This window comes from Ylistrum balloti, unplaced genomic scaffold, assembly GCF_031769215.1.
Source record: "Ylistrum balloti isolate Yb309-2 unplaced genomic scaffold, AGI_CSIRO_Ybal_v1 Utg371574, whole genome shotgun sequence".
Lineage (NCBI taxonomy): Eukaryota > Metazoa > Mollusca > Bivalvia > Pectinida > Pectinidae > Ylistrum > Ylistrum balloti.
Window position 1 is genome coordinate 178699 of NW_026782809.1, and position 266546 is coordinate 445244.

General features: G+C 35.8%; 8 protein-coding genes and 1 non-coding gene across 10 annotated transcripts; 5 read left to right on the top strand and 4 right to left on the bottom strand.

Moving 5' to 3' along the window:
* Window positions 1-72125: 72125 nt before the first annotated feature.
* Window positions 72126-86778, top strand: LOC132563057 (A disintegrin and metalloproteinase with thrombospondin motifs 18-like). The gene is made up of 19 exons (XM_060227817.1): window positions 72126-72179; window positions 74635-74698; window positions 74978-75112; window positions 75472-75611; window positions 76580-76721; window positions 78029-78177; window positions 78514-78597; window positions 78937-79043; window positions 80897-81052; window positions 81301-81435; window positions 81890-82028; window positions 82387-82488; window positions 82868-83016; window positions 83335-83398; window positions 83697-83753; window positions 84290-84419; window positions 85291-85412; window positions 86050-86188; window positions 86645-86778. The coding sequence occupies exons 1-19, from the start codon at window positions 72126-72128 to the stop codon at window positions 86776-86778; spliced, it is 2202 nt and encodes a 733-aa protein (XP_060083800.1).
* Window positions 86779-94324: 7546 nt separating this feature from the next.
* Window positions 94325-117533, bottom strand: LOC132563056 (transmembrane protein 87A-like). Its single transcript, XM_060227816.1, has 21 exons — window positions 117432-117533; window positions 116108-116168; window positions 115719-115813; window positions 115169-115300; window positions 113286-113336; window positions 111816-112067; window positions 109735-109776; window positions 108913-109051; window positions 108667-108728; window positions 107865-107985; window positions 107485-107547; window positions 106675-106774; window positions 106195-106288; window positions 105346-105423; window positions 104864-104972; window positions 104654-104712; window positions 104186-104289; window positions 102758-102828; window positions 101479-101552; window positions 100950-101002; window positions 94325-100160 (listed from the first exon to the last, which is right to left on the bottom strand). Exons 1-21 carry the CDS (start codon window positions 117531-117533, stop codon window positions 100085-100087), a joined length of 1938 nt encoding a protein of 645 aa, XP_060083799.1. The 3' UTR covers window positions 94325-100084.
* A 261-nt stretch (window positions 117534-117794) lies between these two features.
* On the top strand, window positions 117795-133900 carry LOC132563059 (endoplasmic reticulum lectin 1-like). The gene is given in 14 exon segments (XM_060227819.1): window positions 117795-118034; window positions 119487-119579; window positions 119974-120054; window positions 121728-121799; window positions 121801-121805; window positions 121991-122048; window positions 123687-123907; window positions 126734-126848; window positions 127281-127463; window positions 127883-127942; window positions 128426-128535; window positions 130279-130356; window positions 130771-130849; window positions 131353-133900. Coding segments are annotated over 14 exon segments (1377 nt in total). The 5' UTR covers window positions 117795-117890; the 3' UTR covers window positions 131431-133900.
* A 755-nt stretch (window positions 133901-134655) lies between these two features.
* LOC132563060 (prostaglandin reductase 2-like) lies at window positions 134656-142353 on the bottom strand. Its single transcript, XM_060227820.1, has 8 exons — window positions 142301-142353; window positions 140615-140733; window positions 140100-140306; window positions 139587-139760; window positions 137247-137456; window positions 136065-136186; window positions 135846-135933; window positions 134656-135058 (listed from the first exon to the last, which is right to left on the bottom strand). The coding sequence occupies exons 1-8, from the start codon at window positions 142338-142340 to the stop codon at window positions 134951-134953; spliced, it is 1068 nt and encodes a 355-aa protein (XP_060083803.1). The 5' UTR covers window positions 142341-142353; the 3' UTR covers window positions 134656-134950.
* Window positions 142354-142460: 107 nt separating this feature from the next.
* Window positions 142461-151969, top strand: LOC132563062 (ribosome biogenesis protein NOP53-like). Of its 2 annotated transcripts, none has more exons than XR_009554787.1 (14): window positions 142461-142585; window positions 143621-143694; window positions 144725-144812; window positions 145562-145746; window positions 146463-146530; window positions 146852-146947; window positions 147498-147608; window positions 147790-147954; window positions 148463-148518; window positions 148924-149043; window positions 150712-150778; window positions 150989-151065; window positions 151542-151657; window positions 151902-151963. XR_009554787.1 is itself a non-coding variant. In XM_060227822.1 (14 exons), exons 1-14 carry the CDS (start codon window positions 142461-142463, stop codon window positions 151915-151917), a joined length of 1308 nt encoding a protein of 435 aa, XP_060083805.1. In that variant the 3' UTR covers window positions 151918-151969. The 2 variants fall into 2 exon arrangements, 1 of the variants encoding a protein (XP_060083805.1); XM_060227822.1 differs by having other exon boundaries at window positions 151542-151601; window positions 151902-151969.
* Window positions 151970-156421: 4452 nt separating this feature from the next.
* On the top strand, window positions 156422-235552 carry LOC132563058 (uncharacterized). The gene is made up of 8 exons (XM_060227818.1): window positions 156422-156515; window positions 158066-158225; window positions 158436-158536; window positions 159041-159141; window positions 160249-160347; window positions 167216-167311; window positions 168235-168239; window positions 235132-235552. The coding sequence occupies exons 1-8, from the start codon at window positions 156422-156424 to the stop codon at window positions 235550-235552; spliced, it is 1077 nt and encodes a 358-aa protein (XP_060083801.1).
* On the top strand, window positions 169438-169554 carry LOC132563066 (U5 spliceosomal RNA). The gene has a single exon (XR_009554788.1). It is a non-coding gene; the product is annotated as a U5 spliceosomal RNA (small nuclear RNA).
* A 5211-nt stretch (window positions 235553-240763) lies between the features above and the next one.
* On the bottom strand, window positions 240764-242974 carry LOC132563063 (melatonin receptor type 1A-like). The gene has a single exon (XM_060227823.1). It carries the CDS (start codon window positions 242515-242517, stop codon window positions 241363-241365), a length of 1155 nt encoding a protein of 384 aa, XP_060083806.1. The 5' UTR covers window positions 242518-242974; the 3' UTR covers window positions 240764-241362.
* Window positions 242975-262359: 19385 nt separating this feature from the next.
* On the bottom strand, window positions 262360-266544 carry LOC132563064 (uncharacterized). The gene is made up of 3 exons (XM_060227824.1): window positions 266507-266544; window positions 265341-265406; window positions 262360-264259 (listed from the first exon to the last, which is right to left on the bottom strand). The coding sequence occupies exon 3, from the start codon at window positions 264239-264241 to the stop codon at window positions 262664-262666; it is 1578 nt and encodes a 525-aa protein (XP_060083807.1). The 5' UTR covers window positions 264242-264259; window positions 265341-265406; window positions 266507-266544; the 3' UTR covers window positions 262360-262663.
* Between the last annotated feature and the right edge of the window lie 2 nt (window positions 266545-266546).

The window sequence follows — 266546 nt, forward strand, 5'->3', positions numbered from 1 at the left end:
AAACAAAATATTCCCAACTCAACTTCAATCACCTTGGTTGATTATTTCATAGTTTAATTCAGTGTTAGTGATGCACCATCAGAGTAAACCTCTTTAGAAACAAACCCTGCTGAAATCACATACTAAGGCATAAAATTGGGATCATTGGATGTTAACAACTAATAGTTTCAGATATTTGCCACCATGCTGATAATTTACCCAGTCATCAAATCATATGTGTAAAATCACCTCCATTTCAAAAGAGCTCCCAATCTGAATAGCTACTATTGGGCTTATTTCTTGACCATTTACTAAAAATACAAAATTTCTCTTTTTTTTTCTCTCTTTATTTACAGCTGCAAATGAGCTATTTTTCCTTTTAAAGTTCGCCTCAATCTGCAATCATGCTCTTTTTTCCCCCCATCAATTTTCAGCTCATTTCAAAGTTTATCCAAAGCTGTAATTAACCTTATGGTACGTCTCTGTTAAGTCTACCTAAACCTGAAACTGATCATGCATCTTTACAGTGTACTACACACCAAATGACAGTTTGTACATAGACCCATACATATGAAGTTGATGCTCTGCCAGTCATTATCTAGCTGGTGCTTTAAGCCTGATGTAACAACAGATCAATTTTGAATGCCTGACAGGTATAACACCTACCTGTAATTAAACTGACATACAAGAAATCTTTAGGAGGGATAAAGTGTTGCTTTTTTGTTGATCATCTGTCAAAATATGACAAAGTAAAAAAGTTTCATTATACACCAACAAACAGAGTGGTACTGTAACGGAATTCCTATAAACACAGGGCCTCAACAATGTCCATTAGCTGGCTGTACTGATACTGCCATCCTGTAATGCATGCAGTTAGAACATGATGAAGCTAATATTTTGAAAGACTAAAGCACACAAAAATTTATGAGCATGAAAACATGACATGACCAGCTAAAATACTCACATAAGGTTAATTAGCCGTAATAGTAAGGTTCTCATTTGAGAATTTGATATTATTTTCTCAGATTGACTAAGATTTATATGGCGAGTTCCGTCAGTGAAACAGAAGCTGTTTTACCCTTGAAACATGAGGTCTTAAGATCCTTTTTAAAGAGACTTTGTGTAAATCTTTCTATTGCATGTTTCAACCTCGATTCATCAATTTGGAATTTTAACTAAACTGAATTTACATAATGGTATTTTCTTGTTGCTGTTGAAATTCCAGTGAATGAGCATGAGGCACTTACAGTCCAGTGCAAAAGCTGTGGCAGACAAATTCGCACCAATACAGTTGTATCATTTCTGTAGGCTGACAAATCTTTGTTCTTGTCTCCATGACAAAAAGGTCACCTGAGTAACCAGATACTGTACCTGACTAAGACTGAAGATGCATGCTGGGTAAGTCCCGAATCACTGGCTTTCAGCATTTATACTTGTCAATTTTAGGATAGGGCATTTTTGTCTCATCTCTTGAAGGAAAAAGTTTCATTGAACTCTAAATTTTGGAAATATGTTGAAATATTAATTAAAACCATAAAACCTGCTTAATATCATGTTCCATTTGTCGGGGAGGAAATGTGATAATAAGTGGTACATGACATTAACAGTTGACACATTCATATGTCATATTCAGTTTACAAATGGCCAGATTTGTACGTGACACTGTCATCAGCTGATATTTTGTTGTATTTAATAATATTCTCAAAAGGTTCCCAAGAGAAGCCAAGGATTTAGTCAGAACCTTCATACCAAGGGCTTGTGTCGATCAATTTCAATTAAGCATTTCAGAAATAATAGCAAAAAGATGAAAATCAAATATGTCTATGATAATGACCAGCATGTTCCCATTTAGGAAGTTTTCTATATTTGTCTATAATAATTATAAAATTTGAAGCTGACGATATCTCTGACACTGTAACATTGGGAATTATAGTCTCATGGGATTGGTCTAGACCTTAGAATAAATCTGATATTACAATAGTACTGATAGATAAATCTGTACCATTCTCTTGTCACTCACAAACTGTATGTCCCAGGGATGGATACACAGGGTCTACACTTTTCATCTTTCAGACATCTTGTGCTATTTATTACTGTTTAGTTGGTAATACTCATGGGTGATTTGATTACACTATATTCCTTAAAAATATTGATTGTGTGAAATTAAATACTAGAGAGATATTTCAACATTGCATTACAACATTGTGTGAAATCTAATACCTGTAACTAGGTAGCCATAGCTACTGTAGAGCTAATTTTAAATTTTGACTAAAGAACAGCACATGAAATTGGCACATTACTTGAACATATCTTTAAAAAAAAGCATTACACTGCTTGACACATTGATTTCATTTTCAGTCCTGATTTCAATAAAGTTCAAAGTGGTATGTAAGTCCTAGGAAATCTTAGTATGCCAATTCTTAAAACCACATAAGCTTACCATTTTCCCAAGCAGGAAAATTATTCCGATTTCTAAAATGGTGTATCGTTTCCAAACGTAAATTGTAACATTCCCAATAGTTGAGTTTATTCATCGTGTTGGGAGCAGCCTAGCTTTTTCTCCCCTGTGGGACTGATGCGAGTTATCAGCAAGTTGCCCTTGGATAACTTTGGAATAAGGTAACTATGTGCATGCCTGTTCATGATTTAACAGTGAGAAAAGGGTTTGCTGTGTTAACACATTCTTATACTAAATGACAGAAGTCAGGCTGTTACTAATGCTCACTACAAATACCCAGAACAAATGTATAACCACAACAAACAGGTATGTATAACCACCAACAACCAGGTATGTATAACCACCAACAACCAGGTATGTATAACCACAACAACCAGGTATGTATAACCACCAACAACCAGGTGTGTATAACCACAACAACCAGGTGTGTATAACCACAACAACCAGGTGTGTATAACCACAACAACCAGGTATGTATAACCACCAACAACCAGGTATGTATAACCACAACAACCAGGTATGTATAACCACCAACAACCAGGTATGTATAACCACCAACAACCAGGTGTGTATAACCACAACAAACATGTGTGTATAACCCCAACAACCAGGTGTGTATAACCACAACAACCAGGTATGTATAACCACCAACAACCAGGTATGTATAACCACAACAAACAGGTATGTATAACCACAACAACCAGGTATGTATAACCACAACAACCAGGTATGTATAACCACCAACAACCAGGTATGTATAACCACAACAACCAGGTATGTATAACCACCAACAACCAGGTATGTATAACCACCAACAACCAGGTATGTATAACCACAACAACCAGGTATGTATAACCACCAACAACCAGGTGTGTATAACCACAACAAACATGTGTGTATAACCACAACAACCAGGTGTGTATAACCACAACAACCAGGTATGTATAACCACAACAACCAGGTATGTATAACCACAACAAACAGGTGTGTATAACCACAACAACCAGGTATGTATAACCACAACAAACAGGTGTGTATAACCACAACAAACATGTGTGTATAACCACAACAACCAGGTATGTATAACCACAACAAACAGGTATGTATAACCACCAACAACCAGGTATGTATAACCACAACAACCAGGTGTGTATAACCACAACAACCAGGTATGTATAACCACCAACAACCAGGTATGTATAATCACAACAACCAGGTATGTATAACCACCAACAACCAGGTATGTATAACCACAACAACCAGGTATGTATAACCACAACAACCAGGTATGTATAACCACAACAAACAGGTATGTATAACCACAACAAACAGGTATGTATAACCACAACAACCAGGTATGTATAACCACAACAACCAGGTATGTATAACCACAACAACCAGGTATGTATAACCACAACAACCAGGTGTGTATAACCACAACAACCAGGTGTGTATAACCACAACAACCAGGTATGTATAACCACCAACAACCAGGTGTGTATAACCACAACAACCAGGTATGTATAACCACAACAACCAGGTGTGTATAACCACAACAACCAGGTATGTATAACCACAACAACCAGGTGTGTATAACCACAACAACCAGGTATGTATAACCACAACAACCAGGTGTGTATAACCACAACAACCAGGTGTGTATAACCACAACAACCAGGTGTGTATAACCACAACAACCAGGTATGTATAACCACCAACAACCAGGTATGTATAATCACAACAACCAGGTATGTATAACCACAACAACCAGGTGTGTATAACCACCAACAACCAGGTGTGTATAACCACAACAACCAGGTATGTATAACCACCAACAACCAGGTATGTATAATCACAACAACCAGGTATGTATAACCACCAACAACCAGGTGTGTATAACCACAACAACCAGGTATGTATAACCACCAACAACCAGGTATGTATAACCACAACAACCAGGTATGTATAACCACAACAACCAGGTATGTATAACCACAACAAACAGGTATGTATAACCACAACAACCAGGTATGTATAACCACAACAACCAGGTATGTATAACCACCAACAACCAGGTGTGTATAACCACAACAAACATGTGTGTATAACCACAACAACCAGGTGTGTATAACCACAACAACCAGGTATGTATAACCACCAACAACCAGGTGTGTATAACCACAACAACCAGGTATGTATAACCACAACAACCAGGTGTGTATAACCACAACAACCAGGTGTGTATAACCACCAACAACCAGGTGTGTATAACCACAACAACCAGGTGTGTATAACCACCAACAACCAGGTGTGTATAACCACAACAACCAGGTGTGTATAACCACCAACAACCAGGTGTGTATAACCACCAACAACCAGGTGTGTATAACCATCAACAACCAGGTATGTATAACCACCAACAACCAGGTGTGTATAACCACCAACAACCAGGTGTGTATAACCACCAACAACCAGGTATGTATAACCACAACAACCAGGTATGTATAACCACAACAACCAGGTATGTATAACCACAACAACCAGGTATGTATAACCACCAACAACCAGGTATGTATAACCACCAACAACCAGGTATGTATAACCACCAACAACCAGGTATGTATAACCACCAACAACCAGGTGTGTATAACCACCAACAACCAGGTGTGTATAACCACCAACAACCAGGTATGTATAACCACAACAACCAGGTATGTATAACCAACAACAACCAGGTATGTATAACCACAACAACCAGGTATGTATAACCACCAACAACCAGGTATGTATAACCACCAACAACCAGGTGTGTATAACCACAACAACCAGGTATGTATAACCACAACAACCATGTGTATAATCACAACAAACAGGTGTGTATAACCACAACAACCAGGTATGTATAACCACAACAACCAGGTATGTATAACCACCAACAACCAGGTGTGTATAACCACAACAAACATGTGTGTATAACCACAACAACCAGGTGTGTATAACCACAACAACCAGGTATGTATAACCACCAACAACCAGGTGTGTATAACCACAACAACCAGGTGTGTATAACCACCAACAACCAGGTGTGTATAACCACCAACAACCAGGTATGTATAACCACCAACAACCAGGTATGTATAACCACAACAACCAGGTATGTATAACCACCAACAACCAGGTATGTATAACCACAACAACCAGGTATGTATAACCACCAACAACCAGGTATGTATAACCACCAACAACCAGGTATGTATAACCACAACAAACAGGTATGTATAACCACCAACAACCAGGTATGTATAACCACCAACAACCAGGTATGTATAACCACCAACAACCAGGTATGTATAACCACAACAACCAGGTATGTATAACCACAACAACCAGGTATGTATAACCACAACAACCAGGTATGTATAACCACAACAACCAGGTATGTATAACCACCAACAACCAGGTATGTATAACCACCAACAACCAGGTATGTATAACCACCAACAACCAGGTATGTATAACCACCAACAACCAGGTAGCCAAACACACAATATTAACAATCTATAGTATAAATCTATGTGCCAATCATCACACACCTCAAAGTAAAAGATATATTTTTGAAAAAAAAATATTATGTTTGTTATTAAATTTTGAAATTTGTTTAACTTTAACCTCAATTTTAATTTTTTTGTGACCTTGAGTTCATGCAACTACAGTATGTGTCCTTGACCTTGAACTTTCAAACTATATATAGGTCATCATTTCAATGAATTATTTATAAATCTTGGAGGATATTTACTACTAATGTAATAAGTCTGACTGTATTTCATGCATCCTTTGATTGCTTGTAAGTTCATGGAGCAAGTAACCTTGACATTTCACCTTTGAAATTTAAATCAGGACTTCTCCTAAAATTTCAAAAATCTTCAGAGACTGCAAATTAAGCAAACTAAGTTAGTACCAAATTTTCTCACTAGCATTTGCAGATGTTACTTCACACTGAGGTTCTCATTTGAGCTTGAACTTTTGACAAAGGTAATACAGCTAGAATTCGTAAGCCAGTGCTTTTTATAATGATACAGTGCAATGTGTGGACAACAACAGAACCAAATATTTCGCCAAGTGTTTCCCTAATTTATTTCACTTTTCATGTAAGTCAATATTGATACTTGTCTTAAGGGGGTGATCACCTTCTAATATAAACAATTCTGGAACTCTCCTGGCATGGAGATAGAAAGTAGTCATTGGTGTAGTAATTTGGGTATGCAGGTGTATAAACATGCTTCACACTCCCTTGTCAAGATCAATAAACGGTTTGGGATCACTCTGAGGTCAAGAATGACTTGAAGATACCAATCACCTCTTTTTACTGCGATGAATTATGTGAAATTGATAAAGATTTCTAGTCAAACAACATTTTATAAAAATCTGAGATGATTCCTGCCAGAATTATCAGTCAGCATTTGATAATCTGCCTTGCAAAACGTGCCAGTCAGTATCATATGGTCTACATATCTTTTCTAAAACCCATATGTAAATATTGTCAAACTGATTCTGGCAAGTTGTTAAGTGGTTCTGTGCAAACAGAAGAAATGGCTACCAAGAATATTTAATTATTTTACTATAGATTCTGTAACACAAACTTGTATGAGATCGTTTGAATTTCTTCCAAAGTGTTCTAGCACTGCTTACACAAGGAATGCTTTTTGTAATTCAAGGCTTTAAGTGTCTCTTGTACAAAGATGAAGGTTACTTTTGAAAGATAAAACTGTAAAAAGGCTGGTATACAACAGCAATGTAGTACTTAAAAATAATAATAATTTTTTTGTTCTCTTCAAGACAATACCAAAAACAAGGCAGCCGCTATATGTTCCACCAACAGTGCACATCAACTAAATTTATTTAGTAATAAGCACATGTCTGGTGGTAAACCCATCTATAAGTATTGCTGCTGATTAAAAGTTCCAATGAAATTAATTCAAATTAATTGATTCATGCTAATCCCTGGATTTTGAATCAAGCGTAATATATTGGCCCCATGCGGGCTTATCAGAGGATAAATATTTCATTAATGATGTATATCTACTTAAATCTCCTTAAAGATAACTGTTCTCTTACAATACCATTTAATATCCACTCAGGAATCTAGATAAGAAACATCATCAACAATGCAGATTATCACTGTAGCCATCTTGGATTAAATTTCTTAGTTACCACGACAACCTGATCATTTTTTTTTTTATCGTAGACACTGATTGAAGCTTTCATTTACATTTGTCTTCCTAAATGTCACAATATCATTTAAAGCCTGTTAAAGTCCCCTCTAAAGAAAGTCTCCGCCATCGATCTAGTCTAACATTTGAAAGAAATTCATCTACAATATATAAATATATGTGGTAATTTCCCCCCCACTAAAATTCAGATAATTTTGTTTGTTTGTATGAAACATTAGATTGAATCTGAGTGAATATTTGAATACTACAGCACCTGTTTACATCTATTAAGTTTATATTTCATCAATCACATTTGATCAAACATCAGACAAACTTTAAATTTGATCTGTGAAGTTTTATATCAACGTATCGGATTTTAAAACCTTTTTGAAAGAATAAGTAACATTGTAAATTTCTATCATCAATGTTGCCACTCAGAGACAGTGTCTGTCTATAGACACTTTATCAGGGTTTACAGAATGTCACCAATCAGTCTGTTAAAATATGGTTTACTTTTAAAAAAGATTAAAATCCTAGTCTGTATGGAAATTCAAATTAAATGTCTGGAATTCTGCAGGCATGATATCACTTTATAAAACAGCCAATCAGGTTTGATAGCCAAAATACCATTTTTGAGCTAATAAGAGCATCCCCCTCCCTCCCCACCCCTTTTTTTCAGAAATGAAGATGTGTGCGGCCACAATCTTCAGTCTTTAATGTGGCAACATAAAGTATTTTAATGGGGAAAAAAGTTTTTATCATTTTCCACCCAGATTTCATACAGAAAAATTTCCCTGAATTTGGTTTCATTGTAAAGCAATAGAGCGCTTATTCGGGTGAATACAATATTTCAAACTGGAGACAATTTTGAGTTCCTAAAATTTTCCTTTATTAAAAATCTAAAATCCACTTTTTCATTGACGAACTCACCACAGTGACTTTCATGAGGTTTAGAAATCCTTAAAAGTTGTATTACTTTTAAAAATAGTGTCAAATTTTAGCTAGTTCTCAGAGTATTTGGCATCTTTCAAGATATCTTTGTTGATAATCAATCAGGTTTGATATTTCTGAGTTAGGCTTAACCTCTGGGGATTATTCCTTTTTACTATCATCTCTTTATCATAATTGTAACAATATACTGAGTGGAATATGCAAGCTTTCTGACATGAAATGTGATTTATTGTGAAGAATCATCTTCAGAAGATGATAAAAAATCCCCCATCCCTCTTCTTCAAAAATAAACAAGTTGAAGTGATAGCGTGATACACTGATGATGATATGTAAACATACTGACACTATGTACAACATTTGATACACTGATGATGATATGTAAACATACTGACACTATGTACAACATTTGATACAATGATATGTAAACATACTGACACTATGTACAACATTTGATACACTGATGATGATATGTAAACATACTGACACTATGTACAACATTTGATACACTGATGATGATATGTAAACATACTGACACTATGTACAACATTTGATACACTGATGATGATATGTAAACATACTGACACTATGTACAACATTTGATACAATGATATGTAAACATACTGACACTATGTACAACATTTGATACACTGATGATGATATGTAAACATACTGACACTATGTACAACATTTGATACAATGATATGTAAACATACTGACACTATGTACAACATTTGATACACTGATGATGATATGTAAACATACATTTGACACTATGACACTATGTACAACATTTGATACAATGATATGTAAACATACTGACACTATGTACAACATTTGATACACTGATGATGATATGTAAACATACTGACACTATGTACAACATTTGATACACTGATGATGATATGTAAACATACTGACACTATGTACAACATTTGATACAATGATATGTAAACATACTGACACTATGTACAACATTTGATACACTGATGATGATATGTAAACATACTGACACTATGTACAACATTTGATACAATGATATGTAAACATACTGACACTATGTACAACATTTGATACACTGATGATGATATGTAAACATACTGACACTATGTACAACATTTGATACAATTATATGTAAACATACTGACACTATGTACAACATTTGATACACTGATGATGATATGTAAACATACTGACACTATGTACAACATTTGATACACTGATGATGATATGTAAACATACTGACACTATGTACAACATTTGATACAATTATATGTAAACATACTGACACTATGTACAACATTTGATACAATTATATGTAAACATACTGACACTATGTGCAACATTTGATACAATGATATGTAAACATACTGACACTATGTACAACATTTGATACACTGATGATGATATGTAAACATACTGACACTCTGTACAACATTTGTGGCCACAGTTGATTTCTTGATTGGAAAAGTGAAAGCAGCATTTAATGTGATCCTGTAAAATGTTGTCAAAAAAACTGCTAAAGGAAGGTTGACATTCTCATATCCTACAGGTGCTGTATGTACCAAATACATTGTGAATTCTGTACATACCATGGAAATAGTTGGTTTTAAAAAATATGGACAGACAACCAGGCAGACGGAATTTGGTACATGTTACTAACCCATCCCCCTCCTTTATGCAATTTGCTATTTTAGTGTAAGAAGTCACGCTATTGCGAGGATGGCGATCTAGATTTGGTGTGGGGTCAAAGTGTAGAGCATTAACCTTAAATGTCCAACCAGACAGTTCAGACTTCCTTATTCATTGTACCTGAATGCCAAGAAAACTAGCTGGTTTTTTCTTGTTATTGTGGCGAGAATTGTTCTTAGATCAGAAAGTAGACAAAGACTTGATTAAACTCTCCTTAGAATAATGACAAGTAATTACCAAAAACTTGTAAGGACAGAAAATGCTGCCAAATGATTCACAACATGTACAAAGCATCCATAGTTTTCAATTTTACAATATCTATAGAATCAATACAAATGAGTGTCCCACCCACTGGATATTTTTGTTTAACATTCTCCACAGCAATATCATTCATCATATTTTAACCACACAAGACAGATTGTTTCCTAAATTCCATCCACTATTTATCCAGATGAATAAACAATTTGACAAGTAATTTACAGGCACATCTGGGATTTATAAAGCTAAAACTAAAAAAAAACATTTCAAATCTGATATGAATCAAGACATATTTATAGTGCTTTTACAATGTGCTCGGTATTAAATCTTTGATCGATGAAAATGTTTCCGGTGTTGAAATAAGCTTCCTCTGTTGATAGCTGACAAAATTTTGTGCTACCTTGATTGATAAAGCAGATATGAAGCTTTCAGTAACTGCCAGCTGATCATGCATTTTTGTTTTTAACTGTTTTCTGACTACATGAAGAATTAGATGATTATATCTGATGACAGACATCTGAATTTCATATTTGAAAAAAATAACTCTAGCAGAAATATTATTTTCAGTATTCTAAGGAATACCGATTGAAAGAAAAAATGATTGAAAATGGAAAAGACATCTGCTCTCAAATAACATTTTAACAGACAGCAAAAATAGCAAGATCTGAGGGTCCACGCATGGGTTTAGCCATCAACTGACCATGAAGAAATTTAAATGTTTGTATCTAGAACTGGAGATTCAAACATGTTTATTCTTGAAACCACTTTTAGCTGGCAAAGATGTTGTAGCTGTAGTATTTCTTGCAGAACGGCAGAAGATTTAAAAAAAATTAAAAATCACATAAAGAGCAAATGAAAACTTGTAAGTAACTTTAGGAAAAAAGTTCTGCCCATCCTCTTCAGGCCAAGTGAGGGTCCTGAAGGACATTGCTTAACTATTTTTACTTTGTGTCATTATTTACAATCAATGCCAACTATAGCCATGACTTTTTTTTAGAATTATTATTTATATAACAGGTTTTATGTCTGCTATTTAAGTCATTCAGAAAATGAGATTTTTAGAATGAGAAAAAAACTGTAATATTTTTTCTCTATTCATTCAATTTAAGCACAACAGACAACTGTTCCATCAGGGCAGAATATCTATATCCATTCATGCTTGTATTTGAAGTAGGTCAAGGCCCCATATCTTTCCAAAGAAATTTCAAAACCTTTTTCATTTGACAATTTAATAAACCAATATCTTATGTGAAGATTTCAAGTTTCTACTAAAAATTTCATTGAATTGATTATAAGTATAAGGAAGTATTGAGATAGCTATAAAATCACAGACATCAACACTAGTTCCAAGTCTGCCTTCAGGTACAAGATTTTGGCGGAGTTCGGGGAGAATCTTGGGTTTGGAAGACTTTTAGATTCTAGACAATTACTGAGATTCACAAAGACTTATGTGAACCTAGACCACATTTCTCAACTTCCACACAAATTATACCCATCCCATAAGACAGAATTCGTCTGGATCATATGCCTTCCATTATATCTCGGGTTACAAACCCCTGTAGGAGATAAGAATTATGTATTTAAAACACTCGAGAAAACACCACAAATTATCAAAAAAGTGTTTGTCATGGAATATACATGTCCTTGGCTGAAATTTTACTTTTGAGGAACACCATAGTTTAATATCAAGCATGCATGTTATGTTTTACTCATTTAAGGGAATTGATGCTCTTAATTTGATCTTTCAATACATTAAATGTAGAGGATTTTTTGTCTCTGCTATATATTAGTTTTTGACCTGAATCTTGTTCAAATGCTTAAGTTAATCCATAGAACATGGGACAGAACTTTTGAAAAATCTAGATATTATGTACAACATTATAGCTCCACTCAACACCACTATAGTTCCCAAAACAGAAATGAACATTCTTTTCAGAAAACATGTTTGCTGTTCAAAAGAAGTCTCCATTGAAATATAAAAACTGAATATATTGTACTGAAATTACTTGACATGTCAATTTCTCAATGCCAGGTGAAGTAGATAAGGTGCTGAAATCAATGCAAGATGTTAATTTCATGAAATAAATATGTTTTGCAGACTGACTTTAGATAGATTGAAATGGACACCCTAATTGACAGGTGGACATTTTACATCAATCTTATCCTGGTTCCATCAGTGAGCAGAGGTCAAAAATCAAACAAGCATTTCACCAGCAAATACAATTATAAATATTTCATGGAATAATATATATATAATTTGAATTTAGTTTTGAAATTGTATCCATGCAATGATAGGGTTTAATTAATCATACTAACACACACACATTACAGGAATATAAAAGCAATCAATCTGCCTAATCATCTCTAATGCAAATAATCCTTCTTAAATATAGAAATATATATCTGTTGTTTATTCTCAAGTAATTCCATTAAAGGAAAGTAATTAAATGTAGTATGAAGCTTATACAAGCTGCTACAGGACCATTACACTATAACACAGGACAAACTGGTATGTCCTAATGTGATGAAATCCGTGTCATAATGGATCTATAATGAAAATAGGAAATTAAATTGTGCTTAAAAATCTTATTTTCAGTTTGACGGGCAGAGCAAATTAAGAGCTTCTGTAGCACTCAGGTCTTGGGTGAGATGTTGTGAAAGTTCATCATGATATTTGTAAAGACACAAGATACCAGGCTGGAACGCACACACACATTATATACACTGGTACAGACACAAACTGTAGTCGATTCATAATTAATTCATCCTGTAACAACCCCAGAGTGCCAAAACATTATCTCTTACTGACTCAAAGTTAGGGAGGTGGGCTTATTGGAGAACAATGAAACATAACACTTTTTGTTGCTACAATTCAAACTAAAATAACGTTTAGTACAAACTTCTTTTCAACAAACAGATTCTTTGGCTAACAATTCAAAATTCTTCTTTTACCTCCAAAGGAGGAGTGCCAGTTTGGGCCACCTGGTGGCCATGACGAATACTTTTTATTTCTTGTCTATTAAAAACTTGAGGTCAGACGGAAATGACGTGACATTAATCTAAGGTCACCTCAAGGCTGTTAAGTTGTTATAGGGGGGATGAGTGGGGGATCAAATTCATAATTATTGCAATAATTATCAAACTAAAATATATCTTTTTAGTTTTTTTCTCTTAAATGTCATTCGATGATATATTTCAAAACCTTCATTAGAAAAAATGACCAAAATATATGCCATTGTTGAAAAGTAGGTCACGGTAATTAAGTGCCCTAATTACTAATTAAGTTACACTTGAGCACCATTTTTTGTCTTAATGCATCTATAAACAACACATTTATCAAGTGCAGTATATTTATTTGAAATATTTTTGCAAATATGGGTGATATCAAAATGGAAAAAATCAATTTAGCACCGGGTTTCACAGGATCATAAATGACCTTTTTCTATTACAGAAGGCCCAAACTGGCACTCCTCCTTTCCACTCAAAAGAAGAATTTTGATTTGTATGGTTCAAATGATAGAATATGATTTGATAAATCAGCATTTTCATTTCAGTAATAATTACCATAACTTTAGTATGCAAATACAGTACCTACACCCATCTTTGTATCCCAACAACAAAAGATTCAAAAGAAAAACAATCCCGCCCTCCCTACGATCCATGAGCCATCACGGCAGGAACGCAGAGTGATCTCCCTTCCTCTTACCTTTGTCATTTGTCGTTTGAGTATATTGTTACTCTATTAGTAGTCTATAAACCCATCTCCCAACTTATATTGTGAAATTAAGTATTGTCATTTGTTTATTTTGACCGTATTTCCGGCCGTTTTTTTCCTCCACGTATTCGAGTGCGTGACTACTTGTCTCGTTGCTCGGATTTGCGTGAAGTTGGAATTTGTTTTCTTGCTGCTTTGTCGGCCGTGTTGTACGGCCGTTTTATTTATGCAGTGCAATCTTGCTGCGTACGGTAGGCTTTGTGCTCTCGTTCGTAGTTTTTTGATTGTTCGAGAACTTCGTTTCCGGCCGTGTTTTTACTCCGCGTGTTCGAGTGAGTGACTACTTGTCTCGTCACTCGGATTTTCGTGAAGTTGAAATTGTTTTCTTGCTGCTTTGTCGGCCGTTTTGTACGACCGTTTTCTTTTTTTGCAGTACAATCTTGCTGCGTACGGTAGGTTTTATGATCTCGTTCGTAGTTTTTTGATTGTTAGAAAACTTTTTATCCTTGTTTTCATTGTTACAATTTTTTATTGTTTCGATGCTGGATAAAGGTGCCGGGTTTACGTCGGGGGTCAGCGCATGGATGTTCCTATTTCTATAGATAATGGGAACCCCATGATACCTGTCCCATTTGCCGACATTACAGCCAGACCTCACTATGTGAACTTTGTTTGCACATGGAGTCTGCTGCTTAGGCTCCCATGCCTTTCCAGCTTACTTTCCGCCGGAAGAGGGATTCGTCCTCTTCTTCCGGTAAGGGAAGTAAGCTTTTTAAGACCTCCCTCCTGAAGTTCTGAACCAGAGCGTTCCTGCTGGGGGTGCTCTCGTTCCACCGAGCTCCGCCCTTCAGCAGGGGGTGGCTCCCCCTGTCCAGGTGCGTCCTGGAGTAGGGGGGGGGGCAGCCCGACCCTGACTCGGCGCAGTCAAGGGTCGAATTGGCCGGTAGCTCTCGATAGGCGGCGGTGTTACCGTCGGAAAGGGACTTCCGGTCGAGGTCTCTGATTCCTTCAGGGACCTCGGCACGCCAGGTGGCGTCGTTGGTGGGGGCCGCTTTGACTCCGGAACTGTGCCTTCGGGTATAGGTTCAGGGGCCACAGACTTTTTGTCAGGATTGTCTGTGGCTACGGGGATTAGTGACACTTGAGTTCACTAATCCTGGTGTCAGCGCGGGGTCTGTTTTCCCACCCTCACAGGCTTCTGGCTCTGGGACTTCCGTCCCAATCCAGATTTCCCAGTGCAGGGTTTCCCAGGGGGTTTTCCTCCAAGGGTTTGGGGCTTCAGGCCAGGAGTCCGGTTTCCGGTCTCCCTTTCCCCCGGGCTCAGGGAGTAGGGGTGCCTGCGGGCACTTATTCCTGGGTCGCCCAGGCCAACCTGCGGATGGTTTTGGGTACCAACAGTTACTCAGCAGTTACGGGCTTAGCCTGTACATGTCTGGGTTTCCACCTGGTGGGAGTGGCGGTTCATCCTGGTCCTTTGGACAGGATGTCCAGCCCCAGACTCAGGCAGGCCATCTTGGCCAGTTCTGGGGTCACTCCCGGCCCGCTGGACCGTTCCCATTCCCTCAGGGGTTTGGGTTTTTACCCCATGGGTCTTCACTCGTGGAACCCATAGGGGTTGGTCTCTCCTCTAGGAGATGTTATAGCAGTGCGGAATCCCCCCAATGTTCTGCTACTTCGGGGGCCTTGTTGGCCGGTCCTATAAAGGTTTGCCAGACCTTAAGGACTTCCGCCTCCAGCGCGGACCCGTCGGTCTCCTGTTCCCAGGGGTCGGCTTCGGGTCTCCGACCCAAGCCTACAGCTACAGCTGTTGGTCGCGCTGCGTCCAAATGCCATAAAGAGGAGTTCCCCTCTGCGGAGATGGCTCCTCTGGCGGCCCCTGTTCCTCCCAAGGGGACTTCGGTCTCTATTGAGGAGGAGATGGACATCGAGGGTGCGGGCTCGGCAGAGGAAGACGATGTCATTCATCTTTCTCCTGGGCCAAGAGGGTTCACAAGGGGAAGATGGCCCTGAGACTGCTGAAGCTGAGGCTCAGCATGTGCTTTCTGGGATGCGGGTCCTCCGGGCCAACATCTCCCGGATTCTCAGGGCGGAGGTTTGCCCACCGCCTCAGCATCGTCGGCGCCTGAATCCACCATCCTTCTGGGTTCCCTGGTGGCTCCTCGGGCTTCCGTTCGCTCAGATCGGTCTCTGCCAGAAGGCAATATCATGTCTTCGGTTCTGGCCACGGCCCGGGCTCCGGTTTTAGAGAAGGACTCCTTCTCTACCCGTGCTCTCGGGTTTGTCGGTCTGCAGCTCGGTGTTGGTGAATTGTCGGAGGCTTCAGCTTCCGACTATGCCACACATGATGGGCAGCTGGCCTCTCAACCAGCACAGCTGGAGTTGAGACAGCTGGCTGCCTGGCCCGGCAAATCAGTGGACCAGGTGGTGCTCGATCCCAAAGAGCACCACAGGATGGAGAGAATGTTGCACCTCTCCATCCAAGTTCTGTCATACATAGACTTCCTGACAGTTTGTCTATACAGGGTATCCGATTTGCCTGAGTGTCGGTTATCCGAGACAGAACGGCCGACATACAGGACACGGCAGCCTTGCAGGTTCTCTGCTCGTCAATGCCGTGTTGGCTAGGCAGTTTTCAGTTCTGAAATTCCGCCCAGTCCAGTAACCCTACCGTTTCCGCTTGTTGAATGCCCCCTTCTAGGGCTCTACCCTGTTCAGGGGAGCTCTTCCTTGGGTTCAGAAGGATATGAAGGAGGACTCGGTCGCCTCAGCACTTCTGGTGAAGAGGTTTCAGGCTGAGAAGGCCAGTGCCTCGCAGGGGTCAGTGCCTCCTAAGAAGAAGGCGAAGTCTTCGGCTGCTCAGTTTTCTGCACAGCCCAAGTCCCAACCTCACTTCAACGGCAACAAGGGGAAGGGTAGGAAGGGTAAGAAACCTCCTGGGGGCAAGAAGAAGGGTTCCTGACTATTTCTGCTTCTTGGCCGCTAAAGGCGAAGGGTATGGCCGGGTGGACGGTGGTTCTCCTTTCCCGGGCTCATGTCCTTCTCCTGCAGGCTCAGGCTCCGGGTGGGCAGACGATTCTCTGGTCTGGCAGGGGCTCGATCTGCCCCATCCGGAACTCCCTGTGGGCGGACGTCTCTCTGCTTTCCTTTCCTAGTGGCAGGATATTACAGAGGACGCTTGGGCTTTTGTCGGTGGTCAGGGAGGGTCTAGGTATTCCCCTTCTTCAGGATTCGTCCCTCGCCTCCTGGCCGTTTTTGTTTCTTTCCTCCTCCCGGGGATTCAGAAAGGGCACGGGTGCTCCAGGAGGAAGTAGGGACCATGCTGCCAAGGCAGAGATGCCCTTGGGGCTCACGACAGCTCCTTTGGTGTTCACCAAGTTGCTGCTGGTGTTTCCTTCACTCCTGCAGAATAGACGTCCACATCTATTTCGACGACTCCCTCATGCCTCTTTTGGTGTGGGAATCGTTAGTGAAGGACACTCGTCTGGTCCTGAAACTCTTGCTCAGAGTCGGCTTCATTCCTTCCAGAGAGAAGTCAGAGGTTCCTTCATATTAGGACTTCTTCTTCCTGGGGAACCATTTTGACATGGTTCGGGGCTTAGCCCTTCCACCTCTGGAGAAGTTTGAGAAGGTCAGGGCTCTGGCTCTGACTTTCATCACTTGGTCGCTTGTCCAGGTACATTGGTTCCTCAGTTTTCTGGGGTATCTCAACTCCTTGGCATATGTGGTCCCCCTAGGGAGGATTCACATCGGACCTCTCCAGATGTTCCTCCTGTCTGACTGGGTTCCGTCATCCAGGAGGCCTGGATCCCGCTTACCCAGTCGGTCAGGGAGTTCTCTTGCTGGTGGACCATTCAGGAGAACGTTTTCCACGGGGTACCTCTGACCAAGCCTATCCCCTCTATGATCCTGTTCATGGACGCGTTCATGACAGGAATGTGAGCTTACCTCGATGGGGGAGTGGTCTGGCGAATAACTCTCAGAGCACATCAGTGTACTCGAGATGAGACTGTTCATTTGGCTCTGCAGTCCTTTAGGGGTATCCTGCAGTCCAAAGTGTGGCTACCGACAACAGTTGTCGCGTATCTGGAGAGACAGGGGCCACCAGGTCTCATGTCCTGTGTGCCCTTTCCATCCACATCCATCTTCTCTGCCAGGACATGCAGTTGACCATAGCGGTCAAGCATCTTTCTGGCAGGCTGAGTGTGTTGGTGGCCACTCTCCAGGCGCCACCAGCCGGTGTTGACGGAATGGCAGCTGTGTCCCTTGATTTTCAAGGGGAATTGTCAGGCGTGGGACAGACCTATTATAGACCTGTTTGCCACTTCCCTGAACAACCAGCTGCTAACCTTCGTCTCCCCGGTCCCAGACCGTAAGGCGTGGGCTGTGGACGCCCTTTCTCTGGAATAGGAAGGGACGTATGCATATGCATTCCCTCCCTTCAACCTGGTGGGCAGGGTTCTACAGAAGTTCTGGGAGCATCACTGCTCCTTACTTCTGAGAGCCCCTCTGTGGCCGAGGCAAGCTTGGTTTCAGGAGCTCTTGTCGTTTCTGGTGGAGGAGCCCTTGGCTCTCCCCACCAGACCGAATCTCCTTCGCCAGCCTTGGCCCAGAACGACACACTCTTGACCAGAGATCCTCCACCTTCACGCGCTGAGGCTATCTCTGGAAGCCACGCCAAGGCAGGCTTTTCTCAAGAGGTGTCAGATTGCATTGAGCAATCAATCAGGGCTTCCTCTTCTGCCGTCTACCAGTCACGTTGGATGATCTTCTGTGATTGGTGTGTCGGCAAGGAAGCTTATTCATTCGAAGCCTCTGCATTTGATTGCGGAATTCCTAATCTCTCTGTTTAGGTACCGCTATCTGCCACCTGGCACTATTGCTGGCTATCGTACAGCTATTGCCAGAGTTCTTGCTTGTTATGGCAGGAAGGAGATCGGTTAGTCCTCCTCTCTTTCTGCCCTAATCAGAGGCTTTGCTATGAATAGAGTTGTTTTTAGCGAAGAATCAGGTTCCGGGGTTCTCGCACGATCCCATCAGGATCCTGGCTGTGACTAGCTCGGAGGAGCGAGATAGGTTGCTTTGTCCTTGTCGGGCTCTTAGGTTTTATCTTGATAAAACCAGGGGGGGGCGGGGCTCTCGATCCCGTCTGTTTTGCCCATTAAACAGGGGCAACGAGATATCTCCTCCCAGTCGGTTTCCAGGTGGGTTTGCCAGGTGATTTAGTATGCTTACGAGCATTTTGATGATCTGGCTCGGGCGAGAGTGAAAGCGCGGTCTCACGAGGTCAGGGCCCTTGCTTCATCGTGGGCCCTTCTCTCAATGAGTCCTCCTTTCAGGAGGTCATGTCTGCAGTATTCTGGCAGGGCAGGGATACCTTAACAGATTTTTATCTGTGATCCCTAGCTTCCCACTCAGAAGGCCTGTATTCATTGGGACCTTTGGTGGTGGCATAGTCAGTGGCTGGGCCTCCTCGTTAGCCCCGGGCCATGTCTTTCCGTACGGCGGCATGTGGGTACACCTGCTCTTTCACAGAGAGGTCCCTTCCTTCACTTTAGCACTCTGTTCTCCCTCCCTACTACTTTGGTTGTGCTGAAGGGGCTGCCTGGCTTCTAGTCACCACTACGGTAAGACGAATTCGCATACTAAAGTTATGGTAATTATTACTGAAATGAAATTGAGGTTTTTTAATGTAAAACCAATTTTCATGATGTAATACTTACCATAACTTTATGGAGTCCCACCCTATCCTCCCCTCTTCCTTATCTGCCTGGCTGCCCCTCTGTGGGGTTTACGCCATAAAGGTTATTAGAGGAAGGGAGATCACTCTGCGTTCCTGCCGTGATGGCTCATGGATCGTAGGGAGGGCGGGATTGTTTTTCTTTTGAATCTTTTGTTGTTGGGATACAAAGATGGGTGTAGGTACTGTATTTGCATACTAAAGTTATGGTAAGTATTACATCATGAAAATTGGTTTTACATTAAAAAACCTCAAATTTTTCCGTAAACCTGTGGCAACAGGTACAACACATATGTTGTTTTTTATTTCTTCTCTTTCCTCTAGCTATCTTATTCAAGGCCCTGATTCATTTCAAAGTTTCTTCACAAATCTCTCACTGTAATACTGTGTTCCGTTATTGTTACTGTATCATTGTAGGTTATTTCAAGTTTTATGAAAATATTATTGGTGTTGATCTGTCAGACTGGGCTTATATGATTATCACAAATGCCACAAATAAAATGTGATTTATTACTATGTGTATTTAAGAAGTAGACAATAACATGGTTTTTGTTGTTGGAGAAATGGTGTGAAAAACAAACTTCGCGGAATCTGTTACTTTTATCAGGTAGTTTTTGTTGTACTTTCCAGCGGATTCATTTTAACTGGAGGTAGGAATGTAGTTAATGGATGCAGGCTGCTTTGTTTTACCATTACCTAGTACAAACATTGAAATATGTCAAAGATCAGTGATACATTTATTATGTCAAGTTGTATTCTTCAGGAACACGTGGTCTTATTCTCCTTGTACTTTTTTTCTGGAGTCTCTGTGTAAATCTTTGTTTTGTTCATATTTTGCGTTAGTTTTATGGAATTTTTAGTTTGAATTATGATTATGTTGCCATGTTGGTATTTTTGGTGATGTTTTTTGTTGAGGGGGTCATCTTGTAGTAGCCGGTGACTAACACACTGAACAACATACTGGAGGCCCGTCACATGTCATCAAGAGCAATCAGGGTAAAGTGTCTTGCCAAAGGTCAGAACCACCATAGCACAGACTGGTCCATTTCCTAGCTTCCTCAGAAACACAAACCACCAGGGGTACAGAATGATGAGCCACGTACCTCAGATTTTCATCTGAAATTACCTAAGCCAACACTTTAAGCAACTGAGCTATTGATTTCTCTATTAAGGTGTAGAGCAAGATATCAAATTGATACTATAGTCTTTATACCAAGTTACATTATTGCTCCGAAACATCTGCTATTGTCCTATTAAGAAAATTCAAGAATGATTCCTTAATGTGAATGCTAGTTAAAATAAACAAAATTTTTTCCCAGGTTCTGGTTACAATATTTAATATTGTAGTTACTACAGGTGAAGACAGAGAGAACATTTTATATAGATGTCAACCATTCTTATTGACCACAAGAAAGTGATTTATTTATATTAAATTTAAGGTATGAAGTTGTGAAGAAGAGGTATATTTAAATGCAATTATCGAGGCTTGAAGGCTTTGTATACAGTGTAAACACCTGCATAATCTCTTCCGTGGTAATTCCAAAAATGACAGCTCCATCCCAGCATCATGGTTGAGCAATATACTGTTCTCAGAGCTTTGTCAGGATTTTTTCTTTTTGTGTGTGTAACTTTATCTAATTTTAAGTATTTTACATGACACACTCTGTTGTACATGGCGGCTTCTATAGGGACAGCCAAGTTCTCTTTTGGAAATTTAACTGCAAATTGATTGAAACTCTTCTTAGATGGAGATTCAACAATAGCAGGTGTACTGTACTGGACTGCCTTAAGCTGAAAGTTTTGTTATTATGTTGATTCCTGGCAGAGACCAGTGCTATCTTCAATGATTATCGCTTCAAGTATTTGTGTACAACTACATATATACTGTATACACATCACACAAACATTTCAATCAACGCCTTCACATAACACAAACAATACCGGCTGTAAATAGACCAAATAATGCATAAATAGCTGTACCTGTGAAGACAGGTCTACATGTGTATAAAAAACAGATTCACATTGATAAAACAAGACTTCAGCTCAAGTGTGTAAACATTTAAATATCTTTCTTCTGTGAATTTTGGAGATCTAATCTTATGTTGGAGACCATCAGAGCCATTCAAGTTTAATGTGTGACCAACACCCTCACACTCTGAGGAGGTTATAACATAACTATTGTGCTCCCATTGTTACCATAAAACAATACACGTTTTATGGTAAATATCTAAGATTTCTGATAATTTAAAATCAAAATAATCTTAATGTTTTGTTTTTCATTATAGAAATTAGATAAAAAATGACATTTATTAAAGAAATTTGATAAAGTCAAGGAGGATTTTGTTGTTACTTGGATATAATTATGAATTAATTAAAGATAAAAAAAAAATGTTTCATTACATTTTATCAACATTTGAGGTATACTACCATGTCGTGAATAAACATTACTACAGTGGTTTACTTTTGTGACTCCCAATCACTTAGAAATTACTCGACTACATCCAGAGGCAGGATATTCACTACCGCTGTGTTTGTCTGATAAAACCAGGGAAATGCTAGAGTGAAGGAAAATATACAGAAAATGTGGTCATGTCTACTCTGTGGGTCAAGTGACTATTGGGAAGTAAGTGTATATATAGATATAACAAATATGTAAAACTATCTGAAAAATGATCTATGGTGATCTGGTAATATTATTACTCCATGAACTTTGCAATATGGATTGTTATAACCGGTCTATTTGGAGATGTATGTTTTATGCTGGTACAAAGGCTCTTGACTACATTAAAACATATTAATTAGAAAGACTTGAAATTGTCCACGAAGGGGTGTGTCATGCAGTTTCTGTGCATAGTGTGTCGGTGACATGTCTCCCAGCGAGAATTCTACACTTAATTAAAGATAAACATTGTGTATAATAATTGCCAAGGTATCACCTATCAGGATTACAGTGTATTAGGAAAAAAATATCAGTGTGTCTTCAGAAATGATATCTTGTGAAATAATCCTGGCCTACAAAATTTCAATATCAAAGCAGTTGTTTAAATAATAATATAATTATCAATGACAAATTTAATCAGCGCTATCTTGTGAGAATATTTAACAGAATCAAGAACTAATGAAACTACTATTGTGAAATTTAAATATAGATTTTAAGAAGTTGAGGAAGTTTGGAACGAAACATAGTGAGGAACCTCTTGACATATTTGTGTGTATCAGATTGTCTGTCTGTACCAGTCAGTTTTCGGTATTATCAACAAGATAAGACGAGTTCCTTTGTGATTATAAAAGGAAAAAGCAGATTAAGAGGTGAAAACAATGTCTGTCGTTACTATATACAGTAGTTCAACTACCGGTGAAGGTACAACAGAAGGATTAACTGGTGGACTTTGTGCGGATCAGGAGATTTGCTCTTGTCAAGGATGTATTTTAGGACAGGACAGAAATACAAGTACCACTAAACATTCAGTTAAAAAACAACCTTCATGTACTGATCCTGAAACTTGCCCATGTGAAAGCTGTATTCTGGGGCAGAGAAAAAAGGCTGTTTGTGATGAACAAACTGTTCAATGTAAAGATAAAGAGACATGTCCGTGTGAAAAATGTATTATTGGCCAGGCTACAAGTGCAAAGAAAATTCCTACAGTAGAAAGGGTGGTTTCTAATGCCGCTGGGAAGGAAAGTTCTCTGGTACATAAAGTTCTGGAAGACATTGATGATTTGAAACGGTCAATCTGGGCCCTGACACCAGAGATTGTGATGGAGAGTGCCATGGATATCCAGGATAGTAGCCAGCAGCTGGAACATCAACGAAATGAATCAACTGAAGCGGAAAAAGTACAGAAACCAAGTTTTGAACATAGGACAACTGGAGAAAAATGTGTCTCGACAATTCCTCTTGTACGAAAGGTTTTCAATGCCGATACAGTCAGAGAGCATTTCAAACAGCAGCAGCAGATGTTTATTGAAATGAAGAAAGATATTTCAGATTTAAAACCTATGAACAAAATAAGTGATTTAGCAAACTTGAAAACCAGACCATGTCTAGTTGGTGATAGTGATAGTATTGAAGACATTCTCAACAAACAACATAAGTATATTGATTTGGATAGTATTTTATCCTGTCAGGGACCGGTTCAGAATGAGATGGAATCTACCAAGAAGGCAGAGTCACAGACTGTATGCAACAGTGAACAATCCCATAAAACATTTATACCTCAGCAGCATGTGGTTAATCATCCGCGACCTCACAGCATTTTAAACAAATCAGGCATGCATAAAGAAATACACCGTTGTAAAAAGAGTGTACAGTTTTCATTGGATGAAGACAAGGGGGAGGATTTGACAAGTTCTGATGGATTAGATTCTTGTACGCGTGGGTGTGGAGGGTTGTCACCTGCGATGAACGCCACGGGAGCTGCTATGTGTGACAGGCGGCTGTCAAGTGAAGGCTACAAATCTGTGTCAGGTGATGAGTACAGCAATCATCACCCACCCTCAGCTGGGTCAGACCCAACCATGAAAAGTAGGCCTAATAGCCTGAAGGATACAACAAATTCCTGCAGGTCTGATGTCCAAGAAATTACTGAGCTACACCAGGCCTGTACCAGCACAGATAAACAACACACTGCACCCTTACATAGTCAGAAACCTACATGTCAACTTGTAGTTCAGAGGTCACAGGAGGTTTCCACAGACAAACTCGACAATTCCGAGGCTAAACATTTGAAAGCTGAAGAAAACACGTATTTGGTATGTGATAGGAAAGAGCCTGGCAAACAAAAAGCTATCAAGGGTATTCTTAAATATAGCAAGTCTCCTTTGCAAAGTGGAGAGAGCTGCGACATAAACACAAGTTTAAGATCCAATGACACACTGTGGCATGGCAACAGTAATGATGGCACTGATGTTTTAACACAACGGAAATCAAACCCAGTCTTATGGTGTACAAATATCATCTGCCAATCAGATAGGGGACAATTGAAATCTCAGCAAGTTGCTTGTACAAATGGAAGGAGAAGTGGTTTATTAGCCAGAACTTCAAGCAGGCCTTGGCTACAGAGTCGAGTTAAGCAAGCTGCGGAAAGAAAGAGCAACAATATAGATGATGCTAGTGTTACACACCATTCTATTATTCCATCAAAATGGACTGCCAATTTAATATCAAACAAAAGAAAGCTGACACCTCCAGTTTGTAACAACAAGGATGAGACTGTCAGGGAAAGTGACATACCGATCACGCAATTAAGCCCATCACCTGAAAATTACCTGGACGTGTGTGGTAGGCATAACAATGTAGACATTACAGGTAAAGCTTATACAGGTGTCAAGCATTTACACCTGGCCAAAAACCTGTCATCAGGACCTGACAAACTGGTCAGCTCCTTGCCTCCAACTTTTAATGTGATAAACCATTCTAAAGAAGACACGCCAAAGGAAGTAGACTCCACCAGCCCTGTTGCAGTTAACGAGGAAAAGGACGTCGGTGAAAATAAAACAGAGTGGTATTCAGAAGTTAATGGTGCAAAGATCACACAGGAACCCGGAACCCAGGAAAAGTGCTTGGATTACACCACTCAACGAGATGAAGAAAAATCACTTTCAGGACATGATCCTGTTTCATCGGTCAGTTTATCAACATCCGAACCTAAAGGTCCAATACTTCAAGGGCAGGATTCCCATGGTAAGGGATTAGCTCTGGTCAATGTCTTTGGGACAAAATCTGAAGCTATCTTACCAAAGGAATCAAGTTCAGGATTGAGGCCTGGACATTGTAAAGTTACAGATAAAAAGGATTTACCTGTGGTCATATTGTCCAAGGAAGGATCCTGTGTGGACAGGTCAGCAGATAATAAGACGCTAGGCCTCTCGAGACAAGTGGAAGTTAATGTAGGGAAACCGGATTTAGTACAGGTAGAAAATACGAAGAGCAGATTAAATGTGGATAAGTTAGCTAATCACAAAATACCTGATGTTTCCAGTAAACAAGTAGAAACTGTTACAAGTAAGAAAGTTCTACATCAGGATGAATCTTCAAGTGATAACTTTAAATCTTCACCTGTCTCACCTAAACATTCTCAGAATAATTATTCTGAAGAGGTGAAGAGATTAGGTATTGCAGCAAAGGTTTCACCTGCGGTCAGTAGAGTCCAAGCTGGACATGTGGCTTCACCATCTAATGCTGATATAATATTTCCCGCTACATTAGATACACATAATGAGGTAAACAGACTGGACAATAGGCAGGTAAAGGCCAACGGCCATAAGTGTATTGATACACAGGTCAAAGGGTCAGGCTACACACAATTCACCACTAATATACACTATAGGTCATCCTCACCTCAACACTGTACTGCCTTATCCAAGTATAATAATGTCTCTATGCTTGCAGAGAATGACACGGATTCTACAACCAATCATCAAACCAAACCAATCAAGGTGAGCTCAGGCAAGCAAACGGACACACTGCTCAGGAAAAGTTTAAAACAAAATAGGAAGTCTTATTCAGATAATTTTGAGACATCCGTAGTTGGGAATCAGTTTAAATACACAGCTATTCAAGGGTGTAAAAAGCTGACGCAGACTTGTGGCCTTGACCCTAAAAGAAGGAAAGCTAGAAGTCGTGGGAGTAATATAAGTACAACCACGGCCCTTTGTACCAGTGTAGGTAAACACCCGGGGTGGAAGGTAGTGTATGCTTCGTCTCACAACTCGGTTGTAAACATGGAGGATAGCGGAGGTAATAATACAACAGACACTTCAGAACACAGAAGTAAAACAGATGACAGAGGTGGATTAAATGTGGTGCACCAAATTCACCAAACCAATACACACACTCGCAGTTCAGAGGAGGACATAGAAGCTTTAAATGGAAATGCACACAGCGAGACAGAAGATATTGTTCCTCCCCTTGTGGGTAGCGATGAATTTGGACAGTTTGATGAAGGGGACCCCCCTCCATGTGAATGTGATGAATGTCTTCTTGATCATGATGAAGATGCATCAACTACAGTCAAACACAAGTCTTACAAAAGGGTAAATATAATATCTGTGTATTCATACGTGTGTGTATATAGTTTGTGTGTATGTTATAGCTGGTGCATTTCTCAAATAGATATATGGCTTTTTCTTAAGCTGTTTTTTCAGATCATCACTGAAATTTACACACGAACCTACAGTGTAATGTAAATAATGTGAGGGTGGGGGCTTCACTGAAAAGTCATTTATAGACAACATGTAATGAAAGGTTGCTATATATATTTAGAACAGGTAAGTCTTCCTCGGATCAAGGCTGGTGATAATCCTGGTGTGTAATGTGTTGGTTATGTGTGTATATCTACAGGTAACCACAGCTTTATTGACATGCAAATAAATCAGTGATCTGTGTAATGAAATTCACTCGTATGAGGGGATAGAGGGAGGAGGGGATATCTCTATATAACTCTGGATATGTACTGATATAGAGGGGGAAGGGGACATCCTTATATATGTAGAGGGAGGGGGGATATCTCTATATAACTCTGGATATGTACTGAAATAGAGGGGTAAGAGGACATCCTTATATATGTAGAGGGAGGGGGGATATCTCTATATAACTCTGGATATGTACTGATATAGAGGGGAAGGGGACATCCTTATATATGTAGAGGGAGGGGGGATATCTCTATATAACTCTGGATATGTACTGATATAGAGGGGAAGGGGACATCCTTATATATGTAGAGGGAGGGGGGATAACTCAATAAAACACGGCATATGTACTGCAATAGAGGGGAAGAGGACATCCTTATATATGTAGAGGGAGGGGGGATATCTCTATATAACTCTGGATATGTACTGATATAGAGGGGAAGAGGACATCCTTATATATGTAGAGGGAGGGGGGATATCTCTATATAACTCTGGATATGTACTGATATAGAGGGGAAGAAGACACCTTATATATGTAGAGGGAGGGGGGATATCTCTATATAACTCTGGATATGTACTGATATAGAGGGGGAAGGGGACATCCTTATATATGTAGAGGGAGGGGGGATATCTCTATATAACTCTGGATATGTACTGATATAGAGGGGGAAGGGGACATCCTTATATATGTAGAGGGAGGAGGGGACATCTATACATCTCTGAATATATACTGATATAGAATGGGAAGGGGACATCTCTATATATGTAAGTTTATAGAAATAAAGGGCAATCTCTATTGATAGGGAAAGGGGACATCTCTATATATGTAAATTTAGGGAAATGAAGGGAAATCTCTACTGATAGGGGAGAGGGGATATCTCTATATATGCAAGTTTAGAGAAATAAGGGAAATCTCTACTGATAGGGAAAGGGGACATCTCTATATATGTAAATTTAGGGAAATGAAGGGAAATCTCTACTGATAGGGAAGAGGGGACATCTCTATATATGCAAGTTTAGAGAAATGAAGGGCATATCTATTTCTAATTTTGCAGACAATATTCTGATTTTGGATTGCTTGACTATTTGCGATACCAAAGATACATTTATTTATTGCTTCAGGACTATTGTCATAATTGAACTTAAAATTATCAAACTTCTATAAAAACCAGTCTGGTGGCGCAAAAGTAATGCACTCGCCTTTCACCTAGCCGTCTGTGGTTTGATTCCCAGAATGGGTGTGAAAAGGTATGGGGTCACCTGCCCGACCATGTGGATTTTCCTCAGGTACTTGAGTTTCCTCCTACAGTAAAACACCTCCGCGCTTCCATCTGGGCCAATATTACTGATTAATATCAATTGGAAAAACTTGTTTTGCAGTTGCTGTGAAATAAATAACGTTTACTATTATTATTAAAATAGCCTAAATTATATGCATGGATAAATTCAGATATACATAATGAAAAAAAAAATTGGTGGGCTTATTTAATGCAGGTTATTTAAAATGTTACTCAATGTTACTTCCTTAATGTAGCTAGACACACAAGAATCACAGAACAATTGCTTATCCTATAATAGATTTAATAGTAACCTGTTTAAACTTGACCAGGTGTAACCATAAAAGGATAGCAAAAACTATAACCTTCAGGCATTTAAACTGATCTTTATTACAGCATACTAATTATTGTGATGGTAAATAGATTTAAAGTAAGCCTGATAATGTGTATTTATTCAAATAGCCTTTTATTTATGATATTGCTTACTTGGATATCATTTATTCCATAGCATGAGGTCATCCACTTTGTTAAGTAACATTAGTGTCCTTTTAAATTAAGCAATCTTAAAACCAGAATAATAGTTGTTTAATAATAGTTTGGAAGTATGGCACTCTTTTGAAAGTGAAAACCAGTATAACAGTACTGTTATGTATATCCTTCAGTTAAAAATCAGAAAAGTTTTTCTCTGGTCTACTACAAACCTGGTGAAAAAGTACTAGTCTGCCAAGCCTTTGAGCTAAACTTCGTGTTTTGTTAGCAGTAGTAACTTAATATGAAGAACTCTTTCTCTACAAGATTGTAGAAGACATGGCTAGTCAGACCATAATATGCATTTAATGTTTAACAGATAGGAGATCAACTTTAGGAAATTCCTTTTCCACTTTCCAAGAAAAACAACATTCAATCAGTATTCAGTCTTCCCTTCCCATCTCATTATACCTGTCTGTTACATAATAGTTATCAATGATTGTTCATATTCTAATACAGTTAAACACAACAGAACAAGAACTGGTCCATGCATGTATATGACATAACGTGACACCAGCAATAAGACACAATGTCAATAAGACATTTGAAGCTTCAGTGTGACCTTGTGTTAAACTATTGGGTACAGTTTTATCTTGAACTGGTTGTATAAACCAGCCACACACTGCTACATACATGCTTATCTGCTGGCTGTTGAGTTGTAGGGATGCAATATGTTATTTTGACAAAGCCAGACTGCTGTTGAAATTTTTGGACGAAATCAGGAAGATGTACTGAATCTTAATCAGATGAAATCAGTCTACAAACACACAGTTTGTCTGTGAATACTTGTTATTGATAAATTTACAGCTTTATAGGGAGGTAGTGTAAGGCGGGGATCATTTATATAACCTAGAGGCTTGTGAAGGGTTGATTAGGATGTTTACACTTAAACAAAGGCAGTGGGCTGTTATCACCTGGAATGTTTTATTCACCTGTAGGGTCATGTCTATATGGCCCTTGTACTTACTAATCACAACTGCTTAAAAAGCTGCTCAGTGAGATATCTCACACAAAAACCTCATGTAGCCATCTAACAAAGAAATAGAATTCATACACTCAGGTGATACACCAGTCTCACACAGAATGTGATTCACACACTCAGGTCATACACCAGTCTCACACAGAATGTGATTCACACACTCAGGTCATACAGCATTCTCACACAGAATGTGATTCACACACTCAGGTCATACAGTATTCTCATACAGAATGTGATTCACACACTCATACAGCATTCTCACACAGAATGTGATTCACACACTCAGGTCATACAGCATTCTCACACAGAATGTGATTCACACACTCAGGTGATACACCATTCTCACACAGAATGTGATTCACACACTCAGGTCATACAGCATTCTCACACAGAATGTGATTCACACACTCAGGTCATACAGCATTCTCACACAGAATGTGATTCACACACTCAGGTCATACACCAGTCTCACACAGAATGTGATTCACACACTCAGGTCTGACACCTGTCTCACACAGAATGTGATTCACACTCTCAGGTCTGACACCAGACTTACACAGAATATGATTCACATACTCAGGTCATACACCAGTCTCACTCATTATGTGATTCACACACTCAGGTCTGACACCAGACTTACACAGAATGTGATTCACATACTCAGGTCATACACCAGTCTCACTCATTATGTGATTCACACACTCAGGTCTGACACCTGTCTCACACAGAATGTGATTCACACACTCAGGTCTGACACCTGTCTCACACAGAATGTGATTCACACACTCAGGTCTGACACCAGACTTACACAGAATGTGATTCATACACTCAGCTCATATAGCCACCTCACAGAATCACCCAACTCTCATAGCCATCTCATATATCCTGTCTAAAATTGGTCTGACATATTCTTGAGCAAGTTGAAATAAGTTTTATATAAACAGTGGCTCCTAGGCCCCTTGGAATGGGAAGGGCAGGATCCATTCGTGTTGAATAAAGCAAATTCTTTAAAGTTCTTCAGTTAGATTTGCAAGATTCTGTCCAATTGGTACGAAGCATGCATTGTTTGGCTGACCTTTCTTAAGACAGAGGGGTGGGGCCCAATGCAGAAATAGATAGATTTTTTAGTATTTGTTGTATACTAGGAAATTTAGATTTTTCTCCTTTAGCTTGGAAAAATCAATTTCAGCCAAACAAGGCCATGTGGGCTATACAGGACATATAGAGATAAAAGAGCATTATAAAGAGGATTGATGTTAAACTGCTTATATATCTTTGTTGTACAATAAGGTCTTGCAGCATTTGGGAACTATTTTTCATTATGATTGTGGCTTTTCATACTTCATTCTTTAACCGTTAGTGCTTGAATCATGCTTTAAATTATCATTCACACCTGCTTCCCCCCAAAAAATGGTGACAGTTTTGAATCCTTGATAATGTTTTGGGTAATGACATTTATTACAGTGGCGTTTGCAGAATGGTGCTGACATCATGGTTAGTAACTGCACATAGATAGTATATATACTGTAACAAGATGTAAGGGGAAATGGGAGGTATGGGTTAGTTAATTCCCTCCTGTATACATCTTTACACTGTACTGTAAGTCTTACTAATGGGAGGTATGGGTTAGTTAATTCCCTCCTGTATACATCTTTTTCACTGTACTGTAAGTCTTACTAATGGGAGGTATGGGTTAGTTAATTCCCTCCTGTATACATCTTTTTCACTGTACTGTAAGTCTTACTAATGGGAGGTATGGGTTAGTTAATTCCCTCCTGTATACATCTTTTTCACTGTACTGTAAGTCTTACTAATGGGAGGTATGGGTTAGTTAATTCCCTCCTGTATACATCTTTACACTGTACTGTAAGTCTTACTAATGGGAGGTATGGGTTAGTTAATTCCCTCCTGTATACATCTTTTTCACTGTACTGTAAGTCTTACTAATGGGAGGTATGGGTTAGTTAATTCCCTCCTGTATACATCTTTTTCACTGTACTGTAAGTCTTACTAATGGGAGGTATGGGTTAGTTAATTCCCTCCTGTATACATCTTTTTCACTGTACTGTAAGTCTTACTAATGGGAGGTATGGGTTAGTTAATTCCCTCCTGTATACATCTTTTTCACTGTACTGTAAGTCTTACTAATGGGAGGTATGGGTTAGTTAATTCCCTCCTGTATACATCTTTTTCACTTTACTGTAAGTCTTACTAATGGGAGGTATGGGTTAGTTAATTCCCTCCTGTATACATCTTTACACTGTACTGTAAGTCTTACTAATGGGAGGTATGGGTTAGTTAATTCCCTCCTGTATACATCTTTTTCACTGTACTGTAAGTCTTACTAATGGGAGGTATGGGTTAGTTAATTCCCTCCTGTATACATCTTTTTCACTGTACTGTAAGTCTTACTAACACTTCTCATCTAAAGTGTATTAGCACTTACTCATGAACACTCAAATTCTTTCCTTACATTCAGAATACATCAGAAAACATACACTTCATATATACATGAGCATAAAACTTTCTAAGAGCACTATGTAATGGATTTAGAGATAAAACTTTCTCAGAGCACCATGTAATGGATTTAGAGATAAAACTTTCTCAGAGCACCATGTAATGGATTTAGAGATAAAACTTCCACAGAGCACTATGTAATTGATCTAGAGATAAACTTCCTCAGGGCACTATGTAATTGATCTAGAGATAAACTTCCACAGAGCACTATGTAATTGATCTAGAGATAAACTTCCTCAGGGCACTATGCAATTGATTTAGAGATTAAACTTTCTCAGAGCACCATGTAATTGATCTAGAGATAAACTTCCTCAGGGCACCATATAATGGATTTAGAGATGAAATATTCTTAGGGCACCATGTAAATGATTTAGAGAAAAACTTTCTCAGGGCACTATGCAATTGATTTAGAGATAAAACATTTTCAGGGCACCATGTAAACGATTTAGAGATAAAACTTTCTAAGAGCACCATGTAATGGATGTGGAGATAAAACTTTCTCAGAGCACCATGTAATGGATTTAGAGATAAAACATTTTCAGGGCACCATGTAAACGATTTAGAGATAAAACTTTCTAAGAGCACCATGTAATGGATGTGGAGATAAAACTTCCTCAGAGCACCATGTAATGGATTTAGAGATCAATGACGAGATATACTGGTATTTCCAAATAAGATTTCATATTTATAAGGTTAATTTGAGGTTAGAAAACATGTATGTACTGAATAATTCTTCGTTTACTTTGGGATTTTATTTTTCTCAATTTTTGTTAGTGTCTTCCCATGAATTTGTATGTCCTAAAAATGATAATAGAGTTATCTAAAAAGTCTGCTATTAACTTTAAGTAATAGTGGATTTTATGAGTTCTTAAAAAAAAATCAAGTGACTTAAAAAAAAAAAAAAATTATATTTGAGCTCCATGAAAATATTTTACTATACTGTAACTGAACATGTGACTTGAATTATCTGTGTATATAATGAAAACACAGGTTTTGGTTGTACATAGGTATGTGCATGTATTTACAGTTTTGTTGAAGGAATGTAGTCTATTGAAGTGCCTACAAGGTATTAGCTTTTATGTAGGACTACAATAACACTATAGACACTTTGCCATATAAATCAACAATCGTAAGCTAACAAATCTTAAAGCCCACTTCTGAGCTAGATACCTGCACAGGTAAGGGGAGGTAGTTGTAGGAGTAAGTGTGAATAGCACTGGGAGACAGATTTGAGGCTGACAGGTGAAGAGGTCACAAGTTTGTGGTTTCATGTGTAAATATTAGATCTTCAAAGTCTGCCAGAGTCTTCAGTTGATATATGACTCAATTTGCTTTTTATGTGTATGTAATTCCTCCGGCCTGCCGGAATTCAAAATGTGTTCAAATACAACGTCTGTGATTCACTTTCTTTTATTTTTATTCTGATGTTGAAAAACATCAGGTTCTATTTACCTTGTACATGACGTCAAACAGCCTTTCAACAGAAAGGTGTTTAGCTGTAATTGGGCCATGCTTTTAGTATACCAGTGGTGACAAACTTGAGGAATCCCTCAGGTACACTGAGAGACCCACAGGTGCATCAGATCATTTCTTTATCTCTGCTCGTTCAATAAATCATATAATCTTCTGCTGTTTGGCCCCGACATGTACATTAAAGGATCTGAAAGCCCATCGGGTTTGAACCTATCATATATTACATGAGATCTGTAGTTTTTTTAATGTCCCTATGGAATCCTTTAGCACATTTCAGGTACAACTGAGAGTATATGCAATACTTTGGGTTGTGATTCCCTTAGGTAATGCAACAAAGGACCAAAAGACCCATCAGATATTGTTAAGTAACCTTCATTACATTACAGAGAACAGAAGGACCTCTGGATATGTAGGGTAACCAGAGAGGCTACCTCATGCCCAATTATTTCAAGTAACTTTGGGTTCCTTCAGACACAACAGAAGATATAAGAGCCCATTTGATATGTAGCTGTATGCCTCAGGTGTTTCAGTTAATGTTGGGTTCCTTATGTAAAACTGTTTGGTAATACCGTAAAAACCCATGTAATGTCCGCACTTTTTTTCACCGAAAATCAATCCAAAAAAGGGGGTGCGGACATTACAGAGATATAGAGGAAATGACACTTTTTTCCTTCCGACAATTCATATCATATCTCCTTGAATTGTGTTCTTAAAAGCCAAGCATACCTTATATTATCGTTCTATGGTTTTTTCTATGATGTTTCCTCAACCAAACATGATTATTTATGATTATTTATTATAGTTTCCATGGTTAATTCCTTCCAATTTCTCGTTACAGGTTCGTATTGTGTCGTCCTTCGTAATAGGAAGCCATTTTGTTTGACTTTGTCACATGAATAAAGTTAGAGTTATTCCCCTTTCCCCATTTTGATTATGGATCGTTTATCAGAAAGTCTTAATACATAGCAGGCCGGTTTAATAGCGTTTCTCGAAACCCCAGAAGTCATCGTCGTCACTGTGGAAGAACTCCTCGGCGTTGAAGTTGTCTTCCTCTGTCTGGTCGTTGTAATAAATGGCGTTCTCGTCGTCTGATGGTGTGTTAGTAGGGTCAGTGGCGCCGTGGGTCATGGGCGGGTCATGTTACTGTATAGTTATCGTTAATTGGCTAATCACACGCTGTCACTCACTCACACTCGAGGTGAGGAGACGACCCAAGCTGTTTATAACACTGCTGGGCTAACCCTTATCAAAACACCAATTATCGAAATGAGGACTTGTCATACTGGTAAGCTTACTGTACCATCATGGAGAATAACTGTTGTTATAAACAATTAAGTGAATTCTTGAATGGTACCTGTAAGTTATACACAATGCGACATGCTCTCGGCCATTACGACATTAGCGTACATGAAATGAAATCGGCAGCTTCAATTTGCATTTTTTACCCGCGGACATTACATGGAAGGTGGGTTTTTTCCCCAGATTTTTGTGTTAAAAAAGGGGTGCGGACATTACACAGATGCGGACATTACGTGGGTTTTTACGGTATATGTTTGGCTCATGCCTCAATTTTATCTAGAAACCTCTGGTTCCTTCTAACATTAGGGAAGCCTCTTCGGTTACCCTATGGCTGAAGTTCAGATTTCCAGTACCTGGTTCCCTTAATTACATCAGGTAGTTGGATGACACAATGGTAAAGCACTCGCCTTTCACAATAAGTATCCAGGTTTGATTCCTGGGATAGACGTAAAAAGGTAAGGGGTCACCTGCTTGACCATGTGGCTTTTTTAGAGGTACTTCAGTTTCCTCCAACAATAAAACCCATTACACATTTACTTCTGGGACAACAAGAATGATCACTAAAAATAAGTAACTTGTTTCACAATTGTTGTAAAATAAATAGTTTATATTACATATCCATATCAGAAGACATGACACGAGATATATATAAAGAGCAGCTTCTTTTCACGTCACGTCACGTTTCCTCAGGTGTCCTACCGGATCCCTCAGCTATGTTGGGTTTACTCATGGTTATGTCATATACAACAGAGGCCAAGTTACTATATGTATATTGGCTAAACCTGGTGACTGTCAGGGTATATTTGATTACCTTACTGGTCCCATGTATACACCAAAACGACCGTTTGAACCTCCTATATTTATAACTTATCCCAGTAGTCATCGTTATGATATATTTCCCCTCAAAAGAAAAACCATTTGTATTATTATCATTTGCAGCAAATCATGGAATTGATGATATAATAACAGTACAACATAACTTTACAATTCTTGAACAAAATGGATGGAAGGAAATTTTTTTATTTTGATGAATGCAAGTATTGCTCGGATCAGAAAAGTACATCAGGGGCTCTCTCAGGGAAGGGGTGCTTGTTTGGTCAAATTTACAATGAGAAAGAGAATATATAAAACGTTATATATTGTTGTTTACTGACCTTCAAGGTGATGTGTCATACTTACAGACATTCTTGATTTAATGACCCATTTCTACATGCTATTCTTTAAAAGATGCTAATGGACAATGATTTAGTGAACAAGGATAGATATTTATGTGATTATCAGTTATAATACAAATTTATATTGATCAATTCTACCACCAGTCAAACTGGAAGCTCTCACATTGATGAAGACAATCAATGATGCAGGTGTGATTTAATATTAACATTTATTATAAAAAAATGTAATAAAATAAAACATGTATAAAAATAAACAACATGTCACATTACACTGACCTCAGTTATATACATGCATTGTGCAACACAACTCTTTATATCACTATTGAAAGAGGGGGCAAATCTATCACCTGGTAAACTGAGCAAGGATAAGAAACTCAATACTGCCTAAATAAAGGCAGCTTTGATACAAAGTTTGCAGGTAGTAGGTCAGTCCATTGAGTGGTATCCATGTTTACCTGTCTGTGATACCACAATAATCTGTTATATACAGATACATGTCTCTTGTTCTGACAAACTTCTGCGTAATATTTTGACGTCAATAAGCAGTATGTGGTAGGTAATGTGTATCTATATCAAGTTACACTTGTGTGCAACTTCAGGTAAAGGCTTGGGTTAAAGGGTGTGCCCAGTTTGTCGTCTTCAGATGTCCATGTGTAGGTAGTTCACTGTGTCATTCATAAAGATAGTTGATTTCTTCAACATAGGTTAGTGTCAGGTTCATAGGTTTACAGCCAGTATGTAGTATTGTCACTTAATACCAAATAGCGACATATGTGTTAAACTCCAATTTGTTCCATTAAATGCAAATGCTATCATCACAAAACCTGCTTAAAGGTTCTACACATATATATATGTAAGCACATTTTAGCACATGTTTACAATGGAATTTTATATATAGGCAACTACTTATCTCAGTCTTTTCCTACAATAAAACCAACATGGACAGCTTTCCATCAAAGTGTATGATTAGCATAATGATTTCAACTACGGTATTGTGAATTTTCCATTTATTGATAGCAGCACACCTGCATCCCTAACCCATGGTGTTTAAATATCACAGTTGATTCAATATTCAAGGGCCTGTTCCCATTATAACGATTTTTGTGTAAGAATTTGTCAATGGATGAACAAACTCTTAATGCAGGATTTAATAAATGTAGATTAATGTAAAAGGTAAGATATTTTTTATAGCTGTGATCTCATTAAAGAATATTCTGTTTCTTCGTGTGATATGAAGCTGAACATGTTTGCTTAGGATGTGTGAGGTCTAGCTAGCGCGTTTCATGCAGTCTGTAAGTAACACAAATGTAACAGTTTAATTTTTCATGCTTGAATGTTTAACAACAATAACAGCGTTGGTCATATATCAGCAGCACAATTTCTGCTTTAAACTGAAGCACCTCTGCACAATAAATAAAACTTGACTAGGAAGTGATACATTGATTAAAAGCAACACGATCCATTCTTGGCAATGTCTTCTTTGTGTATCATTAAGTCTAAGATTACATTGTTTATAAACAATGTGCTTATCAGTGTTCTTAATGTTGGGATTTGAACGACAATATTCGTCAAAATAGCTTTTGATAGTGGTATAATGATATTTTCACATTCTTGAAGAAAACATGACTCATGATGTGTGTAAAGGCTTTATTATAGAAGATTTAGTCTCTCACTCACTTTCATCAAGAAAGGGAAAAAATAGAGGTAGTTGTCATTTCTTTCCCAATTATCCTTTTTTTCAGTTTAGCAGTAAGTACCGGGGGTTGGAGGGACGGGGTGGTGGGATAAGTGGTGGTATATGGCATTTAAATTATAAACATTTGAAACATTTTATTTGATTTTACTTTCACTACATAGGACAAGAAAAAGACAAGACATCTTTGATACGTTATTTATTAATGACAAAAGATTTATTGCTATGAAAATCCCGTCAATTTGATTACTAAACAGAAATGTTTCAGGTCAAGGTGAGGCTCTGATCTAGTGTACATAGAACAGTGAATCTATTGTACCATGGACACGATGTATAGGTGATTGGTCTTTGTTGTGGTGAAGCGTTTAAGATGACCTAATATCTGGATCCAATTAAAGTGACATTTACATGGAAATAAATGCCAAGAGAACTTCATCAACATTCATATAGCATAAAAGGCAGATTCATTATGTTATTGAAAATTTACATCCAATTTTTTTGCAGTGTTATGTCAATCAGATTAAACATGAGATTGATGTTTTTAACAAATATGACATCTGACCTGCATGAGATATTCATCATAAATTTGATGACCTACTTATGTAATAATATATGTCACCTATGTCTTGTTAACCTTTGTGTTATTGTTTTAGATCATGTGTCACAGTGTATTGTCTTTTGTTCATGTTAACCCTTGTGTTGTGGTTTATTACGTTTTCAGTTCATCATATGATGTAGAAATGTTATTGATTCTTTGATGACTGAAAATGAAAAGTGTAGCTATTGTCACACCAATATAAGGTGTAGCTGTTGTCACACCAATATAAGGTGTAGCTGTTGTCACACCAATATAAGGTGTAGCTGTTGTCACACCAATATAAGGTGTAGCTGTTGTCACACCAATATGAGGTGTAGCTGTTATACACCAATATAAGGTGTAGCTGTTATACACCAATATAAGGTGTAGCTGTTGTCACACCAATATAAGGTGTAGCTGTTGTCACACCAATATAAGGTGTAGCTGTTGTCACACCAATATAAGGTGTAGCTGTTATACACCAATATAAGGTGTAGCTGTTGTCACACCAGTGTAGCTGTTGTCACACCAATATAAGGTGTAGCTGTTGTCACACCAATATAAGGTGTAGCTGTTGTCACACCAATATAAGGTGTAGCTGTTATACACCAATATAAGGTGTAGCTGTTGTCACACCAATATAAGGTGTAGCTGTTGTCACACCAATATAAGGTGTAGCTGTTGTCACACCAATATAAGGTGTAGCTGTTGTCACACCAATATAAGGTGTAGCTGTTGTCACACCAATATAAGGTGTAGCTGTTGTCACACCAATATAAGGTGTAGCTGTTATACACCAATATAAGGTGTAGCTGTTATACACCAATATAAGGTGTAGCTGTTGTCACACCAATATAAGGTGTAGCTGTTATACACCAATATATAGCTTTTGTTTTGTTATTTCTGCTGTGTATTGGCAGTCATAAGTCAATAAAACCTTGACTAGAACAGAAGAACACTCAAGTTTTTTTTCTGTTTACCTTAGCAGACATGACACTGTTGACAATATACCTGTCATTCTTCAGTCAACAATATGTTACAAGCTCCCCTTTCCCAAGCTTGATCAAACATTACAAAGTCAGTGTACAGTTATAGAATGTTGAGTGAGCAAAAAAACCTTGTTTATTATGGTGAAATCTTTCTGTACCGTGTGTGTTTTGCCATGTCTAGATCTTCTGTTTCTTCTTTGTTCCACAGTACCATCAGTACAATAATATATTTATTCCAACTGTTGAAAATTGTATGCTTAAAAGATAATTGTCTAAATTTGGTCTGTGTTATCAAGTGATTTGCTATATGTATAACACCTGATTAGAAGGACTATTTTTACTAGATGACCCTTTGAATCATTTTTTTCAAAGGATCCTGACCTTATTTAATGATGGTGGCAGATCTACTATGTATACACTGACTTCATAACGTAGATGTCTGTGTAGAACTGCATCATTATTTTAATCAGTAACATTATATTTTAGCAAGGAACATCCTTTATTTCTTTTATCTGTATGAAAAAATAAATGACCTAATTAATATACTTAAAAAAAATTGTTTATTGGCAAGAAAGTATGTCTTATATGCTGTGGTTATAGTCAAAGTTAGGAAGGTTGAGTTTAGAACATAAACTTTTTGATTAGAAGTGAACGTAAATTTTTTTAATAATGAATCTTATACAATCACTTTCAATTAAAAAAAACCACAAGTTTCTATATGGTATCCAAATCTCTTGGATGAATCTTGTTGGGACAACCCCTCCAAAACTATTGTTGATCGGGGTGCGGGGGTATTAGTTGGCCATCCTGGCAACAGTTTTAGTTTTGTAACAAGGATATTGATCATTTTACCCTTAATGGTAATGTTCTATTGAATGGTGAATGTTTGCAAAATAAATCTTGTTTTTGACATAGGTTTTAGTTTAAGAATCAATTCCCAGCACCAGTAGGGAACAAGATGTGTTATATAAGAGATAATCCCCTTCATGTGTTATAAAGCATGTCCCACTATACCGACCACAGCAGGTAGCTAGATGAGGTAGATTTTACTGCCTGTCATTTTGTCTAGTTTAATTGCCATATCAATTTAAGGGACATGTATGGACATATAAATGTAGGACATGTTTGTAAATAGCTGCTTCTCATCAAATTATGTTTATATTGGTATTCATGACACAATAGTGCAAAACCAGGGTCAGGCAATATGCCCATGCCTTGTAATACAACCCTACATATATCTTACTGTTCAGTAGAATCACAAACAAAAGCTGCAGCAGTGCCCTGTGATAAGCCCATCCTAGACAATAACTGAGAGGTTATTTTCGTTTCATGTATTCCGTGATAAATACTCTATATTAAAACATATTTTCATCTGATGACGAGGATGTAATGTAATTCACTGGCTTTTGTATATAATTCTTATCATTACATATTAATGTAACTGCTAATGAATTGTTGCCATGGCTATTCATTGTTGTAACTGTGCTGTCAGTATATATAATAGTTGTCATACTTACAGTAGGGCATGGTGTCTGTTGGATTAGTTGTTGTGCCACCAATTTAAACAACATTTGATACACCAGCAGTGTCGTAATAAAGCTCTACAGAGCTAATGTTATTTGTTCAACTTGTAAAACCAACGACATGAAATAAAGTGCATAATATATGATGATGATTATAGAAAGCTTGATTGATCTCTGGACATAATATTTCACTGTCATTTGAACACATGTACAATGTTTCACTGTCATTTGAACATGCGTACAATGTTTCACTGTCATTTGAACATGTGTACAATGTTTCACTGTCATTTGAACATGTGTACAATGTTTCACTGTCATTTGAACATGTGTACAATGTTTCACTGTCATTTTAACACATGTACAATGTTTCACTGTCATTTGAACATGTGTACAATGTTTCACTGTCATTTGAACATGTGTACAATGTTTCACTGTCATTTTAACACATGTACAATGTTTCAGTCATTTTAACACATGTACAATGTTTCACTGTCATTTGAACACATGAACAATGCTTCAGTCATTTGAACATGTGTACAATGTTTCACTGTCATTTGAACACATGTACAGTGTTTCACTGTCATTTGAACACATGTACAATGTTTCACTGTCATTTGAACACATGTACAATGGTTCACTGTCATTTGAACACATGTACAATGTTTCACTGTCATTTGAACACATGTACAATGTTTCGCTGTCATTTGAACATGTGTACAGTGTTTCACTGGTCATTTAAACATGTCTACAAGTTTTTACTGTCAGTTGTACTGTTTCTTTAGTATCTGTCAACTAAACAACTGTGGTACATGGAAAAATGAGAATTGCTTTGCATATCATATATTTAGAAATACAAAACATTTCAAAACATTATTAACTTCGTAAATGATCACTGCCTGTGGTAATGTATCAGTATTTGTGTTAAGATGTTCCCTCCTGTGTCTTTACAAACATATTAATATTTCAGAATATGTAATGCAGGTGGATGTATGGCATGTATGTTTAACAAAATTAAGCCACAAGGATATGTATATAATTGATGTAATTGATGTTTAATCACAAAATTTTTTGCTAATGTTTTTTATGTTTACTTCACAATATTATAGTAGAAATTATATTTTGTTTTCAAATCATTGATATTACTTATGTATTTTTGTCCATTAAAATTCAATAGTAATTCAGTTCAATATGTTAAACAATTAATAGGGAAATGTTGTTTTTTTTGGGCTGCACATTTAGTGTGACAGATCAATTCTGTCATCCTAAAATTAAATTGTAAATCTATCACGTGAGTGCGAAATAGAACATTTAGTATTTCTATATGTATATTGTTTCCAAACAGGGCACGATTCTTGCATATTAATCGTACAAATGATTTGCAAAATTGCTCTTCAAACTGCTAGCAATTAAAGTCTAAATAGAAGGATTAATGGCTGTTTTTTCATCAATTGCAATTTGTGTGTGAAGTTTTTGGAGGATGCATATGTAGTTAATTTCACTCTTGAATAATTTATTTATTTAAGTGTGCGCTGTCAATTTATCATGTGAAGTGTTGGCCTATATTGCCTGTCAGTTCTGTAACGTGATTAATTTTTCCAATCACATGAAATGAATAGTGACCGATGGTTATGGTATAACAAAAAGACACCTGTGAACTCTAAACCTGCTCGTTTTTGGATGGAAAGTTTCATTTTAATTCAAATCTTTTGGAAAATTATACAATAGCTCTGGATAAATAAGTAATCTTTATTTATTTTACAACAATTGCAAAGCAAGTTTTTCAAACTTATATTAATCACTCTTGTTGGCTTGGATGGAAGCTCGCGAGGGGTCTTAGTGTGGGAGGAAACCAGAGTATCTGGGGAAAACCCATATGCTCAGGCAGGTGACCCCATACCGTTTCACGTCCATTTCGGGAATCGAACCCTGGACGGCTAGATGAAAGGCAAGTGCATTACAACTGCGCTACCCGACGACCCTACATCTCTCAACTCACCTATCCATCGTTGTATTTCTCACTCTTCTAAATAGGATAGAGATGAAATATATAAAGGAAATCATACTATGTTTCATATTTTCCCCAAAAGATAACACCTTTTTTGCTTCAAGCTTTTGGTGTAATTGTTGAAAAAGACAAACAAGTTTTACAGTATAATCAAAGCTTACAACATCCCTGTCATACCCCTCTCGTCAATTTAGTTAGGTAATTGAATAGTAACGATGATGATAATGATGCAGTAATTATGTATATAAATGTGTACAAGGCATCTAAATTGCCTGCAGTTCATCTTTGAAGTTCTCATATAGATTCCTGACATGTCACAATTTAATTGGCGTCTTGGATTGCAAACATGTGGATGGAATTCAAATATTACTGGCGTAAAGTCTCTTTGTCCAAAAAACGAAAATGATGCAACTAAATACGGGTCACAGGATATTTGTGAAAGGAATAAATCTTATTTCAGAGAGGTTTGTTTTTTGGCTATATTGTGAAGATTACTACTACAGTCAAGATTAACGCTTATCTCAGGTTATTTTTGGAACAAAATTGCTACCTCTATTCCAACAGACTGTCTAGCTTTTTGAAAAGGTGTGGTGCAATATAGCCTCATCATTGATGATGCAACATAGAATTATGCAGAAACAAAGTGTAAAACCACCAAATAGATAGGGTTGACAGTAAGGTAGAGAAAATCAGGGAGACTGAAGTGATATAGATAGGGTTGACAGTAAGGTAGGGAGACTGTAGTGATATAGATAGGGTTGACAGTAAGGTAGAGAAAATCAGGGAGGCTGTAGTGATATAGATAGGATTGACAGTAAGGTAGAGAAAATCAGGGAGACTGTAGTGATATAGATAGGGTTGACAGTAAGGTAGAGAAAATCAGGGAGACTGTAGTGATATAGATAGAGTTGACATTAAGGTAGGGAGACTGTAGTGATATAGATAGGGTTGACGGTAAGGTAGAGAAAATCAGGGAGGCTGTAGTGATATAGATAGGGTTGACAGTAAGGTAGAGAAAATCAGGGAGGCTGTAGTGATATAGATAGGGTTGACAGTAAGGTAGAAAATCAGGGAGACTGTAGTGATATAGATAGGGTTGACAGTAAGGTAGGGAGACTGTAGTGATATAGATAGGGTTGACAGTACGGTAGAGAAAATCAGGGAGACTGTAGAGATATAGATAGGGTTGACAGTAAGGTAGAGAAAATCAGGGAGACTGTAGTGATATAGATATGGTTGACAGTAAGGTAGAGAAAATCAGGGAGACTGTAGTGATATAGATAGGGTTGACAGTAATGTAGGGAGACTGTAGTGATATAGATAGGGTTGACAGTAAGGTAGAGAAAATCAGGGAGACTGTAGTGATATAGATAGGGTTGACAGTAAGGTAGAAAAAATCAGGGAGGCTGTAGTGATATAGATAGGGTTGACAGTAAGGTAGAGAAAATCAGGGAGGCTGTAGTGATATAGATAGGGTTGACAGTAAGGTAGAGAAAATCAGGGAGACTGTAGTGATATAGATAGGGTTGACAGTAAGGTAGAGAAAATCAGGGAGACTGTAGTGATATAGATAGGGTTGACAGTAAGGTAGAGAAAATCAGGGAGACTGTAGTGATATAGATAGGGTTGACAGTAATGTAGGGAGACTGTAGTGATATAGATAGGGTTGACAGTAATGTAGAGAAAATCAGGGAGACTGTAGTGATATAGATAGGGTTGACAGTAAGGTAGGGAGACAGTAGTGATATAGATAGGGTTGACAGTAAGGTAGAGAAAATCAGGGAGACTGTAGTGATATAGATAGGGTTGACAGTAATGTAGGGAGACTGTAGTGATATAGATAGGGTTGACAGTAAGGTAGAGAAAATCAGGGAGACTGTAGTGATATAGATAGGGTTGACAGTAAGGTAGGGAGACTGTAGTGATATAGATAGGGTTGACAGTAATGTAGGGAGACTGTAGTGATATAGATATGGTTGACAGTTTGGTAGAGAAAATCAGGGAGACTGTAGTGATATAGATAGGGTTGACAGTAAGGTAGAGAAAATCAGGGAGACTGTAGTGATATAGATAGGGTTGACAGTAAGGTAGGGAGACTGTAGTGATATAGATAGGGTTGACAGTAAGGTAGAGAAAATCAGGGAGACTGTAGTGATATAGATAGGGTTGACAGTAAGGTAGGGAGACTGTAGTGATATAGATAGGGTTGACAGTAAGGTAGAGAAAATCAGGGAGACTGTAGTGATATAGATAGGGTTGACAGTAAGGTAGAGAAAATCAGGGAGACTGTAGTGATATAGATAGGGTTGACAGTAAGGTAGGGAGACTGTAGTGATATAGATAGGGTTGACAGTAAGGTAGAGAAAATCAGAGAGACTGTAGTGATATAGATAGGGTTGACGGTAAGGTAGAGAAAATCAGGGAGGCTGTAGTGATATAGATAGGGTTGACAGTAAGGTAGAGAAAATCAGGGAGACTGTAGTGATATAGATAGGGTTGACAGTAAAGTAGAGAAAATCAGGGAGACTGTAGTGATATAGATAGGGTTGACAGTAAGGTAGAGAAAATCAGGGAGACTGTAGTGATATAGATAGGGTTGACAGTAATGTAGGGAGACTGTAGTGATATAGATAGGGTTGACGGTAAGGTAGAGAAAATCAGGGAGACTGTAGTGATATAGATAGGGTTGACAGTAAGGTAGAGAAAATCAGGGAGACTGTAGTGATATAGATAGGGTTGACGGTAAGGTAGAGAAAATCAGGGAGACTGTAGTGATATAGATAGGGTTGACAGTAAGGTAGAGAAAATCAGGGAGACTGTAGTGATATAGATAGGGTTGACGGTAAGGTAGAGAAAATCAGGGAGACTGTAGTGATATAGATAGGGTTGACAGTAATGTAGGGAGACTGTAGTGATATAGATAGGGTTGACGGTAAGGTAGAGAAAATCAGGGAGACTGTAGTGATATAGATAGGGTTGACAGTAAGGTAGAGAAAATCAGGGAGACTGTAGTGATATAGATAGGGTTGACAGTAAGGTAGAGAAAATCAGGGAGACTGTAGTGATATAGATAGGGTTGACAGTAAGGTAGGGAGACTGTAGTGATATAGATAGAGTTGACAGTAAGGTAGAGAAAATCAGGGAGACTGTAGTGATATAGATAGGGTTGACAGTAAGGTAGAGAAAATCAGGGAGACTGTAGTGATATAGATATGGTTGACAGTAAGGTAGAGAAAATCAGGGAGACAGTAGTGATATAGATAGGGTTGACAGTAAAGTAGAGAAAATCAGGGAGACTGTAGTGATATAGATAGGGTTGACAGTAAGGTAGGGAGACTGTAGTGATATAGATAGGGTTGACAGTAATGTAGGGAGACTGTAGTGATATAGATATGGTTGACAGTTTGGTAGAGAAAATCAGGGAGACTGTATTTATATAGATAGGGTTGACAGTAAGGTAGAGAAAATCAGGGAGACTGTAGTGATATAGATAGGGTTGACAGTAATGTAGGGAGACTGTAGTGATATAGATAGGGTTGACGGTAAGGTAGAGAAAATCAGGGAGACTGTAGTGATATAGATAGGGTTGACAGTAAGGTAGAGAAAATCAGGGAGACTGTAGTGATATAGATAGGGTTGACAGTAAGGTAGAGAAAATCAGGGAGACTGTAGTGATATAGATAGGGTTGACAGTAAGGTAGAGAAAATCAGGGAGACTGTAGTGATATAGATAGGGTTGACAGTAAGGTAGAGAAAATCAGGGAGACTGTAGTGATATAGATAGGGTTGACAGTAAGGTAGAGAAAATCAGGGAGACTGTAGTGATATAGATAGGGTTGACAGTAAGGTAGAGAAAATGTAGGGAGACTGTAGTGATATAGATAGGGTTGACAGTAAGGTAGAGAAATCAAATCATCTCCAATCTTATAATATTATGATAATAATAACTTGGTCATTAGTTAATTATCTCTTGTTTTCTTATTGTTTAACACTGTTGTTTTCATTTTTTCACTGCAGTCCCTGGCCCTTATAAAGGGACAAGGCTCATGTACATACATTTACAGAGTATAAGATACATGGTTTATCAATATTTTCTCTACCATTTGTGTTGAAATGGTACTCAAATTCTTGCAGGTGACCTCTGTGGCCCTTAGTCAATGCATACTTATTGAATTTATTTAGGTCACATGGTTCATAAAGGCCTTTATAACAAGTAATTTTGCCTTGCTTTTGATATATGCCTGTAAGGTATATCAAGGTGAGATGTAGGTAAAATACTGGTGTAAGGTAAGGATAGAGATAGGAAGTGACCTAGTTTGAACCCGCAACACTGAAAACTTGCGTAATGCTGTCAATATCAGATATACCAGAGCAAATTAGGAGCTTGTCAGAATAAAGACTTTATGACAGGTCAGATTTAATCAGTTACAGGCGGAACTTATTAAAGACTGTAAAGTATGATTTATATGTTTGTGTCTGAAACGCTTTTTCCTCTACTTTCTGAAAATTAATTGATTTTATTGTTATGAGAATTGTCTTAATTATTATATTAATGAAGAGTTCCATGTGTCTTTCAAGTAGGTTAAATAATTAAACCTGATCTGAATCATCATTCTTTCTAAATGTTACATAGGTTTGTGTGGTAGTGAATCAGAAAGGAGGTTCAGTATTCAAATTATATGAAAATGTTAGGGTATATTCCTATATAATTAAGCTCCATATCAGAGATACAGTTGCCCTATTGTAATTGCTTTCAGTCCATCAGTTGGTCAGTCTGTGTTTACAAATTCATTTCCTGATAACTGAAGTATATGTTGACTGATTAATATCTAATCAGGTTAAGACGTTTGTTTGGAATTTGGAATAATTTGATCAAAGTCAAGGTCACCTGGTCAAAGACGTCAAGGTCACTGGAACAAAGGCCTAAGTTAAATTTTGTAGCTTTGTGCTGATTATTATTTGGTCATGACATTATGAAGCAAAGTTGGTTGAAATTCAATAACAGTTAAACAGACCAAAAGTTAAAGTCACAATGTTAAATGCCAGGTCAGTCAATCCAAAGGTCAAAGGTCAAGATCATTTCACAGCAAAGTTGGTAAGAATTTTAATGGAGAGTCCACCTACCAAAGATCAAATTCTCTGGGTTTGAGCTTTAGGTCCAAAGGTTAAGGATAAATTAGATCATAATTAAACAAGAGAAGTCAATGGTTTAGAGACTGATTATGATATATGTATGATATATGTTTTGTTTCCCTGTTTTTGATGTCCAAATGTTTAATATCATCCTCAGCAATATCGGCAGATGACTTCTTGATGATTATAGGGGACAAATCGCCACATGATAGAATCATTCCTTTCATAATAATGTGTGTAAGAAATATGACACAACAATGACGTAAGCAATCCTGGTCATTTCACATGTTAACAGCTATTATTTCCTGATCCACTTAAAAATAGCATTTCATCTGATAGCTGGCTGTAGTTATATAACAAATTTTATCTTTGTAATATGACAGTTGTTTGACATCTGTCATCACTTACAAAGAAGTAATTCATTTTAAAAGATATAATATTTGAATTAAGGATATGTCCTTTTGTGTATGAGAAGTGTATGTTCATGATCACTAGTGTCCTGCAGGCATTGATGTAAAGCACAATTACCATTAAGGTATAATACTACAGATGTTTCTAGACATGTGCTTGTAACGTACCGTAAGTAGTTTTATTGATTAGTTGTATGTTACTTGTCTAAAAGATTTATCTTAGCTGTGTTTAAGTTCATTCTGAATATGTTACATAAGAATTAATTAAATCACATTATTTTTTAAAAAGTGTACACCACCGTGCATGTGTTTGTACAGTACTGTCTTTTGCTTACATGTGACTCTGTCCTCAGGCATTATTTGTATCTAAGATGTTATTAAGAAAGAAAATGAGATAAATCACTGTATATGATATGATCTACTGTTTAAGTACAAGCACTCGCCTATAAATGACAGGTATTGACCGTATGAAACCTGTCAGTGTGATAGCCCGGCTACACTGTGGAGAGTTGACCAAACAGGTAGCCATCATTAGTGATTGATGACCCTGTTGGTTATGATAATATCAACATAGCCATAACAATATACACAGGTATCGGTAGGGATGTAAGAGCTGTGTGTGTAGGTGGTAGGCAGACACCAAACTGACTGACAGCTAGGGGGAGGTGATGTGAAGGATGTGAGGATAATTCCAGAATAATCGGATCTTGGTGCCTATTATCGCAGATAGAGTATCATTGAAAATATTGCCATCACCCCATGCATTTGACAGTTCTCAAATTTCTGATATTATTGTAGGCATTCACACTTAAATAATGTACTGTAGGTGAACCAGTTGATAACGGAATGAATGAATGTGTTTACCTTCATTTGTTCACAACTGTACGGCAGTTTTGTCATGACTTTGTGCGTAGTGAAGGATCCACATCAGATTCTTTATACATGAATTTATATCATATTTTGTGATTGCCAATTGGTTTGGAGATTTCATATGTGACCTAGAAAAAGGTCTCATTTGGAGATCAGAAGAACTTTAAACATTGTCAGCATCTGTGGGGATGCCATCAGAAGATAAAATTTTATCAAATACAATGACCTCAAAAATGGTTTGTGGAGCTTCTGAAGTGTGTCAGGTACATGGAAGTTTCCTGTTGGTGCCTATGGATAGCAACAATAATCTGACTGAAACCAGCTCAGAATTTACCAAGGTAACCATTCTTACTATACGATGTCAGTGGTGTGTGTGGTGATTGGTGCTATAGGATTTGGTATCAAATAGAATGATGAATATTCTATTTTTTTTTTGTTTTTTTTTTATTTTACCTAAACTAATAATAAATCAATGTTCAATTGTTAATTTTCTTACTTTTTAAAATATGTCAAATTATTGATTTAAATTTCAAGAGATGTTAACTTATCAATTAATTTTCGTTTTAATTTATAATTAGACCAATTACTATTTATATTATCATTAAGAGGTATCAGGATATCTAGGTCATTCAAATTGTTAATGACATCATTTATTTTGTTATTGTGTATATATGTGGAACAATAATTATAAATGTTTACATGCCAGTGAAAACAAAATTATTCTCATCTTTTTTATGCTGCATAATTAAAATGTGATATTTTAGATTACAATTGGTATTTTTTCGGTAGGAGTTTGATGAAAAACTTTTTTTATACGTCATTGAAATAAATGTCGATGAATATACTGGTTGACTATGTAACACAGCCATGAGAGACGACACATGACCTGCTGAAAATTTCTTTATGTGGGACTTAGTGATAAGCTTTCCTTATTTCTACTAATTACCTGCAGAAGTTGAACATCAAATTTATTCTTTAACTTATCAACATGGTAAGAAATAAAGGTAATTGTGGGGGGTTCATGTTATGACAAGGAAATATTTTACTTAGTTCCTTGTCCATTTATTTTGGATGTGGTCTTCCTGTTGTAATAACTTCCTGTTAGAATATTGTTGTTGACTTAATTAGTTTACAAACCTGTTCTACCTGTATGGCATCAGCAAAATGGCCTCCAGTGTCATTCCTCTAAATCATGGTGCAACATGTGGTTATCAGGGTTTTAATTATGATGTATGAATACTGTTGTAATGTGTTCATCTAAAACAACAAAGATTGAAAACTGGATTAGAAATCAAACATTTATATCACCCAGTTAAAAGAAATGGACAAAGCCCTGTCTATTCTATGACATACAGTTAATGTTTGCCTTCAATTCTTATTATCTGTTGAAAAAGTCATTTTGAATACGACATCATCTTTTGAAGATAGCTTTAACAATTCTGTCATGTTATTTTGTGTTTTGTCTTTGTGACAAGTTGCAATTTGTTATCACACTGGCAATTAAAAAGAAGATTCCATTGTTATTACCAAATGTTTGCAGCCCTCACAACCACTGTGATGTGATTAATATGTGCTGTCATTATGACAACCATGATGTTGTGAATGTGTTGTCCTTATGACAACCATGTTGTTTTAAATGCGTGCTGCCCTCACAACCACCATGATGTTTTGAATGTGTGCTGCCCTTATGACAACCATGGTGTTTTGAATATGTGCTGCCCTTATGACAACCATGTTGTTTTGAATGTGTGCTGCCCTTATGACAACCATGATGTTTTGAATGTATGCTGCCCTTATGAAAACCATGGTGTTTTGAATGTGTGCTGCCCTTATGACAACCATGGTGTTGTGAATGTATGCTGTCCTTAAGACAACCATGATGTAGTGAATGTGTGCTGCCCTTATGACAACCATGTTGTTGTGAATGTGTGCTGCTCTTATGACAACCATGATGTAGTGAATGTGTGCTGCCTTTATGACTACCATGTTTTGAATGTGTGCTGCCCTTAAGACAACCATGTTTTGAATGTGTGCTGCCCTTATGACAACCATGTTGTTTTGAATGTGTGCTGCCCTTATGACAACCATGGTGTTGTGAATGTGTGCTGCTCTTATGACAACCATGATGTAGTGAATGTGTGCTGCCTTTATGACTACCATGTTTTGAATGTGTGCTGCCCTTATGACAACCATGTTTTGAATGTGTGCTGCCCTTATGACAACCATGTTGTTTTGAATGTGTGCTGCCCTTACGACAACCATGTTGTTTTGAATGTGTGCTGCCCTTATGACAACCATGGTGTTGTGAATGCATGCTGCCTTTATGACTACCATGATGTTTTGAATGTGTGCTGCCCTCACAAACAACATGATGTTGTGAATGCGTGCTGCCCTCACTACCAACGTGATGTTGTGAATGTGTGCTGCCCTCACAACCACCATGATGTTGTGAATGTGTGCTGCCCTCACAACCACCACGATGTTGTGAATGTGTGCTGCCCTCACAACCACCATGATGTTATGAATGTGTTTCCAACAAAGCAATCATAGTGATGTGAATATACAGTAAAACCCCACTTACTCGAACCATCATTCCTCGAATACCCCGTATTCGTCAAACTGCCCGCTCGGTACCTACCATTTCCTTATATATTCTATGTTATAAAACCCCGGATTCCTCAAACGCTATTCGTCGAATACCCCCTTTTCGTCAAACTCATATTTATCCCCGTTCCCTAATATTACCATAGTATATTCCTATGTTTTCGTTGAACATGTAATCCACCTGTGTCACGCTTGACTGCGCTGATCACTGCCATGTGTTTACACAGGTGTACGTCATGACAGCAGCCAATTAAGGGATTAACGACAGGTTTACCTACCTGTGCTGATACTTCACACCTTATGCAGTAATTTTATCATTACCTTTCTAGTACACACATGGTGAATGATATTGTAACATTATACAGGGAGTTTTATTTCAGTAAAACCAAATTACGCAATGACACACTAATAACGGAACGATTTTCAACTGATGTATCGTTGTAACGACTTTTTCCCCAAGGGGCATTTATACACTTTTAAACAATGAGTTTGTGTTCGCATTTTTCTATGATTAGATTCACATATCTTTGTGTGCTTCTATTAGACTTCAATCAAGTGTAATTGTTCGTTAACGGATCGATGACTACTTACTATGACCAGAGACGTACCATCGCAGTGCAGACTATATCTCACACACGATCTACATTTTGACCAACATCTGAATACTCAAATACCCTGTATTCCTCGAACAATTGACACAGGCCCGAGGAGTTCGACTTAGCGGGGTTTTACTGTATTCTGCTCTCAGAGCCACCATGATGTTGTGTTAAATATCTGGTGTTGTGAATGTGTGCTGCCCTTAAGGTCTCTGTGGTGTTGTGACTGTGTGCTGCCCTTAAAGTCTCTGTGTTGTTGTGACTGTGTGCTGGCCTTAAAGTCTCTGTGGTGTTGTGACTGTGTGCTGTCCTTAAAGTCTCTGTGGTGTTGTGACTGTGTGCTGCCCTTAAAGTCTCTGTGGTGTTGTGACTGTGTGCTGCCCTTAAAGTCTCTGTGGTGTTGTGACTGTGTGCTGCCCTTAAAGTCTCTGTGGTGTTGTGACTATGTGCTGCCCTCAAAGTCTCTGTGGTGTTGTGAATGTGTGCTGCCCTTAAAGTCTCTGTGGTGTTGTGAATGTGTGCTGCCCTTAAAGTCTCTGTGGTGTTGTGAATGTGTGCTGCCCTTAAAGTCTCTGTGGTGGTGTGACTATGTGCTGCCCTCAAAGTCTCTGTGGTGTTGTGACTATGTGCTGCCCTCAAAGTCTCTGTGGTGTTGTGAATGTGTGCTGCCCTTAAAGTCTCTGTGGTGTTGTGACTATGTGCTGTCCTCAAAGTCTCTATAGTGTTAGTCATTGTTCTAAACAGCCTTGGTGTTTGCTAGCTGACCTCACAGATATTGCAATGTATTGAATTTGTGTTGCACCTGTCAATTATGAAGACTTTTGTAAAAGATCTGTTTCTACTCAAGTAATGAGGCTTTATAACGTAAAAACCCACATAGCTAGAGTACAAATAAGTCAACCATCAACATATCTTGTCATGGACATACATCAATATGATACATGACAACAATATGGCCATTACTATGGTCATATCTCCAGATAGTCTTGAATTAAGCTGTTCCTATGTATAAACTTACATATCAGTCACAACTTTTGGTACCTATTTGACTATAAGATATACATCCCATCTAGGTTGCTATGAGATGTGAGGAAAGTTGTTTGTGCTTTCTGTTATGTAATTCATATTCTTTTATAATACCGATAATATGTAAAATGTTTGATTAGAAGTTTTCTGTATTGTGAGCAATTAAATCATCTGACAAGGCAATTGTTTTACTGTCACCTATAAAATATAACAGATGGATCAGGGACAATCATTATTTATCTCCACTCTGTGTGGATTTGATAACTCAATTTGAATATTTGCGTGCATAATAAGACAAATGAGGGACATCTGAAGGTCGTGAGGGTAAGCGGAGATGCGGGGGAGTGACAAGTCGTGTACGAGATAGATTAACAATGATAGCTTTAATAGCACACTAACCTACGAAAACAATGGCTTTTCCATTGTATTGACCAGGAAATATAGTACAGGATGTCTGAAAAAACATATACTGGCTTCATATATCGAGGGTTAAACAGAAAGACATTGATGTCTGTTTGGTACGGACAATATCAATCACTGAACTGTCGGCTATTTGTTGATAACTTCATATCAAAGTATGAAAGATTATGATTGAGATAAACTAGCTAGCTGTCTAATTTTCATATTTAATTCAAACAATACAATCAATCAATTTCCTAGATATTCTGCACGAGTTGATTACATCACAAAATTATATCAATTTATTTTTTAAGCTCCTAATAAAACTACAATTTTACGCCCTATCATTTGTAATGATGCTTAAATATTTTTTTGTGTATGAATAATTACTCATTCTTATTTTAAACTTTTTTTCCCATTAGATGGCAGTTTTGAAATATCATGTTGCTGTTGTATTGTGAATTTTATTTCAGGTGTTAAAAACTTTAATTGATAAGTTGTGCCAAATTTTCTGTCAGATTTTTATGAAAATTTGAGGTTTCCTCATGATGTGACTCATTAAAGATGCCACTTGATAAAGCCACTATTGTGTTATTTTCACACTCTCATGTTTCGCGGTTTGTGTGGTTTTTATACCTGACACATCTTGTCACATTTTCTAATAAGTTATCATGGTTTCATCGTTTGAGATTGCTCCACCTTTAATTAAATCTTTTCTGTGAAGGTAATTAGTGATGTTATTTATTTTATATTAGATGTAATAAATTAAACATATTTTCACCTCAAAGTATACTAGCCATTTCAATGTAGCATTGATGGTTTATTTAATGGTGACAGTTTTGATGGTTTATTTGAGGATGACAGTTTTGATGGTTTATTTAAAGGGGGACAGTTTTGATGGTTTATTTAAGGGGGACAGTTTTGATGGTTTATTTAAGGGGGAGAGTTTTGATGGTTTATTTAAGGGGGACAGTTTTGATGGTTTATTTAAGGGGGACAGTTTTGATGGTTTATTTAAGGGGGACAGTTTTGATGGTTTATTTAAGGGGGACGGTTTTGATGGTTTATTTAAGGGGGACAGTTTTGATGGTTTATTTAAGGGGGACAGTTTTGATGGTTTATTTAAGGGGGACAGTTTTGATGGTTTATTTAAGGGGGACAGTTTTGATGGTTTATTTAAGGGGGACAGTTTTGATGGTTTATTTAAGGGGGGACAGTTTTGATGGTTTATTTAAGGGGGACAGTTTTGTTTATTTAAGGGGGACAGTTTTGATGGTTTATTTAAAGGGGACAGTTTTGATGGTTTATTTAAGGGGGACAGTTTTGATGGTTTATTTAAAGGGGGACAGTTTTGATGGTTTATTTAAAGGGGACTGTTTTGATGGTTTATTTAAAGGGGAGAGTTTTGATGGTTTATTTAAGGGGACAGTTTTGATGGTTTATTTAAGGGGGAGAGTTTTGATGGTTTATTTAAGGGGGAGAGTTTTGATGGTTTATTTAAGGGGGACATTTTTGATGGTTTATTTAAGGGGGAGAGTTTTGATGGTTTATTTAAGGGGGACATTTTTGATGGTTTATTTAAAGGGGACAGTTTTGATGGTTTATTTAAGGGGGACAGTTTTGATGGTTTATTTAAGGGGGACAGTTTTGATGGTTTATTTAAGGGGGACAGTTTTGATGGTTTATTTAAGGGGGACAGTTTTGATGGTTTATTTAAGGGGGACAGTTTTGATGGTTTATTTAAGGGGGAGAGTTTTGATGGTTTATTTAAGGGGGACAGTTTTGATGGTTTATTTAAAGGGGACAGTTTTGATGGTTTATTTAAGGGGGACGGTTTTGATGGTTTATTTAAAGGGGACGGTTTTGATGGTTTATTTAAGGGGGACAGTTTTGATGGTTTATTTGAGGATGACAGTTTTGATGGTTTATTTAAAGGGGACAGTTTTGATGGTTTATTTAAGGGGGACAGTTTTGATGGTTTATTTAAAGGGGACGGTTTTGATGGTTTATTTAAGGGGGACAGTTTTGATGGTTTATTTGAGGATGACAGTTTTGATGGTTTATTTAAAGGGGACAGTTTTGATGGTTTATTTAAGGGGGACGGTTTTGATGGTTTATTTAAAGGGGGACGGTTTTGATGGTTTATTTAAAGGGGACAGTTTTGATGGTTTATTTGAGGATGACAGTTTTGATGGTTTATTTAAAGGGGACAGTTTTGATGGTTTATTTAAGGGGGACGGTTTTGATGGTTTATTTAAAGGGGACAGTTTTGATGGTTTATTTAAGGGGGACAGTTTTGATGGTTTATTTAAGGGGGACAGTTTTGATGGTTTATTTAAAGGGGACAGTTTTGATGGTTTATTTAAGGGGGAGAGTTTTGATGGTTTATTTAAAGGGGAGAGATTTGATGGTTTATTTAAGGGGGACATTTTTGATGGTTTATTTAAAGGGAACAGTTTTGATGGTTTATTTAAAGGGGACAGTTTTGATGGTTTATTTAAGGGGGAGAGTTTTGATGGTTTATTTAAGGGGGAGAGTTTTGATGGTTTATTTAAAGGGGACAGTTTTGATGGTTTATTTAAGGGGGACAGTTTTGATGGTTTATTTAAGGGGGACAGTTTTGATGGTTTATTTAAGGGGGAGAGTTTTGATGGTTTATTTTGATGGTTTATTTAAGGGGGACAGTTTTGATGGTTTATTTAAGGGGGACATTTTTGATGGTTTATTTAAGGGGGACAGTTTTGATGGTTTATTTAAGGGGGACAGTTTTGATGGTTTATTTAATGGTGACAGTTTTGATGGTTTATTTAAGGGGGAGAGTTTTGATGGTTTATTTAAGGGGGACAGTTTTGATGGTTTATTTAAGGGGGACAGTTTTGATAGTTTATTTAAGGGGGACAGTTTTGATGGTTTATTTAAGGGGGACAGTTTTGATGGTTTATTTAAGGGGGACAGTTTTGATGGTTTATTTAAGGGGGACAGTATTTGATGGTTTATTTAATGGGGACAGTTTTGATGGTTTATTTTGTTTTGATGGTTTATTTAAGGGGGAAGTTTTGATGGTTTACAGGGGGACAGTTTTGATGGTTTATTTAAGGGGGACAGTTTTGATGGTTTATTTAAGGGGGACAGTTTTGATGGTTTATTTAAGGGGGACAGTTTTGATGGTTTATTTAAAGGGGGACAGTTTTGATGGTTTATTTAAGGGGGACAGTTTTGATGGTTTATTTAAGGGGGACAGTTTTGATGGTTTATTTAAGGGGGACGGTTTTGATGGTTTATTTAAGGGGGAGAGTTTTGATGGTTTATCTAAAGGTGTTGGTTTTGAAGGTTTATTAAAGGTGTTGGTTTTGATGGTTTATTAAAGGGTGTTGGTTTTGATGGTTTATATAAAGTTGTCAGTTCTGATGGTTTATTTGTGGGTGATATTTTGGATGTTTATTTTAAGGGTGACAGTTTGGTGGTTTACTTGAGGGTGTCAGTTTTGATGGTTTAGTCGAGGGTGATGATTTTGATGGTTTATTTAAGGGTAACTGTTTGGCAGTTTATTTGAGAGTGTTGATTTTGGTGGTGTATTTGAGAGTGTTGATTTTGGTGGTTTTTGGTTTTTGGTGGTTTATTTGAGAGCGTTGATTTTGGTGGTTTATTTGAGAGTGTTGATTTTGGTGGTTTATTTGAGAGTGTTGGTTTTGGTGGTTTAGTTGAGAGTGTTAATTTTGGTGGTTTATTTGAGAGTGTTGGTTTTGGTGGTTTATTTGAGAGTGTTGATTTTGATGGTTTATTTGAGAGTGTTGGATTTGGTGGTTTATTTGAGAGTGTTGATTTTGGTGGTTTAGTTGAGGTTGACAGATTATGGCAACAAGTTGGGTGGACCTGACTTCATTCTCAAGTTTCCCATTATACAGTAACTATAGCCCTTGTTCTTGGTTTACTGGAATATTTATCTACCTGAGAGCTGTTATGTCTCATAGGGCTCTGCAACTTCAGTTATCTCAATGATACTTGTATTTTATAATGTGACAATTATTGTTTGGAGTGTAGTTGAAAACATTTAAATTTAACTTCCTTTATTTACTTATAATCTTTACTTCAAAGCTACACCAGAAATCAATGTAGTACCCGGTATGTTCCTTCTATCACACTGATCACATATCAAGGGTCATTTCTACTCTTAATCATTGAAGACACCAGGTAGTCATTTCACCTGTGAATTTTGTACCTGTCATAGGTGAGCTAACGATTTCATGTCTCATAAAAAGAATTCTGAGGTGTTGGACACCATATGTTCTGACCATGTGACGTGTAATGCCTTCAGTGGTTGGCATTGATAGCTCATTGCCTGACTTTGACACTCAATAAACCTTTCGGTACACGGCAGTTAGATGCTCTAATGATGATATACCCCCCAGGGCTATTAGCAGTAATAACTTTGTCAGGTTGTGATGATGGTTTGTTATAACATCTAACACCGGCTAATTATCCGTTACGTCCCACACAGTGTCACACGCTGACACTACAACCTCACAACCCCTTATAAAAAATTGTTTACGTCGTTTCATTAAACCACATCGATAAGGTATTATCACTGTCATAATCTCTAATATACACTTATTGCTTTAAAATATGAGTCAAGATTTGTAGGAGAACCTGGCTGCTTTGATAATACCTATTAAAGCCAATTAAAACAAAATAATTAAGTAACATTACACTGGGTTCATAGCTGCTCTCCATGATTAAATATTTGAATAAAAAATATGCTACAAGGCATTCTATTGGTGTCACAAGTAAGAACAGAAACCCAAAAGTAGCTCTCCAAAGAATTGAGAGTGAAAATCCTGTGTCTCTCTCTCCTAGATATTGAGTGTTAAAAATCCTGTGTCTCTCTCTCCTAGATATTGAATGTTAAAAATCCCGTGTCTCTCTCTCCTAGATATTGAATGTTAAAAATTCTGTGTCTCTCTCTCCTAGATATTGAGTGTTAAAAATCCTGTGTCTCTCTCTCCTAGATATTGAGTGTTAAAAATCCTGTGTCTCTCTCTCCTAGATATTCAGTGTTAAAAATCCTGTGTCTCTCTCTCCTAGATATTCAGTGTTAAAAATCCTGTGTCTCTCCCTCCTAGATATTTAGGTTGAAAATAATATATGTTCTTTCTAAATGTTGAGATAAAATTCAGGCCTTGACCTCCCTACAATATTGAAAGATGTATCAGGAATTTTCCTAAATATTGACAGTGCCCCAAGTATATAGGCAACTCGTCATTGCTGAGGAACAGTTTTTAATTCAAAGTACATATTTGTGTAGGATATTGAAATGGAACTAAGGCCAACATGAATAAGTAGTGATTTAAGCATTTCATTCCACTCCCTTAAAATCTTCAACAACTTTAAAACATCACTATTGTGCGCTAAAAATAAGAATGGAAAAATAAAAATAAACTTAAATAAATTTAGTAACATTTTTGTTTTCTGTTGCAGCAAAGTTCCTGGAGAAAGATTCGGAACATTGTCCATTGGTCACCATTTATACAACAGTTTAAAAAGCACCGGTATCCATGGATACAACTAGCAGGTCACCAAGGTAAGAGTCTGTTTGTATTGAAAAACATTTAAATTCTAAAATTGATATGTTTTGGTTCCATACTGTCATAAATTATAACCTGGTTTTATGTTGTTTTAGATAAGATTGAAATGGATTGTCTCTAAAAGTTTCTTTATTGTCAGGTTTGAGTGAAGAAAGGTTTTAATGTAACAGATTCTGCAGAAGTTATACGTATTTACAATTTGATACAGGTTCTTCATGACAGGGGCAGATAAGAAAGGTTTCATTGTAACAAGTTCTGTAGAAGTTGAACTAACAAAGGCTCACTTTGATACAGGTTCCTTGTGGTCAGGTTTCAGATAAGAAATGTTTCTATGTAACAAGTTCTGTAGAAGTTGAACTAACAAAGGCTCACTTTGATACAGGTTCCTTGTTGTCAGGTTTCAGATAAGAAATGTTTCTATGTAACAAGTTCTGTAGAAGTTATACAATTTTCCAATTTGATACAGGTTCTTCATGACAGGGGCAGTTAAGAAAGGTTTCAATGTAACAGGGTCTGTAGAGGTTAAACTAATAACGGTCCACTTTGATACAAGATTTTTATGACTGGGGTCAGGTATTAAGAAGGTTCCATTATTCAGAGGTTAAGCTTGCAAAGTTCCACTGTGGTAAAGGATCCTAATAACATGGATTAGATAAGAAAGGTTTCATCATCAAGATGTTAAGCTGGGTTGTTTGTGCCAGTGATAAGCTAACATGGCTCCACTTTGACACAGGGTTCATGTTAGAGATCATTCTAACATTAGGTTTTGAAGTAAGCAATGTAAGGGATTGAGTGGGTGATGGTGTGTGGGAGAAGAAACATATATATGTTAACATTTGCCACCAGGGTCTGAAACATAATAAATCTAAACTAATTTGTGATAACAAGTTTCAGAAATAAATTTGAGAGTGGTAATTAGTTAGGTTTTGTATATGGGTGTGTGTGGTGAATAACTGGTGGGGGGTGGAGGGCAGATGGTAGAAAAACAACAAAAATTAACACTGTTTGATTTTATTGTGAGAGAAGTGTGAGTTGAATCTCTTGTTTTTTATAGGGAATTTCCAAGCTGGTGAACCTGGGGGTGTTTTAAAGAAGTTTGATCCACACGAAGAAAAGGCGCTGGTGAGGCTAATGAAAGACGTGCTTCGACCGTATGTTCCAGAGTATCGGGGCCATGTGGTGAAAAATAATGACAGTATCCTTTGTGGTGACATCACTAATGTTTATAGATAACAGGGACATTTTTAATTAGTTATCTCTAGGATACACTGTAGGGATAATCACTATGTGATTTTGTCAGTGAAACAGTTAAAAGACAAATGGAAGACAACACTATATCCTTGTTAAAATCATCTTCCATCCATGATACATTAGGCTAAACAAGGAAGCATTCTATTTGAAAGGTTACTCAATATTTATTCCTTTTTATTCTTTGATGTAGGTACTTTTCAATTTGGATCCAGATAATTTGAAGATGGTTGCTTGCCTCCTTATGTTACCATTAAATGCAGCTATGGTATCCCTGAGGCAGTATTGGAAGTTCTCTTTCTGAAATTGCTCCAATAGGGTTACTTTGTTTCACAGCCATACACACCAGTATATTCATTACAAATTTTGACTGTATGCAACAAGATCAATGCCATGTCATTTTGAGGTTATTAGATATTTTAGTGTATGATGTGATTTTGATGTCATAATATGCCTTAACACGTGTTCAGAATACAACCAAATGCAGGACTTGCTGTGTGAGTTTGATGCGCCGTGTGTAATGGACATCAAAATGGGCACACGGACATACCTTGAGGAGGAGCTGGAGAAAGCCAGGGAAAAGCCAAAATTACGCAAGGTTAGAACGATATAATTTCTATATTGATCATCTCATCATCCCCATGTAATCTTCCTATTTACTTATCCTGCCACTTCATACATCTTCTTTTCCTTTTCTCTACTTCTCCCTTCCTCATTACTTATCTCTTCTGACCTTCACACATTTATTCCTTCCTCTCTGAAACTCCATTCCTATCCATCAGATAAATTCATAAACTGAAACTATGATATTAGTTTTTGAAAATTATTTTGTTTTGAGTTTTCATGTGATATATATATGTGGATTTTAAAGTATGGTTTTTGTGTCATTACAATAGGATATGTACCAGAAGATGGTGGAGGTTGACCCATCTGCACCCACAGAGGAAGAGCATGCCCAGCAGGCTATCATAAAACCACGTTATATGCAGTGGAGGGACCATATGAGCTCCTCTGTCAACCTCGGATTTCGTATAGAGGGAATTATGGTGAGCTGATAGCCATCAGAACATTTACGCTGTTGTATTTATCTCCCTTGGAAATATAGCTGATAGTTGTTAGAATGTAGTACTGTTGTAGCTCCCTAGAATACCAAGCCGAGAGCCATCAGAGCAATGACACTGTTGTTGTTATCTCCCTTGGAAATATAGCTGATAGTTGTTAGAATGTAGCACTGTTGTAGCTCCCTAGAATACCAAGCCGAGAGCCATCAGAGCAATGACACTGTTGTTGTTATCTCCCAGGAAAATAAATATACAAAGAAGAATTTAACAGAACAAATGAAGGGAGACCTATTGTAATAACATAATGGAAATATGGCTAGAATGGTTCCAAATAAGACTCCAAAATTTTCTTTAAAAGGATTAGTGTTAGATGTGTTGTTACTTTGATGAAGTGAACAGCGATTTCATTTGTAATCCTCACTTTCATGAAATTTGTTTCTCAACAGAAAATAAATGGAGGTTCCAGCAAAAACTTCAAGAAAACACGAAACCGCGAGGAAGTCAAAGAAGCCTTGAAATCCTTCACTGGAGACAACCAAGAGATTTTGGTAAGTGTTACAACGCCATTTTCTATTATTTTTTCTGAAATATGAATAATAACGATGCTGCTGTAAAATGTTTTAATCCTGATTAAACAGGAATTTCTGTGTGACATGTATAGTACCCTAATCATTGTTGTTCAATCTAAATATGAACACTTCCTAATGGACCATTAATTTGTTTCCAGTCCAAGTATATAAGACGGTTAAAAGCTATCCGGGCTACTCAAGAAATTTCAGAATTCTTCCGTTTACATGAGGTCAGTACATTACATTATAAAAGAACACTTGCCTTGACTTCTTTCTTAAATGATTTCATCAAGGGAGATCACTCCCAAAGGTACACAATCCTAAGCAAGGAATAAACGTTAAAAATGTCTTTTTATGTTTAATTGGAAAATCAAGTATTTCATAAAACAGATTCAAATCAGAACAACATTTGATGGAAAAATTATTGGAAAATATTAAATAATTGAAACAAAATACATTCTATCTATGCTGTTTGTGTTAGCCATGAGATTTACTCATGTAGTTAAAATTGTGATAATTAAGTTGAATTGAATTGAATTGAATTGAAATTTTTTTAATTGATGTTTATATTTTGGTTACAGATCATAGGCAGCTCATTATTGTTTGTACATGATAAATCAGAAAAAGCCAGTGCTTGGATGATAGACTTTGGGAAAACTATGCCACTTCCATCTGGTGTGACTATAGATCACAGATCGCAGTGGGTTGAGGGTAATCATGAGGATGGATACATGACTGGTCTTGACAACTTACTGTCCATACTGGTTGAGCTTTCCAGCAACACAGATAACACAGAGAAAAAGGATCCTGAGTGAGGAAACAGACTGAAATGATCTATACAATCCCTACAGACTTAGAATTGGGGTATGAAACCCATGCATTCATATATTGAAAGGAAATTATCTTGATTCAAAGTCCCCTGACTTTGGTATTACTACATATGTATAAGACTTTGGGAAGATTTCTGTGACTATAAACTAGCTTTCTGATTACTGATAGTACTGTAGTTAAGGTCATTATTACTCATTGTTAGATACCTAATGATACCGGGGTTAATGATGTCAACAATGTTAGATTTCTCATACTCTAGACCTCATATGTGGGATCAGAAATGCAGAATTGTGGCACCAGAAAGTCCCAAATTATAGTACCACAAAGTCCTGAGTTGTGGTACCATAAGGGCAACATTGTGGCACCAGAAAGTCCCAAATTATAGTACCACAAAGTCCTGAGTTGTGGTACTATAAGGGCAACATTGTGGCACCAGAAAGTCCCAAATTATAGTACCACAAAGTCCTGAGTTGTGGTACCATAAGGGCAAAATTGTGGTACCAGAAAGTTCCAAGTTATGACACCAGAAATAACTGAGTTATGGTACCAGAATGGCAGAATTGTGGCACCAAAACAAAAAAGTTATAGTACCAGAAAAGTGACATTGTGGCATCAGAATGTCCCAAGTTATGATAACAGAAAATCCAGAGCTGTGGTGACAGAAAGTCACCCTCCGAAAGTCAAGAGTAATAATACAGTAAAGTTCTGAGTTGAGTTACAGAAAAGTTGCCACCAGCAGATCCATAGTAATGGTACAGTAAAGTTCTGAGTTGAGTTACAGAAAAGTTGCCACCAGCAGATCCATAGTAATGGTACAGTAAAGTTCTGAGTTGAGTTACAGAAAAGTTGCCACCAGCAGATCCATAGTAATGGTACAGTAAAGTTCTGAGTTGAGTTACAGAAAAGTTGCCACCAGCAGATCCATAGTAATGGTACAGTAAAGTTCTGAGTTGAGTTACAGAAAAGTTGCCACCAGCAGATCCATAGTAATGGTACAGTAAAGTTCTGAGTTGAGTTACAGAAAAGTTGCCACCAGCAGATCCATAGTAATGGTACAGTAAAGTTCTGAGTTGAGTTACAGAAAAGTTGCCACCAGCAGATCCATAGTAATGGTACAGTAAAGTTCTGAGTTGAGTTACAGAAAAGTTGCCACCAGCAGATCCAAAGTAATGGTACAGTAAATTTTCTGAGTTGAGTTACAGAAAAGTTGCCACCAGCAGATCCATAGTAATGGTACAGTAAAGTTCTGAGTTGAGTTACAGAAAAGTTGCCACCAGCAGATCCATAGTAATGGTACAGTAATGTTTGGAGTTGAGGTATGAAAAATTTACCACTAGAAAGTCTATTAATTTTGCTCCTTGAAACCTTACTCATTAACTTATTCATTAAAAGTATACATGGCAACAAATTCCTAAATTGTTTATGTCGCGATATTTTATGACACAGCAATGTTGATGAGTGGGTAGACAAGATTCGGCGTAGTCATATCTCAAATCTAATTTTCGTCCTTATAGTATGAAATATACAATTAACAATGCACAGTACTTTCCAATGCATTTGTGGTGTGTGTTGAATTTTCATCACCACCAACACGTTAAGTATTGTCATTTTCTATCTGAGAGCCCAGCAACTCGTCTGTTGATGCAGTCCAGTTCTGTAGATGGTAGTGGGTATCCCGAGAGTAATTTTATGTATCTTTACAGCAGTTTTATTGTTGTATAGTTGAAGTTATAGCACATTTCTGGTATCCATACAGCATTCCACGGCTTTTTGAGACAAAGTTTGGAAGATTACTATGATTTGACACATCTTCAGACATATAGATGCGTGTACAATGAACACAAAAGAGTTCCATTAATATTGAGTGACATTAACATGGATGCCAGTTTTTCAAAAGTGCAACCTTGTAGTCTTTATGGAAAGGGAAACTTTTGTGTCATTAGTCAACAGAATAAACCCAGCAATCTTAATTCTGTCCACCTGAATAATTTTAACGATAAATCATCAAAATATCACATTTTTCATACAAATATTGCCATAACCTGCCCCATCACTTTAATCGCATTTTAAAACCAAATTATGAAAACTATTGAGATCAATAGTACTTTTTGAATGGTTTAGACAATACTCTTCCTGTCAGTATAAATTTGGTATCACATAAATGTCATTTAAAGGTTGAACTTTTCGAAATTTGATGGCAGTGTTTATGTTGCTCCAAACTCCTGTCACATGACTTAAAGCTAAGTGCATGTGAACCTTAAGCATAACTATGATGTTGGTGCAATACATAGCAACTACACCAGTGTCTATGAGGTCCGGGTAGGACATGATGAAACTAATGCATGGGATAAAAGGTGGTATAATTTTTTACAGTAAAATACTGAAAAGCAACATTAATGGTGATGAGTAGAAAGTCCAGAGTAGTGATACAGGAAAGTTCTGATTTGCAGTATGAGAAAGTCTACAGCAGTGGTATAGAAATGTTATGATTTAAGGTATGAAAAAGTTTACACCAGATAGTCGGAGAAGTGGTAGTTCTGAGTTGTTGTACAAAATAGTTGCCTCGAGAAAATCCTGTAAGGATACATGAATGATGCTGATTGAACTCTATAAGGTGCTGACTGTATATATTCGAGTTCCAAAAATTTATTGTACTCAGGAGTTGAGCAGTAGAAGTGAAGCTGTAGATAACAGTGGTGATAATTCCCCTCTCGCTGATGTGATCCGAGAGGATTATAATGTGACTTATGATGTAATATTCTGCTGTGACATTTCAGCCTCAATGGATTTTGTACAGTTAATAAATACAGTGTAGATACAGTAATTGTATTAGAACTGTGCAATTAGACTGGAAGCGACTGTCTTTCTCCATTACCCATTGTGGATAAATTTTACTGGGAAGGTACCTTATGTGTTTGTGTATATTTACTCATTGACGAAATTTATTTGAACATTCCCAATGATTAATTAGCACTTTTAATTCTTGCCTGAAAGTTTTTTGCTGTTGCCATTGTTACCGTGCTTTCATATTTGTTTTGGTGGTAATTTCCTACAGGGATATTTTCTGCTGATTTGTGTTTGATATGTACATAGATATATGTCAAGTTTCTATGATCTTAAGAGACCTGGGCTACTGAAGTCAGTCATCATATTTGTATACAAAATTGTTTCTGTCGTGTGTGGATGTACTATCAAGCAAATGTACACTGGTGTTGAAATGTTCATGGTCTACTTTTTTCAATGACAGTTAGTGCTATCGATTGTGGCATTGGCGAGATTATTCCTCGAAATATTAAGAACCTATCTTTTTATCATTCATTTTTGTGTGTGAAGGAGAAGGGATAAGTAATGCCTGCTGAAATTAAATGTTGCTTCATTTCTGCAAGGCTTGATATATATCTGTTCTATCTTTTAAATGTTTTGCATCTATAAATAGACAGCTGTAAAACCTAGCAGAATACCATATTTTTTTATCATAAAGTACCAGAAGATCGTAACACTTACACCATAAAGACAAATATTATGCGGAATGATTATTTTCTTGGTGTCTGCCGCTACAATACCTACAAAATTTGTATTGATTGGAGTGAAAGAATGTTTTCAGTTTATGCTTTGTGTGACATGTATTAAAGAGTTATTTCTAATATCCTTGATTCATATGGCCTTCATAACCTGGAACGACTCACAGATAACAGAAGAAATCATTTATAATTCTGTATGTACGGTAACTATGATTTATTTTAGATTTTACTTTCAACTCCGTGTGATAGGAGAGTTATTATCAAAGATTTGCTTCCAATCTCATATCTCTGGTCACTATCTCATTAATGACTTACTAGACCTGAGTTTAAAGTGTACACCTGCTATACAATTTTATATAACCATTAAACTGTCTTGAACACATGACAGGTGATCCAAATTACTTTTTTTCTTCCTTTTTTTAGATCTGAATTAAGTTTTTATTAATTTTTATATATTTATGTTTTCAAAAAAAAAGTTTTCCTTACTCATTTTCATGAAATCATCATTAAGATCCTCTTTCCATTAGAATTTTGATATGAATGATTAATTTAGATTTAAATTGTAACTTGCACTTAAGTAGTTTCTCACCTATATCCTGCTGGTTGTATATGATTCTTTGTAAAAGACTACAAAGGATGTTTACTTATAAAGTACTGAGTTATCTACAGGTGTCCAGTGTTGACTGTTTATCAGCACACTGAAGGAGAATCCCGAAGATATCTAACATGAAGTACCAACAGTGTGCAGTCTTAGATTACAAAACACATTTGACAAACATTAAACTATAGTGTATTAAAGCAATTCACTACCACTTTTAGAGAATCTTATGTTGCACTTGTCTACTTTCAAGGATATTTATTAATTTTTTTTTTTTCTGAAAGATTCCAGTACTTTCTGTATATTAATGTAATTGGTATTATATATTTTGTATAAAGTTCTGATATCATTCCTCTGCTGTTGTTACTACTGGTAAAATGCTCTTTACCTCCAGTCCAGGGGACCAACACATACATATGTAGTCTGTAGGCTTATTACAGGACAATGAAATAACACTTACATTATGGGCATTTCCAACATGAATGGGCTTATTGGGAAACAAATACAGCCAGCTGTTAATTATTTTTCTCTATTGTAAGTTGTATATTGAGGATATATTTATTTCTTGATGAACAATGGTGATACTTTATTGAGTAGGGAGGGAGTTTTATATATTTTCTTGAGTGTGCAGCATATGAAACTAATGCTAAAATTCACATTGAACAGGATTAATACATTACAATAAAGCAGGAGTTGTTGTTTGTCAGGTCGGCAATGCACTCTGGGAAATTTGATATTTAAACTGCAAATACTGTGATGTGATTGGTCAAAAGTGAGTGAAAAAATCATAACTTGTATTAATTTTCTGTGTGTGTTGGCACTAGATATGGATGGACTTGTTGCCACATATGGGTGTTTTTCCAGGTAAAGTTTTGAATGACTTCACTGTTATTTGTATTTTCCAGTATTGAAGTGTTGGGACCAGACACCTAAAATATTACCAAGCTCTTTACATTTTTTCTCTGTTGTCAAATGGATATAGTTATTTCTTGTTTCTCCTTGAAAATATTGACATTTTGTCATTGTTTGTTTTAAATCTCTTATAATATTATTAATATTTCTTTCTAATTTATAAATATATATATATTTTTTAAATTAACTTCCCCATCCCATTCCTCATATAACCAATCTTTGAAAAACTTTCCAGTTGTTGCAGTGCTAACATATTCCAGTGATTCCTCTTTGATCCTTTGGTTGCTATTGGTTCAAAAAGGAGTCTGAAATTGTAAGTTACTAATAGATAGGTGTGGGATAGGCTTTATTTATTTTCTAAAAATACAAGAGTACAACTATAAGTATATTTTCTAATCAAGCTAAAATCTATAGGTTGAACATATGTAGATTTATTAGATACAGACTGAATAGTTTTACACACTAGTAATTTAAAGCCTTTTGTTTACAATCCTATCGTACAATTCTTCTCTAGATACTTTATAGAGCGCATGTATGGACGATGTGCGCAAAAATAGTTTGGTGGGTTATGTGTTACCACATCTGTATATGGATATTTATTTCCTAAATGATTCTTTGGCAGACTTTTAGATCCTACCTCAAGATTTTGTTCCCAGGTGTAAACCACTGGTGGTTGGTGTTTTATACTTGGGAAATAAACTAATTATATTGGATATACACTGTATATCATTACCTTTCATCATCCTATTGGATATTCACTTTATCTGGATTCTGTTAAAAAAAACTGAATTGTTAAGGTAAACAAAAATGAAGAAAATAGTGTGTTAACTTTGATTAACATTTAATATTTGATAGGTAAAAGGCCTGTTTTATACAAGTACAGTGGTTGAAATTTTCTGAAATGGCATTGTGCCCTGGTTGTCATTGAGTCAAATACAGATTTGTATTTTTTAATTGAAAACAAATTGATAACAAAATATAGTAATTGTAATTAGGACAACAGGTATTTATTATATTTTTTCTGATACTTTACACATGTAGATACATGTTGTATATATATATATGTATGTACCACAACGACACATAATTTATTACATTAATCTTCTTGATTACTTTCTCTCATTGACCACATATATGTATAAAGACCTCTATGTGACAGCCATTGATACTCATAATCATTCCAGGTTTATAAAAATGTTGTATATACTACCCGTGTATTGTGACTGTCAAGGTAGGTATCTGTACTGTTGTAACTGTCAGAGGATATGACATGCCTCATTCCCACCAACAGACAGCTGTTGTATGTCTTTGTACATCATTTTTACCTTCTACAAAGACTTGTAATATATTTTTGTGAGTTTAAAAGAAGAGAACTTTTCCAATTGTTTTTCAAGAAAATAAAAAAAGACGAAATGCAATGATTTTGTTGTTGTAACTTTTATCAATTGATTATCATGGTGAGCGCTGTGTAGAGGAGAACCACAGGCAGAAGAATATACACTCATTCCAGGCCAGAGAAACACATGGTTGTTTCAAATCAAATATGGATATGGAAAGCTTTAATCAAAATGTTTAATCAAAATGCCTCAGAGAGCATGATTTCATGTCATTATGATTGATCCTACCAAATCTGAAAGAAATCTAATGAAAAATAAGGAATTGGATCTCAAGACAAGAGTGCTATATCTTTTGATTATAAAACATATCAAGGTGTAAAAAGATCTGTCGAATTCTTTGTGATGAAATAATTCAACAAGTCCCCTTGCAGACATAGGAATAATCCAATGCAGGCTAGTTTAATCGTTAGATGGATCTTCCTTCCTTGGACTTTTCAGTGCTTTCTATAATGTCCTCTACAGGTGTGCTGACTGGGTTGATCAAGGCTGTTCATTTTGTGTTCATTCAGTGCTCCTTTGGATGTTTCATAAATCAACCTTCTCACTTGCCCAGCTGAATCACTTCAGACAGTGATATTGCCTACTTGTCTCCCATCACTCTAGCAGCTGTCTAGTGATCACTCAACCTTTCACCTCTCATCTTCAATATGAAGCTGGAAGCATTTATTTGCCTGTCCAATTGCTGCCCCTACCAGTTTCTTCTGTTTTACCCCCAATGAGTCTTAAGTTCACCAAAAAGACTTGTCAGGGATTTCTCTGCAGTTAGCCTCCACAGGCAGATACCTTGTCCTTCATCCCTGCTGTTTACTTTCATCTACCAACAGATGCCTTCTACATCCTGTATTGCCATGGTGTTTTCAGCTTGATCACCACATCTGGTTGGACCTGTGGGACCACAACACAGTAATGGGTGGAGTGGTATGGAAATCACCTCTACTGGAAAGCTCATCATCTGAAGGATGTCTGCCTTCAAGTCACATAGTCCTACTATTGCCATTTTTTAGACCTTTCTTCATTCTGGCTTTCCCTCTTACTCATATTTTGCATCATTGAATTTGAGTTTGGATTATGATAACGTTGTCATGTTGGTATTTTCTTATAATCTATTTATTTTTTGCAAAAGAAACTAGACTATATAAAACAATGAAAACTTACTGTCAAGATTGTTATACAGAAGCATGATTATGTGATAAGTAGGATTGCTTACCGCAATTAAATCTCCAAGATTCATGCGACTTTCTCTTAATATATCCTACCACGTTGATATAACAGTTATGTGTGTTACTGCTGATGTGGACTAGTTGTGATTGCCTCCTTTGATGTAGTTAGAATTAATAAATCGTACCTTGATTCAGTCATTATGTAAATAAGTATTCAAAGTTTTCATCAAGATGACTTTTAGCTTTTTCATCTTCAGCATGTCAACATGTTATATTTGTGTAAACGGTGTCAATGTAAAAATTCTTTCCCGGTAACAGATAAGGTTAAAGTTTGACAAGAGTGTATCTAACCCAAACATTTTTTTCCAACATGCTTTTTAATAGCTAATGTATTGTGGCATGATTTATATGTAAGCAAAACTGCCACTTAATTATATCATAAAAAAGACACGTCAAGACACCAATATTTATTGAAATTTCTTATCTATGTTAAAAAAATCAAATGGCGACTCAAGACGCCGTTAATGTTTGAGATTGTATTGTGCAAGGGCGGCTGTGAGAAGGTCTATTGAAAACTCTCGAGGTATTTTGAACGGAATTGACAGTGGCATTGTCAAAAAGATTAGAAAATGCCTACCTGGATTACTGACGATAAGTGAAATTAATACCCAGGAATGATATTAATCATGTCTGATATCTGTATAAATTGGAGCAAACACTCGCGTCTGGAGAGTTTCTATCCTCATACCAAAAGGAAGACTCGAGGATGCTGCTGCTGCTGTGGATGTTTGTCTTGCTGATGGTTACACATGGACGCAAGGTAAGGGCAGACGTAAAACCATGCAAAACGGTTACCAATCAACGTTATGCAAGGCTTTACAAAGATATCTTCGATATAAAAGGGTTGCAGAGAAAGAAAGTGCTTGCAACATCTAGAGTTTCGAGGGTGTAAAAAGATAACATTTATACGCTCTTGAACACTATGCAAAGCTTTGGTAGATGACCTAACAACGTAGAACTAAGGAAAGACAGTTTATTGATAATTGGAGATGTTTTGTAAGGCTCTAAAAGTGACGTTGATACTTTATACTTTAAAGAAAGCTAATATGGAAAAAAAGTTGATACAAATTCGGGTACACCATGTACAATAATGAAACAAAGTTGATACGTATCCCAAATCATCATGTAAAGTAATTAAACAAACTTTATACAAATTTGGAATCACCTTTTAAAGTAAAATTTGATACATATTTGGAGACACCATGTAAAATAAAAAAGTTTATTTTAAAGAAACATATAAATTTGGGGACGCTTTGTAGAGTCGAAAGAGAAAGCTGGTGGATATTCGGGGATGCTTTGAAGGGTTAGAAAATAAATCTCAGGTCGAAAAAGAAAGCTGATGCATATTTGGGGATGCTGTGTAGGATAGAAAAGAAAGCTGATGTTTATTCGGAATGCTGTGTAACATGGTGTTTATTCGGAAATGCTGTGTAATGTGAAAAAGAAAACTGATGCTTATTTGGGAATGACGTCTAAGGTTAGAAATCAAAACCAATGTTTATTTGAAAATGCCAGGTATGGTTAGAAGAGAAAACTAAAGTTAATTCCGTCATACTGTCTAAGGTTAGAAAACAAAGCTGATGTTCATTGCGGAATGCTGAGTAAGGTTACTGAAGAAAACTGATGCTTATTTGGGAATGTTGTGTAAGGTAAGAAGATAGCTGATGTGTATTCGGAATGCTATGTTATGTTAGAAAACAAAACTGCTGTTTATATGGAATACTGTGTAAGCTGATGTTTATTAGGAAATGTCGTGTAAGGTGAGATAAGAAAGCTGATGTTTATTCAGAAATGCTGTGTAAGGTTAGATAAGAAAGCTGATGTTTATTAGGAAATGATGTGTTAGGTGAGATAAGAAATCAGATGTTTATTAGGAAATAGTGTGTAAGGTCAGATAAGAAAGCTGATGTTTATTAGGAAATGTCGTGTAAGGTTAGATAAGAAAGCTGATGTTTATTAGGAAATGCTGTGTAAGGTTAGAAAAGAAAGATGTTTATTCGGAAATGATGTGTAAGGTGAGATAAGAAAGCTGATGTTTATTCGGAAATGGTGTGTAAGGTGAGATAAGAAATCAGATGTTTATTAGGAAATAGTGTGTAAGGTCAGATAAGAAAGCTGATGTTTATTAGGAAATGACGTGTAAGGTTAGAAAAGAAAGATGTTTATTCAGAAATGATGTGTAAGGTGAGATAAGAAATCTGACGTTTATTAGGAAATGATGTGTAAGGTTAGATAAGGAAGCTGATGTTTATTAGAAAATGGTGTGTAAGGTGAGATAAGAAAGCTGATGTTTATGAGGAAATGACATGTAAGGTGAGATACATGTAAGAAAGCTGATGTTTATTCGGAAATGGTGTGTAAGTTGAGATAAGAAATCTGATATTTATTCGAAAATGCTGTGTAAGGTGAGATACCAGTAACACTATATAACTCTTGAAAGACGTCATAACATTTCAGAATACGTAAATCCTTAAAAACAGAATGTTGCAATGTTCGTAAGAAAGGCTGTTGATCGATCAATATGTCTAATAATAGAGATATAGGGACAGGTTTTGGAAAGGTGCTTATCCTTTGTATACCTAGAGTACAGTATTTGAGACTGCATGTGATGGACAATAATTTTGGACTTTAAGTCATCGAGGTTTGCTGTAAAGTCCATTCTACATTTTGATTAATTTTAATAGTGACATTGTTTAAGAATATACACACATATGCAAAAGTTCATGACTTTTACTTAAATAACTCAGGAACTGAGAAAATTTACGAATCTAACGAATTTTGAGGTAAGCTACATTCCTGTCTGGTATATGATTTTCGTTCACTAATTCAGATGGTCCTCAGTCGCCTCATAGGTTTCAATAATTTAGGACTTTTTGCATCGCTGAGAGTTCCTAAGAGGGAACAAACAACTGCATGATGGAGCAAAGTTTATCATTTAACAATATATCATCTATTTCTAAATTTGTATTGAAATGTGCCATTCACCCATGTGTTTTCTGCACGTCTCTTGCAAAAGTAAAGGACACAAGCAATGATCCGAATATTTTCTTTCTTTATTGTGAATAAATAATAATTAAATTAATACTGTCTAAAGTTTAAATTACCCGACACATAAATCATTTGCAAGAGTACATTTAAAAAGGATATGAAAACTATTAGAATATTAATTAAGGTCTTACTGCTTTACGTTATAAGTAATAAGGTAATCATTGCAGTTCCATGAACAACTTGATAAGCAGGACCTAGTCTACTACTTTGGCGTACAAGAACAACAACATGGTAAGTGATTTCTAATTGAGATTAGCGAAACTTACTTTATCAATATAAAGTAGACACCGGTTCTAATATCATTACTAAGGGCCGTCACGCGACATATATGTGACATGGAATTATGACACATTGCTATGTTATTTTTTTAAGAAATATGAACATTTCGCATTTGTTTTTACGTGGGATTTATGTAGATGTTTTAAGTCCTGTGACATACACTAGAGACGATAGAACAGTTTTTCAAGGAGAAATTATTTTCAATCTGTTTAACCTTTTATTACTTTGCAGTACCACCTTATATGTTTATTGAGAAACCAACGATAACATCTTTCAAAAGAAAAGACGGAAAGATTTTCTCCCTGCGAGCATTTGGAGAGAGGTTTATATTCAAGCTTAGAGTTAATGAGGAGATTCTAACAAAAGGTAAAATTACTAACAAGAACCGATTTACAAAATGCATTTTATTTATTTAGAATTGGTCTGTCGAAGTGAAAATTAATAAAGATTTTATCTGACAATTTTATTGCTCCTTATGCCGAATATGATTGCATGATAGAAAAAAGGATCTTAAGACATAACGGCAACAGGGACTTTTTAAAATCAGACTAAGATCAAGTTCTCTATATTCGCGTTAAATGTGTCAGTTTTCATAGTAAACATAGAAAATCTATTAACTATTGCACATGTCAGCTTTTTCTATCAACGATCTCAGAAAATCCTTCCATTCAAAGCTTTTACATAACTATTTGAAACTCACTGATTCGGATATGTCCCTCTCTCAGATTGTGTCCTGCAGCACTTCAAAAGTAACGGAGTGGTGATGTCCTCTCCCTGCAGTGACCACTACCGTTCGTGTAACTACCGTGGTCAGTCTCTCTCACACAAGGATGGCTTTGCAGCAATTAGCAACTGCGATATACTCGTAAGAAAATGCAATTATCGAAATCATTATCTCATTGATTTCCTTGACTTATGCGAGTCAGTGCACAAAATGTGAATAGTTCCCAAAAAGATCATTGTGTCGACCATAAAACGTCTCAGTATCTCGAGTTTATCTGTCGTCCAACGACATTTTACACGGAAATATTGATATTGGGAAAATTGAATTTATAAAATCAACTGGGAAAACATGTAAACAGCGTCCAACGACATTTTACACGGAATTGATATTGGGAAAACAGTATCTCGAACGCCTGAGTTTATCTGTCGTCCAACGACATTTTACACGGAAATCTTGATATTGGGAAAACAGTATCTCGAACGCCTGTGTTTATCTGTCGTCCAACGACATTTTACACGGAAATCTTGATATTGGGAAAACAGTATCTCGAAACGCCTGATGTCGTCCAACGACATTTTAATCTTGATATTGGGAAAACAGTATCTTGATATTGGTCCAACGACATTTTACACGGAAGTCTTGATATTGGGAAAACAGTATCTCGAACGCCTGTGTTTATCTGTCGTCCAACGACATTTTACACGGAAGTCTTGATATTGGGAAAACAGTATCTCGAACGCCTGTGTTTATCTGTCGTCCAACGACATTTTACACGGAAATCTTGATATTGGGAAAACAGTATCTCGAACGCCTGAGTTTATCTGTCGTCCAACGACATTTTACATGGAAATCTTGATATTGGGAAAGAGCCATTGAATATAAAGTCAACTGCAACATGTAAACAGCGTAAGACATGAATATTTCTATCTAGGAATTTAAAATTCGCCATAGGGAAAACGAAATCATTATCTGAAATACTGTTCCTCTTACCATTAAATGCATAGTTTTTATTTATTTTTGGAAAGTAGCAGTGATTTTAACATCCATTAAAAGTCATATCAGTACCATATTGCCATTGAAGACATTATTCTTTTTTGTTTATTTGTCAGGTAGGGGTTATTTCGACCTCCAGCCTTGATCTTACCATATTACCTTTGAAAACGAGCCATTCCAGCCTTCTTCGATCCTTGAACCGGACGACACCTTTAGAGGATGCATACATTGTGAACAAGCTTACCAGGAGGGCGCCAGGTAAATGATGAAATCAATATTGTTTGTAAGGCATTGCGTCTATCAGATAAATATCATATGCTTTTGGTACCACTCCTATTTTTTTTAGCAATCTTCAGAATAAACACATATTTTGACTTCTAAAATTATCTGTTATACGAAAATTAGGAAATTTAATGAGGTAAGGGAGTAAGGGCATATCTCAATCGAGATTCTGAGATTTTCGATCAGTTTGGGTTTTCCTCAGCCGCATCCTAAATTTAATATTTAAGTTTTTAGCGTCACTGCCGAGTCCTAGAAGGACGAAAGAACTATAAATTGAATTCATTGTTTGGCTCTGTTGTGTCAAATTTTGTATTACATTGTGCTGCTAAGTATTCACTTTTGTGTCGTTGGTACTTATTTTTGTTGTAAATCGACACTACAGCGTACCAATATATTACAATGTGTCGGTTCGTTACAAATATTTTTGTCTACATGTATATAAAGGATACATTTGATTTGGTATAGTATCAAAAGGAAATAAAACACCAACATATAAACATAATCAAAATCAAATTTCAAAGTCAATAAACCAGGGCATAATATGAACAAAACAGATTAATCGTCTTCTGCCATATAAATCTTAGTAATGTCACGTATTTAAATGAGAACAAGTGTGCAACAACGAATCCAACAGTCAAAATAAAGAGCATCAAACACGTCCAACTTTATGTCGCAAAGAGAAATAAAATAATACAAATATATATATATATAATAAAATGAGATCATTATGACGACCGTAAAACTTCCTTATAAGTTTTATCAACCTATGTCTTTTGAAATCCTGTTGTATGACATATTGCACGAAAATCGTGTTAATGGGAATAGACCCTTGAATATCAAATAAATTGCGACGTGTAATCATTATATGTTGGGGATGCAGGGTTTTGCTATAATCCAATTTAAGATAAAATTGAAATTATCACAATCATCATAAAGCTCGAGGTATGTGGCTGATGTAGAAATATCGCAATGATTCCTTACATCGGCACAATGGACAAATTCAGAAGTTCACATCCAATTTCTGGTGTAGTTCTGTAGCATTCATTCTCCGCCGTTTTCTCAATCTGGTTTTGTTATAGCTGTACCGTTTCTTTCTTTGAGAACATAACATCACTGGGATTTGAGAGCGAACATTGTCAATATAACACTTGCTATATAAAGACCCAGTTTTATTTTTGTTGATTTTTGTTCATAAGTATCTGTGTCAATGTTTCTTTTGTATACGATATACCCTATACCCGGTTTTAATACTACCATAACCTCTTGGTTTTCAACTTTGATAGGTTTCCAGAAAAAACAAATGAAGACCAGCCATGACATACCTATCACAGTAGAAATTGTGACGGCAGGTTCTGTGGTTGACTCCCATGCTAACGACAAAAGCCTATACGGACTAAACATCACCACGTTCCTCTCCATAAATATGAACATTGTACAGAATGCTGATTCTTTTACACTTATAACAATAACCAGCACCTTTATTGATTTTATATACATTATGATTTTACGACTATTAAAGTATTTCTTTTCGGGCTTTGCCATCTTGAGATCAGATCATCCCACATGGTTTTAATTTTCTTCTTTGATACCAGAATTTGTATAAAGTATGATATAAATATGATTTTCTTGGTTTTTGAAATGGTTATATCAATGATAATTGTTAGTTTTAGAGCATTAACAACTAAACAGATGACTACCTAGCTAAATATTGATAGATACAACAGGTATTCTAGTTGATATACATAATGATAAATCCTTTCTCCTTCAGGTTTACTCCTTGTTCCATGACGACACACTGACATATCACCTCTCGCCATCCATTACCCGAATTACAACATTGAACAACACACAGGTAATATACAGTAAAGGTCACAACAATTACAGAACTGTAACTTAATTATTCTATAAATTTTGTGTCATTATCGGTTAATTAAAGACCTTCCCTCTTGTATAAAATTCCAAGTAAAGCATGTCCTTTTCTGAACTTTGACCTGAAGTGTATAATACGATACTTTGAACATCAGTTTCCGTGTAAATAGTATTGTATTTTCTCTCAATGGCATTATGCAAATGATATTAATGATAAAAATGTTCAAGCAGATGTTTCATTGCTATAACATGTATTTGCATTATTATTTATGTACATACCATACCTCAACATCATAACAGAACACCGTATATTTGTGTACAGATCTTCGGTAATATGAAAGACAAATTCTACATTTTCGACAAGTTTGCAGAATGGCACAGTCATACAAGTCCACTTTACAGAGCAGATTTGACTTTACTCGTAGTTACGTGAGTATATGTACATGAAGGAAACATTCTTCAAACCTCAAAATACAACAATTAAAACCTGCGTGAAGGTGGAATTGATGTGAATGACGGTACCTTTTCTGCTGTGAATTAATTTTATCTAATTTTACGACAATTTCCTCGTTGATGTTACCATAACAGGTTATAAAAACTGGAGCTCTGTGCAGTAAACAACAAAATGCCAAAATGTCAACATAGTCATAATCCAAACTCAAATTCAACAAAATTAGGTCTAAAAATGAAAAAAGAAATTACACAAAGTCTCCTGAAAAAAATTGGTGGAAAATAGGACCAGGTGTTCCAGAAGATTAAGCATCTTCTGCATCTTCGACAACACCCGCTATGTTAATCCAAGTAAGCATTGTTTTGTTCTCAAATTAGAACACGGTCAAGATATGCCTTGGCAAACTAACGAGGATCAAATCGCACAGAGAAGTAAAATATTTCTAAATATTTACCACTCCATGGTATTTCCACTATATAACGTTGACAACTGTAGTTGTGCAACATCACTTCATAACTACCAACTGGCGTATGAATTTAACAGTAATGGAAACTAATTTATAATATTACCTTTTGTAGATGACAATTGAATTAAACATTGAAATACGCATTATCCGTTTGTTCACGTGTTTTTAATGTGTATTCTTTTATCCAGCGCACTAAACAATTATGGCCAGAAATTTTTTTTTTTTTTTTTTTATAAATTAGGTGTTATTGGATCATAAATCACAAGTGATTAATACAAGCATTGAGCTGCTCTCAACTGGCATTCATGGACCTATGAATGCCAATTGAAAGTAGTTCAATGCTTAAATAATGACCCTAAGACTTTCTCGTAATTCTCACCATTCTGCGTCTTTTGAAACTCTTTGTTATGAGTTTGATTGTCTGTTGACGATATTTTGTACTAAAATCGTGATATTAATTTGTTGAGGTGCCGATTGAAGTCAGCATTTGCCGAAATAAAACTCAATATAACTAGCCCTATTACTCTACAAATTTCCAAATTTTCAGGACTGGATGATTCAAATTTATCTCAAAGGACACATGAAAATTCTGAAACTTGCCGCTATGAAATGAATTAAAATTTGTTTTTCGGAGTTACGGCATACCAGTAGAGTCTACCCTGCTATCTCGAAGGATTGTACTAAAGACAAAAGTGAATATTTCAATATAAATTCAGATTTGTACAAAGATAAAGAATAGCTCAATATTTAGTGAATCAAATTGCATCCCACAGTCATTAAAATATATATACAACTCAAAAATATAAACGTAATGGCAAAGGTGAAAATTATCTCCTGAACTTGAAAGAAAAATTGTTAGTAACTATCCGATTCAAAGATAAAAGCTACCCTTGCCTAGTCTCGGATGTTTTTTCCATATTTAATGTAAGTATGAAGGATTTTTATCAAAATATAAATATTTGATAATTATTATGAATAAAGAAACATTCATTATTCCTTAGGCTCTTTCTTTCTCTGTCCTTTCCTACATTTTTTGCTTACCTATAACTGTCTTTTTCTTTCTCTCTGTTTGTTTTAATTACATATATAAGAGTAAAAGTATATGCTTTCTCGTGTATCTAAAAATATAGAATATCAAAAATGTGATTTTAATACAGCTGTATTTTTTTTAAATAATTGAAAAAAAAAACAACAAAAAAACAAAACAAAAAACAAAAAAAAAAAAACAGATACAGCTTAGTAGATGCATCGAAATCAATCAATGTACTATGCTTGATGTATGTTCAGAGAGGGTATATAAACTAACCTTTGAACTTCTTTTTTCACTAACGGAATGCTAAAAATTGTGCGATTTGTCTGCTTCAGAAAAGAACAGATAGGTGAAGAAAACAAGGATGAGTACGACATAAATGGCTTAGCTTATCTCAGTGGAATGTGTAAGGACGAAGACAGTAAACGCATAATGGCAAAGGATAAAGGACTGGGCACGGCCTTCACCATCGCGCACGAGATAGGGCATACGTGAGTAACATCACGCTCTTTGTTTTGTAAACAGTTTTTTTTTAATTTGACATTGTATACGCAGAAGTGCTCTACTAATTTGATTTGTTTCGGTCGGACTATATCTAAAGCGGAATGAAATTATATGATCAATATCAGATTTATGCTCAAACCTTTTTTTTTTCTCTCGAACATTAGTACTCGGTCGTGCTGTTTCGACTAACACGAAAAAGTTGCATTCAGTTTTGTGGAGATTATTTTGTTTCCAGACTGAGGATAGGACATGATAATGACTTCCCCGAGTGTCATGACAGCGGGAACATAATGCAGAGATCTGCGACTTATGGGCGATCCAGTTTCCATTGGTCAAGTTGTAGTGACAATGCAATGAAGGCATTTTTCGAGTGAGTTCCACTAGACTAGATGAGGTTCAAATTATCTAAACTGAATATGAAAATTACTTAATTGACAAAAAAATGCATGTCATGTTATTAAAGGACTCCTGTTTCTCGAACTCTGAAGATTGTCTGTCATAAAAGTGAACAATTAATTCAAATTCATTTCATAGCTGTTTCGTCCTTCTAGTTCCCGGCAGTGAGGCTAAGGACCTTAATGTTAAACCTAGGATGCGACTGAAGCAAATCCAAAGTGATCGAAAAAAAAAAGGTCAAAATCTAGATGGGGATGTGCACTAGCCTCAGTATTCAGTAAATTTCGTAATTTTCATATATAATAATAATTTCAGATGAACGTCAAGTACAGAAATGTATTCTGAACTGTGCCACTATTCGAATGACAATGACATGAATAGGCTCTTTCTAGTTCACGAATTAATGTTATACTAATATCTGTTTTAAGGTCGGACGATTCTTCATGTCTGCAGAACAGAACTACCGGTTCCAGTAACATGACGGTGTTACCTGGCAGTCTTTATGACGAGGAGGCCCAGTGTAAGCTTACCTTCGGGAACAACTTCACACCGAACTACTATAGAAAGGTGACAAATTCACAAAGGTTTATATCTCATGGTGAGATAGTGATCTAAATTATTACCAATGAAGTAATGTGACGAGATAGCTACATAATACACCTAAAATCATCATTCGACTTTACTGTATCTAACTCTAAATTTGTATGTTAAGGTGCTATTCACTTTCGTGTCTTTTGTACAGTCTTTTTAATTCCAACATTATCGTCAAGTTTTATATTTTTAATTACTAATATTCACACTGTCTAGATTCTGTTTTAGAGTTGTTATTAATCATATTCCAGTCCAGGTTTTTCTTTCACCGGCACAATTCAAAGTCTTTACCTAGGATTAATACCTATATTTATTCAACTGCTCTTTGTTTTAGGATAAGTGTAGCCAACTTTCTTGCTGCTATGACCAAAGACATTGTATCAACATTGGTTATCCTTTAATGGATGGTACGGAGTGTGGTAACGGAACCAGAACGGTACGCAATACAAGCCTGATGACCAGTTACACACTGAAGATTTTGTGGGGATTGAATCTAATTTTAACACATTTTAAAATCTTGACAATGTTAAAGATTGTTTCTTAATAATGATTTTTGATTTTAATCGATACGTACATAATTGTACCTTAACTATCTGGTGTAACAAAGGAGTGTTTACATATATTTACAACTTTAAATAAGCAGTTATGTCTCGATGATCCATTCAGCTGGAACGAAATTATCTCCAGTTTGTTTAATTTTTTCCCCTAAATTGTAAATGACGTTTTGTACCTAAAAGACTGTAAATTGGTAAGGATCTTGTGACATAAAGACTAGGTAATATATTTCTCTGTTTTTAAATTGTTGGTTTTTTAAGTGGTGTATAAGAGGTCAGTGTGTGGACATAGGAGCCGACGGACCCTCGCCTGTCCATGGCGGATGGTCCTCCTGGGAAATGTGGTCCATCTGTTCTCGGACAGCCGGAGGTGGGGTCCGCTTGCGCAAAAGGTTCTGCAACAACCCAAAGTATGATCATATTTAATTGATTTTGCTTTAAAAAGAATGTGTAATAAATCACAAGTATCTTTAGGTATAAGTAATTGTATTATTCTCCATGGAAACAACAGGATCGGCCAAATTTTCTCTGAGGGAGCGGACGATTTCAGATCCTTGTAAATTATTGCATATGAAACAGTTCTCTATCGATATGACTGCTTCTTTGTTCTGTTGTTTTTATCTTTTCGAACAGTATTGTTTTCATCTAGCCTTTCACTACATAGAGAAGTAACAGATTATCGATTATAACCATGACAATAATGGACAGCTTACATACCTATGTTACAGGCCACGTTACACGGGAAATATCTGCTTTGGAAGTGAGAATGAAGTGAGACTCTGTAACATTCAGGTATAACACATTTTGCATAAGGTAATTACAGCATACCTCCCAAGCAGAATCTTGAATGTTTTTGGCGATTCATGAGGAGCCTTTGTAGACATCTGCTTTCTTTTGTCTACTTCGGAACCAAGAGTGTTTTTTTTTACTGAGACTGACTTCGAACGAAGTGAACAATTTACATCGAAGTAAATATGCACAGATTACGATGACACTGACAATAGTTCGATATCGTTGTAATATAAATTAGGTTACTCTTTATTTGTGATATTTATATGTTTTAGAATAAATGATATAAATTTTATCACAGCCCTATGGCGTGTCTGATACAGAATTCAAAGAACTTCAACTTTCTCAACATCATGCAGTGAGAGGTAACAATGGCTACATTTAATATTAACTTTTAATACTGTATATGATTAATTAACACACCATCGATTGAACGAAATTTCAGAAAATGACTACCAATATTTGTTGCGATTGATTAACGGGATTTTTTCTTTAAATGATTCATACGAGAGTTATTTTTGTTGTTGTTTGATCTTAACACCATATTCTTAATACGATAATAGGTCGGTTTGTGTGTAGCATGAATCGCACAGTCAACAATATCTCAACATGGACGAATTATATTGATGGAACTAACTGCTGGAATGCGAACCCAAACCACATCTCTAAATGTTATCAAGGGCTATGTAAGGTGGGTGTTTTCTCTAGTCTCGAAGTGCAAAGAGAATTTGTGCAAAATCGGATACGAAATTTGAAAGACATTTAACAATTATCCAGGTTGCAGTTAAAGTTAACGTAAGATATATATGGCTTTCTCTAGATAAAATAGAGTATAAAGTGACATCTCCTTAGATATGGAAGTTAACATAAGTTGATTTGGGTATTCGTTGATAGAATTTTGGATGTGATGGTTTTCTGGAATCTCACTCCACGTTTGATGTATGCGGAGTATGCAACGGAAATGGTACACGGTGTCGTGGCGTGACGCGAGTGTTCGACCTTCCCGATCAATATGACAACGAAGGTAAGTCTTCAGTGAATTCTTTTGTATTATAGAATAGAGGTTATCTTTAATTGGTCTATAGCCATCTCGTCACAGTATTTTCGACCTTACCGTACAAAGGATTATAGTGCAGCCGAAAAAAATGGTCGATTCCGTACAGTCTTTTACAATACGTATATCAGTGCTAGTACACTCCACACTGGTCATTTGTCTGATGAAGGTGACCGTTTAATCATTGAAACGCCACACTATAATCATCTACTGATTGTGTTAGAAGAACTTCTGTACTATTGACATTACAAACCCGAAGACAATGTTCCAATATATCTTTCGTATTTTATCAAATCGTCAGGAGTAATTTAAATGTGGAAAATTTCATTGATTCATTATCAAACATTGAATTTATTGAAGTTATTGAAATCTGTGTATATTAAATACTATTGTTATTTTTTATTTTTTAATGCATTTTTTGTATTCAAAGATAAGAGGATGTGGTTTAAGATACCAGCACGATCAACAGGAATCATTATACAACATAATCATACGGATATTTTCAGATTGAGTAGGTATATTTAATTCACATATCCTGTAATATAATGATTGATTAGCCTATTACAATAAAAACTCCAAATCGAGACTTATTTTCTTTAATAGTAAACAAATACATGTTTATTTATGTCAGAAACTACATATTTATTTTCAGGACAGGCTTGATTTGGATGTAGGCTTTCGGAGGTTTTAGGATAATATCAAGTGTTTTTTTTTTCAACCCCATTCAAACCCAAACAAAATAGCTTGAATATGAGAAACCCAAGTTGTTGCGAAAGTTTTGCACTTTTAATAATAATAGCTTAAATTTTAGTATTTAATCTGAATGTGACTATTATTGTAGAATCTGACCAGATTCCAATAGGTGACTACTACTATGATCGGTATGACATTGTCCTAACACGTCGTCAAAAATGGGAGGAAATTCATATTATTGGGCCATTGGAGCAAGATGTCGAATTCCAGGTACAGAAGATTGCCCAAAAACCCAGAAGTGAATAGCACTTTTAATACAAATTTGGATTAAGATACAGAACAGCCAATTAATAAACTGAACTGGATCACAAAACTGTTTCGTCCTTCTAGGACTTGTCAATGATGTCAAGGACCGAGCCTATGAGGCGATTGAGGCAAATTCAAAATGATCAAAGAACTTAAAATCTTTGTATAGGCCCTCATCAAATTGTCAACAATTTATCAATGTAACGTGATAATGAATCGCTGATGAATGGATTGTAATAAAACAAACGATTTTTAGTTTAAATGACAGCTTCAATACCTTGATTAGTAACGTTTCCATATTCCTATTAATGTACGGAAAATTAATTTAATCACCGGAACATCCGGTCTTATTCTCCGTGTACTTTTTCATGAGTTTCAGTGTAAATATTTCTTTTGTTCATATTTTGCCCTAGTTTTATCGAATTGAAGTTTGGATTATGGTTATGTTCACATGCTGGTATTTACTTCTTGATATTGTTTTCGGCATCAATTAAGTAAGAAAAACGAAGCGGACCAAATGTTACAACATAACTATTTTGCTCCAGTTTAGCTGTTTGGTGTCATCAAAACGTACATATAAGATTTTTTTCGTGACTTTTAGGTAGAGGTGATCGTCCAGCATGCCCGTCAATATGACCTAAAGATAAATTATACATATTACTTGCCTCTTGCTCTTCCTGACGAACAACAATACCAATGGACGTCCAACTGGTCATCGTGTTCAGTTACCTGTGGAACAGGCAAGTGTCTTATATAGGAAAATGAATTCATTAAAGACCTTGGCAATGGACCTCCAAATGGTTCATGCAGTCAGTCAAGGCACTTATACCCAGCATCTAACGTCTTGATAAGAAAAGCAACGTTAGGTTCGTAATGTGCGTCAATAAATGGGTTTTAGTCACTAACTTAGACAACTCTGGAGTCCAAAATGCAGATTTAAGAGCAATGAAGTAAATTTTCATCACGGTGCAAGTACTCATCCCATGTCATATAGTGTAGTTTATAAAAATACTTGAGACTTACATAGCGTCATATTTAGTCCACATTTCGCAAAAACATTTTTGCGTCATTGAAGTATTTTTGTAACCTTTCTAGACTGGATTTACCTTTTGGTCATATCTATAAATTTATATTAGTACGTTTCTTTTAAATATCAAATGAATATCATATACTAGGTTATTTCTTTTCTTCAACAGGTTTCATGTCTCTTGAACATTTGTGTATGGATATCGAAACATGGGAACCTGTAGAAGATAAAAACTGCGATGCAAAAGAATACCCTGTTGACAACAGAATTACTTGTAATGAAACACAGTGCTCTGTCGCGTAGGTTTAGTAACGTTCTTGGTGTTTTAATTAATTATTCTTGAGTGAGAAAGGCCTATCATTGGAAGGTGATTGAGTTGTCTTTTACATTTCAATGTGACATTTATTTATCAATTTAGAAAGGTTTGTTGTTTACAGCATCTGCATTTTGGGTGTGTTATCATTTCATTTGGCATGCTCATATATAATATGGCTTATGAAAAAACATTGATTGGTATCAAAATATAAACAAAAAGCACTGCTCTCTTTTTAAGAAAACAAATCATGAAGAAAAAAAATATATAAACAAAGCTTGCATTTTCGCCTTGCACATCTAGTTAAAATTAAATAGTACTAACAAAACTGTTTTTACATGTGAACATAAAAGCGAATTAAAAAAAGGAAAAAGGTATTGAGTACATGTTTTTTGGTCCGGAATTGTCATTCACATTTCGCTAATATTTTGCTATTGTATGCTACAGCTGGTTTAATGGTAGTTGGAGTGAATGTTCTACATCCTCCGGAGTTTGCACCTCTACTCGACAGGTGTTGTGTGTCAATGACACTGATTGTGAACAACACACGTGTATTCCACGTCCTTTACACGAGTGTAGCCATCTTATCGAACCCAACGACACCATGGTATGTCACCAACAAGACTGTCACCCTGTTTGGCTAGTAACACACGTCTCCCCCGTAAGTATCTCATTCCCAATCGATTTTGATTTCCATACTTCGCAAAGTTTTCTTTCTTGCTTTCCTTAAATCAATAAGATCATACAATGATGAGCTAACTGTCTATGCAAGAATGTCTTTTCTTTTACTGATAATTGGAATTCTGTAGGAATTATTTTTATGGTAAGGTGTTATTTGATTGAATAGTTCTGATGACATTATCAAGGATCACATGAGGACTGAGTAAATATCACAAGCATGATTTTTAAGTAGCTACTTACGAAAGCCATACTGGTCTGCAATAATGATAATAATAATTTTTAAAAAACATGGAACATCATTTGCGAAAATTTTGAAATAAAAAGTCTGAAAGACTTTAAAGTTTGTGAACAGTTTCTTCACTTATGACGTAATATTGCACTTGAATCATTCGGTATAGTTACACTAAATGAAACCATGCTGATCTACAATAATTGAAAACACTTTCATGCGACCTCTTGTGTGAACACTTTGGAAAGAAAATCGACATGAAATTATGTGGACACTGTGTATGTATGAGTTACCAGTGTTCACAGGAATGTGGTATTAGGATAGAGAGACGAACTATAAAGTGTATGAAACTTGTATGTGTCCCTAGTGCTCATAAGAATATGGTATTGGAGTAGAAAGATGAACTTTAAAGTGTATGAAACGTGCGTGTTCCCAGTGTTCACAGGAATGTGGTATTGGGATAGAGAGACGAACTATACAGTGTGTGGACGGAAGAAATACGTCTGTAGATGAGATTCACTGTAAACGAGAGGACAGACCTAAAGAGTACAATCAGTGCTGTAACAGACACTGTAAACACATCAACGGTACGTAATGTTGCACTCGGTTGTGTCTTGTTGTATGCTGTGTTCTTCATGTTGTCAGTCAGTTTCCACTTAAATCCCAAATTGTCCGTAGGTGGTCATGCTTCCCTGTTTACCAATGTTTAAAGGTTTATCATACGTAAAGACAAAATATCACTCCGAGATGGATCTGCAAGTACGTGGGGAACTCAAAGCGTCTGGAAAAGGGGTTATCAGTCAAGAAAAGCACAAACTATATTCACACAACTAGACAATGAGACATCCCACTTGTTCTAACATATAAATTTTACTAGTCAAACATGACCTCCCTCCTAGGCATTGTTTAAAACATTTCTTTTTAGCTTGTGGTATTGATAAAGTTCCTCATAAATAACAAACAAAAAAAAACAATAAAAAAGTGCCGACGAAAGCATCGACATCAGTCTGAAGTGCTAAAGATCCTTTAAATTTGAACATCTCAACGTCACTCACTAGAAGATGAGCCTCGTTCCAGTTGACCTGTTGTAGCCATCTGAATGGATTTGTGGGAAAAAATGACAAAAGTGTTGTACAATGTATTTTCATTGAAAGTGTTTTAAGATGTCATAGGAAGATATCCACAAGGTGGATACACAGAATTAGTAGTAATATTATTGATGTTTACAATGGGTTTTAAGTCAACTATAAACTGTATTATTGACTTAAAGTAAAAAGAATATATGCAATTATAATAAAAAAATAAACAAGAAAATACCAACATATATATTAACAATAAATAGATTTACACGAAAAACGTACAAGGAGAATAAAACCATGTGTTCTGGAAGAGTAAGCGTTTTTTTCTTCATCGACGATAACCGCCATGTAAATCTTGGTCAATCCAAGTAATTATAGGTTCGTTGTCAAATGAGAACAAGGAACACAACGCAACTAACAGGCAAACGAGCATCGAACATGTCCAAAATCATATCGCACAAAAAAAAAAAAAAAAAAAAAAAAAAAAACATTTTTCAGTGAGATCATTATGACGACCGTAAAACATGTCCATAATTTCCACATTTCTGGAATTCTGGAAGCACATATACTCACACCATCAAAGAAATCCTTAACCTAACCATTACCTGGAAAATCATGTGCGCTGTTTTAGGAAAGGTCAATGATCATTGATTATAAAGCGACTGAAAGGTCTTTTGTTGGGGCTTACTGCCACAGGTCTAATGAAGAACTGGGAGTTGCTATCAAAAGTTTAGATAGGGGAAGCCGGGGAAGTGTGTTCTGTATCGTTATTTATTCAATTTATTGGATTTAAATAAGAATAACATTGTCACTCTCCCTACAGTACGGATCCTCCTTTTGGTTATTGCATTTTAGATATTTGATTGGCGTGGAACCAGATTATTCTACAGAGTCAAGGTTTGAAAACTAAACAGGTTTTAACGTACAATGTTTAGACTATCTGAAGTGTAAATGGGCTAGGTATATACGATTACAATAGTATAATGCTTTGTTTCTGCAATATATTTTATCAACTTTTTTTACATCTCCTCTTACAAGCTATGCAGATTTTATTTTTTAATCTACGTTAACACATGGGTGCTAACTTTTAAAGATTTGTCGGAATTAATCTTATTTTTATCCAAATTGAACGCATCTGTATTTATTTATGAAAACTACCTTTTCAACAGAGACCAATAAACATATCTGTATAGACGATCCGTTTTGCGATGACGTCACCATCAGTTCTTGTAGCGATGAAGACACAAGGCATGCCTGTCCGCAGCTGTGTGGTGTTTGTAAGTACTGATCCACACTTGGTAACGGAGTACATCATACAGTTTTTCATAGATTCAGAATCTTGGTCACCAATTCTAAAATAATAACTACAATGAAAAATATCATAAAACTTTACTGATATTTCTCATATAAATATTTAAATCAGGTGTTGAGCTAAATAACAATATTCTTTATCATGTTGAATTGAATCATCAATGAGATGGATTTTTCTGGGCATATGTAGGTGAATGGGTTGTAAGTTGACCGTGTATTTACGTGAAATGTTATTTGTATTGTCTGTTTAGGTGGATGTGTTGATCAAACATTGTGCCAGCAGGTGACGAGCGACTACTGTATAAAATATTCTACCTGGGCAAAGAAATCCTGCTACAAATCGTGTGGATATTGTATTCCACATGGTAAAGGGGTTTGGTATTATAGCTAGCTACAATTTAAATATACTTAAATGTAAAGTTTTTGGTAAAAACGATATGGACAATTCTTCACAACCCCACAAATGACAATCATGAAGATAAACTATGAAATGAAATAAAATTGTCATTTTTTGTATTTGAAATGTACGGTTTTCCATTTGATGGGTATTTGATGTCAACTATCCTAATTGGCCTCTTGTCATACTAAGTATTAAATTATCTATGATTTGTTTATGATACCCATGTACCGATGTTCTTTACGAAATATTGAGATAGTGTGTTTACATCCTTTCATGTCGTACATTTTCAGTGATCACCACTACGAAAATAAATTGAATACGAACACAAATTAAGATTTGCCAAATACTTAACAGACAGATAAAGTGTATTTTTCTTTAATTTTAGCTGAAGATCTATGTGGTTCTGACTAGTCCTTTACAATCTGGATCATCGTCTTTCTAATTTAAACGTGAATTTGACTTATCGTTCACAACGTGGATTTGGCTAATCGTTCACAATGTGGATTTGACTTATCGTTCACAATGTGGATTTGACTAATCCTTCACAATGTGGATTTGACTAATCCTTCACAATGTGGATTTGACTTATCGTTCACAATGTGGATTTGACTAATCCTTCACAATGTGGATTTGACTTATCGTTCACAATGTGGATTTGACTAATCCTTCACAATGTGGATTTGACTAATCCTTCACAATGTGGATTTGACTAATCCTTCACAATGTGGATTCGGATAATTTACTTCAATTTGGATTTGTTACGCCGATTTCAAAGTGGATGTGGCTTAACGACTGAAATGTTGATCTGAAAAAACTGATTATTGTGGAATTTGATTACCGATTATAAGAGAGATCGGACTAAGTGATGAACATGTCAATTTGGCTTCCAAATGGAGCAAGAATACATGAAATTATATATGTATATTCTTGTAATACTGATTGTCATACTTTGCATGTACCGTAGATAGAATATAATCCTTGGTTTTAAAACACCAACTAATTGTCACTAATTTATGTTTATGGGCAGTTAGTTTAGTATGTCAACAAATAAATTATCTGGACTACCATCAAACTCGGTTCTTTATATATATATATTTTGTTGACGAAGAAAACTGTAAAAATGATCTATAAAGCGTATGTATAACAGAATTCTCAACCGAACAAATAATGTGAGAACTGAAAATAAAAGTCATCTGTTGTTAGCCTATCTCAAGATGTGTCACTTGCGAAAACGAAAACAAGATAACAAAGAAGCTCCGTTCATGTTGAATACGGGTAACACAAAGGAGCTCGTTCATGTTGAATACAGGTAATACAAAGGAGCTCGTTCATGTTGAATACAGGTAACACAAAGGAGCACGTTCATGTTGAATACAGGTAACACAAAGGAGTTCCGTTCATGTTGAATACGGGTAACACAAAGGAGTTCCGTTCATGTTGAATACAAGTAACACAAAGGAGTTCCGTTCATGTTGAATACAAGTAACACAAAGGAGTTCCGTTCATGTTGAGTACGAGTAACAAAAAACAGCTCCGTTCATGTTGAATACGGGTAACAAAAAACAGCTCCGTTAATGTTGAGTATGAGTTACACAAAGGAGTTTCGTTCATGTTGAATACAAGTATCAAAAAACAGCTCCGTTCGTGTTGAGAACGAGAAACAAAAAAGAGGCCCGTTCATGTTGAATACAAGTAACACAAAGGAGCTCCGTTCATGTTGAATACGAGTAACACAAAGGAGCCCCGTTCATGTTGAGTACGAGTAACAAAAAACAGCTCCTTTCATGTTGAATACGGGTAACGTAGAGGAGTTTCCGTTCATATTACGTACGGGTAACACAGAGGAGTTTCAGTAAAAGTGTTTAACATTATCATCAACGTCGATTTTTCCAAAGTACAACCTTGTAGTCTATACAGAAATGGAAGCAATTGTATCATAATAGACGAAATAAATCCAGCAATCTGAATTCCAGTGTTAACCTGAATAATTTCAACGAAAAATATGAAACTAAGAAAAGAAAATATTTTTTATGCAATTATTGCAGTAACCTAGGTCTCAATAGATACCCGACGCTTTTAAAGGTAATATAAGTGAACACTGAATTTCGTAAAGTGCAATCCCGAAATGGAGTTCAGCATTTGAACGTTTGAAACGTTTCTCAGTAATTAAAAATCGTAAAGCAAACATTCATGGCGATGCTTACATTGCGGGGAAAGCTAGATAATGCAAATACGGTGTGTAAATGACGAATGAAAGGAGAGAGATACTGAGCGTGTAAGGAAACTACCATCAGTAGTCCAAAACTATAGCATTAGAAAATGGTTCGAGACATCGCTTGGGAGATGTCAGCATCGTCAGTAATAGACAGGAGCAGGCAGTAGAGACGATGAAAAACAAACGAAACATACATACACGTGTATAAAATATGTGTTACCTTCCAACCGTACATTGAAATTCTCTTTGGTTCATTCAGAATTAGCACTCAAAAATCGTTTGTAACATAGGCATAAAAGATCAAATTTCAGCGAGAACATGTTGTTCATAACTAGAATTGTGTGTCGAGGACACGTTCTTGCTCGTTGAGAACAACACAGAATATCTTGTAGCTAAAATGGACACTATCAGATTTGGAATTGTAAGATTAGGAACGTCACCAAATCAATCAAAGCCAGCGGCGCTCGTGTTCATCAAAATCTTATCGAATTATAAACTTCTCAAGACAAAAGGGATTAGTAACAACATATTTCTACTCGCAATAAGGAATCAACAAAATGGAGACATTACCGTTGGTATAGGGATTTTAACTTTAACAGCAACATAACAATCGGACTAGAATGTCGGTGACTGCTTTACTAGGAACACCGTTACAAGCTGTTAAACTACATGAGCGAGTTTACTATGTTTTACACTCCTATGTCATCACAATAACAATACTAACTATTAGGAAACGTAGGCCAGAAGGGAGAATGGCATTCGTGATACAAACTAATTTCAGACATTTGTTCCCCTCCATTAGATAAAAACACTAACCCAGTCTAACAGTTAATAACATGTTGTTTAACTTAAATAATTTTAGATTCGTTCAAAAAAATTGGAACCGAAATGAACTGTGGTCGTCACCATGACCCAAGGTTCCTGGGTCTCCAAAATGATACATCATGACTTAATGATTTTTGCAGGAATCAGATATCTGATGATTTTTGCGTTTTTTCTTCGCCTGGGAAATATGCACAATATACCTTGTATCTAACCTTCTTTGCAGCTGCCGTTATTTAAGTTAGAGGACAGAATATTGTATTCAGCATCAGAAATCTCACAGACCAGTGGAATTTCCATTCTCTGTTGATCACTTTACACATTAAAACATTTGCAGATTTATCATACAGGTAAAGTTATGCCATCCTCATCCTTAATACTCTTGTGGTTACCACCGATTTTTCTCTATGCTCACCTGGAACATTTCCTGACAAAATTGAAGACACAAGGAAGTAATTTGATTGGGGTAGTTTCAGGAAAAAACTGACCAATCATGGGATGGAGCGACACCCAACTTCAAAGCCATGACAACATAAGTTTATGTGACTTTGAGAGTCGTTTGATGTAAATCAAAACATCAAACTAGTCTTCTTGTCTTAACCGCAAGGTACGGCACATGAACCTTTAATACTGTCAAGAAATGTTTTATGGGTGTAAAGAACAAAGTAATGGTAATCCTGGAGTGTGAAGGATGGTCCATGTCCATCAAGGAGAATACACTAATTTTATTCTAGATTTTATATTATTTTGCATTAAAGATTTATTCATACTTGATGAAGAAAAAGACAAAAATACAAGGTTTTATGACAAAGGATTTATTTACAAGATATAACACATTTCACAATGTGTTCCCATCAGCTATATACACTTGCTCTAGGTTAATAATACATGGTTTATCAATAAATACACAACAATAATCCAAGAAAATGAAAAGAAAAGCCCTACTAGTAAACAATGAAGTGGAATATGTAGACCTGGTAAGTACTAGCTGTAACACACTGCTCCGTGTGAGAGAGTGGTACTGTAGCTTGATCTATAAACACCAGTACTATAAATGTATGTATAGGCCTGGTAAGTACTAGCTGTAATACACTGCTCCGTGTGAGAGAGTGGTACTGTAGCTTGATCTATAAACACCAGTACTATAAATGTATATAGGCCTGGTAAGCTGTAATACACTGCTCCGTGTGAGAGAGTGGTACTGTAGCTTGATCTATAAACACCAGTACTATAAATGTATGTAGGCCTGGTAAGTACTAGCTGTAATACACTGCTCCGTGTGAGAGAGTGGTACTGTAGCTTGATCTATAAACACCAGTATATAAATGTATGTAGGCCTGGTAAGCTGTAATACACTGCTCCGTGTGAGAGAGTGGTACTATAGCTTGATCTATAAACACCAGTATATAAATGTATGTAGGCCTGGTAAGCTGTAATACACTGCTCCATGTGAGAGAGTGGTACTGTAGCTTGATCTATAAACACCAGTACTATAAATGCATGTAGGCCTGGTAAGTACTAGCTGTAATACACTGCTCCGTGTGAGAGAGTGGTACTGTAGCTTGATCTATAAACACCAGTACTATAAATGTATGTAGGCCTGGTAAGTACTAGCTGTAATACATTGCTCTGTGTGAGAGAGTGGTACTGTAGCTTGATCGTTAAGCATCAGACTTGTAAGCCAGAGGTTCTGGGTAAGAATGCTAATGGAGGCATTGAAATAAATAACGGCCTCTGTTACACTGACACCCATGTAAGAATGTGGAATAAAACTAGGTGTTACTTTCATAAGCAGCGCTGAAACGTCTGTAAATTTGAGAAGAAATTATTTTCTGGAGGAGTATGTTACCTTGATAAACACTAGAGCAATACTTAAAACTCAGTCAGTTGAGTATTAGGCTAGTAAGCCAAAGGTTCTGGGTTCGAAGCCTTGGGAAGGCATTGAAATATACATTATCAGCTGTCTTGTGTACTATTGTAGACTGAATGATATCACTAGCCCTATGCTCAAATTCTTATTAATGAGATAAAGAAGCAATCTTGATATACAAAACTGGCAGTACACACATCAGACTATAATCAAACCAATTTTGATGATAAATAACCTTGATATGAATGGAACCAAAGTTCTAGTCTTGAAGCAAATTTACTGGATCTGAATTTTATGCAAGATTGTTCATAGGCTGCAGTCCTAACTCTCTAATGTGAGGAACAAATACATGGAGCATATATTTTGCATATGTTTTACAAGCCATACATAAAAAGAGAATGAAGTTTTTTTGGAAATATAGGAGCTACATAGTTTGTATACAAATTTTACCAATCTATTAAATATATACACCCATCAGAGATTTAATGTTGTTAAAACAAGAACCATTAAGATTAAATACACACTGTACATATACATAGTTGGAACAAATTACACACAAAGACTTCCCCTGTCAATTCCACACAGAGACCACTATTTACATTTTACAAATAAATACACCGATTCTACCATCATGCATACATACAATTGTACATTCATTACTGGTATGAACACTCAGAAGTCAGTCAATCATGATTAGATTTTGTGTCTGTTTATGCTATTAAACGGCTTACTTAGGTGTCTGAACTTATTCATCCTCATTTACAAAAGAAAGATAGTTTCACAACCAGTTACAATTATATAGAAACCAAATTGTAAGGTACTACATAATACTGACAATGAATTACACTCTCTTCTTCAGGGGGGACTATTTTACAATAAAAATTTGTCTGAATTATTCCCTTAAATTACCATTCAGGATTTAAATAGGTAGTACAAGCAAAATGATAGGCCAGGAATAAACTTTAAGAGACTACAAACTTCAGCATTGGTGCTATATAATTCTACTGTCAGGCATGAGTTAATGATAAACAGACACCAATCTCTGTCAGTACATACAATATGTATCACATTTTGGGTAATGCTTACTCTTTCCATTTAATACATGATTGATGATAAACATTTAAAATGTAGGCTGTAATGATGTTATTGTTATCAAACACGAATTTCTTCCACAAACATTCATTCATTCATTCATTTATTCATGTTTGTATTACCTAAAGCTCTACAATAAATAAGGAAAATGACATTTGCGTAAATTTCCACAAAACGGAAGATAGGGAAAAACACTATCTGATAACAAGTGAAAACCACACAGCTATATGCTAGTTACAATTACATTGTGTAGACAGTCAATGATGTATCAGTAGTGTATTGATTAGAGTGGTGCCAGTTCCTTACTGGTGTGGACCAACAATACTCAGTGCAATGGTGATACAGGATATAGATCAGTAAATCACACATAGTTTATAGATCAGGTTCTGAAAAATCACATCTGGTGATACATTCAGGAACATTTATTATCATGAAGTAAGGAGATGATACAATTTTTGTATTTGGCTTCCAGACACAGAGATCCCCAACATTCTAAAACATAATGGATAAACTGAATATCTGTAATGAAAGTTTAGACATAATTGATAGTACGTTCCTTTAGAAGTCCTACACTTATATATAACATCAAGTCTTGAAACAGCAGGTCAGTGACTGATATGATAAAATATTGTCAATAACAATGCTTTAATGATTGTTCTCAACAAAAAATTCACCTACAAAAATAAGGGTAGACATTGTAACATTAGATTTCTATCTATGTTTGTGTCTAGCTGGAAAGCATGACACAACACAAAAGCCTTATCCTGTCTAAATTAAGTCATATTCTAAAGAGAACCATGTATGGTACCTTACCAACAAACTAGTGTCTTTACACTAACAAATGTCCTTCACATCATGACCTATAAAATGAATACAATGTCACATGTTTTTGAGATGTTCTTGGGATATTGAATACCATACATAACTTCAAAATAGTTCAAGTATGTATCTTATAATTTCGTTTTATGATCTAGAAATAGTGAAGATTATACTACAGAGTAATATGTAACATGACAATCATCAATTTCCATTATAAACATTTACCAGAATTAACTGAAATTTGTAAGTGACTTAAACCTTCATACATCCACACAACTAAAACCCTCTTTGATATACATCAAAATTAAACTTTAAAATCAAGAATTTTCTAAGCACAATTGTTCTGGGAAAGAAGGTTTTTAGTATGGGAATGAAAGTATCAAAAAATGCTGACATTGTTAGAACATATTAAGACTGCAAAAAACAAGTTAAACTGCCAGTTACAAATCACAAGATACAAATTCTTATTAACATATAAATGGATCTAAAGACCGATGGATTATTTACATTCTCTCATAAATGTATACCAGGTATGAGTCTTGATCTGGTCTGTATGGAACCAGGCTAACAACTATTTTACACTGAAGCGTTCATTATGCATACAAGTCTCAAAGACAACAGGACATTTTTTATCTGATTTAATCTTAATTAAAAAGATTTTGTATTTGCAACAAAATCTCATTAACCCTGGAATTTTGTTTCAATATTGAAAAGTCACACATACAAACAATCAAACATGGAGAAAAACATGTTTCCCGTCTTATATTCATGAAATAATTCGAAGCTAATTGGAGGTAATTACAACTTTGTACCATTGTTTAAACCACATTCACAATTAATAGATTAATAACTACCATATTACTCTACACTAATCAACTCTGGAAATAAAAACTTAAAGGAAACAAAATATTGTTTTTTTAATACACAGAACTTTATATGAATATGTGATAAATCATGAAAACTCCAATGTTGTAAGACAACTATTGATCCTAAACTGACATTAACAACACGATGGAAAAACAAACATCCTGAGGCTAGTGATCAAATCTTTAAATGTTTGGAGAATGTCTTTAAAGGTGTTTATAATTACCATAGTTACCAACCATTAAATAGACAAAACAAGACGATTTTTATCATACTGGAAAGTATTTCCAAATCTTCATTTCAGTCTCCCATGGGGGCTAGCATCAGGAAGCAGATATCACTGACATCTTGCATTTACATTATCAGCAATCCGTCTTATTGTCTATCTGGTATGCTGTTATGGTCCCAGCTAACTTTGTATATGTGATAATTCAATGCCAGGCATTCATTATCATAAAAACGGGTGTAAATTGTTTTGAAGTATATCATATTTTGCAGTCAAAAGTAAATTCCTACAAACTACTTATACAGTCTTCAATGTGTTGTAGCCATGTACATAAGTATGTGAATTTTGTACAAAAGCTAATGGCACAGTATCAAAATTAATCTAAAGATGGACCTTAAGATTTGTAACAAAATAGTAATCAAGGTAATTCAAGCATCAATTTAGAAACAAAACATCTATTTTACTACTGAAGATGCTTCAACGTGGAGAACATAAAATCAACATTAACACCCCAACTTTAATGCATGATCATTTAACCATCTGTTTAAACCTAAACCCTGTTGATCAAAATTCATAAAACATGAAAACTATAGATTGGTAAAAGTCAACTACTAGTATAGATTTATAATGTCAGCTTAATATGGTCATGTTTTGTGCAATATAAAACTGAATTTTGATACACACAGCATGAAGTTACAGAAATGAACAGCATCCTGACAAGTCCATTTCAATTCAATTAAACATAGAAAATTCAACAGCACAAAAAATCTACTCGATAATATAAGTGTTTAGCTCATTATAAAAAGACAATTATAAACCAAAACATAACTAGTGTTCCGTTACCATAGAGATGTTTGTGCTTTAACACCTCACTGATTAAGCCCTGAAACAACACTTCAGAAAGCATGTTATTTTAATTTGTCATTTGTCACGCATTAACAAGGATTACTAATTGAGTGAGACCATATTAATTATCAGCACTCAATTGCAAGGATTTCTGCGAAATACTGGCATTATATTGAACCTCAAGTTAAGGTCAATCTCAGGTCAGAAAGTTGTTGTTCTCATCAAAAAGCAATTTGCGGTCACTAAAACCTGCCTTAACAGGCAGTGGTCTGTCTGACTTCAGCCACTGACAAAAGTCAATCTAACTTAAGAAAAACGGTTATGGCACCCGTACATAATCCACTGACATTGGTCAATCTGACATCAGAGGTTGTCAAAAAAAAATTTGAGGTCAATCTGACTTCAGCAAGCAGGAAGGAATCAATCTTACCACTGTCAACAGAAAAAGATCTGTCTGAATTTAGCCGTCAGATAGATTTTAATAAAAGTTTTCATTTTCATCCTGCAATGAGACAAGGGAGCTAACCCATTACCTGCAACTCAAAGTCGGGGTGTGGTCTTATTACAGGACCATGGATATTAATTCTACTTCACAATATTTGATACCAACCAAACTGGATATACATGATATTAAAGTCTCATTCTGAGCTCCAGACAACAAGACCCATTATCAGCATTCAGTAGTTCACAACTTCAAGCAGTTACATGTGGTTAGAACAGGTGAAGAATTCTCAGGGCTCTCTTCAATTACAGTGAATTTAGGATAAAATTCACATGAAAAGTATATCACAATATCACATAATGATTACGACTACACATTGTTTTACATTATACCATTCTCGCTATTGCATCTTATTCACTTCATATTTGGCTGTCATCATTTCTTCTTCGGAGTCGTCCAGTAGACTTGGCAGAGCCCTGAAACAGGGTAGAGGAAAATAGAAACTTCAGGATATTAACATTTTTGATTTTCATAACATATCATGAAATAATCATTTTGAGGAAGATAGTACCCACAAGATGGTAAGATGTGACAATGACCCTGTAACCATGACCCTTAACAAAGACTGATAATTGCCAAAACCAAATCAGAGCTTGATAAGTACATGCATAATAGTATGGTGAAAGTATGAACTGTTGAAGGGTTCATGAGCTTTCTTGTGCCACAGCTATTTTGCTATGTATGGAAAAACAATGACAAAGATATTACTTTATCTACAGGGTGATGGGGTGTAATTAGCACATGGTAAACCTTCAGTCAGTTTATAAAAAATTAAGTAAACAGTGGTGACAATTACAGCCCACTACCCACAGCTTTTAACATTGACGTAAATGGTGATCACAAGTAGTCATATATACAGTCTTGTGACGTGTTTGAACAATTCAAATTATAATTGAAACAATACTAGAGAGGCTTCAAACTATCACAGACAAAAAATTGTTGTCTTCACTGTAAAAAACATGTGTTCAAAGTACCCATCTATTTGAAAAGAACAAAGATTTCCCTTCTTCAATTTTTTCTTTAAATGACCAATGCTTTTCAATATAGTACAAGCAGATATTTTCATTATAAACATGAGTTTAAAAAACTTTGCTTAAACCTTATCTGCTTTCTATGTAAATCATTACTACTTGATTTTTTCATCAGAGCGTGGATGATGGTTATTGTGTGCTGGTATTAATGAAGTAGGATGGAAATATAGTTACTTGTCTGTGATGGACGTTGGAATGTTTTCTTCCACCCACTTCAGATCATCCTCCTGCAGATAAAAACAATCATGTCAGTCTCGTAAATGATATTTATGAAAGTGGATTTCAACCAAAAACCTTACTCCATGGCTTGGTGTACTTCTCTCCAAAAACTGAACTACATATTAAACTTTTTCCATAGAGAACATTTTATTTCTACACCTAACAATATATACAGGATCTTACACAAATATCATACTGAATTAATGAAGATGTAATATCAATTTGCTGAATGCTTTAATAAATTAATTACACATGGATAAAAGTTTGAGATCAAGGTATCATATCAGGAATCCAAATCATCATCTGAGATCAAATGGTATATACATAATAATGTCTAGATATTTTGTCATCATGGACACAATCACGTGATAGCATCCAAACATGATGTTAACACAGTGTTATTATGGCTGTGTTATATCAAATTTATACTACAAGGCAATCATGTGATAATGGACTACACACAAGAATCTGAGTTAATACTTACGATAGAGGCTCTTCCATCTCTCTGTTTAGGTGATCCATTTACGGGACTTTTCACACCCCTCATCTTCATGCCATCTAAAGAAGAAGGAAAAATGTATTAATTTGTTTGTACTTAGCAAAACCAATAGGGAAATTATTGAAATCAATAGTTAATACAAACACCTCTAAATTAAAATAACTCAATGGGGAAATTCCACAGTAAGGATTTTACATTATCATAATCTGGGAGCATGTCATACATTCAATTTGACAAAGTTATATTCGTTTTGCCTTACTTCCTGGAAACAAAATTAAAATTAACAACTACTGTTTCAGTAGATATGAAATGCAAGTTAATAGACTTTCATTTTCAACAAGGCAATTCAGTGAATTACAGTCCCCCACAACTGAATGTGAAACCATATGCTAAGGTTTCTTATTCTAGATATGTCTTATTTAACAACCCCACTACATTCAATAATGTTTGCTTACATCTCTAAAGTCGATAAATGTGGCTTAAATGTGAAGAGACATGTTTGACATCTGGATGTTATGTTACATAAATGTATTTAAAAAAAACATCAGTTTTATCATTTGCTCTTGGAAATATATTGTTGTCACAGCATTGTCAATGACACCCAAGTTGTGCCACCTACTGCTTCTGCTATAATTAATGCATCTGGTGACAGCATGTATCCAAAGATTTTGGTTATTTAGTTGTAGGTGGTATAAATTCATAAATGAATTAAATAATATCACTACTTATATTAGGTGATATCAGAACTTCAAATGATGAAGTCGCATAACTGATTTGAAGAGGCAACATTACTCCTTTGAGTCAATGTTGTTCAGGTTAAAGGTAAAATCTGGGTCAAGTGACTTGTTTTTGGTACATGGCACGCTGACTCAGCTATTCAACTCATGTCCCATGTATGAAGTTTTGGTGACAAGTAGTGTACAATGTGGGTTCCAATTAGACATTTTCTTTAATGATTGTCCAAGGTCAAAATAAAAGTCACAGTGACCTGCTTTAGGTACAAGACAAACTACTCTAACCTTGACCAACCCATGTCCCACGAATGAAGTTCCAGTGATAACTTAATTAGGAGAAAGAGTCTGGACAAACTTTTTGTCACGTAAGTCAAAGGTCAAAATGTAATGCAGGAGATGAAGCCAGGACAAGATAAAGTGCAGAAGGACAAACAGGACATACAAGATGGTCAGAAAATACAGACAAATACCGTGCAAACCTTCCGTCCTCCAAATTCCTTAAGTTTATTGCAAATACATATGGTACTCACCAAAGGCATCATTCATCAAGGTTTCATCGTCTTCCTCATCAGCAGCATCCAACAATGGAGAGAATGCATATCTGAATAGAACAACACTTGGTATTACATGTAGAACAACACATTGTTTGATCAGACAATAATGCAATGTTGTATTAACATTCTCATACCATACCACTTGATATTGAAACCAGATGTTATTTGATCAGACAATAATGCAATGTTGTATTAACATTCTCATACCATATCACTTGATATTGAAACCAGATGTTATTTGATCAGACAATAATGCAATGTTGTATTAACATTCTCATACCATACCACTTGATATTGAAACCAGATGTTATTTAATCAGACAATGATATAATATTGTTTTAAAGTTCTCCCAATATAACACTTAATATTGAAATAAAACAAGATATCACTGGATCAGACAATAATGTAAGGTTGTTTTTAACATTCTCATAACAGCACTTAGTTTTGAAATAAGATATCATTTGATCAGACAATACTGTAAGGTTGTTTTAACATTCTTACAACATAACACTTAGTATTGAAACAAGATGTAGTTTGATCAGACAATACTGTAATGTCATACTGACATTCTTTCATTTCACGGTGTAATGATTTGTATTTAAATATGATATAATTTAATGATGTCAATGTTTAGTCAATTTAACCTTCAAATGTGGTACAATACAGCTCTAGGTTTTACAAAAAAAAATATTGTTTAATGATAATGTGATGTAATTTTATCTAATATTTTCTCTAAAAATGGCAATACAGTAAAACTCACTTGTGTCAAACACATCTGAATCAAATACACAGGATAAGTCGAACGTTTTGTTCAGTCCCGATTTTTCTCTTCTTTATCTTAGCAAATTAAACACTTATGATTCGAACACTGTTGAGTCAAAAACTGTGTTTGCGTTGAATACATTTAGTGGTCCATCCCTTCTCAATTCTATCAAAATTTACTTTTTTTAGTGTCAAACTTCACCTTGTCACAGGTAAAAATTTCCTGGCTTCAGTCAGAATGACTGTGTTCGGTCAGCCATATCTATGTTAATGAGCTCTATGTCTATTTTTGATCAACATTAATCCCTGCATTTATACAGGTGCACAAGTGAAAGTTAGAATTTATACAGAATAAGGCAACCAAGCTTAAAACAAAATACACTGTAGTCTGTTAACCGTAAATCTGCAGTGTTTTGCTTACCTTTACTTGCATCTAAGATTTTGTCAAAATGATGTTTTTTGTCAAATTTTTATCATAATTTTGTTGTCACTGACCATGGTTTTCAGACAGTAAACTTGTGGCTGACGGTGTTTCAGAAATGATTACCTAATTAAGTGAATTGTATTCTGCAAATAACGTTGAGGAATATGATTAAATAAAACAAGTATAGCTGGTCACCTCGTAGATCTAGTCATACAAACCTTTGATTGTTGACGGACGGTCGCCATAGCACCATAATGACTAGTAGCATGACAGAAAACAATAAGTGCCAGAAAGCTTCATCCACCCACAACTCTCGCCAGTCCTGAAATCAGTATTTAACGATACAGTTACAAAACCATGAATATAACTACAAGGTATATAGACATGTAACCAAAGAGACAATTTCCACATTTCCATGCAGTGAAGAAATCTCAGCAAACTTCAATTTCATGATGACTCAGTGCATTCCATTTTTAATGAGAAACCAGAAATAACTAGTTACACATACAGATCTTTAACCTATCTGATGACAAGGAACCAAGAATACTAGCAGTTTTACAGATTTTTAACCTACCTGATGACAAAGACCAAGAGACTCACGATAACACAGATTTTTAACCTGACTAAAATACTTTCGGTTATACAGATTTTTAATCTGTTTGATGACAAATACAAAAAATACTCACGGTTATACATATTTTTAACTTGTGTGATGACAAAGACCAGATCATATACACCACAGATGCTGAAAAATAAGATAGAAAATTATCAATGATAGCTCAGTTGAACAAGGTAGAGTTCCCAAAAAGCTCTAATGGTGCTGTATGTACGTAGTTATTTTTCAATTCATTTGTAAGTGTGGTTTTATCCTCCAGTTAGAAAAAGAGACTACTTACCTAGAACAGCAAAAATGAGTAAGTTTGTAAAATGTCTGTAAAGAGACAATTTGACTATGTTCCTTCGCAGCCTGAGTGTTCTTGTAGTTTGGATCAAACTTGCAAAAATGTGATATAAATCAAGGAGAAATACCAATAGATTTTAAACTATATAAATATAAATTGCATTCTGCAGCATAGGTTTAACATTTGTTGTCTGGAAATCTGGGAAAATAGCTTAACTTTTCACAATTAAACATGCTAGCCGAGACAATAAAAGGAGCATGACATAAAAGTTTGACAGCAGATGTACTGATTTTACAAGGGGTAACTTTGCTGGATTTTTAATCAAGTAAAAATAACCTACCATATGTGAAATTATTACTGCATTGAAATGTATTAACAGATGAAGTATCTGCCAGTTAATGTTCAATAAACAGTTTTAACTGATGTACTGAGACATTATAAAAAATTTGTCATGAAGTATAGTTAGAAAAGGATATCCACCAGCAGATGGAAGCATCAATCACAGCTAGAGGAACCTGTGCTGCAAGGATGTCTTTAGAGTTATCACCCTTTGTCTGCAAAACAAAACATGAAAATTTAATGATATAATCAGAATAAGGCACAATTAAAATCATTTCTCCTTCATTAAGAAAAAATAAACCATGCTTACACTAATAGTGTTATTAGCTATTAGTAAAAATAAATAAAATTGTGCACTTTTCAAAAGTTCAATTCACATGTCAATCCCTTACAAAAGACAGTTTAAATAATAATTGTTGTTTACCATTTTTAGACAAGAGATAGATGCATCAGTAAGTTAGCATGTAGCCTAAGTATACCAGTAAGAAAGCATGTAGCCTAAGTATACCAGTAAGAAAGCATGTAACCTAAGTATACCAGTAAGAAAGCATGTAACCTAAGTATACCTGTAAGAAAGCATGTAACCTTAGTATACCAGTAAGAAAGCATGTAACCTTAGTATACCAGTAAGAAAGCATGTAACCTAAGTATACCAGTAAGAAAGCATGTAACCTAAGTATACCAGTAAGAAAGCATGTAACCTAAGTACACCAGTAAGTTAGCATGTAACCTAAGTATACCAGTAAGAAAGCATGTAACCTAAGTATACCAGTAAGTTAGCATGTAACCTTAGTATACCAGTAAGAAAGCATGTAACCTAAGTATACCAGTAAGTTAGCATGTAACCAAAGTATACCTGTAAGAAAGCATGTAACCTTAGTATACCAGTAAGAAAGCATGTAACCTTAGTATACCAGTAAGAAAGCATGTAACCTAAGTATACCTGTAAGAAAGCATGTAACCTTCAGTTTAAAGAAACATTTTACCTGTAGTTGTCTCATGCAGCCCTCAATCAAGCTGACAAAGAAGTAGAGAGCTCCAACACCAATCACTTTCCTGAATGTAGGACCCAATCTAGGCCTGTAAAACAAATGGATGTATTTCAAATAAAACTTTCAGAAAAAGATCATTGGCACTGGAAGTCACCATAAAGTTATTGATAGATGTATAGACAGAGACCATCACTGATCTATTAAACACATAAGCTAATAAAACTGTATTTCTGAATTCCTTTCATTTCAATGGAGTACTGTAGAACTGACTTGTTATACCTACATCAATGACAAAGAAAATATTAGAAAAAAAATAACACAATCTTTACCAGTAAATTAAATCTTAAGATACTGGTGAAAATATCAACACTCTAATGTAACTGAAACTAAGAGATTAATTAGTCAGCCAGATTAAAGAAACATTAACTATTTTAGGTAATTCTAATGCATAGATATTGATCATCTATAACCTACTTCACAATGCCAAATCCAAGACTGACAATGATGACCAAGATTCTTGCCAAAGTCCTCTTCGTACATGACACAAACTCAGCAAATATAATAGCTCCTCTTACTGGAAATTAAAAAAATACCAACAATACATATACAGTAATGGTTTTATTGTAAACCAGCTTTATGAATTTAAGTCTGTATACAGAAATATGTGGGTATAGATGCTAAGATATGTAAAATGTATCAGTACAGTCAGAACATTTTCTAATAACATAAACTCATAATTTATTTTTAAAAACCTATACCTGTGATATGCTCACTAACATATATGATGGTCAGTATAATCATAAACCAGTGCTATTTCATTGTCCTGAAATAAGCCAATTCCTTGACTTTGAATAAGGAGGAATATGCTGCCATCTTGGCATCTAGAAATATATTGAATATTGTGATGCTGCACCAGTATATAGATATGCTAATGTTTCTACATGTCTGTATATGCACCACAATGAAAAGTTGAAGGTTGAATTTAATTTTTTATCAGAGTATCCTGGTCATATTGCACAATGAATTACAGCATGGATTGCTGCATTTATCACTCAGCCAGGATCATACTAAGGTGGGGCCTCTTTGTAGTTGCTGGTGGCTACACAACCTCAATGAACAACGTATGGGTGGCCTGTCGCATGCTGTCCACATGACCCAATTCTTCACTTGAGGTAATGTTTGCCAGAGCTCTAACTGACTGAATTCTGACAATTTCCTTTTACATAAGTGAATTACAGATAAAATGTAAAAGTTAAAATTATGTATGCAGAATCAATCATTTACCTGACTGTCCAGTGCTGGAAATGCTCTGAAACTCCGCATAGAACACTGCCTTCTCCAACATACCTGTTGTAATATTCAGACAGTTTGTAAACCCAAAAGATACAAAATTAGACTGTTACTGTTAATATAAATATATACAAATAGATAACATGATTAATCAGCTTCTTAACAAATAAACCCAATGAAATCTGCAGGATAAAGGCATGAAAGTTAAGGTTGTTAAAAGTTGTGACAGTGACCCTGTACAAAATGAATTTCTAAAAATCAGTATGGATTGAATTGATATTCTTCCATATCAAATTTTGTGAAATTTATTCCATCTTTAAATTTGATGTACAAGTGTTCTGTGGCATTTTCGTATCACAGTTATAAACACGTACCAAGTGCGATGACTGCTCCTATCCAGAACTGTACCCTTAGAAGGTCTCTCCAGCTACAGGCTAGCATCACTAGCCAAACAATGCCATATATAATGTACACCAGACCCATTACACCATAGAACTGGAAAAAAAAACCACAACATATTAATTTTTTCTGGAATATCTATGGGTGTAGAAAGTGAAAATTATAGATTTGTTTGCTTACTGGGTTTATTGTCCATGTAAAACCAGGGTCAGTTTGAGGTGGTAAATTCTTGAGTACCTGGCCCCACTTGTATAAAACATCTCAACTTGAGATTTCCTCGAGTCGAGATTTTCCTCATCTAATATCTCCTTGAAAATATCTTGTATGAAAATTCCTCAAAGAATTTCAGGACATCCTAGCCAATGCCTTCCTCCTGTTCCTTGTGAAAATCTTATACAAGCCGTTTTTGAGGAGATATCAGCTGAAGAAAATCTTGACTTGAGGAAATCTCAAGTTGAGATGTTTTATACAAGTGGAGCCTGGTCTTCATCTTACAGAACAATATATTAATGTCACCCTGAACAATTGGCATAAAGTGTTTTGCAGACTGATCCACATCTCAGCTTCCAGAAAAACACAAAACACCATGGGAAAGGAGCTTCTAAACATGCATCTTAGGTCTTCACCTGATGTTGTTTAAGTCAATACTCTACTGACTGTGCTATCAAGACCCCGTTGGAAAGATTTACTTTGTTCAGTTCTGCTTTAACTTCAATGTGCCATGACCAATGGGTTGGTGAATAGTTAACAATGAATTACAATGATTAGTGTACTTACAATCAACAGCGGCCAATCTTGTGCAGAAATGTATTCATGATCACCAATCATTTCAATAGTCACTGTAAACAACAAGAAAGGTCGGTATTTAATGACATCTAGTTTTGTTGGTAGTATGCAATGATTTCACGGTTAGGGTCCAGATAAAATTAAACCATTATGTATGATATAGAAATACTAATCACTGACTGTACATCTGTTATAAGAACAGCTTCAACAATTGATTTCAATATTTATATATCTTACCATCAACTTGGAAGGACTTCTGTGGTTCAGGTGAGGTTTTACTTTCGGTGTCCAAAGGGAATGATTCTTTTCTTTGAATAGAGAGGATGTAAGCATACACACCATCCTTCCATGCTGTCAGGTAATAATGTCGGTCAACCTGAAGTACAATATTTCCTCATTTCAACAGTTGAAACAATAGTCCATATATCGGATATAATGATCAAGGTATCAATAATTTTTTTTCTTAAGCAATTGTTATATTTCAGATAATTTATGAAAATAACAGTTTAAAAAAAAACAGACCAAAAAACAAAACCAAAAACAAACAAAAAACAAAAAACAAAAAAAATACAGAATCTCCCAAAGAAAAAAAGTAACCAAACAAAAGGTACGAAATAAGGAAAACAGGGGAGAAGTGTAAGACATTTTTATTTGGCGGAAAAGAATATTTTTATTATTGGTTATCATTTATTATTGCAACTTGATTACAAATCTCATTACAATAGATTTGACTGAAAAAAAAGAAAATATAGTAGCATTGTTTAAAAACAAAATACTGGCATTTCTTTAAACAAATTAAATGCACACTTTTATAACCTATTGACTGGATGTTCGGACTAGTGTGTGACATACTAAGGGCTCTCAGATCGCTGTTTTTTATTGTTTGCTACTTAAACTCTGGCTGTCAAAAGTATACACCTTCACCACAAACTCTTTTAAGATCATGATGAAATATTATTCCTCAAGCTTCTTTTTTACCAATGCCAAAAAAATTATCAGAAAAAAATGCCTTACACTATGTCCACACAACTGATGAGGTTACAACAGATAACATCTTACCTTATCTCCTGCTTTCAGCGTTGACACCCCTTTCTTGCTAACCTAAAGTCAAAGAAAGAAAAAAATACTGATTTTCCTTCCTAACATTATCTTACTAACCAAAGTACCAGATTTTAAAACAAACTTTTAATACTAAATTTTTTGGAGTATTCAAAATTCCCTGAAAATATATGTCTCACCTTCCACCTTTTGACTCACTCAAACAAGTGAGTTCTGTTCATCGAAACTAAAAGAATAGAAAAACTTATTGAACAAGTTCTTGACAATACTTATAATCCAACAGTTTGAAATGAATCCCTCTTAGGAGTATGACAAGAAGTTTAGCATAGGTGTTGTTCAAGAAAACAAAAATGATGTTAAAAATCAGCTTGTGGCTGCCATGTTGAAAAATTAGAACACTTTATAAGCTTTCTTTCCTTATCAACCCAACCAGTTTTCAGCTCATTTGTACAGGTGGAACTTCAGAAGAAGTTTGAAAGTGTTTTTAAACCTGTCAACTACAGCAGCCATCACGGATTTGAGACCCGTACTTCACACAATGGCACAAATAAATATTTAACCAGTCTTAACATTGACCAGAGATGAAACTAGTTGGAAGTTAAAAAACTTTAAAACCTTTCTAATGAATATTGAAAAATTTGCATCACAAAAGAATCTGAAACAGAAGAACAGCCAAAAGAAGAAATCATTAGTTGATGAAACTGAATAAAAAAAAATTGTCACCTTTTTCTTGAATGTGAATAAAGTGGTGAATTTCAACTACAGTATATTCTGGGTTATAAGCCACACCTGTATATGTCATTGAGCTGGTTTTTACCGATTTCCCCCCAATTTAATCCACATGTTAGCTGCACCATAATATAAGCCGCACCATTTCTTGCGAAGAGGTAATCCTTACGCTAACCAAAATTTGTTGATATGACAGACAATTGATGGCAATTTATCAAGATCATCAACCAAACATTTAACAAAATTCGCAAATGAATTATACACAAATAATCCTTTATTTCATTGATGGATTTCATAAAACGAAAAAAAGCCAATATCAAACTCGTTTGGCTTGGGTGCCTTCACAGATTGTCTACACATAGATAAAGGACTTGGCGTTATGCACAGTTTACAAAACTATCTCTCCATCATTGTCTGTACTGTTAAATATTAACGAAGGTCATAGCATGCTGACCAAGTTCTTATAGTCCAATATTATCTCTTCTTGTGAGTTACACAAAGCCATTCATATCATAAACAAGTATGGCGATAATTCTAGAATTTGACCTATAACCCGATGACTATCAATCCCAGGATGCAAGGGACTATGAGAAAATTACGCTAAGGCTTTGAAGCAACTGCGAAAGCGAAGAAGATATTATTGTGATTCATATTACAGGTATGATTAACTTAATCCACGAGAATGTAATTTTTATTCTATTCTTTAAATCATTCTGTATACAATCGCAAATAATGGTTCTAGACAATCTGTTTCAGTCACAAACATGTGACGGGCAGGTACTCGTAAAAAATCTCTGTACTGTCTCGTACTGGTGTACTAATACACTTCATGTTATTATTTTTTTTCATCCTGCCTTTTTTTTCGTCCATATCTAAGCCGCATTAGTATATAAGCTGCAAGCCTGATTAACAAGGTAAAAAGACACAGCACATAATCTGTAAAATACAGTCATACTACTTTATGTTAAAATGATTTATGGTTTCAGTATTTTTAGAGGTTAGCATGCACTTAGAGGCTGATTAGACCAAATCATTATTAAGTTGAACAACATTCACAAATACACAGATAACACTTCACAGAACAGATCTATCTGCAAGGTCAGCTTTCCTATTACATATTACACATACCTTTGTATAAAGCTTAAGATACATTTTTCGGGGGTATTACGGCAGACGATGAAGAATAAGAAGAAGAAAAAAAAGCTCACTGTTTTGCCATTGAATAATTGATAAATGCATTTGATAAGTGCAATACTTCGTCTTTCTTCTCACAAGTTGGGTAATACTGTCATCGCCATCTTTGTTATAATCACTAAACATTAATGGGAACATGTATTCCAGTATCAAGTTACCTTCTTATCATCATCAGAGGCCTTGGCGGCTTCCCTTCTCTTCCTAGCTGAGCCCTTGTTTGTAGACGAAGCCTTTGATGTGGTTGGTGCTGTGGTTGAGGGTGGAGGGTTAGCTTTATTTTGTGGATTTTTTGTTGCATCAGCTTTCTTAGATGCAGGATTAGAGTCCTGCTGTGGGACAGGTGCTTTATCTGACTGTTCAGAGTCATCAGAGCTTCCAGTAGGATCTTTCTGTGCAGATTTATTTGTGGCCTTTAAAAAACAAGTTCAGTTCCTTAATCAAACTTCAATGATACCTTCAAGTTTACTATACTAATAGGTCACCATGGTTATGGAGTTTTTGTGTTTGACTTACCAAGTGTCCCTTCTTCTTTAAACATACCCCTACTTTTATCCTGAGAATTAATGTAGGCTTTGTTACATTAAAGTCCACGAAGAGGTTGGTTTTTTTCACGAATTCACCAATGCAATATTCAGCAATATTAACTCTGCATGAAATTGCCTCCAATATACCAAAGAAATATGCCTATGTCCTCTACTATAATCTGAGCCCTAACTCATCCTTCACCAAAAAGATGAATAGAAAAATGAATTTATTTATATAATGTTTAGATATAGTGAAAAAATCCCCAACTTATCTATGAAATACTCATGATGATATCATGCATTGGTACTGATCTAAAGAGGTTGAAAATCTCTCTTTGTAAACTAAACATACTTCCATTGATTATTATTGCTTAATGACTTCACACCCTCAATCTACCTGTGATGTGACATCACAAAAAGTATGTCGAGGGAACATCATTTTTTTTTAGCGGTAGACGTTGGAACTTCATAAAAAATTTTCAGTGAGACCTACTTTAATTAATTCATACTTGTTTTGATATCTCCACCAAGCATTTCTAAACAGATACCGGTCAGCTGAAGTATCTTTTAATATTACCTTTGCATAGTCATCAGGTGGAAATTTCATAAAATCTCTCTGAATCACAAAACAAAAGTTTGCCAAATGACTGGGCTTTCAGTCAAACTATGCCCTCTACCTTTACCTGCCTGCTAGTTAATTATGCCCTCCACCTCTGCCTGCTTGTAAATAAAATAATGTTCTCTATATCTGTCTATACATCAAATTTTCCCCTCAACAATTTGCCTGTAAGAACATCAAACTATGTCCTCTAACTTTGCCTTGTCCGTGGGTCAAACTATGCCCTCCACATTGGCCTGTCTGTTAGCCATGTGACTGTTGTTGAGACTGATCATTTCCTCAGCATTACATTGGGTCATCACCTTCACCATACTATCATTGGAGGACTAATCCAGGGTTACAGTGAAAATCAAACACATACACCTCAAACAGTTTTATTCCTAAACACTCTATTAATAACAAATTAATTTAAAAGTTTATTTTGCACTTAAGTTAAAAACACACTTAACCTTCAACAGCAACAACAAGAAAACATTTTTACTTACTAAAACTTTTGGTCCATCATTAACTATTGTTGGCTTGCTATTTGTTAAATCCTGAAAGCAAAGCAAAGCAGTTCAGAATCTTCAAGTGTCTGCAATAATTCAATGACATCACCAAGCTCAAATAATAAATTAAGCAATATTTTGATACATATTTTTCAGAAGCAATATTTACATATGGCATGAGGGATTTATACCTGACAGTCTTTTGAAATTATCAGATATATGGAAATCACACAATCTGTTGAATTGTGGGGCTAGTGTTTCTCCCCATCTACATTTTTGCACTTCTTTCAATCAATTTTGATTTCCATCAAGTATTCCTAGGTTTCAGAAGTCCTTAGCATCAATGATTAGTCGAAGAAGGAAGAAATAGCTAGATGATATAGATTACTTCATGATTTGGCTCTACTGTATATGGTTCTAAATTTGCACTTATGTCTGTTGTACCATTATTGTAAAATGATAAGTGCTATCCACTTGTGTTACCATCATTATTTAGAAAGGTGCTGTTCACTTGCATGTCTTCTGTATAATCATTATATAGAAAGGTGCTGTTCACTTGCGTGTCTTCTGTATAATCATTATATAGAAAGGTGCTGTTCACTTGGGTGTCTTCTGTATAATCATTATATAGAAAGGTGCTGTTCACTTGTGTGTCTTTTGTACAATTATATAACCACTATTCACTATGTGTTTATTTTTGAAATAGAAAAACTATTTTTTATTTATTAACAAATTTATAAACACTGAACACATGATGACTTGACAATTCATGTTTCAAAGGTCTGAATACTTTTACAAAAATTCCCAAATAGCTCTGCTTTTCATGCATGATTAGTAAACATGAGAGAAAGTGATTTGGTAAAATTGGAAATCTCAATGGAAATGAAATACTTATCAGATATATACATATGGGTTATAAAAAATGTTAAAATAGCCAGATAATGTTATTCTGATTTATTTGCCTAAGGTTTACGAGAAGCTTATGGTCACACTAAATATTTAACATAATAATAATGATACTTATGTTTGAACTATCGCAGCCAACTTAGACATATAATTAGTAAATATACTTTAGCATTGAAAAGGTTAAATTCTTGCTTTAATTTTACTTATATCATTCAAATGGTAGTTAAATGAAAAATTTAGGGGCCTAAATTACATGATGGATTCTGATTCATAACACTGATAATGAAACAAAATGATCCTGCAACAAATTCCAATAAAAGTTTGAAGTATAACAATATATATCAAAAAATGTTTGCATATTTTTCAATAGCATGTAATGTACTATCTTTGTACTGGATGTACCCTATTCTATGACACTGAGCATGTTTAGCAAACAATCACCAATGTGCTTTTATCTTAATGTTAAAAATTGTTTCTTTAAAATATTGTAAGTTTTACATAGTGGTTAGTATAATTTATAATAAGGTTTGATAACTATGAGGTCTAACATATGAGTGATGATATTGGCCAATAATTTGCAATGAGTATGCAAACAAGGGGAAAGGGTTGTTTACAAGGAAAGTTTAGATCAATTTTAAAACATAGCACAAGGTACAGAATATATAGTATGTAGTATTTGGTCCATCCTATTTTCCTGTTATGTTACAGGCTTTCATATTGCCATTCCCGAAACTGAAAGCAGTTCAATGCATAATATGTCTGCTACAAAGGAAAAACTGATTTTTGATCATTTGTGTGCTTCCTCTCAGTGAGAATTCCCTACAACTGTAATTCAGTATTTAAGATTTTACTACATTGTGTATAAATTCAATTGTAAATATTTTGAAAACATTACATAACTTGAACTGACAACTGATAATGTGATTGTTAACCTATTGCATAAATTTAATTGTCTGAATTTTTGCAATACTTACTGGTAGTAAAATTACACCCTCTTTACAACTAGTCGTGTTTTCACCAGCAAAGAATTCATAGATGCTATATTTATTTTGAAACTCTTTGATCATTTGCACATGTGGAGTTTCTAAGTAGCGTCTTTGTAGTTCCTGAAAAGAATGAAAATTTATACATATATTTAAAATGTACTTAAAAAAACAGTACTTCGGAAAATTTAAGACTGGTTCCGATGTAACTATCTAATATTAGATGTTTGTTGTGCAGAAACATTTGTGACTGTAGACTAATTAGGAAGACATCATATATAGGAATTATGTGACATCCATGAATGTTTTCATCCTTGAAAGGGTGTATTAGGCTTAAACCATGAAAGAAAGTACCTCCAAACATTTCATGTTTAACAGCAGATCATTATTTTACTTTATTTCATTGTTGAACCATGTATCAGAAAAGAAGTCACTGATTCAGCTCTAACATACATATATACAGCAAAATCTTATTGAAGGACCTATATAAAATTTTAAATGGCTATAAAAAGCTGTAAGCTTATGTAACATTTTTGCTTACATGATTAGACTCAAGTCCAATATATTCTTCTGAACATGGCGAGTACCTCAACAGCCAGCGTATCTCTAAATCTCCTTCTAAGTCATTACAGTCGACTGTGAAATAGGAGCAAAAAGCATTTTGAATTTTTTTTTTAAAAATATACAGTCATATGTCAATATTGTAACTGAAATAATTTTGGTCTTACTAAGGCCATCCTCTATGAATAATCTGAATAAATTAAAATCTAAATCACAATATAATTTTTGTGCTGTCTAGTTAGATTTCTTTAGATGCAAGGACATATTTGTGCAATGTACTTTTCAGGTTTGATATAATATCCCACAGATATATAATTCACAAAATCAACTACAGTAAACTGTATTGTTCAATTATTGAAGGTTACTTACTTTTCACTGCAACACGAGTTCCCTTGTACATACTCTTCATTACTCCAAATATTGTATGATCCTTAAAAATCAAAAAGAATTATTGTAGTTAAGCAAGAAAATGTTATATTATATGGATATTATTGTATAGTAATCATTAAATATTTCGTGATTCTTTCAAAAAGTATTTGTAACCCTGGTAAATTTGGGCAGCAATAAAGCATTCAGCAAGAGATTTTTTTATCAGCTCCATTGAATGAGCAAGCTTAGTACACCAGAGGTCTGGTGTTTAATCCTTAGTAGAGGCATTGAAATATATAATTATATCTCTTGCATAAGCAGCATGTAGGTGCCCTGGAGGTGGGAACACAGGCATCCCTGTATACTTAGGAAACATAAGGACAAGTTCTTTCCTTGGGGAAAGTATGTATCCCTGGTAAATACTTATAGCCATAATATACCACTCAGCTACAGAGAAATTTTCTTTAGCTCAATATGTTCAATTTAAGCAGAGTAAACCAGAGTTCCCAAGTTTGATACCTAGCAGAAATATTGAAATAAATAATGAACCCCATTATATATTGATAATTTAGTAAAATCTGCTGCACATGGACAAACAATATTCAACATGAGCTCCAAAGGATTTGTGTTGCTCACTTGCAATTGCTATTTAAAATTGAATCCTAATCACAACATCTGAACTTTTGATCAACAATCAGGTCCAAATATAACATACAAGTACCATCACGATTTACACAATACAATCGTATTTGATTTTGTAATGTTTACTATGCTCTATTGTCAGCGGTTGCTTTCTTCTATGAATATTGAGGATTTCCTATTGTTTCCCAAAGGTACTTTCGAACAAGACTGTGATTTTATCATTAAATATGGAAAAGTAACAGGATGCATAGTGCATGGTCTCCGATTAACTTTGCTGTCGTGATATTTTTACATGCTGAGTATTCAAGCGTTTTCACCAACATAAGACTACTTGACATTGGTAGACGCTACAATATTGACTAATATTGGCGTGCTGTTATTCGATCACGAGTGTCGAAAACTACCCGTCCGAAATCTAAATATCAAACATGTTCGGGGTACATGTAAAAATATACATTGAAATGAAAGCGTGTAGCATCCGTAATATGCCTGAACTTGTATATATCGAAATTTGTTTACCCATGTTGAAAACTGAATGTCTAAATACACAGCTATTTCTGCAGACGACATGTCATCATGACGTGACATGGCAGTTGCTATGTACATCTTACTCCAATGCGACAATCTTGTATATCAGTTCAGTTTTTTACTTAAATTTCATAGCAAAACAAATCATGGATACCTGGTCAAATGAGACAACCCATTTCCCTTGTTCCGGGATGGAAACAACACCTGCTACAAGGAAAAGTAAGGTTACGCTAAGTCGCAACATGATTTCCGTCATGCTGGAAACTGAAAGTGCAGGACAGCAGTTAATAAAGTTTGTTTACGTGTAAATTTAATAAATGAGTTAAAGGGATTATAATAGTAAACGAAATTTATACCTGGATTGAGTTTTCGTCATTAGTCTACAAAAAGAAATTTTCGATAATCTAATAGAAAATATATTTTTTAATTCCACCAATCTTAAACCTCCACGATCTGACTACTTTGTTCCTGATTGCAAAATGGCGCTGCCCAGTGTTTGATTTCGTCTGCTTGTTTGCAACGTCATCTAAAGTTGATTCATTGCTTTCAAGTAGTCCCTAGAACGATTTCCACCCGTCAATGAAGGCGCCGTAGACTGATTTATATTCAAAAGATGTTCCAGATTAATTTTGTTGCAATGTTATTGTATTTGGCTGTGATATTTACACTGTCCGTGTTAACATCTTTGGCCTTCAATCCGTTTATGGATAGTGATCTACACTCCATTGACTGGGCTGGTCCTTCGTCAATCGACCAGGTATATTTAAAAAAAAAATCCTTAGATATCATATAATCTTTCACAGATTTTATTCTGACTATATGTTTCTCTGCTGTCAGCTCATTTATATAGGTTAAGTAACATGGTGTATGTTGTTTGCAAGTTCACCTGTTCATTGCAGCTTTATAGCAGTCATGTGAATAATATGTCAGACACCTTCACAGTGCCTTGAAAGAGCGAAGCTGATATTCTTTGTTGAAATATCATGCAAATAAAGTTTAGATATATTATGGTTGAATTGTTAGTATATGCTTCAAGAAATGAAGAAAATTGACTCTAAAGTGAGTGATCGATCATGCATATATTGTGATGTTGTTGTTGTTTGTGTATATGTTGTGACCACATGATATTGGTTGCCTGGCATTATATGCCAGGTACTTAAAGGAATAAAGAAATTTTAATTCATGCCAATTTCGTTGGTATAAAATCATGTTTAGTTAAAAATGAAATAAGTCAAAACAAATTCATGTAAGCAAAACTGCTTTGATAGTATTTTTCATTAACATTAGCTCTGGGTAAAATGCAGAGCACCTAGATAATGTACATTGTGTGCTACATCAAATTTTCTCAAATGGATCAAGTCATTGGATCTTGTCCTGGTAATTAATATAAATGTTTCCAATGTTAAAGATCTGAAGTTCAATTGTCCATTATGGGTTCCCTGTAGTTACACAATATATATAGATGTGGTAGGTTTTTCCAATATTGATCAAGGCTGGAATCAAAAATCTATGTAGATCTTTCTTTAACTCTAAGGTACAATGGAGGAAGGAATATTTCCATATGATCAGAAAGTTCTTTGTTATTTAGTTTTAGTTTGTATTCCCTTCTAGTAATGTTTTCAGTGTCAGAAGTTATGAAAGTTGACACCGCAGGATCAAGGATCATATATTTAGATTTTTCCATCATAATTTTGTAGAGTTCAGTCATATCTCCCTTGGCTGTTCAATAGGCTGATGCTGGCAATTCTAGATGCTGTAGTATCTCTGGGTAGAATAAATTGATGATCCCTGTTATTAGCTCAGTACTGCTCCTTTGGACATTTTGTAATAATTGTAAGTGTTTAACCAGATGGCGGCTCCAAGCTTGGTTAGCTTACTCAAGGTGGAGTTTCACAAGACCTTTGTATAGAGGTTTGCATGTAGGTGGATCCATGCATGTATGTTGCTAGTACCCTCATTCAATTGATCACAATTTGCACTCACTGATGAGTGACATGTAACATGTAACAGCAGTGTTTCTTGTATTTTTCACAAAATATTTAATCTGCTAGTGTATATTTTGATCCACAGTTTTATTCAGAGAGTAATTAAAGTCTTTGTCCATACTATTCCAGCCTTCTTATTTTAGGCTTTAAGGCCATGTCTATGCAATTTTTGCTTTTTTGAGGTTATATGATACAATTGTTTTTATTTTATTTCATTAACACAGATTGAAGATAGCAAGAATGTTGTTGTGATGAAAACAGGGGCTAACGAGAAGTATAAATGTGTTTTGCCTGATACCAAAGATTCTGAAGATGATGTAAGTACAGAGCCCAGTTTTAAGTAGTAATTTATAAACTTTTATAATTCAGACTGTAGTTTTTCATTTCGTTGGGTATTGATGTCAGTTTTGAACAGTTTCATGAATAATCTGCAGGAATGTACTTAAGATACACATTTTGTATTGGAGATATGGCAGACTTCTCAGGTAACATAACAACAGATAAAGTAAATATTAGACAAGAATAGTACAATGTAAAACATTGATATACTTTATACCCAGGTAATTACAACTTCTGTGGGATTACTTTGAAAAATTGTTCTGATAAAAGTACTTTGAAATCAAAACTGAGAGGCAATTACTATTTTGATGTAACATGATATCTATTTTATTATAATAACTCCATCTTTTTATTTGACCATCATTCTGACAGTCATCAAAGAGGAATTATGCTGGGCCTACACCTGATGAGTTAATGGAATCTCTGTTTCAACAGAAAACTTGTTCATACAGGGTAAGTACTATAGATGTATGTTTCTTTTTATTTCATAGGGTACATGTATTACAAAAGTAAAATTATATATTGGTATTGTAGTTCAAAGATATTTTGTGTTTTTATAGCATGTACCTGGTAAAAATATATATAGACATAGGTAATTTGTTTAATAACAGTTTGTTGTTCATATTCTAGAAATTTAGCTAGAACATCATTAGGAATATATCATATGGAAAGGTATATCCATTGGCATCATTCCATAGTCTTTCTCCTTGGATAAAACAGCATCGTTGTATGATAAAACACCTGTATGATGCAGTTTAATTCATTGTTTGGCTCTACTATATCTGATTCTAAATTTGTGTTGAAATGTGCTATTCACTTGAGGTACAAATTATCAAATTATCCAATTATCAACCCCTCCCATAGGGATCTGTGAAGACTCTACATGTATATACTGTTGCTTAGTCTCAATCTGTCCTTCCATTTATCTGTCTGTCTGTCCATCCTTCCCTTCTTGATCTTGTCTGGGTTCATTTTACTGCACTACCTGTCACTGAAACTTCAAACTTGGTGGTATGAGTCAACAAAGGTAAGGTGGTATATCATATAGCAAAAGTACGTCACTTTGATCTACATTTTTACCTTTGACTCACATCAAACAAAAAAATACTTGCAGTGTGAGTTGACCTATAGGTTAGACACTGTGTCATAACCTACATTTCGACCTTAGACTTACACCAAAGAGTTTGTCAAGGCTCCATTTACCATTCTTCCCGTCACTGGAACTTAATACTTGGAGAAATGGTTGACATGGTTGAGGCGATGTGTCATGTAGATTACTTTCACCTACATTTAGGTTTCAAGCCTGAACTGGGAATGGGTGATACCATCAATTCAAATCTGTGATATTTCCTCTTCGAATTGATGATATCATTTCTTGGCTTGAACTTCTGATTTCACATACTTGGTACTAAAATTAGTGTAGAGTTGTAGAGCAACTTTATAAAATCAAATTACATGCAAACATGTAGTGTTAATGTAATTTCCTACTGTCCTGGCTCTCTCCTAGTGTACTGTGTGTCCTCTTGAGTACCAGGAAATATTGTGTACTGCTGGACATCAGTCAGAAAATACAGGATGTACTGGTTTCCTCTATTTGTATAACAGTGTCTTGGTTTTGGTATACAAATCTGGCAGTTTTACAAGTTTTGTTGCAAGGGAAATGAAAATTAAATGAAAAAGGTACTGTAGATACTACTGTTATGGATAGGGTTTGTCTGGTGGAGAGGGGGGGAAGAATGACAGTTTTACTTCAATATGATAAATCATATACTATCAAAACGTCTAATTACACATTGTACTTAATGTGTTGTATTGCTATTTATAACATATTTTACTTTAAATAATGCATTAGCTTTGCATTGTGCAAAGGAAGTGTGTTGAACATGCATTTGTATAATGTCAAAATTACATAAGTAGGTGTAGCCTGGTGAAATTTCCCTTTAGCACATGTGTAGTGGTACATGTGTAGTGGCACATGTGTAGTAACACAAGCATTAAATAAAACTTTAAAATCTGGAGTAACTGTTAGATAACCAGATTTCTTGTATGTTTGTTTAAATGTTGTTCTAACTTTTGCTAGCACATATGCTTTAAAGTGTGATGATGATCTCTGACAAACATTTCAGATTGAAAGTTACTGGACATATGAACTGTGCCATGGCAAGCATATGAAACAATATCATGAAGATAAAGAACTGAGTAATGTAAGTAAGACTTAAACAGTTAATTAATTAACTCATATTATTTTTTTATCAATCAATCACTGTGTAACTCAGTGAAATAGATTTTGTTTTATTTATTTGAAATCATCTTTCTTAATATCAAATATTGTGCAATAAAAGTCTTGTTTTATGAAAAAAATACTCACATTTAACTTTTCTTTTTGTAGAAAAAGGCTCCCCCTCAGGAGTATTATCTGGGGTTTGCTAAACGGGGTTCAAAAAAAGGTATGATATAAATTATTCAAATTAAATTCTAAATGTTTTTTGTTAAAGGCTTTTTAAGAGGTATGTTCTTGTTGCATTGAGAAGAAATTGAAAGGGGCAGAATTCCATTATTTGAGTTTATAAATGGATACTTAAAAATATTTTGTAGAATTGTTCAAGATTTACATATCTGTAATATTATTTTAGGGGAACAATTTGCTGCCCGAGAGAGAGTGAGATGTGCATGTACATTGTGATATTCATATCAAAACTGAAATTGATTTCACATTGAAACTGAAATTTTAATTGGAAACCGTGTGCCAAACAGTGTTATATATGTTCAGATACAGATAAAAAATATTGATGCTTAAAAAGAGAGTTGGGTATGGCTTTGTAATGAAGATTGTAATAATTTCTTACATGATAAATTGCTTAAGTAGTATCCTATCTTTTGAGAGAGTTTACAAACAATCTCAATACTCAGTCTGTAATGATAAAATGTTTTTATAAAGCATACATGTGAGAGAGTTCAATCTCCCAGTCTGTAATGATTGTAGTGTGAGTGTTCAATCTCCTAATCATTAATGATTGTAGTGAGAGAGTTCAATCTCCTAGTCTGTAATGATTGTAGTGAGAGAGTTCAATCTCCCAGTCTGTAATGATTGTAGTGAGAGAGTTCAATCTCCCAGTCTGTAATGATTGTAGTGAGAGTGTTCAATCTCCTAATCATTAATGATTGTAGTGAGAGAGTTCAATCTCCCAGTCTGTAATGATTGTAGTGTGAGAGTCCAATCTCCTAATCATTAATGATTGTAGTGAGAGAGTGCCTAGTCTATTATTATGAGTTGTTTATCTCATTCTTATTAGGCTATTGTGGCACACAGATTTTATATATTGACAAGGCAAAATTAACTGGGATGATATGTAACAAGAAATTATTGCATATCCTTCATCAGTAATCGGATGATTAAGAATGAATCAGCTTTTTGCCTATTCCTTCATTTGTCAGGCTGTTCCTTCAATGCAAATGACATCCAATGAATGACAGTTTTTTTTTATATACCTGGTACAGTAATGTAAATAAAAAAAAAAAATTAAAAATTTCAGCATTATAAATATTTTTTCCTTTTTGTTACTTACTGGTTTGTGCTTCATGTATACATGTATTTATGTTGCATGTTCATCTGAAGGATTCCATATCTTTCTGGTTATTTGTTGATATTAAGAGAAACCTTCTGTAATTCGGTAACGGTTGTAGTGCCAGATTGACATGCCAGTAATTGATCAATAATTGAAAACATATATTGATGCCTTATCAGTCTCTCAGGACACTAGAAACAAATCTGTACACTTATCAAAACTCACAGATTTAAAATGTTAAATCACATTTTTAAAAACCTAATCAGTTATTTCACAAATAAATAATATGAAATAAAAAAATATTTTGTATGCCAAGTACCTGTACATATGTACCCCAGTATAAGACAAAGGTAACATTTAGAGTGGATAAAATCTCATTGTAACAGAAATCTGGAGAATTTTGTAAAATGATTGAGGTTCTCTGTTAAAACATATCAACAGAATTGAAAAGACATTTAAAGAAATTGTGAAATTTGTGAATTGAATCGAATTTTAAAAATGATGATTTATTATTTACAGATTAAGATCAAGAAAATAGACAATATTGACCTGCCATATTTTGAAGTAAATATGACAGATGGGACAACTTGTGACCTGACACAACAGCCTCGGAAATCTAGATTTCTTTACGTATGTCAGCCTGATGGACGAGGAGAGATCTATGAGTTCAAAGAAGTTTCCACCTGTGAATATGAGATTGTGGTCCTCACTGCAGTACTTTGTTCCAATCCATTATTCAAGTGAGTGTAACTAGATATTCTGATTTAGCCTTCCTTGAAAGTTTGATATAATCCAATCTGTATCAATTTTCAGAAATAAGACTAATGTTTTAGTTAAATTGACCAATTTTTGTTTAAAAATCAGTAAAAAATGGATTTCCATTTTAATGTTCCTGTACAAGAATAATGAAACTCATTTGAGAAATTTTGTAAAATGTATTAAATTTGACTTTTTAGCCCACCATCTAATAGATGGTGGGTTATTCAAATCGCCCTGTGTCCATGGTCCGTCGTCCGTCCGTCCGTCCGTAAACAATTATTGTTACCGCTATTTCTGGAAAAGTACTGGATGGATCTTTCTCAAATTTCATATGCAGGTTCCCCTTGGTCCCTAGTTGTGCATTGTACCTTTTTTGAACTGATTCGCATTCAAGATGGCCGACAGGTGGCCATCTTGGATTTTGGATACAAAAGTTTGTTTGTATTTCTATTTCTGGAAAAGTACTGGATGGATCTTTCTCAAATTTCATATGCAGTTTCCCCTTGGTCCCTAGTTGTGCATTGTACCTTTTTTGGACTGATTCGAATTCAAGATGGCCGACAGGTGGCCATCTTTGATTTTGGAAGTAAAAGTTTGTTACCGTTATTTCTGAGAAAGTACTGGATGGATCTTTCTCAAATTTCATATGCAGTTTCCCCTTGGTCCCTAGTTGTGCATTGTACCTTTTTTGGACTGATTCGAATTCAAGATGGCCGACAGGTGGCCATCTTGGATTTTGGAAGTAAAAGTTTGTTACTGTTATTTCTGAGAAAGTACTGGATGGATCTTTCTCAAATTTCATATGCAGTTTCCCCTTGGTCCCTAGTTGTGCATTGTACCTTTTTTGGACTGATTCGAATTCAAGATGGCCGACAGGTGGCCATCTTGGATTTTGGAAGTAAAAGTTTGTTACTGTTATTTCTGAGAAAGTACTGGATGGATCTTTCTCAAATTTCATATGCAGTTTCCCCTTGGTCCCTAGTTGTGCATTGTACCTTTTTTGGACTGATTCGAATTCAAGATGGCCGACAGGCAGCCATCTTGGATTTTGGAAGTAAAAGTTTGTTACCGCTATTTCTTGGAAAGTACTGGATGGATCTGTCTCAAATTTCATATGCAGGTTCCCCTTGGTCCCTAATTGTGCATTGTACCTTTTTTGGACTGATTCAAATTCAAGATGGCCGACAGGCAGCCATCTTGGATTTTGGAAGTAAAAGTTTGTTACTGCTATTTCGAAAGTACTGGATGGATCTTTCTCAAATTTCATATGCAGTTCCTCCTTGGTCCCTAGTTGTGCATTATACCTTTTTTGGACTGATTCGAGTTCAAGATGGCAGACAGGTGGCCATCTTGTATTTTGGAAGTAAAAGTTTGTTACTGCTATTTCTTGGAAAGTACTGGATGGATCTTTCTCAAATTTCATATGCAGGTTCCCTTTGGTTCCAAGTTGTGCATTATACCTTTTTGGACTGATCCGAAAACAAGATGGCTGACAGGCAGCCATCTTGGATTTTGAGAGTAAAATCTTGTTACTGCTATTTCTTGGAAAGTACTGGATGGATCTTTCTCAAATTTCATATGCAGATCCCCCTTGGTCCCTAGTTGTGCATTGTACCTTTTTTGGACTGATTCGAATTCAAGATGGCAGACAGGTGGCCATCTTGTATTTTGGAAGTAAAAGTTTGTTACTGCTATTTCTTGGAAAGTACTGGATGGATCTTTCTCAAATTTCATATGCAGGTTCCCTTTGGTTCCAAGTTGTGCATTATACCTTTTTGGACTGATCCGAAATCAAGATGGCTGACAGGCAGCCATCTTGGATTTTGAGAGTAAAATCTTGTTACTGCTATATCTGAGGAAGTACTGGATGGATCCTTCTGATATTTCATAGATATTGGTTTCCCTTGGTCCCTAGTTGTGCATTGTACCTTTTTTGGACTGATTTGAAATCAAGGTGGCCCACAGGCAGCCATCTTGGATGTCGACAGTAATACATCACAAGCATATTGTCCATTATCCACCTGTAACTGACTGCTATCTAATAATACTTTGGGATCTTTTTCAAATGATATTTGCTAATAGGTGCTTAATAAAAATATCTTGTGCAATCATTGAGTACATCCAATGAAGACCAGTTCATGAACATTTACAACACCTGTAACAAACAAAAAAAAATAAACAAATTTTCAAGAACTGAAAACAGATCCTCAAATGGTGGGCGCCAAGATCCCTCTGGGATCTCTTGTTTTGTTTTACTACATGTACAAGAATTGTACAAATGACACACATATGGATAGCAGCTATTTATTCTGTGGTAGATTGCTCATGTACAAATCTACTTTTGATATTTTCTGTACAAATGAAATATTCAACTTCTGTTATCTATACAAGTGATCATTATAAGATCTTCTGATTTATCTAATTATGGGGCTGCTGCACCTCCCCGTCTTGATTAGGACTTTCCTTTTGATTGCTTTGAATTTTTCTAAGTCACCTCCGAAGCTTCAAATTTTAGGCCCTTAGCATCACTGACAAGACCTAGAAGGACGAAACAGCTGTATAATGCAGTTTAATTCATTTTTTGGCTCTTCTGTATCTCACGCTAAATTATGAAAAAGTGTGATTCACTTGCATGTCTTTTGTACAATCTTTATACTATAATTATGAACAAGTATGTGCTAACTCACCAATAAAGGTGTTATCATTATAAACATTGTGTGTGCTTAGTCCCTGTATCAAATGTCTTTGTAACCTTGAATACTGTTGACATTAGATAACAGAACAATATATCTTTGACTTTTGACCAGACCCAAAAACCCACCTGTATCCAAGATAGCCTGTCATGCTGTTGATGGTTCTCCTGACAAGCCAACAGTGTTAAAGCAATGGGACACAGAGGAAAACAATTATCAAACTCAACTTGTAAGTACACAAAAACTGCTCAGGTTCATTTTGAGAAAAGAGATGTTAAAATTAAATAAATAAATAAATAAATAAAGAAAACAAAAACACACAAGACATAGTTCACTTTCAAAGATAAACAAAACTCATGTTAGGTGAGAATTCCGCCATTGGAATGTTTTAGTAAACCGTAAGGTTTAAAGTAAATAACTGATGAACTGATAGTGTACCTGGTAATACAACGTTACAGTAACATTTCAATTTATGCTACGCAGGTAACTGCAGAGATAAAGCATTGTAATATCCATACCAAACATTGACAGGCCCTCTCTACATTTTGTATCTGAAATATAATACTTCGTCTGTGAATTGTGAACAAAGGGATCAGTTGCTTGCAATTTTTAATTTTAAGTGGTTTGAAAATTCAACTGTGTATTGTCTGCTTCCTAACAGAATAAAGAAAAAGTTATAGTTAAGCCTGGAAATATCCAGGTAGAGATTGAGAATGTAGAACCAGCCACTCCAGAGCCACCACAACAGGCTCCCAAAGTCTCAGCCCCAGACACCACACTTGGAGATACAACTGACAAACAAGTGCTCCGGGACTTTCTCTCTGGTAGTCACTGCTTACAAGGGGTAAGGCATTAGTTTACAAGCTATTTACAGGGAGTAAGACATTCACACTCTATAACATGCTTGAGGTTCACTCTGTTCAACTTATTTACATATGAATAAGATATATGGAGTTCTCACACTATTTACAAGGTTTAGGGTTTCCCCAGAAAAGTTTTCTCATCTTGTCAGAAGTATCAAAAACTGAGTTTTTTTTTTCTGGGAATCTTTTTTTTTATCAGTATTCTTTTCTATGGCAGAAGGCTTCATTCACTAATACTTTAATTCATAATTGAGAGGAATATATGAAAATATGATTGACATAAAATTTTGTGTATCAAAAGAAATCTCATCACAGAAAAATTGATCAGAGTGAAGTAATTGAAAATCTTTGTATGGATTGGTCTAGCAGAATTAAATGTATGTGGTTCTGCACCTTTCAGGGGTCTGGGTGGTGGAAGCATGAATTATGCTATGGAAAATATGTTAAACAATTCCATGAGGTAAGTGATATTTATATTATATAGGTTTGAGAGAAGATGATAAATTTCTTTATTTTTCTTATTATATCTAGATCAAATGTATCGGGAATATTTTCAAGGAAGCAATTTTGTAATTTTTTTTCCTTTTACATCCTTTTTTTTTTAACAATGTGTTTGCAATTTATGTGCATATTTTTGTTATGCTCTTAGAAAATTTTCGGGGAGCATATAGTCACCGCCTTGTCTGTCTGTCTGTCTTTCCATCAATCCTTTCGAGTCAGGAGCATAACTTTGCGAGGATTATGACACTTGGTGTGTACATTGGTCATACTAAGGGGATGTGCAGTATACCAAATTCAGGGCCCACAACCCCTTAATTACAGAATTATTGTCCATTGTTTAAATTTTGTGTCCAATAAAGTCATTTCCGAGGAGTTTCACTGATACTATTGTGTATATTTGAAGGAATGTTTGGAATGTTGAAATGAAATAACTTTTTTGTAGGATCCAAATGGGAGAACTGATGTTTTCCTTGGATATTGGAATGAACAGAAACATCTAGAATGGTTAACAAATCACCCTTCAAAGAAACCAGCAGAAATAGGGAAAAGAAAGTAAGAAATCACTTATTCTCCTGAAAGGAAGGAAATACAATCTGTTATACCTGAGACAGGGAAGTCCTGTAGGGAGGGACATACAATCTGTTATACCTGAGACAGGGAAGTCCTGTAGGGAGGGACATACAGTCAGTTATATCTGTGACAGGGATGTCCTGTAGGGAGGGACATACAATCTGTTATATCTGTGACAGGGATTTCCTGTAGGGAGGGACATACAGTCAGTTATATCTGTGACAGTGATGTCCTGTAGGGAGGGACATACAATCAGTTATATCTGTGATAGGGATGTCCTGTAGGGAGGGACATACAGTCAGTTATATCTGTGACAGGGATGTCCTGTAGGGAGGGACATACAGTCAGTTATATCTGTGACAGTGATGTCCTGTAGGGAGGGACATACAGTCAGTTATATCTGTGACAGGGATGTCCTGTAGGGAGGGACATACAATCAGTTATATCTGTGACAGGGATGTCCTGTAGGGAGGGACATACAATCAGTTATATCTGTGACAGGGATGTCCTGCAGGGAGGGACATACAATCTGTTATATCTGTGACAGGGATGTCCTGTAGGGAGGGAAATACAATCAGTTATATCTGTGACAGGGATGTCCTGTAGGGAGGAACATACTGTCAGTTATATCTGTGACAGGGATGTCCTGTAGGGAGGGACATACAATCTGTTATATCTGTGACAGTGATGTCCTGTAGGGAGGGACATACAATCTGTTATACCTGAGACAGGGATGTCCTGTAGGGAGGGACATACAATCTGTTATATCTGTGACAGTGATGTCCTGTAGGGAGGGAAATACAATCACTTATATCTGTGACAGTGATGTCCTGTAGGGAGGGAAATACAATCTGTTATATCTGTGACAGGGATGTCCTGTAGGGAGGGACATACAATCACTTATATCTGTGACAGGGATGTCCTGTAGGGAGGGAAATACAATCAGTTATATCTGTGACAGTGATGTCCTGTAGGGAGGGACATACAATCTGTTATATCTGTGACAGTGATGTCCTCTAGGGAGGGAAATACAATCACTTATATCTGTGACAGGGATGTCCGGTAGGGAGGGACATACAATCAGTGATATCTGTGACAGGGATGTCCTGTAGGGAGGGACATACAATCAGTTATATCTGTGACAGTGATGTCCTGTAGGGAGGGAAATACAATCAGTTATATCTGTGACAGTGAAGTTCTGTAGGGAGGGAAATACTATCAGTTATATCTGTGACAGGGATGTCCTGTAGGGAGGGACATACAATCAGTTATATCTGTGACAGTGATGTCCTGTAGGGAGGGACATACAATCAGTTATATCTGTGACAGTGATGTCCTGTAGGGAGGGACATACAATCAGTTATATCTGTGACAGGGATGTCCTGTAGGGAGGGACATACAGTCAGTTATATCTGTGACAGGGATGTCCTGTAGGGAGGGACATACAATCAGTTATATCTGTGACAGTGATGTCCTGTAGGGAGGGACATACAATCTGTTATATCTGTGACAGGGATGTCCTGTAGGGAGGGACATACAATCAGTTATATCTGTGACAGTGATGTCCTGTAGGGAGGGACATACAATCTGTTATATCTGTGACAGTGATGTCCTGTAGGGAGGGACATACAATCAGTTATATCTGTGACAGTGAAGTCCTGTAGGGAGGGACATACAATCTGTTATACACATATTTATATATAACTAATCACTTTTCTTTTGCAGGTCATTACATTATCTCTATGTTGATGGAGAAGTGTGTGATTTAACTGGTAAAAAAAGATTAGCAGAAGTTAGATTAAAGTAAGTATATTCTCAGAAGTAGGTACCACATTTATCCTGCAATAAACCTTGAGGCCAATATAGAGGGGTGAGGCATAATGCTTTTTTTATCATCAGGCATAGACTTATCGTGATATAGATATTGTATCTTCTGTAAAATGATTATATAGTTACCATTGTGTCTGACATGGTTTAACCATCTCCTCAGAATATACATATATCTAAAATTACTGATCTGTACTCTGTATATTATTTGGCACCATTTGTAGATATGTATCGTCTGGGGTTTTCAAGTGTGTACCTTATCCTGCAGATATCTAGATAATTCCTATTATTTGTTACCATGAGGAGAACACAGTGGTACATTTGTATCAACGATGACCAGTTCACGCTCAGATTAACAAGTTTACTAAGTGTGTTTACTCTGGTTTTCAGATGTGTTCCTAATCCTGGACAGCCACATTCAGTCTCTATATATCTAATGGAACCTAAAGTTTGTGAATATATTTTAGGAGTAAGTAGTCCTTCTTTAATACATTTGAATACAAGCAGAATAGTAAGCATCATTTCAGTCAAAGTCTTTCCCGTGTAGGTCTGCAGAAATTCTATGCATGGTAGTGTGTGGGTGCTGTAGAAATCCGGCTTATCACATGATACTATTTCAACATATTGAGTGGTACCTGTTGGACAAACATAAAGTCCCCTATTTTGAATATTTTACTTGAATAGTCATTGTCTATGATCTAAAATTTTGGTAAAGGTAAGAAAAGTGTTTAAGTTGAGAAATTTTAAGAATGAAGTTTACTATTATCATTGCACTAAATTCTATAATTATTATTTTCTGTTAGAATGCTCATTCATGTATTGATAATATTAACTCATCGTAAAAGAATTGACAATGTAAGTTATAAAAGAATTGACAATGTGAGATATAAAAGAATTGACAATGTAAGTTATAAAAGAATTGACAATGTAAGTTATAAGAGAATTGACAATGTATGTTATTTGTATTTTCAGATTGAGTCCCCTCTGTTCTGTAGTATACTAGATCGAGCAGATGACAATGGTTTAATCAATAATAAAATCAATGTGTAGCGAATACCAGGACATGGAGAGTAAACGCACGAGACAACAAACACAGTTGGATAAAATCGGGAACGGAGGCTAAAGCTATTTTTTACCACAGCAAAATGGCATTTTACAATCATTTTTCTCACAACGAACCAGATTGGATAAAATTCAAGGCTTATAATGTTGTCATGTGTAAGTTTTTCTGTGTCCATTAAAACAAGTGCCTTTATTTTATAAGTTGATCATGTTTTGTTTCAGTTATTGAAACGATGGACATTAAGTTAAGTCTTAGAAACATTTATTTAGCTCTTCCTGATCTCATTTGAAAACTGAATATTTACTAGTATTGTATTGAAATTAAGCTTCTGTACTTTGTCATTGTACATCCATGTTGAATAGTTTCACTAACATGTAAAAGATACAAAAGCTTGTTTGCTTGTAAGTGTGGACAAGTCTTGTCATGTTCACCTGCTATTTCATCCTCAATACTCCACGGGTTATAATAACTTTCGCTCTCTGCACCCCTGGAACAGATGATGGCAAAATTGAAGGTTCCATGTGCGACACCTGGTGAACAAGACAATGTACATCAAACAAATCTTGAGGTTGCTGCACGGTATATTGTAATGGCTTTGAAGTTGGATGTATCTCTGAATTTTTTTTCAACAGGAGCGTATCAGCCTGTGATTGGTATTTGTAAGTTTTTTCTCCAGGAACCAATCCAATTACTTCAATTGTGCCTTCAATTTCGCCATGACATGTTTCAGGAGTGTTGAGAGCGAAAGTGATCCACTGAAGTATCGAGGATGGCTATTTATTTATAAATCTTGTGGCATTATGTTATTATAGCTAGTGACAGATTCAATGTACCTTTAATATCAAAACACAAATGATTTTTTTCTAATGTATACCAGAATACAGAGAGTATAGGTTGAAATAATATTTCTTTGAATATATGTATATGCTATAATTTTTCAGTTGATTTCTGTGAAAATCTTGATAAATTCATTTGTCTAAGTGAAAATTATTTGATTTATGATATTCTTAAAACTTGGCTTAACACGACCAATTTATATTTAGATTCTTGGTAAAACCGTCCTTTCAAACTTATGCTGCTATATCATTTCAGGGGAGATAATAAGTATCACTTAGTTTTTGTACATGTGAAATGACATATCTTTTTGTGGGGCTCAGTTTTTTTAGTTTGAAAAAAAAAATTATTTCCTAGACATCTGATTTTATTGATAAATTAGCGCAATAAATCTTTTCTTAATCTGAACATTTTGTGGACATGAATTTAAGAGTATGAAATCATAGACAAGAAATACCCCACTAAAATCAGTAAGGATACAAGTTTCAAGTTTTACTATATCCAAATGCAATACAGCATATAAGTACAAGTACATTGTATACGTAATTAAATGATCAAAATTAATAAATGTAATGTACAGAAGTCAATCAGAATTGCAATACTATATTCAAAGATTTCTCATACACAGATAGAATATAAATACATGTAGTTATTTACCTATATCTGATTAATGTATGAAAGTATATGTCATTAAGAGACTGAACTTTGTAGACAACTGTAAAAGTCTCTATAAGCAGTCAAATTTGCAACTGCCTGTGGTCGGTCAGAGAACTCCTCAGACATTTGTTAAAGTATTATTTTAATTTTCATTCCTATATTTATTATAGAAATTTTGATACTGCATCTTATTTGTAATTTTCATGGGGGTTATATTTTCAGTCTTCTTAGGGGTTTATATCAAATGCAGGTATATGAAAAAATCATATCCACATACAATGTTTTGAGGAGACATTTCAATTCACAGAGGTAATATTTCCAAGTGAACTTTAATATACCGGTAAGCCTTGAAATATAGGGCTCCAACTTTGAAAGCCATTAGTATTAAACTATTTTTGTTTATCACTACTGTAAACTTAAAAGTTAAATAGCAGTGTCAAAACTTGGTATGCAAATAGTCTTCTGTAGTAAAAGGTATAGATTTCCTGTGGAATAAAACTTGAAAAATGTGTTCACTTGAAGATTGCATTACACTTTTTTGACTTGCATGATAAACTTATTGAAATTCAATAGAAAAAGATTATGTAACCTTTCTTACTTATACGGGTTCAGAATTTTATCTATTAAATTGATCAGTCAGTAGAGCCTTACACACCAACCTCAAGTAAAGATCTGAGATTACAGGTTATAAGGGCAGTTTGTGTTCGTTAGGATTGACTTGAAAACAACTGTCTATCCAGGATATGTTTGCTATTTTAAATTAAATAAAATGTTCTACATAAGTTATAGTCAAGGAGAAATCCAAGTTTCATTTCAACAAATGTTTTGTATTTTGAAAGCTGTATATTTAATATGTGTTGGCCTACATTTGTTTATTCACATTTTTGTATTATGTCTTAAAGATGTTATATCCAAATAGCTGATCAGCTGCTATTGGCAAATGACAAATAAATCTTTTAAAGCAAGCATCCATTTTCTGGGTTATAGCCTCCCCCACAGAGACACTAAATATGAGGCATGAAACTGGAATTACTGTCATTTTTTCAATAAATTTTATCTACTGTTAAACCATTAATTGATGGTCCATTGTACGAGCAACAAAATCAATTGTAACATGTAAGCTTTCTGTATTTAACAAATCTATTTTTAGTCTCCTCTCCTAATCAATAATTATAAACTTTGATGACCATGCATAATATGTATTGTTGGCAGATTCATACTTGTAGAACATGTGCTCCCAATTACAATTGTGATTGGTATGCCAACATGTTCAGTATTATGATACCTCATTGATGTTTTATTGTCTATTCAAGGAAACATTTTGTGCTGTGCAATTTTGCCTGTTCTCACCTCTTTGCCTAAAGGGTGAAATAGAAGGTTGACAAGCTCTGAAAGCTGAAATACAAATGTACTGTATATTTCTTTTCACAGTGGGGTGATAATTAAAATTAATGTGAGGGTGAAATAAAACCCATCGCCAGCATTCCCCGTTCACAGTGTTCTATTACGGAAATTCAAGTAATCTGAATATTTATATTATGCAATATTTTTTGTTCAGAATATCATAATTTTGAAATGTTCAAAAATGTGTTCCAGGTGTATGTATTATTCTTGATAATGTAATTCTATATTTGTGTGTGATTCTAATGCCAGACATGTCTAAACCTGATTAAATATATATATAAAAAAAATAACAAAACAAAAAAGACAAAACAAATGCAGTGTTTTCTTATGTGTATTTCAATTACGATCAATAATTTGAATTTTCATTAATACCACTTAACATTCAAAAACATAAGTCTTTGACTGGAATTCAATTAAACACCTCATAGTCCTCCATGGCCTGTATGCTACAACTCTTGACTAGGATTTGTACACCTGTGTTCTCCTATTGTTAACTAATACCTGTTTACATCATTGTAATACTGATTTATTGGAATTATAATACCTAGAAAATTTATTTGATAAAGAACAATCTTCAATAGGAATTCAATACATTATAATATTTAAGCACGGTCAGGAGTCTCCAACATGAACAAGCTGTTTCCCTATATTTCCTCCCTTCATCATGGAAACAAATGCCTTGCCAGCATTCTCGAGTCCTTCTTCAATGGTTTCTCTAACCTGAAATTGAACAGAAGCGGACTATTAACTGAATACTGAAACATGTGCATTGGGATACATATATATGTACCGTGCTGAATCAAGCTGTCAGAGTTAAACTAATGCCAACCTTGGTTGTTACAGCCATCATGTGTTTAAGATGATAACTAAACCCTCATCTAACAGCCAATTAGCATTAATGTGCCTCACCTAACAGCCAATCAGCATTAAAGTACCTCATCTAACAGCCAATCAGCATTAATGTACCTCATCTAATGGCCAATCACCATAAATGTACCTCATCTATTGGCCATGTGTTCCCCATTTCTAGCTAAATATGTGTATGTTTCCCAATGCAACACAATGTCTAATGATGTCCAACAGCTAAGAATGGACAAGAATTTAACAATAACCTTATCTTTGAACCTTGCGTTGACCTTGACCTTTTGAGTATTGAAATGATATCTACACTGCTTTAATATGATACACTTAACAATTCTTAATAAGTATTACAAGAGAGGCAGTTGATAAATTCATTGTCAGGGCAACCATACCAATGTTTATACCTGATTGTATCAGTCCCAGCTGCTCTCCAGGTATGTAACATTTGACCTACTTAACATACTCTTGACTTATTCAGGTAGTAGAGAACTGACATTGTTATCTTTACCTGTATTTTGTTTGGCATTCATGATGAATTCTTCAATGAATATGAGTATTCAGCCATAAAGCAGATCTTCCCAGACAAGGAAAGATGCTTAAATATAACAAGACACTTGGTTGAGAATTGACTCTTTCTGAAACTCACCTTTAACTTCCCTTGAAGTGTCCACTCCACCAGCTGTTTCATTCCAGACTCAAACTTGTCAGGATAGTTAAGCACCAGGTACCGTTCCCTACAAGAGATGACAAATATTTACACATCCTCAGAGGTGAATGTAGGTGGAGGATGAAAAGATGAAGACAAGATTCTACAGGGAGCGACATTCAGCGAGTAGAGCTTTGAAAATATTGGGGTTTTTTTTACCTGGTGATATTTCTGTCTGTTAGAATTGTCTGCACAACTTCAGGGATCGGAGGAGGATAAGGAACATCTTTATTGTAGATAGCTATTTGACCACACAATATCACATGTGAACCAGTATTCATCTGTTTAAAGAAAACAATTTTTTTCCAGTTTAAAATTCAAATCAAGCAATTATTTCAACATTATGAGATTGCAATATTTTGTATTGTGCCTCATATTGCAGTACTACTGCTGTATACAACAAGAGGCCTAGCAGCATTGAATGTCATGCAAAATAAGCAATATTGAATATAAAGGTTAAAGGGTTGTTATCAAGTGTCATGAAACAGAAATTGTGACATTGAATATAGTCAGCCTGTGTAAATACATGCATATCATCAAATCTGGCATCCTATACCAATAATTCTTACATCTATGAAGAGCAGTAGGACAGTGCTCCTACACCTGTTGTAGGACAGTTACTACACCTGTTGTAGGACAGTGCTCCTACACCTGTTGTAGGACAGTTACTACACCTGTTGTAGGACAGTGTTTCTACACCTGTTGTAGGACAGTGTTTCTACACCTGTTATAGGAAAGTGTTACTACACCTGTTGCAGGACAGAGTTACTACACCTATTATAGGAAAGTGTTACTACACCTGTTGTAGGACAGTATTACTACACCTGTCGTAGGACAGTGTTACTACACCTGTTATTGGACAGTTACTACACCTATTGTAGGACAGTGTTTTTATACCTGTTGTAGGACAGTGTTACTACACCTGTTGTAGGACATTGTTACTACACCTGTTATAGGACAGTGTTTCTACACCTGTTGTAGGACAGTTACTACACCTGTTGTAGGACAGTGTTTCTACACCTGTTGTAGGAAAGTGTTACTACACCTGTTGTAGGACAGAGTTACTACACCTATTGTAGAACAGTGTTACTACACCTGTTATTGGACAGTTACTACACCTATTGTAGGACAGTGTTTTTATACCTGTTGTAGGACAGTGTTACTACACCTGTTGTAGGACATTGTTACTACACCTGTTATAGGACAGTGTTTCTACACCTGTTGTAGGACAGTTACTACACCTGTTGTAGGACAGTGTTTCTACACCTGTTGTAGGAAAGTGTTACTACACCTGTTGTAGGACAGAGTTACTACACCTATTGTAGGACAGTGTTACTACACCTGATTTATGACGATGTTGCTGAGATCACCTCCAACATTATCAAAGTATGCATCAATACCAGAGGGACAAAGTCTGTGTAGCTCAGAGTCCACATCCTTTGTTTTGTAGTTGATTGCAGAATCAAATCCAAGATCTTCAACCAAGAACCGACACTTCTCTTCTGAACCACATATACCTACAACTCTTGAACAGCCTTCTAATCTCCCAATCTGAAAATTGCAATGAAGAACACTTTAAAACAACATTTCCTCTATGCTCTTTAATTGATATGGTAGCTGATTTAATGTGGCCCTGACAGATCAAGAATCTTAATTTCTAATCATCAAGGATTTTAAGTTTTGTATCAATAAAGAAGGTAACAATGAACTCTTTATGCTGGCACTTAATATAGATACACAAATTTGACTGTGTAATGTTCATTCACAAATAAACTTACAAGAACATGCTTGTCCAGAGAATGATCTGCAAATACCTAACATACATCTCACATTCCTGTCAAGTATATAATTTACCAGTACCTTAAATCCTGCTTACCTGTGCATTAAGTGATCAACAAGTACCTGGTGTTCCACTTACCTGTCCATTAAGTGATCAACAAGTACCTGGTGTTCCACTTACCTGTGCATTAAGTGATCAACAAGTACCTGGTGTTCCACTTTCCTATCAGTTAAGTGATCAACAAGTACCTGGTGTTCCACTTACCTGTCCAGTAAGTGACCCAAAACATCCCACTTTCCTGTCCAGTAAGTGGCCCAAAACATCCCACTTTCTGTCCACTTACTTACTGTACTAAAATGAGTAATCCACAAGTACCAGTTTACCTAATACGGTATCCCACTAACCTGTCCTGCAAATTTGCACAAGTACTATGATGTTCCACATACCTGTCTAGCGAGTGAATCAAAAGTACTTAATATCCAAATTACCAGTCAGCAAACACCAACAAGTACCTAGTGTCCCACTTACCAGTCAGCAAACACCAACAAGTACCTAGTGTCCCACTTACCAGTCAGCAAACACCAACAAGTACCTAGTGTCCCACTTACCAGTCAGCAAACACCAACAAGTACCTAATGTCCCATTTACCTCTCTAGTGAGTGATTTTAAAAGTACATAACATCCCACTTACCCAGTAATCCACATGAACCAAATGTCCCACTAACCTGTCTGGCGAGTGTTCCACACGTATTGAATACCCCACTAACCTTTCTAGTGAGTGATCCATAAGTACCAAATGTCTAACTTACCTGTCCAGCGAGTGATCCACAAGTACCTAATGTCTAACTTACCTGTCCAGCGAGTGATCCACAAGTACCTAATGTCTAACTTACCTGTCCAGCGAGTGATCCACAAGTACCTAATGTCTAACTTACCTCTCCAGCGAGTGATCCACATATACCTAATGTCTAACTTACCTGTCCAGCGAGTGATCCACAAGTACCTAATGTCTAACTTACCTCTCCAGCAAGTGATCCACAAGCACCTTATGTCTAACTTACCTCTCCAGCGAGTGATCCACAAGTACCAAATGACTAACTTACCTGTCCAGCGAGTGATCCACAAGTACCTGATGTCTAACTTACCTCTCCAGCAAATGATCCACAAGTACCAAATGTCTAACTTACCTGTCCAGCAAGTGATCCACAAGTACCTAATGTCTAACTTACCTGTCCAGCGAGTGATCCACAAGTACCAAATGTCTAACTTACCTGTCCAGCAAGTGATCCACAAGCACCTAATGTCTAACTTACCTGTCCAGCGAGTGATCCACAAGTACCTAATGTCTAACTTACCTGTCCAGCGAGTGATCCACATGTACCTAATGTCTAACTTACCTGTCCAGTGAGTGATCCACAAGTACCTAATGTCTAACTTACCTGTCCAGCAAGTGATCCACAAGCACCTTATGTCTAACTTACCTCTCCAGCGAGTGATCCACAAGTACCAAATGACTAACTTACCTGTCCAGCGAGTGATCCACAAGTACCTGATGTCTAACTTACCTCTCCAGCGAATGATCCACAAGTACCAAATGTCTAACTTACCTGTCCAGCGAGTGATCCACAAGTACCTGATGTCTAACTTACCTCTCCAGCGAATGATCCACAAGTACCAAATGTCTAACTTACCTGTCCAGCAAGTGATCCACAAGCACCTAATGTCTAACTTACCTGTCCAGCGAGTGATCCACAAGTACCTAATGTCTAACTTACCTGTCCAGCGAGTGATCCACATGTACCTAATGTCTAACTTACCTGTCCAGTGAGTGATCCACAAGTACCTAATGTCTAACTTACCTGTCCAGCGAGTGATCCACAAGTACCTTATGTCTAACTTACCTGTCCAGCGAGTGATCCACATGCACCTGCTGCTCCACTTACAACCATTGTCTGATTGGCTCCATGGGTGATATGGCCCTTTTCTTTGACCCCAAGGTAAGATGTTAGTCCAGAAGCCAAGGACAGTATACTCAGGTATAAGGAAACCTTTCCATTTACTAATGATGAATCTGTCTGTACAATCAACAAAAAATTTCAATATCAAAAACAAAAAAATCAGCAGAATGAAGGGATGCTATATCATGGACAAATATATTTCTCTCTAATTATATACAAGAAGAATATTCCATTACCATGTGACATATTTCCAGATTATAACACATACATAGCTGAACATTCTGAGAATCGAAATATTTACTGACACCTATCCTTTGCCAGAGCTAGCTATTTGGAATGACATTTTTATGATTAGATACCATTAAACTTGATGTTTTACAATGAGTTAAGGTATTCTTCGTCAATAGAAAAAAACCACCTTTACATTTATAGCAGTTGATAACTTAAGTGATATACCTTCCTCAATGGAAAGTGCTCTCCTGGTGTTTCTAAGAAGTATTCAACCCATTGCCAATTAAACCCTGCGTGGACAACATCGCCCTCCTGAAAGGCAGGGCTGGCAGATTTCACTACTACTCCAACTCCTCCAAAGCCTCCAATCCGGTCTCCAATCCCAAAAGGTCCAATATATGTAACACCAGTATCTTCATTCATCCTACATCTCTGAACAGAAGTTAGTACATGTGTTATAGATACTGTCACTTCTGACACAGAGCAAAATCTCCCTATTCAGGATCATCCCGATAATAAATTTGGTTGATCATTTCATTATAAGCCACTGCAATACAATGTTAGAGTCAAACTGTACATGTACAAATGTAGTTTTCACATGATCTTTTTTGGATTATTCATCAGACTTCACAGGAGTTAATGAGTAATTAATAAATCATCTTTTCTTCACAGTGTACATAGTACATCATTGCACTTACATAATTACATCTGTCTGATTAACATATGAAGTCCATCCTTACCATTGCTGGATCTATGGACAAGTATAATGTTTTCAGGAGAACTTCACTGTTCTGTGGATCACAAGGATAATCACACTCTTCATATCCAAAGTTGTCATCTGCTGGCTCCCCATTTACACCTAAGTTGTAAAATATGATTAATATGCTGATTCAAATCTTTGGTGAAATCAGAAACTCATGTGGAGAATTTATGACACCATATGTATAAGGGATGGCAAAAATTACCTAGGTTGATGAACAATTTTGGGGGTAATGCATACCAAAGTACCAACAAGCTTAATCTGTCCATATGATCAACTTTAAAAAGTAGTGTGGCTGGAACTGCACTACCAATAATGTACTTACCAAAGCATGATATGAGAACTGTCAACCCATTAAATGTATTAAAAACTATTTGTAACAACAAAGTATCTTTTAAAGCTTTCTTGTGGAAAATTAAATCATACTTAAAGTCTTAAATAATTCAAATGAAAAACAAACATATATATTAATGGTTTGAAACACATGTAACTGTAATACGAAGGAGAAATGAAAAACACCCTGCCCAAGGTAGGGTTTGAACTAGCAACCATTCGATCAGACACACTACTGCTGGGAAGTTCAAACTAGCCAAGGCTTGTAAGGTGATCTACACTCAACATCTATATTACTCCTTCCATCACAAAGTCTTTGACTTTGAAAACAACGTCAACCTAGATTTGATATCTCCAAGAAAGCAACTCAATCTCTTATAGTTTCTACCCTTGGAGTGGCCAATGGCACCAAACCTGTAATAGGAATGAATAACAAAAAACATCCAACAACTACTAGGGTTTGAACAAGCAGGTCTTTGGTCTCTAGCCAGATAGTCTACTGTTCAACTAATGAGAAATTTGCACTAGCTGAAACTAGTAAAGTGGCCTGTACTCTCAACTTCTTTACAATCAAAAATTCATTGAAATTTCACAATTTTAACAATTAAGAAGGTATCAAGTTCAGGAACTTTCGTCACTTTCTGTGAATGAGAAATGCATCATCCGTTACATGGAAGCTGCTAAAAAGTCACAATTTGGTGTGAAACCTGTCCCATCTGTGAACTGCATTAAAACTGCAAAATTTGGATGTATTTACTATATTTGTTTGAATTTAATTGTGATTAACTATTAAAATGTTCAGAAGTTTTCAAGAAAACACCTATATGACACGATAATAAGAGATAAGATTGAAATGTTATCAAATCTAAAATCCAATCCAAGACTAGTTATGTTGTTTAAGGCTTTATCCATGCATTTTTCATGAAATAAACATTCCAATATATAAAGCTGCTTTTATTTATTCATCAATTTTACAGGATGTATGTCCACTGTTATGGCCTTTTAGCAGACGAGATAATTTGAGGTCAAATTTAAGGTCGTATTTGTGGATATCTTTCATGACAATACTGGTGTTTCATTGATCACTTTATTGAATAAATTTCAAAGAATTCCAATATCTTTATGTATTTGCTTGGTTGCAAATCATCGACGCAGTATTGATATCGAGATACGATTATAAGGGGTCCGAAAGTATAAATAAAGGATAAATTAATGTAATTTGGAAAGGGTTTTAATCTTCAATATCTGCTCCTTGAAATATGTATTAAGTATATCATAACGAATTAAACCTGTATGCGTGTTATAGTTGTCATTTAGCGTAGACGATACAAACCTGGCCTTTTTGTGAAAATAACGTGGTGATTCTTAGCCATTCCACCGTTTTCATGTAGTCCAAGGGCAGCTAACTCTAAGATTAAATGTAAATCGGAGTCATGTGAGCACTTTTCTGAACAAAATTTCTTTCAAGCGTTTAAGCGACCCTTTTAACAAGCATGGCTTCCAACGTGCCAGTCAAGAAAAGCAGATTGGGTAAAAACAAGAAGAAAGCGTGGAAGGCTATCGACATAACAGAAGTAGAGGATGTTTTGGAAGATGAACGAATGCAAGAAAGAACAGGGTAGATTTAGAAAAGATACATCCGTTTCCTAACATTTTTACGATGACATATTTGTTTACGAGATCAATTGTCAACATGGCCAGAGATTGTTAGTCACATCACAGAAACATTGCAAATATTTGATATTTTAATAGGATGGTAAGGGGTGGTGTTCAAGCACAGGTTCCGACTGCCATCGATTTCTGCCATTACATTCTAATATACAAGTCCGTGGTATTGTTTAATGAACTGCCGATAATTTAACAAGTGCATGCTAATATAATATAATCGAAATGTTCATGGCATGTTTCTTCTTTATAGAAAAATAATTGAAATCAGATTCCGATTAAAACAGCACAAATCAACATTTTGTGTGCAAGCACTGGTTTGGTGATTCTATTGAATTTAAAAGAAAAAAAATTAATTTGGTCAAAATGTCTTTAAAATTATTAGAATTATACTTTAGAAACGTTGCATAATGGTAATGCAATATTGTTATTGAATGCCTAGGTATCTTTGGTCTGTATGTAGTGTTGGTTTAAATTGTTCAATACAAACAATTATTTCAATTATTTGAAAGAAAGTTAATAAAGTAAAGTTGAAAATGAACATGTCAGAGCAAAAATAAAGAACAGTTAAACATGCTTATACTTATTTAAGTTCAGTTTAGGTAAGGACATATAATCAGTTATATAGATGGCATGCGATGGGTCTTCTGTACGTTATTCAGTGAGGTAGCCACCAGCTACTACAAGGAGGTCCCACCTCAAAATGACCCTGGTTATTCACAAGGAGATAAATCCAGCAAACAATTGTTACACATACGTAAGATAGTAACCAATATGCAGAAGTCTGTCCTACCTGTTGAGGACATCTGCTTAAGACAGGTAGCTATATAGAGATGGCTATGTTGTGGTTCAAGTTCCATTCAAGAGGAATTTTTAACCATTTCAATATATATATATATATATATATATATATATATATATATTCAAAAGTATCATAATACATGTATCACTGTATCGTCTTCTAAAGCTGCTATCTATATTTTTCCAGGGGTCTGGTTGCTGAGAAGTCAGATGACCAGTTGTTTATGGTTGACAAAGATGCCTTTGATCCAAAAGAAAACGGTAATTGTAAATTATGATAAGTAACAAATTAGTTAGTCAATATATCAATAGTACACAACCTGATGACAAGTGCTTAGTACATGTATAATTAACATGTTACATATATAATTTTCTAAGGTTTGAGGAAAAAATGAAAATAATCGTGCTGTAATTATTTAATTACCACGTTTTCTATATGTAAAGTGTGTAATATAATTGCAGGTCATTTCTAGTAATTCCATCTGTCAGGTTTTAATTTTTCATGTTGTGTTTGTTTTATATGATAGAATGTCACAAGTGTGTTTGCAAGTGACTTTATACCTAATTCTATAAGTGGAAAAATCCATAATAAAATTCAAATTTAGATGTGTTCTCGATAATATGACACTCAACTTCAAGTTTGGGTATTATTTTCATGTGACATCCATGTATGATGTCATTATAGAATTATTACATATTTATCATTAAATATTTATGAAATGGAAAAAATTCACCAGTTATTTGTTAAACTGATATGATAAAGATATTATAGTATTATATATTACATGATGCAAGTGACTACCAGACCAAACTTTTTAGTGTTGGTGACATTAAGATATGAATTTGCACGGAGTTTCAATTGTTGACCATGCAGAATATTGTGTTCATGTTCAATTGTTGTTTATATTTAAGAATTATGCTGTTACATAGGTGTAATAGCATCCATGTATTGATTTATAGACTATATTATCAGACCTCATCAGAACATCAATATATATAATTCTTTGATTATGGTACAATCATTGCTTATTTCTGTAGCAAAGTCAATTTCTTTCATGAATTATTGATGTTACAATTTTTCTGTCTTCAAAAATGTAATGGAGTCTTCCCTATTTGTAAAGAAGGTGGCTAGTGTTAAATATTAAATGTAATGAAATTCTTTGTAAGGATTTGGTGTTAAAATTCCTAACATTTTTATTCTACATAATTATTGTTATTACTGTATAAGGTCATTGACATTTTATTGAGGTTAACAGAAATTGCTTCTTTAAGGATTTGGTTTTTTTTTCAGACTCAAAATATGAAAAGAGAAAGAGAAAAAGAGCACTAAAATGTCACTCCAACCTTGAACCAGATCCCAACATTAAGCCTATATCTATGTAAGTCTTTCTTTATTGATGTGATGAAAAAAACAAAGGCAATGCAATGTGTTTTGCTAGTAATAGAATATGAATGATCTGCTTAGAATGAATATCTGCAATGATCACTGCAATATTACGTGATATAATTTTTATCACATTGGAAATATAAAGAATGTAAGATGTGTGTAAGTAGAATATGGATATTCCCCCCCACAAGGGTCACAGAATACGCTAAAAAGCTTTGCCACATTTTATCCCTATTCTAATTACACACATATCAAAGATTCTTTCTCTTTCTATCAAAACAAAAATGTTTGCAAAAAAAATTATTGTTGGCCTTCCATTTTCTTCATCCAACTTTGTGGGATATGAGAGAGTAAGTGCTGATAGCTGTCCTATTCCTTCACAAGTTCTGAGTAACACTGAAGTTCATTTGTTTCAAAATTATCTGTGTGCTGGAAAGAAAATTAAAGAAAAGAAATAACAAGTTAAAAAGCAAAACTTTTGTCGTGCAGAAATTACTGTAATTTAATGTTTTTGAAAAACGTGAAATACAACTTTGAAAAGAAATATATATTTAGACAACATTTGAAATGAGCCTTTCAGTGTAAGACTGTTTCCTGATTTCTTGTTTGTTCATTGATTGCAATTGAATAAGAACTAAAATATTCATTGATAGAGAGTGTTTGAAAGCAATGTGATTATACAAATAAAATTTGAAAATTCTCTACTCACGTTTTGCAATTGAAAATGTACTAACATTTCAGTTCACACAATGTAAGGAAAGTACAGCCAGAGGTAGAGAGACTCAGCAGAAGGATAAAAAGTGGTAAAAAAACATTAACAGAGATAAAAGCAGAAAAGCAGCGTAAAGTTAGAAACAAACAACGGGCAGAGGCTCGGAGAAACAAGAATAAGACACCTGTAGCAGACTTTGACCTATGGGAGACAGGTAAGGATGTTTACTGGAAAACTGAAAAAGATATGTAACAATTGGGCATGTTCAATCAGCTTTTATTTGTTTCTCCTGTTAGCCTGGATATAGAATAAGCTGAAAAATTCATGTCAGAGAAATTTTGATCCCTGGCCCCACTTGTATAAAACATCTCAACTTGAGATTTCATCAAGCCCAGATTTTCCTCAGCTAATATCTCCTTGAAAATATCTTGTATGAAAATTCCTCAAGGAATTTCAGGACATCGTAGCCGATGCCTTCCTCCTGTTCCTTGAGAAAATTTTATACAAGCAGTTTTTGAGGAGATATCAGCTGAGGAAAATCTCGACTTGAAATCTCAAGTTGAGATGTTTATACAAGTGAGGCCTGGTCTCCTAGGTGAATGGCAAGTGTGCATGCCTAAGCTGTGTTTCACTGAGCGACTCAACTAGCCTATCTATTTATGGTATAATCCTGAATTGTATGGATATGATGTAATTGAAAGGGGATTGGGAGGGGGGGAGATGTATTGAATATCTTCCCTGTGATGAAAATGCAAGCATATGTGCTTACATAGCTGTGGCTTTGCAGGATTAGTATCATGATGTTGGAGGAGAAACAAGTTAGATCCTTATATTTACCAATGTTAACATTAAAACTTCAAAAATCCTGTCACTCACTTTCATTAATTAATTTTATGAAAGCTTTAACAGGTAATTTTGGTTGTGTTACAGATGTAAACGCTGATATTAGTAAGGAAGATCCTCATTTTTGTGTGGTGACAAAGAAGAGAAGAATTAATGTAAGTAAAAATATATACGAGCTAAATTGTACAATCTATTTACTACATTGATCACTGTCCAATCTTTTTTTTTTTTAAGTTTTAACTGTAAGTTACTATGATCTCCAGAATGTTAGAGGGAGCATGACATTTTGGTATAAAAATAAGATAAACTCTAAGAAGCATACAGAAACTGATTTTATTTATTACTGCTTGGGTTAATATTTTGAATCAGAATCCATTCAGTCATTTTTTAACCTAATGTTATGTCTTCCACTACCAGTCTTCAACTCGTTTTGCTCAGAACCTTACTAACACTGCGAAACACCTTTTCTGTACTAGGTGCCGAGACATTACCATCAAAAGCCATCTGAAATGTCAAGTATACAGGTTCCAGACCCAGGAGCATCCTACAATCCCTCATACGATGATCACCAGGTGAGGCTTAACTTATGTACCCCTGCTGATACAGGTGTTTAAACCAGTGTCTGATGAATCTAATCATTTCAAATTAGCATGTAACATTAGCACTAAGATTTGCGGACAGAGAAGTGTGTCCTGTATGTTGTTTCCCTGCTTGTAAGAGACATAGAAATGTATATGTAAGGTTGGAGTCTCTTTATCAGAAACATCGAAGTCCAGTAATAAAGATATGTGGTGCTAAGTATTCTACATCCTACTGATCCTTCATAGTTCTTTATTAAGTGACTGCATGAAAAACAGTTTTATATTAACATTGTATTTTATCAAATGATATCTACTTTACTACATCACACTCAGCTTCTTAATTGGTGTCAAAATTGGATGGATTAACTGTGAGTAAAACCAGGTAATAGTGTCATAATAATGGTTCTCATTTTTATACATTATCATTTCAACATGATTTTCATGGTCATTTCTGACTAATTTTTGATGTTTAGATATTTTTTACATTAAGTAAATTTGTTGCAAAGTTGTAAATGTCTGATATATCTGATTTCGTATCCAGAACTTGCTAGCCAAGGCCCATGATGTGGAGGTTAAGCGAGAGAAGAAAGAGAAGAAATTATACAATGCTGTTGAGGCTAAATTCAGGACCATATCAGCTGCAGAGTTAGAGGTACATTATTGAAATGAATCCATAAACAATAAGATGTACATTTCAAAGTACATGTCATATTTTCTATTGCTATTTTAGCATATTATCATATGCAAATTTTTAGGAACAATTTTTTAGATTAGTCATTTCTAGTGGAATTCATTATAAGGTAGCACCACTGTATGTTATATATGACTGACAGGAAAATCTGAGGGCAGAAATGACATCAGGACTTAATGAGGAAGAGGACGAGAAGGTAGAGTTTACAGAGGAGGAGCTGGAAAAACTGTCTGTAGCACCACCTGTCCGCAGAGAGGACAAGAAAACAAAGGTCCAGAGAAACAAGGAGAAAAATGTCAAAGAAAAGGTACAAAAATAAATGTTGATGCAGACTCTAGTCAGACTCAAAAATAAATGTTGATGTAGACTCTAGTCAGACTCAAAAATAAATGTTGATGTAGACTCTAGTCAGACTCAAAAATAAATGTTGATGCAGACTCTAGTCAGACTCAAAAATAAATGTTGATGTAGACTTTAGTCAGATTCGAAAATAAATGTTGATGTAGACTCTAGTCAGACTCGAAAATAAATGTTGATGTAGATTTAGTCAGACTCGAAAAAAAATGCCGATGGTTTGATTGTTCTTATTAATTAGTAAAAGTAATTCCTTCCCAAAGTGATTTCTAGTAATAGACAACTCATCAGTCAGTTTACACCTTTGATAGATTATGATCTTGTATCCTTTTGTATCACCTGCACTATTGCCTATAGATATTGAACCATTGATTTCAGTATATGTACTACATTTATGATCTTTGAGAATTGGATGACTTTATTTAAACATATTGGTGTAATTCCTTCCTATTCTGTTACAGGAACACAGTAAATTAAAAGATAAAACAGCCAAATCAAGAGAAAAAGATATATTTAGGTAAGACTAGTAGTATCATATTGATAAAACAAGTCTAGATGTACTTCTGCCAAATCTGGTCTTATGAAAAAAAATTCAACTTAAAATGAGAGCTGATTTCAAAGAAAACATGTGATCTATGATTTTGTTTCAAATTTGATCACCAAAAAACATGACATGGAATGAAAATTGTTTTGCTAAGCTTAATGGTTACTGTACCACAAACTTCTTCTTGCTGAGAAACAAGGTTTCTATGATACTGTATTTATATGTTTGGATAGTGAAAACTTCATTTGACAATTGACAAATCTGAAATCAGGACAAGAATTACAGAGGCACTATCTGTTTTTCTTTTGCTTTGTTTTTATACAAGTGTATATCAATATTTATATCATTGATGCTATTTTGTATTTTTTATATTACAAGGTTGAAGACAATTAAAGCTGAAATAAAGACCAGGGAAAGGGATCTGTCAGAGAGAGCGAGACAGAAGAAAGAGAAATATAACAAGTCAGGCATGAACACACGGAAATTGGGGAAGATGAAGTATCCTTGACTTATATGAATGTGTTTTGCTCTGTTACAAATTCTTACTAATTTGTCAGTATAATTCAGCAGTTTTCCGACATCAACTGTAATCAAGAGACCTTCATTATTTCCATGTGTTTGACAGGTTTTGTTATTGCAGTATTTATTGGGTGATAAGTCCACGCTTGGTAATAAGCTGACCCATGTGTATTACAGTTCTATGAATACAGTTCTATGAAAATGCTCACTGAATCTATCTCATTGTGTAACCCTTGTAAATACTAGCCGCAATATACCACTCAACTAGAGAGAACTTCTGTTTAGCTCGATCGGTTGATCGTCAGACTTGTATGCCAGAGGTCTCAGGTTCGAATCCTAGCAGAGGTATTGAAATAAATAATGACCTCTGTTACATTGATGCCAATATTGGGACTCTGGAATGACACTTAGCGTACTTTCACAATTGCTGTAACACGCAGAAACTTGAGGACGAGTTATTGCATGGAGGGGGAGTATGTAACCCTGGTAAATGTTAGCAGCAATATACCACTCGGCCAGAGGTCCCGGGTTAGAATCCTAGCAGACACATTGAAATTGATAATGACCTCTGTTACAATAGTCTTTTATAACACGCAGAAACTTGAGGACGAGTTATTGCATGGAGGGGGAGTATGTAACCCTGGTAAATGTTAGCAGCAATATACCACTCGGCCAGAGGTCCCGGGTTAGAATCCTAGCAGACACATTGAAATTGATAATGACCTCTGTTACAATAGTCTTTTATAAGCCTGCTCTATTTTGAATTATAGTTGATGTCATTGTCCCCGAGGCTTATCAGTGGATCAGTGTATTTCTTCATTGATTAGATATTACATGTAGGAGATAAGGTTAAAAGTTCTTGGTGATTTTTCCATGTAATAAGGACCAAAGATATATATGAAATCTTGTCTCATACTCGGACTAAGTTCTCAAGCATTTACTGGCTTTTGCCTCTTTTACATGTTGACCATCAAGCATTATTACAGACTCCCATCAACTGATATAAATGAGGCAGACTTTTTACACAGGACTCACTGATAAAGGAGATACATTCAGTGATTGTATAAACTGAATATTCATGGCATCAGCATTGTTATCTCTTGCATTCATTTTGAGTACACAAACTCTTCAATGTGTTAGGAAAAATTTGCAGTACATGTGTATCGTTTCATCACTTAACTATCCATTTAGCAGTGTAATAAAACTAATGATATGAATGTTCATGATGAAACACATGTAATTACACCAAGCAGAGCTGTAGTTGGTGAAAGTTTCCCTAATGGCCTTGTTTGCCTTGTGATGTCACTAGAGAAAGCGATATTGAATGAGAATTTATAATTTGTCTAATGGAATGCTGTCTGCCTGAATGATTCCAAACATACTAAAGTTATGTGATAGACAGAATCTGACATCTGTTTCCATTTCAAGTGAGATTTGTAAACTCAGTAAAATGACAAAAATTTGGATTCATTTCTTAAATCATAATTTGAATTTAAGCTTGTGTAAGATCCTCTGTTTACATTCTGTCAATTTAACAAATGATGCATGAATTGGTATTGAAGTATAGTTCAGTTATTCTGTACCAGAAACAACAACTTATTACAACAATAAGAAAAGACAACCGTTAATGACCTTGACCAATCCCAGATTTGAAGAAGCAAATATTGAAATTAAGCTAAGTGACGAGTTGCCTGGGGCTCTAAGACTTTTAAAGGTAAGATATGATAGAGACTTTCTGACTTTTGGAAGTATTTCTTAGTAGTGACTAGGTCTTAATTTTGGTCTGTAAAGGCTTTTTATATTTTTTCAAGTATTAAACAAAAGACCATAAATCCAGAGTAATTCTTCAGACGTGATGGTTTAAATTGCAGTCTTACCATTTTTTTTTACTTTTAAATCAAAGTGTCTTGTACTTGACTTACAGCCAGAAGGACATTTAATGGTAGACAGATTCAAGAGTTTACAGAAAAGAAATGTGATAGAGCCAAGACTAGAAGCCAGGTAAGAATAAAAGAACTGGGAAGCAGATTTAACCTCCAGAAAAAACGTAATTGTCTATAGATTTAAAAAAAATGATAAAGAAAAATAATATAAAAAATATGGTATCCAGGTAAAAGAAATAAGCACCTAACTCTGAATTTATTTTAAAGTGGATAGTGTTTGTTTTGAATAAAGGTACAATTGTGTTTTTGTGCCAGAAATACAAAACCTTAGATTTCAAGAAATATTTTACTAAAGAGGGTTATTCCATTACAACAATTAACAAGTGGCTTGCCTTCACATTTGTCAAACAGATCAAGGAAAAGCAACAATATAATATAACCATGGTTTTCTTCAGCATCCATTATGAGTCCTTCTGTGAAATAGATGGTTTACTGGGATAGACTTAATGTGTCTGAGATATCACATAGTCATCATTAAACAAAATCCAAATGTATTTTATACAAACTAGAATGTTTTTCATTTTATTTTTACAGCAAGAAGCAGAAATATAAACCGAAGACATTCATGAAAAAAGGATACGAAACTGAGGAGGAGTAAGATTCCTGAAAATTTTCCTAATCATACTATTGTAAAAATGGATAAAAAATAAGTATGTGTACTTAAAAAAGGAATATAAAAACATTGCAATATGTCTGAAACAAGCTGACAAATATTTGATCGTACCAAGTAACAGAATTCCAAAGTCTAAAACACAATACAGAAAATTATCTTAAGTTATATAATACAATATTTGATACACATTTTCACCTATGGGAGAAGTTAACACTGTTGTGGATGTGTTGTTGTCCTTTTAAAATGTTTATATCTTACTGTTTTCTTTTTTCTGATTTCAGGATGCAGAAGAGATGAAACGAAAAAAATTATAGTAACAAAATAAAAGAAAAATAGAAAGAAATACAAAGGCTATTCTGTTGATATATATTTGTATGTTTTGCAGTTAACTAATTGATTCTGTACAAAATATTAACTATAGGATAGAGTAGAAATGGTTAACAGTACCGCTGGGTTTATTTGGTGTAATGTTGTATATCGCATGATGTCCTATTTAAGGATGGCCTCCCTTTGTATTGTGAGGACAATGGATAAGTTAAGTGCGTTTGTTAAAGGAGGCTGCAATATATTGGTGTAAGCCTCGTTGTTGTAGTTCCGAACTGAAGCCAACTGCAAAGTGTAACTACAATTACGTATACTGCAGTACCCAGGAGGGTATCCTACATGGTCACATTATATTGACAATAGGCAAACCAGTTGTTACAATATCACACACAATGCTTACCGAAAAGCATGGTGTAGTAACCACCAATTCTAGTTCACCTGGTGAGTTTATGCCATGGCATGGCATTCGACATCCATCAAACTTCTAGTTATGAATGATTGAATGGATTTTGACGAAAATTGGTCAGAGGGCATCCTTTGGGAAAGTTTTACTAAGTTTGTTCATATAAATGATGGGTTTCAGACCCCTGTGGCTGAAATGTTTTTTTAGCCATTTCTTCAAGATCATATCTTGTAGGATGATTGCATTTTTAGGTCACCTTAAACAATGTCTTAGGGTGACCTATTGCGATCCCCTTTTGTGCTGCGTTATAAATTTTTAACATTTTCGACTTCTTTTGGAAAACTCCTCAACTGATTTCGATGAAATTTTACAAAAAGTTAAGGGTACACCAAAGTTGTAAATTATATGGTCTTTTTCTGTAGGAATGCCTGCATTCTGTCCCAGTTTGGTCAGAAGCATCCTTTAGTAAAGGGAAACCAGTTCTGTATAAATGATGGGTCTCATGGTGGGGGGAGAGAGGGGAGGAGTGAGGCCTAATATAACAATATAAACCCTTTTTCTGTAGATTTCCCAGATTTTGTCCTTATTTGATTTGAAACATTGGGTAAAGGGGAATCAATTTTGAATAAATGGTGAGGATATGGACACCCTTGGGTTGAACGGATGGGTCCTGATAGGGAAAGTAGACAAATTTTTTAAAATGCTCTTTATTTAGTTTACATGAAGCAATTTCAGTGAAATAAACCATGTAGGTGATACAGACCCAATTGGCCTCTTGTTCAAGACAATTTCAAGCCTTCCTCACAGGAGAAGATGCTCACAGCAAAGTGAGACGTGTAAAGGGAAGAGAAAAAATCAGATCCCAAATTTAACCATCTCTTACGATTCATGCAAAGGGATTTCAGGAACAATTCTTATGTTGTACCTGCAAGTGGCAGGGAATTTTCATGATAGAGAAATCCCAATGTCACCAGCCAAGGGTGAGATGAGGAAATCTGGCATTGGTGAAGCCTCCATAAAACTGTCCATGGTATGAGAAAGGGGGGACCTCAAATCCAGAAGGTAGATTATTAAGTTGCAAGCACTTGGCAAGCCATGTGTTTATCAACTAAATAATCTTCCCTCTCAGGTTCAGACTCTCAATCTCCCCTCAAAGTGAAGGGAAATAATCTATGTATAACACACAAACAAGATGGATTCAGTGTTTACACACCTCTGCAGACAAGCTGGTTACAATGTGTACACAACAAAGCAGACAAGCTGGGTACAATGTGTACACAACTAAGCAGACAAGCTGGGTACAATATGTGCACAACTATGCAGACAAGCTTGGTACAATGTGTACACACCTTTCCATACAAGATATATACATGTACCATGTATATACACGTCACCAGTCAAACTTGTATATTCACCTTAGCAAAAAAGATTAATAAAACATTTACACACTTTTATAGACAAACTGGATACAATGTTTACACACCTTAGCAGATAAGCTGGATACGGTGTTTAAATACCATATCAGACAAGATGATTATGATGTTCAAACACCTCACTTGACAAGATGGATATAATGTTTATACAACTCACAAGATAGATGGATACACTGATCACACACCTCACTTGACAAGATGGATAAAATGTCCATACAACTCACGTGACAAGATGGATATAATGTTCATACAACTCACGTGACAAGATGGAGAAAATGTTCATACAACTCACGTGACAAGATGGACAAAATGTTCATACAACTCACAAGATGATATAGCTACACTGATCACACACCTAATTAGACAAACGGAATTCGTTGTTCACGCCTAATTAATCAGACAAGATGGACACAAACTTTAAACACCACCAGACAAGATGGAGACGATTAAACACCACCAGACAAGATGGAGACGATCTTTAAACACCACCAGACAAGATGGAGACGATTAAACACCACCAGACAAGATGGAGACGATTAAACACCACCAGACAAGATGGAGACGATTAAACACCACCAGACAAGATGGAGACGATTAAACACCACCAGACAAGATGGAGACGATTAAACACCACCAGACAAGATGGAGACGATTAAACACCACCAGACAAGATGGAGACGATTAAACACCACCAGACAAGATGGAGACGATTAAACACCACCAGACAAGATGGAGACGATTAAACACCACCAGACAAGATGGAGACGATTAAACACCACCAGACAAGATGGAGACGATCTTTAAACACCACCAGACAAGATGGAGAAGATGTTTAGGCAGGTCATAAGATAAGATTGATACAATTCTCACGTTATATGTCTTAATAATGATTTAAAAAATGCTTAAAATATACGTATCGTACATTGTCGTGCTTCCATTACTTCTAGTGATAAAAACACCATAATAGTTCTTGGAAATCTATCAACGTCCTGACCATTTGTAACATCATATATGTGTGTATGTCTCGTGATTCTTTTATCTAAACCTAGAAATCTATAAATATAAGTAATTATATAAGGTTATCTGTCATCACATGCAAAGTAGGTGGACGATAGCCGAGCCCGAAACAATGTCCAAGTCTATCAGTTAAAGAAAAAGTCAAATTACTATATTCATTTCCCCGGGGAGTGATGTAACCCCTACATCATTTGCATGTGTAACACTTTTTACACTAAACTTTCTCCCAAATAACGTTGAATGTTGTATCCTAATCTGCAACGCAAACTCGTCCATTTTTACTATATATTTTAATGTATTATATACTGTAAACAAACGATTCTTGCACGAGACCGTTTAGTGGACTAAGACTTCATTTTCATGATCACGTTTCATAGCGCGCGCTTACCATAAAGCTTGGTGTGTCGTAATTTACATATATATTGCTAGGTAATGACCCACTAATTTTCCGTTATGAGTTAGGAAGATTTAGGAACTGACAATTTATCATACAGCAGATTTCATCATAACGATATGTCATTATTATTTTCTTGGGAATTCTGTAAACACTTTATGATAATTCAACAAAACAAACGAGAAATTGGGACGGAATTTGTAACTAAAAGTTAACTTTTTTCGACGCCATATGGCTATGTATGGCAATTATATGTAAAACGAAAGCGTGCATAACATAAATTTAGCTTCTTTATGGTCGTTTTAAGACCAACTAGGCGCTGGCTATTCGTCATGTGTACATTAGAAATATAGGTTAATCACTGTATTGGAGAAGTCTTAATTTTCCCAATCCGACTGTTAGTTTGACGTAGAACTTGAAATGACGTAGTACGCGATGGCGATAAAAAACATAAACTGCAGAAAATAGGGCACGTAAGAACATACGAATTCATTGGATTAAAACACCTTCGTACTGGTCAGTACCAGTATAATACATTTCATCTGGCATTTTAGAATTTACGTTTTCCTTTATAACGGAGGGAAAAGAGATTTAGTTCACGCGATACATATAATCTTTCAAGTGTTCATCAAGTTTGATTCTACAACAGACTGGAGTAAGATATTCCACAGCTCGACTACCCTTTGGCTAAAAAAATTTCTCCTGACTTCCAATCGGCACCGTCCGTTTCTTAAAACAAATTATGTGAATGGTCCCTTGTTCTGCCTGTGTTATCCATGTGGAAAAGGTTTCCTGTTACTCTCATCAAAAAAATGTTCATAATCTTTAATACATTGATCATATCCCCACGTAGCCTTCGATATTTTAGCGGAATAAGTTTAGTCGCTCTTCTCTAAACATTTTCATTCAGAAGTTCGATATCTTTTATCATATATGGACTCCAAACGCTGGCAGCATTTTCCAGATGAGGCCTTACTAAAGCCTGTTATGTGCACATTAAATGATCAATGTTTATTTTGATATTACAAAATGTATCTCGATAAAAAATAACACATAAAAAAAACAACATCAACGAAGCCCCGTCATAGCTGATCTTCGAATTCTGTTGACTGTATTAATAGTTGCATTGTCCTCTCTAGTAAATGTTTATAGAGGGCGCTTTTAAATTGCGGGATTCCCCTTCTCGTGGCGGTAAATCCCAAGCACCTGGTCGGCCGTCAAACGTCAACGATGTGCACTCTGTGGTCGATGTTGACTATGCTTATAGTTGCTGTCATCGCATTACTTCTGCAACGTTACGAAGTCGTTCTCTCATTTAAGAAGGGTAAGTATTTAATTGCATATAATTGTTATGAAAAAACACCAAGATAACCAGACAGTCGGCAGAAACACATCGCTGATGTGTGTTGAAACTATCATACTTATATTAGTAAATCATATGTAATATAGGAACAAGCCTTGAACTAGCGACCATTCGGTCTCTACCCGTACACACTGCCACTCGACCGAAGGGAAATTTCCCAGTAGCCGAAGCTAGCAAGGCGACCCGTACACTCAACATCTACGCTACTCCCTCCTTCACAAAGTCTTCAACCCCGAAGACAACAACCTTGGTTTAACATCTCCAAGGAAACATCTAGTTTCCACCCTTCTGGTGATCAAAGGTACCGAATCTGTGGTAGGAATGAGTAATGAAAAGCACCCTTTCAGGATTCGAATTAGCGACCCTTTGGTTTTTATCCACACACTCTACCACTCAACTAAAGGGGAATTCCCCAATAGCTGAAGCCAGTGTTTTCCAACCCAGTGGTTGTTGAATTTTGAATCTTGGATTGAGATTTAGAAAATCTCAAGTAAAACAGGAGAATTACTGTGGGTCAGTGTAGCTTGTATATATATGTAGTTAAGTCTCTGTCATTCAGATGATGGATTATGCTTCATTGTCTCAGTTGGTAGAGTCTGTTGATTATCACCCTGAAGACCCGGGTTCGATTCCTGGTTGGGGCACTTGACAGGAAAGGGTATTTTTCCTGTTCTTTCACAATAGTAAGTGACCTGTACACTCAACTTCTCCACATTATTGAGAACAGCCTCTCACCTCATATTGTTAGGTTATGTATTGAAACTCCAATGCATTCTCTTTTGAAAACAAATCATGCTCAATGTATGACTTCAAGTTACACAAGTCATTACACAGTGGTCAGATCAAGAAAGTCAGACAAAAAGTCTATTTCATGGTAAATGATTGCTGTGTTGTTTCTGAAATAAGCACCACATTCAGAAAATTAATGAATGTTATTCTTAAATGTTTTCATGTTTAATTAATCATAAGACATTCCATTATAGAAATACAAGTATTCCTATTGTAACATAATTTAACGCTTTTGTTAGGCTCAAGATGTTTCATCCCTACTATTGTATTGTTCTGATTTTTAAAAAAATAATTTGAAAAAGTATTGTATTGTTTTAAATTTCAGAAACACCAATGTAGCATTTCATATGATTTGTGGGAAATGGACATTATAACTGCATTCAGCACCATTTTTATAATTTGTTTCATGTAACATAATTATTTATAGCACTAACATATATTTTGTAAGTTTTGTGAAAGGAAAAGATCATTTTTGATAATTCTGAGATTACAAATTTTTAAAGCTTTGTTGGAGCAGACATTATGAATTTATTTTTCAAAGTCTCGTATCAATTTGAAAAATTTGAAAACGTGATTTTTTCGTATATGGAATAAAATAGCAAACCCCCACCCCACTAGATATTTTTTTAAATAGAATTAATAGAGAAAACCCACAGAATTTCATGGTTGCCATGAAAAAGTACAGCCATTATTTTTTTTTTAATTTTTTGTTTTTGTTACAGTGTTTAGCAAAAGATATTGTCAATGGATTGACCAGAATGGAGAAGTGAGCGAGAAACCTTCATATGATCTGGCAGTAGGAATCCTCTCATCAAGAGATCACTTTGATGCGCGTGAAGCCATCCGAGAAACATGGCTAAAGGAACTGAATGCCAATAAAAGGTAAAGATTTAAGAACTGAAAAATGTTCCAGTAAAAGTGTTTATCAAACCATTTTGAGTCTGAATTAAAGGCCTAAAAATGACTACATTTGTGATGAGGATTTTCTAACAAATCAACAATTAAATTAGAGATAACATATTGATTTTTTTAAAATTTTTATTGAAATCTTATGTCAATTTATTTTCCATTGATGTTTGTGATATATATTAGGGGACATGGATGGTTTGTGGTTGGCGATACTGATTGTAACCTTCATCCAGACAACAGAGAAGACCAGTACTGCTGTAAGGAGTGGACAGTCTCTGTCCCAGGTGGGTTTGCACTGACCTGTGATGTCCAGCAAGTTCTGGAAAATTTTATATGTCATTCAGTAATTGTAACGTCAAAGGTTGATGCAGTTAAGGCCATGAAAAGAGGTGAGAGCTACAAGGTGTGGTATACATGGACATACCTAAGGCTTTGTTGGATCAGACATTATGACTTTATTTTTCAAGGTCTTGTATTAATTTGAAAAAAGGGAGATCTTAGCCCTATTGTGATTTTGTATATGGAATGAAATAGCAAACCCACACCCCCACTAGATATTTTTTTTAATGGAATCAATAGAGAAAACCACAGGATTTCATGGCTTCCATGAAAAAGTACATCAATTTTGTTTAAAAATTTTTGGAAAACTAAAAAAAATTGAACCATTGGAAAAAAGTAGGCTTCTCGTTAACTTAGATTAACAGCTTAATAGCATTCTGACCTATTAAAAGCTTTACCAAAAGTAACTACATAAATAGCAATTATATGAATATTTAAATTTCTTTTAGTGGAAAGTGAAAATGTCCAGGTCGTTACCACAGAAAAAGAGCCTGTTGGTAGACGTGAGTCAGGGAAAGACAAAAAACCAGTCCAGGTGTTACACTTCAAGGTAATTGACATTTTTGTAAATTTAGTAAAGACTCATTGTTAGTTTGTCAATTGAGAATGATGCTCCCCAGAAATCTACATTTTAAGAGTTGCTCCCCCTCAAACAGGTTTACTAAGGATTATTACAGCAGAATGAAGTTTCTCTTAAGGCTATACAAAGGGTTTTTACAATACAGGTATAATGATATGACTTCTGTTTGAAAGTGTATATATTGGAGTGGTGTGACCTCTTTATGGAGGTGTTTAAGTTGGAGTGATGTGACCTCTGTATTGAGGTGTTTATGTTGGAGAGGTGTGACCTCTGTATTGTGGTGTTTATGTTGGAGAGGTGTGACCTCTGTATTGGGATGTTGGAGAGGTGTGACCTCTGTATTGTGGTGTTTATGTTGGAGAGGTGTGACCTCTGTATGGAGGTGTTTATGTTGGAGAGGTGTGACCTCTGTATGGAGATGTTTATGTTGGAGAGGTGTGACCTCTGTATGGAGATGTTTATGTTGGAGAGGTGTGACCTTTGTATGGAGGTGTATATGTTGGAGTGATGTGACCTCTATATTGAGGTGTTTATGTTGGAGAGGATGTGACCTCCATATGGAGGTGATTATGTTGGAATGATGTGACCTCTGTATGAAGGTGTTTATGTTAAAGTGATGTGACCTCTGTATTGAGGTGTTTATGTTGGAGAGGTGTGACCTCTGTATGGAGATGTTTATGTTGGAGAGGTGTGACCTCTGTATGGAGAGGTGTGACCTCTGTATGGAGATGTTTATATTGGAGAGGTGTGACCTCTGTATGGAGGTGTATATGTTGGAGTGATGTGACCTCTATATTGAGGTGTTTATGTTTAAGTGATGTGACCTCCATATGGAGGTGATTATGTTGGAATGATGTGACCTCTGTATGAAGGTGTTTATGTTAAAGTGATGTGACCTCTGTATTGAGGTGTTTATGTTGGAGTGATGTGACCTCTGTATTGAGGTGTTTATGTTGTAGTGATGTGACCTCCATATGGAAGTGTTTATATTGGAATGGTGTGACCTCTCTATCCAGATGTTTGCTTTAACCTTTATTCATCAGTGTGTGTATTATATGTGATTATCGTCATCCTCAGGTGATGCACCCAGTGATGATCAATCAGATTGGCTTACTAGACACAGTCTTAGTAAACACCTCTGCCATCCAAGTGTCACTGTTTGAGCATTCTACAGAGGTAAATAATAAGTACATAATTTATGTAGAAAGGATGGAATTCTCACCCTAGATTGAGACTTTTACTGGTAAGTGTTACAGGAGTTGGTAATAAAGAAAAAGAACCCATATATCAAAGATTACCTTGGCAGCCATCTTGTAAAAAACTTTTTGTCACTCCTCCAAAAAGGTGACCATTCATATACAGGACGTACAAGTGAGTATTTACTGTCTGTAGTTGAACCCTAACATCATTTTGATTAATGGGATATTCATGATTTCATATGTAATATACTACTAATGTACTATTTCTTGGGCTTTGTGACTGGAAGTACTCAACAAATACACTCTTACCAAAGTTCATGTCAACAGTAAACATACTTTTTTTTTGCTTCATGGACATATGAATTCAGATTTGTACCAATACTATCAATGAAAATGATTTTACATTTGAGACTAGTAATAGGGCCATCTATGTCATGTTTTCTAGCTTGAATTAAATGGAAACTCTTAGTAGTTTATTTGTTGGGTTTATTGCCCCATGAACATTCAGTTTCATTGAGGTGGATCTACTTGAAGTAGCTAGTGAATACCACACTGAACAACATACTGGAGGCCCGTCACATGTTATCTAGAGCAATCAGGGTAAAGAGTCTTGCCCAAGAACACAACCATATCAGCAGAGACCAGCTTCTTTAGAAACACAAACAGTTAGGTGTAGGGGATGTCAAAATAAGGACCTCAGATCTTCACCTTAAGGTTATGTAGGATAACACTTTAATCAACTATTATGGACCCAGCCCAGTACCTGGTATAAAGAAAGTGACTAGTTAATTGTACAGGGATGACATACTCCCTCTCCAGTGCAATTCAATTTCCAGTGCAGGATAATACTGATACTCGTGACAATAAATATCTATCAACTGTCTGTACTATGTCAATACCAGATTTATATAGACTTAATAACCTTTGTCTGTACCAGATACGATTTATAAAGACTCAGTGAACTGTGTCTGTATCAGGTCAGATTTGTAGTCTCAGTGAACTGTGCATGGATCAGATAAGATTTATAAAGACTCAGTTAATTGTGTATCAGGTCAGATTTGTAGTGTCGGTGAACTGTGCATGGATCAGATAAGATTTATAAAGACTCAGTGAACTGTGTCTGTATCAGGTCAGATTTGTAGTCTCAGTGAACTCTGCATGGATCAGATAAGATTTATAAAGACTCAGTGAACTGTGTATCAGGTCAGATTTGTAGTCTCAGTGAACTCTGCATGGATCAGATAAGATTTATAAAGACTCAGTTAATTGTGTATCAGGTCAGGTTTGTAGTCTCAGTGAACTGTGCATGGATCAGAAAAGATTTATAAAGACTCAGTTAATTGTGTATCAGGTCAGATTTGTAGTCTCGGTGAACTGTGCATGGATCAGATAAGACTTATAAAGGCTCAGTGAACTGTGTCTATATCAGGTCAGATTTGTAGTCTTGGTGAACTGTGCATGGATCAGAAAAGATTTATAAAGACTCAGTGAACTGTGTATCAGGTCAGATTTGTAGTCTTGGTGAACTGTGCATGGATCAGAAAAGATTTATAAAGACTCAGTGAACTGTGTATCAGGTCAGGTTTGTAGTCTCGGTGAACTGTGCATGGATCAGATATGACTTATAAAGACTCAGTGAACTGTGTCTCTATCAGGTCAGATTTGTAGTCTTGGTGAACTGTGCATGGATCAGATAAGACTTATAAAGGCTCAGTGAACTGTGTCTCTATCAGGTCAGATTTGTAGTCTTGGTGAACTGTGCATGGATCAGAAAAGATTTATAAAGACTCAGTGAACTGTGTATCAGGTCAGATTTGTAGTCTTGGTGAACTGTGCATGGATCAGATAAGACTTATAAAGACTCAGTGAACTGTGTATCAGGTCAGGTCAGATTTGTAGTCTTGGTGAACTGTGCATGGATCAGAAAAGATTTATAAAGACTCAGTGAACTGTGTATCAGGTCAGATTTGTAGTCTTGGTGAACTGTGCATGGATCAGATAAGACTTATAAAGACTCAGTGAACTGTGTCTGTATCAGGTCAGATTTGTAGTCTTGGTGAACTGTGCATGGATCAGAAAAGATTTATAAAGACTCAGTGAACTGTGTATCAGGTCAGATTTGTAGTCTTGGTGAACTGTGCATGGATCAGATAAGACTTATAAAGACTCAGTGAACTGTGTATCAGGTCAGATTTGTAGTCTTGGTGAACTGTGCATGGATCAGATAAGACTTATAAAGACTCAGTGAACTGTGTATCAGGTCAGATTTGTAGTCTTGGTGAACTGTGCATGGATCAGATAAGACTTATAAAGACTCAGTGAACTGTGTCTCTATCAGGTCAGATTTGTAGTCTTGGTGAACTGTGCATGGATCAGATAAGACTTATAAAGTCTCAGTGAACTGTCAGATTTGTAGTATCAGGTAGAAGACTTGGTGAACTGTGCATGGATGACTTATAAAGACTCAGTGAACTGTGTCTCTATCATCTTATAAAGGTCAGTGAACTGTGTCTCTATCAGGTCAGATTTGTATCTTGGTGAACTGTGCATGGATCAGATTGGTCAGTGAACTGTGTCTCTATCAGGTCAGATTTGTAGTCTTGGTGAACTGTGCATGGATCAGATATGACTTATAAAGACTCAGTGAACTGTGTCTCTATCAGGTCAGATTTGTAGTCTTGGTGAACTGTGCATGGATCAGATATGACTTATAAAGACTCAGTGAACTGTGTATCAGGTCAGATTTGTAGTCTTGGTGAACTGTGCATGGATCAGATATGACTTATAAAGACTCAGTGAACTGTGTCTCTATCAGGTCAGATTTGTAGTCTTGGTGAACTGTGCATGGATCAGATAAGACTTATAAAGACTCAGTGAACTGTGTATCAGGTCAGATTTGTAGTCTTGGTGAACTGTGCATGGATCAGATATGACTTATAAAGACTCAGTGAACTGTGTCTCTATCAGGTCAGATTTGTAGTCTTGGTGAACTGTGCATGGATCAGATAAGACTTATAAAGACTCAGTGAACTGTGTATCAGGTCAGATTTGTAGTCTTGGTGAACTGTGCATGGATCAGATATGACTTATAAAGACTCAGTGAACTGTGTCTCTATCAGGTCAGATTTGAAGTCTGAACTGTGTATGGTGAACTGTGCATGGATCAGATATGACTTATAAAGACTCAGTGAACTGTGTATCAGGTCAGATTTGTAGTCTTGGTGAACTGTGCATGGATCAGATAAGATTTATAAAGTGTCAGTGAACTGTGTATCAGGTCAGATTTGAAGTCTTGGTGAACTGTGCATAGATCAGATAAGACTTATAAAGTGTCAGTGAACTGTGTATCAGGTCAGATTTGAAGTCTTGGTGAACTGTGCATAGATCAGATAAGACTTATAAAGACTCAGTGAACTGTGTATCAGGTCAGATTTGTAGTCTTGGTGAACTGTGCATGGATCAGATTCAGTAAATTGTGTCTGTACCATATAAGGTTATTAAAGACTGTCTGTACCAGATAAATGTAGTTAACACTCGGTGAACTGTGTCTATACCCGATAAGCTACACAAAGTTTCATTAAGCAAATTCTTTAGCTGGTAAGTTATATAAAAACTCTGTAATCTATGCCTGTATGTTAGTGAATACAGACTTGGTGAACTATGTATGTACCAGGTAAACTAAACAAAGTCTGCTAAAACCACATCTGTATCAGTTAGTTTATTGTATACAGAATCTATGTACCAAGTGAGCTGTATAGACTATGTAACACTTATGTTTGCTTACAGTGTGTATATATCTAATAAGAAAGTAAAGAAAAACTCCTTTAGGGGAGTGAAAAAGACTAATGAACTAATTTGTCGTCATTCAGACCTCACTGTATTAGTCTTGGTGGTAGACACAGGAAACAATTTGTATAGATGATGGTTGTATGGCTTCACAAAGCCTCTGGTTACTTGTGACACTCTGTTCAGTGACTTGCATGCACCTTAAGCAATGCGAGGAACTGATTGTCAAGGCTGGAAATAATGATGTCGTTATCTCTTGTCTTCTCTCTAGGGTGTATTATAATTGTAACTTTGTATCATGTGCAATTTAATCAATCATACCTTGTCACCAAATATTTCTCAATCATCAGCTGATCTGTCATAGTTAAGAATGATAATTAGTCAAAAGGAATTCTAAGATTAAACCTAAAGTGACTTTATGAACAAACATTTTTAAATGTAGATTATATTTCAGTTAAAAGTACTTTGGTTGTTCAAGTCTTGTGTTTATTTCAACTTTGATCAGGTCTGATGGTGTCAGCAAAATTTTTCCAATTAAATCATTAAGTATTTGCCTTGTTCACTACCTATAGCTGATATGTCCAGGCTGGTAAGAGGTTGGCATTCCTTATCAGCAACTTCTGGTTAGGCTCCCTGTCTCGGTTTGGTGTTCATAAAAAGCACTGATATTGACACCTAAGTTTCTAGAATCAATGTTTATGATAAGAGGAGAACATACCACATCATTATGGCTGTAATTTTGGATGAGACACCATTACATATGTAATTCCTAGAAATGATTGTTTGATGAACAGCTCGTAATCCATTCTGGAATTGATGTGACGAAGACCCGTGATACTCTGACACTTCCTCCTACTTGTGGCTATAGCTGAAGCCAAGAATATTGGGTTTTTGATTCTACATGAAATAGAAACAGAATTCAAATGACGTTTTTCCGATTGAATAGATCTTGAAGTTATGGAAGTCTTGATTAAGTATTATTGATGGGTCCATATATACCTTACAAGGTTACAACTATCCTTATGTAATCTTTGTCATCAGGCCTTGAAGCTTAATAGACCCATTTACAACATTTTTAAGAGGCATTTTTCTCATTCTACCATATCTCTAACGAGACGTCTGGTGTCCTTTTGAATGAGGTTTTACTTCTTCAAACCTAAGCAAGCGAGAATTTTAACTCCAAGATCTTTTATGAAATAAAAGCAAATTTAAGATGCTTTTTATCATATAGCTCAGAAAAAATGGTGAAAGGTTTAAAAGTAAGAAAGTAGAGAACTAGATAAAATGAAGGCAGCCTTTTTGTTGTGAAATGTTTAGATCATAACGTAATGTGATTGTCCATATTGTTACATCACAATCAGTTTCTGACTTGTACAGCCAACGAAACTGCTCTAAGGTATATTTAATTGGTCACTATTGACTATTACATGGAGGAATTCACTGAAGAACAGGTGGGGCTGGTGATGAATATACATACATACTGATGATCATTTTGTTTATTATTGAAAAGAAAGTTTGTCTAAAGCATTATCTTCTTGTATTGTTTTGCTGGTGTGTGCCCATCGCAAGGCTTCAAATAAAATCTAGGATTGCCACGGAATAACAAATATGCAGTTACTCGGTGTGATGACCATGAACCAGTTACAAAAATTCAGATATAGAATAATTGGACATACTATTTTCCTGTAGAGAACCCCTTTAGACATGGTCCACCAACTACCTGTTGATTAGCAGGTGTAAAAAGATTGTAAACGCTGATTACAAAACACAGAAAATCCAAGATGTAAGTTTTTTTCAGGTTTTATAAACCATTCAGTTTGACAAAGGGATGGTTCTGGCACAGTCTAAAGCTTGGACATTAGAGCAGAAAGATTCATTCATTTTCTAAAAAATTATAAATTCTAGACTTAAATGTAGATGGGTGTAATTTTTTTTTACAAAAAAAACTAGTATGATGTTGTTGTCAATAAAATATCAGTATTGAATTGTGTCAAAGTACCGGTAAGTACAATAACGTGCTGAAATTAATCAATTTGACCATTGTTGAATCACAGATAGAACAATTTCTATTATTCAACTGAGTCAGGATTTTCCTTGCCAGCCGAGGGGAGATTGTAAAGTATACATATATTCTATACTAGATATAGTGGAATTAAATGATATACTTGAATGTATTAAGGTTTAAATCTGTTCATTTCTTGGAGTCACTACCAAATTTTTTTCACATGTATGATGTCTACAAAACAATATACAAAGTAGGAAAAAGGTCGTGACATGTTCATGTAACTTATGGTAAAGTCAGAGGACTTCCAAAAAAAATGCCTTTTAAAAAATCAGCCACTTTTCTAGTTCCAGGGGAAAAGAGCGTGTTGAAATGTAAGGGTCTTGTAGATAACAGTCATACTATTGCCATTTTTTTTATACTTCACGTTCATCTGACATTTGGAGCTCTCAGCTATTTATTTTTAAAATGTTTCATGCGTAGGCTTAGCAGGTCCACTGTATCAAGTATATAACTTTGTTATACCTTGTTTTACATTGAAAATGTGCGGAAAATAATGTTTTATTTGTTTTTCAATGCCCTCTTCCATTTCATGGTTGGGGCATGAATGTAGTGTTACCCTTGGCTGTCTTTCCGTAATTGTCTTAATTGGCTTTGTCAGATACAGATATAAAACTGTTATTTGGTATGTAGTCATATAACTATAACATGAAGTTTGAATGATTTGGTCATGATGATTTAATCTTTTTAAGAGTTTTGGCCATTTAACTTTGAGAATTTTAAAAGAATGAAAATTTTCTCAAAACTGGTAAGACTAAATTTTAAATTGAGTTGAAATAGATCAAGAAATACAGAATAGGCATTTGTTTAGCTCTTACATATCTAGTTTTATTGGTCTAAATACTAAGTAATTAAGCAAATATTTCCTTGTAATTGGTTAATAAATTCTGACTAGTTTGATAACTGATAAAGAAATCCAGTTTTACATTTACAAGTGTTAATATTACATAGGAAGTGGTTATTCAATTATACATGAAGAAATGTTGTTGTTCTTCAGGAAGTGCTATCTACAGCCACATTCAGTGTAACAGATCCAGGCATACTGAGAGGACAGTTCCGATACCAGCCAGTTGGTGCTGTGAAGCTACCAAAAGTCAGTATTGCATGTTTTCTATACTGAATAGTTTCTCGACTGACCACACCTATCACTAAAGAATTAATATCTCTTAGACACCAGTTTTGTAATCACCTGCAAACAAACTACAAGACATATTAAAACTCTTTTAAAAAGAGACCACATTGTTTAAGGTGTCACTGTATTTTAATGCTCTCCCTTTATAAACCTTTTAGGACACCACTCCCATTAATACTCCACCTCTGTTAAAACATGTTGCCCTGAAAGACACTGTTGGTGTTAAGTCACTACCCCTGTTCTGATAACACCCCAATGGAGACTCCCTTAAGTCACATGTATTCCATTTACGACAACACTTTGTTTAAGATTCTACCCCTGTTAAGACTTGTTAGCGCATCACCTCAATTAAGATTCCAGCCTGGTTAAAACACCACTCCTGGTGTTAAGACTCCACTCCTGTTAGGACACCTAACATCACACTAACCCTCAAAGACATTACCTTGTTAAGACACAACCCTTGTTAAGACACAACCCTTTTTAACACAACACCCTTGAGAAGATGCCATCACACCACCCTTTAGACGTCATTATCTTCATTAACACTCTGTAATCTGCTGTAATCTGCACACTAGCATTTGAAAAGATTTTTTTCAGACAATGTGTTAGTTGCCACTTAAGTGTACATATTATAATTATAAGCTACACCTGTATCAACAGTATGATGAATGAAGGCAATTTTGTTGAAATGAATGACCTGTAGTATAAGTGCTGGAAAGGGAAGGTACAAAGTTTATAGCTACAAAGCATAAACGACTGAAAATCTTCCAACTAAGTTGTTTCTACAGACTTTGACCAGCAGCATAATTTAAAAGTTTAAAAGTTTAAAGATTTAGTTGTCTGATTAAAATCACCCATTTAAAACTTCTGTTTATAAGCTTCAGAGCAGGTGAGTAGTACAAGTCCATTAAAACCTCTTGTTTCTAATCTACGATGTGCTGATTTAGCAGACATTCTTATCATTGGAAAAATTGTCTGCACATTCAGAAAATAAATGAGGGCATTATAACATAGTAAAGTTACTATTCATAATCGTTTACAATACATATTGATTTCCTTTATTTGTTTCTTAATCAAGGATATTATTAAACGACATTCAGAAAGCTTAGTTACTCTGGTGGAAATGATTTGAACTGTTCTGGAATTTCACTGGAACTGTTTTAGAACAAATGTGCTAGAACTGCATGTACTAGAACTGCTGTGGATAAATCTAGAATAATTGTTGGGCAATTCTAGAATATTCTGGATATATTTTTAGATCAGCTTTTCTGTTATTAAAAGTTAATAATTTATTTAACACTACTCTTTTAAGGTAAGTATAATCTAAAGAAGCATGTGTCTGACTGTATTTGAAATATTTCATGAATAATTATTAACTCTTTATGTCTCATTACCATGTACTTTGAATGTCTATCCTTATAAGTTTAGGGACTTGAGCAAGACTTGTAGACGATGTCAGCCCAGATTACATCTGTTTTGGATAATTCTTATTTATAGAAGAAGGAAAGTAATGACAATTACCATAATGCATGACCAAAACCCTATTGACCGATTTTAGTTATATAAATACAGTAAGATAAATGATAATCTAACAAACAATATGTAGGCCTACTGACATGTTATGTATAGAAGGGTGACTGACCATATGGCATATTCTAATTCACCAAGGGATACATAGAGCAGTATGATACATCCTTGATTCGCCCAACAATGGATTTTATTTATTTTGACCCAAAGATCAGCTTCATTGCCCACTTATCATCACGAATAAGACAGATAGCAGGTGATTCACTACATGACAAACACTTTCTGCTGACTTTCGCGCCTTACCGGTTTGCTTGTTTATTAGTTACCTCCCTTACTTGACTGGTTCAGAAAAGTAATAAATTGTTTAATTTTATAAATACGTACGCTAAATTGTTAAAACGATATATTTAACAATATTTGATAAGTTATAGTAAAATCTATTTTATAACATTTTTGTAAAAATATGATGAGCATTTGGTTAAAATTATTATCAGCACTTTACAATAGCCATGATTGTTGGTGAATTCGGCGAATATAGCATGAAAGCAAGGCATGTCATATCACTCTGGTTTCTCTTCAAACCACGCATAAATCTTTCGCCTTTTACTAAAGATTTCCGTGGAGAGGAACATTTAACGAGTCTATAGACTATTTTTTCAACCCTGTTAATTCAGGGTAACAAAATTACCTAAATACAAGTCCCAATGCAACTGAGAGGTTCCATGCAAAAGGAGGAAGAAAGGTTTCATCATAGGAGGAAGAAAAGTTTCATCATTAAGTGCTGACTTAATCAAATTACAGCAGAACAAAAACAATAAAGATGGTGTCGATGTGATGCATGAGCAATTTCTCTATTTGTTTACACTGAGATTTTGACAACCCTATGGCTCCCATGTGGTATTGGGTTTGATGGAGTGGGTGTTTTTCTGGGTTTTTTTTATTTGTTTAATTAGTATCATCTTTTTGGGAATAGAATAAATCTTTGTGCGAAAATAGCATTTTCCTGAAGATGATGAACAAGTTGTTTATTTAAGCAATGTGATGTTGAATGAGTGGCGCCATTGGGTTATAATAAAATTTGATCAAAAACAGATTAAATTGTCCTACAACTTCTAATCAGCTTAGATGGATATTTGGTTACACGAGACAGTGTAGGGATGGTTTGTTATATGATACATAAGAAAACATGTGGCTCTGTGTGTACAATGCACAAGTCCAAATTGATTGTGGTGCTCCGTTGTGGGAATCACATGATATGTTTTGTAATTATGTTGTGTTATACTGCAGAGTACAGTAAACTTTATTGAAATTTGGTCAGCATTGGAACAGATCAGTTTTTCTATTAGCTGTCATTCCCTTGTCCTTGAATGAGAGACGTTAGTCTGTGTTTCTGATGTCGGTTTCTCCACCACAGAGTATAACATACATTTGATATTTGAATTCAGATATTCAGATTTAAGTTTACAAAACCAAATCAAATGTAAGTGATCCTTGCTTCTTGTGTTGGTGTAAGATTTTGATGGCCACCTGAGTCAGGGACGTGGTCACTCACCTCTTTCTGATTTAGATGACTTTAAATTGTTAAGTTAACGTTTTGAGCCCAGAATGCAAATATTGAAGACATTGTCAATTAAATAAAATATGTGAACACATTATTTGGTTTCCAAGCCTGAGTGTATGAACTATTTATATATAGTTCATGTAATTCTCCAGGTTTAAGGTCTATATAATACCATTTCTACTAAGATTTCTGGTGTTCTATAAAGGTAATAGCTTGATCGCAATGATATTGCTACTAAGGCTCCCTCTATGGAGGTACGGCTCAGTGGCCAAATAGTTAAGGTGTCTGATATAAAATTCTCAAATGTCCCTCAGTTATCTCAGAAGTAAATATCGGAAACATACTACTTTATAATATTTATACAATTATTCAGTGTACTTAAGATTAAAGTACTATGTAACGATGGAAAATTCTTACGTTTATCTGGAAAATAAGAAATAAAAATGTCTGATTGTATATTCTATTTTTCTGGTGCAGTTGTATGTATTGTTTATCATTATCAATCGTGTTCTCAAATATGTCAGGTTGTCAACATGGTGATTGATAATGTTTAAACAGATTTACATTGTCGTATATATGCATAACAGTACTTCCCCTCTGAATGACCTTTGACCTAAGGATATAAAAGAACTGAATCAGACTGAACTGACCATCTTTATCTCTAGTTTCCATCTCTGGGTTGTGGGTTCAGGGCCTACTTGGGGCAGTTGCCAGGTTCTGGCTGTGGGTCGGTGTTTTAACATTTAGAACTTTATTTATTTCATATCAGTTATAAAGCAATTTATTCCAGATTCTATTTATCACTCGTGTTTGCCAGAATGGAAACACATAAGGACTCTTACTCCAGATCACCCACGTGATCGGGCAGGTAACCCTGTACCTTTTCATCTATGTCTGTTTAGGAAATCAAACCCTGAATTGCTAGATGAAAGGCGATTGTCTTACATCTGGGCCACCCAACATTCCATTGTATTGGTTGTGTAGTGGTCATGGGTTGTGTTTTAATATTGTCTCAATGTTCGTTCTAGATTGCTATGTATTCAGAGAAGCCTCTTTGTCAAGCTTAATCACAGAAAGTGTTTTAGACATGTATATGAATCATGATCGTTCGTTGAAAGAATCATAAAGTTGACAATTGGTTTTAAAGTGTGAAAGGAAAAAAACAGACGTGTTAATTGATTTGATTCATTATTATAAACCAATAGCAAAGCAGTTAACATAAATCACACGCCCACCATAAAAGTAAGATTGAAGATGAAAAAATATAAGCAAGAATCAAGTAATTACCATTGGGGACATTTAAATATTCTGACTAAAACATAATTTTTATTTCATAGCTATTGATCGTTACTTCAGCCAGAACGTAATTTTCCCATTGGGAAACTTTTTAATCCAGACGTGTGCTTGTAATTTTATTTTCGTTTTCTAAAAATAGTTCTAATTTTTAATAGGCTTATAATCTGTGCTTGTTGAATTGGTGTTGGTTGTGAATTTTAGAATTTTATTGAATAATGCTACTTATCTTTAAAGTACTGAAGTATGTAGCCATATTGTTAACATTTATTCTCCTTCAAAATAATAAACCCTCTGCGTTTCTGACTTTGAGGTTAACAAAAAAATATCTTGATATTTCCAATTTTATTTTATTACTGCAAGATTACAAACACTGGATCACCCAAGAAACATCAAATTGGATCTCCATTTGAAGATTAGAATAATAGCCATCTCCTGACTGCTGACTTAGTGCTGGACGAAGTGACAAATTATATCAAGCCTTGGCAGGATAGTAATATTGATATGAATTTAGATCTGTATGAAAGATATCAAAGTCCCCAAGGTCCAATCTATAGAGAGGGAAAGCTATTTAGATTTTTACATCTCATCCTTGAAATAATTATCTGGTCGATGTGAACTTTAAAGAGGTACTTTAACTCTGTAAACTGAACCCAAATCCAGACATTTAGATAGTAACATATCATGCTGATCGCATTTTATGTGTAAGGTTTTGTTTTCACATTGTGTTTATCGTTTTCCACTGATGCTGTTATGTCCCAATATTTTGTGCAGTGATGGAGACCTTAATGGTAACTGCTTGTATTGGCAATACCTAATGGATGCTTTACCCTAAATTCTTCTTAAGTATTAGTTCAAGGTTGCCTGTAATAATGAACACAACTGCACTCTGATTGATGATGTAAACATTTCAGAGGTAAAATTTTTTCACGCAAATCAATTTGTAAAGCAAGGAAATAAATTTAATGTAATTTAAAAGAAGGATGGAAAGAATAATTGATTTTTACAAATACATCAAACCTTCATGTTGGAAGGGCACTGATGATTAAAAACAATCTGTTAAAGAATTGGGGAAAACAAGTACATTCCTGCCGAATGCTTTGACAGGAATCAAACCGTGATCTCTGGTTCTACCAACTGAGCCAAAGAAATATGCTCAGTCAGCTGACTGACAGAAACCATATTTAATTCTCTGATGAAGTCACAGCGACCTGCTCTTTCTACACAACTTGTCCTGTTTTCCAGGAGATTTTCTTAAATCTCAACCTGAGACTCATGATACCACCATCCCTGAAATTTTATTAGAGGCTAATGCATCCTCGATTCTCCAAGGGTTACGTTCACTTTTGCTCTCTGCACCTTTGGAAAATGTCACAGCAAAATGGAGGGCACAAGTGAAGTAATTTGATTGGTCTAGAATGGGATCTAGGAAGAAAAAAATCTTCCCAATCACAGGCTGATATGCTCCTTTGAAGATTACAAAGGAGTGACACCCACAGTCAAGGTCATGGTTTTGTAATGTCACAGCTTCCTTGAAATACACATATATTAAACCCCTTCTCAAGTTCCACTTGTAAGATTGAGCTGAAACTTGCTTAAAATCATACTGAGATAGTCATGGCTAAGCGTTTTGTATTTTATTGGTAGGGCCAAATGTAATATGGTTTAATGGTATAATAAGTGTTCCCATTAGTACTACAGGTGTTATATCAAAAATAGTTCTGTATAGTCAGACGACTGTTAAGATGGTGGCCCTGTTCGCTTCGCCCACATCCATAGTCCGTCAGTCCATAAACATTTTTTGTTATCACTATTTCTTTAAAAGTACATGATGTATCGTTCTCAGATTTCATTTGTAGCTTCCCAATGGTCACTAGTTTGACTGATCAGAAAAACAAAATGGCTGACAGGCAGCCATCTTTGTTTTTGACTTTTGAAGTTTGTTATCACTATCTCTTGAGAATTGATAGATAGATCTTTCTCAAATTTCATTTTTAAGTTTTCCTTGGTTCTTTGTTTTTTTTTGTCCATTTAATGAATTAAGTTCGCTTTTCATAATTTGAAATATCTTATTGTGGATAAGATATGTTTCCTAAATATTTGATAATTAAAGTTTTAGATAATTTTAAAAAAAACAGAAAAAGAAATGCATTTCTGTAAATAATTTTGGTAGAAATTCTGAGCTCTATCAAATTGGAAAAGTTGCTTTTACCTAGAGTACTCTTATTTGCCACATTTAAACATTCTTATAAGTTTGTGTTTACCTAGGAAGTATACACTGTAACAAATAGATTCCAGATGGACAGGATGCTTTATGTAGTATCTTAACTGTTGTGTTATTCGTATTTGGAATCTATCAAAACTGATTTTAACAGATTTAGTTTGGTCAGAACTTGTCTTAATAATTTTCTGGTGTGGTGGTTACAAGACTTGTCTCTCAGATACATGTCATACAAATACAACCATGAAGATAGTTATAGAAGATCACATGGGTGTATCAGAATTCTCAGTTTTAATCCTGTCTCCGACTCCACTACCATATATTTCAGAGGTATTAAGTGGATAATTATTGTTACCTGTAAATTGCTCATATATATATTTTCTCTTTAACTTGGACAATCTTGGTAAAGATCCACATCTTGTTTAGATGGGTAGATAGGTGTGAATGGTGCAGTGGTAACACATTAATTGATCTAGGCTATCAGAGTTTCTTTTTTGTATGTGGAATGGTGACGGGATCATCTGTTCAATTTTCTACAAGTATTTCAGCTTCCTCCCACATTATCACCATTTGGATACTCAAATCTGCATCAACAAGAGCTATTAGCTTGTTTGAAAGTATTGTAAAATGAATGAGGTTTATACATTGTAGCTATGAATAAATCATGTTTATAGAATGATGTTGTGTCTTGATGTTCAGTATTTTGTGAACAATTATTTCCTTAGTTGAACAAAAGTGCATGTATATATACATTATATGTATATATGTATATGGGTGTAAGATGCAACAACTGTGTCTCAATTAGGGCTTTCTTAATTAGGTAAGAACATTTTTTTTTCTGATTTACTGTATATATCCTGCAATAAACCAAATGTGTCTACATACTACTTATTAGCAGACAATCAAATAGAACTGGTTTATGCTTTTACTAAACAGCAGCATATCTATATAGGTGGGGTTTATTTCCAGCGTAGTGCAAAATCACTGAACCATAAGAAACAGAGTATATTATATTATAGTATTTGCAATAATTTTTATGTATATTTGCAAAAGTATTTTCACAAACATAATGCTTATAGTTTTTGCAAAGTTAGTGAGTATATTTGGTCTATTTTATTTTCTTCTTAAGATTTCATTTGGCATCAATGGGCTTCTGTAGAATCCTCAGTTCCCCTTAAGGCAAATAAATTAATTTCATGATATGTGTAAGAAGCATGCAGAGATTTTGTTTTCTTCTCTAAGGCAATACCAAATATTTTTAAAAAGTATTTATCTACATTTTACAATTTGGTTTTTCAATTATAAAAAAGAAGTTAAAAAGGTTTTAAATAGTAGGAATAGTTGTAAAATGTGACCTCTTGATAATAAATTTACTGCATTTTGCATTATACTGATTTTGGATATAGTTCATTTCTTGAAAAATTGCCAGAGAGGTGTATTTAGATGTATCATCAATTTTTGGCACTTAAGTTTGTATTATTTCAGCCTATGGAGAACATTAAAATGACGCTTTGATAGATTTGTCCTTAGTTCTAATGTAAGTAAATTTGTTTTTGCAATTTCTTCAGAATTTTTGAGTAGATTCACAAAAATAATGATATAAGATAAGTACGTAAAGCTTGAAATGACATTAGACGTTCTGGATTCTGACGACATGACATCTAGAGTCCATTAGGTTGTCATTTTGATTGGTAACGCTGTTGAGACAAATTGATGTGCACTGTTGAAATAACTCGAGGGCTTCTGTATCGGGACCTATAGTGGGGTCAAAAGTGGGTCACTGTAGTCGGAACACACCCCAATAAATCAGATCAGTTATTAGAGTTTAACAGATCTGTGATATTGTCCACTATTTGGTCTGTCTGGCCAGCTTACCATAGCCATGTTATATGCCATAACATATAAAAACAGCAATAACTTTCGTCTCATTACCTCCAATGTACAGGCATCACAAGTTCAAATTTAAAGCTCGAAGATGAACCTCATACATCACTCATGTCCCATCGAATATTTATGATATCTCTCTGCATAGTAAAAAATCAGTGTGATTTGATTACCACGACTACCTTAATTAGACCCCTAGCTAAGTTGAATATGTTTGATTCCTAATCGATACACCACTTACCATATTTTAATGTATGCATAAGTAAAAGGTCAAAATATTAAATTAAAAAATTTGTGAAATCTGGACATTGTGATACAGTTAAGCTTTAAAATTATATTTTGAATATTTAATCCTTTTTAAAGAAAATATTGACTTTGATTAAACAAAGGTGCATAATTTGTCTGAGTTGTTTCTGTTTAGCTTGAAACACCATACCTCTAAATATTACCATGTTCAACTTAAACTATATATCAATTTTCTTTCTTCATTACAGATGACAAGTATTAACAGTACATACCTGAATAATGTATCATCATGATAAGCTCATCTTTAGTATGACTGGTCTAAAACAACGTCAAAAAGTGTGACAAAAATTTCCCTATTTACAATATCAGAAAGGTAATAGTCCGTTAAAAAATCACTGCTTTTGTATGTGATTAAAGAAGTTGTGGTCATTAGTAAAGCCAAATGAGTAGAGATGTATGGTTCTTTAGAAGAGGATTTACGGTACAGCCAATGATACTCTCTTGACCCAGATATTCAATAAACATGAAATATTCTTGTGATGCTGCTTTTCTGCGAGATTTGATTTATTCTTTCGCACTTATTTGAACAGGAAGACTTACTGATCGGAAGACATGATTCATTTTTGGAGCAAGAATGGATATTTTATAAGGTTATAGATACAGTAAAGTCTGTATGATTGGGGCAAGGAAAGGCTCTAGGAGGTCCAGGACAAATTAAATGTCACATTTGCAAACCATCTCATGTGTCATCAAGTTCGTTTAGCACATTCTTCAGCCTGGGTCGTGATGGTCATACTGTACTTCCTTCTGACGCAAACCTGAAGATATGATTTCGATAAGCATCACAGAAAATTTCTTTTGGCAAAACTTATTATTGCAAAGAATGATAGAAGTAAGCTATAGACAAGCTGATCCAGTTGATACGCGAGAAAAATTGTCTTTATGATAAAGAATTCCTATTGTGATTCAACTGGTATTACAAATGGCTATATGGAGCTGGTTCAAAATGATCAATGGTTAATGGTTAGTTTGAGGAGATTTTTGGAAAGTTTATACTAATATCCAGGTGTAGATGTAAATCTTTGTTTCTGATTACCAATATGATCTATACTAGTATATAGGAACTAACAGGGTCGATAGTCATTCATGAGGGAGAACATCTGTCTAGATTTGGGAGTTCCCTGTCTGAGATCTCGGCTTGTCTGTTGTACTTAATCCATTTTCATCTTCTCTTTAAGTATACTACTTATAGTAGGCAGTAATTATTGTCTTGTTGTCTTTGCGGGTAATGACTTTGTTAAGACTTGGTCAATCACAGACTACCAGATGTCTTGCTTTATTAGAGATGTCTAGGGTTAAAGCCAGTAGATAGCTAATTTCATGGGTCCTTATGGAAACTGTAGTTTTTATGCTAAGAGCATTTTTAATGCTCTTCAGCATGTTGTTGGTGTTTATAATCTCCTCTAGCATGTTCTGTTACATGGGATTTGACTCATCAACTGCCCTGGTGTTGTCAATAATTTCTCTATTGATATCTTCTTCTTATGAACCATCAAGTTTAGAGCCATGATATTTCGCTTGTTACTTGTAGAGGCACAACCATTCAATTAATTGTTGAAATAAACCTGACTTGGATTCACATTCGTGTTCAAGTGTTTGCTTCCTGTGAATGTAGGTATTGAAAAGTTCTATTCTGAGACTTCTATGTGTTCTGATAAATCCTTAATTTATATTTTGAAATAATGGGTGCAGTGGGTTTATCACCAGGCATGGTTTTATTGGCAGGTAAATATAAGTATCTTATAATGATTTTTGTATCAACCAATGAAATGGTGGATTACAAGTTAAAGATGCGAAATGGGAGAAGTTGTTTGTATATAAGTGTTTTTCTGACTTACTATAGATTTTTTCCGGATGTATTCATGGCTATAAGATTTCTACTAAGTTTGTTGAAGATTTCCTAAATATTTCTACTGAACATATACATTTATAGTAATTCTGTTAAAGGATTCTAAGACGTGTCTTTATCAGAAACATAAGTTAATCAACCACCCCAACTTATACAAGATTTAAGGGCTATGTTATTGATTCATGGATGCCAAGAAGTCAGCAATCCCTAAAGTACACCATTACAGATCATGTGTTACCATCAACTAGGATGTTAACCCTCATGATGTACTGGAACCTACTCCCACTGTTTCGTTGATGCTATTTTGATCTTGTTCTTGATAGAAAAAACACAAAATGGAAGCATTAAATAACATGCGCTTTTGATTGATTTAATTATGTTATGCCTTAAGTTTTTTTTAGCTTTTTCGATCATGTAACCTGTACTTTACAAATGTTCTGTTGTCTTGGCATCTTGACTGTTAAATCTACTGTTGAGAAGGTTGGTGGGTGTTGACATCTTGACTGTTAAATCCACTGTTGAGAAGGTTGGTGGGTGTTGACATTTTGACTATGAAATCTACTGTTGAGAGGGTTGGTGGGTGTTGACATTTTGACTATGAAATCTACTGTTGAGAAGGTTGGTTGAATATTTACCAGAAAATTTACCGTTTTAGGTAAAATACAGTGTTTATTAAGCTTGTTGGTGTTGAAGAAAGTATAAATTGCTTATGTTTTTTTCATTGAATTGTTATAATTTATCATATATACAAGTTATTGTGTTGTACTAGTTTTTTTATTAACTTTCCATTTAGACAGTAAATTAAACTTTCACAGTAGGCTGATTTATAAGTTCCCAATCAGAAATCAAAGGGAGACTACACCTTGATAGATTTGCATTCTGTCTTTCAGTCCACCTATCCTTCTGTCCATACTACTGGTTTCTTATCTGCCAGAGTTCTATCACATACACTAGTTGTCAATGAGACTTCATACTTTGGATATGGGTCCACTTGGTGGGGTGGTGTGTCTGGAGTGCAATTTGCGAGATTGCCTTGTTTCAAAATGATTGCTTCTTCAGGATTGTCAATTTATTATTGTTGGTTTTCACAGCTGACCTTAATCCAACATGTAGAACTTAGTAGAATGTCAATCTATATGCATTGTGCAGTTTTATAATACTGTATAACATGTGTGTTTAATGCTATTGACCTCCCATGTAAAATGCTATGAATAAGATTTGCAATGAGAGCATTTATTCCTTGAAATTGTGTCTTAGGGTTAAACAGTGTACCCTTGAACATTTGATGTCATGCATGTGTCACATTTTGTGGCAGCAGTTAATTCTAATTTGCAGTGCCTTATTTCATTGTACAAATTACCATATGTATGATACCATATTTTAGTGCTCAAATCAGAAATACAGATATCTGGAAACTCAGTCCATATAATAGATCTTGATTCAATTTTGTTTTATTTTTATAAATAATATTACATGAGTTATTGCCCTTGTTTGTACTTAAACCAAAACTCCAGTGTTCCAGAATTGTGAAAGTTTTATGACATTTATTACATTGATTTATACTTGAAAAGTTTGAACCATTCTTTTAACTTTCTTGAAGATTTAACATTTTCGATGTTCTTGTTCTGATACATCATCATTAGGTACAGTAATTCCATCAGTTAGTGCCTGACTGACATTCAGATGTCATTCAAAGTTCCATTTTGTAGTTAAGACATGATTGACTCAGGGAAATATTATACAGAATGGTGTAAGCATGGTTGTAATGGTTTTTAATATATTCCCCGTGGTACCGTTAAACATGACGTAATTAAATAATATGCTACGCAGTATCTGTAAACATGATGTAATTGAATTGTATGTTGTGACTGCATGTCTTAATCACATTATAAAAGCAGCTTTATTACATCTACAAATGAAACCTCACAGAAAACAATACTACCAGAATAAGCTTCAATTTATTTGTATTTAAATGGGATTTATGGAACCTGTCCCACTAAAGTTAAACTATTAGACATGCTTTGTAAATCTCTTATGAATAGAAACTTATTTAAGACTTGCCAGAAAACCAGGCAAGCTGATATATCTTACTTTGGATTGCATTTTTTAAGTTCCAGACTCACATCAGTCCTAATTTCAAAAGTAATATTATCATTTTCTTGTTTTTGTCATCCAACCATCTTACCACAGACTTTTCAGTTTCTGTTTCGTCTGTGGTTTGTTTGTAACTCTTGTTACAGTTATTTTTCAGAAAATATTAGGTTAATAGCTTTTTTAATTGGTCTGTTACATGGACAGGGATTTCTCAGTGTAAGACTTTGGCATGTCAGCACCAGGCTAATACTGAAGACTGAAATATTTCCCTGTCCATGGAACTGACCCCTGTGTGATTATTTTTTTCCACAAACTTAAAAAAAAAGTAACAAAAATATGAATTGTGTTGAAATGGATGATATAATTTATGACATTGTATGGCTTCATAAAATGATGACCTTGACCCTATTGTGAGCAATGTCATAGTGTGAGCCAGCTGTCTTTTCCAACCCAGGGTGAGTTTTCTCTTACCCTGGACAAGTAAATTCATGCTTTTTTCCTGGTGTGAGATTTTCTTTTCTCGTGCCTCACACAGGGATATCTCACATAATGCTCCATTTTAGATTTTTCTATCTTGCTATATCTGTCTAGTACCCTTACATGTGTTTTTCGCAGAATTTTTTATACATCAATGTGTTCATTTGGGTATAGGTGTGGGTGGCACCTACACACGTGCATTTTAGCAAAACAGATGTAATGTTGTTGTTAAAATTTCAAGGATATTCTATTTGATTAATTATATCTAAAATGAAATGGAAAATTGTCACTGTAAAATGTGTTTTATTTGTTGTAAGTGTGGCCTACATTGTTTACATGGCATTACCTGTGACTGAGTGAGATGAAGGTGTCTCATTATCGGGATAAGATCCTGTAACATCCTAACTTTGGCTAATGCCTCGGTCAGGATTATGTTACAGGATCTTTCATTGGTCTCACCATAGCTATACATGCCCTTTGAACAGTCTGAGAACCATTCAGGTGACTTCACTGACATGACCTGGTAGTGGAACTGCTTTTATGAGATCACATATATACATTAGTTCATCTGCTACAGAACTTAATAATCTTACCCCTCGGGATGAGATCCCTCTATCTCACCCTGACGAGGGAAGACAATTCTATCAGTCCTATCATTAGCAACCACGGGATCCCTCTGTGAAATATGCGAGAAAAATGTTTCTCCTATTTCGTCCACAGTGCATTTTTGGGACCTAAATGTATAATGTTCTTTTGGTTTTCTGATAGAGTAAACAATGTAGTTGCTAGGAGTTTGTAATCTTGAATTCTTAATGAAGGCAAAAAATGGCTGAGCACAGCTTCCATAAATTTTGTATGCTGTATAAATTCTTAGATCTTAATAATGTATCAAGCTTTTGTTCATGGTGGAGGTCAAAGGTGAAGCAAACAAATATCAACTTCTATATCTACATTTATACTTACCAGAATTGTATTATATATCTATATTGTAGTGATTTATATAAAAGGTATTTTATATTATAACATATTTCTACACCTCTTTGTGTAAATTGTCCTTTCAAAAAAGTTTAAAACCTGCTCTAAAATTTCATCATTGCAAAATGAAATTTGCAATAAAAAATAAAAAAAAAATAAAAGAAAACTGAAATTGAGATTTCTTCTCTACTTTTATTAAAAGACTTGGCAGCAGTGTTTCATTGATTCAGATAGCTAGGATTTAGATACCCGAACAAGTATTTGTGTGTATATCTCCTTTTCTGTGATCAGATATATCTCTTTGTCTGTTATAGGCTTTCCCCCTATACTTAGTCTTACAATGTCAGTAAAACTGGTGTAAGGCTGATATTTACAGAAAAATTATGTTGAAATTAAAAAACACAAAAAACATACAATTTACACTTAAGTCAATTCTCTAGCAATAGGAATAATGAAAAACACCTTGACCTTGGCGGGGTTCGAAGTAGTGACCATTCAGTGTCTGACCGGAAATTCCCAGCCGAGGCTTGCAAGGCAACCTGTACTATCAACCTCTACACTTTTATGATACTGAGGCAAGGTCAACATGTAGTCAAAGTTTAGTTAATTGTTTAAACACTGTGACTTATTTGAATTTGGTCTTCCAGATTTTGTCCGGGTACAGATCTCCATGGCTACACTTTGAATCTTCCTTTATTTATTTGGTAAACATTTTGCCTGTTAGCTGCTGTTTTGGCTTTAAATATCGGGCATTAGATGGATGACATATAGTCTATAAATCTCTTCAATAAGTGTCCAGATTTAATTGTTACATAAGACCTCTCAGACCTATTGAGAAAGTGGAAAGATGAATATTTGTAATGATTTTTATTTTTCTTCATTAATTCTTTTTACAGTACTATTGCTGATTCATTCCATTTTCTTAAATAAAAACTTTAAATTGGCACTGACACATGGTAAAATTTAAATAAATATTATGCACCTTATAGATATACAGCTAGATACCATATTGGTTCAGATCTGTTATGTACAACTTGCTAGATTCCCTAATTGATGCAGCTTTTAGAAGGTATCACTGTAACATTCGTAGATATACATGTATATTGATCCAATATATTTCATTATTCAGCCTAACGTTGCCTTTATAACATAAGCTTATAGGAAAAACTTAATCCAGACTCAAACAAAGCTAATCTTGGGGTCACCGAAATGATGTACCAACTGACCCCTTCCAGAAATGACTTGCATCCTTGTGTCACTAATGAGGCTTCTGTACTCTGTTCATACTTGGGAAGAAGTGCATGTCCCAGGGGAAGGAATATTGATCCTGACTGTGATATGTAGGAATGTCTTCAGTTATCTTTCCCGACATTTGTGTACCTTATTCTCTTGATAGTCCATTCAGTAAGAGTGTTGCCATATGCAACTTTAGGTGAAGATGTGTGGTGCTTGGTTCGACTCTCCCTACCTGTGGTTGCTTGCATTTTTTTCCAGAACTGAATTACAGACTGATGTGTACTGATGAAGTTGTGTCCTTGGGCAAGACACTTTAGTCTTATAACATTGGATGGTATGTGACAGACCTCCAGTATGGTGTTCAGTGAGTTAACATCATCTACTACTGGGAGACTCTCTAAATCTAAAGACTTTTCTAACAGGACGGTTAACCAAAACAGACAAATAAGCAAAAGATTTAATCATGGGGCTGAAAAAAAGATGAAAGATGGCTGAAAGGTTGCAATCTTCAATTCTGAAACTAGAGGATTGTAATAAATATTTCTCAATTAAGATGCAATGGAAGGAAGTTTCTAAAATTTTAATTGTAGACCATTTTTGTCCCAAGTTATGAATGTTAAGCCTTTTATGCTGATTTAAGGATTTCAGTATCAATTCCTTAAAATTGGTTTTAAATTTGAGTTTGATATCTTTAGTTGTCAGATAGTACATTAGGGATATTTCTCAAATTTCTTAAATCAGCATTTACTATTGGAATAAGGCACCTAGCTGTCTATACTACAATGAATTGAGGAAAAAAAAGGTAACATTACTTGATTAGAGTTTCTTCTGTTTGTTTAACTTTACTTTGCAGTGTGTCAGTGTGTAGTGTGTCAGTTTTTAGTGTGTCAGTGTGTAGTGTGTCAGTGTGCAAGTGTGCAGTGTGTCAGTGTGTAGTGTGTCAGTGTCTAGTGTGTCAGTGTGTAGTGTGTAAGTGTGTAGTGTGTCAGTTGTTAGTGTGTCAGTGTGTAGTGTGTCAGTGTGTAGTGTGTCAGTGTGTAGTGTGTCAGTGTGTAGTGTGTCAGTATGTAAGTGTGTAAGTGTGTAGTGTGTCAGTGTGCAGTGTGTCAGTGTCTAGTGTGTCAGTGTGTAGTGTGTCAGTGTGTAGTGTGTCAGTGTGCAGTGTGACAGTGTGTAGTGTGTCAGTGTCTAGTGTGTCAGTGTGTAGTGTGTCAGTGTCTAGTGTCAGTGTGTAGTGTGTCAGTGTGTAGTGTGTCAGTGTGTAGTGTGTCAGTGTGTAGTGTGTCAGTGTCTAGTGTGTCAGTGTCTAGTGTGTCAGTGTGTCAGTGTGCTGTGTGTCAGTGTCTAGTGTGTCAGTGTGTAGTGTGTCAATGTGTAGCATGTTATAGTGCAGTGTGTCAGTGTGTAGTGTGTCAGTGTGTAGTGTGTCAGTGTCTAGTGTGTCAGTGTGTAGTGTGTCAGTGTGTAGTGTGTCAGTGTGTAGTGTGTCAGTGTGTTGTGTGTCAGTGTGTAGTGTGTCAGTGTGTAATGTGTCAGTGTTGTAGTGTGTAGTGTGTCAGTGTGTAGTGTGTCAGTGTCATTCATAATGCTCTTCATTGTTATATTTATAAATGAGACTTTAAAACATTCCACATACATAAAGACCATGTTTAACTCTGAAAATGTATGCTTGCTCTAGAGATTGACTGTGGCGACAGATACCTCATACACAAGTGTTCTTCTGTTTGGACAGAAATGATTTAAGAAACAATTAAGAGCTATCTGAGAAAGTATACTGAAAGCTTTTTACAGTGTGTCTTCATTACATGGACAAATGGACATGATTCAATTAAGTCTCTGATCAGAATGCTCTACGCATATAGGAATATATTGCATACCATTTCTTGAAGGTCATGTTTGGTTTTTGTATGTTAATGGGGCAATAATCTCTGATGTGATGTACTTTGTGTAAGAAACCTGGACATTTCATAAATTATTCCTGCCCAAACCCAACACTGAAGTTGTCTTCCTTACTTCATTATCACTAAAATATCCAAAAATAGTTTGAGGTGGCTCAACCCTTTCATGATTAACTGCTAGATTTTACTGAAACTTTAACACAATGATTATGCTTCGATGTGAATATGATTTTCTGAAAAAAAACTATGCATTTTAATGAGATTTTGAATTTTTTTTATTCTTTTATCCTCCAAATTCATTTTGTGGATATGTTTTTTATTGTAACGTCTTTGAAAATTACAAAGAATCAGTAATGTGAAAAATCAACATTTAATTTACAAATGTTTTATCTATAAAATATACTAAACAGTGTTTACAAAGTGAGTTATATTTATATTTAAAGGACAGATATCAATATCTGCAGTAAGAGTACTCACTTAATACATCGCTGTAAATATCTCAAGTAAAAAATTGAAACAGAATATCACAGAAACACTTTTTATCTCACATTTGTAAATTTACATATGGGATTGTTCCTGGGGTAGGTAGTCTCCCTTGTAGTTATCAGGAACTTGTTTGAGAGTGTGGTTGTGTTACTTACTACATATACTTCAAATTTACACAGTTATAATAAATACACCTGTTGACACTTATTTAACAGTATGATGATATATATACATATGTATCTATTAAGGCATTCATAGGTTCATTGTGTTAAACAGTCAAAATCCAACGTGCCAGTACCACCTACCTGGTCTCAAACAACCAAGGAATAACTTGTGTCGTCCTGTCTAATAAAACAAACTGTTATAACGTCTTGATTTTATTGCTTACAATAACTTCAGTGAGTGTTATGAATTAAAATATATATCACTGGCAATGAAAAGCCCAAAAAAAAGGATCTTGGCACCCATCATTGTTTGGATCTTTATTTGTTCTTTTAAAGCTGGATCTTTTCTCTTCTTTCTATTCTTTCCTCAGTTCCTATTATAAGTTATATGTTCACCAACTCAGACAATTCCAGGATGCAATTTTTCTCTTTCCAGTCCAAAAATTTGGTAGGGGTACTGTCGTCCAAACCCATCTCACTCTCATCACTACAGTCACTAATGGAGTCCCACCATTCGTCCATACATTTTAGGTCAGCTTACGTCATTGGCTAGGAATATGAATAGTAATGACAGGTACTACTTTTCGTCATGATCGTGTTCAAAAGGCATAACCGTCAAGCTCTTGTCTCTTAATGCCATTATAAGCAATGTGACATACTTTCATCCTCAATTTACAAAAAAGTTTTCTTATGCATGACATAAAAATTTACACCCCATCACAAAATACATGACACACAAATAAGAAGTTGTATCACCACAATACAGGAAATATTACTTGTATGTTACGTAGAATTGAGTCTCCCTAAACACATTTTGTCGTGTGTGTTTGAAGTGAAATAGAGCGAACATGAGTGAGCTTCTCATAGTGGCTTGATTGCCTTATTGCACCAATCTTATTATATACATATATTTCTTCTTTGGAAAAAAATCATATTCTAGCTGTTTCCTTGTTTGGGAAATAAAAAATATAGTTGTGCATCAGTTAGATCTTAATCTATTTACACTGTATAAGTACCAAGGTGTGTTGATATTGTATTCTGTAATGGAGTAATTCCCAATATGTAGATCTACATAGTTAGTAATTTCATACATGTTTAAACCCCCCCACAAAATAAATACATGGGCAATCACCAGCTCTGTGTATAGCATTCATTTTCTTCAGTTGTTTTGACTGTTCAATGTCTTAGCATTGTGATACTTTCCAGGCATACGATGAAATCTCTAAAACATTTAACTCGGTCTACAATGAAGCCAAAGAAACAGTTATATTATATATATTCTAATTTTCTAATTTTACTTTGCTAGAGTTAAATTTGTGTGCTTTGTTTGAAATGAATTTCAGAACCTAAAAAATTACTTTCGGAATACAAAATGTAGGAATTCAAATTTGAATTAAGCTTTTATTTATTTTATTACAGATATCAGTTATTTCAACCCATCTCAATCTTCTTTTTTGTGTGAATCAGAGTGCGGGTGGGATCTTATTGTGGAGGAAGCTGGCGTACCTGGGGAAAACCTACGTGGTTGGGCAGGTGACCCCATATCTTATCATGTCCATTCTAGAATCAAAGTTTTCAACCCATTCTAATCACCATTTTTTCTAGATCAAAGTGAAGATGGGATCTTACTGTGTAGGAAACTGTAGTACCTTGGGGAAAAGTCACATGTTCGGGCAGGTGACCCCATACCATTTCACGACTGTTTCAGAATCCAGTTCTGCCTACCTTGGTAAAAGACAGATAGTAATATATGGAAGTAAGGCTTTAAAGAATACAGTCCTCCCACACATTTGCCATCATATCATTGCTTCCTTACTCCACTTGTTTTAGTGAAAGACCTTTCTGATTTTGGATGTCCAAATTATTATTTTTTTATTAACGCTGAAGTTTTGGTATATATTGACCTTTTCTTCACAATCTGTACTACAAATTTACGAGACTTGAGTTTCAGTGTTAAATATAATATATGGATAAATAGGATGGCATGTCACTTTGATGGTTCATAAAAACAAGCATAAAAAAAACAATTCTTTGAAGATTGAATATGTTAAGATGTTCTAATTGTTGTCATGACGATGGTACCCTTTTGTGAACTTTTTGATAAAAAACAATCAGGATTATATCCTACAAAATAATAAATGTAAGGAATATTGCCATTAATAATTAAGTGGCTTTATGAGTTTCAGAATTAACTGCCTTTGATCATAAGTAATTTCATCGAACTCTCGCAGAGCTGCAATTGTAATTTTTGACATGTTAAAGCATGGTATCAAAGAGATTTTGATGGTGGATATTTCTCCAGGGAAGTTTTACAATGTGATTAAGAAAACACAATTTTTTTTTTCAAATAACTGAAATGAAGAAAATACACTCTTTAGGGAACACCTCTAAGTATGATCATCGAGGCGCTCTTAATTGGTGATTTACTTGGTCTACTTACGTTCTTTCTCCTGGGAGTTTACAGGAAAAATAAATTTGTGATTTGTTTCTTTGGAAGCAAGATAATAAGAATTATACACTAATTGCTCAAGGAGAAATGCCATATAATGTAATATGGTTTGTGAAAATTGTTTATTAAAAAAAAATTGTAAAATAAGAAAATATGAGGTAGCTAAGGAGAAAAGAGGACTTACATGGTAACCCGACTTAAGGGTCAGGTAGCTAAGGATAAAAGAGGACTTACATGGTAACCCTACTTAAGGGTCAGATAGCTAAGGAGAAAACAGGACTTACATGGTAACCCTACTTAAGGGTCAGGTAGCTAAGGAGAAAACAGGACTTACATTAGATAACCCACTTAAAGGTCAGGTAGCTTAGGAGAAAAGAGGACTTACATGGTAACCCTACTTAAGGGTCAGGTAGCTAAGGGTAAAACAGGACTTACATGGTAACCCTACTTAAGGGTCAGGTAGCTTAGGAGAAAAGAGGACTTACATGGTAACCCTACTTAAGGGTCAGGTAGCTAAGGGTAAAACATGACTTACATTAGGTAACCCTACTTAAGGGTGAGGTAGCTAAGGAGAAAACAGACTTACATTAGGTAACCCTCCTTAAGGGTCAGGTAGCTTAGGAGAAAACAGGACTTACATTAGATAACCCTACTTAAGGGTGAGGTAGCTAAGGAGAAAACAGGACTTACATTAGATAACCCTACTTAAGGGTGAGGTAGCTAAGGAGAAAACAGGACTTACATTAGGTAACCCTACTTAAGGGTGAGGTAGCTAAGGAGAAAACAGGACTTACATGGTAACCTTACTTAAGGGTGAGGTAGCTAAGGAGAAAACAGGACTTACATGGTAACCTTACTTAAGGGTCAGGTAGCTATGGAGAAAACAACAGGTAACCCTACTTAACAGGTATGGTAACACTTGGTAACCTTACTTAAGGGTGAGGTAGCTAAGGAGAAAACAGGAGAAAACAGGACTTACATGGTAACCTTACTTAAGAATGAGGTAGCTAAGGAGAAAACATGACTTACATTAGACTATCCTATGTTAGGGTCAGGTTGCTAAGGAGGAAACATATAGTAATCGTACTTATAGATCAGGTAGCCATGAAATTATAAGCAGCAAAAGGTTTGGTCTACTAAATGTATACAACAGATGTGGTTATACTAGAGGTAAACAACAGATGTGGTTATACTAGAGGTAGACAACAGATGTGGTTATACTACAGGTAAACAACAGATGTGGTTATACTAGAGGTAAACAACAGATGTAATTATACTAGAGGTAAACAACAGATGTAATTATACTAGAGGTAAACAACAGATGTGGTTATACTAGAGGTAGACAACAGATGTGGTTATACTAGAGGTAAACAACAGATGTGGTTATACTAGAGGTAAGCAACAGATATGGTTATACTAGAGGTAAACAACAGGTTATACTAGAGATAGACAACAGATGTGGTTATACTAGAGGTAAACAACAGATGTGGTTATACTAGAGGTAAACAACAGATGTGGTTATACTAGAGGTAAACAACAGATGTGGTTATACTAGAGGTAAACAACAGATGTGGTTATACTAGAGGTAAACAGCAGATACTAGAGGTAGACAACAGATGTGGTTATACTAGAGGTAAACAACAGATGTGGTTATACTAGAGGTAGACAACAGATGTGGTTATACTAGAGGTAAACAACAGATGTGGTTATACTAGAGGTAGACAACAGATGTGGTTATACTAGAGGTAAACAACAGATGTGGTTATACTAGAGGTAAACAACAGAGATGTTATACTAGTTATACAGATGTGGTTATACTAGAGGTAAAGAGTTATACTAGAGGTAGACAACAGATGGTTATACTAGAGGTAAACAACAGATGTGGTTATACTAGAGGTAGAGAGTAGACAACAGATGTGGTTATACTAGAGGTAAACAACAGATGTGGTTATACTAGAGGTAGACAACAGATGTGGTTATACTAGAGGTAAACAACAGATGTGGTTATACTAGAGGTAGACAACAGATGTGGTTATACTAGAGGTAAACAACAGATGTGGTTATACTAGAGGTAAACAACAGATGTGGTTATACTAGAGGTAAACAACAGATGTGGTTATACTAGAGGTAGACAACAGATGTGGTTATACTAGAGGTAAACAACAGATGTGGTTATACTAGAGGTAAACAACAGATGTGGTTATATTAGAGGTAAACAATAGATGTGGTTATAATAGAGGTAAACAGCAAATGTGGTTATATGAGTTGTTGATGTGGTTATTAGAGGTAGACAACAGATGTGGTATATAGAGTTGTTAAACAACAGATGTGGTTATACTAGAGGTAGACAACAGATGTGGTAATGAGTTGTTGTTTGGTTGTTATAGAGTTAGACAACAGATGTGTGGGTAATGAGTTGTTGTTATAGTTAGACAACAGATGTGTGGGTAATGAGTTGTTTGTTGTTATAATTAGACAACAGATGTGTGGGTAATGAGTTGTTGTTTGTTGTTATAACAGATGTGGTTATAATAGAGGTAAACAGCAAATGTGGTTATACTAGAGGGACACAACCGATGTGGTTATACTAGAGGTAAACAACAGATGTGGTTATACTAGAGGTACACAACAGATGTGGTTATACTAGAGATAGTTAGACAACAGATGTGTTATGAGTTGTAGTTTGGTAAACAACAGATGTGGTAATGATGTTAGAGGTAAACAACAGATGTGGGTAATGTTGTTAGGTAGACAACAGATGTGTTATAATGAGGTTGTTTGTGGTTATTATAGGTTAGACAACAGATGTGTAGAGGTAATGAGTTGGGTTGTAGACAACAGATGTGGTTAGAGGTAAACAACAGATACTGAGAGATAGACAACAGATGTGGTTGAGTACAACAGATGTTGGTAAACAACAGATGTGTGGGTAACAGATGTGAGGTGTGTGTGGTTAGACAACAGATGTGTGGTAATGACTAGTTTGGGTAGACAACAGATGTGTATATGAGGTAGTTAGACAACAGATGTGGTTATACTAGAGTAGACAACAGATGTGGTTATAAACAACAGATGTGTGTAATGAGTTGATTGTTTGTTGTTTATAGACAACAGATGTGGTTATATGAGGTTGTTTGGTTATAAACAACAGATGTGGTTATATGAGTTTGGTAGATAGACAACAGATGTGTGTGGTTATAGACTAGAGGTAGACAACAGATGTAGATGACAACAGATGTGGTTATTTATAGACAACAGATGTGGTAGAGGTAAGAGGTAGATAGACAACAGATGTGGTGTATGAGGTTGATGTTGTTATTTAGGTAGACAACAGAGGTAAGGTAAACAGAGTTATTAGAGGTAGACAACAGATGTGGTTATACAACAGAGGTAACACAGGGTTATACTAGAGGTAGACAACAGATATGGTTATACTAGAGGTAAACAGCAGATACTAGAGGTAGACAACAGATGTGGTTATACTAGAGGTAAACAGCAGATACTAGAGATAGACAACAGATGTGGTTATACTAGAGATAGACAACAGATGTGGTTATACTAGAGGTAAACAACAGATGTAATTATACTAGAGGTAAACAACAGATGTGGTTATACTACAGGTAGACAACAGATGTGGTTATACTAGAGGTAGACAACAGATGTGGTTATACTAGAGGTAAACAACAGATGTGGTTATACTAGAGGTAGACAACAGATGTGTGGTTATACTAGAGGTAGGTAGACAACAGATGTGGTTATACTAGAGGTAGAGATACATAGACAACAGATGTGGTTATACTAGAGGTAGACAACAGATGTGGTTATACTAGAGGTAGACAACAGATGTGGTTATACTAGAGGTAAACAACAGATGTGGTTATACTAGAGGTACACAACAGATGTGGTTATACTAGAGGTAGACAACAGATGTGGTTATACTAGAGATAGACAACAGATGTGGTTATACTAGAGGTAAACAGCAGATACTAGAGGTAGACAACAGATGTGGTTATACTAGAGGTAAACAACAGATGTGGTTATACTAGAGGTAGACAACAGATGTGGTTATACTAGAGGTAAACAGCAGATACTAGAGATAGACAACAGATGTGGTTATACTAGAGGTAAACAGCAGATGTGGCTATACTAGAGGTAAACAACAGATATGGTTATACTAGAGGTAAACAGCAGATGTGGCTATACTAGAGGTACACAATAGATATGGCTATACCCTGCTTTAGACGTGGTTTGGTTTAGTTCCCATATTGTCATCATGTATGAAACATTTACATTTCTTTCATTGTGTTTTCCACTAGGAATATGTGTCAAGCACATGTAGGGATTTGACGGGTGAAATAGGCATGAGATACTGATCAAAGGGAGATAATTAGATTAAGCTATGGGAGTGAATAGAAATGTTCTTATTTTTAAAATTTTTTGTCAGAATTGATGATTAATCAATAGAATAGATCTTAATTATTCTATGTGATTTATTTGATAGATAACAGTGTTACTTTTCTGGCCCTGTTCTAGGTTAACTAGGCTAGCAAGTACAGTTATATTAATGTATATAAAAACAGGAAGGTCTGATTGGGTACGGTGTCATCAATAAGACATTATTATGTTAGTTAAATCCTTGGGGAAATCTTAGTCTACAAGTCCTCTTTTACATCACATTTTATGCGGCAGAATTTTTCAGTGCAATTCTCTATAGAATTTGTCATGATTGTATTACCTGTCGAATAGCTGATTCTAGAATGGATAAAGGCACTTAGGTTTCATCACAGGTTTTAGGATTTTCATGCCTAGAACTATATGTCATTGTATTGGAATTACGATTCTTTTAACAATCTTGCTAGAAGGTTATTACATTGAATTAAACTATGGGTGTAATATCTTAGACAGGGAAGATGTGCATTTTTTTATGAGAGCCATTTGACATACGCGTTTTTTTCAGACTCGTAAATGGATTTGAGGTACGGCCATCAACGTTAAGTCACATTGCAGCCCATGTATGTTTGATGTGATGTGTTGGGCCTTATTAGCGATCAGGGAATCACTGCTATTTTAGGAACATAAAAATGACTAAACAAAAGATCAAACCAAATTGATCTGCTCATGTTGCGAGTTTCACCTTTCAGAGAAGGATGATTTCTCCGGGATCAGCAATTTGACATTTTATGTTTGCTGTCTTGATTGATTCTACAGAACTTTCATCATTGTTTGTTCCTTTGAAAAAAATTCTTAAGTAATATTGTACGGTCAAGAAGCAAATACAAACGAAGATGGACTTTTAAATGAGAAAAAATGTTAGTAATTGCAGCTGTCTACATGTTTTCTTGAAATAAACCAAAGAATCTGACATTTTGATTGTTAATTCATGGAATAATATGACTCCTTTTGAAAAAATATTTGCATCATTTAAATATTAAAATTTTACTTTGTGAGCTGTACACTTGGTATCATGAATATATTTTCTTTTTGAAATAAGTGATCAGCTTAACATAAAATGATTATTTTAGGTAGATCCTCTTCTCGATTTGGCACTAATCATAAAACTTTGCCATATTTTTTTTTTAATAAATGAATTATTTAACATATTGTTTCTACAGAGACTAAACTTTATAAACAGGAAATGTATAGTTGTTATATCTGTTGTACAAACTTTTAGTCAGAAGCACAGAAATTAAAGATCAGTTTGATTGTAGTTGAAAAAGTTCACTAATATTATAAATTTCAAATTTCAGGATACAGTCGCAAAGAATCTTTGAACGTTTGAAACTCTGAACTAATGGGAGTAGGGACAACACAGTGATTGTACAGTCAGATGCATAGCATGATTCTTTCAATTGTTAAACTTGAAAGATATCGAAATACATATTAAATAAAATACTTATTAACTCATTTGATTTCAATCCTCTTTTGTTAAACAAGCATGATGAACAATTGCAACGGAATTAACTTTGTCCACAGTGTGAAATTAAAATTCCAAATCTCATTATGTTGTTCATGATGTTAGAGTTGTTGTGATTATGCTCTGATAAAATGCAGTATTGTGGGCTGCTTAGACATGCAATTACTGCCACTGAAACTCTACCAATCACCTGACTTCTTTAGTTTCATGTACAGGAACACTAGCTAATTTTATACTATTTTCATTTTTTAAAGATTTCTGTCATCAGAAAAGATAGCAGTCTCAAGTCAATGGACTTTGATTTTACCTTAATTTTATAAACAAGTAAGGAGATCAAGACAAGTGTTTAAAATTTTCTCTGGATCAGTACTGGTGTTGTTGTGGAAAGTGGGGAATAATCTCCCCTGGTTGGAACTTTCACACCTATGTAAAGTTACTTTGCCACCAAACTATTCCCTTGTCTTTTTACTTCTCTACTGAACAAAATTACTTTTCTAATGTGAGCAAAATCACTGTACCACCTCTTTAGGTAAGAGCTGGGGGCAATACTAAAAGGCAAAGAGTGAAAACCACAGCATATTTGTCATTTTTAAAAAATGCTTGTGGGAGATTTTATGTGCTCAACATGAAAGCATACATAAATGTTTGCATATTCCCTCCAGTAAAGAAATAACATTTGTAAATGACATCTTTTTGGTTGTTCATTCAATATAATCTTTAGAACTTAGAATACAAATTGAGAAAATACACTTATTGAAAATTGCAAAACTAGGAATCCCAAATCAGGATTCTCTACCCTAAATAGGGAGGGTTGGCAAGTATGCCACGGTATCTTACTGTATCAATGTCCTTCATTGTCTTGGTGTTAATTACTGCACCCTAGAACCTATTTTTTACAGAATGGATGATTGGAGTCAAAATACCTAAGTATGTAAAAGTACAGGGGAGACAAGGAAAGTCTGACCTTGATTATAATGTTATACATTGAAATCTGACCTTGGCTAATGAAGTCAGTCCCAATTTCGGAAGAAAGGATGAACAGCCTCCTCTGTATTAATTAGAGTATTTCTGCCGACACCCTAAGGGGATTACGTTATTGATGGAATGAAGAACATGAAAATTTGTAGTTCATCCTGGCTAGATGTCAACATTACAGTCTCTGGACACCTATCAATGTACAAAAATATTAATCACAATGCCAATATCTCTTTAACAGTGGGATGATTAATTAATTTAGGAGACAGCGCTGTGCTATTAATGGGATCGCATTGATATTGTTCTCAAATTATTTCATATTGATGGGTGTTCTTTCTTTGAGATGACAATATGATGTATTTACTGTCCATTAATGTAATGAATACCAGAACAACATATTTTTACATCACCTGACCCACAGGTGTTGTTGAACTATATATATTTTGTATCTTGATTATATTTTGTACTTCTATTCAAATAATGTTCAAAGATATTCAAATTACATAGTTCTGATAGAGTGTTGATATTTTTCTGGTCAGTCAAGTATTCCAGATCACTCACCATGATCACAACTGATATATTTCAAATCTGAATAAAATATTCTGTTTATATGTTGTGGCAAGAACAGACATTTTCAAAATATTTTTCAAACTAAAATTCAAGTTCTGTAGAAAGGGTTTCAATAAATCGACAGAAATGTTTGGAAAATGGTTCTGATAATATTGTTTTATTTTTGTGATGCAGTCTATTTTAAGCTTTCTCAGTGAATAATGCTGTTTAAATTGGACTGACTATTAAATGGTGAATCTACCTAATTTGAGCTCACATGGTAGTGATTCAGACATACACCGAGGTAGTGATTCAGACATACAATTAGGTAGTGATTCAGACATACACCGAGGTAGTGATTCAGACATACAACTACCACTGAATTCCTCGTCGGAGTTGTCAGAATGGAGGAGAGAGGACGCCACTGCAAGTCTCTGAGGGGAAGATCATCATAGAAATCGTCCAAGTCATCGGCGTTGTCTGCAGTAATTTCGTCGTCAACTAAATCGCTGTATAACGCATCGTCCTCCTCGCCATCCATGCTGTTGGAAATCCCACACTTTTTGAATGATTGCACTACCATTTCACATGGAATGTCCTCCCAAGCATCACGTACCCATGTACACACAAGTTCATAGCTAGGTCGTTTTCTGTTGGAATTTGTGGAATTTTTCAACTTTGTTTTCTACGTCTTTAGGTAGTCTTTGCGCGATATGTGTATTTTGTCTTATAGCTAAGCCATTGCGATTCATGAAACGCGTGCACCACCCGGCTGATGCTTTGAAATCTCCGGAGATTTGGTATTTGGGTGATTTAGCCACAGTCAGTGCCTGAATACGGATGGCATTTCTAGTCACAATAAAACCTTGCTGACGAAGTTCTGTTAACCACGTGTTTAAATCGTCCTCTAGTGTTTTGTACGGCGTCAGCGTGTAGCGGATTTTTTTCAAAGATTTCGGTACATTGTTGAAAGAGATTTTTTTGAACGCCAGTCCCGAATTTGTTTTTCATTAACCCCAAAATGTCTTTCTGCTTCTGCATTAGTGTACTTTTCGGCATATTCTGCAACTTTTAGTTTGAAACTGATGTCGTACGAATTTCTTTTACGTTTTGACATGTTCAAAATATCAGTTTTCCAATTATCAAAATTCAGCGTTATGAACCAGTAATAACAAATCTGAAATGATATCGAATCGATTTGTTAGCCTTTTTTATGGGGAAAGTTTACTCTTACTCGGGTTTTACTCAAATTTCTCAGTTACCTTTCATGTTGCCTGATTGTTTTAACAATAATCGCCAGTTCCCAGCCACGGCCAACAATGGGATGGGCTTGTGTTTATGCCTGAAGGCACACCTGTGTACACACGTCCGTGCGGGAATGTGTATACATAATATGTACGGCAATTACGAAGAACAAAAGATCAATCAAGGCAGACCGATGGTCAATTGGCATGGTGTAAATGAGGTGGATAGCAAGTGCACAATGTTTTGATAGATATTAATGACACCATGCGGCGTTGTCCTGATTGGTCCGTTTTCAATATTACACACCTACCAGAACTTCCTTAAGTTCCTGGTTGGACACGTATGCAGGTAGGGCGTGGAAATGAATTGTGATTGATCTGTGCGTTTGATCAAAGGACTGACGATCGAACTGTATAATCTTCCATGCTTATAAACACAACAAGAACTTGAAAAAATGTAATGACATTTTATTGAAATACCGTTATGTCTTTATAAATATTGAGAGCAGAAACGATCATTTAACATTAAATTTTAACTGACTTGGCACTCTCTATCTCCACGATCATGACCAACACGTATCGGTACATGATCTCATTTCTGAAATAAAAATACTTACGATAGATTTCCACCAAATTTTATTCACGATCATTTAACTTTACTTCCAGAGATTTTCACTCGATTTTTTGCCGAAGCATTTTTTGATACCGTCTTATAGGCAGGGTCAATGTTAAATTCCCAAATTTTAACCCAAAAACGTACCTCCGGCTTATAGGTGAATCGACTTATAGGCGAGTATATGCGGTAAGTAGTGATTCAGACATGCACTGAGGTAGTGATTCAGACATACACCGAGCCCATATTTTGCAGTCCCTGTGAATAAATCAGCTCATTTTGCCTCTTGCAGTTGTACTAGGAAAATTGTGATGTATCGTATCACAATAGAATTGTAATAATCAGCTTGTCCAGGTCAGATATATTAGTCTGGAGTTTGGAAACTAAACACGCTAGAAGTCATTTGTCCTATCTAACTTAAGCGATATCCTATATACAAGGCAGTGTGACTAATGAGTAGACTTTTAAGTGTTCATTTGTGGAGACAAGCGACATGTCTGAACTGTACATCGAGAAATGGTTAGGCAATTACTCCAATTAGGTCCTGTTACACTTAAATGCCGTAAATGAAGTGATTATGTCTGTTCCAACATCAGTCAGCTGGCCAGCCAAAGTCTCGCTTTGCTCACATACTCTTAGGAGTTATGCTGGTCAGACTGCTGATCAGTAGTTTAATTGATCATGTTTATAAAATGTATCTTTTGAGGTTTGAAAGAATTCTCAAAAGGAATGACTGTAATTCTTTCCATGTAGAGTTTAAGCAGCATATTGTCATCAAATGAGATTCATCAACTATGATATGGACTGGTCTGCTGAGATCCTGGAATCACAGAACCCTGAGGGACTGTCTGCAGACTGACGGTCTTCAGGAGACAGCCCTCTGACCACTGCAACTAAAATAATAAGGAGATATAGGATGGAGCATCAACACCAGGGATTCCATAACTTAAATTTTATTTGTTGTTTCGGTAATTTCGGTAATAAGGGTACAAATTTATTACTGCACCTGATGGTATGGCCCCCAGTCTACTTTACTTTAGGGCACAGTCCCTAAGTTATTGCATTTTCCCTGACACAAAACCTCACCAGGAAAGTTAAAAGGTACAATTTCTAGTGTATTAGGTTAGAGCTATCATAAAAGGCAATATTTAATATGTTGTCAATTCTTTGATCGAGTTGGTTAGAAACAGAGCTTTTCAGGTCCTTCGAGGACCTGTGGTGTTTTTCCCTATTACAGTTTGTCATGTACCTCGGTCTTTCCCTCCTTGGTAGCTAGGTGTATTAAGACTCATGCACCAGGAGGTCCGTATAGAAAGATTCCGTAGTTTGTTGTCTGACATAACAAATTGTAGGATGCTAGACATTCCTAAGGCTATAATGGCTAGCTGACTGTTGTACAAGGTCAGTGTTTTGGTCTCGCTCCAGGACGATTCACATCTTTTCATTGGTTCCAACATCTTTCTACCTAATTTTCCTTGACAGAGCTTGATTAAGTTAAAGTCGGGAATGTTTATTATCCAGTAATTATTTATGAACACATTTTTTAAAAAAATATGGTTTTCCCTGCCAAGTGAATCTTAGTGAAGAAATGTCTCATTTGGTACAAATTTCAATATCTTTTGTGAGGTCTTGTCTTGTTAAGTGGAGAAGAAAGAATATGATATGTGTAAGATCATACATAATTGTCCTTTCATACAGTCTTGTGACTATGACACTTACACTCTCCTCATATAACAGCTATTTTCCAAAACTTGTTTTTGCTACAAATGGTGATTTTATTCTTTGTTTGTTGCTGTGTTTATCACCCTGTGAACAGAACAGGATCAATTTGAAGCAGGGTCTCCTCGTAAAAACTGGTGGCTGTCTCACTGAAAAACATATGGGAGGTCCATTATACGCCATCTGAGCAATTGAGGTAAAGTGTCTTACCCATGCAAGGACACCACCAAGACTTTAGAAGATAGTAATGTAATATCAAACCCTATTATCATTAGAACACTGAAGATTCTAATAATCTCTAATTATCAAATAGTTATAATTTTATTATATAAAATTGCCTGATAAAATTAGAAGCATGTGATAGAGAGACATGTTGCTCTGCCAGATAAATCTACTGTACCGGTATCTTTAACTCCCAACTTGATTGTGGTTAGGTTAAAGCTAACGAAACCCTCATTACAGCATTGTTTGGTTGAAGCAGTTGATTATTAGCGGGTTACTTGACAGCTGAATGACTACATGTGAATAAACATACATGGTGATTGCTTGTAGCAGTATATTAAAATCTATGCATCTATCCTTCATTAAAGGTTGATCAATTGTTAGAAAACGTGATTTTCTTGTAAAGTAGGTGGTTGGGTTTAAGATTGATTTGTGATAAGACTATTCCCTGCTCCAAAATTTTGTATGTAGCCATTGCTTTGTAATTCCCAAATTTACTATTAATCAAGGAGAGACAAATGCTTTCACATGTGTTCAAGTAACCATTTTCTGTAAATCAATTCATCGAAACAATTTCAAAATAATTAGCTGAATATGTATCAATGGAATCCTTTGGAAGCATGAGTCAGTGTTTCAAATTGTCAATAAAAATATCTTTTTAAGTATAAGATTTGGGAGCAGATGCTATGATAGAACCAGTGACTTACATTCTTAAATATCAATATTTGCTTGAATAATTTGAAGAAACATGCAGAATATGGTAAATATTGGTGATAGCATCGACCCTACCGAGACCTGATTTCTGGTTTCTTCCGGAGGTATTGGAATGATTCGTTCTACAGGATTCTAGAGTGGAATCGTTGGATATTAATCACATCATGTGAAAGAAACTAGATTATTCACTTTGGGGTTTGTATCATCACATTTCATTAGAGTGTTACTTAATTGATCCATCGACTTAGTGTAGACCTTATACAAGAACGAGAAATTTAACAGTATATTGTACGACAAGGTTCTTAGAATCAGGAACACTCTCTTAATGCTTGACAACATACATTATAGGTTTCTGACTGACTTTGTATTGATGATGTTTGCCTTGACTATCAAATAAGACCAGGTACATATGTACTGATTAGTGAAGCTTGATGAAATAGCTTATTGTAGGACAGTATCAGGTTTTAATATTTATGCAGTGTACAAATTTTATATATACCAATTTTTTTTACTCCCCCCGAATTCCAGAATGACCACAACTGAATTTTGACGAAGTAAGTGTCTGGAACGAATCTTCACAGCTGTTTATATTAGCACTGTTATGTTCAGGCAATGATACTTTGATATCTATGGATTACTGACTGAGATGTATTTTTAATTTGCTCTCATTGATTGCCATTCAGACTGCTGGCTGTAACATAGTCTGTTTTTCTCTCTTAGAACAGAGGTTGTTAAGATGGATTTGTTACTTCCAGTAGAACCTACAGATTATGATATTGGATATTATGATTTCCCACTTATCATCATCTTTTTTCCATGGACTGACTATTACCCTTTATGAATTCATAAAAAAAAGAGAAAAAAGTTGATAACTATATCGTTCTATTTGAAATGTTGGCTTTTATGATATCTCTTCTACTTAGAATTGATTTTCATAGCTATAATCACAGGAAAGTGTCCGTAGTTAGTTTGAGAGCCGATTGTAATAAGGTCAATATTAAAATATTTTGATAGCAGCTGTGGTTTTTCAGATCAAAACACTCTACTACTTAACAATTAATTGTTGTGTTTTAAAGTAATAAGTATACAACATTTGTTGTTTTGCCCAAATCCTGTTTGAGTTCTTGTGGTATTTTCATTTATGTAGCAATTTATTCTCGATAATGAGATGTATGAAAGTTTCATTCAAATTCAAACATTTAGAGAATGGTTTATCAAATCAGTACATTCTGTGGTTGTGTTTGTAAATAAACTCACCACTTAATTTGTATGACTGGCAGGATATGATTGTCATGTGGTTATTGTGTCTTTTCTTGTTGCAAAATTGTGTTTACCTTTAACAGAGCTAGTTGACATTTTTTGTTAACGAAACGGGCAAATCATGATCGTTAATGAATGATAATAATGATAATGATGATGATCATGATTATGATGATTGCTCAGTAACAATACCAGTTATATTTTTATCACGAAAAATAGAATATAGTAATAAGTGGGTTTTATGCTGTTATTACAGAGAAAGGGTTTTTGTGATCTTTAAAATGTCATGTTCAAATCTTCATTCAAAATGGGTGATATGAATTCTGTTTCTGTTTTTCAAAAATAAATAATATTGAGTGTTTACCATGTTTGTTTTGTAACCTTTGAAAGTTGACAAATTATGTCAATTTTTTCCCAGTTATACATAATGATACCTTGTGTCTTGATATGGATCAGCTCTTTTTGTATCTAGTTTGAACATTTTTTAAATTTCAGTTTTAAATATTCAATACCTGCAATTGAAACTTTTGAGAAAAGAAAAGTTTGAAATTATGCTGCCCAGAGTTGTATTACAGTAAATTAAAAAGGAAACCTTATTCCTCACAAAATCATAAAGAAGTGACAGTTTGACAGTAAAAAAAGTGGAAACAAATATGTTTGCTGCTTGCTGTGTGGCTGAAAATTCTTAGGTTAAAAGCATTGGTTCTAAGTCAAGTGCGAGTTAAAGGGGAAACAGATATCATTAAAATTGCATCGTATTGAAAGCATTTCAGTATATCTAGCACACCATCATTAAATAAATATCACTATATGAGTTTCTTGCTGGGAATGCTCCTGGTAAATTATCAAGTGTATTTTACTCTCTCTGTAGTATTCAAATATCTACAAGAACAATTGAGAGAGAGCACACTTAAAAAAGGCTTTTTAAGATGGAGGAATTGGTGAGGGATAAAACGACAAAAGGATGGGCGTATATGTGATCAGTGTAGGATTGATTGCTTGGTTTCTGTAGGTCTCTCCTTAAGCATGCTTTTAAAATATCTTGATGGAAACAGGGATGTGCTGACAATACATTTCAGAATGTCAGTAAGAGTTTTTCCAAGGAGAATCGTAAAAACAGTATTAACTTAGCATTCATGTTGAAATACTTAAGTGTACCTTTGGGATGAAAAGGTGAGGTAAGTTTAGGAATGAGCAGGCTTGATTTCATTTCTGTGTAATTTTCTACAGATATAAATCTATTCCAACAAAAAAAAAAGAAAGGAATTTAGAGGATGGCAATCCAACTTTTCTGCCTGAGCATCGATAGATATTCTCGAGCAGACGACACTTAAATATTCCTAGAAATAATTAGGATACTAAATCTCTATTATTCTGACTTAGTGATGCGTCAGATGCTTGGTTTTAGAAATTCACGGGGTTCAGCGATCGTTATAAGAATGGTATTGAGATAAATGTATTTTGTCAGAGAAGTTGTATATGAAACCTTATTGTTTTTTTCGGAAGGTGGAATGTGTAACTTATTTCTATCATTTGTTTCTATAAGAATGAAGACATCTTTCCATATATGGAAATAAATTCATGAAGAAAGTAACATTATTATGTTGACAAATTTTCGTTTTGCATCTACATAAAGGCAAAGGTTCTTGGTTATCTAAAATTGGACAATTGCAATGACATTGTATCCTGAAAATGGGGATTTCAAAAATTCAATAAATTTTCTGAAGACCATTTTGATTCTCGATTGCCTCCCTTGATTCCTTTCTAAAAGCATATAATTTCATTTTTAGGCACAGTTTAACAATAAATTATCAGAAATTTGATATTTGAAATTATTCATAATTTCAGAAATCTAATCAGTCCTCTAGAAAGTGCACGCTAAGATATCATCATCTTTCTATTGGTTGGAGTTTTGAATTCACACAATCTTATTGAAAGTGACATGCATGAAATTTTGTTATCGTGTCATCAATTGAAAATAATATCAGAAGCTCTCATTAGCTATTGACTTAGCCTCTGATTGATAATGAAGCCACACCCTTTGTATCACTTGCCTAGCGTTATAAACTCCGCTGAATCACCGACTTAGAATAACAAATACCAGAGGTCTGTTTTTGTTCAATCTATCAAAGTTTTATGACAATCAGTGATCACACAAAGGTCTCTTGGTCAGACTTTGGTGACAAATTGATATACAGTTACTCCCTATACTGATATGTTTTTTTACTGTTAATGGATTATGGTTTGTAATATCTAGCTGTCACAAATTGTCCTCATTGTCTGCTCAGGTATTGTTTGTCGATGGAAAGAGTGGCTATCGGTTGGCAGGGATCAGTGAAAATGATATAAAGTGTTGTTTGTATCAGATATCTGATAAGTCCAATAATTGAGTGAGAAATGATGAGGGTGCATGGATCATCCAGGTGTTGTACGCTTAAAACCTTCGTTTAGATAAAGCTCAGATTGCTGGTTTCGATGACCTTATAGTCACATTTATTTGGAATTTTCTGATTTCTCAGAGGACTTAAGCTGCATATGAAAACATCCACTTTGTTACTTGGCAATTTTCTCATCGCTGACAAATATCTACCAATATGTATAATCACCAGCAGGATAATTCGAGGATTGATCATTATTTAGAAACATGTAAATCATACAATATGTTGTTAAAAGTACACAGGTCACCTGAAAGTTTAATGACCTGTATCATAGTGTCATGTTTATTCTTCTAATCTAGAAGAGGAATATCGTACAGCTTCTGAAGGAGCTGACGTATCACTTTTGTCTGGTATATAGGAAATAAGACTACACTGATAGCATTCCAATGTTAGTCCCAGGTGCTCATCTCTAAAATCAACTGGACATTATAGCAAACCTGTTTCCAGACACAGACAAGTCATCGACAATAATGTGGTGACATTTCGATTTTAATTCTATCATGACTTGAAAAGCAAATACAATTCTGTCTGCTTTATGCTTCATCTTTGTAACTGTGAGCTTTTATTTTCTGTCTTGTTTGGGCCAGAATTGTTACAACCTTGCAGTTAAGTATGGACAGGACTTTTTGATTGATTAATATTCCATCTTTTTGAATGTCCAGACTACAGTAAAAGGTTTCAGAACATTTTCTTAATGTTAGTAATTATAATAAGATAGAAGTTCTTATAACACAACCTGTAGAAAGATTTGAGTGTGACGTTTTGATGACTACACGGTCACCTTCATCAGACGACTGACCAATGTGAAGCGTAGTAGCACTGACCTATGTAGTGTACGAGATCTACATGGTCACCTTCATCAGATTAATGACCAGTGTGAAGCATACTAGCACTGACGTACATAGTGTATGAGATCTACACGGTCACCTTCATCAGACGACTGACCAGTGTGGAGCGTACTAGCACTGATATACATAGTGTACGAGATCTACCTGGTCACCTTCATCAGACTAATGACCAGTGTGAAGCGTACTAGCACTGACGTACGTAGTATACGAGATCTACATGGTCACCTTCATCAGACTAATGACCAGTGTGAAGCGTACTAGCACTGATGTACATAGTGTACGACATCTACACGGTCACCTTCATCAGACTAATGACCAGTGTGAAGCGTACTAGCACTGACGTACGTAGTGTACGAGATCTACATGGTCACCTTCATCAGACTAATGACCAGTGTGAAGCGTACTAGCACTGATGTACATAGTGTACGAGATCTACACAGTCACCTTCATCAGACGACTGACCAGTGTGAAGCGTACTAGCACTGACGTACGTAGTGTACGAGATCTACATGGTCACCTTCATCAGACGACTGACCAGTGTGAAGTGTACTAGCACTGACGTACATAGTGTATGAGATCTACACGGTCACCTTCATCAGACGACTGACCAGTGTGGAGCGTACTAGTACTGACGTAGGTAGTGTACGAGATCTACCCGGTCACCTTCATCAGACTAATGACCAGTGTGAAGCGTACTATCACTGACGTACATAGTGTACGAGATCTACACAGTCACCTTCATCAGACGACTGACCAGTGTGAAGCGTACTAGCACTGACGTACGTAGTGTACGAGATCTACACGGTCACCTTCATCAGACTACTGACCAGTGTGAAGCGTACTAGCACTGACATGGGTAGTATACAAAATGGAGAGGAATCAACAATTTTTTTGGCTGTACTATAACTCTATGTACACTACAGGTCTATAGGAAACAGATGTAAATGGACCAATACCTTAACTTCCGACTGAACCATCTCTTATTCAAAAGATGTGAAATGATTGTCATAGAAGAACAAGGTAAGAAGCATCATTCCATGAGAATTAAAAATGTGGATAACCTGATTGGGCAATCCAGAAGGTTAATCACTAATTTGGGGAAAGCAAAGAAGAGACTAAGAGATAAAAATCTAATAAAAAAAAAAGCAAATAAAATGAAGGGACAGGTCGTCATCAAAGGCCTGGTAGAAACCATAGTGAGGATTTACTTAAGTAATAGTACTACAACATCTTTGAAACATCAGAAGGCTCTCCAAAATGTCCAAGTCTCTCTCACGATTAAACACACCAAAGGGAATGTCACGGAATGTGTATATAAAATCAGATGCAAGAACAGCCTTGTGTTATATATCAGACAAATGGGAAGGAGATTTAGGGTCCAAAAACTTTGTGTTATATATCAGACAAATGGGAAGGAGATTTAGGGTCCAAAAACTTTGTGTTATATATCAGACAAATGGGAAGGAGATTTGGGGTCCAAAAACTTTGTGTTATATATCAGACAAATGGGAAGGAGATTTTGGGTCCAATGTAATGAACATCAGAAAAAAATGGAATCCCAAGAAGGAAAAAAAAATTCACCAGATCAGATTGAAAACCTTCCTGGTTTAAGATCAATAAATGGACACTAACAGATTGTTCACACAACAAAATTGTATCATTGACTGGGAAAATTCGAAAAAGGTTGACATGGAAAGCAACGTTTTCAGGTGGGTGATCAAGGAGGCCTGGATACAATACAGCAGTTTAGTACTAAACAGAGATGAGGGGGCCATGGTTACAGACTCTCACACATCTATGACCAAGTGTGAAATAAAGTATAGCCAAATTGACCACACAACATTGTTACCATCTTATGAAACTTTTTTTATAATTTTTTTTGATATCTTGTCACACTGTTTTTTAATCTTAGAGGATAAAGGATTATAGTACAGCCAAAAAATAGATACCTGACCATCTCATCATACACTGCATGCATCAGTGCTAGTCACTTCACACTGATAATATATTTGATGAAGATGATTGTGTAGACACTTAAATCTTCAACTGGTTTTGTTATAAACTGTGTTACAAATTTCTGATGACTGACAGATTGATGATAACTGACAAACTGGTAATAACTGACAAATTGGTGATGACTGACAAATTGGTAATAACTGACAAATTGGTGATGACTGACAAGTTGGTGATGACTGACAAATTGATGATGACTGACAAATTGGTAATAACTGACAAGTTGGTGATGACTGACAAATTGGTGATGACTGACAAGTTGGTGATAACTGACAAATTGGTGATATGACTGACAAATTGATAATAGCTGACAAATTGGTGATGACTGACAAATTGGTGATGAATGTCTTGAGTATTTGATGGCTGATAACTATTTGATGATGGGCAACTAATTATGACAGACAACAAACTAATGTGATGAGCAACTTCATGCTGATGGACAACTTGCTAATGAATGACAAGGAGCTTTTAGAGACAAATGACTTGGCCCCTTCGGATACCAAAACCAATCCAATATCACTGTTTTTGAAGTGGTCATTCTTTGGTGATTTCTCATTTAGATTCCACTTTAGATTTAATTTGTCTTCCAGGTAATCTGCCTTTGAATGCAAATCGCCCTAATATTTTCTGACTTTGAGCAGAAATAGAAACAATATTTTGCTCTCCACCGAGTAAAATCAATCAAAGTGTGACCGCAAAATTGAAAATCATGTCAAGGGTCCAGAGTGTTGTGATGCTGTTAAGAAAAAAAAAATTAAGCAAGACTTGGACATGGAATTTGTAAAACAATGTTGGCTTCATCTTGCTGAGATATTCAAGTCTATGTACCAGTGTAGCTGGCAGCTGACTGATCATGACTTACAGATGTGTTTGCTTGATAAGCTCTTACAAAGTTTGGCTGTAGGAAGTTTCATATCAGTATGAATATATCACTTAAAAATAGTTAATTATCTGCTTATTCACTGTTATAAAGGTGGTCAATCAAGATGTAGTTGAACATTGGATTTATACGCTCTACTGCACACTGGGAAATTTTCACCCTTTTTGTCAATGAAGAGGGAGGGCAAATTTGATAAAGGAGCAAAAATTTGTTATACTATTTTAACCCTTTTATATAGAGGGCAAAATGAAATGAGGCGAATTCGTATACAATGGTACAAGGTGGAGAATAACCTGGAGCGAAAATGTTTCAGAATACATGTTGTTTTGATCAGATGGCAGTCACCCTTGTACAAGTGTCTTGCAGATGCCTGTGTTTGGAACACACCAGATGTGAGGCTTGGATTGGTTATGGTTTGGGGAGGAATTTCCCATGATTTAAGGACACCTTTATTGAACGTTTACGGTATTTTAATGACTGTAGGGTATCGAGATGAGATCCTGAGGCCTCATGTTATGCCTTTTATTAGAAGGCACCATTTGACTTTTCAGCAAGGTAAAACTAGGCCAGGTCAATGTGTGTTTCAGTAGGATAATGTTTATTTCTGCTTTGTCAATGTGTGTTTTGTTAGAATAATGTCTATTTCCGCTGTGTCAGTGTGCGTTTCAGTATGGTATTTTCAATTTCAGTAGTGTCTGTCTGTTTTAGGACTTTTGTATCTGCTTTGCCAGTATTATGTAGAGTGAAGACACTGACAGTATAATGCTATCAGCTTTTCTGTCACCCATTTTTTCAATAAAGAGGGAGGGGAAATTTGATAAAGGGGCAAAAATTTGTTAAACTTTTATAACCCTTTTATTTAATCCTTAGAGGGCAAAATGAACATGAGGCAAATTCTTTTACAATAGTACAAGGACAAAAATAACCTGGAGCGAAAATAACCTGGAGCAAAAATAACCTGGAGCAAAAATATTTCTGAATACAGTATTTGGTTTTGGAAACTTGAACACAAGTGAGTTTTACTGTGTGGTACATGAATATTGACTCTTATTGTGCTTTGCTACCTCGGACATGACTAATTTCTGTGTGGGTGAACAGACATCATACCACAGTGTACTATGCTTCATTATCCAGACTTGTTTCATTCATCTTGACACAGAAACCTTCGAAATAGGGTCAGATCTTACACAGTATTGCGTTGTGCTGGTCTGCTGATGGAACTGGACACTCCTGATTTTATAGGAAAAGAGGAACAATGCATGCTGTCCCGCGTTTGATTGTAGTCTGATTGTAGGAAATGGGACCGTCGGCCAATTTAATCGGTACTGGAGTGGGTGATGCCCTGCTGACACTTTGCCTGTTACCATTTAATTAACTGTCCACTACTTTGGTGACAGCTGGAGTCACTGCCACATCGCCACTGTCTCTCTAGTGTCTCTCACTGGTGGCTCCTCCTGGTGGCTCATGCTGTAGCCTTGAATATGTATTCAGGGTTAGCTTGGGTAAGAATGCTGTCCATCCACAATTTACGGCTATGTGATGCAACATTGTTTTCTGCTGATATTTACTCTACGTCTTAGAACATCGAAATCTACATAGTGTGAGAGATCACAGAGTCACTTGTCTGTAACTCTGTTAATTATGTTAATTAAAAGTAACAAAATTAAAAGAGAAGAAATGGTATTTACTGATGTATCTACCAATTAAGTAAAAGCTTAGAATTCAAAATTATGCACCGTTCCAATCACCAAGACCAGGTATTAATTTTTAAATATTTGCTGTCGTCCCTTTAATTTAGCTACATGTATGTTACCTTAAAGTTTAATTTTCTGATATGTGTCTGGAAAATTTACATACAGAATTGATATAGCTAGTTTTTCAGATTCTAAGAATTTGATATGTGATGTATGAATAATTAAAGGAAATACATTTAAAAAGATTTTATTCAAAGTATTTCTGGTTAGTGAGATGTGTTACAGGAAGTTAGGTATATGATATATGAAGGAGTGTGTCCCACACTGTCAGTGCTAAGACATTGATCTTTAATTGTTGCTCATTTCATCCTTGGCAAAGTTCAATACATATTAGGTTTTAGGAGAGACAGTATGGTTAATGTCTTACAATGTAGTTTGTTTCTCTTTATAAACCTTATTCATGCTTATATTTTGAATACAGCCCAGTGAGAGAGAAGGGAGTCCCTTGCTGTCAATATCGACATTGTAAGCTTGTTTATAAACAGCTCAATGCACAGTCACCTACTGAAGCTGAAACAAACTTGATTGGGCCTTTACATATTTGTTATTAAGCTATATATTCTATCGTATCAATTGCATAAAGTTCAATTTCATATTATTTCTTGAGTTGAATATAAGCTGTTTAAACACACCAATATCACAATCGTGTAATGATTATATCAGTGTGCCAGTGTTTGTTTATTCCAATTTATTTTATTTCTGCTGGGGCCATGACCGCTCCAGTCAATGTAGACTATCAGGCAAAGGTGAAGACCTTGGATGTGTGGTTCAATTCCTACCCGAGGTATTGGACGTGTCTTTGCCACAGGCATCCCAATTGATAGAGGATAGACTCTCACAATGCTCAAAGGAGGTAGCACTCCACAGCAGGTTGCTTCTCACTTCGGACTTCACAAAATGACAATGAGTTTTTTCAGACGGAGATCCGAAAATTGGTAATGGAAACTGTCCAATCCACCCAAAAACTGTTAGAAATATAAACTGTGTGGGGCAAATTTATTTTATTTGCCAGTACATTGGCTTGTCACTGACACCTCCATGTTGAGCATGTTGTATGCAATAGTTTTCTACACATTTGATTAGACGTCTCCCTACAAGGCATTTGAGGTCCATGTTCATCACCAATGAATCTTGATTCATGTTGTTTTTTTTGTTCAGATGGCTGTCAACCTTGTACCAGTGTCTTGCAGATGCTTGTGTTTGGAACACACCAGATGCAAGGCTTGGATTGGTTATGGTTTGGGGAGGAATTTCCCATGATTTAAGGATACCTTTATTGAACGTTAACAGTATTTTAACGACTGTAGGGTATCGAGATGAGATCCTGAGGCCTCATGTTATGCCTTTTATTAGAAGGCACCATTTGACCTTTCAGCAAGGTAAAACTAGGCCAGGTCAATGTGTGTTTTAGTAGGATAATGTCTATTTCAGCAGTTTCAATATGTGTTTTAGTAGGATAATGTCTATTTCTGTTTTGTCAATGTGTGTTTTGTTAAAATAATGTATACTTTTGCTGTTTCAATGTGCATTTCAGTATGGTATTTTCAATTTCAGTAGTGTCTGTCTGTTGTAGGACTTTTGTATCTGCTCTGCCAGTAATATGTAGAGTGGAGACACCGTTAATATAATGCTGTCAGCTTTTCTGTCATGGTGTTTATGGTATGCAGTGGAGCCATACCATAGACCTGGCTGGTTTGATAATGACATTGATTGTTAACACCCTTAGAGCAGCTACAAAAAGACATTGTCCATCTTTAAATGTATTTCATAACAACCATAGATAATTCCTCATCAAACTGCTTCACGCTGTTAAAGTTAAATGTCAAAGCTTGACATTTCTCCATGTCAAATATATACCCCAATGTTGCCTCTTTAAAGCAATTTTTAGATCTAGAAGTGGAGGATTGTGAAAATTTGATTATAAGAAGATATGAATTGTCTCTGGGGAGATGAGCTTATAGATTGTCAATGCAGCATGAGTTCATTGTTTTTCAGGTGACACAAAGTCATGGATTGTCATCTTTTATTTCAAACAGAATCATTCTGCAGACCAAATTATGTAATACATTCGACTCTTCAGTTGATGTTAGCTGACTGCTGTCATTAACTCCTTGACGGAAGGGATACGGGCATGTATATCTTGACATTTAAACATCGCCTTAAAATTATATGCTGTTATTTGTACTTTAAGTGAATGGAAAAGCATGGTTTAAAATCAAATCATCGATTTTTATGATTACAAGTACATGTTCAATTTCACAGAACCATAGAAGACTTTAGCTGGGCTACTAAGTTTGTTCCAAGGAATGACCTTGACCTTTAATCAAAGTCACAAGGGTCACATGTGTTTAGATCTTTAAACAACTTCTCCACAATAACACAATGACCCAGTGTCATGATTTTAGTCCAATAGCATGCTGGGATGAAGGGCTACAAGTTTATTCAGATGAATGAGTTTGACCATTTTTCAAGGTCGCAGGAGTCAAATGTTTTAAAATCTTTAAATGACCTGTTTTCAATTACCAAATGACCCAGAGTCATGCTATTGGGCCTGTAGCATGCTAGCATGAAGGGCTACCAAATTTGATGAAATGAATGACCTTGACTTACTTTTAAGATCACAGGGGTCAAATGTGTTTAAATCTTTTAATGACTTCTCAATAACCCAATGACCCAGGATCATGATATAGAAACAGTAGCATGCCAGGATGAAGGACTATCATGTTTGTTCAAATAAATTACCTTGACTGTCATTCATAGGGTCACAGGGGTCATATATATTAAATTACAACAACATTTAATTGAAAATTGAGCTATCAAAATAGAAACAATACAAAATTTGTATGTATGCATGTATCGGTTATTTTTTTGTCTGCAGAATGATGGACAGGTTCTAAAACTGTCCAAAGACCTGAAGAACTCAGGTGACTGTTAAGGCCCATGGACCTCTTGTCTACCTTATCATCAGTAAAGCTCTGATATTATACTACTAACATTTTCAACTTTAGTGACTGAACTCTTTAACAAGGCATTAGCAAAGCCATGTTATTTTGGCACTGTCTCGTTTAAGAAGTCAATTTCTTATTGCGGTTGTTGTCTCTTTATCTATTGCTTTAACTTTTTACTGAATAAAAGCTGCCCTTTATCATTTTTCCAATCAATGAAAAATTCATTATAATTTGATATACAATTGTCCTCCATCATTTTAGTGTTTTTTGTATGTCTAAAACTTTGTTATGTCCGCGTGACTTTTTTCCTTTGGTGTAAGAAAATCTTCACCATTGAAAATTGTTATTTTCGTAATTTTCTCCGGAGACAGTTGATTACACATTTTTTGATACAAATAGAATATGCTGAGAAAATGAATTGAAACATTGCACCTTGAAATTAAAATTCTGCTCCGGTTGCCATTTAACTGTTCTGGCAGACTTGCTCCTGGACATACTGTGGAGACATTGGTTCATTATATCAATGTACATTTCTGCGGCTACAAACTCTAGCACACCACAGAGACTTGAAGAGGTATTTCTATTTTTGTTGTACATTCAAATCTGAGTTTCCATTACCTCAGTACTCAGACTTACAGAGAAAATTCTGTCACAGACTATTCCTTTATACATGGCTAGCTTTCATTTCCTCAGTTAGTCTAATGTTGCCCAGCACTGGTTGGAGCTGCTGGCTTCCTTTTTCTATGGAACACTTCAGTAATATTTATCAATTTGTTCTTTGTACATTTAAACATAACATACACATAAATATTTCAGGACCTTAATGCTATCTTACCGTTTCTACCTGCTAATTCCAAGTCTGTTGATATGTCTGCTGCAGAGTAGCCTGGCGTCATGGCTGTTGTGTGAAAACCTATAAGAAGAACACAGCGACTGCTGTAATTAAGAAAAGAATATTCCAGTTTAAAGTACATTGACTGTTGTACAGTGTAATTTTTTTGTTTGTTATTATTTCTATGAATGATTGCCTATGGTTCAGAAACACACACATGTACATTTACTTGACATTCATTTGAAATTATCCAAAAATGGGAAAAATGTTGATGGATTTGGAGGTTAGATCACCTTTCCATATATATTTTAACATGTTTTTTTCTGACTTTTCAGTAGTTAGATTCCCATTTTTCAGACCCTAGCATCACCACTGATACATCCTAGAAGGGAAAAACAGCTGTATAACATACAATAAAATATGGTTATAATGTATCTCTAGGGACCATAAAAATCAGTTTGTTGTAACTGTTATTCACAATAATGTTATTATGTATTATTGTCAAGAACATGAAAATTTGTAATAAGCAATATATGAAAAAGTCAATTAATACTACATAAATATCTGTTTCATTAATACAAAAAAGCTGTAGTTAGTCGTGATGAAAGGGAGTGTTCAGATTATCAACACTTATATGATGAAGTTGCTGATTTTCGTCTGACACATATGTATACATTCTACATTCATTCTCGTGATTTTGAAGCAAGATAACCACTGCTAAATGTTCGTCTGACTTTTGACCGTTTTACTTAACTCAGTATGGTTGCTGTCATCATCAGATGATACATTAAAGTTTATGATATAACATCACTGTTAACACTAACGTAATCTTGTATACTCGGAGCCTCGTTCTGAACCAGTTGGCGGATCAGGCATGTAAAGGGTACTTGATCATCATCAATTATTGCACCAATGATGTATTTTATTTATCATCACTTTAGACATGTGTTCTATAAATTGTTTACAAAATTTTACTACATACGAAATGATAAAACGAGACCTAAAATTAACATCACAGGATAGTTTTATAAACATAGCAGTACAGACACAGATGGAGATATTGCTAAGTAAACCATATGTTACATTAGGCACTGTATCTGTGTGTAGACAGTCTTTGAAGACTCCCAAGCCCAACATGTTCGATAATTGCTATTTTACGTTTTTTGAAACACATTAATAGAATAAGGATTATTTGTGTATAATTCATTTGCAAACTTATATTAAATGTTTCACTGATGATCTTGATAAGTTGCCTTCCGTTGTCCGTTATATCAACAAACTTTGGTCAACATAACGATTACTACATCATAAGAAAGGGTACAACTTATATTCCAATGTGGCTAATAAGAGGATAAAATTGAAAAAAATAGTTGAAAACTGGCTCTCCAGCTTACATACTGGTGCAGTTGATAACCCGGAAAAATGGTATATATTTCAGAAATCAGAGGTTATCCATTCGGTTGTCCCTCTAAACTTTGGACCTGATATACCTCATGTCAACATCAAGGAGTTGGAGAGTTATAGATGTATAGATGTAGAGTTGATTAAACCTGGGCTCTTATCACTCTTTACCTGAACTGAGTGTTCTGAAGTGATGCATCATTCAACAATATCTACACGAGTGTAATTTTATTTGGTTGTAAGACCTATTATGGAAGGTGAGTATGTCACCGCTGTGTTACCCATCCAACACCTGTTAATGAGGATGATGCAATTTGTCTCGATGAAGAAGACAACAGCAATGATGATTGTGTAACACATTGATACATGTGGATGTGTCAGCATGTGTCTTGTTAAATTCTTGCAAAATTTAAGCAAATTTTGAAGACATTCTTCAATGAATCAAGAAATCCAAATCTTGTTGCTGAACTTGTGCTTGCTTTTAGGCAGTGCCTATTTCATGTTATTTTGGCGTATTTGATTGGATTGATCACATGCTAAGCTGACAAATAACCTGGTATCTCCCACTCATGATCAAGACTCCCCAATGGTGTCATCACCATTCAGTGCCTCTCTTTGAAGTCAGTGGAATTTATGGGTCCATGAGCGCCATCTGTTTTACTAAGTGACAGATGAGCAAATGAGGACTCAATACTATCATGTAAAAAACATTAAAACCATGCAATTTTGCAAACAAAGGATGCACAAAATATCAAGAAAGCTATATATGAATTCAGTGAACAATTTTTCAGAGAATTTCAGCAGGAAACTTTGGAGAACCAGAACTTCAGATTATAAAAATTGAAGTATCTGGACAGGTAGAACTTCTGTCTTGAATACAATGGTAAAAAGGTATTGAGTCTAAATACTTATGATTGTACTTATTTTATGTCCTACAAATCAGAATGTGTTTTGTACTATAAGACAGTCTGGCAGACTTGTCTCCTCTTAGTACTCATGCATGTAAGATTGTATTTCAGCCTTAGACTTCTGAATTATTCCGGGATGGGGGTGCATTTTTTATTCTTTGTGAGCAACAATTGTTAGATATGTTATAGTTTAATTATCTTTTTGTGTATTAATTCCCCTAGGATGGAACTCATGGTGGTCAGATTTTTAGGTCACCACCGACAAAGTCTCAAGTGACCTATTACGATGGTCATTTGCCTAAAGTCGTCCGTCATCTGTTGTGCATCGTATACAATTGACATTTTCGACTTCTTCTTAATGACCAAAAGACTCAGAGTGCTGATATTGGGCCTGTAGCATACAGGGATGAAAGCTACAAAATTGGAAAAATGAATTACTTTGACACACTTTCAAGGTCACAGGGATCAAATGTGTTGAAATCTTTACATATCTTCCTCTCAATACCAAGAGGCTCAGGGCACTGATACTGGGCCTGTAGCTTGCTGGCATGAAGGGCTACCAAATTTGTTCATATTGTAGACCTTGACACACTTTCAAGGTCACAGATATCAAATATGTCAAATCTTCAAATGACTTCTTCTCAATAACCAAAAGGCCTAGGTTGTTGTTATTGGTCCTGTAGCATTATTGGATGAAGGGTTACCAATTCTTTTCATTTGATTGACCTTTTCTCTTTTTAATGGTCACGGGGTCAAATATGTTAAGATTTCTTAACGACATCTTCTCAATAACGGAAAGGTCCATGCTGTTGATATTATTTCTTTGATATAAGTGGATGAATGGCTGTCAATTTGTTCAAATAATTGACCTTGACCTATATTCAAGATCTGTTGGGTTTGTGAGTTGAGATCTTAAATTTCTTTTCAACAAGCAATAAGTTTGGAGTATTGGCATTTGTGTAGTAGCATGTATATAGGATATGATTTCAAGTTTGTAGAAAATGTTTTTATGAACTAATAATGTCCTCTTTGTAAGCTGCATATAGTTGAGCAATTCATCTTAGAATTCTTTAGTATATAGGTCTTTGTAGTCAGATGACCTTTAAGGTCCATGGACCTCTTGTTTCTTTATTCTATCTCATGAATTATTTATGTTGGACTATTGTTTTCCTCTCCCTCAGGCCATCTGTTCCTGCATCTGCGAAAGATTGAAATCAGGGCTAAAGTGCCATCTTTCCTTGATAGATTCTCATCAAACATCACACAATTCTTAGGCATCAAAATATCTTCGACAAGTTCAAGTTTCAAGATATTTCTGTCGAGGTCACTAACTATTTTTAGAAAATCATTGTCAGCTCGGTATCGGCTTCATATCATCAAATTTCACACATTTATAAAGCATCACACTTATTAAGTATCAAATTATGGTGGATAAGTTCAAGTTGTTGACCCTGAAATTGAGGATTGAATTGGATTTCAAGGAAACTTTGATATCGTATTTTAAAAGATTTCCTGTTCAGTTCTTAAGTTTCCTTGTTCTGGCCTCTTGTATGTGTTTAGTTTAGACATGACCTGAGAACTTTTCCTTTGTTTTTTCATTGCCTTACCAAACATCACTTCAATGCCAACCATTTCACGTCAATTCTCAAAGAAGTTGGTTTTATTATTTGTCATGCTTTAATTACCTCCCTTTAATGACCTTTAAAATGATTGGTATTTTAACAAAATTGAGACTCATTAAATGGGTCTTCATATGCACCAATCAGTCTGATTGTCAAATTATATATATATATATATATATTATATAGATGTAACTTAAAAATGCTTTGTGTTCGATAAAATATTTGAAAAGAATAAAACAAACATGACAAATGTATTCCGCTAACGTTTTCCAGAAAAAGTTAGCGGAATACATTTGTCATGTTGGTTTTATTCCTTTCAAATATACATATAAAAAGCCATGTAGACAGCATATAGTTACTTTTAGCCTTTGACTACATGTAATCAAATAATTCAGTTTTCTTTTACGAGGTAAAATTGTAAATTGAATCATATTATAAATTAAAATTTGTGACGATAGCTTAAACTAAGTTATTTTTTCTTTCTTTCATCCAAATTGTTCCTTAATTGTGTGGCAATTGGATTAAAGTGTCCAACCATTTCCTCCATTTCTATTTTTGCTAGCACCAAGGTTAAGTTCACCAGGTTAATTGTCGCTTATCGTCAGCCCGATTCATCAACAACCATTTTGTCAAGTTAATTTCCTCGAGTTCCTGGATAATGTTTAGTTACGGAGTGTTCTTAGTATTAACTGATCGCGTTCAAAACATTAGGGGTTATTTTCTTGTCATGAAACAGGAACCAATGATTTGAAAGAATTACGAAAATTTCTGTGTGATTTTGATGTTGTTATTCTAACAATTTAATAGCGTTTTAATTCAGAGGTCAAAGGTATAACCATGGTTATAATCTGTTTTATTGTTCGCAAAGATTAAGGTAAATGAGCTGAATGGTAATGGGATTTAATCATTGCTCTGTAATTATTTGAAAATAAATCTACCTAATAGGTATGCTCAATGGGAGAATATAATTGGTCATATCAAAGCCTCTGTAAATAAGTAATGGAACCATGGATCCTGTGTGATTTATTCTAAAGTTTTATGCTATTCGGTAATGATAATTATCACATCCGAAACAGCATCCCCTTTTAATTTGAATGCAAAGGTATTGCATTATATCATTGTCAATATTTTTAATACATTACTTAATCCATATTAACAATTAAACTTTTTCTGTTATATAACCCAGATGATTCCTCTGGGTCTACTCTGTTAGGAGAACTTCATTAAATTAAGGTGTTTATGCAGTTACTACTCCATCCAATTTCATAATGGGATATATATTTATAGCTCACAGGTAAATATTTGATATTGAAATGTTTGTGAATAATTAAGGTACCAGCAAATTTATATTTTATATTATATAAAAAACATCTTGTTAGAGAAGTGAGACTGATTGACTTAGGATGCCTGGTATCTGCTGATTTTATAAAGGTATATATATATGAGGGAGTTACTTTATCAACATATATATTGGAGGATTTGACATGGATATCTAAGGTTCTAACTATATAAAGGTAGATGTCTGAAGGTATGACTTTTTGAACAAAAGACATTCTTTTTATAAACATAAATATGTCAGGAAAGGAATTTATAAACACTCTGGTTAGATAAACCATGATGCCCATCTATCCGTTCATCACTTTTTTCTACAAATAGCTACTAGTCATGAACAACTGAGCCAATTTTGACCAAATTTGTCAGAAATATCAATGTAGGAAGAGGGACAAATTTTGCATATATGGGATATCTCAACCCCCTGGGGTGGGATGGGCGTGGCCCAATAAGGGAAATAGAGCAAATTCTTTAAAATCCTACTCCTCCTTTGTGAATGATTTTGTTTTGTCCAAATTTGGTCTGAAGCATTTTTGAGGGGAATAGCAATCAATTTTATATAAATGGTATGTCTTGGTCCCTTGGAAGGGAGGGGCATGATCATTGAGGAATGATAGAATAATTTCTTTAAAATCTTAATTGCTCCTATAGGAATGATTGAATTTTGCCCAATTTTGGTCTTTGGTATTCTTGGGTACAGGGGAATCAGTTCTGTATAAACAGAGCATATGTCCAAGTTTGGTCTAATGCAAATTTTATGTTTGACTACATCGCTGAGATCCAATAGGGAAATTATTTCAGAAATTACTTGTCATATTTGAAATCTTTGGTAAATTAGCCAAGTGAGTGATGCAGGCACCTTGGGCCTCTTGTTTCACAAGGTATGTGTAGATAAAGTAATTAGGGGATAATTTCTTTTTTTATTTTTAGTACCTTGACGTGGATGATATCTGCCATGACTATCGAAGCTGACAGTGAAAGGATTGTTGATGATCACCAAAAGATTTATACCAACTACTGGTATTTGATTACTTTCAATATCACTTAAAGAACCCATTTCCCAAGATGATACTTAAGTCACAATATATACCCAAAGAATGTCTATTTTCCCCCTCACTCCTCATCCTTAGACAAGTCTAAATACACCTATAGCAAGGAAGGAAAGATCATTGACTTTGGTAAAATGGCTGTGTGGTTTATAAACCGACATCTGAGTGTGTAACTTTGTAAACTTTGATATCTGAGTATGGTGTCATGAACAGGGATATCTGAGTGTGTGACATTATATACATAGATATCTGAGTGTGTGACATTATATACATAGATATCTGGGTGTGTGACATTATATACATAGATATCTGGGTGTGTGACATTATATACATAGATATCGGGGTGTGTGACATTATATACATAGATATCTGAGTGAATACTGTGGTAAACATAAATATCTGAGTGAATGATGTGGTAAACATAGACATCTGAGTGTATACTGTGATAAACATAGATATTTAAGTGAATGATGTGATGATAACACGGATGTCAGATAATTAGACTGTAATATACATTTTACTTGGTATTTTTCTGCACATTACTATGGAGCTTCCGTAGCACAACTAGTTATAGAATTTTTGTTTTAATCCTGTTGAAGCAAATTAAAGTAAGGAAATTGTTCATGTCAGATACGTTTTCATTACATAAATCAGTGCGGAAATTAATCACTGAGCATATTTAAGTTGTGAAGATTATTGTTAAAAGTGAGAAATGATCACATTCAGATTACGGAATGGTTTGATGCTGACAGGAAATTAAAGAAGACTGTTACAATTGATATTTTGCATGTTATTTTCACAAAAGGGAAATTATTTGTCCACTATCGGAGACTGCATTGAATGGCTTCCTGTGTGATGAATGGTTAGTAGGACTGCTGTTCCATGTACTTTATAGAACTCTGCACATCATTTTCTCATTATGTTGACACATTTGGTATACATCCATCAATGTCAGGTAGTTCTGTCACTTAAGCCTCTGTTTTATCTCAGATTTACGCTCTATCAAACAATGTATTTTATACTCAGGGTTACCTATACTGTCAGACATTTAAGGTAATTTCAATTCCCTGAAAAAAGTCTTGAGTCTTAATGAAACTGCCAGTTGAGCACTGTATTAGTGCAAATTTACCATCCACTTTATATACCTGATATTTAAAGTTATTCTTTCTTCAGGATGAGATCGATTCTTGACATTATGAATGATTAAAAACATCTCTTGATGAATTATGTCTAAATTTAGAACTTAAAATCATTGAAGGTGGTTTGTATATAAGGAAGAAAAATCTTTAAAAGGGAAGTAACTCACACATTGAAAAACATGTTTTTTCATACTACTGTGTTTGAAGAACATTTTTACAGTGTAAAATAAAAATTTGTGAATTTACCAACTGTAATTGGAAATTAATCAAATGTGATAAAGCTTCTGGATATTGTTACAAGTTGTAAAATTTACCGAAAATGGCTATATCTTAATTGTGACCTGGAGCCAGGGCTCTCAGTTTAGATCACTTATGCAGACTGTCAGTGAGGGATAGTACTGGTATGCTTATTTTAATGCATGAACTGGAGATAAGATAATGACTTTTTGATTTTGTCTCAAGTTCATATGACAGAATTCAAAATCTATAATACCCAGTATACTGTAAAAACCCAAAGGGTCAAGTGAGGTTGAGCTGTGTCTTGGTGTCCTTCATCTGTCGTCCGTCCATCCTGCATTGTCCATTGTCCATCGCCCATCGTCCAACGTCAACTTTTCTCATTAAAAAACTTCTTCTCAATAACCAATGAACCAAATGATTTGATATTTGGGTGGTATGTTCCTAGGGTGAAGCTTGAAAAAGAAAAAGAAATGACTTTACTTATATTCAAGGTCACGGGAGTCAGATTTGTTAAAACCTGTAAATGACTTCTTTTCATAAACTTAAAGGCATAGAGGCAGGATATTTGGTTGGTATGTTCCTATGATTAAGCCTGACAAAGTTTGTGAAAAGAAATGACATTGACCTATATTCAAGGTCATGTTACGTAGGTGTGCACCACATTATATAGCTTTTTACAGTATTCATAAAAACCACCATACTATCCCCATTCTAAAAAAAAATAAACCTGAAAGTGATGTAATTGTCTCAATGTCAACCAAATTCAATAGACCTGCAGTATTTTGTTTGAAATAGTTCCACAATTATGTTCTCAGCCAATCAAAACATGCCTTACAGTCATTGACAAGTTAGAAGTTCTGCCCACTTTCAAGTCAAGGTGTCAGTAGATTCTGGTCAGGATGTAGATCAGATATGAAAAGGCTTTAAATGTTTCTTTGCTGGGGTGATCTGTCTTAATTGTTGTTTGATTCCTAGTGTGCACTGTATTAACTCAAAATTTGTCCAGCCTATCTCTGATTGGCAAAGGTGTTTGTTCATAAACGTAGATTGATAAAACAAAGAGAAACCATGGAGAGGCTTCAACAGTGAAGGGAGACACATTTGCAGTTCTTGGCACTTTTTTTACAAATGGAAATGTGGATTTATGTATAAGATTTTAAAGGTGGGAGAAAATTTGGCATAAACTTTCATTTGGCTGTGATACAAGTTTGAACTGATACTTGTATTGAGAATATTACTAACTGTAACTTGTCGTATTTATCAACATTTTGACGTTACTCCTTTGAACTGGAGAGAAGTGAATAAAAATCCATCGCTAAGATTATCATCATTGTGCCCCCCACCACATTTTGATGATATGTCATTTGAACAGGTCATTTTCATTCCTTTCTCCTATATTGAGGTTGATCACCTGCATCTATTGGAAAGATGGGCACCATATGAGTATGGCCATTATAAGTATATCGGAGATCAGGTTATGAAAAATTATTTAATGGAAAAATGTGTTACATGTTATATATAGTTGCTATCTATTTCTTCAAGTATAATGATTAAATTGATGGCATCAACATGAGTCTGGTCAGAGCCTCCATAGTTTCTCAATATAAGATGTTTTCTTGTGGAAAATTTGCTGGTGACAGAGATCAGTTAGGTTGTCGCATAGAATAGCTGCTTTGTTGTCAGAACCAACTGTCTGTAAGTGTTTATGTCATGTAGACCCTTCTAATTCACTCTGACAAGGTCGTGTCTCAGACAAATGGTGGTGCTGTAGACAGGGTGAAGGTCGATCATTGTCTTCTAATTTTCTAGCCAAGAAGTTGGTAAAATAACTCTTTTAATCAGTTACAAAAAGCTTCAATTCTCAATTACGCTGCTTTTGTAGAAACCATTGATGATATTGTTGATCCTGACATGGTGTAATCATATTGCATTCTCCGTTAAATCTTCGGCAATAACATTTAGTAGAGATATACAGAGTTAGGGCCATAAATTTTCATCAATTTATGTAGGGATAAGAGGTTGATGACATGTCTGTATATGTTCATATGTCAAATTTGTTTGAAATGAGAAAAGATCTTTGTGATGTTTGGAGCTTTATTTATCAATACCATTTCAATGTTTTATGAATCATGTTGTTGTTCGATTTCCTAGGAGGCCCTTGGCATGACATTCAAAGCAATGATGAAATGTCTTTTCTAAGAACACAACCAAAACAATACAGCAACGTCTGGCTGTCAGGTTCTTTAAGAAACCCAAAATACCCTAAAAAGGAATTACACATTTGGATCTTCACATGTGGGTGCAAAGTCGTACTGCTTAACAGACTGAGCTATTGCTTTGTTCATCGGGGATAAAAAATGTTTTGTCTGTGTGATTGAGGAGACCTTTCTTCCACATACTACAGGTCTGCCATTGTTGGCAGGAAATGGTGCACTACTTAAGATTACACACAGTGAATTATGTTGTTTAACCCACAGTTTCTTAATGTGTCCAAGGTCAATGGCTGTCTTTAGATTTGTCTTCTGAGGTTAGAATTAGACTGTCTAGAATTTCACGGATGATAATGGACCGATTCAATGAAAATTTATAGGAGGTTTTGATGATGTTCACATAGGCACATTTATCAGACAGTGTGAAAGTTTCCAGATAAGAGCTTTGAGTTCATATGACCCCCTATAATGTTACTTGTAATTTTAACATCTATATTTTGACAATCAAACTTAATAAAGAAATGAAGGTGAAACTTTTATTGCCACCAGACGTATACGATATTGAACATATTATCAGTATTTCGTTTTTTGTGCAGTCAAATGTATGTTACAATACAGATCAAATTGACCTTCTTCACTAGATTTGAAAAAATATACAACATCAGTTATGTAAGGCACAAAATAAAATGTCAAACCATAAGGAATGTATTTAAAACCAGAACTTTAGCTGTATAATTACAGATTTTCTGGGTTGATCCAGTCTTACCCAGACTGTTTTTTGAAAATATGTATGGATAGCACTTCGGTTCACAACTTCCTCTGATTTTTTCACCCTACCCTCATTAGATGGTGGGCTGTTTAAATCGCCCTTTATTCATGGTCCTTCCATTCATTAGTGCATTCATCTATTTGTCTGTCTGTTGTCAGTTCTCAAACAGTTCAACGTTATCACTATTTCTTGAAAAATATTGAATGGATTGTTCTCTCAAATTTCCTTTGGTCTATAGATGTGCTCTCTTGATTTTGAGAATTGTCAGAAGAACATAATGGCTGACGTGCATCCATCTTGGATTTCATCAATGAAAGTTTATTGTTATTATTATTTATATTTGGAAAGATTTTCTTCAGGTTAGTAGTGTCAATAGAATAGAAGTTATTACAAAAACCAGCAGAAGATTAGAGTGTGACGCTTTGATGGCTACATGGTCACCTTCATCAGACAACTGACCACAGTGGAATGTACTAGCACTGTCATACATAGTGTACGCAATGGTAAGGAAGTGACCACCTTTTTTCGACTGTACTGTAATCCTATGTACACTAAGGTCGAAAATAGTGTGACAAGATGGTAATCTATGTATGACCAAGTGTTGAGCAAGGTGTAGTCATTGAAATGTCATACTCTAACCTTCAACTGGTTGTGTTATAAGAACTTCTATTCTTATTGCTATGGCTGTTTCTTGGGAAGGACAGGATTTACTCTTTCTCAAACTTCATATCTAGGTTCCTCTTGCTTCTTATTTGTGTCCTTTGGATTTTGGGGATGATCAGAAAAGCAAAATGGCTGACAAGCAGCCATCTTTGATTTTGACAATGAAAATTGTTTATCGCTATCTCGTGATGAGTACCTGGTACTGCAGAAATCTTTTTCAAATTTCACATGTAGGTTCGCCTTGGTTCCTAGTTGTGACCTTTTGATTTTGGGACTGAATTGAAAAACAAAAGACTGTCACCTTTGATTTGACAGGTAAAGATTGTTGTCAATATTTCTTGACAGGAATTTTCAAATTTCATTTAATTCGGAGTAAAATCAGAGAAAAGAACAAATATAGATCAAATAATGGAGGGCACCAAGGATTTCTTATTATTTTGTGTATTGTGATAGAGAGTTAATCATTAAGACTCCTCACTTAAATGTTGTCAAATTTTGTACTGCTTTGCTTTGACTGATATATCTGGAAAATTAAGTATATGTAACTGATTCTCAAGGACATTGTCACTTAATTACAATTTGTCTCTCAATAGCTTATACTTCAGGAGTTGTGTCCCATTCTTTTTATCCTTAGATGTTTTAGTAAGTAATTTTGATTACTTTCTAGGTGGATACAAATATTTGGAAAATAAAGCATGTGTGGTTGATTAATTGTTACTGTAAAGGGAGATTGTTGATTTCGCACTTTAATTTTCTTTTTTTAATATTCTTTTCATGTGAAAGCAGGAAGTGTCATCGTTGTTATTGACTTATAGGTCTGGTTGTATCTGTTGTATATATTAGATCAGATATCTTGAACATACTAAACAAGATGTAATGATTACAAATGGTTTTCTATAAGTTCATTTGAACTTGGAATACAATGTTTATGAACAATATTTTAGATTAAAGCTGAAAATGCAAGAGAAAAAGATTACTTTATTTTTATAAAAAAAAAAAAAAAAAAGAATTCTGTTTTCAAATGCTTTGGAGATGCCCTATGATAACGATATCTTCCGGCCAGTGTATCTAAGGAAATGGCAGACATTTTAGTCCATGTCTTGCTTGGAAACAAGTAGAGACATTCTAGAGTATAACAGGCTTACAAACTGTCAAACCATTTCGACATTGACCATCGGAAGTGAAAATCACCTGTATATTATCATAACACACGTATGTGTGACCTTAAAAGAATAAAAGAATGCACTCATCTGTGGATCTTTGGAGTGGCATGAACATTGTCAGTGCTTCTCAGCTGTCCAAAGTTACGTCAAAAACATAAGATAAAAATAATAAAAATAAAACACAGAAAAGTTCTTACAGTCTGTCACATAATTTCCGAAACACATGCATTTGTACTTAAACTCTAGACTCGACCAATTCTACTATTGTCACTGAAGTGCTTGAAAAATACTGTATAACATACAAGTATTTATTTATGTATTCTCAATCTTGGTCACTAAATGTTTAACTAGGAACATGTGCAAAGTGATGTCTTGTCTTGTTTGTGTAAATTTGTCCTGGGGAACTTTTTTTTTTTTTTTTGGAAATAACTCGATAAATGTAAAGCTTATAACACAGAAATTTAATTCTGTACTCTGGAGGAGCAAGGTGCCGTTTTCCTTGTTGTAATTTTTTGATATGTTATGTGCTTTTTCCTCCAAAGCACACAGCTCATTTTAGATGTGTAAGTTGTCACATAAATAAACGCGAATTTCTGTTACTTGACTGATATTGTATCTTTTTCTCGTAGATATGTGTTTTATGTCCATTTCCAGGTCCTTCCTCTTCTTGTAAGATAAGAAATGAAAGCAATATATGCATGTATATAGATGAGTCCCACGCTATGTGCCGCCATTGAAACAATGATAACCCGTTTGACAGGTTGCAGACCTTACATACCATGAGACGTCCATTCATGTTTCCTAGCAAGGCTTGGACTAAAATGTCTGCTTTTCCTTAAGATACGATGGTGACTGGAAGACATTGTTAGCTTTGAGGCAATATATCTCAGAAACATTCTAAAAAGTATAAATTTTATCTAAACATGTAAGTTTTTTAACTTGCCCTGTCAGCTTTAAGGTCATAATGAGGATGGATGATAAAAATAATATGAAAAGTACTGAAAGATGAATAAGAAGTACTTGGAGAGCTTCCATTATATTGTTTAGCTATCACATGGAATGCTGTCGATCGGAATATGGTTTCTGGTAATGAGTGTTTGTGATGGCGCAGCATTGAATAGAAAACAAGGTATCAGAGAGAGCAGACATGAAACACGGCTGAAGTACGATCAATAATGTTGAGTATCAGTTTAACTATTGCTGACACTAATTCTATAAAGAAATGAACCTATATTTTACCTTACTTTGTTATCCATATACCAGAACTTTTTATAGGAGAGTTTCTGGTTACTGGACACTGCCAAAAATGTGCTTTAGGTGACACAAAAAATATTTCAGAGTGCTCAGTATGATAAATCATTAGATAATATCTGATGTGATGGATTCTAGTCATATTTCACACACACTAATTTAACAAATTGACCTTTATGTGGAATCTTTCACCCCAAGTGTGTCTCATCCTCTGGAATCCTTTATATATTATACCTATGAACATTAAACAAGTCTGCATTGGGGTTACTCAGTACCTATTTGCTGCGCTATCTTCTGCTGCTAGCTTATTGAGGGAGTGTTCTCCCTTTTTGTCTAGATTTGTCCGAGAATCACACAACCATCGTCATCCTGTTTGTAATTGTCTCACTTTTGTTGTTTGGTTGTATTGCTCTTGTGTGTCTGAAATAAGAAGCCATAGATTTCTTGCAAGGAAAAGCATCTTAAAAATTTAAATAGTTTTGAAAATAAGCCAGTCTCATTTTTTTTTTTATTGCAAGAAAGAGTGAAAAGTTTGGCATGGAAAATCTCAATACATCGAGAATAATTTCCAAATAATTTCCTTGCTTTGTTTTATCAGTTTCTCCTTTAAAAAAAAAAACAAAAAGAAAACAACAACTTAAAATTGAGATAGTCTTGAATATAAGCCATAGAATGTGTTATTGTGATAAATAAAGTATTTATCTCTAAGTATATTTAGGGCGTATCAGGAACATGTTATGTAATGTGTATCTTTGGGATAGTCTTCAGATTTTTTTGTACTTGAAGAAAGTGATTGCTTTTCAGCTCCAGAGGTCAAAGGTTAAGGTCACTGGTACTATAAATAGAAAATTGATTTTTGCACAATTGATCGAGTTCTGTTAAGCGCATTTAACTTGGCTGTATTATGTACATAGGTACGGGATAAAAACATCATTTTTGTTTCATCTGAATTTATCATTTTTTAAGCCACAACAAATTTATAGACAAAACACTGATCAGGAAAGGTAGTCTTGTGTCATTCTATGGGATAGTCTTGATTTACAATCTGGTCATATCTGCTGTATTCATTTCAGGTTTTACATGAAAACTCTACATTGTCCAAAGCCAGTAATGCCGCATACTATCTGATGAAAACTAAAATTATGTGGTTTGTCGATGACTATCTGAGCTATTACTGGAATATAATGGACTAAACTGGTTTTGTCTCTATGTGTCAAAAATGTGTCTGTCATCATGTGAAACAATGAATTATTCACATAGATCTGCAATGATTTGTTTTCGTTTTTGAAATTTCAACATTCATAAATAGCAAATTCTGTTCGGGGAATTCATTGTAACAAAATGGCAATCTCCTCTTTAGACACAAAAGCAGTTAAAACATTCAAAATGAATATTTGATAAGTTGGAAATGATGCCTCTTTGATAAACTTATTTAGAATTTGCTGAGTTGAAGGTAGTCCACTGCAGTAGTACAATACCAACATAATAGGGTTACATTTCCTGTATAGTTTAACAGAATTGTTGGTATTCTGATTCTTTCACTAATATCAGTAATCAAACAATGCCAGACATATTGATTGGACATATTCTCAGGTCACATGATTCTCTAACCCTATCATGATGTACATTGACATATTAAGGAACTCTTCAGACTTGTGCTTTCCTATCACATGCGGCAGACATGTTAATTTCAAACAGGCATTCATTCTGAAATTATTTGATTGACAGTCTGATAATGTATATTTCCAAATTAGAAATATTCAGTAGATTAACCAAACAATTTATCATATAAGAGTGCTCCTGGAAAGGTATCAGGTAGACTTATGAAATATACTCGTAGGTCATCATTATCATGCACCTTTGTTCTATGATATGACTCATTATGGTATGAATTTGTCTATTAATCTATTTTTTTTCCACTTGTTTGTCAGCTTGTATTTAAATGCTAACTGTTGCCTGTCGAAACCGTAAGTCCTTCAATTCTTGACCTTCAGTCATAAGAGTCAGTGTACATGCAGCAAAGAATAGGTGAATGTGGCATGCTAAAACCACATTTTTCTCAAGACCTTATTTTCCAGAGTTATTGCCCTTGGATTTTTTCTCATCTTTTCTTGTTCTTGCAGTAACTGTTATTTGACTACTTATACATCTTTGTGGGAGAGGAAAGGGTATTGTGTACTTCATTACTCTACCTCTTGTACTGTGGATGTCAATGGTTGTTGCCCTTTGTTTTTTTCCTTCTTTGTCAGTATTCAATCAAGTATAACCCGATGAGTTGCCGTTTATTTATTGTATCTGAGGTGATGGTTAGGGTCTTCTATATATTCTAATTTTGCAATTAATGGTAGAACTTTTTTGTCATCTCTCAAGCATTCATATTTACCAAAAAGTTATCATGATTGATTAACAATTAATTATTTGTTTACCACTTGAGAAAGGAGAAGTACAAGGTGTACCAGGTATCTTGTCAGATGTTGTCTACTGCTGCTTAATTCACCAAATGAATGCTTGGTTATGAAGTTAGTTTTGATGGCAATATAAAACTTGTAGATAGAACATTTGAAGTAGGATTGTCAAGGTGATATTTTTTAAAAAAAAACATTGATTTTAAGCAAGCAAGGATAACTGTGGAAAATATTTTTATGTTGAATATTTACAACTTGAATAATGTCTCCTCTCATTGTTTAAAACAGATACATCTTAAAGACAGAGGATGGGGAAGTAATTTTGACATGGAATTGGTGGGAAAGGGAAAAAGTATGACAAAGGCAGTAGATATCAATTGGCAGGGAAATTAATCTGGCTTCGTAAATGAATTATACTAAAGATAAGTTTCATATAAGGAAGATGAGTTGTATGATCAGGAAGATTACCTGGAACCTGTTTTGCATTTTGCTTTCTAATGCCTTGTATGTTAGTCCTGCATAGCATGGCAGTTGAATGAAACACAACTTAGAAGAGTCTGATTTCAAGGGAGTAAGGTCTGCTAATGAAATTTAGATTTGAAAAAGCATGTAGTAGGATAATAGAATGAGATATATGCTGATATGGTTCTTGTATGAAATAAAGAATTAAATTACTCTCATTGGTGACTAAATGGAGATTGTATCCTGGTAAATGGTGCCATGCATTGTGCCTTAACAATAGGATTGTTGAATTAAATATGTCAGTGCTCTGTCTTTGTTACTTAACAAGACTGATGTGTTAAGTGGTTGCGTGTCCTGTTCAGAAAAGCAATGACCATATCAGGGTATGTCGTTATTTCTGTCTGACTTTTGTAGCCATGCTTTGTAATTTTATTTTGTTCCAGACAAGAACATGTTGGATGGCTAAACAAGGTAATAAGGATTCATGATACTGAAAAATTGTATCTCAGGATTCTACAAATATCTTGCAAATATCATCTATTCATGTTGGCCACCAGCTTACATATCTAGTGGATGCTGTCATCGATATACATCCAGTTACCAGCCTGTATCAGTATTCCACACATATCAGCAGATGATGCAATCAAACCATCCAAAATTATAAGCCACTACTGCTTGCTTGTGGTACCCTAATTATTAGGCACATCCTGCCACCAGTGAATGTTTTTACATCAAGAATTCATTTGGCTGTGATGATATATACATACATACTGCAATCACGGTTGATATGACCGCCAACATTTCTATCCATCAGGCATTAGCACATATTTGGCTGCTAGCATATATTTGTTCACTGGCGATATATCCTGCTTTCAGAATATATCTTTAATTACTATAGTATAAATGGTTGTCCATCAAAACAGATATTTTATTTCTTTGGCACTATCGGTGCTGCAACTGTCGATGATGGATATCGTAATTTCACGACTAGAATTTCCAGTTATACATTTAAGAACTGGGCCACAATGAAGTCCCTGCAATTGAGCCAACGATGTATTCTCTTTGGAACGGTCAAATGAAGTGAACCCTGCTGGTCAATACAACTACATTGGATATTGTGTGTGTTAGACATGGCAAGGTCATGGTTGATTTATTTGTGAATTTGGGCCTATCCATGTTTCTCTCATGCTGGGTATAATAGATACAGCCCTAGGGTCAATCTGTACAGCAAATTGTCACACAGTGATATTGGACCAGGGATCAGTTTGATGTATCAAACACTGGTCAATTCATTTGGAAAAATGCAATTTCGTGTCTCAACTGTCTGGGTTTAAAATGCTTTCTGTTGCTGTTCGTTATCCTCAAATGTAGATGTTATGTGTCTGGTGAAGTTGTGGTACCAATAACACCCTGTAGTTAGACCTGCGGCGTGATTGAATTGATTTAGCGGTAAACACTTGGTTATGATTGAATCAGATTAAAGCATGTGCTTGAGATTGATTCTGTTGCAGGGGTCAAGGTCATTATATTTTTTTCTTGGAATGACCACTAATCAGATTGAAACGTAAGCATATCATGAAGCTAGATTGGAAGTCCATTATTTCATTAACTTAATGAAATAAAGATATATACCTCTTTTTGCTTGACTGATAAAAATGTCACATTTCACATTGATGGCAAACAATATCCTAATAAATGGGATGTTTGGATTCAAACATAGAGTTTCTCTGAAACATCCATACTTGATATGATTTACACGTCCTTGGTAGACCTGTTGTGGCATGAAATCCAAGTTAATTTGATACTGACAACACCATTTCCTGGTTGTTAGCTACCATGGTAACTAAAACCGACTGAAAAAATTGCCCATCTCTTTCGTTTCTACTGTCCGATCACCTGGATCCATGTGGTGTTCTGGTCACTCTTTAAATCTTCTGTCAGCTCATCTTGGCCAAACTGTAGTGTTGTAGGTCACATACTCATCAAATAATTTGTCAGCTCAGCTGGGACTAATTGAGATGTAGGAAGTCACATAATTTATTTGGGACATGGTGAGAGAGGATGGGCTATATATAGCAAATGTCTGAGTGGACAGACATTAGGAGATCCTAGGTCTGATTGGAAATGTAGACATTATGAGGGACACAGTCAGAGATTGGGCATTATGTGGCCAAGGTGTGAATGGATGGATGTTATACAGAACACTGTTAGAGTGAGTGAGTGGGCATTATGTGGCCAAGGTGTGAATGGATGGATGTTATACAGAACACTGTTAGTGTGAGTGAGTGGGCATTATGTGGCCAAGGTCTGAATGGACAGACATGTAGAATACAGTTAGAGTGGGCGTTATATGGCCAAGGTCTGAATGGACAGACTTGTGAAATAGAGTTAGAGTGGGCATGATATGGCCAAGGTCTGAATGGACAGACCTGTAGAAAACAGTTAGAGTGGGCATTATATGGCTAAGGTCTGAATGGACAGACCTGTAGAAAACAGTTAGAGTGGGCATTATGTGACCAAGGTCTGAATGGACAGACCTGTAGAAAACAGTTAGAGTGGGCATTATATGGCTAAGGTCTGAATGGACAGACCTGTAGAAAACAGTTAGAGTGGGCATTATGTGACCAAGGTCTGAATGGACAGACATTATACAGGTCAGGGCCAGAGTGAGTGAGCAAGCATTGTGTGCTGAAGGTTTGGATGGACAAACATTATGTTGAACACAGTCAGGTGGAACATGGTTAGGGTGGATGGACATCATGTGGACCTAGGTCTTAGTGGATGGGAATTATGAGATCCACGGGCTGATAGGACAGATATTGTGAGAATTTTAGGAATGTATTGATCCTTTGGTGACTGTTGACAGAGTCTCTATGAAGGGGATTAACCTCTCTGCTGATGAAAAATCTTATTCCAAGATTCTTTGCTTATTGATTTGTCTTCACAAAAACATATTATGTAAATCAGGCTAAGTGGACATGATCAGTGGACATTATAGAAAGGAATTTCCCTGTCATACTCAATTTGCTACTAAAGCTGGGGCCATACCAAGGTCAATTTCTGCCTGAAGATTTAGATGTTGTTTCATCTTTTATGGTAATATTTAATTTCTTGCTGTTGTTTTATTTCAATTTTCTGATAGTGTCAGTACAGTGTATGTGTCATTGTGTGGAATTATTAACTTGTTTGTAACTTCAGCATCTTTATACTGAAAACTATAATGCTCCTATATAACATTTTCATTCTAAAACTGAAGTATCGTAAAATTACTTATGAAATCAGTAAAGTAATTTCATGGTCATCATAGGCACAACTGTTTCTATCAGTGTCCGATCATGGTTACCTGAGACAAAATCTCATGTGATCCATTACAGATCATCTTTTGTCAGCTGTTGTGTGTCATTTGTCCATCAAAAATTGACAATTTCAACTTATTCTTAAAAACTCCTTAACCAATTTTGATGAAATTATGCAGAAACCTACCATGCGCAAACAGTATAGCCAACCTCTGAGGGTGAAATATCGGGTCACGTCCAGCTATTAAACAAGGATGGAATTGTCAAAACAAAGGTCATGTGCTTAACAACCTCTTTCAAGCATCTTTTTCTATATTTGTTATTTGTTAAAACATATACACAAATAAATCAACCACTTTATATAAGTAATTATAAACAATACTTGATGCATTACATCTTTATTATACCTCTACATAATTGTTTTAGTTGTGACTGGCATCTGTGGCTACTAGTAACACTAAATTATCCCAGGCATTATTGTCACTGTCTGGTTACAATCTCTAAGCATCCCTTCCTAAATTTCTAGTATATGTATCTTTCTCTTAACAAATAGTGGTGTTGTGTAATGTTTTTTTAAGAAGTTAGAGAAACCTGAGACTATTATAGCTATATATTGAAAGAAACTTATCAAAAGTAGCACATTTGTTTTCTAGTCTGTCTTTGTCTAGATTCAGTGATGAGGTGATGTCTCTGTCTAGAGTCAGTGATGAGGTGATGTCTCTGTCTAGAGTCAGTGATGAGGTGATGTCTCTGTCTAGAGTCAGTGATGAGGTGATGTCTTTGTCTAGATTCAGTGATGAGGTGATGTCTCTGTCTAGAGTCAGTGATGAGGTGATGTCTTTGTCTAGATTCAGTGATGAGGTGATGTCTCTGTCTAGAGTCAGTGATGAGGTGATGTCTCTGTCTAGAGTCAGTGATGAGGTGATGTCTCTGTCTAGAGTCAGTGATGAGGTGATGTCTCTGTCTAGATTCAGTGATGAGGTGATGTCTTTGTCTAGAGTCAGTGATGAGGTGATGTCTTTGTCTAGAGTCAGTGATGAGGTGATGTCTTTGTCTAGATTCAGTGATGAGGTGATGTCTCTGTCTAGATTCAGTGATGAGGTGATGTCTCTGTCTAGATTCAGTGATGAGGTGATGTCTTTGTCTAGAGTCAGTGATGAGGTGATGTCTCTGTCTAGATTCAGTGATGAGGTGATGTCTCTGTCTAGAGTCAGTGATGAGGTGATGTCTCTGTCTAGATTCAGTGATGAGGTGATGTCTCTGTCTAGATTCAGTGATGAGGTGATGTCTCTGTCTAGATTCAGTGACGAGGTGATGTCTCTGTCTAGAGTCAGTGATGAGGTGATGTCTCTGTCTAGAGTCAGTGGTGAGGTGATGTCTCTGTCTGGATTCAGTGATGAGGTGATGTCTTTGTCTAGATTCAGTGATGAGGTGATGTCTTTGTCTGGATTCAGTGATGAGGTGATGTCTCTGTCTAGAGTCAGTGATGAGGTGATGTCTCTGTCTAGAGTCAGTGGTGAGGTGATGTCTCTGTCTGGATTCAGTGATGAGGTGATGTCTTTGTCTAGATTCAGTGATGAGGTGATGTCTCTGTCTACATTCAGTGATGAGGTGATGTCTTTGTCTGGATTCAGTGATGAGGTGATGTCTCTGTCTGGATTCAGTGATGAGGTGATGTCTTTGTCTAGATTCAGTGATGAGGTGATGTCTTTGTCTAGATTCAGTGATGAGGTGATGTCTTTGTCTGGATTCAGTGATGAGGTGATGTCTCTGTCTGGATTCAGTGATGAGGTGATGTCTTTGTCTAGATTCAGTGATGAGGTGATGTCTTTGTCTGGATTCAGTGATGAGGTGATGTCTTTGTCTAGAGTCAGTGACGAGGTGATGTCTTTGTCTAGATTCAGTGATGAGGTGATGTCTTTGTCTAGAGTCAGTGACGAGGTGATGTCTCTGTCTAGAGTCAGTGATGAGGTGATGTCTTTGTCTAGAGTCAGTGATGAGGTGATGTCTCTGTCTAGATTCAGTGATGAGGTGATGTCTCTGTCTAGAGTCAGTGATGAGGTGATGTCTTTGTCTGGATTCAGTGATGAGGTGATGTCTCTGTCTAGATTCAGTGATGAGGTGATGTCTTTGTCTGGATTCAGTGACGAGGTGATGTCTTTGTCTAGATTCAGTGATGAGGTGATGTCTTTGTCTAGATTCAGTGATGAGGTGATGTCTTTGTCTGGATTCAGTGACGAGGTGATGTCTTTGTCTAGATTCAGTGATGAGGTGATGTCTTTGTCTGGATTCAGTGATGAGGTGATGTCTCTGTCTAGATTCAGTGATGAGGTGATGTCTTTGTCTAGAGTCAGTGACGAGGTGATGTCTTTGTCTAGATTCAGTGATGAGGTGATGTCTTTGTCTAGATTCAGTGATGAGGTGATGTCTCTGTCTAGAGTCAGTGATGAGGTGATGTCTCTGTCTAGATTCAGTGATGAGGTGATGTCTCTGTCTAGATTCAGTGATGAGGTGATGTCTCTGTCTAGAGTCAGTGATGAGGTGATGTCTCTGTCTAGATTCAGTGACGAGGTGATGTCTCTGTCTGGATTCAGTGACGAGGTGATGTCTTTGTCTGGATTCAGTGACGAGGTGATGTCTTTGTCTGGATTCAGTGACGAGGTGATGTCTTTGTCTGGATTCAGTGATGAGGTGATGTCTTTGTCTAGATTCAGTGATGAGGTGATGTCTTTGTCTAGATTCAGTGATGAGGTGATGTCTCTGTCTAGAGTCAGTGATGAGGTGATGTCTTTGTCTAGATTCAGTGATGAGGTGATGTCTTTGTCTAGATTCAGTGACGAGGTGATGTCTTTGTCTGGATTCAGTGACGAGGTGATGTCTTTGTCTAGATTCAGTGATGAGGTGATGTCTTTGTCTAGATTCAGTGATGAGGTGATGTCTTTGTCTTGATTCAGTGATTAGGGTATAAAGGTACATTGATTGCTGATTTCTCACAAGAACATCGTTAGCAACAATTTGATAAAGTATTTATTGATGCACAGTTTCATACATCTTTATCTAGTGTGATAAAGGCATCCATGGACTAGATAAATTTTGATTTCAAATATATTTTTTACCTGAACTTGAAAATATCTTGCCTCTTTTGGGTTGCCAAATTCAGCTGTCTTTTTTAGCAATTGCTTAGGATGGGATTATCTAAATCTTCTAAATAAATTATATAATTCCACAGATGGAACTCTCCAACCTATCTTTTATGCAAGAAAAGTCTCTGCTCCCTCCCCTCCAAACCGCTCCATTACACCATGTCTTGTGTAATCTCATTGTCTCACTTAATCAGATCATGTATGTGTAGGTGTACAGACAACAAGAGTCAAACGAGAGTACTGATGTCCGAGTGATTTGGATTTAATATCTGTAAATCTAGAGGTGTTCTTATGCCAGTCATCTAGAATGATTAACACAGGTTATTTGATAATGCTATGGGTCACACAGGTAAGTCACTCAGGACAGTCTAAATATCTGGTTGACACAGGGAAATTAGGTTGCAAAAAGGATTCAATTGACTCCGATTTCAAAAATCGTCTGCTCATTAAAGACTCAGACATGTTAGGATCAAGTTCTCCTTGTGGATAAAAGGGTCTTTCAATGCTTGACCAGAATTGTGAATTTCATGACCCCAGGGTCTCACATTTCCTCATTTTACTATTTACATTTTACTAAAGTTGAACAAGATTATTTCTATAACATCTGTGACAACAACCAAAATGACAGCTATCACCAACTCAGATGATTGACTGTTGAGGCCCTTTGGTCTCTTATTCAGAAGGTCATTGTCACCTTGAATTGAAATAGGACATCAGGGTTTTTTTTCTTTATGATAGCAAAAAGACACATGTGCAGTTATTTCATGTTAGGTTGAAACTGGATCACTTCCATTCTTAAAAGCTTAAGGTCCTGGAATTGATCAGTTGTATCTTGATTTCAGCCACTAAAGCTATTTTGAATTCTTCCAATGAAGGGTATATGTATGGTATTATTCCTTTGATAAATAAAATCAGAATTAAGGGTATTGCCACAGTATTGACAATGAGTTGGTAATTTTCTATATATCTTTTTTGTGGGAAAAGCATGTGAATGTTAACATAAGGCATTGTCAATTTGTCTTCTGTGAATGTATTCATGAAGAATCCCAAGTGTGTTGGCAGCAAAACTGTGGTGTGGTTTCAGTATAGATGTGTCAACCATGCTGTTTGTGGAGTAAATTACGGCCGTAATTGGTCAGTCCAGAACTGCCAGTAACCAATTCAAGTGTCCATTTCTAAGTATGATATATAGATGTATGTCATGGTGGACTGGAAATTGACCACTCATGTCAAGAAGTAGGATCAACTTTGCACAGATGATGAAATGTAATTATTCTTTTACTAATTGAAGAACTAACTTATTTGAGCTTCAGCTGTTGGTAATTGAAGCATTACCATATATGGTGTTCTACTGATAGTAATTCAAGTGCTTGTTCAGGATGAATACTGATTTAGTAATTTTATACTGGTTCATTTTATGACTTGAAATGGAAGGAGGGAAAAGAAGGAAAAGAAAAAGGAGAATTAAAGGATGCTAGAAAAGAGAAAGGAAAGGTTAAACAAAAATGGAAAGAAAGAGTTATAAGCTGAAGAGAAAAAGAAGAGAAAGCTTAGTGGAAAGGATTGTTAAAGAGGAAATGGACAGGAAGAGATAGGAGGAAAAATAAGAGAGAAAGATGGGAAAAGAAGTAGTTACTGGAGGAGGAATAAAGGGAAGCAGGACAGAAATAATGTTGGAAGGAGGAAAAGGATAGATGACAGAAGAAGGGTTGAGAAAGAAGGGATAGAAAGAAGATGATAAGGGAAAGTTCATTTGTTTAAAGCAAAAGGAGGCAGAAAATAGAAGAGGGGCGAATGCAGAAAGAGGACAGCAAGAATATGGAAACTGGAGAGAGAGAGACAGAGACAGAAAGGAAAAAAGAAGATGATGCAAGGATATAAAAAAATTAACAGGGATCTAGAGATATATTGATAGAAAATTAACAGGGATCTAGAGATATATTGATAGAAAATTAACAGGGATCTAGAGATATATTGAAGGAAAATTAACAGGGATCTAGAGATATATTGATAGAAAATTAACAGGGATCTAGAGATATATTGATAGAAAATTAACAGGGATCTAGAGATATATTGATGGAAAATTAACAGGGATCTAGAGATATATTGATAGAAAATTAACAGGGATCTAGAGATATATTGATGGAAAATTAACAGGGATCTAGAGATATATTGATAGAAATGGAGAAGGATGGAAGAATTTAGGAAAAGGAGTTGGACCCTGATAGTGTTGTCAAATAAAGAAGAAGGAGCAAGAATATGTAAGTGGAAAAGGGATTGAGGAGTTTTGGGTTTTAACATGAAAGGAGTGCAGGGAAAAGGATTTTAATGTGAGAAAGGGAGGGAGGGAAGGGGACAAGTAAAAAAGAATGGAGATTAGGGAAAATAAGCCTGATTTAACAATATCAGACCACTTCAGACCATCAACCTGAAATGAGTGATGGTGTAAGAGAGATATATTAACTTCAGAAAACTGGTCTGTGGCCATCAGTCTTAAGAGAAATGAGAGAATGTACACGTGGATTCTGTAATGTTGCCACTTTAATGACGCAATTTTTCACCCAATTATGTTTGAGACAATCTCAGGCAAAAAGAGAGTCAGCTTCTTTTTTTTATTTTAAATGAAATTTTATTGGTAATTATTAAGAGTGTCTGATGAAATTTGATTTAAAGCTACACAATTATTTCTTTTTCTTCAGACATTTGATTCCTCAGATTCTTGGCTCTGAGGTTTCAGATTTCCATTCCTGGCATGTAGAAATAATGATGTAACAGTTGTCTGAACTGGTGGGGATAGGGAGAGATTTTTTCTCACTCACAAGACAAAATTGTTAAAAAATAAAACAGAATTGTGAATTATGCTGCTACATTTGGTTCAAAAATCATTAAGTTCCTTTATTGGTTTTGAATCTTCTTTATATTGTTCAGACTGGTTGATTTATATAGCGCATGATTGGCATTTTACAGGGCACACCGGAATTCTAGGGACCTGGTGGAGTGAAAGTGTTACGTGTTGATGTAAATGATGACCTTTCTTTGTGGAAAAAAACAAGAAATAATTTTTTTAAAGATTTTACAGTTGTGGTGGGACACTTTAGGGATGGGAATGTAACATAAAAGGGCAAATATGACATTCATTTAGATATTGTTAATTGCATAGCTCTTTGGTATTACCAAAAGCTCATGCAAAGCACTTTGATGGTGACATCATACAAAGCAAAATATATCCCTTGTGAAATTCTGACCATATTGTGAAGACAGATACTTTACTGAATAGGATATTGTACTAGGGAGTTAGTCGTGCTTGTTAAGTGTCATGATAATTTACATCATGTTTCAATTTTTAACTTCAGGAAATATATGTTGTAACTACTAAGGAGTAGTAGCATGGTGTTTGATCAGGCTTTCCTAATTTTATCTGCTTTATCCACCAATGGCATTTATCAGGCTTTCCTGATTTTTACCTGCTTTATCCACCAATGACATTTATCTGGCTTTCCTGATTTTATCTGCTTTATCCACCAATGACATTTATCAGGCTTTGCTGATTTTATCTGCTTTATCCACCAATGACATTTATCAGGCTTTCCTGATTTTATCTGCTTTATCCACCAATGGCATTTATCAGGCTTTCCTGATTTTATCTGCTTTATCCACCAATGACATTTATCTGGCTTTCCTGATTTTATCTGCTTTATCCACCAATGACATTTATCTCCCTTGTTTCATTTCAAGGTAATAAATACATATAAATTCTTGCTTTGAAATGCCACCGACTTTCTTTTCATGCTTTCTGTCATATTATTGATAGAAAATACAACATTTCTTGTTTATCTTTCATTAGATATTAATTTTTCCTCTCATTGGTCTAAATTTGCATATGTGATTGAAAGAGTCCATTTTGTGTCTGCAATTAATTATTTTGTGATACTGTAATTCATCTTTGTAAAATCATGCAGTTCTCCTGTTGATGATGTTAAATAAAATCAGAAATGTTAATTGTCTTTATTTTTTGTGTAAAATTTATGTGAAATTATTCAGTTCTGCTTCACATTGGTCATCTTATCGCAGTCTTCAGGTTGATAACTTCTATTCATCAGCCAAAGACGATAATGGTTTTGATATCTGTCACAAGGAGAAAGCTTGATCACAGATCCTAATTAAAGCCTGACGTGTCATTTCATTCTGTCTTGTCAAGTTTACAAGCTTTAATTTAGGTTGTCTTTTGATTGTGAATTTCAAATTTTTAGAAATTGTTAGAAAATATTTTTAATGTGCTCCATGCATTTTTTGTCCGGAATGGATCCCTGAAAATAGAAATGAAACTTAAGTCCATGCAGACAAATTCTTGTCAGGCATTATTTGATATTATTCAGGCAGTTTTAAAATCTTAATCCATTAATAAATATTTCCACGCTGGTGATATAATTCAAGAAAATTGATAGTTTAATCCCTGTACAAAACATTTTGTTGCGATCAAAATTAAAAGTTGGTTTAATTATCCATACAAAAATCAATATTATTTTTGGTTTATTGAATAAAGATCCATTATTTATTTGTTCGGGACTATTTCTTCGTGTTTAAAGACAGTTGAATGAGTAAAATTTAACAATGGCCATACATTGTAACATTTTATAAGTTCTTTGTTTTATTGTATTTGTTGTCTTTGTGATTCAGCATAAATGCAGGCTTCTACAGCATTCACTGAACTGAGAAATTTCAAAGAACAAATTTTAGAATAGTTTTAGCATTTATTAGAAAAAAGTTGTTCATTTTATTTTTTAAAGGGTTAAACTAGTTTTTGATTGTCATTGAATTTTCCAAAGAGTAATGGTTAATACAACAAGAAAAAATAAATTTAACCAAGGCATTGGTCTGAAAGGATTATCAAACATTGTTACCATGGAAATGTATTTATTTGATTGAAGCTATGTTTTTCGAGGATAAACTAAGAAGGTTATTTTGGAAATGTGTTTTGTAGAACAAATATTGTCTTCAAGAATGACATCACACAAAGTTCCCAAACAAAGAACTGCATTTTACTGAGTAAAATGCATTAATTAGTTCATTTATTAATAAGTAAATAAAAAGTTTGGTCAGAGTACATAAGCACACTTTACAAAAGAAATGCTATTTTTAGGTGTCAGTAAGTTTGGTTACTTTAGAAACACTAGTAGTCATTGGATGAATATGATTACCATGGAAACTGACTTTAATAAAGCAGAGTTATTTGGGTGTTCTTAAATTTGATTATACATGTGCATGGCAACATTTCAAAACATAGTAACCATGGAAACAAGTCTTACCGAGGCAACATTCTTTAAAATGTCATCAATGTATTTTTACTATAGGAACACATGTCACGAAGGCATAATGATAAAATTTGTTACCATGGACATTGAAATACTGAGGATAACAAAACATGATGACCTGGGAATCACTGAGGCATGAAGTTCTTGTAGGAACAAGGTAACCATAAAAACAAATGTACCAAGGCAGTGCTATGATAAATGGCAACAATCATATTGGACATATGAACTTGATTTGGATAAGGAAATTATCAGGAAATTAATTTTCTTTTGTATATATAGAGAGAAATAATTCCAAAAGTGTTGTCTAGGACTTCACCTCCTTTTCTGAATCTGTCTTTGTGTTGTTGAGGGGGATAACCTCTGGCTTTGAGTTGTTGAGTGGGACAACATCTGTCTTTGAGTTGTTGAGGGGGACAACCTCATTTACCTCCTCTTTATCCTTGTAACCATTATGGGACATCCGTGAACTTGATGTGATGTTACCATTTTTAGAATCCTCCTTTGACGTTTTGATGTGCAATGCCTGAAGACATTGTTGTCGTATTTGTTTATCCATTATTCCATACACTATGGGATTACTGCTGTTTGCAATGGCAAAGAACACTGTAATTGCCACATAAAAGTCTGCATGCCATTCTAAACGCTTATCCATAGCTCTCACGATACCATAAGGGAGATAACCAATCAGGATAAGTAGGAACACCATTCCAAACATTTTGGTGATTTTGATTTCCCGTTTGAGCCATTCACGTTGCCGTGACACTCTTGATGCTCTTGAAGACTGATGAACTTTGATGAAAATAGCAATATAACAAACGATAAGAATGACAGATGGGAGCATCATCAGAAACACACTAACCAGCAGTGTGAATGGTCCATAATTTTTCTTGACGATGCATCGGAGAAGTTTCGGCTCATAATAGGCCATGTTGCCTAGTGATGGTTGACAGAGAAACAGTAGCGGTACAACACGAGCAAACACCAGCACAAATATCGTATAGGCTTTTTTGGAAATGATTTTGTAAAAATTGTTGAACACCACTACAATGAGACGATGAATGGCAATGAGTCCAGTATGCCAAAGAGATGATCCCATTAGTAACACACTGAAATGGGTGGCTAGTTCACAACCCAGCATTCCTGTAGGAAACTTTCCTAAGAAGTAGGAAAGGAGAACCATGTTGTTGTTTAACCCGAGGTTGATGATGTCATTGATGCAAAGACTGATGATGAAAATGTTGATTATGTTGCTAAGATCTCGCTTGGTGAATATTATGATCATGACTAAAAAGTTCCCAAACAGTCCTGAGAGAAGAGCTAGGAGCATTATTATACCTCCAATGTGAAGAGCTGTCTGGGAGGGACCAACAGGCCCAACATCTGTCAGATTAGTTGTATTGGTATCTGCAAGGTTGTTCATTGTGGTTTTTGTGAAGTTGTATAATATAGGAACATCCATGGAATTGTCTTCACCAATGAGTCCAGACAAGGACTGATCACTTATTAAAGAAGCATGGATTTTCTGTAGATATAAACCCTTTACGTATCAACAGTCGAGGTGAAAAGTAACACTTTCAAGTGTTAGCCTTTGACTGTCCCCGATCAGGTGTGTTGACATTTGAATAAAAATTATTTGACTGGAAAAAATTGGTGTAGAAATCACAGAACAAAATCCATTTATTGATGGGCGGATGAATGTGGAATGACAATATGATACTGTCTGTATTGATATCTGTCAAATAGGTGGCCAAGTCACTGACAGCTTAATCCACAGGACATCACAAGGTTTTGGCATCAACTGCAAACCAGCTCTTCCAATTAATCTTCAGGAATTTTCTGGCTCAGAGACGGTGTGTTCATGGCTACCGAGGACAGAGCAAACCAGATTGGCAGATGACCGTCAGTTGTCTGTCTATATAGGTCTGTAACATACAAACAAACACTCTAAGCTTGATGTATCTACATTGTAACGTAATCTGCGAAAAAAAAAAATTAGTTGGACAAAATTCTGCAGATAAAAAATTTGTAAAGGGTTAAGACAGCAGCTGTTATGCAGATATAAATGACACACAAATCTGTGAAAGAAAATGTCTATAGTACATTACAATATGGCAATGTCGAAATCAATACCCCAATTATTGTGTGCTGTGTACTAAACAGATATAGGCCTATAGCTATCCGATTGATAGACACATGGGGAGGAGGGGGGAACAAGCTTGTTATTATGGCGGTATCTCGCCATCCCACCCCAGTAACTCAGTGTAGTGAAGTGGACATTTCTGTTGATTCAATAAAGGTTTCGAGGTAACAGTAATGTTGTCTTAAATATATATATATATATATATATATAAACACAGCTGTTTCTGTAATTTTAAGTTTATATCACTTTTGGTAATAAATTTGAAGAATAAAAATGAGCTGATTTGAAAATTTATCTCATAAAATTAAGTTTAAATCACTTTTGGTAATAATTTGGGGAAAAGAAGTCAGCTGATTTGAAAATTTATCTCATATAATGAAGTTTTAATCACTTTTGGGAATAATTTTGAAAAAAAAATCAGCTGATTTGAAAAGATGTTATGTATTGTAATATCAAATGTCATTGTGGGGTAGAAAATTGTTCAAAAGACACAAAAATTAGAAATTGATACAGTAGAGATCAAATAATGAATTAAATAGCATCATACCGCTAAACCTTTGATAATGTGTGCCTATATTGTTTTAGCTGTCTGGACAGAGTCAGTGGCATGTTAATTGCTGAAAGTAATTTTTATAATTTTTATTTTATGGACAAAGTTTCGTGAAAAATGGTACTTATTCCAAAATTGAGCAAAAGACTTGTGATGAAAGCTTATTTGGTTTTCATTTAATATTTACTCCGAGATTAAGTTTTTTTCTTTTTTTTTTCCCCTAGTTTTTGAGTATGGTAATCGGTCAAAACAGTATCTCAAAGACATGTTGCACGATTCTTTATGAGGCCTATTGTTTGCTAGAGTGTATGTAACTTCCCCACAGTTATATAGATTTAAAACATGGCATGTTGATAAATATTTGTAATTTTCTATAATGAAAGAAAAGTATTATATGAGAAAGGAAAAGTATGTGTAAATGTAATTGTGATGGGAAGTGCTATAATTATTACAGAAAGATAAATGTTTATTTTTTTTTGGACATCAAAAAGGTACATTCCAATGTGCACATTTAATTACAATTGTTAAACATATGATTGGTAACATGTGTGTCCTTCAGAGGCACAATCTGTTACAGGAATAGAGAGAAGTATAAATCTGATAAGGATGAAATTCAAGCTCATGAATAGTATTGCAGTGTGTTGCTGCTTTCTATTATCCCAATTTAAGACATGCCAGATGAATATCAAAATTTTGAAACCAGCAGACTTTGTACAGTCTGATGTCTAGATTTAGATCTACAAGGACCTTGTCGTCCTTTATAGTGATAAAAGGCTGGATTAGCTTTGTACAGCTTTCATCAGTCTTTGACTTTACATAACAATCACTGTCCCTCTGACTTAACAGGGAGTTGCAATCTCTCTTGAAAAGGTATCTATCAACTATAGATAGTTTTGCTTCTACTACAAAGTAAATACATATGCTACATACAATGACCCTTTATAGGTGTGTGTTGTTCTCACAATATACATTGTGATGGTCTAATCTTGTATGTTTCAGTAGTATAAAACTCCTCAAAAATATATGTGGCTGGAAATTGGCTCGCACTTTGGCAATAGCATATTTTCTTGTTAAACTAATATATTGTAGGTTTGTTCTTATTTTTAATCTAAATTTTTCCTTAGAAATTGAACTTATCTGTTAAAAGTACAAGCAAAAGTAAGTAGAAAAATTATGAATTTGATATTAAGAATGCAAAGACACCAGATCATGACAGACAAAACGGTAACAGTGATGTAACAAGGAGAATGAACTCGGGGAGGTGGGGTCAGGGAGGGACATGCAGTGATATAACAAGGAGAATGAACTGGGGGAGGTGGGGTCAGGGAGGGACATGCAGTGATATAACAAGGAGAATGAACTCGGGGAGGTGGGGTCAGGGAGGGACATGCAGTGATATAACAAGGAGAATGAACTGGGGGAGGTGGGGTCAGGGAGGGACATGCAGTGATATAACAAGGAGAATGAACTGGGGGAGGTGGGGTCAGGGAGGGACATGCAGTGATGTAACAAGGAGAATGAACTGGGGGAGGTGGGGTCAGGGAGGGACATGCAGTGATATAACAAGGAGAATGAACTAGTGATTTGCAGTTTTTATGCTGGCAACCTGAAGATCTGTATATTTATTCTGAGTATCAAGATGTACCTTAAAACATTATTTTCAGTGTAAATATATGCCCTGTCTATAAAGACTTTGTATTATACTCGGAGTCCATTAAGGTAGGGTTGACTGTATAGTGTAGTACCACTTAAGTTTTTCTAGAGGGAAATTTGGATGCACCTAATAACTATGTGTACAGTTTCAGCAACGAAGGTAAAAGTCAACAAGGATTTAAAGAGAGCTTGTTAATTTGTGTGTGAATTCTGAACCCAATGATCTTAGTGATCAATATCTCAGCATACTGCCAATAGTGCAACATGTGGCAAATTGCACAACCCAATTTTAAATACCGTAAATTTGCAGGTATAGTGCGCACTCGGGTATAATGCACAGGCTCTTTTGCATAGTATCATGTCAAGGAAACTTTTTAACATATATTGACATATGTAAGCTCTTATTTGGGTGGATGGGTATAAATATACTAACTTTGGTCTGATGAACAGGGGAATGCATTATTACTATAGTCCAGAAAATGTTCAATCAGTTTTGAATGGTCTATGGATTAAAAATAAAGTTTAATTCCCTTAATTTAAACCTACCTTAATTTTGAGTGTCTAGCCTTTAAACAGATCTATGAAAATGCTGATAAAGCTATCCGTGAAAAAGATGGAATAGGTGATCACCAAGTTTGTTTATCATCTAGAATTAATTTTGGAAGTGTGCTTTAACGGAAGAAATCTTCTAAAACAGGCCAACATGACAAATCTGATATCCTGTATCTGCTTGTGATGCCAAATTAATCATTTCTATTTTGTGATGGTTGCATTTGTCATCAGTCTTTTGGGGCACTGACCGTTCCACGTGGACAACCAGGGCTGCCCTGTGGACTGATGAAGCTGGCAGAATTACATGAGAATTAATGTTAGTGATATTAAGCAGGATTTGATTACCAGTGGTGTAGTTAAGGTTCTATCAAGACTGGTTTCGGGTCAGGTTGGGTCCTGTAATAGATTCCTCATGTTTTCAATGTTAACTCTCCTTGTTATGTGTAGTTCCATGTCTTCCTCGTAAATCTCAGGTAAAGATTTATCAAAATCAGAGAATATCATATTGATTGATAACTCATATGACTGTTACATGTTTATTATTCTCATTTCAAAATAACAATTTCAGAAATAGAATTGAAGTCCAATTTTAGCATCTTATTATTGTGTTTGTAATGAAGATATCTAGCGGTACATTCTGATGGATGTCTTCGACCTATTTATAGCTGTAGAATGTTATCGTATATCATCCCTGTAGGCTAAAGGACAGAAATTACCTTGCTATGTTGCCATTCTAGATGTCATCATTACCCAGAATCTATATATACGTAGCGTTATTGGTTTTGAGAATGCCAACAGATGTCAATTTTTTTTTATATGTCTTGGTTCACTTTTATGTTACACCTAATTTGTTGTTAGAGGAAAAGGGCAACTTTTATTTAGATTTGAATACTAAAAACAAATCCAAAAGGTCTTTCCTTGAACTGTTTTACTGCAGTGATCATTTCCATATGTGAATCTAGTTATTTTCGATGGAATATTTTTTGTCGTATGATTTATAATCAGTTTTTGTTGTGGGAGATGGTTTGTGGAATTACGCATTTCAATAAAGATCCAAATATTTAAAAACCCTCTGAGTTCTCTAAAGACAGACTCTCACCTATCAAAACATTTTACAGACATTGATTTTTCCCTGACATTATAAGTGTTTGCCTTCATTGACATACCTTACAGGTGCTTTCCTATTTTGTTTGGGAAAGATCAATCCGAATTTCCTTTGGGATAGGACAGCTTACACAACAGTGTTTGTGTCTTTAGGTAGTATAAGCATGTCACTATTGGGAAAAGTCATCAATTTTGACTCTCATGGTCATTTATAATGACACTATGTATCCAGATCACAATATCTTGTATTATTTAACAAACGGAAAGTGTGGTAGAAAAAAAACATCTGTGTGATATAAGAATATCTTAACCCAAAGTTAAAGTTTAAACATTAGGTAAACTCAACTTTGGTTTTAGATATATCTGTTTACATTACAAAGAGGTTATTCATTATGTTTCCTCTGCATTTCTTTTTGAAACTTAGATTTAGTTCAGGTCTTCAATTCCTCACAAAGTGTGCACACCACACTCAGCAGTTAGTCACACACTCAGCAGTTAGTCACACACTCAGCAGTTAGTAACACACTCAGCGGTTAGTAACACACTCAGCGGTTAGTCACAAACTCAGCGGTTAGTCACACACTCAGTGGTTAGTCACAAACTCAGCGGTTAGTAACACACTCAGCAGTTAGTAACACACTCAGCAGTTAGTCACACACTCAGCGGTTAATAACACACTCAGCAGTTAGTAACACACTCAGCAGTTAGTCACACACTCAGCGGTTAGTCACACACTCAGCAGTGAGTGACACACTCAGAAGTTAGTCACACACTCAGCAGTTTGTAACACACTCAGCGGTTAGTAACACACTCAGCAGTTAGTCACAAACTCAGCGGTTAGTCACACACTCAGCGGTTAGTCACAAACTCAGCGGTTAGTCACACACTCAGCGGTTAGTAACACACTCAGCGGTTAGTCACACACTCAGCGGTTAGTCACAAACTCAGCGGTTAGTCACACACTCAGTGGTTAGTAACACACTCAGCGGTTAGTCACACACTCAGCAGTTAGTCACAGCGGTTAGTCACACACTCAGCTGTTAGTCACACACTCAGCAGTTAGTCACACACTCAGCAGTTAGTCACACACTCAGCGGTTAGTCACACACTCAGCGGTTAGTAACACAGTTAGCAGTTAGTCACACACTCAGCAGTGAGTCTCATGCTCAGCGGTGAGTTACACTTTCAGCAGTTAGTCACACACTTAATGGTTAGTTACACATGCCATGGTTAGTCACAAAGTCAGCAGTTAGTCACACACTCAACAGTTAGTCACACAGTTAGCAGTTAGTCACACTCAGCAGATAGTACACACTCAGCAGTTAGTCACACACTCAGCGGTTAGTCACACACTCAGCAGTGAGTGACACACTCAGAAGTTAGTCACACACTCTGTGGTTAGTCCTATTCAGCAGTGAGGCACTTGCACTGCCATAGTAGGAAAGGTTAATGTATATGTAGTGGTGTCATACCAGGATTTGAACTGAGCCACCTGGTTACTGAAATCACCTAACCCACTCCTACTATAATGATTTAACTTTTGTACTGCAGTGTTGATTAGCTTTGTGTGGTGTAAGTCCTGATCAATCTAGTGATCCCTGGGCAGGCACCAGATGGTATAATTGAAATAATGTACTTTAAAGAGGAGCTGAGCTATCCAGATACTGTAGATTTTAAAATCCATCACTATAGGTAAACACAGACCTCATACTCTTGCACTGGTAAAGAGAGTGTCTTGCTGTTGAGTGATATATATCTGTTCAATTTGCAATGAAACTGATTTAACAGGAGATCCCATTACCATCACCCAGTGTTAATATGAAAAGTGATTGGGAAATTTGTGATGTCTATGAAAGGCTATTACTTGTCGTCTTGGGAGACCACTGTTAGAATGATAGCTATTAGAACTAGAGTTGACTTGAGAGGACAGTCTTATTCCACCAATAAAGAGGAGTGGTCACATGCACAAAAGTGAAGCCACTCTTGCTTAACTCTATTTACATAATATTTGTATAACACAGGAATGTCTAATGTTGGCTTGAGGAGGATCAGATTTCTTAAAAAAAAAAATTAGAATGAGACCAGGTGGTCAAGAAGGGTAAGCATAATTTGCTTCATAATCATGTTAACATGACATATAGATTAGGGAAACATGGAAACGTTTTAATTTAAAATAACGCGCATTCTTCTTTTAATGATTTCAACAAGACTTGCTGTATAAATATTTTAAAAATTCAAATTATGAACATGTGAGGTTTTAAGTGAAAGGAAAACAGGAGTGGTGATGAGCCATTACATTTCTTATAAATGCTCTTAAAACTGAAGGATACTACTTCTGATTTTTACAAAACCTTTTAAAGTTTTTAAGACTCTTCCTCTTCGCACTGTGTTTATAAACAAACCATAAAACACAAGTGTAACAGTACAAATTATTTATCTATGTGAGGGATTTTTTACTTTTAGATTAAGTTTGAATTTGGATTTTTGCAATATCTAGATCGCTTTGCTTTTAAAACGGAAGTCTTAATTCACATGTGGAGTAAAGTAACAGAAGGAATAAACAGGTGCAGGATGCTTATTAGTATATATACATAACATGTTTCCTAGCAACTTGACGAGTATATGGTTTAAGTCCAGGGTCAGGAATCTGAAATAAGATCTTAGGTTAGTGTGTACTTTAACCATGATATCAGAGAAAATCAAATTGATTGTGTAAGGAGAAGATGGCATAGTTAATAAATTGATAGTCAATATGTAGAAAAATCGAGAAACAATTTTAGGTCATCTGACCCCGTACACATGCAATGTCCGTTGTCATCCATCATCCATCGTCCACCTCCCGCTGTCTGTAAACTTTTCCTTTAAAACACTATTCCTGCTTAACGCCGGGGCGGATTTCAACCAAATGTGGTCTGAAATATCATTTGAGGTGGGGAATTATTTCTTATATTCAGAAAGTTGATTCAACCCCTAGGGACCTGGGGATGGTGCCCCTAAAGGGTAGTAAGACAATACTTTGCTTTAAAATGCTACTCTTCAATAATGCTTGAATGAATTTCATTCAAGTTTTGTCTGAAACAGCTGTAGAGGTGGACAATTAATTATTCAGAAAGTTTATTTGACCCCTAGGGACTTAGGGGTTGGGAAGTCAATATTTCATACTTTGCTGCAGAGTGCTACTCTTCCTTAATGCTTGAATGGATATAAACCAAATGTCTGAGATATCACTGTGGGTAGGAAATCATTTCATTTTTTAAATTTTCAAGTATATTAAAGAAATGAATAAATGCCAGTGTCTTACAGATTTTGACCCCTAGCCAGAAAGACAAGCAAATTATAAAATGTGCTGAAAACCTTTAGCCTAGTTATAATATTGTGTAGGTCAGACACCACTAACTAGTTTATATCTCATGTGTCTGCAGAGTTTGCAGTGCTGTCAAACATGATATGATCCTATCATTGATGTTGTGTTTGGAAACCAGCATCTATTGGATTAATAATCTACTGATGTATGTATTGAAACCAACAGGACAATCTACTGAGAAAAAGGTGACTAGATATCTACTAGTGATAAATAACAGGATATCTACTGAGAATAAAGGTGACTAGATAATCTACTGATGGTGATTATAACAGGATTATCTACTGAGAATAAAGGTGACTAGATAAAATAATCTACTGAGAATAAAGGTGACTGATACTGATGATAATAACAGGATTATCTACAGGTGACTAGATAATCTACTGAGATTATCTACTGAGAATAAAGGTGACTAGATAATCTACTGATGGTGATTATAACAGGATTATCTACTGAGAATAAAGGTGACTAGATAATCTACTGATGGTGATAATAACAGGATTATCTACTGAGAATAAAGGTGACTAGATAATCTACTGATGGTGATTATAACAGGATTATCTACTGAGAATAAAGGTGACTAGATAATCTACTGATAATGATTATAACAGGATTATCTACTGAGAATAAAGGTGACTAGATAATCTACTGATGGTGATAATAACAGGATTATCTACTACTAGATAATCTACTGAGAATAAAGGATTATCTACTGAGAATAAAGGTCTACTGATGGTGATAACAGGATTATCTACTGAGAATAAAGGTGACTAGATAATCTACTGATGGTGATTATCTAATGGTGATAATCTACTGAGAATAAAGGTGATAAATAACAGGATTATCTACTGAGAATAAAGGTGACTAGATAATCTACTGATGGTGATAATAACAGGATTATCTACCGAGAATAAAGGTGACTAGATAATCTACTGATATTGATTATAACAGGATTATCTACTGAGAATAAAGGTGACTAGATAACAGGATTATCTACTGAGAATAAAGGTGACTAGATAATCTACTGATGGTGATTATAACAGGATTATCTACTGAGAATAAAGGTGACTAGATAATCTACTGAGAATAAAGGTGACTAGATAATCTACTGATGGTATTAATAACAGGATTATCTACTGAGAATAAAGGTGACTAGATAATCTACTGATAATGATTATAACAGGATTATCTACTGAGAATAAAGGTGACTAGATAATCTACTGAGAATAAAGGTGACTAGATAATCTACTGATAGTGATTATAACAGGATTATCTATTGAGAATAAAGGTGACTAGATAATCTACTGAGAATAAAGGTGACTAGATAATCTACTGATAGTGATTATAACAGGATTATCTATTGAGAATAAAGGTGACTAGATAATCTACTGATGGTGATTATAACAGGATTATCTGAGAATAAAGGTGACTGATAATCTACTGATAATGATTATAAAGGTGACTAGATAATCTACTGATGGTGATTATAACAGGATTATCTACTGAGAATAAAGGTGACTAGATAATCTACTGACAGGATTATCTACTGAGAATAAAGGTGACTAGATAATACTGATGGTGATTATAACAGGATTAAAGGTGACTAGATAATCTCTGACTAGATAATCTACTGATAATGATTATAACAGGATTATCTACTGAGAATAAAGGTGACTAGATAATCTACTGATAATGATTATAACAGGATTATCTACTGAGAATAAATGATAATGATTATCTACTGAGAATAAAGGTGAATAAAGATAATCTACTGATAATGATTATAACAGGATTATCTACTGAGAATAAAGGTGACTAGATAATCTAGGTGACTAGATAATCTACTGAGAATAAAGGTGTGACTGATGGTGATTATAACAGGATTATCTACTGAGAATAAAGGTGGATAATCTGACAGGATTATCTACTGAGAATAAAGGTGACTAGATAATCTACTGATGATAATCTACTGATGGTGATTATAACAGGATTATCTACTGAGAATAAAGGTGACTAGATAATCTACTGATGGTGATTATAACAGGATTATCTACTGAGAATAAAAGGTGACTAACAGGATTATCTATAATCTACTGATATTGATTATAACAGGATTATCTACTGAGAATAAAGGTGACTAGATAATCTACTGATAATGATTATAACAGGATTATCTACTGAGAATAAAGGTGACTAGATAATCTACTGATGGTATTAATAACAGGATTATCTACTGAGAATAAAGGTGACTAGATAATCTACTGATGGTGATAATAACAGGATTATCTACTGAGAATAAAGGTGACTAGATAATCTACTGAGAATAAAGGTGACTAGATAATCTACTGATATTGATTATAGCTTGTTTTTATATTGAGAATCAAGATTGACGGATATTTACAAGATCAGAAGGAGGGTTGGGTTAACTACTGGGATACAGGATTAATTATATCAACAGGCTTATGGGATAGAAGATTTGTCCTTTTAACTGCTGGAACAATCTAAATAGTTAGATTATTTATATAGGTAGAAAGTAGCTGGATTATTCACTTGGTAGAAGATGACAGTTTATAGGAAAACTGGATTAAATATTTTATATGAATTATATTTTATAAAAGCAAGTGGTGGGATTATATACTTGAAATGTAGTAGTTTATCATGAGAAGAAGATTATAACACGATAGCTTGAGGAATCTTTCTAAAATTTCAAGTGAAGGTTCCACTTAGTCCCTAGTTGTGAAATGTTGACTTTGGGACTGATCAGAAAAACAATATAGCCAATATTTGACAATCATGGATTTGGCAGTAAAAGGTTCTTTTCTTAAGAACTTTCAAATTTCACATAATAAAGAACAAAAACAACTGGATGAATTAAGGGAAAGTTACAACAAATAGGAATCAAACAATGGTTGATGCTAAGATCTCTCTGGGATCTCTAATACACTACAGAGGTTACATAGCAGTACCAGTTTGTGAATTGTTGATTCAGAAAATCCAAACAACTTTCTGTAACTTGCCACAAATCATGGATCCGGGATCCATTTGGTGTGTTTGAGCCTTTAAGGCATTGCTTGAATGAGAATTACTGATCTCCGTAATGCAGTTATCTGCATGACCGGGGTAGGCATTGCACCATTACCCATACACTAACTGATCACTATGGCTATACACTGCAATCAAATATCACAAGCCACTTTGTATCTTGGAGCGTTAATAGGATTCCTGTACTTGTAGGAAGAGATGAACATTTCTGGGAATCGGTGCATAATCTTGTTTTTCTTCATAATTAAGAATTAGCATTGGTTAACAGAGAGAGAAGATAATAATAAGCCAGGGCTTAAACAAGAGGAAGCATCATAACTGCTTAACCATTGCATCAGAAAACGACATGCTAGGCTTCAAGTGGTGATACTAATGTCAAAGAATGGTTTTACAGGCATCGCAACTTGAACACTAATGGGTTTTTCCAGTCTTTTCCTAGTGTCCTTAATTTATCTCCTGTCAACTAAAATTTGTAATGATATTGATTTCAAGCTACAATTCTCTTGCTGCAGACTTAACTCTATCTGTAAATAAACTTTTGCACTTTAATCTTCAATCGTTTGAATTGTTTTTCCTATAAAAGCAAATTAAGCTTTTAAAATAAAAGGACCATGCAGGTAATTAAGTTTTTGGGGGAACCGTTGAACTTTGTCGATACAGTGTTAAGTGGTATTAGTTGTTGAAAGAGTAAAATACATCTGTAAGATTTTCCAAATCATTGCTAGTCCTGACACCTTTGTGATCCAAACGAAGCTAAAACCTGAAAATCCATATTAAGAATTTTGATGATAGACTGATTGCAGGATTTTATCATTTTTTTTCACGAAATGCAGCTTGAGAAAATATCTGATTTCTAAATATCTTCAATAATGATACCTCTTTTCCCTTTTCTTTATAGTGTTTTATTCTCTAGACACAGTTGTAAGAAAAAGGAATTGACACTAAAGATTATGTTTGTGCAGATTTTCTGGAAAAATAAATATCAATTCCCAATTCAGAATGGTTTTGGAAGATACACATTTTTCCAGTTTTGTTGTAGACAGTAATAGAATAAGACAAGTACCGAGGGTTTATAGTTGATTGGTGTTTGATTGGATCCTATTAGCCAGTTCCACTGGGATTTAATTAATAATCACACGGAAATATAAAAATAGTTGCCATCTTTCTGAAATCATCAAAGATGAAATAACGAAGTGAAATTCAGCTTGTCGCCAGTGGTCATTAGGGAACACTTCTCCCAGTATTGTTAACATTGTTTGTGTTTTATTTAAAGTTTCAAAAGAATTATTGACAACACTACATGATATCAGATTACCATCAAATTGAAATGTTTTCCACTTTCTCACATTTTCCCCATAAAAAAATGTTCAGTTTGTCCCAGCAACGAATTCTTTCACAGATTGTCTGTCACTCAACGAAAAAAGTCTTCACTTTGTTTCAGAAACAAATCCCTTCACAGATTGTCCTCATATAATTGCAAAACGTTATATGTAAGTTTTAGGACAACAAAATTTTAGATTGGCTTTCATTGTTCAAAATTCACATATTGTACTTAGTATCTAAAATTCACAGCTTTTACACTATATCTACCTGGATCCTGTGTTTTAGATTCTATTTCAAAATTCACATATTGTACTTAGTATATAAAATTCACAGCTTTTACACTATATCTACCTGGATCCTATGTTTTAGATTCTATTTCAAAATTCACATATTGTACTTAGTATCTAAAATTCACAGCGTTTACACTATATCTACCTGGATCCTATGTTTTAGATTCTATTTCAAAATTCACATATTGTACTTAGTATCTAAAATTCACAGCTTTTACACTATATCTACCTGGATCCTATGTTTTAGATTCTATTTCAAAATTCACATATTGTACTTAGTATCTAAAATTCACAGCTTTTACACTATATCTACCTGGATCCTATGTTTTAGATTCTATTTCAAAATTCACATATTGTACTTAGTATCTAAAATTCACAGCTTTTACACTATATCTACCTGGATCCTATGTTTTAGATTCTATTTCAAAATTCACAAATTGTACTTAGTATCTAAAATTCACAGCGTTTACACTATATCTACCTGGATCCTCTCTTATGGATTATTTCTAAAATTCACAGATTGTCCTCATTATCTTAAATTCACAGCTTTTATACCTTATCCATGATGATCTTCTCTATATATCAGACAGGACCATACCTGGTTATAAGGACATACATGTTAATTGTAGTTTACTAAAAAGGTCAACAGGTTATGTTTCATTTATCTGCAATAAGCCCACCCCTTATTTTAAGCTTGTGTTGACCATATGTACTTTATAAAAAAGGGAAATATTTATATATGGTGCTGATTAACTCCCCATAGCCATGAAAGAATGGCGACTATTCATATGATATACAGTCTATTATTTAACAAAGTGAATAACTTCATTACAGAATCTGACAGTCAACTACATCAATTACTATGATCTGTAGCTGTGTGTTACGAGTGACGTTTGAAAATATAGTGACAATTACATTTTATGAGAATTCCCAAGATGCTTTCAATTTGATACGTTTGCCTGGAGGTTTCGAGTGTTTCATTCGTGTCAGTAGCTGATGACAATAACAGGATTTTAATTAACGTTTGATGACATTTAACAATTTGTCAGTCGCTAATCAAACTTCTGTTATTCATAGTGCATGCTTGTCAGTGATAAGGACTTGATTCCTCAACAACTCCATTTAATTAAAGCTTCTGTGTTCCATAAATAATTCAAGAAAAGTTAAGATCCTGCAGGACAAGATATCTTAATCCACGGCTGATTGGCAAATCATGGTTTGAAGTGATGTTGAGTAAGTTTAAAACACCCCCAGCCAGAACTCTGTTACATGTTCGAGACAATGCTTTGTGATAGGAATAGCAATATTTATCTCCCTTATGTACTATCTTGATAAAAGAGGTTTTTAGGAGCGCCATCATACATTAACCATGTCTTATGTGATATGATCTTAGCTGTTGCAAGATGAAAGAATTCTAAATAAGCATCATTAATACCATTATAACAGGTCATTGTAGTAACGCATCTCACGACTTTTTAATTTATAGGGTATATATCTTTAACTAGAGAAAATATTGTTGATAAACTGATAATTTTGAGGTACGGAAAGACATGGCCCGGGGCTAACGAGGAGGCCCAGCCACTGACTATGCCACCACCAAAGGTCCCAATGATACAGGCCTTCTGAGTGGGAAGCTAGGGATCACAGATAAAAATCTGTTAAGGTATCCCTGCCCTGCCAGAATACTGCAGACATGACCTCCTGAAAGGAGGACTCATTGAGAGAAGGGCCCAGGATGAAGCAAGGGCCCTGACCTCGTGAGACCGCGCTTTCACTCTCGCCCGAGCCAGATCATCAAAATGCTCGTAAGCATACTAAATCACCTGGCAAACCCACCTGGAAACCGACTGGGAGGAGATATCTCGTTGCCCCTGTTTAATGGGCAAAACAGACGGGATCGAGAGCCCCGCCCCCCCCTGGTTTTATCAAGATAAAACCTAAGAGCCCGACAAGGACAAAGCAACCTATCTCGCTCCTCCGAGCTAGTCACAGCCAGGATCCTGATGGGATCGTGCGAGAACCCCGGAACCTGATTCTTCGCTAAAAACAACTCTATTCATAGCAAAGCCTCTGATTAGGGCAGAAAGAGAGGAGGACTAACCGATCTCCTTCCTGCCATAACAAGCAAGAACTCTGGCAATAGCTGTACGATAGCCAGCAATAGTGCCAGGTGGCAGATAGCGGTACCTAAACAGAGAGATTAGGAATTCCGCAATCAAATGCAGAGGCTTCGAATGAATAAGCTTCCTTGCCGACACACCAATCACAGAAGATCATCCAACGTGACTGGTAGACGGCAGAAGAGGAAGCCCTGATTGATTGCTCAATGCAATCGGACACCTCTTGAGAAAAGCCTGCCTTGGCGTGGCTTCCAGAGATAGCCTCAGCGCGTGAAGGTGGAGGATCTCTGGTCAAGAGTGTGTCGTTCTGGGCCAAGGCTGGCGAAGGAGATTCGGTCTGGTGGGGAGAGCCAAGGGCTCCTCCACCAGAAACGACAAGAGCTCCTGAAACCAAGCTTGCCTCGGCCACAGAGGGGCTCTCAGAAGTAAGGAGCAGTGATGCTCCCAGAACTTCTGTAGAACCCTGCCCACCAGGTTGAAGGGAGGGAATGCATATGCATACGTCCCTTCCTATTCCAGAGAAAGGGCGTCCACAGCCCACGCCTTACGGTCTGGGACCGGGGAGACGAAGGTTAGCAGCTGGTTGTTCAGGGAAGTGGCAAACAGGTCTATAATAGGTCTGTCCCACGCCTGACAATTCCCCTTGAAAATCAAGGGACACAGCTGCCATTCCGTCAACACCGGCTGGTGGCGCCTGGAGAGTGGCCACCAACACACTCAGCCTGCCAGAAAGATGCTTGACCGCTATGGTCAACTGCATGTCCTGGCAGAGAAGATGGATGTGGATGGAGAGGGCACACAGGACATGAGACCTGGTGGCCCCTGTCTCTCCAGATACGCGACAACTGTTGTCGGTAGCCACACTTTGGACTGCAGGATACCCCTAAAGGACTGCAGAGCCAAATGAACAGTCTCATCTCGAGTACACTGATGTGCTCCGAGAGTTATTCGCCAGACCACTCCCCCATCGAGGTAAGCTCACATTCCTGTCATGAACGCGTCCATGAACAGGATCATAGAGGGGATAGGCTTGGTCAGAGGTACCCCGTGGAAAACGTTCTCCTGAATGGTCCACCAGCAAGAGAACTCCCTGACCGACTGGGTAAGCGGGATCCAGGCCTCCTGGATGACAGAACCCAGTCAGACAGGAGGAACATCTGGAGAGGTCCGATGTGAATCCTCCCTAGGGGGACCACATATGCCAAGGAGTTGAGATACCCCAGAAAACTGAGGAACCAATGTACCTGGACAAGTGACCAAGTGATGAAAGTCAGAGCCAGAGCCCTGACCTTCTCAAACTTCTCCAGAGGTGGAAGGGCTAAGCCCCGAACCATGTCAAAATGGTTCCCCAGGAAGAAGAAGTCCTAATATGAAGGAACCTCTGACTTCTCTCTGGAAGGAATGAAGCCGACTCTGAGCAAGAGTTTCAGGACCAGACGAGTGTCCTTCACTAACGATTCCCACACCAAAAGAGGCATGAGGGAGTCGTCGAAATAGATGTGGACGTCTATTCTGCAGGAGTGAAGGAAACACCAGCAGCAACTTGGTGAACACCAAAGGAGCTGTCGTGAGCCCCAAGGGCATCTCTGCCTTGGCAGCATGGTCCCTACTTCCTCCTGGAGCACCCGTGCCCTTTCTGAATCCCCGGGAGGAGGAAAGAAACAAAAACGGCCAGGAGGCGAGGGACGAATCCTGAAGAAGGGGAATACCTAGACCCTCCCTGACCACCGACAAAAGCCCAAGCGTCCTCTGTAATATCCTGCCACTAGGAAAGGAAAGCAGAGAGACGTCCGCCCACAGGGAGTTCCGGATGGGGCAGATCGAGCCCCTGCCAGACCAGAGAATCGTCTGCCCACCCGGAGCCTGAGCCTGCAGGAGAAGGACATGAGCCCGGGAAAGGAGAACCACCGTCCACCCGGCCATACCCTTCGCCTTTCGCGGCCAAGAAGCAGAAATAGTCAGGAACCCTTCTTCTTGCCCCCAGGAGGTTTCTTACCCTTCCTACCCTTCCCCTTGTTGCCGTTGAAGTGAGGTTGGGACTTGGGCTGTGCAGAAAACTGAGCAGCCGAAGACTTCGCCTTCTTCTTAGGAGGCACTGACCCCTGCGAGGCACTGGCCTTCTCAGCCTGAAACCTCTTCACCAGAAGTGCTGAGGCGACCGAGTCCTCCTTCATATCCTTCTGAACCCAAGGAAGAGCTCCCCTGAACAGGGTAGAGCCCTAGAAGGGGGCATTCAACAAGCGGAAACGGTAGGGTTACTGGACTGGGCGGAATTTCAGAACTGAAAACTGCCTAGCCAACACGGCATTGACGAGCAGAGAACCTGCAAGGCTGCCGTGTCCTGTATGTCGGCTGTTCTGTCTCGGATAACCGACACTCAGGCAAATCGGATACCCTGTATAGACAAACTGTCAGGAAGTCTATGTATGACAGAACTTGGATGGAGAGGTGCAACATTCTCTCCATCCTGTGGTGCTCTTTGGGATCGAGCACCACCTGGTCCACTGATTTGCCGGGCCAGGCAGCCAGCTGTCTCAACTCCAGCTGTGCTGGTTGAGAGGCCAGCTGCCCATCATGTGTGGCATAGTCGGAAGCTGAAGCCTCCGACAATTCACCAACACTGAGCTGCAGACCGACAAACCCGAGAGCACGGGTAGAGAAGGAGTCCTTCTCTAAAACCGGAGCCCGGGCCGTGGCCAGAACCGAAGACATGATATTGCCTTCTGGCAGAGACCGATCTGAGCGAACGGAAGCCCGAGGAGCCACCAGGGAACCCAGAAGGATGGTGGATTCAGGCGCCGACGATGCTGAGGCGGTGGGCAAACCTCCGCCCTGAGAATCCGGGAGATGTTGGCCCGGAGGACCCGCATCCCAGAAAGCACATGCTGAGCCTCAGCTTCAGCAGTCTCAGGGCCATCTTCCCCTTGTGAACCCTCTTGGCCCAGGAGAAAGATGAATGACATCGTCTTCCTCTGCCGAGCCCGCACCCTCGATGTCCATCTCCTCCTCAATAGAGACCGAAGTCCCCTTGGGAGGAACAGGGGCCGCCAGAGGAGCCATCTCCGCAGAGGGGAACTCCTCTTTATGGCATTTGGACGCAGCGCGACCAACAGCTGTAGCTGTAGGCTTGGGTCGGAGACCCGAAGCCGACCCCTGGGAACAGGAGACCGACGGGTCCGCGCTGGAGGCGGAAGTCCTTAAGGTCTGGCAAACCTTTATAGGACCGGCCAACAAGGCCCCCGAAGTAGCAGAACATTGGGGGGATTCCGCACTGCTATAACATCTCCTAGAGGAGAGACCAACCCCTATGGGTTCCACGAGTGAAGACCCATGGGGTAAAAACCCAAACCCCTGAGGGAATGGGAACGGTCCAGCGGGCCGGGAGTGACCCCAGAACTGGCCAAGATGGCCTGCCTGAGTCTGGGGCTGGACATCCTGTCCAAAGGACCAGGATGAACCGCCACTCCCACCAGGTGGAAACCCAGACATGTACAGGCTAAGCCCGTAACTGCTGAGTAACTGTTGGTACCCAAAACCATCCGCAGGTTGGCCTGGGCGACCCAGGAATAAGTGCCCGCAGGCACCCCTACTCCCTGAGCCCGGGGGAAAGGGAGACCGGAAACCGGACTCCTGGCCTGAAGCCCCAAACCCTTGGAGGAAAACCCCCTGGGAAACCCTGCACTGGGAAATCTGGATTGGGACGGAAGTCCCAGAGCCAGAAGCCTGTGAGGGTGGGAAAACAGACCCCGCGCTGACACCAGGATTAGTGAACTCAAGTGTCACTAATCCCCGTAGCCACAGACAATCCTGACAAAAAGTCTGTGGCCCCTGAACCTATACCCGAAGGCACAGTTCCGGAGTCAAAGCGGCCCCCACCAACGACGCCACCTGGCGTGCCGAGGTCCCTGAAGGAATCAGAGACCTCGACCGGAAGTCCCTTTCCGACGGTAACACCGCCGCCTATCGAGAGCTACCGGCCAATTCGACCCTTGACTGCGCCGAGTCAGGGTCGGGCTGCCCCCCCCCCCCCTACTCCAGGACGCACCTGGACAGGGGAGCCACCCCCTGCTGAAGGGCGGAGCTCGGTGGAACGAGAGCACCCCCAGCAGGAACGCTCTGGTTCAGAACTTCAGGAGGGAAGTCTTAAAAAGCTTACTTCCCTTACCGGAAGAAGAGGACGAATCCCTCTTCCGGCGGAAAGTTAGCTGGAAAGGCATGGGAGCCTAAGCAGCAGACTCCATGTGCAAACAAAGTTCACATAGTGAGGTCTGGCTGTAATGTCGGCAAATGGGACAGGTATCATGGGGTTCCCATTATCTATAGAAATAGGAACATCCATGCGCTGACCCCCGACGTAAACCCGGCACCTTTATCCAGCATCGAAACAATAAAAAATTGTAACAATGAAAACAAGGATAAAAAAGTTTCTAACAATCAAAAAACTACGAACGAGATCATAAAACCTACCGTACGCAGCAAGATTGTACTGCAAAAAAAGAAAACGGTCGTACAAAACGGCCGACAAAGCAGCAAGAAAACAATTTCAACTTCAGGAAAATCCGAGTGACGAGACAAGTAGTCACTCACTCGAACACGCGGAGTAAAAACACGGCCGGAAACGAAGTTCTCGAACAATCAAAAAAAACTACGAAAGAGAGCACAAAGCCTACCGTACGCAGCAAGATTGCACTGCATAAATAAAACGGCCGTGCAACACGGCCGACAAAGCAGCAAGAAAACAAATTCCAACTTCACGCAAATCCGAGCAACGAGACAAGTAGTCACGCACTCGAATACGTGGAGGAAAAAACGGCCGGAAATACGGTCAAAATAAACAAATGACAATACTTAATTTCACAATATAAGTTGGGAGATGGGTTTATAGACTACTAATAGAGTAACAATATACTCAAACGACAATGGCAGTACGAAGAGAAGGAGTAAGAAAAGCACTTAGCTCAGACACCTCCGCACTCGTCGGCAGCCATAAAGGTAAGAGGAAGGGAGATCACTCTGCGTTCCTGCCGTGATGGCTCATGGATCGTAGGGAGGGCGGGATTGTTTTTCTTTTGAATCTTTTGTTGTTGGGATACAAAGATGGGTGTAGGTACTGTATTTGCATACTAAAGTTATGGTAATTATTACTGAAATGAAATGAAGGTTTCAGCTGAGTGGTATTCTACTGAGGACCTGAAGATAGACATTGTGATGTCCTAGGTTCTGTCTAATCAGGATCATTAACAGGATAACTTATTAGTGAATTGCTAAAAAGTTTTTGTCCAAAACCGTGAATTTTGACACTAATATATTTTGTATTTTGCTAATCATTCATTTAAATGGTATTGTTTTTGTGATATGTAAATGTTAATTACAATGTTAGTTACCATGGTTACTGACCAGAGTAACATATATCTGTCACACTCTGCTGTACTGTAGGAGTACTGTCACACACTGTACTGTAGTAGTACTGTCACACACTGTACTGTAGTAGTTTTACATTGTAATCCCCAAACACTACCCACAGAACATCGTCCCTGTCTATACCTACAGCCACTGTCCTCACTCTGTCTGTGTATATGATCCTGAGGAACTCACCACCTCCACTGAGGAGTAGGACCCTACAGTTGTCCCTGTCCCCTATGATGAGGTTCCCCACACTGTCATACACCACACCACTGGGGTTAAATCTTACACGTCCTGTTTGTGGTGTTTGTTTATATGTACTGGGGATGTCACCTCTATATACAAACACTTGCTGGAAGTCAGTATCCATGACAACAACACGTCTGTTTCCATCACCACCGTCACGTTCCATGTTGATATCAATCACTGTGACATTGTGAGTTACTGGACACTCTGACATCTCGAATGGTGTATACACTAATGGTTTCCCAGTCCCTACAGCCATTGTAGTGAGTACCATTTGACCTTGTGTAGTAAATTTACAGATGTGTTGGTCCATCCCCACAATGATATGGTTACTGGCTGTAACACATATACACCAGGGTCTCTCCTTGGTTCTGAATTTGTTTGTAAGTCGTCCTGATACAAGCTCCATGATGTTGTTGTCCTCGTCACAGACCCACAGTGTGTGTGTTGTGGGTGATAGACTGATGTCAGTGATGACAGCCGTGTGTGTGACCTTCTGTACTACTTTACCTTCCCTGTTAAGGAGAGTTAATGTTTTCCTGTAATCACTGGTCCACACCTGACCATCAGTGGTGGGACATATAGACGTAATGTTACATGGAGACTTCCACTCCTTCACCACTTTGGTCTCTGACAGTAGTGTTTTACTTATCACTGCTTTCTTCCCTTTTACTCCTGTTTGTTGTTGTTTAGAGGATTGTTCCTGGTCACCTGATGCTAAGACTGACCGATCCTGGTCAGCTGATGTTTGACCTGAGGTGGTAACTGTCCCTAAGGCCAGTTGTAGATGATGTTGTGGAGTTGTGTTAGGTGTGAAGCTGGCCGTACCCAGGACAGGATTCACTGGGAGATGTATAGACGTATGTACTTCACACTCTGTGTCGTAGATTTCCAGATCAGAACCATGCTGGAGGGCCACCTTACATTCCTGTAGTTGTTGTTTTAGTTGTTTGTTGTATGTCTCCAGGTCTTTTTTGTACTTTAGAATCAGCCTGGCATTGTCCTCTTCCATTTTTTTGTAAACAGAGAGTGTACGTGCTGTAAGCAAATCAAGGTCTTGTTTTATTTTATCCGTTTGAGATTTTAGTTTGAGTGATAATTCCTCAAAATTGCTGGTGTTGTTTTTAAGGAGTGTATCCACAGAAGATATATATTCCCTGACTTGTTTCAGGTCATTTTGTTCTGTTTTGTCAATAAAACTTTTAATATTTTGTTTCTTTTGACGAGTAATTGCACTGAGTTCACAAACATCATGACCTTTGTGAATGGACAGTAAACATGTAAGGCAGATAATTTGATCACATTTCTCACAATAAATTTCCAGCGGTTTCTCTTTATGTTGAATACATGTTTTCTGACCTTTAGGACGGAAAGCGGTTTGACCAATTGGTGTTGCCATGGTGAAGATCAGAGGAATCTGAAAAGAAACACAATTTTTTTTTATATAAATTTGTTATATATATTTGTAGAGGTTTAAGTAACAAAAAATTACACGCTCATAAAATAATGAAAGACCCTACAGGTATATTGGTGTACACTACTGTTTGATTTTAATTTGTTCTTTAAAATCTTTCCCTTCTTTTCTCTTGTTTCCTGTATTTTTGCTCTTATATGAAATCTGAATAATCCTTTTAAGAAATAGCAATAATAATCTTTTACTGGGACATCCAAGATGACTGTCAGCCATGTTGTCTCTCTGACCAGTTCCAAAATAAAAAGGCAAAACTAGGAGCTGGAACTAGAAAGAAAACCTACATATGGAATTTGAGGAAGATCAATCAATTCTCAAGAAAGAGAAATAACTTTTCGTAGTAAAAATCCAAGACGACTATTTATCACCCACTTTGTTTTTTTTCAACTTTCATTGTCACAATTCAAGATGGCCACCAGCTGTTAACAGCTATTTTGTTTTTTTCTGATCAATCCCAAAATAAAACGACAAAAGGGCACAACAAGTGATTAAGGAAAACCTACGTATGATTTTGAGAAAGATCAAGAAATAGCGATAGCAAGAGCTGTTCACAGACGATTGACAGATGTTGGATGGGTGACAGATCACAAAAGTAGGATATTTAAATAACCCACCATCATCAGATGGCGAGCTAATGAAAGGTACACAAACAATGTAAGGTTGGGTGAAATAATGATATTTATATATGTATATTCTAGTACATTCCAGAATTTATCCTTGATTGCATTGTTGTCACCTCATTCAGCAGTCATAACAAGATAACTTTGCCAGTTATAGTCTCCGACAAATTCACAGCCTCAACAACATGAACTCATACCAGAAGTATGAAGTTCCTGTTTCCTGTGACTAGTAGTGTAGGAGATAGAGCCCAGACAACCTTTTTTTAAATGTAGGTCAAATGTCAAATGTATGCAGAGTGACATGTTTTTGATACAACACATCTCAGCAAATATGACATTCCAGTGACAAGTAGTGCAGGTGATACAGCTTGGACATATTCCCAAAATTAATTACATGCAAAACTCACCTTTTATATATGCCTTCAGCAGAACATGCTGGATATGAATTTTTCAAAATTAGGTCACCAAAATTTCTGAAAATAGCAAAAACAATATCTAACCATCCTTGAACATACAAGGACTTTGTAATATGAAGATTACATAACAAGAGGCCCTAGGCCTTAACAATCATCGGAGTATAAAGATCTATAAGAAAAAGGCCAAATAGGCCTGAATTGCTCAACTACTCTAAAGCTTACAAAGAGGACATTGTAGGTTCTTAAAGACATTTTCTGTAAACATAAAATCCTCTTCCATATACATGCTGCTACACAGATACCATGACCACGGACCTATTGCTTGTTAAAAGAAGAAATTATTAAGGTCTCGACCCCTTTCACCCCAGAGATCTTGAAAGTAGATCATGGTCAATCATTTGAACAAATTTGGAAGTTCATGATTAAAGTATGATAAAGATCCAATATCTAAAGCCTGGACCATTTGGTTATTGAGAAGAAGTTGTTTAACTCTTTTACTCTACTTGACCCCTTGTGACCTTTAAGACCGGACAAAGTCAATCACATGAATACAATTGGTAACCCTTCAGCTCAGCATGCCACAAACCCAATATCAGCACTCTGAGCCTTTTGGTAACTGTGAAAGTTGTTTGAAGATTTCAACACATTTGGCTCGTGTGACTTTTAATGTTGGTTAAAGTCATTCATTAATTTTAACAAACTTAGCAGCCCTTTATCCCAACATGTTACAGGCCAAATATAAGAACCCTCGGTCTTTTGCTTAATGAGAAGGAATCATTTGAATGGAAAGTTTACACATGGTGCACAGCAGACAGCACAGGACAATAGATCAAACACAATGGCCTAACAAGCAATTATTGCCTTTGGCTGCAGAGATCAATACCTAGATTCATCAACCAGATACAAGATCATACTTACCGAGGACACGCCTGTTTGTAATTGCTCTAGCAGGACATGCTTTTTCTAGTCACCAGAACAATAGCATTAAATTAGCCACACTAAAACCTATTTGCTAATGATAAATGTTACACAATATTTCTTGCATCATATAAATTTTTTTCTATATATGTTATATAAGAATTGCTTCCCTTGATTTTCACACGAAGATAGACGTACCTGGTATATCACAGATCACTCAATATTTTACAGTCACTTACCAAATGTTTTACCAAATTTTCTACTGGACAAGTGCTTTCT

Bases quoted from the DNA above. Each gene is read 5' to 3' on its own strand.
- LOC132563057 (XM_060227817.1), top strand. From the start codon at position 72,126: ATGCTGCTGCTGCTGTGGATGTTTGTCTTGCTGATGGTTACACATGGA. The intron at 72,180-74,634 runs GTAAGGGCAGAC...TAATCATTGCAG, and splicing joins TGGTTACACATGGACGCAAG to TTCCATGAACAACTTGATAA. The intron at 83,399-83,696 runs GTATAACACATT...ATTTTATCACAG, and splicing joins TGAGACTCTGTAACATTCAG to CCCTATGGCGTGTCTGATAC.
- LOC132563056 (XM_060227816.1), bottom strand. From the start codon at position 117,533: ATGACGGAAATCATGTTGCGACTTAGCGTAACCTTACTTTTCCTTGTA. The intron at 108,729-108,912 runs GTAAGATATATA...TGTTGTTTACAG, and splicing joins GAAGTCCTTCCAAGTTGATG to TGACTATTGAAATGATTGGT. The intron at 106,775-107,484 runs GTAAATGATTGA...TTTAATTTCCAG, and splicing joins TTCCAGCACTGGACAGTCAG to TAAGAGGAGCTATTATATTT.
- LOC132563060 (XM_060227820.1), bottom strand. From the start codon at position 142,340: ATGGCTAAGAATCACCACGTTATTTTCACAAAAAGGCCAG. The intron at 137,457-139,586 runs GTAAGTTAGACA...TGCAATTTTCAG, and splicing joins GTGGATCACTCGCTGGACAG to ATTGGGAGATTAGAAGGCTG. The intron at 135,934-136,064 runs GTAAAAAAAACC...CATCTCTTGTAG, and splicing joins ACAGACAGAAATATCACCAG to GGAACGGTACCTGGTGCTTA.
- LOC132563062 (XM_060227822.1), top strand. From the start codon at position 142,461: ATGGCTTCCAACGTGCCAGTCAAGAAAAGCAGATTGGGTAAAAACAAG. The intron at 146,531-146,851 runs GTAAGTAAAAAT...TTTCTGTACTAG, and splicing joins CAAAGAAGAGAAGAATTAAT to GTGCCGAGACATTACCATCA. The intron at 150,779-150,988 runs GTAAGATATGAT...CTTGACTTACAG, and splicing joins GGGCTCTAAGACTTTTAAAG to CCAGAAGGACATTTAATGGT.
- LOC132563058 (XM_060227818.1), top strand. From the start codon at position 156,422: ATGTGCACTCTGTGGTCGATGTTGACTATGCTTATAGTTGCTGTCATC. The intron at 156,516-158,065 runs GTAAGTATTTAA...TTTTTGTTACAG, and splicing joins CGTTCTCTCATTTAAGAAGG to TGTTTAGCAAAAGATATTGT. The intron at 159,142-160,248 runs GTAATTGACATT...CGTCATCCTCAG, and splicing joins TCCAGGTGTTACACTTCAAG to GTGATGCACCCAGTGATGAT.
- LOC132563063 (XM_060227823.1), bottom strand. From the start codon at position 242,517: ATGGATGTTCCTATATTATACAACTTCACAAAAACCACAATGAACAAC.
- LOC132563064 (XM_060227824.1), bottom strand. From the start codon at position 264,241: ATGGCAACACCAATTGGTCAAACCGCTTTCCGTCCTAAAGGTCAGAAA.